At 41.5% G+C, this 205,611-nt stretch overlaps 5 protein-coding genes and 1 long non-coding RNA gene across 10 annotated transcripts; 4 read left to right on the top strand and 2 right to left on the bottom strand.

Annotated features, from left to right (window-relative positions):
* Nucleotides 1–2,006: 2,006 nt before the first annotated feature.
* INTS6 (integrator complex subunit 6) lies at nt 2,007–44,160 on the top strand. 2 transcript variants are annotated; one of them, XM_048941323.1, is made up of 18 exons: nt 2,007–2,437; nt 2,627–2,704; nt 3,291–3,440; nt 21,273–21,362; nt 27,656–27,839; nt 28,766–28,891; nt 29,440–29,594; nt 32,291–32,443; nt 32,595–32,727; nt 33,213–33,307; nt 33,717–33,827; nt 35,399–35,614; nt 35,723–35,849; nt 37,050–37,192; nt 37,594–37,828; nt 38,586–38,954; nt 39,397–39,490; nt 43,590–44,160. In XM_048941323.1, exons 1-18 carry the CDS (start codon nt 2,327–2,329, stop codon nt 43,681–43,683), a joined length of 2,664 nt encoding a protein of 887 aa, XP_048797280.1. In that variant the 5' UTR covers nt 2,007–2,326; the 3' UTR covers nt 43,684–44,160. The 2 variants fall into 2 exon arrangements, with proteins under 2 accessions (XP_048797280.1, XP_048797289.1); XM_048941332.1 differs by lacking the exon at nt 35,399–35,614.
* Nucleotides 44,161–45,034: 874 nt separating this feature from the next.
* On the bottom strand, nt 45,035–119,106 carry SERPINE3 (serpin family E member 3). 4 transcript variants are annotated; one of them, XM_048930374.1, is made up of 9 exons: nt 79,403–79,966; nt 63,738–64,032; nt 58,885–59,118; nt 56,919–57,116; nt 51,449–51,647; nt 50,820–50,920; nt 49,284–49,370; nt 46,871–46,954; nt 45,035–45,142 (listed from the first exon to the last, which is right to left on the bottom strand). In XM_048930374.1, the coding sequence occupies exons 2-9, from the start codon at nt 63,991–63,993 to the stop codon at nt 45,102–45,104; spliced, it is 1,200 nt and encodes a 399-aa protein (XP_048786331.1). In that variant the 5' UTR covers nt 63,994–64,032; nt 79,403–79,966; the 3' UTR covers nt 45,035–45,101. The 4 variants fall into 4 exon arrangements, with proteins under 4 accessions (XP_048786331.1, XP_048786315.1, XP_048786305.1 ...); XM_048930358.1 differs by lacking the exon at nt 79,403–79,966 and adding an exon at nt 119,071–119,106 and having other exon boundaries at nt 45,041–46,954; XM_048930348.1 differs by having other exon boundaries at nt 45,041–46,954.
* On the bottom strand, nt 87,829–130,010 carry FAM124A (family with sequence similarity 124 member A). The gene is made up of 4 exons (XM_048930341.1): nt 129,905–130,010; nt 119,071–119,102; nt 97,335–98,074; nt 87,829–89,989 (listed from the first exon to the last, which is right to left on the bottom strand). Exons 1-4 carry the CDS (start codon nt 129,967–129,969, stop codon nt 89,186–89,188), a joined length of 1,641 nt encoding a protein of 546 aa, XP_048786298.1. The 5' UTR covers nt 129,970–130,010; the 3' UTR covers nt 87,829–89,185.
* LOC125686415 (uncharacterized) lies at nt 104,431–106,709 on the top strand. The gene is made up of 2 exons (XM_048930380.1): nt 104,431–105,580; nt 105,662–106,709. Exons 1-2 carry the CDS (start codon nt 104,989–104,991, stop codon nt 105,799–105,801), a joined length of 732 nt encoding a protein of 243 aa, XP_048786337.1. The 5' UTR covers nt 104,431–104,988; the 3' UTR covers nt 105,802–106,709.
* A 28,830-nt stretch (nt 130,011–158,840) lies between the features above and the next one.
* Nucleotides 158,841–165,309, top strand: C1H13orf42 (chromosome 1 C13orf42 homolog). Its single transcript, XM_048960252.1, is given in 4 exon segments — nt 158,841–159,715; nt 162,988–163,138; nt 165,069–165,104; nt 165,107–165,309. Coding segments are annotated over 4 exon segments (804 nt in total). The 5' UTR covers nt 158,841–159,301.
* A 16,377-nt stretch (nt 165,310–181,686) lies between these two features.
* On the top strand, nt 181,687–185,300 carry LOC125690455 (uncharacterized). The gene is made up of 3 exons (XR_007375684.1): nt 181,687–181,803; nt 183,427–183,537; nt 184,819–185,300. It is a non-coding gene; the product is annotated as an uncharacterized LOC125690455 (long non-coding RNA).
* The last annotated feature ends 20,311 nt before the right edge of the window (nt 185,301–205,611 follow it).

Here is a 205,611-nt window from a genome sequence, read left to right as displayed (position 1 = left end):
GCAGCATCTTCTGGTTTACTTCCCCTAAAAGCAGAGGTTTGGGTTTATCAGTAGAACCCAGACCAGAACAGCCTTGCAGTTGGTCAGAAGACGCAGGACTGCTACTGGAGCTTTGAAAATGAATGGCTGGAAAGAAACAAGCAGCTCGGGAATCAGCGAGTACAGACAAGCTTGGCCATTCTTACTAGGCTGAAAAATATTCATGACACAGGCTGTTACCATAGAAGAAACATAGTTGCCAAACTTCATTAGCCCTCCACTCTAAACATGAGAGTTCCTTTACGGATCTTATAGGCTGGAGATTCCTTAATGGCTCCTAGCAGCGACCAGGATAAAAGACAATATCCCTGACGCTGCCCCAGTGCCTTGGGATGGATGGCACAGGTCACAGGTGCCAGTAGGAAAGCCAAAATATGTATTCACAGCAATAAGGACGTATATAAACCTGTAATGGAAATGTGATTTCTCCTCTGTCTTTCCAGCCTTCCTAGAAACTAAATGCTAATATTTCATTAGTCTTTAAAAAAAAAAAAAAAAAAAAAAGCCAAAAACAGCTCTTGCCTAACAAGACAGAAATGTTGCCTGGAAGAATGAAATGATTCAAACCAGGACACTGCCAATTTTATCTTGAGAGAAGGAGTACAGTGGCTTCGTACCTTCTAGAGCAGTGGCTGTGGGAGCACATCAGCTGGATCGGGGGAAAACATCAGCCAGAGAGGAAGCAGAGCAATCTCCTGAACAGATTATGTTCAGAAATGGCTCTGGAGTCAGCTCTCCGAGGCTGGGAGAGCAGGAAAGGCGCAGGCACAATTGTGGGGAAAAACAAACAGAAACCTCCAAAGGACGGAGAGCTCAATCTTAGGCATTAATTGGCTGGAAACACTCCACAGTGATGCGATTTATAGGAAGTAAATTCGGAGTGCCCGAGCACGGATCAAAGGGACACCGGTGTTAAACTCTGCCTGCGCGTAGGGAAAAGGTCACAGCTAAGGGCAGCCAATTTTTTTTTCATCATTTTTTTTTTCTTTATTTTTCCACCAAGTGAAAGACCAGAGCGGGTCTCTGGGAATTCACCACACGACGAGCCCGGCGCTGAGCTCCGCGGGTCCGTGCCCGGGCTCCCGGCGTCCCCTCACAGCCCGCAGGGCGGTCCGGGGCTCTGAGCGCTGTGCAGGACCCCGCCAACCCCCTCGAAAATAAAACGGAGAGCACCGCCCTTCACGCCTCGGAGGGCGACGAGCGCAAGCAACAGCCGAACGACGGCCTGGAGGGGCTGGGCTGGAATGGGATCAACGCGCCGACCCTCAGCCCCCACCCCGGGGCAGGCGGGGACTCCGCTCCGCGCGGGGACGTTCCCGCAGCCTCGAGGAGAGCGGCGGCGGCAACGCCCGCCCCTTCTCCCCCCTCACCGTGACTCACCCGCGGGGACAAACCGCCGCCGTCCCTCCCCGCTGGGCTGCGGTCCCCCGGGCCAACCCCGCCACCCTGGCGACCGCCGTCCCCCGCCCTGGCCCCAGCCGGGCTCCCGCCCACGGCCGCAGCCCCTGGACGGGGCGCTGTCCGCCCGGGGCCCGGCAGAGGGGCGCCCCCTCCCGCCATTTTCGGAGGAGCGGCGCCCCCCGATCGCTGACTCTGTCACCCCCCCTCACCCCACAGCCACTGCGCATGCGCGGCAGCTGCGCTCGGACGCGCGCTCCCCCACCGCCCTCTCTCACAGCGGCTCCAGCCAACCCCCCCCCCCCCCGCTCTGCCCCGCCCTCCCCTGGCGATTTGAATATGCTAATAGAGCGGCCGCCAGAAGCCCTATGGCGGGGCCGGGAGGCGGTCACGTGGGGCGGGGACGTGTCCTTCGGGGGCGGGCCCCGACCTGCCCAGGCGCCCTTAAAAGCGGGCGGCGAGCGAGGAAGCGCCTCAGTCAGAGAGAGAAAGTGCCGGGGCGGTCGGGCTGCGGCTGGTCCGCCCGAAACTTCTGAGTAACATCAACAGGGGGAGGGGAGGGCGGGCGGCGGTGGAGGAGGACGGTGGTGGCGGGGGGGAAGATTAGCAGCAGCGCAGCCCTCCCCGCCGCTCCCGCAGCACCCGGCCCGTGCCGGGCTGGGCAGGCCCCTCACACAAAGGAGGGCAGGGCAGGCAGCGCTGCCCCCTTCCCCCGCCTCGGCAGAGGGGCAGCGGGAGGCCCTTCCCGTGCACAGCACTCACAGCCACTCGCTCCTCTCCCGACCCCGGCTGCCTCTCTTCCTCCTCTTCCCCTCGCTCTCCCCTCTGCCTCCCCTCTCCCTCCCGCCCGCTGTCCATGTAGCCGCCCGGCCGCCGGCCCCTCCGCACTATGCCCATCTTACTCTTCCTGATAGACACGTCCGCCTCCATGAACCAGCGCACCCATCTGGGCACCACCTATCTGGACATAGCCAAAGGCGCTGTAGAGACTTTCATGAAGGTACCGGCGCTGCCTGGCGAGAGGAGGCGAGAGCGAGCGAGAGGGGAGGGGGCGGCGGGGGGCTGCGGGCCGGGGGCGCGGGGGGCTGCGGGTGAGACGGGGGGGGGGACGGGGGGGTGGGCAGCGCCGCGCCGGGGGGGTTCCGGCACCTCCTCTCGCCTCACCCTCCGCTTTGTCCCCGCGCCGCAGCTCCGAGCCCGGGACCCGGCCAGCAGGGGAGACAGGTACATGCTGGTCACTTTCGAGGAGCCTCCGTACGCCATCAAGGTAACCCCACTCCCCCCTCCCTCCCCGCCGCCCCCCGGCCCTCCTTCCTGCCCCGCCGCGCCGCCCCCTCGGTCGGGCCGGGCCGCGCGGCGCCGCGCACGCACGGGTTCGGGCAGCGGCGGCGGCGGCGCTGACATCAACATGGCCGACATTTTTTTTTTTTTTTATATCCCCCGTGTGGTGTGTGTGAGCGGCACTGAACTGTGGGGGAGGTGTGCTTAAGTTGGGAGAAGTGACAGCAAGTCCGAGGAGAGTTCGGCGGGGAAGGGGCGGGAGAGGAGAACCCTCCGTGGGCGGGGGTTGGGGGACGCGGGGGCTGAAGCCGCTGGGCATCGCCTTGCGGGGGTCGCGAGCACCTTCGTGTCTGTGTGTGTGGCTTCGCAGAAACCCGTCCCTTCTAACAAATACTCGATGAGCGCGGAGTGTTAAGTCCGTCTTTTCTCATAATACTGAATATTGGTAACTTCTGAGGTGTTCTCTTAGCGTTAAAGGGAGATGCTCTAGCCAACAGAAAAGCTCGATCCCGTAGGAGGCTCCTGTCCCGAGCTCGTCCCACCAATAAGCCTTCTCGCGTTTCTCTTTTCAGGCTGGCTGGAAGGAAAACCATGCGACGTTCATGAATGAACTGAAAAACCTTCAGGCTGAAGGACTTACAACTCTTGGCCAGTCCCTAAGAACAGCTTTTGATTTATTAAACTTAAATAGATTAGTAACTGGCATAGACAACTATGGGCAGGTAGGTTGACTGGTAATAGGTGGAAAAATCATAAGACACAAGCTTCCCACAGGCACCAATTAACCTGTTGCCCAAAGTAGTGTCTTCGTGAAGTATTAAATACAGGGGCTTCATCAAAAGCAAACAGAGCTCAGACAGTCTGAAGAAGTTTAGGTACTGACTACAGTTCTGTGCCCAATTGTTATTTCCTATTTTACTCACTACTCTTTTTTTAAAACTACAGAGTAAGCTCCAAGTTGACCTTCTCAGTTAAACTGTAATTTTTTTTTTTGTAACAAATTCCAGAACCTTAACTGATGAGCCTGGTTAGGTCTTCAAAACTTCGATTTCTGTATACAGTGCTGTATGATCAGTTAAGTACAATCTGGGCGATGAGCTTTTTTTCTGACAGTGCTAAAACACCTGAAGTACTAAGCTGAGCACATCTTTCTCAATCCTTTATTTTCCAGTGAGTTTACTTCAACATTTCTCTGAATGCCCTCATTTTCATATTCCTTTTTGTTTATATGAGAACCTTCAAAAGCTCTGCTTTTCAAATGCTTGTATTACAGCCATCCCTTTAAAGCAGGACTACTTCTGGGAAGGGCCACTGTTCCCTTGCTTGGTAGTATGACTTGCTGCAAGCCAGTAACTCTAGGTTAAATATGCACTTTAAGAAGCATACCCAGTTCTTTCTGGCACTGGATCAAACCCTGGATTTGTTTTGCGTAGAAGATGTTGCCAGTACTGGGCAAGGTATATCCCGTATTTTTCACGTGGGATGTACTAAAGTGAATCTCCCCTTTTCGTTTGTTGCTCTCATGTAACGCTTCATCTGCTCTCTGGGGATTAGTTACTGCTCTTGGTATTTAACATGGGAGTGTGGCTGTGGAAATAAGTCCCCATTTTTTCCCTCCCTTTTCCAGTCTGAGTGCAGTTTCTGATAACACTCCATGTTTGTTTGGGAAGGAGATCTCTCTCATGTTGCACTGTATGGCTTTGCCACTAGGTGACTAAGTGAGTCTAAGCATTTGTAAAATGCCAGTTTGGTAATGAAACTTCAAAAAAAAAAAAAAAAGTGCTAGTTCCACACATAGCTTTTTTTTTTGTCTATTACCATCTGCTGTCCTCTTTTGTGTGCTAATCTTTCCCATTTTCTGCCATTTTTCTTAGTTACATTAGCAATGTGAAGCTTTTTGGAACATTTACCATAGTAGACACATACATGAAATACGTGCTCTTTACCATTGCTACTGATAATGAAAAAATATATGAAATCCATGTCATATAATTTGCACTGAGTGAACCAGCTAGGCTCGAGTACTTAGTCAAGTGGGTAACTGAGTGGTCGTGACTATTTTGGCCAGTTAGTAGTTTTCATTATTGCAAGTTGATGCTCTTTTGTCTGTGAAACAGTGGCTTTGTCTAGTTTTTGGTTGGGGGTCTTTCTCTGTGCTTGAACCTGCTGTGGTTAGGCATGCTATTTGCTCTGTTCCATGCATGGAGCAGACTGCTGAAGAGGTGTCCAAATGCACAGTCAAGTGACTGAGTAGAACTTTGACGACTTTAAGCATCTGCAAAAATAGTGCCAGATCATCTGCTGCTGAAGTGTCTGGTTCCCATTCTGGCTCTACTAATCAAAGTAGCAGGTTTTCATAAATCTAATTAAATTCTGTAGCTCTTTGCTGGTCTGTCGGCACTCACAGGATGAGATGCAGGCCAGTTCACTTGCCTCAAGTTCACATTGGCCTTTGAGTAATAGCTCATGTTATCCATTAGACTTCTTATTGTTGAAGTCTACTACCTGAATGTCTTAAGAGAAATCTGTATCTAAACGTATGTGCTAAGAGAGGCATATGAAGTCAGGATAATAAAAATCACCAGAATTCTCAGTGACATTCAAAATATATTTTTTAAAACTCAGATTCACTTATTTCTTTGTCAATTAAAAATACTAAGATAATAGAATATTTGAGTATTTTACTTAAATGTAGTGAAATGGAGGGTGATTATCTTAGAGTGGAGGAGCAGATAATTTTAGAGAAACGCAACATTTAGATTATTTTAGGTGTGTTGCTGTGTGAAGTAATAAGCCCAAAGATTCGTTGAGCTTTTATCTGGAAAAAAATCTCAACATCTTTTCACTAACGTGCTTGGTTTTTGGTTGTGTGGACAATCTTCCATTTGTTTCACATGTATGAGTTGTAAAACAAATACTTATACATAAAAATGACAAGACACGTTATGAACACAATGGGGTTGTTTGCTGAAGTCATCCAGCAGCATGATGTCTTGTCTCCCCACTAACTTTGTACTGTTTGTTTAAATGGCAGTGTGACTCACTATGCTTGATTTCTTTCTAAGTAGACCAGAGTTCTCCATCAGCTGACTTCCTGAACAAGAGTGATGACTGGTCATTCTGAAATTGAGAAAAATCTCTTTCATGTTTTCTTGGAAAATTAATGTTTATAGTTTAATGAGTATTTACCATTATTACTTTTTCAGTAAATAAGTACTCAGTTGCTCATGATGATTGAGCATACAGCTATATTAGCTGATAATAGTATCTCATGTTCAGATCTTAAAGAGACACAGTCAGCGTCATTAGATTATCAAGAATCTGGAAGATATCTTTAAAAGCTGTTTCTGATATTAATGCTATAGTATGTCTTTATAAGCCCTTTGTCTTACCTGGGGTTTTTTTACATCAGATTTTGAAGGCTTCTGTCAACAGCACACACACACACACACACACACACACACACACAAGGAGGCAGTAAAGCAAACAAAAGGAAAATAGTTTTATATTCTTAACAGTCAGCTTATTAGGGATTTTGGAAGTAAATATTTTCAGGTGAGTATTCCTTTAATTTTTACAGCACTTGCAGACTGATGAACTGTTTTATATTTCTTGAGTCCAGTAATAGTTTCTTGCACATACTATGTTTTGTCCTGATAATAGCAAAAGAATGAACATTCAAACAAGGTGTCAGCTTTTTGCTGAAAATAACGATCCTCTTCACCTCCTGCATTATTATAGAAAAGGAAAAGTTTGGTAAAATTCACAAGATTTTGATATATTTAGGAAGAAACCAATTTAAACATGCTCAGTTCAGTAGGCTCACTGTCATATCACACAGAGCATAGTACTTCGTTAGCCCGATTTTAGCTAATTGACTTCCCTTTGCCATCTTTTCCCCAGTTCAGTTTCCCCATTGTTTTGGGTAGACAAAAACTGAATCTATTTCTAGCAGATTTTCCATCCTTTTGGAATATACTCCTTACTGCTATGACTTGTTGGGAGGTATGAGTTACAAGTTCAGCAATGTAGTTACAATTTAACTGAATATTTTTGAGTGTTACAAACAAATGCAGCTTGTTAGAGATAATGGAAGGGTAAACACTAGTGACGTGTTTCTGGAGTTATTCTTTCTGTGAAAACAGAAAACACAAATGTATCTATTATATAACACAGCAAAATATAAACAAGTGGCTGAATTGAACCAGCTATTTACTTCAGTTTGCAGTTTCTAGTCAAGTATCTAAGAATGAGCAATAAAGCTAAGGTAGGTGAAATGCATCACTGGTATTTTGGAACTTGCATGCAAAGGACCAACACAGCACTACTGAAAATGAATCTGACAGATGTTTGAAATTGCTGAAGCTCTGATTATCTGAAACCCCGTGTTTCACTTTCTCTATTATTTGCTTAATGGAGGTCTCTTAGTATTTTTTTCAGTATTATATCAAATGAGGCTTGAGAGGATGAAATGCATTTAAGGATTTTCGAAGTCATTGTGTTGGTATTTTTTTTTTTCTTATTTTTCCTTTTTTGGGATGAAATTCCATTTCAATATTGCTAGTGGAAAACTTTTCAATAGCAGATAATGAGCTTTTTATCTCATTAATTCAAATTGCACGTTTCTTCAGCAGCATAATTATTGATATGGACAAACTGGCTTAGGGATGAATTTCACATGTTAAACACGGTGGTACAAAAGCACATGCTAACATAGTTGTTTTGAGACAACAAGGCCAACAATAATACTTCCAAGTGGATGTGAGAGATGTAATTTTAATTCCCACTGATGAGAAAGGTGCACTCCCTATTTAAAAAAAATGCATTACATTTTTGGTGTCTTAAACTGTTTGTGCCCAGTTTTAGTGAGAACTTTTTTTTCTACATCGTATTTCACCTGGAAAAGTGTATTAAGACATTTTGAAACTAACATAAATCCAAGTGGAAGTGAATTGTTTATGGGTATTTTGGAAAGGGTTAGAAACACCCATTTCTGATTTAGAAGTTGAAAGGTGCCCTGCATTCGATGGCTTTAATTAATTAATCTTTTTCTTTTTTTTTTTTCCCCAGAGGTTTTATTCATACAATGCATGAACATCAAACAATCTAAGCATAGGTTAGTTGCTGCTCTGCATTTCTCTGAACACAAGGTTAGGCCCATTTGCAGTTACGGTAGCGCTAGTGCTGATTTGTTCACACAGTGAAGCTTAGAGTTGGTTTTTAGAGACCAGTTTGGCCATAATAGCTTAAATATGATTATGTTCCAAGTACAGGTAGATAGTGTGCCTAGGAGATCAATTGTAATTGTGCTTGTAGGTGCACTTCAATTTTTAAGTCACACACTGTAGGCTGTTGTCTCCTTTGTTGCACATCTGTGCCCTAAAACATGCTGAGCTTAAAAAGAGCATGAAACACTCATATGAAATCTTGTCCCTGGTATTTACATATGTTATGCTTTTGCAGTGACATGTTCTATTGAATAGTTTTATTTTCTGATTATTTTTTGAGGATTGTTACTGGAATTCTTTGCTTCCAAAAGTCAAAATCCATCAAGCGTGCCTTTTGTCTTGGCGTTTTGGGGTCACAAACACTGCACTGGAGTGGCTTGTGTTAATGTGCATCCAAATTTGGAACCAAAGTTTAGATAAGCATTTCCTGCTTTGTCATGCTTGCATGGTTACACAGCGCTTTGCTTTTCGTGTTGGTAGAAGCAGATCTTTACACTCCTGGTGGAGATCTCCCATTCTCTTTCACCTTTCCCAATAAACATAAAGGGGAGAATTTCAGGCAACAGAAATAAAACATAGAAAACTGAAGTATAATGTCAGAAATACTTAAAGAAAATACAGGACTCTGAATTATCCTATAAAGTAAAAATGGCCTTAGCATAGATTTTAATGCCTATTATGTCGAAGACTTATTTGAAGTGCTGGTGAAAATCTATCTTTTTCACCTCCTATGTGATGAAGTTAAGCACAGTTTCCTAATTTATAGTTTTTAGTCTGTAATTTACGAGTCTGTTATCTAGCCCATACTTAAAATGATTCTAATTTGTAGGTAGTTTTGTTTTATCATATCTTTTAGTGAGCACTATGACATCTTTTTCCACTTGCCAGGGGGGCTGCATTCTTTTTAGCCTTCCCAGACTCACAAAGTTCACTGAGTCTCAGGAGTAATAATCACATCAGACTTAGGTGTTGTTAAAATCACTCATCTACTTTAAATCCAGTACATTTTTAAGGAAGAATCAAAAGTTAAAGCAAGCTTACACTGAATGCTGTGCTTTTCCTGGTTAAAATGATCTCATCCATCTCTTTCATTAGCAGGAAGAATTGAGATACTTCCTCATGTTCTGAATATCAAATATGCTTTAGCTGCTTTGATTCTTTAAGTGCTTGATATTTCAATAAATTGGATTTGGAAGGGTCAGTGCCGTAATATGTCAGCAGTGACTTTGATTTTTAGGGATCAGGTGGGGGCAGGCTGCCAGCACTTCAGCAGCTGCTGTAGGTGTCTGTGTCAGGCTGCTCCTTGGCCTCTCTGGCAAGTCAGAAGAGGACAGTCTGGAGTTTCAATATTGTATCTCTTGCCTTTTTATCTTGAACCTCATATCTGCTGCAGTATGAACTCCCTGGATATACTCTCCTTCTTATTTAGGTGCTTAAAGGTATGTGTCCTCTCTAGGTGAAGTATTCCTTATGTTTGTGCTTCATCGGAGCCAACTGCTAGGGACGTTCAAAGGCAGAGGTTGGTCATTTTATAAAACACAAAGTATTTTTTTCCCCAGTGTTTATCACTGCATTCTCTTTTATTTTTTTTTACTGAGTAGTTGGACAGCCCGTGCCTCTGAAGTCTGAAGGGAAGTGCTGTTGTTTGTTATGTGTCTGACTTTATTTGACTGAGGTTCATTTGGAACTAATTGTGTTGCTTAGGAGCCCTGCTTGCTTTTTTTTTTTCTTTTTTTCTTTTTGTAGTGTATTTGTGCCTGTAACGGCACAGTGTGTCTTTTGGTTCATGGAATATTTCCATATCTGCATCTACCAGTTGGAGAACATATTAATGTTTGCACTCCATGTTGCGATTTTTAGCATCATACTGTGTGGCCCTTTAATCAAGTTGTTTTCAGCTGTTGTTTGTGCAACAGATTGGAATTTCATAAAATTTGTGAGCATTAGCATCTGGCTAATACAGAACTCCACCAAGTATGCAGTTTGCATTATGTGATTATGTACTATTACGTGCTAATTTTCGTTGTCCTAAGCATAGCCCAGTCTCGTTTCAAGAAAAGCTACAACATCAGATAGGAAGTGGTTTGTGTGTATTTATGAAGTATTTTCTATGTATCAATGTGTTGATACTAGCCTAATGCCAAATATTGAAAGCAAATAGGATTTCAGGTGCTTATTATTGCTTGTATGCTTTACCTTAAAAATTAAGAAGGGCTGCCTGTAATCCCAGTACTGTAAAGCTGACCCCTAATGGACTAGATTTTTCAAAAACATATAGCAATTTTTATCTTAAAATAATGAGAACTCAAGAATGTTATCTAAGCACCTGTTGTTTTTATTCTAGAGGTAGTGCCTCTGCCTCAGTTAATTGATTTGCCCTGGCTCACATAAATCTGCAGTCTGCTGTAGATTTAAGCCTACATTTTTTCAGTAGGGAAATTGGGTTTGTGCCTACAGCTGAATTAAAATAGGTAATATTTAAATTATAGTATATATATATATATATATATATATATATATATATATATATATATATATATACACACACATAAAAAATAGAAATTATTTAATTTTAAGATGGCAACTTAACTTTAGTATGGAAATATGAATGAGTATGACTAAGAAACTGAATCGATAAGGCTTCTATTTGAATGAGAGGATGAGAGGTTTTGTCAAAAGCCAATCCTACTCAAAAATGTGGGCCTGGCAGCATTGATGACTAGATAACTAGAATAGCAGATAAGTATTGCTTATGTCTGGTGGTGTTCTATGGCTTTAAGCTTGGGGATGTTATACAAAACTGATCTAACAGGAGCAGAGTAGTTCTCTAGTATGCAGTTCTGACAGTTATTCAAAGACATAAATATTGAAAATCATGCTTAGTGTTCAGTTGTTGACTCATCCAGTAAACCTTTGCCTGAATAGTCATATTTGGTATCTGTCCAGTGTCCGTTCCCTTTAATTCATGGATTTTTTCAGTCTGCATGTAACTGTGCCTGCTTGTGGAGAGCAGGGTGCTAACCTGATTTCATTCAGTAACAGTGCTTGAGGATAAATGATCTGAATATATTGTGCATTTTTGCCAATGTCTCCTTGAGACAAAAGGCTGCATTGGACAAATCCAGAATATTTGTCACTGGAATCAATTTAAGGTGTTGACATTGTTGCTTTAGTTGAAGATAGCCATTTCTCATATTCTGAGTTCATCTTTCCTTCACCAAATACTCCACCCATGGACTTTAAATCCCAGAGCACTCACTTCACTTTGTGCATTGTTGTAGGACTGCTGAAGTGACACCCATCCTAGCTGTGTGCTCTGCTCCACTCCTGAACTTCTGGACTCATAGTTATGCCAAACTAGGAGCAAATTGTGACTGTGACTTCATGAAGTAAATTAAACTAAACTAGTGATTGATTCAGATACGTTAATAAGCTGAACTATGAACTTAAGTGGTTCAGAATCAATTTTTTAACAGCCAGGTTGTTCCTGCTGTAGTGGTGATAAACTTCAAGAGGGAATCACTGGGAAGTGTTGGGGCAGCAATCATTTATCCTATATTCATGAGTCAATACTCTACCTTCAGTCAGATTGTCTTTAACCTGAGTTGATAACCTACAAAAAGGTAGGGTGATTTTGTATGCATCTCTTTGGCTTTTCCACTTTGGTTATTTGATTTTTCCCTGCTCAGCAGGCTGGTACTTGTGAAATTTGCTACTCCAGTACATGGAGGACAGAGGTCTGTCCTAGCTCTGTGAATTCCACTGACTGAACCAGGCCTAGCTGTGTGAAGTCATTGCTGTGAAGCAGAAAGGCTGCAGTAATTAGGGACTTGATCCAAAGCCTGACAAGGTCAATTATTTTTAGAATAAAAGGTTCAGAAATATTTTTAGAAAATATGAGCAAAATGATCTTCAAACCCAGTTTTTTGGGGGTTGGCTTTAAAGATCAAGTCATGTTTGGCATGGACAGTTATATCAGCTGTTTTTAAAAAGCGTATGAAAGGCTCAAATATAAGCTGTTTCTTTAGCAGCTTGTATTTACTGTATTTAGCCAAACAACTTTGGAAGCCACCAGGATTTGTTGGCTGATTTATCCAACTTCAGTGTGATTCCAGTAGCAATTCATTTACAAATCTATAACTAATAAGGTGCATCTTTATTCTTAAGTAATGATTTCCATTACCTTAAAAATAAGGTGCAAGATGTGCTCACAGTTGTTTTCCTCCTTGTATATTTCAATTTCATGCAGAATTAGTTCTTCCATTTGGGGGATTTTCCTGAATCGGTTAGTTTGGCGCTAACGTGTTTAAAATATTAGTAGCTTTTCTTCTTGTTGTTCTCAGTTTTGTTGCTGTTGCTCACTATTACTTTCTGGAGTTGACTGTATATGAAGAACATCATGTAGTTCTTGTTGTTTTGAGAATATCATGTTAAATTACCTGTCATAATTTGTGAAAGATTCAAGGACTTAATAGTTTTTGAAACTTATCAAGGACCTAACCTAAATTGGAGCACTTACAAGTTAATCAAGAAGTTATAACTTACATAACGTGTTATTTAGAACTCAATTAAATTTACTCTTAGATAAAAGAAACAGGACAAACTTTTATAACAAAGTGGTGTTTTTGAGGCTGATTTACAAATATTTGGAATTATGTGATTTATGAACTTAGAATATCTGTGAATCTTGGGATTCATGGTCTGCTGTCCTAGTTAATCCTACTGTGTGTTCATTATTTTTGTATTATTCAGTACCAAGTCTATAAAAATGCTTCCTTGACAAATCTCCCTTCTGTTTTCATATGTACACTACTCACTGTGGAGGCTTTATATTCCAGAATAATCTTTTGCATTGAATCTCCTTCTTAGGCTGTTTTCAGTTGCTTTTTGGTGTTTTCTGCTGTTAATCTTGGTTTTCTTCATAGGACTAACTTTTGAGTAGAGTTCCAAGATGACTGAGTGTGCATAATTAGGTAGTATTGTATGCATTAGTCTTCACTAGATTCTGTGCTAGACTTGGGAACCCGGAATTTGCAAAGTTATGAGCATTGTAAAAATGATACTAGAATTGCAGAATAACTTCATTGCACGTTTCAGGACAGGTATACAATGCAGTTATTGCTTATAGGACTCAGACTTGCAAGGGCAGGCAAAACAAGCAGAGCGCTTGTACTTTTATGTATATATCATATATTAAAAATCTGTGATTTTTTTTTTTTTAAACAGAGAGTTTGGTATCTCATTTCTTATGTAATTCAGTAGTTTTGTCCCTGTAGTATGTAAGTAGTATCTTATTGGATCACTGAAGTTTGCTGTGGGGCTTCCAAGCTGGACAGAAAAGATGTAAGAATATATTTGCAGCTTCAATATTATTTTAAGATATATTCAAGAATTACTCTGGTGCAAATTACCTTTTCTTCCTATGTATATTTTACTAAATACCTTAAATCACAGAATCACAGAATTGTAGGGGTTGGAAGGGACCTCCAGAGATCATTGAGTCCAACCCCCCTGCCAAAGCAGGTTCCCAGGTCGCACAGGTAGGCATCCAGGCAGGTCTTGAACATCTCCTTTTCTTAAGTGGAACTGCAAAACCTGTTTAAGAATGCCCCCTTCATTCCTATATTTTGCAACTGCTGTGCTAATAAGTGTAATTTCTGGCATGGCTTAGGAGGAAGTTACACTTGTGTTCTCCTTTGCTAATTGTTTTGTTTAACCTGCAATTCCTTTTTTTTTCCCAGTCACCTGAAATACAGAAAACTTCAGTTGTACCGTAGAATCAATATCCTGCATGTGTGAAGATCATTCAGTTTACTGCTAATCTATAGTGCCAGTAAGAGATGAAGGAAAAGCTGTTCAACTACCTCGTAATCCTTTGCAAGCATTCCAGATAAGAAACTGTTTATTGTATGCCTTGGACATGGGAAGAGTAACTCTTAGCTATTTGTAACATAGTTAGCTAAAGAAGAGTTCTCTAGGAAATGAAAAATCATTTTGCCTGTAATATCTTCCCTGTAGCTTATAGAGAAGGATAGCTGTATGTTGCTGAATTCAGGTTTTGAAATCACATCACAAAGGAAAGCTCTTCTGTGGTATCCATTCTTACTGCAAAATCATAGCCATCAATATACTGACTTCCAGAGAGTGAATGAGTGCAGGAGAAAACGTGACTGCTTGAACATTATTTTCCTGATGAGTTGGTGGAAGCGTGAGTTCAAATCTTGATAAGTTCTAGTAAACTGTTTCTTAAAGTTGCTCTTAAGGTTTTGTCTGAAAGATAAAATAGTTCTTCCTATCTTCAGAATAAAAGTGTGTGGGGTGAATATTATTGAATGCTGCGAGTGAAGCTTCCAATGAATGGGCAGTAGAATAAGAGCAATAGACAGCAATAAAAAGCAAATCAACAAAAAAAACAAAACAAACAAACAAGAAGAACAGAATTGGTTTTATGGTCTGTACTGTCTTTGGTGTTAGAAACCATGAGCTAACAGATTAAGATAGTTTGATTAAGAGGCTAGGATCCAGTAAGCAGCTGCTGCTTATCTCTGCTTATACAATTGTTCAGCCTTTTCTTAGGTATATGCAATCACAGAGGAGAAGGGTGTTTAGTTGTTGCTATGTATTTTGAGATATGTTCTGTATGAATGCTGTCTCTCTTTTATCTCCTTGTTCCTCGATCACCTCTTCTGAGGAGAGGTTTTAGTAACTTGTGCCCCCTCTGCTGTCTGGCTTTCTAATTGCAGAGTAAAAATACTAGATAACATAGCCTATTAGAGAGTAAGTATCTCACTTATTTTGGCCAAGCATCGACTTATAGATACTTCACTGTATGGGAGTGGAAGTACAGTAAAAACCAATCTAGTCCTAACATGTGGGAATCGGGAGAGGTGTTGGAAGTTGGTGTTTTCTTCTTAGCGTGCGTTTGTCATGAGGTCAATCAAAACTCCTTTGGCAAACCTCTTTCTTTCCCACATCCCTCTGTCAGACACACTGGTGTTTTTAGTTACTGCATGTCTGCTACTATTATGTTTCTGATTCACTTTTATTTCAGGATGTGGAACTCTTCTTTTTTGGGGGGGGAGGGGAAAGGTGTGGTGGTGGTGGTATTAAAGAGTCTCTCAAATGACCTTCAACGATTATTTTACCTTGTTCTTCCTGAAACCTGTACCTAAGGGTGTGAAGTAGTATTCTCAGCTGCCTAGCTTCAGAGGAGGTAGAACATAAATCCTCACATCTTGGATACTTTAGGGATGAGAAAGATTTTGATGTTTTAATAGAAAATGTATGTCCATACTGCAGATGCTTACATAGACTATAGAATGAGAATTAATGGTAAGAATTCATCCTCTTCTTTGTGTTTCTTTCGGAAGAATACTGGGCACTTCTTTTTTTGGTGGTAGTGGAATTCCTGGATTTCCTAATTTCATAAGATTCCACTATGTTATTGATTGTCTCTCTTTGCCATTAATTGGATATCAGCAGAGACTTCATAAGTCTTCAACCACTTATGTCCTATTTACAATTTGAAATGATTAATTTAGCTTTCATGAAACTTTGTAGGCTTCTGAAAGTGATCTTGAAATTCATGTGTGGTACAGATATGCTATTCTAGTAGTAACAAAATTGGTCCTATTGCACTGTCTTCTCAGCGATCACTAGGGTCAAGACTATATTAGAATCTTACAGGTAGCAAAACAGATGACTTAGCAACTCTTTTTGCATGAAATCTGGCTTGTCAGAGATCTTAATGCTGTGTGTAATACCAGAAAAAGCTTCAGTTTAAAGCAGTGTTGCTTTTTATCAAGTAGTAGGAAAATTTACTATAGTGTGTATGTTTATATGTGTAGTTGTAGTGTGACTACATTCATTTGTAAATGAATGTAAGGCAAAGTAGTTTCAGTGAACAGTTCTATTGCCAATTTTGAATTCATTTAAACTTTAGTATGATGCCAGAGTGTTCAACTGTGTTTGGGACTTGAGAAACAATTGTGTAATGTATAAAATAGAATTGAATTTATAGTCCTGCATGACTATACTAACTGGTTCTGCAGAGATAATAGAAGATAATGAATGCTGATAAAAGTTGAATAAGATGCTGCTGTTCTTGTGTAGATATTGGTGCAGAGCAGCTGTTAAATACCTGTCTGTTTCTCTAATGATCTTCTGCATTGAGCAATGAAAAGTCTCCAGTAAAGGCAGTGTTCATGTTCTAAACACTTTATAGTTACGCTAGAGCATAATTGATATTGTGAAGATATAAAAGAGAGGGGAAGAAAACATGATAGATAGGATCATTTATTTTGCTGAAATCCAAGTTCAGCATTTTGGTATTGAAGTCTTTACCAGTGTAGGAGGTGCAGGTCTTCCAGTGTAATTGCTAATAATTCTACCATAATTCTGTCTTTTTTAGATCTCATTTGAAACAACTGTTTTTGCACCACGATTGTTCACAGATGCTCATTGTCATTTATGAGAATTTTGACCTTTTAAGATCTGGAAGGAAGAAAAAAAAGAGGATTGAGCTGAAAAGTGCACACTTGTATTTCCTGAACAGATGACTGAGATCTCTTTACTGACAGCCAGGGCTGTTATTTTTGAAAATAAAAATAAAAAGGATTTACTGCAAAAATGTGTAATGGACAAGCAATAGAACTTTCATTCTCCTGTTAAACTTTTGGAATCACTGAAGTGAATGCATATTTGCATTCAGGAACTTGATAATGATCTGAAAATTAGCATGAGGAGAATTTTCCATGAGAACTCCCTTTCTGATGTCTACTAACACGTTCTTTTAAAATTAGTCTCTTCAGTTTGCATGTTTTTCAGTTTCTAGCCTCTGGAATTTACATGAGTCTTTCTAAGTCACTAATCTGGAATTTTTAGTAGTCATTACTGGTTGGTATGCCATTTTTAGTCTCTGACTTGGTATTTTTTGTCATGTCTCTAGTTCAGCTATTTCTTTCATTTTTTCAACACTTATGACATTGAAATTAATATTTAAATGTATGCGTGATGGTAGTCTTAAGTAAATATTCTCTTGCTGCAAGCACAATAGTGTAAAATACTGTACATTTGTTCAACTGCAGGTCATGGTTGTTCTAGAATTGATTTAGCTGTACAACTTGGAGAAGAAAAAAATCCATCTGCATATTAATCATTCTGAAAGTGGTTACTAAACTTGTCTATGAAATTGAATCTTTGGTCCTGGCCGTCTTAACCAGACAATTGGGCTTGATAATTTCATCCATTTCTGGCTCAGCGTAAGGCTCCTTTTAAAAATGACACACAAGACAGGGAGAACTAGCCATGTCTCTTGCTGTGACTTATGAGAACTGAGAGGTGAGAAGCTTTGTGGTGTTCACAGCTCTTTCTTTGTTTTGCATTATTTGAGCACAGAAGTACTTTGTTTGGAGAAATAGCATCTGATGTAACTGGAGTTGCTTTGTGGTTTGGAACAAGCAGTCTTCAAGTGATCAGCTGTTGAGAAGTATGCATATTGCATAACAGAAGTTTGGTTTTTTTCGGGCTTTGGATTTCTTGCTTATCCAATTTTAGCCTAGCAAACCTCCAGAATTGCCCTAATATTTATACTCATTCTTAAGTTTTCTTCTAAAACTGTGTTTTTTGGTCTCATCAATGTCTATCTCTTGAAAATGCAGGGCACGTCTCTTGTAGTACTTCACAGTACTTGGTGGTTAAATAGGTCAGCTGCTAAAACCTCAGGTGCTGGTTCTTCAGTATGCTTTTCCACCACTGGAAATATACAATACAGCCTTCATAAGGAAGGCTGTATTCAGAGAAGTTTGCAGTTGGGTAACAGAGCTAATTGAATTACAAAGGGGTACTGCATGAGCAAATTAGTATGTATCAAATATGATACAACTAGCTGGAGACCTTATGGGAGCTAGTTGCTGAAGAATTTTCAGCTAGAAAAATATTTAGTTTTTCCAAGATACTTATCTATAAATAAACCCGCTTTTTTAATCTTACTAAAATAGGAGTTTAAAACACTTATTTAATGTAACCTGAACAAATTGAGACTCAAATTACCACAGTATAAATGTAACAATAGAGTTTATAGACTCTGAAATGTTTATATCCTGTCAATGGTTGTAATTTATCCGAAAGCAGAACAGAACACAGGAACAGAAATATCTTTGCTTCTACTTTGTTGGAATAGGCCTATATAATGCTAGCTTAAGTAGTGAGCAAGGCTCTTGTTTTCAAAGTTTGCTTATACTGAAGCAAAGTTGTCTTTATATTATTTAAGAAATGGGAAACCCTGAATTCTTGTTTTGGAGTTTCTGCTATAGGAATGCTAGGTATTTTCAAGAGTGTGGTATTTCTAAGGTGTGGAAAGTCAGTGTTTTGTTGTAATAGCATATTTCAAATCGAAAGGCAATCAAAAATTATGTTTGAGATGAAGTTCTAAAATGTTAATGAACAAACTGTACAGTTCTCTTTAAAAAAAAAAAAAGTTGTAAATGTCTTCAGGAATTTCATTTTGCCAAACTGAATGAGTTTTGAAAGCTTATTTATAAGAGATTGTTCTTAAGAATACCTGATAATACTGGCTTTGTATGCCTTTGTGTGGCTAAGTGAGGAGTATGGCTGGAGGGGTCTTAAAGAATTAAGGACATTGACTTTTTTGGTCAAAAACAGTGGGCATGTTATTGATATATTTCTTTTTCCCCTTGGTATATTCTAATTAATTTTTCATTCCTCTAGATGGAATGTAGATCTTCATGTTTCTAAATTATATGGGGCTGTGAATTTAAGTGCAGCTAGGCAAACTCATGTCTTTAATTCACTGGTGAACCATGTAGTTTGGCTTCATTTCATAAATCCTTTCTCATAAGGATAATATGTAGCTCTTTTGATGAACTCGAGGTTATATGGGTAATTTCACATGTGAAGAGATTTCAAGGGAAAGCTTTCCCTTAGTACTTACATAGATATGAAGTATTCTGCCAGAGTGAATTGCTACTGTTTCCACATCTAGCCCTGGTGTGAAAAGAGTTACTTAGTCTTTGAAATTCTCAAATCAGTTGTTACTCTGGCTATAAATGTGTATTGCTCTTTTTTGGTTTAAAAAAAAAAAAAAAAGCTTTTGTAAATAAGTTGCTATGTTTGAATTCTAGACAGTATCTTGATCGTTATCATGTGAAATTATGAGAGATTAAGGCTGAAGTCACTAAGCCTATAATCTTCAGACTTTTTCTAGAGGAGGTGCATTTTTTGTTCCTTCTTTAGAATTTCATCATTCTAAGATCCTAAAGTTAAGGCTTAAATTTTGGATGGCTAAGATTAGGAGATTATAATTGGGCTACAGAGAAGCACTTAAGATAATAAGGAACTGTAGTTAATGATGTCAGAGACTAAATTTTCCATAATTATATTTAGAATTTGTTGTGGTTTTATGATTTTTGTCACTGGTATTCCACGTCATAACGTCATGTAGTTGTGCCAGAACACCAGAATATTGACCTAGAAGAGTATAACCCATAATGTTCTAAGTCTAAAATCTTGTGTTTTTATTCACTTTTTATAATCTGTTGTTGAGCTAGGATGAAAGTATTTTTTTAGAAGTCTATGTTCATGAGAAATATTATTTTCCTTGAGTTAGAAACCCTTTTTCAAATACTATTCCAGTTTCAAAATAATTAGCTTCCTGCTGCTATTTTGTAGTTGTGGTGAAGTTCTAGGAGGAAGTTTTTCACTCAGAGGGTGGTGATGCACTGGAACAGGTTGCCCAAGGAGGCTGTGGATGCCCCATCCCTGGAGGCATTCAAGGCCAGGCTGGATGTGGCTCTGGGCAGCCTGGTCTGCTGGTTGGTGACCCTGCACATAGCAGGGGGTTGAAACGAGATGAGTATTGTGGTCCTTTTCAACCCAGGCCTCTAGATTCTATGATTCTATGATTCTAGTTGGCAAAGTAACGTAAGTGTTCTTCATAGTTAAATGAGACTAAAAATTCCTCAATTGCTTTCAATTAAAATTACTTGTATTGTAGGAATCCTTAAGTTCATGTAGCTATTTAAATTAGATTATGAACTAGCTTGCCTATCATAGAAGGAATTGATCTTCACTGTTTAATTTCTGGTTTTGCTTAGGTTTTTTATGTAGTGCTATTCTAAAAGAAAATCTTATAATCTTCACTAAGCTTCAGAAAACAGCAAATAGCTTTTTCATTTTTCTGTTGGCCTAAAGTAAATTGTCCGTGGTAAAGGTGTTGCTGCTTAAAAATGAATGGCCTTTACCAAATGGATTTCAAATTCAGTGAAGTGATATTTCTGATCTAAACAATCAGTACTTAAAACCATTATAGATATATATAAGTGATAATTCAAATGATCTTTTTACTGAAAGCTCTTAATTATGTCCACTGTTTCAGAATTAATTATAATCCTTCATGAGAGGGTTTGTTTATAAATGGTACTAGGCTGTGGGTCTGGCATTATCTTTGCTGTTTTCTGAAGAAAAAATGAGATGTTAAACTTGGACATACAGAATAGGACCCAATAAACAAAAGGTTGTGCTGACCCTTAGGCCATTCTGTCTGTAACCCTGGCTAGGATATAATGTACTAACTTTTCTAGGAGTGGACACATCTGTGGATTAATTTAGGATCCTCTTTCTTATTCAGAAGGGCCTGAAGACTCCTAGCATACTGGCAATAGATAAAAAGGAAGCACCAATAGCAAACCAAACTTATTTTTGTTATAAATCAGTTGAATGACTCGGTTGGAACACAGAATGCCTTAGATTGTATGTTTGAATCTTAAATAATTCACTATAGAAGGTTTATTTTTTTTTCAAGAACTTTCTTGTGAAGTTTTCTTGCATGCATGATTGAACTCCTAGAGTGGAAAAAAAGTAGTAGCTACTACTGTTCATTTAAAAGTTTTTCCTTAATATATAGAACACTTGTCAACACTAGAATCACTATCACAAGGTGCTATGAAAATGCTTTAGTTGGTCACGCAGTAATTAAATCAAGTGTAAGATCAACTGCAACAGGTAGAATAGGGCATATCTGATTTGGAGAGTAAGTTGCTCCTCTGAATAGCTGCAAGGCTATCTGAATACTGCTGTACGTGTTATTCTTCCAGTCCCCTGTTAATCATTTTTTGCCATATTTTGTTTGAATTATCTGAGTAGAGATGTGTTGTCTACCTTTCTATGGCCAAACTGTAAAAAGTCTGAGAAACCCATGGAACCATACATGAGAATAACACTTGCTGTTTTGTCAATGACTGCTTAATGAACCCAAACTTATGAATTTGTTGCATCATTTTAAATGAAGTTACTTTTTTCTTTTCTTAGGGAAGAAACCCATTTTTTCTGGAGCCAGCAATAATTATAACAGTTACTGATGGGAGTAAATTAACTACAACAAGTGGAATACAGGAAGAGGTAAGATCTGATCTCTGTTTGCAGTGTACTAAACACAGTTGAATACTGCTTTGAGGAGAAACTTATGATCCTACTGTAAGGTGCATTCATTAATAGCTTAAACTTGCATGTTTTTTCCTTTATCTCGAAGTAATTTTATACAGTAGTACTGTCAGAATCTAAATTGCTCTTTTTTCTTATCGCGTGACAGAAGCATGTAGTGCAGCTTTGGTCTGTATAGTAGACTCAGTTCACTATTTCTTTCAAGTGAGTTCATTTAAAATATGTTAGTGGAAGAAACTGATTTATTCGAAACATCTAAATGTTTAACTGATCTAAATGTAAGTACATATAGATCCAACTTAATGTAGTCATTTCCCAAAGAAAATTGTTGCTGGGCAGTATATGAAATACATTGTTCACACAAGGCTCTTAAAGTGATTACAATCTGATCAGTAATATCCTTATAATCAAAAGTAACAGTGGAAGAAGTGTATTTCAAGTTAAATCTGTAGTATAGTTTTAAAAGCACTAAACAGCCTTAATATATTGGATTATCTGCTTGAATATCTAGCCAACTCAGAATCAGTTAATGCTGAGACACCAGACTGTTTTAGCTTAATGACTGCACTGAATTATTTCCTTAAAAAGATGTTAAAAAAAAAATAATCAGGAAGGATGGCTTTGTGTGACTGTCTTAGTATCTATTTCATGCAGTAGAAAAACAAAACTCTAAACTAATTTCCCTTTCAAGGACAAGGCTAATTTTCAAATGCCTGTCTTGAAACTTAAGAGGAGTATTCAGACTTTTTATGTGGTACACCACATTTGAGTATACAGAGTAATTTATCAGACATCATTGTTCATCAGTTTCTTGAACTTCTACTCTGTTAATACTCTATTATATTGCATTCTGATAACACTTACAGAAGTTGCTTGTGTGGAAAGTGATATTTGAGCATTTTTGTAACGTGTTTGACGTAGAAGGAAGACACTTGAATGACTTGATAATTCTATATGGACTACTAACAAATAGACATAGCCAGTAACTGAAAAGGCATGCCTGGATCCAAGACATCAAGTAGGTTATCTTTATAAAACTTCTACTGTGTTTTTTAACCTTCTAAGTTATGAAGTAGAATAGCAACTTCGTGTTAACTGTAATTTGGTGAGCAAGTGTAAACTAAAGAGAAGACAAGCTTTCTACAGTATGTAGCAGCACTCTTAACAGCAGAATACTGTGTTTTATTTTTGAAAGATAAAACTGGTCAAATAGTCATGTAAATCCTTCCTTGAGGATGAGCAACTTCAATATTGAATGACAAAGCTGTAAAATCTGGTACTGACATTGTGGAGTGAGGGTACATAAAGGTGATCAGTGGGTACTCAGCACTGGTGAGGCTACATCTCGAGTACTGTGTTCAGTTTTGGGCCCCTCACTACAAGAAAGACATTGAGGCCCTGGAACGTGTCCAGAGAAGGGCAACGAAACTGGTGAGGGGTCTGGAGCACAAGTCTTATGAGGAGTAGCTGAGGGAGCTGGGATTGTTCAGTCTGGAGAAGAGGAGGCTCAGGGGAGGCATCACTGCACTCTACAGCTGCCTGAAGGAGGGTTGTAATGAGGAGGGACTTGGCCTCTTCTCCTGGGCAACAAACAAGACCTGAGGAAATGGCCACAGGAGGTTTAGGTTAAACATAAGAAAGAACTTTTTCTCTCAGAGTGGTCAGGCACTGCAATGGCTGCCCAGGGAGGTGGTGGAGTCGCCGTCCCTGGCAGTGTTCAAGAGGCATCTGGATGAGGAGCTGTGAGATTTGGTTTGGTGCTTGTGGTAGCAGTGGTGATGGGAGGGTGGTTGGACTGGATGATCTTGTAGGTCCTTTCCAACCTTGTTATTCTATGATTCTAAAGCAAATGCGCTCGAGGTTGAAAATTGCACGTGTTCAGCCTTTACAAGAGAAGCCTAAGTGCGGGGGACTGTCTTACTACTGCCTGTGTGAAGCCAGTAGGAAAGATGAAGGTAACTTTTTCTTTCAGGTGGACATTTGCGTTCTTACCAATGAAATTGGCTTTATTACTGTTGTAACATTGTCATTTGCCCTACTATAAGCTGTCAAACTCTATTTCAGAGCCTGAATTCTTGGCTAAATTCTTCAGTTGTCCTTTCCCTCTGGAATTTAACACTTTGTCTCAGACTAAAGACAAATGGTGCAGTCTATGCAACTCTCATCAGTACCAACACCAATTGAAAGGACTTAAGAATCTCAGTCCTTCAAACACTGACTTCTAATGAACCAGTGCTGAGGTACTGAAAAGTGCCTGCATCATTTCTACGTTCAGTGAGGCATGTTGAGCAGATTCTTCCTTTGATTCACTTTTATTCAGTTATAACTTAAGGAACTGAGGGACTCATACTGTTTGAATACCATCATTAATTATAAATCTGATGCTATAAAATCTTGGAAGTGGCATTCACTTCTGTCATGGTCCCTCAGATTTGGTCTTTGCCTTTTCCTGATATTTCCCTTAGAAGATGTTCAATTGCTTGAAAGGATTTCTTATTCCTCTTTACATTACAAAATGTTATAATTTAATGGCTAGTCAATCCGATATCATACTTCTCAAGTTTTGCAGCTTCTAGGATATCTCTCTGCATCTTCCTTCTACATGTACTTCATTTTAGTATGAAGCATTGAACTCCCATTTGCAAGCATGAAACTGGCTTATTGACCCACTGATGTACTGATGCATGATTATGCAAACAGACAGCATCAGTCGTGTTATTTGTCCTCTATATATTGCCATTCTTATGATTTCTTCCTGCTACAGGAGACTCTTATGGGAGGAATTGGTAATTTGGGACTCTTCATCCCAAAGCCATTGGCATTGCTACATCAAGCCCTTCCAGGATTTGATTTAAATCCTGGCTGTAATAACTGTGACGAGTGGCAAGATCCTCCTTACTTTCAGCAGTAATCAAGAACTGTAAATACTCAACAGTATTTTTAAAAGTAGCTTTTCCAACTCAAATCTGGGTTTCTAATCAAATTGTGCAACAAGTAGGTGATGTATCCCTTTCTCTGTGTGTTCCCATGCTTTCTCATCCAAGTTATTTCTCTTAGCAGTTGGTGGGTTTTCAGTATTTGGTGCCAAGGCCCAGAACACATGAGATGAGAATACTGTGCAACTATTAGCTGGGTGTGCACTTCCTTGTAGTTAACATAGTTAGCATTAGAACAGCAAAATCAGTCATGTCATTGAGATGGTGTCTCTGTGATCTGAAATTATGTCCTATAGAAGTGGTTTTCTGTTTTAACTGCAAATGATAATACAGAAAATAATAGGAAACCGATGCTGGCATTTCCTAAGGATCTGAAGTAGATATTCTGAAGGACTCTTATCAGCTGGGCTTGAATCTTGGCTGTTCATCCTACTGTCCTCTAGTGGTGGAATACTGAGTATGCTTGGAATGTTGTAGATCTACTTGTCATGGGTACGACAAAAACCTTCAGGAAAAAGAGTTTGTGTATACTCTTACAAGTAAGTCTTGAGATAAAAGCAGATGTTTCCCATTACTAAGTTACAAGGTTATGAGGGCACTTGTGTGTTATTCAACACAGACAACCTTGAAGACCATTGTTGGTAAATAACTTATTTTTCACTTGTTCGTTCTATCTTTCTCTCAACAACCGAAATGAAAGATAAAGTAGGAAAAGATGTGAAATGTGCAGGGAAAGAAAATGCAAGCTGCAGGTTTCCAGCCCACTTTATTTTCTGTTAGGTATGCAGTTGTTGTGGTGCTACGGTAAATACTTGTTAGTTTTGAAGGATTTTGTTTGTTTGTTTCAAAACAACAGCAACAAAACCTATGAACAGTGCTGAGTGTGAAAAGACAGAGCTTAACATTTGTGGAGTATGAAGCCTGGTTTGAATCTACAACTTCTCCAATAACATGGATGTTAAATTTAACAAAATTAGACTGTAGGGAAGAGAGTGAGGACATATGATGTAATACTGCTGGCTTTGCATGTGGTCTTAGATTTTAAAAACATTTCTGGTAGTAATTTGTGCATGTTGCAGTGGTCTGCTGCTGTGACCTGCTTTGTTTTTTTGGGTTTGCTCACTTATAACCAGCTGAGCTGAAAGAAGGTTTTGTAGTCTGAGATGCACTGAACTCAGAATAGCATTGGGGCAGGGTCAGACAGGAACCTTGTAATGTGTGCTGCCTGGAGAGATATAGTGCTGTTATGAAGGTATGTTTTGCCAAGGAAATGTGCTCTCCAGAACCACTAAATCTTACTCATCTGTTGGCTGAGATCTGTGTTGGAAAGTTTATTGACTCCTAAATAATAGTCCCAATAGATGACTTTGTAGTGCTTACAATTGAATATTACAGTTGGGATTGGAGGCTATTTATGAAGAACTTGGCTATTCTTTTAGCTGTAAGTTTCCTTTCTTGAGCAGGTTTTGGGTTCTGTTTGCATAAAAAGGGGGAAGGCATGTATGAATCAGTAATAAGCCACATACATAGCTGAGTACCCCTTGAGCAGCTTCCCATCAGACATTTGGGGAAAATGGTGCTCTTCAACATGCTGTCTGCTTGTAACAGCAAAAACAGATTCAGGAGGAATTATGAGGTGCTCTGAGAAGGCAATATTCTGATTCCTGCTGACATGTTGAATGGCTTTATCTCATTTCTACCTGGCTTTGAGGTTGCATAAAGTAATTATTCTTCGAAGATGGAGGCATGTATTTTTCCTAATATGACATGCTTGCAAATAAATAAGCAGAAATAGTTTGTTTCTGATTTGGTAATTAAGATCTGTGCTTTCAGTTTAAACTTTAAAACAACAAACAAAAAACCGAAACATTTTCCAACAACCTTTTGCAAACTCCTTAACCAGTCACTGTGAACTAAAATGTATCTTTGGTGGACTTGCATCAAACTTTGAAACTTGATGCTGAAGTAGAGATAAGATGCAGGTTTGGAATTTTTTGAATGCTGTGTTAGAAGGAAAACATTTGAGTTTTATCCTAGCAGCTGTTCTTGGGTTTCTGCTTTTGGGTTTAACCCTTTCACATGGTGAGGTAATGGAACTGTTAGTACTACTTGGCCATTGTTCTGGCGATTTTTTTCCTACCCTTGTGGCTACATTGCTTTAATAAAACAAAGATTTTGCTTGTACTGATGGTGGCAACATCTGCCGGGGGTTTGTCTCATTTTTCTGAAAGCTGTAATTACTTGTTATAAGCCTAGTTTATCTGTACAGGTTTTCTAGAGTTGATTATTTTTTAAAACTTTAAAATGTTTTGCTCCACTAATTTGTGCATAAGGTAACTGTATGCAAAAAGTGATGTCTTCTGAATGCCTTTTAAAGCATGGGTTTGTTTTATTGTTTCAGTTAACTCTAGTTATAATTGTACAGGAATTTGAGATGTTCTGATGATCTTTGCTTGTTAATTAATATTTTTGCTGTATTATTAGTGAACTGTGTTTAAAGTTGGAAACTCTTGAGTTGCTACTATTTCTATTGGTACCTAAAGCAAAATGAATGATCCCCATCTATTCTGTGTCCCTGGGTGGTATCTTTTAATATTAGTAACTAAAAATAATTTAGTTCTTTCCAGATAGAGGCAATACAATGGCACAGCAGACAGTTCTTCCTTGTGTAGATAGCTGTAGCTATTGTTATTGATTATGTATAAGTAAGAACACTTCAGATTTCGGTATGGGTTTCAACCTGTTGTTTACTTAGAGCACTGAGAAAGTAAGAGTATGACTGAGGGATGTGCCCAACTTAGCTAAAGTCACTCCTTTCTGATGCTATAACATAACCACCACATTGATTTGCTTGAAGTTATTTGGATCAGATTGTCATGGTAGCTGGATTGTTTTCGGCAGCTATACCCAAGTTATGCTTCTTCTCTAGTAGGCTTAAGTTAAAAATACCTTTTCACTTGGCTGTGCCTTTTAACTTGAAGAATCCACCAGAAGATAGCTGACAGTAGGCTTATTCTGCAGAGAATTAGTTCTTACAGATAAAATTCCAAAGAAGATATTCTGTTGATTCTTAAGCTTATATTCAGAAGGTGGTGGTTCCCACTCAGTTTGTGGTTCTCAATTTTTTGCCTCATCTTGTCCTTAAATGTCTTTGAAGTGCTGATTACATTAAGTTTTGCTTGTACAGTAGCAAAAGAGAATCATAAATAGCTGTGGAAAGGTTATAGCTGTGTTTATAAGTGGTTATAGATTTGCTATCACTATGTAACTTGATTTATTTTTGAAGTAGCTACTCAGATTTAAATTCCTTTTCAGCTCCACTTACCTCTCAATTCCCCTCTGCCTGGGAGCGAGTTGACTAAGGAACCCTTTCGATGGGATCAGAGGTTGTTTGCTTTAGTACTTCGTTTGCCTGGTGTTTCATCACCAGAATCAGAGCAGATGGCAGGGGTACCAGTGGATGACTCTGCAATCACACCGATGTGTGAAGTCACAGGAGGTAGGTGCCCTGGCTTCCTTTGACAAGTCCGTGACTTAGAAAATGAATTGAACGTGGCTTTGTTAATCAGGTATGTGGGGTGAACTCTTACTTGCTGAAAACTCAGGGCTTGATTACAATAAATCTAATGACCCTGATTTAATGCTTCAGATGTAACTTGTCTTGGAAGAATTTGAATCTAATTCCTTTAGCATTTTATTGGAAAAACTTTTTAAAAATTCTCTTCAGTATCATAATTAGAAATTATAGCAGTTGAGTCTGTAGTATATTCTGTCATACTTTAATCAAAGCAAGCCAAAAGTATGGGGAATGTTTAAGATATATTTTTTAAGAGAACGCACAATGCAATGCAGGATTTCTACAGTGTAAAATGTAGAGGAATTCTGCAAAATTGTTGCTTTTCTTGCCTTTATAACTCTTACCTGTTAGAAATTATATTCAAATTTGGGCATTAGCTTTTTAATTCCTATGTAAAATGCTTTGATTGCATGCTGAAATGTGGTGATACTTATGATCCATTGCAGAAGATTTGGTAGAAAGCAAGCAGAAGGATTTTAAACACTCCAAAAGAATCTGATTCAATTACTTCCTGGCTAACGTAGGCTTGTGCTAAGTAGTGCTTTGACTGAAATGTTTCAACAGTTATGTTGATGTCTGTCACAAGGGGGAGCCCATTTTCCATGGATTCAACCAGGAATTTGAGTTAATGTCATTAAGGAGCTAGAACCCAATCATTTCAGAGAAGATGCAGGTAGCACTATTACTGCTTTACTAGGCTGCCTTGGTCCTTAGAGTGTTTGGCATATACTTTAAATCAGTAATCTATACCTATTTTGTTAAGTATAACAAAACAGTGGCTTTGAACAATGTAAGTTAAAGTAAGAGCAGAACACTGAGCAACTTCAACATTGGCTATTCTGTTCCAGGTCGATCATACTGTGTATGCTCTCCAAGAATGCTGAATCAGTGTCTTGAATCACTGGTGCAAAAAGTGCAAAGTGGAGTGGTAATAAATTTTGAAAAAGCTGGACCAGACCCCTCGCCGATTGATGGTACTTGATGTCTTTTACACTTTGATATCAGATGACAGTGATGATGTCAGTATAGTTTAGTGAAGTTAATATAAGAATTGCAAAACCAAAGGAAAATTTGAAATTTAGAATAGCAGGTATAACTCTGCTGTCCTTAAATTCTCATTCTAAATGTAGCCTAAGTCCATTTTGGGATGTTCCTGGGAGGCTTTTGTGGGATTTTCTAATCTTCCTTTGCTGCATTACATTAGCCCAATAGTCTTAACTGTGTGTATCAAGTACTGTCTTTAAGCATGGAGATATGAAGGTTAACTGGGAATAATAATAGGATGAGAAAGGCAATCTAATGGTTATAAAGAGCTCCAGATAATTCAACTGTGGTTCTGTAAATATCCAATGCTCACTTGTTTTTTCATCATTACTACTTTTTTGCACGTGTTTTTTGAAAATAATATTAACTGAAGGAGTATCATCCCTGGGAACGTAGTTCTTGAACTCTTCACAGAAGCTGATAAATGCTCTTTGAGTTTTAATATTATTTTGATTTATAAAGCATTTTTCCTTTGTAGATGGACAGGTGGATATAACTAGGCCCTTTGGACCCCAGCCTTGGCACAGCTGTCATAAACTCATTTATGTTAGACCAAACCCTAAAACTGGGGTTCCTATAGGTCACTGGCCTGTTCCTGAATCTTTTTGGCCAGATCAGAATTCACCAACGCTGGTAAGTACTGAAGTTAGATAAAATAGAAGGAGGAGTACTCCTGAATTTCCTATCTAATTATTTTTAAGTCTTGAGAAATGTGCTTTATTGGAGCCATTGTAAAAGCTCTATGAACTAAGGAATGTCACATGAAAATCCATATTGCTGTTATGTTAGATAATTTGCTCATGAACAAGTAACATGGTATTCACTTTGAAGCATTAAGAAAGTGACTGTAGCAGATAGGTCAACCTAGTAAGTCAACCTAGTCTATGCACACTGTTTGTCAAAACTCTTAAAGTACCAAGCCAGAAATCAGATGGCACTTGGTCTGATAATGGACTACTAAATTTTATTACCTAACATGATGTTAATAGAAAGAAGGTTGTGTGATCTTACCAGTTTTGCATCCTTGAGATAGTTCTGTTTGCACTGTAGCTGATGGATGCAATTTCATCTACTGTTTGCTGTAACTATATTTTTAGCTTATCCCAAGTAGAGAAACTTGCCTTTTTTTAAAGTGCTATCTACAGAATTAGTTTTCCTTGTTCTTGTTTCCATAAATAATATATGCCAGTGCCTTTTGTATGGTATGAAGACTAATCTTTAGTATAAAATATTTATTTCTACTTATCTTTGAAAATCATTAAAGTGGAACTTGTGTGGAATTGTATAATTCTTCCCTGTCTTTCATGATGATTTTTGTTGATTTTTGATCCAAAAGTAGTTTGATTAGCTCACTGAGCTGCTCATGAAAATTATATTATGTTTGCAAAATTTACTGTGAAATACAGGTTGTTGTAGAATGATGCAAGTATGAAATTCTAGTCAAGTTTGTAGATGTGGTGTTGCTGGGATCTGTCCCCATTCCATGAACAAAAAAGCAAACCAATATCATAAATCTTGTAGTTGTTTAAAAAGCAAAAAGCCACTGCATTGGATATTGAAAAAACTGCTGTCAGAAAAAACTGCTCTGCCCTGTGTACTTCTTGTAATCACTATCAATAATGATATATCTGCTTCCTTTCACTGTGAAAAATTTCTATGATTTGTCTGCTACTGTGGATCTTGATTGACATTGCTAAAATAGATCTTGCCAAGTGAAGAACTGTCATTCCAAATCACTGAAAACTTGAAGCTAAATTGCAAGAAGATGTGAAAAAATACTTTGCTCTCGTAGTGTGTGTACCTCTCTCATAACTGCACAAAACATTGGATTACTGCACATGCAGCTAAATTCCTGTAGACATCAATTGAAATTCCCAACTGAACCTTCCCTATGCAATGTGAGGGAGCTACATTTGCTTATAGTGTTTCAAGACTTGTATTTCCTGACTTTTATGACTATATAGTGCTAGAACTTAACATCCTGTTTACTTAAGAATTTGTAGTCACATTTTTCTTTGCCCCCTGATACACTGTGGAGTTATCTGAAATAGGCTACCTCAACACTGTTTCATATAATGTAGATGGTACAATCAAGGCATTCTTAAATGTATGCGAAAGTCTGCTAATGATTCTGTTGGTACATCAACATGTAAATGGCTGCTCTCACTGCTTTGAGGTAAAAAATAGTTTTGCTGTCCAGTCAAAACTTCTGGGACTACTCAAGTCTTAGCATTCAACTTCTTTTGCAGCCTTTTTATTCTTAGTATAACTGCTTCATGGCTTGGTCAGAAACTCCGCCACAACTATTTATTGGAGGCATCTTCTTTCAAGAGAATTGCAGTTCCTTCAATTGAGTGGGCCTCCTGTTTTGTGTGCACTTGGACAGTACAGCCTCCTCAGAGTGGAGATACTCAAGGCAAGACCAGCTCTGTGGACAGATAACATTTGGCTGGCTCATCCTAAAAGGAAGAGACTAAAGTTTATAAACTTGTAGGAAAAATTACTTTCAAGGTGAGGTGTTAGGAAGGTCCAAGAAACTCTGTATTTCCGTAGCTCATCTTACGTATTTATTAGTTGACTTCTTGTAAAGGGACTAAATGGAAGGAGGCTTCCCAGGTGAGATCTTCCTCAGATTCTAGTTGCCTTGGAGGAGGTTAAGGGTAAGTATAAAAGCTTTAGCTCCCCTCCTGAAAGTCCTTCAAAGTAAGGCATGTGGTTCCAAATTTCATGACATAAAAATTTGCTGCCTCTGTTCAGCAAAAGAAACTACAAGTGTTAGCAACTTATATCTGAAACTTGAGATTGAAAGGCTTTTTCCCTGTAATTAATAAAAAGATTACAATTAAATTGCCTCAATTCCAGTTAAAATGTGAGTTGCTGTAAACTCTTCTCATATGAATCACTGTAATTCAGTTTGAAATTGTTAAATATAAAATTTGCCCAAAAGGAGACGTGCTGTTAAACAGAGAAAATCAACAAATATGAAAGTACAAAGCTTAGTTCTGCAGGGTCAAAGTAGGCATGCCCCAAAGTAGTGTTGAAGCCCATACAGGGATTTACTTCCATTTGTACAGTTTCTGTGTATATGTATGAAATTTTACTGTTGTAAACTTAGTAGGTAAAATGATTAATATTTAGAAAATTAATTTCCAAGATGTTTCACGACAGTGCCAATGTCAAATGATGTGCTTAGGACTTATAAGTATGAATCCTGTATTCAGTAGGCTCCTTAAATGTTTGTTTTTAAATAATCTGTTTTGGCTGTCACAGTACAAAGAAGCTTTAGTCATTGTATGCAGACTCATTAACAGTGGAATGCTTATGTTTAGCCACCTCGCACTTCTCATCCTGTGGTGAAATTCTCCTGCACTGACTGTGAACCGATGGTCATTGACAAACTGCCTTTTGACAAATATGAGTTAGAGCCTTCACCACTGACCCAGTTTATCCTGGAAAGAAAATCCCCTCAGACCTGCTGGCAGGCAAGTAGAATACACACTTAAATGAAGTCTCTATAAAGCTATTTGTCATGTAATTTACTCTGGAATCAAATTAGGATGTAATTAGGATGTAAAACTTTAAATTTACAAAATACATCAAAATGTGCTTAACTTGTAATGTGTTTTATTGCAGGTGTATGTGAGCAATAGTGCAAAATACAGTGAACTCGGTCATCCTTTTGGTTACTTGAAAGCTAGTACAGCCCTGAATTGTGTGAATTTATTTGTGATGCCTTATAATTATCCAGTTCTTCTTCCACTGCTAGGTAAGTACCAGACTATAAAATCTTCAGTAGTAAGCAACTGAAAAATTGATCTGATCTAAAGAGTTTTATCCAGCTGCTGACAGTATTAGTCATACCTACAGAAAGCTAGAATGCTAAGCAATTTCATCCATGATAATATTTATTTCACTTGTAAACAATTGTTGTGATGTCCCTGACTTGTGCCGAAAGTGCAAGAATAATTTATGTAATCATTCTTTTGGAAATGTAGTCTCACTTCTTTTATATCGGTAGCTATTATTCTCAATCTATCATCTCATTTATTAAATTGATCAGGTTCCATCTTTTGGCTGCAACTTTAATCTTTTATGTATTGATCTTTTGTGCATATTTGGTTTAGTTGTATATATGTTAAAATAATATAGTTAAGCATTAAGGAATTAGTATTTTCTTAGCATTTCTCCTACTAGGGAAAAAAAACCAAAACAGACGTCTTTCATTGTGTCTCTGTTTTTCATAACCATCAGATGACTTGTTTAAAGTACACAAGGCAAAGCCAACATTAAAATGGCTGCAGTCATTTGAAAGCTATTTGAAGACAATGCCTCCTTATTATCTTGGGGTAAGATGACTTGGTTTTCAAGTTTCTATTTTATTAAACAGCTATAGTTACCTTTCCAGTATGGGTGCTTTTTTTTTTTTTTTAACCTATTTCAAGTAGAATATATATTTTTAAGAGAATAACTGGACTTCTATGTACAGTGATACCCTTTTCACTGTAGTCCTGTGAGAAGACTTGAAATTTGAGTATAGCAATAAAATTCAACAACTGTAACTAATAAATGATTTCTGTTCATGACTGATTCAGCGTGAATGGAATGATACTTATAAAGAACAACAAAAAAAACCTGCCCTGAAAAATCTGTCTTTTGTCTTTAAGGACTTCATGTCCTATCTGGGGCAGTTACTTAAAGTATGTATATAACACTTGTAAAGTTAAACATGACTTTGCAATATATTCCATGTTTCAGCCTTTGAAGAAAGCTGTGAGAATGATGGGAGCACCAAACCTTATAGCTGACAATGTGGAATATGGACTTAGTTACAGTGTCATTTCATATCTCAAAAAGTTGAGTCAGCAGGTAATGTTGAAGCACAAGAGCAGTAAAAACTTGTAATATCAGGATAATATCTTAAAATACTCAAGTTCAAGAGTTTTCAAGGAAAAAGAGCAGGAAGATCAAGTTAATGCCTTCCCATAAGCAATTAATAAAGAAGTATTTTGGTTCTGTGATTTGAAAGAAAACATTTAAGATAAATTTAGAGTGGGCTGTATAGATAGATATGGAGGTACATGTTAAGATCTCCTGTATTTAAGGAACATTTTTATGTGTACAGTCAGTAGCATATTTTTGTCCAAAAGAAAACATGTTATCTTACTCCAGCATCTTTTCAGAAAATAGGGATTTGTACTTAGATGCATCTGAATCAGAATGTGGCTTTTGAAATGGAAAGAGTTCAGTAAATGAAAACTGAACTGACATAATCTCAAATAAGTATACATACAAAAGTTGCAAGTGACCTTTTGTAAAATTATGAAGTTGTTGATGCTATTCAGAATAGTGCATGTATCTCTGCCTAGTCCCCTGCCCCAGCTAAGGCATTTCTGCCCTGCTACCTTTGCTTTTTTGTTGAGCTGTGCATGTTAAGCTTTCTTGTTCAACATAATGGAAGAATGCAAAAGGCTTGAAACTTTAATAGTAGCACAAGTACTTCTCACATAGCTAACAAGTTCTTACAGATCAGCTTTTATTAAAACGAAAAAAAAGTGGATATAAGCTATTATTTGACAGGGGAGCAAACTTGAATTCTAGAGCATCTTCTAGCAAATCATGGTCACATTGCTCAGTGTTCTACTAAATGAACTAATCTCTCAATCTAGCCTTTGTGGACTCTTAAGATGCTATGACATACGCTGCAAATTGTACACAAAGCTTTTCTCACTTCTGAAAGATTCTATCAGTACAGGCACAGTATTCTTAAGTACAAATTCAGATTTTGAGTAGTCTGCAAATTTATATAAAGCTGCAAAACAAACACTGGCAAATTGTCTTGGCAAATTCTAGCTCTTTGTTCAACTGTATTCTGCCCCAAAGTTGGCATTTATGAACATGTTTAATTTTGGTACAAATCTAACAATGCTGGGGGTGAGGTCTGTCTGGTCAAATAGGATTGGGTATTTTCATGTATTTCCTATTTTTTTGTTTAATGTTATGACTGTATTGAGCTTTTAGAAAGCTGATACCATTGTATGGCTGATCACAACTATAGTTGTGAGAGAATCAGTCTTGAAAGCTAGCATTTAGCTCTTGCAGCAGAAAACAGTTTGAGTACAGATAGACTTGCAGAGAATTGCCAGTCAAATTATGACTTATGAAAATAAAAGCATTGCATGCATATTGGTGCTTAGTAATGGGCAGCAGAGGGAGAAATATGCAGAAAACCTAGGCACAAACTGTTCACTATATTTGAAATTGTAGTAAACATTAAGTGGTTTTGTACTAAGCACTCCTTAAGCACTCATCCTGGTTATGGTCGTCATAGTGTGTTAGCACATTGTTGAATCTTCTAGGTAGGAATTTAAAATGAATAAGTGACTAATTCTTTTGAGAGCATATTGTCAATTTTATTTATTTATTTATTTTAAATTAAGGCCAAAATAGAGTCCGATAGAGTCATTGGCTCTGTAGGCAAAAAGGTAGCGCAAGAGACTGGAATTAAGGTCAGAAGCAGATCACACAACCTGTCTATGGCACATAGGAACGATTTTCAACATCTGCTACAGGGGATTACTGGGGAAATTCCTCATAGACCTCTAGACTTCAATATGAAGGAGTATGCTGGGTTCCAAATAGCTTTGCTGAATAAGGTAAGCACCACTGTGTGTAATGTTGTTATTTTCAATATACTACCATTGAAATGCTAGATATTGTTCCATACATTGTGTTAATTGAAACTTTAATTGCTGAAACCGTAGGATTTGAAACCTCAAACTTTTAGAAATGCTTATGATATACCTAGAAGAAATCTTTTGGATCAATTAACACGAATGAGATCTAACTTACTGAAGAGTACTCGGAAGTTCCTCAAAGGACAAGATGAAGGTTAGTTGTGTTTGCTTTTTTTTTTTGCCTTTGTGATATTGCTTTTATTAAATTTTGAAAACTCAACAAATATTTATTCATAAAAGCTTAGCAGCCATTTGCCATTAAACTTGACTTTTTTCCTTAGCTAATTGGAAGAAAAACAGCTGGGGACAGAAGATGCAGATTCACTGCTCTGTCCTTTAGTCTTAGGAGACTTGGCCTTTTACTTATGGATTCTTTGTTCACTTATTTTTTTTTCACCAAGTTTTATGATGTATGTAAGAAAACTTGAGAGGATTTTTGAACATTAAGATCTTTTTCTATGTAGGAAGTATTTTGTGAACAGTGGAAAGATGAGCTTACTCACTAGGTGCTGTCAGTGTGATTCTTTCACCCTTTAGGTCAACAGGAGTTGTATAATTGTTTCATTTTCCCTTTCATTTATGTCTTCTGGCACTATGTTAGAGCATCTAACGAATAGAGGATGATTAAAAAAAAGTGGAGAAAATGGGTAATGCAAGTGAAAGCTGCATTATCACCGTTGTTCATCTGACTTAAGTAGTGAGAGAACATCATTTGAAATCAAGTTGCTCTTTGGTGAAGGGATTCAAACACATCGAAACTTTACAGTTATTTTCTCTGCTGTTTTTGGTGGCTTGTGTTCTGCTTGATGAAAGGCTTAGAAACTTCAAATTTGTAAGTTTTCAGGTCCTGTAGATTTCGAGACTTTGATTCCAGTGGCAAAAAAAATCACTGTTGCTTCAAGAACGTGCCAGTCTCAACAATTACATGTGATGTACCCAAAATTGGATAGATGTCTATCAAAGCTATGTGCAGCATGGCATTACTACTTTGCAGTACTGTAGGTTTTGTTTGTAGTAATGTTTTAGATAAAATTTATTGCAAGTCTTGTTTTTTTTTCCACCCATCTACCTGTTGAAAAGCTATGGGACACTCTGGAAAACTAAAATCCATGCATGACAGCTATTGCTTTTTCCATGTCATGATGGAATACACGACAGATTCATTTAAGCAAGCTTTCTGCACTCAAAGCATGATGTTGTAAATACCAATTAGGTGAGAATAATGGTGAGTTTTGCATATCTACTCTGTTAATGCATTTGATAAAAGACTGAAAATGTGAGATGTTAATGTGGATATAGGCTGAATTCCCACGACACTAGTATAATATATTAATAAATCATCCTTTTACAACAGATCAAGTTCACAGTGTACCTATAGCACAAATGGGAAACTACCAGGAATATCTAAAACAAATCCCTTCTCCACTCCGAGAGCTTGATCCTGATCAACCCCGAAGGCTCCATACATTTGGCAATCCATTCAAATTGGACAAAAAGGTGACTTTTCCATACAGCTTTTTTAAAAACTTACTGTTGTGTCTGCTGCTGGTTAGACTATTCAAAGGGTAAAGTATAGGAGAAGTATTTCCAAGTATTTCCCAATTTGGGAAGGCATCTTGTACAAGGATGTTCCTCAGGTGTTTTTCATCAGTGTTATCATATGAAGAGCAGTCTTTATTAGAAACCAGTGTTATGCCTTCAAAGTGCTGTATAAATGAAATATTTGTCACTGTAGTATAGATAATACCTAATCATGTTTCGTTTGCCATTTGAGAAGCTGATAAGTAGTGGCATATTGTTCATTATTGCCTGATAAGTATCACCGCATCAGTATTCACAACGTTTTATATTATGTATTTCTGGATTGAAGTTCTAAGCATTCTACCCATTAAATACAGGGAATGATGATAGATGAAGCAGATGAGTTTGTATCAGGACCTCAAAATAAGCATAAAAGACCTGGAGAACCAAGTATGCAAGGGATTCCAAAAAGGCGTCGGTGTATGTCTCCCCTGCTCAGAGGTCGACCACAAACTCCTCCAGTTGTGAATAACCACATTGGAGGAAAAGGACCACCATCACCAATCACACAAGCACAGCTTGACCTTGTTAAACCTATTCCTGTTCAGAAAAGTAAGTGAATTTTTGTATGTAGAGAGTTTGGTTTTTATTTAATTTTATGTAAGAAGCTTGTTTATATAGAAAACTCCTTGGCTGATTTCCCAAATAGGGCCAATTTTGGAAATGAAGTATTGAAGTGTGCAGTGGGGGCTTATCACATAGCCCTTCAGACTGAAGTCTCTCTTATGTGAACTTTCCAATATAAACAATGTATTTCCTGTATTAAATAAGGAGACAATGTAAACAAAAGGGTGTTCTTTTTCCTGCAGGTTTACAAGCTGCAGAAGTTATCACGACGTGAGGTTATTTTGAATTTCACTGTGGTACAGTGAATTTATTTTTCTTAGCATTGAGCTGAGGTACTCTGTAAAAGTCTTGCTCTCACTGTTCAGTGAGCAACAGTTGTTCAATAAGTTTGTCAGTTCACTTTAAGGGAAGAGAAGTATGTAGTGAAAGTACATTTTACAGGTTCATTCTTTGCTTTGTTGATAATACATTTATCAATTTTCCCTTTCATGTGAAGAATACAGCTGTGATTTTATTAAGCCATTAATTGACAGGAAATAAACTAATGTGCTCATTATTACAACCCTGAAAGAACAACCAACAAATGTTTTCTTGTGCCTGGCAAGTATAATAGATAAGCAGAAGCATAGTTTTAGAGGTATTGATGTTTGTTATAGTTTCAGTGACCTCTATCAGATCATAAAGAAGGTAGAATTTGTAAATGTAATCTGGTTTTTATTGTATTTTTTTCACTTGTTTTTAGCATCAGAAGCTAATAATGAGATTGCAATGGATGATGTGGTAGAGAATCATGTTACAGACTCACTTTCATCAGATGATTTCCCAGATGCTGTGGATTCTGAATTTTCAATGTCTTCTCCATTCAATTCATTGGATCGATCAGCAGCTCATATAGAGGGTGCAGACCATGAGCATATAGGGAATAACTTGAATGTTGATGGATTTTTGGAGAATCATGATGAATCCAGTAGTAAAGAGCAAAATACTGAAGATAGTTTGCCACTATCTTCAACCAGCAAAGGGAAAAAAACAGTGCCCTGCAGAAGTTCCAGAGAGATTAATATGGAGCTGAGAGCACAAATTATGAAAGAGATCCGAAAGCCAGGAAGAAGTAAGTATTCCACATTCCTTCATTAAATGACTGGCATGAGAGCTAGGCAAAGAACTAACATTGTTTTACCTTTTCAGAAAAATGTTAAACTGTGAGAGTGAAACAAAATTGAAAGCTAGGCAGATTTGTTTTAAAGCATCTTATGAAAACTTGCTGGATGAATGATTAAAATATCACTGAATCTGTCAGTATTCATGAAAGTAATGATCTTCATCATTGATGCTAGAATTATAGGTAATACCTTAAACACCACCGTCTTATTATGGTTTTTAAAGTTAATGTTGATAAAACTGTGTGTTTTATGTGTTGTTATGAGCCTGGTTTTTAGATGATCTAACTTAAAATCTCGCAGAAGCTGAATTAATTCTCTTGCCCTTGTTCACATGAAGCAAAATGTTATAACAGACATCTGTTTAACTGTTTTTGCTCTTATTTCTTTAAGAATATGAAAGAATCTTCCTTTTACTGAAGCATGTACAGGGAAGCTTACAAACCAGACTGATATTTTTGCAAAATGTTATTAAAGAAGCTTCGAGGTAGGTCACTGAATTGTATTAATCTTATAAAACTGCACCATGTACTGCTACTCGTAACAGCTTGACATCCACGCAGTCCTTTGTCTTAAACTTCCCACACAATGCTTTGTACTGGGGGTAAATAATTTCATAGAAAAAAAAACACTGGAAGTACATAAGCTTCTTGATGTTTTTTGCTTCATACAGAGTCTTAATATTAGTAGCTGTAACTGCTAAATCATCACAAGATTAAGTGAACAGTGGTGTAGGAAGAAGAGGTACTTAGAAAATCATTTAACTTCTGGGGTTCAAATGAGAGCGTATTGCTAATTTGAAAACTTGAAGACACTGTGCTTTACTATGAATAAAACTTTCATAAACGGTTCAAATTCATTATTCTGCATTGACTCAAAATCTTGTCCGGTTCTGAGATCCAGATGTGCTCTATGAAGATGTGTCTGCTCTTCAGATTTTCTTTAGAAATAGAGTAGTTCTATTTCTACAACCTCAGGTGGTAATTTGTCATAGGGAAAGAGTTTGGAGTTTTAAAACGCATGTTGTTAAACCAGATAGACAGTTGTCCTTAAGGTGTCCTTAGACTGTGCTTGCCTACCCTATATGACCATTCAGAGAAAGGAAAAACAGGAAATTATGATTGGAATCAAGAGTGTTGGATTTAAAAGGAATTAATGATTTAATCATTATATAGGCTGTGTAACTTTGAGGATTGCTTGAGTGAATAGTTTTTCATCCTCCTGTGTTTTCATAGAATTCTTTTTTTTTTTTTTCCTGTGGTATTACTGCTCACATCTTGATTAAATAAAAATCAGTGATAGTTGTGTAAAACTGTGCTTGGGAGTTCAATGTACACTGAATATTGGACATTTATAGAGCTTCTCTAGCCTTCTACTGCCAGCACAGTGGGTCATATTGATTTAGATAATGTTTTTCCTTTAGCAGTAATTCTTTATCATGCTTTTGCTTGATCTCTCTCATGTTTTATCACCTGTCGAAGCTGTTCCATAGTCTGTAGATTACACATGCTTCCTCACTGTCACCAATACAATACTGTTTCTCCTGTAGTCTTTGGCAGCCCTTAGTGAGGTTGGAATATTTGTGCCTCTGAAATTTGACTCTTTGGAGCCACTGTAATTCTTGTTTCTGTTGCACAGCTTGTCTATCCCAGTATCTCACGTTGACTCTTTGCCTACAAACTTGGGAGCAGTTGTCGTGCTGTCAGATGCACCAGATCTAAATCCTGTCTGTCACCATAGCCAACAGTTTTTTTCTATCTACTGGTAGAAAAACTTGCCAATTTGATTTCTCTTGGACTGTTGTAAATATTATTAGTTTGTAAGAGCAGCTTAATCCTTCCCTCCTTTTTTTTTTTCCTCCTAGGTTAGGTGATTATAATACAGTCATGTTATCCACCTGGATAACACTACCTACAGTCTCTGTGCAGTTCTGTCTCTGGGTGCTTCTGGGTGCTTCTGCCCTTATCCAGGCAAGCTATCACTCTTCACCAAAGTTCCCTGCTCCCTGTAGGAAACATGTCCAAGTTCTTTGCAGTTAAGATGGTTAAGTTTTGCTAACTGATGGCCGATTCCTGTGATGACACAGAATGCAGTTCAAGTTTGGAGTGCTTGGTCTCTTTCCCTGCTCCAAGGAGCTCTGTTAACAGAGACTTAGGAAAGTTCTTGAGCAGTGCAGCAAGAAAGCCTGTGTTTAAAAACAGTTCCCATTCAGTTCTGGAACTTAATCCAAAAGAATGTTATGAGAGGAGATGTCTAAAATAATCTAGGGTTTTCTTCTTCCTTTGGGAATGGTTTGCCATGTAGTTCTTTTACTACTTAGTGAAAGTCAGGGATGCATCTTGCAAAAGATGCTGCCGAAATTGGGAACAAATAAAGCTATCATTCTTAAAAGGCAAAAACCAAGGTGAGGGACATAATAGATTTTATTTTTTCCCAGTTGACTGTGAAATGTTGAGGAGATTCCACATCTCAATGTCAAATTTCGATTCTGATAATGACTCTTTTATAGCTGGTGGTAAACTTCTGGTTCAGCCTGGGGTGGGTATGAGTAGCAATTGTAAGGAGTCCTTGTTGAACACAAGGAATCAAATTCCTAATAGATGGCTTTAGAACCTAGCACAGAAAAAGTGATATAGCGAAGGAATAGGAGGAATTAGGGAAAGTGAGAGGTCCTCAATATTTTCTGGAGCTGGCATAACAATCTATTTATGGCCTCAGCACTAAATACTCTCTGCTAAATAGAACTGTGGAAACATATAATAGCCTAAGTTGGAAGTGACTTTGAAAGGTTCCCAGACTTTGTGGGAAAAGAGAATCTAGATGAGATTATCCAGCACCCTTTAGTCTAGAGCAAAAACTGACAAAATGTGGATAAAAATTATCCAAATTGACAACTTCTAAGTATTCTTTTGTTTTCTAAACAGAGAATATTAAGCTATTAAATACATAACAAAATCTAATGTGTCTACCTAAAGAAAATGCCAAACAATATCCATTTGTAGTATAAGTGCTGAAAAGAATTAATACAACCTCAAAATAATAATGAACGTTAATGCTCAGTAGCTGCAGTTAGCTGAGAAGTTTTTACCTAGAAAAATCAGGAAGCTCTGCGTTTTTTGGCAGAGTTGACAGGTAAGTTAGGAAGAGTTGATGCTTAATTATGTTAATTACAGTATCAGTTGCTAGGGTGAAATATTTCTGTTGTCCTGAGAAAACTGCATGCTATAGTGTTTAACATTTGGAAGAAGGGCCTGGGACGTGTATTGTAGGGCTGGCCGCAGTGTGCTGCTCTGTTGGCGCAAGGATTCACATTGATGTGGTAAATTAGTAGTCTGTATTTCCCACCTTTCACCAGGCTTAATTTCTAGGAAGTATCTCCTGTTAGCTTGTACAGCTGCTGCAAATGGACTTCAACATTGTTACTTCTCAGAGTACTGACACTGAATATAAACATGCTGAATTTTTATTAGGATATGCTATATAACAAAGTACTTTGCTATTAGCTTAAATTATTTGGCTTTTATTTGGGCAAATGAGGAGTTAGTTCCATGTTTCCCAGGTTGATACTTTGCAACAAATAAGAATCAGGGAAGCAATGATGAATGGAAGTGAAGCAGTACTCAGAGGGTGGGTCTGTTATGAGTTACTGGGAACCATGATGAAAAGGATGGGAAAATACCTATAGCATGGATGTTCCAAGAGATAGTGATTGGGAATGGGAGTTCTGTTTCCCCATAGCCCAACTAGGATTGTGGGGAAGTCTGCACTTTGGGAATTAGGGCAGATGCACGTTTGTGAGGAACAGGCATGGATTGGGAGGCCTGCTTGGGAACCACATTCTTTTGCCAGAATTCAATAGGGTCATAGTACTGAACTCAGAGTACAGTTCAGAATGGTGCTGAGTTGAGAAAGTGTGTGATCCTTTCATTGCTGCTTTGAACTGCCAAAGCATTGGTCAGAAGTTGCTTCTTGAATGCAGAAATGTCACAAGGGTAGGGTTAGCTGGAAGCAACAAGGAACAGCATGCTGCAAGACAGCGGTTTGAGCAAATGTTCTCATGCTCAAATTTCTGTACTCTGTAGGGAATGAAAGTACAGAGACTCCCAAGTATGGTTTACATCTATATTTTCTTCAGTTTCTCTCAAACTTTTTATTTGTATTTTCTCATCATCTTGAAACATGCTCTGTGCTGTGTGATGGCTATTTTGCCATCAGAACCAAAGTCTCCTCTGTGATTGTGCCATGAAGGCATGCACATAATCCCTAAAAGCTGCTGCTACCTTTAGGATTGTAGTTCTTTCATATGTTTTCTTTACCTTAGAACTTCTGGAAATAGAAAACAATATTTTTCTGGTGTTATGAAGGCTGAGTGATGTTTAACCACACAATAGGACAGATCTGTAGTAACCCTGGTTTGTGTTCTCTCACAAAATGGAGAAGCAAGTTAGTAGTTTCCTGAAGTTCTGGTAAGCAGCAGTACATGCAATGCCATCATGCAGTGTACCTAAAAGGATAGTTCAGTAAAAGCTCTGCTAATGATACTTGATGTATTATGTGCATTCATTAATGCCTTGTTCCAAATACAGGTTTAAAAAACGAATGCTGATAGAACAGCTGGAGAGTTTTCTGGAAGAAATCCATCGCAGATCCAATCAGGTCAACCATATCAACAGCAGCTAAGGAACTGCACACCAGAACCACAGCAGGGCACTGCTGTTCTTACTTGCATTCATTTTTGACATGCACTCTTATCTGTATATGAAAGAATGAGAAGCTGCTCTGTAAGAAGATGAGAAAAGCATCCATCATCATTTTTTTCTTCTTTTCTGTTATTTTTGTAATGTGAAAAATATCACTAAAACATTTTTATTTAACTAAATGGAGAACTCCTTGTCTGTCCATGGACTCAAGTGTCACTTTCCCTCAGGTTCTATTTTCTTATTCTAACCTTCAAAACTATCACCTCTTAAGGTTGAACTTTGCCAAAAAGTTGATTTGTAATTTTCAGAAAAAAAAAAGCACATACATAAAACAAGGTAATGTTTTGTATATACAGTTATTTTGGATATATTATTGTAAGTTGTATAAATGTATTTTGAAAAATATTTAAGAAAAGCACTTTTGTTATTCCATCAATAAAAGCTCTATTTTAATGTTTGTGTGGGATTCAGTTCAGTTTATACTGGAATGGTTCATTTTGCCTTGCTTTTAGGGAATTTCCATTTTTCAGTGTTAGCCTGATACTGAATGCTGAGCAGGTTTGTGTCACTGAATATTCTGTTCTTCATTAAAAGCTACTGAGGTGAAAGCAGGATTGTGACTATGGTAGGATGAACAGTCCAGCCATCCTGGGCATGCAGCATCACTTTATTGGCCCTATCTTTCATCTTTGCTAAGCACTCCTAACTTCTTTCTTGTGGAACATTCCCGTTTAGATCCCTTGCATTCTGAATGGGTCTGGCTGATTAGCCCAGCATCTGCCAACAAGACGACGTCAAGCAGAAGCTGTGGCCCAGGTTCTTAAGTAGTTCAGTGGTGAAATCTGTTTTTCCTCTAAGATGTATGTGTAGTCTTTGCTGTAGTTGTGGTGCTAGTTTTTTCTAGACAGATCTAAGTTCCTTTGCAGTACTTGAAGGGAGTGTATTAAGCAGGAGGGGGAATGACTGTTTACATGGGTTGATAGTCACTGGACAAAGGGGGAATGGTTTCAAACTAAAGGAAGGTTCAGGTTAGATATTAAGAAGTTTTTCACCCAGAGGGTGGTGACGCACTGGAACAGGTTGCCCAAGGAGGCTGTGGATGCCCCATCCCTGGAGGCATTCAAGGCCAGGCTGGATGTGGCTCTGGGCAGCCTGGTCTGCTGGTTGGTGACCCTGCACATAGCAGGGGGTTGAAACTGGATGAGCATTGTGGTCCTTTTCAACCCAGGCCTTTCCATGATTACTACAGTATGTATAAAGTAATAATGTAGCAGAGGACTTAACATTTTTGCAAGAAGCAAGAACATTTTAATAAATACATATATAATGTAGCCTTTAATTTCATCCGAGAGAAGTTCATCATAGGAAGAACAGAAGATGGTATTTGACTAGAATTTATTATGAAGGATTTGTAACTCTTCCTATAAAGAGTACTGAGCCTGTAAAAGAAAAGAGTGTTAAAATTGGGACCAAGTTTTCAAAGCACAGAAGTAGCAGAACTGAAATTCTTCATTATATGGAAAAATTGATTTAGCAATGACATGCTTTCCTTAGAATAATTTGACCATTACTGTACTGAAAACAGAACAGTGTTTCCAAATAGTAACCTGACCAGGTTGATCCTCAGGACGCATCCTAAAGAATCCCTTCTGAACAGAGTAATACAACTCTGCTATTTTCCCAGTGGAAAAACTTCATTTACTGTGCCTGAACAAATACAATGACAATGTTTTTGGGTTTCCTTTTTTTTTTTCCATTGGAAATATTAAACTAAGTGTACTTCTGAGTTTTGAGTTGCAGCACAATAATACATACACTTCAATCACGTAAGGATCCTATTGTACAATTGCATTTCCTTTTCATGTGATTTATCATATACTGTAAAGAGAGCAAATTTATTCCCTGAAATTACTGTTTGGTCTTAATCCTGAGGAGTCCTTAATTGTAGGCCGGATTTACTTCAGTGCATTTTTTCCTAATTTTTTGCCTTTGCTTAATACACATGCTTTGATTTATCAGAATCTGTGAAGCTGAGTATTAATTATGTGGGCATTTACAGGCAGTGAACATAATTATCTGCTGTAAGCAATTAAGGAAAATAACTTCCTCGCATCTTTTTAGGCAGGCCCCAAACAGTGTTTTACTGAATCCTGAAAATGATTGCCAAAGTGAATGCACAAGTTGTAGGCTTTCTGCAGAGCTATGGTCTCAGTCTGTTAGTGACATCCAGTGTGCTTCCATGGCATTTGAGAACCTGGATGTTTCAGGAGAACGTGAAGCAGGGAAGAGTCTCCTCGAAGATGTTGGTATTCGACACAAGAGGAGAGAAACTTATGTATATTTGGAACTGTAGCTGGGTGGAAGGCTTTAGTTTGCTGAACTGCTGAGCTATGCCCCTTCATACTGTTGAGGTAGTGCTAAAGCAGGGAATTTCAGGCTGTGGAGTCCTGCTGCTTGTGCTCAGAAGTCAATTTGCTGCGTGCCACCTGTGCAGGCATGAATAAGTTCCTTTTGTAGAGGAAAAAATCGTATGTTAACTACAGCTACCTCTGCTGCCCATTTGGGATTTTGATTGCCCTGCGGAGTTCTGTTTCCCGTGCTGGGGCATTTAAGGTCTTTATGTACTTCTGGTGCTTACCATAGTAGAAATTATAGAATCATAGAACTGTAGAGTAGCTTGGGTTGGAAGGGACCTCAAGGATCATCAAGCTCCAACCCTCCTGCCACATGCAGGATTGCCAGCTGCCAGATCAGTACTAGATCAGGCTGCCCAGGGCCCCATCCAACCTGGCCTTGAACACCTCTGGGGACAGAGCATCCACAGCCTCTCTGGGCAGCCTGTTCCAGTGCCTCACCACTCTCTCAGTAAAGAACTTCCTCCTGACTTCTAAATCTCCCTTCCTTTAGTTTAAAACCACCCCCCTTGTCCTATCACTAATCTACATACAAAGATAGAAGTTAATTTGCCTTTCCTGACTTGACTCTCCTTTTTTTTATTATATATTTTAAAGGAAATTAAACTATTCCTTATGTGTGCTTTAAAATCTAAACTCACTATTCCTGGCTGTTGAAATGTCCTGGACTGAAGATGCACGACAAGCTTCTTACCAATTTTGGTGCTGCTTGTGAACGATTCTGCTGCTGAATCAGAAAGCATGTGTACATACCTGTGTTGGCTTGTCTCAGGAAAAAAGTGAAAGGTCTGTCTGCTTTGAAAATAGGTGTTCGAGATCTTTTTAGTAGTAGCATTGCTGTAATGCAATTAAGAAGATATTAGTAAAACGCATCAATTTTCATTCCATCTTCTGTGCTGTGTCCTCAAAACTCACAGTACCAAACCCCAGAGCCTGAGCTGCTACTCTAAGAGTAAACCCGTGATTTTGTCCTGTAGAGAAATCAGTGGGGATGAATGAACAAGTTGTGTGATTGTGAGCAGATGGGACACGTGCTTATTGCTGAGGTGAGTCAGCCTGGTTTGGATTGCAAAGGTAACAATTGTTGTTGCCACAGTTGTAGCTCTGCCCAAGTCATGCTGTGCTGTTACCCTTAAGCCAAACCCTACCCCTGCTGTTCCAGTCAAAAGATGAGCAAGGCACAAATGTAATCCCCTCTTCTAAATGTAAACAGCAAATAAATACATATATGTTCCTGAAATTAGCCAGAGCTCACAGCAAAGACTGAGTATCTTCAAAGCGCTGTATGGGAGTGCTTAAATGGTCTCTAAAATTATGATGGCTTAGAAGCAATTATAAGCCTTGTTCAAATCAACTCTGCCTTGCAGCTATGTAGTATTGACTATATTGACAAAACTGAAAACTTGGATAATTGTAATGAGCATTTAAAGCAACAGAATTCAATTGAAAATTTGAGTAAGGCTCAATAACGTGAATTTGAGTGGCACTATTTCAGTGCTCCTAAAACAAAAAGCAACTTCAACTTCAAAGCCACTGTGTGTCTGGATGCTGTGTTTTTAATATCTAGCAATGAGCATAGTCAGACTTTTTGTAAACCAGCTTCTTTGCTTGGTCTGATGGGAATTCATGGACGTTCTAGCATTGATTTCAGTGGAATAAAGGTGTAATGCTGTCTGACTGCTATTAACCTTAGATCCACAGAATGGCTTGGGTTAGAAGGGATCTCGAAGATCATCCAGTTCCAACCCCTGCCATGGGCAGGGCTGCCACCCACTAGCTCCGGCACTAGGTCAGGTTGCCCTTACTCCTTGGTGTATAATGGCAGCCTAGAAGTTAGGAATTTCCTGGAAAAAAAATGATGTCTAAGTCCAGAGGGACCAAGACAGGCTGGAGAAGTGGGCCATTGAACATCTAATGAGGTTAAACAAGACCAAGTGCAGGATGCTGCACTTGGGTCAGGGCAATCCCAGGTGTTTATACAAACTGGGTGAAGATAAACAGGAGGGGAATGGCTGTTTATGAGGGTGGACAGTGATAGGACAAGGGGAATGGTTTTGAACTGAGACAGGGGAGATTTAGTTAGATATTAAGAAGAAGTTTTTCACACAGAGGGTGATGAAGCACTGGAACAGGTTGCCCAAGGAGGCTGTGGATGCCCCATCCCTGGAGGCATTCAAGGCCAGGCTGGATGTGGCTCTGGGCAGCCTGGTCTGCTGGTTGGTGACCCTGCACATAGCAAGGGGTTGAAACTGGATGAGCATTGTGGTCCCAGGCCATTCTACAATTCTATGATTCTATGAAAACATTAACACTGAAAACACTGAAGTCCTTACAAAGATGAAGATTAAAGGGACTTCAATATAGCTCGTGACTTTTTAATGTTGTTTTTCTTTAAAGGAAATGGGGATTGCACAGCTCAGTTTCCCTGTTGTACGTTTATGTTGTGATGGAGGATTTCTAAGGAAATGTCATTTAGCTCACAGAGGTGAGTTATTAACTCTGTAGTCCAGAGCTGAGATTTTACTTGGAATGTCCATGCTGAACTGGCCCTGACTGCTCACATGTAAAGTGTCTGGGAATCAAATGTCTGTGCACAAACATCACTGATGTTAGAAAAAAGCCTAGAGTACATCGAAGACAACAAAACTTTCACTTCATGAACTTTCAAGGTACCAATGGGACTGTCTTCAGAAACAAACCCTGTCACAGTTTAGGAGCTATAGATGAACACATAATAACCTCTTAAATGCTTTGATTTTTGAGATCTGAACAAAGCGATTGGTTTGGGTGGTGGTGTGTGGAGCCAGGAGTTGGACTCAGTGAACCTTGTGTGTCCTATACAGCTCAGGATTTTCTATGATTCTGTTTAACCAACAGAAAAAATGCTTTATTTTGTTAAACTGGATTTTTCCTGGGCTGGTAAAGTTGGATTTCACCTGAGCATTTGCATGTTAGTCTAACATCAAAGATGGAATGGGAAGAGGTTTAAGAGTTCCTATGTGCAATTATAAAGGTGAAATAGAAATGTTAAATACAAATGTTTGCATTTGGAGTGGATGTGCTCCTAAATGCTGACATACTTTTGTGAAGCAGTTTTGTGATGAGCAGTTGTTGCTGTAGTGACAAGCTGCAGGGGTGAAAAGTAACACTTATATGTATGATTTACCTGTAGCTCCTGATGCCTTTGTGCCATCCTCTGTTACTTCAATCTTTGCATGGTGAATAGCTTCCGAAATATGAAGGCCAGCTTGCTCTACAGAACAAACCAACCCAACAGGTGAATATTAATAATGATCTCATGCATTTTATTGTGAACACCATTTTTATTTTATTCATTTATAATGCTTTTACCTTTTTTAGTTTTTGTTATTTTTTCCTGCAGAATCTAGGGGTCTTAGCCTGAATCTAAACTGTGCTAAAGGTGAGCTGGGTCAGAGGATTTTTCATGCATGTGTCTGGCAGGGATAAATACAGAGAGCCCAAACATCTGAGCCAGGTCTATGTCAAGGATTTCTTTGCTCAGTCCACAGCTGTAATAATAGAGCTGTGGGGTTTTTGGATCAGCATTCTCCAAGCGCAGGTAAATAGGAGAGTAAATCAAAACCCTTGTGTTTGTCTTTTGTCTTTCTGCCTGGAATTGTCCTCTGTTACATGTTCAGGCTGCAGAAGAACATCACTTGACACAATATAGAAACATCTCTAGAGTGAGACAATGCATGAGGAAGGCAACATCAAGTTACTTTACTCTAGTGAAGACAGCAAATCTCTATTGCTGATGGAGAGAGATGAGGACTTCCAGACCATAAGTAGGAACACACAGATTTGTGTGCCTCTTTGATTAGGGAGACTTTCAGGAAGCTTAAAGTCACTTTTGTGAATACTCTTCTCTCTCATTTTTACCTTCATCAGTCTGTTCTTTAGTCTACACAGATATTTTCCCACCATTTGAACAATGGTGTATTGAATGCATGTGCCTTAATATCTCTTCCAGGAGAATCTACTCCATGATCTTCCCAAGCATAGAGATGAGCCTCAATGGCCTCTATTTCCCTGGGTCCTTCTTCCTTCCTTTCTTAAAAATGGGAGCGATGTTTCCCTTTTTCCAGACATTGCCTGACAGCCAGGACTTTTCAAACATGATGGAGAGCATCTTGACAACCACGTCAGTCAGCTCCCTTAGGACCCTGGGTTGCATGTCATCCAGCCCCATGGGCTTGTACACAAATCAGCATCATGAGGCAGACTCAGTCTTGCTCTGCTCTTACAATGGGAGGGATTTTGCCTCCCACCCTGCCCCTCCACACACACATACATGTAGAAGTTCAGGTGTGAGAAGCCTGACTGGCCATGAGGCAGATAATTCCTTGAGTACCTCAGCCTCTTCTACCCAATGTATCTAAAGAATCCCTTGCGTTTTTGCAGGCCCCTCCAGACGTTCAGTACCATCTGTGCCTCAGCTTTCCTAGTCCTATCCCTCCCTGCACATCTGGATGGTGCCCCTATATTCTTCCCAGGCCATCCATGCCAATAGCAATTATCAATAATAAAGTAGATCGATTGAATGGGAATTTTGTTTTGGAGTTCACAGAAAAAGAAGTACAATCAATAAAGGACACCTGAATCTGCCGAATCTCTTCAATATTATCTCAGAGTCTATATGTGTTGGGTCAATTATCACTTTGTATTCATTCAAGCCTCTTACCTGAAATGCCTTTAAAATTAGCAGTGGTGGGATCAAATGCATCTCTAATTCCCAAGGCAGAAAAAACTGTCTTTAGATCAAAAAGGCTTTGAATACTAAACCTGAAATTAAGATGAAAAATGTAATTTAAATGCAGGATTCATAGTTTCATAAAGCTAAAAGGTGGAACATGCAATTTATTTCAAGCCTTTGCACTTCATCTCTTTCAGCGTGAGCCCAATGCTTTCTTCTTGATTAAGCACACCTTCCAGAGAAGCAACTGCTCTTCACTTGAAGATGTTAACAGCAAGAATCCCTCACCTCTCTCTATTGCAATCATACTGCCTCTCAATGTTCTTGACATGTGAACTTCACGTATTCCTGAATGCACTCTCTTTAACATTCTATTTGGCTGTAGCAAAAGGGCTCTTTGAATTGTTTCTGAAAATTATCTTGGAGGAGATGAGCATTAATGTACAAATTGTTTTTCACGTGGAGAATGTATTATGAGAGATGCTTTCACATAGAGAGTATTGTGAACCAAAGCATCTAATTTGGTTCCGTCCTGCAGGTTGTGCGTGTCATTGTTATCACACGTAATTCTGGCAACAGGAGTAGTGAAGTCATCTCAGAGGAACAGAATTGCTTACCTAGGTAGAAAAATATCCATCTTTGTCCTCTTTAAGCTGCTGGACCAGAGTGCTATGGTTTTGGCAGAAAGATGAGTCTCAATCTGGGACAAAGGTGTTCGTTTGTGGCTTGGAAGCACTATGAACATGCTGAGTTTCTCCCCTAGGTAGGGTAACTCAACGACACTGAAAGCATCCTGAGTCGTTGTCTGGAACTGACCTGTATTTATGTGAATATAGATCTTATGTCATCATTAAAATAAAGAAAACAACAGTCACACCTCAAAAAAACAAGCGTGGGGAAGCCAATGGTTCAGAACACCAGTGGACTGCAAGGAGTGATGCATGGGCTCAGCTCAGGTCACCTACAGCTCACTACACCAGCTCATGTGAGCAGAGCTGATTGGCTGAAAAATAGTGATTTGTAGCTGAGAATCGCAATCAGAATCACAGAATCACAGAATTGTAGGGGTTGGAAGGGACCTCCAGAGACCATCGAGTCCAACCCCCCTGCCAAAGCAGGTTCCCTACAGCAGGTCGCACAGGTTGGCATCCAGGCAGGTCTTGAACATCTCCAGAGAAGGAGACTCCACCACCTCCCTGGGCAGCCTGTTCCAGTGCTCCGTCACCTCACTGTAAAGAAGTTCTTGTGCACATTTGTGCAGAACTTCCTATGCTGCAGTTTCTGGCCGTTTCCCCTTGTCCTGTCTCCACTCACCACTGAAAAGAGTCCGGCCTCGCCATTCTGCCCCCCACACCTTAGATATTTATAGACCTGGATCAGGTCCCCTCTCAGTCTTCTTTTCTCAAGGCTGAACAGACCCAGTTCACTCAGCCTTTCCTCATAGGAGAGATGCTCCAGGCCCTTCACCATCTTTGTGGCCCTCCGCTGGACTCTTTCCAAGAGATCCCTGTCTGTTTTGTACTGGGGAGCCCAGAACTGGACGCAGTACTCCAGATGAGGCCTCACCAGGGCAGAGTAGAGGGGGAGGATCACCTCCCTCGACCTGCTGGCCACGCTCTTTTTAATGCACCCCAGGATGCCATTGGCCCTCTTGGCCACAAGGGCACACTGCTGGCTCATGGCCAACCTGTCGTCCACCAGGACACCAGATCCCTCTCTGCAGAGCTCCTCTCCAGCAGCTCATCCCCCACCCTGTACCGCTGCATGCAATTATGGATTCAAGACTCTACACTTGCTTTTGTTAAACCTCATCTGGTTTATCAAAATCTGCTCTATCAAATAGTGTTACGGTGCTATTTTTTACCTGTTGTAGTTTCCATGGAAATAATTAGGAGGCATTACTTTTGGACTATCCTATGTTTATTAGCAAGGTTATGACAATAACTGAATGGTGACAGTTCCTGCAGTGCCTGTTCTTTGAATAAGCTTTCTTTATTCCTCATGGTTTCCCTCTAGTATTTTTCACTAAAAATTAATTGCTGAAAGAAACAATTAAAAAAAATGTATATATACTATTTAATTAACTGAAACCTTCTTTTCCTTGTATTTCCTTCTTTACTAACATTGAGTTTTAATCTTATTTCAGTCCAACAGCTATATTAAATGGTAAAGCATTTGGGCATATACTTATAAAGGCACCCAGTGTATTCATTTTGAAAACTGAAAAACCTATCAAAATCAGATGAAGGTTTTAAAAACCATTCTCAAAGGTAAAAGCTGTTTGGCTTCCAACCCTGTAATTATTTAGATGTGTTGTAACAACGACTTTAATTCCATATTTCAATGAACAGATAATCGAAGCATTCCTAATGGACCGTTACACAGTAGAATAGATCCAATTATCACTGTTTTCCTTTCTTATTTTATCACCTGTAAATCCAATGGATAGCATTTCAGGAAAACACAGAATCAGTTGTCAGAGAAAGAGTTAAATACAGGTTACAAGCAAATGAATTATTATTACCATTGCTGCAGACCATTCAAAATAATCTACTCCCTTCCAGCTCAACTGTAGTAGCTGTGTCTTGTGAGGGTAGATGCTCATGCTTTTTGAGTCAGTTTTATAAATAGTGGAATATACTTAGTTATTGTTCATCATACCTAAATATCTGCTCATAAACACAGAGATATAGAATGTCTTAAATATTTCATGTAAAATGTTTGCTAGTTTTGCAAATCTGGGTTAGATAGCATTCAGTGCATGCTGGTAGTCCTGCTAGAACCTAGAAATGTTATATTCTTAGATCAGCCGTCCCACCATGCAGTGCTGAGAGGGAACTGCTCTGGTAAAACCATCTCCCAGCACATGGGTTGTTTTGGTGGAAACAAACTCTCTTCTGGTTTGCAGAGAGGATTTATGTTCTGCACGGGATGGGAGTGATTTAATTCATGGTTATGATGATATTTTGAAGTCTGTTATGTCTACAGAGATTATACAGACCTTATTTGTTAATTAAAAAGAAAACTAAAGACTTGGTATGATTGAGTTGGGATGTTTTGCCTTCCTTGCTTGAACTGATTTTTAGCATCCCATAAGAACGGTACACAGCTAAATTAGTATTCAAATATAGTTAACAAATTGCTTGAAAAAAAGAACATGTAATATAGCTGCAGTACCTAACAGGCTTGCACAAATAGTAATCTTGATACTTTCTTAGCATCACTGATAGCTCCCAGGCTGATTTGTTCTGCATGGCCACATTAAAAGGATAAAAAATGTTGTAAATGATCAACATCGTCCACAGTTAAACTTTCTTGATCTTTGTTTTCGATCCTGGTGGTGGACATCTGCAATGATTTGATAATGAAGGAAAGTTATTTCAGATCTCTGTTTTGTTGTAGTAGTCCCTGGCCAGGCCCTGAAGCATGACCAGGGAAGGACAACAAAGCTGTGAAGGGTCTGGAACACAGGTCTTATGGGGAGCAGCTGAGGGAACTGGGATTGTTCAGTGTGGAGAAAAGGAGGCTCAGGGGAGTCCTTATCACTATAACTGCTTGAAAGGATGTTGTGGTGAGGTGGGGGCACCAGGAGAAATTTAGCTTGGATATCAGGAGAAATTTATTCTCAGAAAGAGTGGTGAAGTATTGGAAGTGGTGGAGTCACTGTCCCTGGAGGTGTTCAAGAAAAGAGTGGATATAGCACTGATGGACGTGGTCAGCAGGCATGGTGGGGATGGGTTGGTGCTTGGATGAAATGGCTCTATGAATTTATGACTTTTAAACAAGTTAGTTGGAAATATCTGTAGCATTTCTTATGACAAAGAATTTGGCTCAGACATTTTAGACTTCTCATTTATGTCTCACCCCGCTAAAAGTTCAGAGAAAAGGCTTGCTCCTGAGCTGATAGGTATGTGTTAGTCCCAAGAAACTGATTTTGTCTAACTGGATAGCTAACAAAGGTGCAAAGAGTGATGTAGTTTTGGACTACATGAGCAGCCAGGTACCCTGCAGTTAGCTGGGGATACAGCATCACCCAGGGCTGACTGATGTAGTAGTTTACACTGCTCAGTGATGAGGATGAGGAGGCACTGGGTTTTGCAAAAGGAAATTCTGCATTCAAAATTGAAGTTAATTCCCTTCTAAAAGAGTTGAATGCACCAGAGGAATAGGAACACTCCAAGCCAGAAGTGTGAGTGTGTTCAGGAACGGGTGATCCTCAGGAGACGGGAGAAAGAAGTGTGTTGGACACACCACGGGTTTTCTTGAAGAGGAAATACCACAGACAAAGCCACAGCAATACAAGCAAGCTTGCAAAGTGGAAAAGAATGATTCCTCAGACAGGTGGGTTCCAAGATAAAGAGCTGTAGAAATAATGAATGGCCAACTGCCTGCTTGATGTGACCAGAAAAGGAAACTGCTTTAGCTGTGGAAACAAGAGAAAAAAGAAGAAAGAATGGTGCTGCTGAACACTGAATTCTTTTTTTTTTTTTTTTTTTGTCTTTTTTAATTTATCTCCAATTATTTGCTGGAAATTATGGAAAAGGATTAGCTTGATGATAAATTATTGAATAACAGTGAGCAGTGAAGTACCTAATGGGAATGAGGAAAGAACAAGAGGACTTGCAATGCCAGGGGTGCAAATGAAATTTGACCTACTTCAGAGAGACAAATCTGGGTCTTGGGTAGTTACCACTTTAGAATTCAAAGAGAATGAATGTGAAAATGGAAAGTGTGTTAGCAAAGATTTTCCAGAAACCTGCAGAGTCAGTCTGCATCTCTAGATGAGAGTCTAGAAAGCAGAAGTGTATTTATAAAGAAAAATAGAGTAGTCTGGGAAATTTTAGGTCTTCATGTGAAAAAGTTTAGAATATACTGGAGAAACAAATGGACAAGTCAAAGGGGGATACAGAAAGTGAGATAAACTGCAACATCAGGCAGGTCCTAGTATCTTTCTGGTTGGGTAATTGATTTGGTAAAAAGGCACAGATCCAGCCATCTGATTTTAAGGAAGAACATTAGACACAGATTCACTATGGCACTACTAACAGGTAGAAGTGATGGTAGCTAGAACCAATGAAATGAAATGAAATGAAATTGAAGATAGAATGCACCTGCTTGAAGAGGAGATTAAGATTAGTTAAGATGAAAGTGGGGTTCCCATGCTGAAAAGAGTTCAAAGCATTGCCAATACTGAAGACTTTCATCAAAAATGGACATTGAGGTTACCTTGATGACTGGGATGGTGGAAATCCCATAGTGTCCAAGAAGCCAACACAAAAAGGCATGCATTTATTAAGATTTCCTTGCCCTTAATTTACCTGTGACTCATCAGCTGAAAGAAAAAATGGAATGTTGGGAGAACAGAACAGGTAGGGTGCAGCCTGAGTAACCACTCAATGCGCTAAACAGTGCATTTTAGCAAAGAATCATAGAATCATAGAATCACCAAGGTTGGAAAAGACCTAAAAGATCATCCAGTCCAACCGTTCACCTATTCCCAGTAGCTCCCACTAAACCATGCCCCTCAACACAACATCCAGCCTTTCCTTGAACACCCCCAGGCTCGGTGACTCCACCACCTCCCTGGGCAGTCCATTCCAGTGCCTAGACAGAGCAAAATACTGAGTGTGCATATGACCCATTACAATTATGATATAAATTTCTTATCCCTTACTTTCAGGGAAGATTAACGTGAATTGGAAAAGTACATAAAAAGACTCCTAGAGAACTGGAGTATCTATTTAATGAAAAGACTAGATGAGCCTGGCATCTTCATTTTAGCCAATTTCATTATTTATTTATAAATATGTTTAGGAGTAAATATCAAAGCTGAAATAAACTATTTAAGTTGGAAGACATGTCTTGGTCTTGAAGAAATTTAGACTTGGAATTAGAAAGCTTTTTATCCAAGCAAAGCTCACAAATTTATGGCAGAAGGGAAAGGAGCTTTTTATATTAAAAAGGGTTGTAAATTTCCTCATGGCTGAAAATTAAGCCTGCCGCACAAGTTGTTGTGTCACAGCCCATATACTTCAAACCTTTGAAAGGAGAATACTATCTCTGTGAATCTGGAACGAGAGCAGTTACCGTAGTTAACTTCAGCTGTGTGATGCATTGTGGGTACTTTCAGGGTTGAGCTCTCTGCCGTGGTAAAAGGCAAGATCTGGGTATCCATAAAGGAAAACTTCTTCAGCCACGTGCTCTTGAAATGCATGGTGCCCACCACAGCCACCCGGCTGAGCGGTGACACAGCTTCCTCAGAAGGCACACTGTGCACGTCCTTGTCTGCAAAGGAGAGAGATGGAGATGATTTTCTCACATAAACATGCCAGTGCATATTTTGCTGTCTTTCATCTTTAGATCCAGAAATTCCTAATGTAATCAACCCATGACTACAGATCCCTTGATGAAGTAACTAAGTCATCTGCATCTCATGTCCTAATTCTGCCCCTCTCTAATTTAATTAGTAGTTCACCTCAATCTGCTTTGGGCATCTCAGAGTCCTGAAGTGTGATTCACTTTTAATTTATTATATACAACTCTCTGAAAGGTGGTTGTGCAAGGTGAGGGTCAGCCTCCTCTCCCACGTAATAATGATAGGACAAGGGAGAATGGCCTGAAGTTGCACCATGGGAGGTTCAGATTAATATTATGAAAAATTTCTCCTCAGAAAGAGTGGTGAGGCAGTGGCAAGGCTGCCCAGGGAGGTGGGGGACTCACCATCTCTGCAGGTGTTCAAGGAAAGAGTGAATATGGCAGTGAGGGACATGGTTAGCAGGCATGATGAGGAAGGGACGGTGGTTGGACAAGATGATTTTTGTGTTTTTATCCAACTTTAATAGTTCTATGATTCTATGACACTCTTGTGAGTACCACAACACGGACTCCCATTTTAGTGTCTACTTCTAGAGGAAGTTTCTTATTGTAAAGTTGGATCAATTATTACAGCTCATTTAAGAAGGATAGAATTTTTTTGGACTAGCAGCTTTAATGTATATTTTCAACATCACATTATGTATTAGTGCCCAAATTAACACTCAAGTAATTTAAGTTGATGGGGCAAATCAGGGATTTATTTTGTTTACTGCTTCTAAGGACTTGCTTTTTTAATTAATTTTTTTTTTTTTTCATTTACACACATTTAATTTCACTACCTTTGTTGCTTGTGTGGAGCTCTTTTCATTTCCTATTTTGACTTTTTAACTTCAGAGTCTGGCTTACAGCCCTCCATGCTCCCCACCACAGCATGAAAGCGCTCTGTGCAGCAAGCTTGGCCACAGGGGAGTTTGGCTGCTCCTCGTTAAAACTGAGAGCACCGAAAAGGATTCCCATTTTAAAAATTAGAGGAATAAGGCCAAGAACTTTATGGCTTGATATTGCAAAATTACAGTCAGAGATTCAGACTTATTCCAGCTCCTTTCTCCTTCCTCCCATTAGAAATGAGCACAAGAGTGAGATTTCCTGGCTATTAGTCTTAGAATCACAGAATCACAGAATCACAGAATCACAGAATCATAGAATCATAGAATTATAGAATCATAGAATTATAGAATCATAGAATCATGGAATGGCCTGGGTTGAAAGGACCACAATGCTCATCCAGTTTCAACCCCCTGCTATGTGCAGGGTCGCCAACCAGCAGACCAGGCTGCCCAGAGCCACATCCAGCCTGGCCTTGAATGCCTCCAGGGATGGGGCATCCACAGCCTCCTTGGGCAACCTGTTCCAGTGCACCACCACCCTCTGTGTGAAAAACTTCCTCCTCATATCTAATCTAAATCTCCCCTGTCTCAGTTTAAGACCATTCCCCCTTGTCCTATCACTGCCCACCCTCGTAAACAGCCATTCCCCCTCCCATTTATACGCTCCCTTCAAGTACTGGGAGGCCACAATGAGGTCTCTCTGGAGCCTTCTCTTCTCTAAGCTAAGAGTCTTGGTTTGAGCAAGGTGGAGTGTGGAAAAAACCTTTATTCTTTGTTAAATACATGTTCTCTCGTTATTCTTATTTTACATTTTATTCATGTGCAATCATTCTCATGGGTTGCAATACTACCTGCAATGTTACCGATGATCCACCCCTGTATCTGGGCTGCAGTTTGGTTGGGGTTGGTGAAGTCAGCTTGCTGAAGGCTGCTGTTGGCCCAGTGCGTGACATGTGCAGCAAAGTGGGGTGAGAGCTGCACACCAGTGTGCGTGAAGAGGGAGCATGCCAGCTGCACCACAGCACCCTGGCCAGAGTCAGCTGCTCCTTCATACACCTTGAGTAACATGTCCTGCACGCTTTGATCTGCCAATGGAGAGAGAAGGAATAACTGCAATTATTGTGTTGAAGCATCAGATCTCAGGGGCTCTGACCTCTATTGGTGGCACCACTGTCCTCTGAAAGTTAAAGCACTTTCACAGCTGAAGTAGCCTTGACATGATAGGGTATTCCTGTAGAGCACAATGACACAATGGGCATAGAAAATTCTTCTTTGTGCTGCTGTAGAAGTCACTCTAGTGCAGATATATCAAATGGCTGATGCAATGTCATGATCACACTGTTATGCATATGAATATAGCTCTTGTGGTTCATAAGTAATTTTATTCATTTGGGGCATTCTCTGAGTTCTCATCTGTGAGACTGAGATCCTCCAGTAGTGACTGTCTGTGCTGCTGTTGGTACAATACTGACATACATCTCTTCCTCATGTTATCAGTGGTGCCACCCATCCCAGGAATCACAGAATCATAGAATCGCTCAGGTTGGAAAAGACCTTAAAGATCATCAAGTCCAACCACAACCTGACCATACTACCCTAACAACCCTCTGCTAAATCATGTCCCTGAGCACCACATCCAAACAGTTTTTGAACACATCCAGGGCATGGAGACTCAAACACCCCCCTGGGCAGCCTATTCCAGTGCTTAACAACCCTTTCCGTAAATGAGTGTTTCCTAATATCCAGCCTAACAATAGGAATATCCAACCTAGGAATAGTATCTCCCTGACTGCTCCAGCTCTGTCTGTTACTCTTAACCCTTCAGTTTTGAAGGACACTGTCCCGAACTGATCCTATATTGTATATAAGGCCTGACAATGCTAAATAGAGTTGACACTTCTTGATGTCTGCCACAAGTGACTCTTATACAAATGACAATAATTTCTGTTCTTTCTGAATTACAAATACATTTTTCATGCAATGTTTTTCTTTAAATTTTAATTTTTATGAGCCATTCCAATCCTTTTATAAAAAACTGCTCATTAACTCATAGTTTCTTTACCTGAACTGATGATTGCTCCTCCTAAATGCAGAATTTTGAATTATGCTTACTGAATTATGTCCTATTCATTTCACACATTTCTCTGATTTGCTAAGATCCTTTTAAATTTTAATCAGGCCTTCAAAAATGCTTGTAGAAACGACGAATATTCAAAGATTCAATAATGTATTCCCTAGTGGATTGATCAAAATACTAATGAAAACAGCAGAACAGTGCCCCAGTCTCCAGTTACTGGGCAACTCACAATGGGCCAATGGTGGGGGTTGCTGTGATGGATACAAGGATATGTTGTAGGCCAGCAAGGATGCGGGTCTTCCAAACTTAGGAGGACCGTGTGTTTCTAAAATCACAAAGTTTCTAACAGGTTTCCCCAAGGAGTGATTTAACAATTCTTTTTCTTGTCATTAATTTGCTCACTCTAATAGTTTGTGATGAGACAATTCATGCTGAAGTGGCTGCCTGAGGCTCAGCACTTGCACCTAGTCTGAGCAATGTTGATGTTTTCCACGTCACCTCAGACTTCCCAAGTGTGTGGGTGAGCCCCTTTCCTGTAGCCCTTGGAGAAGACTTATCTACATCCACCCAATGATATCTTTTAGACTTTTTCACTTCCCTGTAGGAAGCTTCCTCCAGGTTGTTCTTCCTATAAATAAGCCTGCCTCGTGGAGCAGAGCACTGCTGTTCTTCAGCAAGACACCACTGCCCGTTGGGTCTGTGGGATCAACAAGGTCTTTCTGGTTTCCCTAGGTGGATAGTCATTGTATGTCTTCACTGTTACGTACAAATTAATGGCCACCATCTTCAGGGAGATAAGTACTGTGCTCCATGCTTCTGCAGAGTGTTGCAATCAGCTCCGGTGCTCCTCTGCCTTGGCCAAATGCCTGGGGAACTCTGGGCACAGTGGGGCTCACTGTTATGGTCCTGGTTAGAAACATTCTTTTTGTTATTTTTGACCCCAGGAAGACTGTTGAAGGAAGTCCTCAGTTTCCCAGAGGCAGCGCTGAGGGTAGGCAGATTTGGACGTGAGTGATTTGGGGCAGGTAATCCAGCGAGAATTTTGGTGGGCTGGATCTATCCTGCTTTTACTGACCTGCCCCATGCTGAGCATCGAGCCAAAGGTAATGTCACTGTGACACTCCAGCTCCCAGCCAGGTCCCTCACCTCATCAGAAGACTTCTACTGCATCAGTACAGATTTGTGCTGAGCTAAAGGGAAAGTTTAATGTCTTCATGTCTTCCTATTTCTACCACCCAAGAATCCAGTGTGTGGGTTTTCTAGTCTAGCAGTGCTCCTCTAATAACCTGCAGGGAGACCGATCACCTCTATGAAGACTGGTATTAAAGCTTAGATCTATTACTCTTGAAGGGATAAAATATTGAACTCCTTGAACAGATGTCAAGAAAACTCACACAGTTTGAGGTGTAAAGCGCTTTTCTTATGTGTTTTGCATTAGTGTGGGAGAATTTGGCAAGCTCTCTGGAGGACGAAAGAAATCAAAGATGGTAAATTGGAAGCAGATGTTAATGTGAGGTGTGGTATCCTGAGCTTGGAATTTCAGTCATATCAAAGCACTTAGCTAACCAAAGTCCTGAATTCTTACTCAGAAAGCAGTTCAAAATTACTTTAAAATAACTCTACTATGGATCACATAAAACAGCAAGGAGAAAACATTTTTAAGTGTGTTATTTTGTCTACATTTTTTTCAAGACATCCCTTTAAACACCGCTTTTCTTATATTAGAAAATAAATTAAATTAGAAATAATAAAGGTGAATCAATCTTCCAAGTGATAAAAGATTACGGGTGCACGTAAGAGCCGATTCTCTGTGAATGGTGCATGAACCATCAATGCTTTCACTGTTTTTTGACTGCCAAGATTTTAACCACATCCTTCATTATCGTGAAAGAAGGACCAACTAAAATATGAATGCAAATATCTAGTGGAAAAATGGAATATCATAGAATCATAGAATCACAGAATGGCCTGGGTTGAAAAGGACCACAATGCTCATCCAGTTTCAACCCCCCGCTATGTGCAGGGTTGCCAACCAGCAGACCAGGCTGCCCAGAGCCACATCCAGCCTGGCCTTGAATGCCTCCAGGGATGGGGCATCCACAACTTCCTTGGTCCACCCTTCCAGTGCATCACCACCCTCTGTACGTATATATATATATATATGAGCAGTTTGCTTTTACTCATATGAAATCTGGGCTAAGTACTTATTTATTAGATGTAAACCATTGGAGGACTCGATTTCTCTCTCCCCCACTGTAAATGTGTTATCATGAATAATAACAATGGATCCAATTCTACTTTTTTCTCACATTCATATATTAATATTGCTAAAAGCCTTAATGCGCATGGCTAATGCCATAAACTAGAGAGAAATTAAAGTAGAGATAGAATGTCTGGTTGATATTCCGCGACAAACAAAAAGGAAGACAGTGCAAAAGAGCCACCAGGTCATTAATAATATCTATACTTCTCATAGTTATATCTTGTGTGGAGATTTGTGCTTGAATTTCAATGTGCAATATTCCATCTAACCTAATATTCTCTCCTCAATAATTGAATCTTTATGCAGCAAAAAGCATGGCAATTGCTGAGGTAAAATCCCTGTCTGAGCTAATGCTGTTCAAAATCACCCTACCGAATTTACAGAAAGTGTATCAGCCAGAATTAGCTTGTACTGCTATATTGGTTTTGAATAGCAATGATATGGAGAATGGCATTGATGACTAAGGTAGGTTACAGCACAGGACAGTGAAATTACTGTAGGTCTTATCTTTAGTTTTCATATAGCGAAAGTAAATTTTATGCTGAGAAATAATAGTGTTATCTCGTTACATAAGTCTTGTATATAAGCTACAAATTTTGAAGATGAGACAGCCATCTACTTATAAACATTGTGCCCATCATGTCAAACAGTTTTGGACATGTGATGTGAGAGGGTAGCATAATTCACAATTAAAAGGAAGACAACATCCTTAAATTCAGCTGATTCATGCCGGCTTGTAAGATATCTGCCTTTTCCATATCTCTTCCCAGAGAGCCTTTTATTTTAGCCTGCTTTCATGGGAAGATGTAATCATGCCATCCACCTGTCCATACAACTCATTTCCTGCCAGTCACCTTCTGCTAAATTTTCTTCTAATTTTTTTTGCTAGAAGATGAAAATTTTCATTTTTTCAGCCAGCTATAATAACACTAGGATAAAGGCATAAATCCTAAAGATAATTCAGTTTCTCAATTTGAGATTAGGGTAGGAGACAAAATGACTGTTGTCTCCTTGACATCTCCGTGCAGAGGACACAGTGGAGGCCAGCTCACAGCAGGCACCATGAAGCCCTGGGGAACCAAGATCAGTTTTGCTTTCACAGAATAATCTTCTTTAGGAGCAGTTGTACTCCACTGAAAGAGTAAGCAGTACTTGAAAAGAAGGAATAATAATGCGTGTCTACTGAGTGTCCTTTGTCTATGCTGACATCTGCCTGTCAAATCCAGAGAAAACACTTCCAAATTACATTTTTGCAGTGAGGTAGAAAAAAAATAACTCATTAGACACATACAAGTGTCATCTCCTTAGTAAGGCTTTCCTGCAAAACATAGGGAAATCAGTATTATTTTAATGTGGTACATTACCATGAACGTTGTATCCTAGAGCATTCTGCAGCTCCATGAAGGTATTTCCTTGAGCTCCAAACTGCAGCAGCTCCAAAGAAATGGCCACGCTTGCTGGGGAAATGACCAAGTTGGTTCTGTTGTCTGCTTCAGAGGCACGGCGGTAGAGATTGATTGCAAATTCAATCTTCATGTCCTTCAGCTCATCATAGGAGACGCAGTTGCCTTTGTTTAAGCACCAAGTAAGGATGAATGCAAAGAAAACGATGGGCAACATGAAGGTGAGCTGAGAATGCACTCCACCAGATAGTCATACCTGCAATTAATAACAGAGGTACTTAGACAATTAATGATAAATGGTAAAGCACCTGCCCATATCTAGTCAGTAGCGGTTGCCATTAAAAGATAAGGTGTAGGGACACACTGACTACTCTTGGGTAACAAGAATCAAGCTTTTCTAGTGTGCTGTACCCATACAGGATGGTTGGTCAGTGCAGCACATGGAGACACAGTGCTCCTCAATTAATAAAACAGTGACCTGCAGTGTGAAGAGACCCCTTGGTGAAAGCTCTGTGCTCTCCACACTGCCCAGCACCCCCAGCTCCTTTCCATCCCCAGAGAAAGAGTCACTTCCAGCACTCCCCAAAGGAAGCCCACCCCTCAACAGATGCAGGTGTTCAGCTGCAGGCTCCAGCCTGGAGGTTCCATCCATGTTTGCAAAAGGCTGCCTTCAAATTTCCCACCCAGATATTCCTCCTGTGCAGTTCATACTAAGGAATAAAAAGTTGCATTTGCAAAAGGCTTTGGTGCCCGCAGCACAAAATCACTGCTTTGGAATTTTATGGGAAATCAAGAATTTGTTCACATTATATTAAGAGACACTTAGATTTGTATTGAAGGGAAAAAATGGTAAAACAACAAAATAGCTTCTTTCTTTTTGCAGAATTTCACCTTTTGAACAACGTATGCGAACACATTTAAGGAAACACTGCACCTTCTTTCACTTGAGGATTTCCTACAAATCTTTCTCCATGCCCTTTGCTCTAGAGATCACCTCTAATTCTTTGCGTTTACTCACAGTTAGCTCTGTTAAATTGTCTTGCCTTTCTGAGTCCTTCTGGATGTCTGAATTGAAGCTGTCTATGTACGCCTTGTCTCCTTCTTTAATAGGTAGTGGAGTAAAGACTAAGTCATGAGACTGCATTTAAAGGGATAGTCAGTGATCAGAGTCTCTGTCGGCGATGTCTGTACCACTCTGTCCAAATTCCTGTAGGCTACAAGCTCTATAGAGAGCCAGGCAAAGCAGCATGCCACTGACCAGCAAATCCAAGGCAAGGAACAAAAAGTTACACATGGAGATAGAGCCAGCAACTGCCTTCCAAGCACTGCCCCAGCCTCATGAGGCTTGTGACCTGCTGGTACCGAGCAAGGCATCTCCTATCTCTCTTCCCACCCCCTCCTGCTTTTATATGAATTCCATTGATTCCTCTGCCACAAAGGGGAAGAGAAAGGGCTCACTGTGTACCAGGCACGTAGCTACTTTTTCCCCCTATTTTGAAATCTTATGCAGAAAAAATCCCATGCAATTAAAATGTCTTTATTTGCCTTTTTTTTTTTCTTTTTTTTTTTTTAATGCCATCCCAAATACGAAAATTTTCATTCACTCTTTAGTTTCCAGGGGGAAAGAAACAACAAACTGGTGCCTTAAAGGGGAGGAAATAAGGATGGGGTTGCTTTGAAATGAACCTGGAGCAGAACAGCTGTGATGGATACCACTCCAAAGATCACTTTAAAGGGAGTTTCAGTGGTTCATGGCATTCTTCACATGACAGAATCAAACCCTGCTCATCATTCACAGGTTCAGCCTCACAGCCTCCTCACAGCCACACAAGGTTGTGGTCTAGAAGTGTTCGTAAAGCTGCAGCTCGAAGAACTTCATGGTGTTTGACATTACACAGGTACCTGGTTATCTTAAACTGTACAGCTCTGTTGCATCTGGGAAAGAAATCACAAGGTCACTACAACCAAAAAATAGCTTTTAAGCCCTGCTGTTCCACCTTTGGCAGCGGAGGAGCAGTGACTCAATTGAATTAGGGCCCAAATGAGAACAACAAAAATGATCCTCCTTTTCTGCTGCTTTTAGAAAGTGACAGAATAGGTCCTGGTACAGAGAGCTGCCTCAATATCCAGGGGTTTGCACCATATTCCTGTTAGGACTGGTAGAGAGCTTGAGTTTGGCAAGTCCCAAGTTAGGACCACAGGCATAGTTGTAGGTTCTGCTATCAAAATCAATGGCAGTATTCTCATACTGAAAAGTGCACTTGGACATAAGAGTTCTGCTTAAGGAGGATCACCATCATTTTTTAATGTGTTTCAGGTCATGGATGAGGACTGGTTGAATTGGACCCTGGGCAGCCTGGTGCCAGGTTGGTGACCCTGCACGCAATAGCAGGGTTGGAGCATGATGACCCTTGAGGTCCCTTCCAACCCAAGCTGTTCTGTGAATCTAAGATTCTATGACTGTACAGCTGGCTTGGTGTGGTGTTCCCAGAAGCACCAGAACATGAGGCATTTCCTCTGTGCCCTTCCTGATATTCTCTTGTAGAATAATTAAGATTTGGAAAAAGGATAATGAGTCCCTGATGGCTTTAGACATTGCTATCAAAAATTAATATTAAATTTTCACCTGGCAAAAATTAAGCCAATGTTGCTATTCAGATTTGGGGTAAGTGTTCATGGGACATAAAACTGAAAGTTGGGCCCAGCATAAATATGGCAGAACACAGCATCGTTTCTGTGGAAATCAGAGCAAAATACATTCTGGTTTACCACAGAAGGTCTCAGAAATTGGAGTGTGTGTGTTTCAAACTTTTCCTCCCTCCATCTAATTTAGGAAAGGAAATCAAATGGAGGAACCTGGTCAGGAAAAGTAATGTTTATTAACAAGGACTTAAGAAAACTAAAAATAAATCAACGTTGATTTAGAAAGAAAGTGTGGGGAATAACAAATGTTCTTTAACTATAATTAATGAAAGTGAGGGGATGATATGAACATTTATCGTGATCGAGGATAGAACCAAAGATCTTACACCCATTCAATTTAGCAGCCTAAGATTTGAGTTTCTCCTTCCCAAACAGGGACCAAAATCCTGGAACTGGCTGTCCAAGGAGAAAACGGAGCCCCATGGGGTTGATCAGAAAACTGTGCTTGTAAATCTGGAAGCCAGGCCCTGAGCTGCTAATGTGAGGGTGGTTAAGGGGACACAACTCAGGGGCTGCAAACCAACCAGGCCAATTACAGAAATTTCATGCCAAAAAGTAAGGTGTCCTGGATCTGCAGAGGTGGTAGGGTTGGGCCATTGTGGAGAAAGGGTTTCTGGTTGGTTATTTTTAACAACTTTTTAGGGAATTTTGACTTACTTGCATCCTAGCCTGGGCATAATATCCTTCTCTGAGTCTTCATCTGGATAAGAATCACAAGGTCCTGAGGAAACTATTGATAAATTTTGTCTTTGAAAAAAATGGAAAAGCTTATTTTTAAGAATGTAACTGATTTGTCCCCACTCCTCAGGGACAGAAAGAGAAAAAAAAAGCTGTTTTTTGAGGGCTGCTTCTTGACATTGAGATGACTTAGTCTGCCTCTGAGGGCAGTGAGGAAAGGCACAGACTGGAGTTGTTTGGAGAAGACAAGGCACAGTGGTGCTCAGATGGCAATCTGGAACACGTATACTGTGGGTGAGGGAGATGCCTTTGGACTCTTTTTCCCCAGTTGTCTCTCCTACAAAACTGGAGTTTTCTTTGGTGTGATATTTGTGGCTCTAGCAAAACTGATTCTAGCTGTTGCTGTTGCTAGACTACTTAGAAGAGAGGGGCAGCAGTTCTGCTTTTAGGCTCCAGTCAACTTGGGCTCCTGCTAAACTGTCTTTACATAGCAATTCAGGGCAGAATATAGCCCACAGACAGGCTGCATGAAGCAGATGTTCTTCTTCAGAACCCCCTCACTTGCTTTCTTGCATCAAAGGAGTCTCCAGCAATCTTCCTTTCACTCCAGCACAACCCTGGTATCAGCAGAATTATTGTACTTCACCCCCTTTGTAAATGAGAATAAGATTTAGCCTTTAATCAGTGCCATTTTTTTGTGCTTACACTCTTTAAAATATATAACCCTTGGGAAATTAAACTGAATCCAAACCAGCTTGCCTCCTGCTTACATCTCTGATGCACTAGAGAGCTCTCACTGCAAAATACACACACATTTGCTCAATTAGGAAGGAGATTGTGCTGAATTTCAGGATAAGAATAATTTGCATCATCTTTTCAGAATACAGAGATTATTCTGTGGGGAGGTGGTTAGCTGCAGAGCCTCAAAACACCTAGCTGAGCAAGTTCAGGTGAATTTGTTTACTGCTATCCACATGCCACATAAAAACAGCTAATGCCTCTGCCTCCTGCACTGCTCCCCTGTTGGGGCTTGAAGACAAAACCTGGCTTTTCAAAGGATGACTACTGCAGAGGTTCTCTTTCAGAGAAGCTCAGCAGAACAAAGTGTGTTTTCATTCTTCTGTATCACTACTGCTGTGAGTAGAGCAGTAGAGCAGTGATTTTATAGCACAGTGTTGAGGTTTGGAGCTTTCTTCCCTGTGAGAAACTGAAGAGCTCATGGGTGCCCTGTGAGGTGTGAGGGCTGATGGGCTAGCATTGGAAAATTGGTGCTAGAAGCTCTGTTTGGGAAAATAAATGCATGAGCTTCAAAGAGATGATCTCAGCAGTTCAGCATCCTGCTTTATATACATTTTCTGCATGAAGATCTTAGCAGTAGAGCCTGTTCCATGTAGACTCTAAATACAGTACAATCAAAGAATAACTTGAGTTGGAAGATTCGAGACCATCCAGTTCCAACCCCCTGCCCTGGGCAGTGCCATCCAGCTGCTCAGGCTGCCCAGGGCCCCATCCTACCTGACCTAGAGTGTCTCCAGGGATGGAGCACTCACAGCTTCCCTAGGCGGCTGTGCCAGGGCCTAACCACTCCCTGAGTAAAGAATTTCCTCTTAACGTCTAACCTGTATCTCTCCTGTTTTAGTCTAAAAGAATTCACCCTTGTCCTGTCACTACCTATCCATGTAAAAATCCTTTTTCTCTCCTGTTCATAAGCTTCTTTTTAAGTATTGGAAGGTCACAATGAGATCTCTCCAGTCTTCATTTCTCTAGGCTGACAAGCCCAACTTCCTCAGCCTTTCTCCAAAGAGGTGCTCCAGCCCTCTGATCTGGTGGCCCTCCTCTCGACCTGATCTAACATCTTTTTCTTGCACTGGGGCCCCAAGACTGGTTGCACTACTCCAGGTGGGGCCTCAAGAGAGCAGAGCAGATGGGGACAATCCCCCCCTTCTCCCTGCTGCCACCTCTCTTCTGATGCAGCCCGGGATACTGTTGGCCTTTCAGGCTGCAAGTGGACACTGGTGGCCTATGTCCAGTTTTTCATCCACTAGGACCTACAAGTGCTTTTCAGCAGGGCTACTCTCAGTGAGTTCATCTCACAGCCCATACATGTATCTGGGATTGCCCTGACTCGAGTGCAACACCTTGCACTTGGCCTTGCTGAATCTCATTATGTTAATGTGCACCCACTTTCTGAGGGTGTCCAGATCCCTTTGGATGGCATCCCTTCTTTCTACTGTGTCAACTGCACCTCTCAGCTTGACGTCATCCACAAACTTGCTGAGGGTATGCTTGATCCCACTGTCTATGACATTGATAAAGACACTGAAGAAAACCAGTCCCAAGATGGACCCCTGGAGGACATCACTCATGACTGGTGTCCTACCTAGACAGAGAGACATCATCCACAACCCTCTGGCTGTGATAAGAGTCTTATGACCCTTTCTCTGTGGCTAGCTGACCCGTGATGGTTGTGGTCAGAGATCAATCCCTTTGCTGTCTGCAGGAGCTCAGAGGTGCTGCATCAGCATGTACAGTTTACTTGCCACTCTGTGAAATGTCACCTCTGCCCTGAACTGTTGCCCTTTTGGTATCTGTATACTTAGACTGTATGTGGGAGGGAGTAGTCCCAGCACCAGGAGCTGGTAGAAATTCACACTCAGATAAGACAAGCCAGTGAACCATAAGCAGAGCTGGGGAGCAACATGGTGGCACATTTTTCTTCCAGCTGGCTATCTGAGTTGACAACTTAAATATATTTGCTGTTGACAAGGAATAGAAAGTGTGGTAAAAGCTGATTTGAATTCAGATACCTCCCCCACTCCCCCCCCAAATGCTTATCTAACTGACTATTACAGTCTCCTACAATTCCAAATAAATGATGCCAAGGAAATGACACTGGAAGTGGTCTTCATGTGAGCATGTTGCCAATGCAGTTTCTGCTACTGATCTTGCTGGGATTATAGTGAACAAAACAGAAGATGATAGCACAAAGATGTTTATCCAATTGCAGAGCTGACTTCTTATAAGAAGCCCAGAAAGAGGGATTTGACTGAGTGGGCAAGAGACAGATGATATCAAATGGAAATCTCCACAGTGGAAAAATACTATTTTCAGGGTATTTCTGCACCAACCAGTTCATCACCAGTGGTTTTGCTTCTCATGTGGCCTGAACCATCCAGGTGTATCCAGGCTGAATGATGCTTTGCCAAACCCAGTCAGAGCAGACATACCCTGCTCCTAGTGTTCAGTGTTTCTTCACCCACGCTTCTGATCCAGTTCACAGATGATGACCTTGTACAACCAGTATTTCTCCAGACCTTCTTGGTCCCCTCTCTTTCCTAAGTAGACATCTGTATTCCTGCCATTCTGATGTGGCCACTGCAGCACTGAAGAGCAGCAGTGTGGGTGCATGCCCCAAACATCAAGGGCCCAATGCAGCCCTGCTCCACTGGCAGAACCTCACTGGGTTTTTGTGGCAGCAGCAAAGGATCCTTTCAATACCAGCCAGCTCCATCTAGGAAAACTGTGATGGTCCTGCTCAGCCATGACAGGTGGAGGAGGAAGGGTGGGCAGTGGGTGCTTCCCTTTTGCAGGGCAAAACAAAACTTTTATTCTTTGGGAGCTGATCTGCTCTTGCAGTTTACACCTGACCTTACACCATAATCCCTTTTGGTGACATCATAGACATTGCCCCAGTGGCCAAGCTGATATCATGAGAGAAGTTTATGACTGTAAATGGGGAATAAGTCACAAGAACAGATGACCTCAAAAGGAGTTAATGACCTGTTATTACATAAATGCCCCTTACATAAATGTATTAATGGCAAAAAAAAAAAAAAAAAAAAAAAAAAAAAAGGCAAGAAGTGGCCAAAAATCTATCAGTGTATATGGAGAAAGAAATAAATTTGCCATTTTCTCGTAGGCCTGTAGATCCTTCACTAGCATGTCCTATTTCTAAAAACCATTCTACTACTATTTGCATTCAAGTAGCTGTCCAATTCTCTGCTCTAAGATCCTTTCTCAGTTAAAGTATCTGCTACATTAAAAAAGAAGAAATCACAAAGGATCTCCATGTTTTGATATGCCATTAAAAAATTACATGCTTAGAAATAGTTAAGCACTGAAACAAATTGGAATCTATATTTTGTTGCCAGGAATCTATTAAATAATTTTATATTAGCAAGAAAATGTGTCTGTTCTGTAAAGCGAGGCTCCATGGGAGTATCATAGACTGTGTGTAAATGCAAAGCTATCTAATTCTTAGCTGTTGTATTTTTATGATAAACAGGAACAGATGAAATGGAAAACAGGGTACAGTTGTATCCCAGAAAAGTCTTATTGCAGTTACACAACTTATACTTCATAAGCTGAAGATGAAAGGAATGTTCAGAGTCTTTAAGGCTTTTTTTTTTTCTGTAGATGCCTCCTTTGTGTTCCTGGGTGGTTATTCTGTGACCAAACATCTGCTACATTTCCTCTGAGAAATTTTCAACTGGATTTTCTATCTTTGATAGAATGCATGTTTAAATGCTTCTTGGGGTAAATAATTTTGCATCAACACTTCCGAGCTCAAAGTCTGGATCTTCACTTGGTTTTCACATTATGCAAGTAGACATTTAAGGCACTTAATACTTTCTAACCTCTAGTGCCCTTTTTGCACAGGAACAGGCAGTCAGCAGGGATTAACCTGATCCTAATTAACCACTAACTCTTCTGATATTTGGTCGCTGCACAGTAGCATTCTGCCAGGTACGCAGAGGTAAATTGATCTGGATTATCTGCTGGTGCATGTGCTTCTCAGAGGGAGGTCTAGCACCGGCCCTGGGAGTGAGTTACAGGCAGATACGGCTTTAAGCACAGAGCCTAGAGGCTGCTGCGTGGAGCTGGAGGGGCAGCGAGAGGGGAAAGCATGAACTGGAGGGTCTTTTCAGAATGGCTTTCTAACTAGGTTTCTATTTTATACCTAGCCCTTGTCATTCTGGCATTGCTACAAGGCAGAACCCAAAAAGCATAGAAATCCAAAAAGAAGAATAGTTTCTTCCTTTTCATCAGTAAAGGAACGTGATTATGGATTTAAGATGTCTCCCTTTTTCTTTCCCATGTGCAAGCACCATTTCTGATGGAGGCCAGGGATGGCAGGAGCTAGGATGTCTGTCATTACATGCTGTCTACTGTGACTTCAGTATTTCCTTGCAGTCCCTGGAGTGAGCAGCTGAATGCCACTTTCCACATGGAGAGCACAGCACAGCGCTGATGGCCTTCCCCAGGCAGCCCCACGGCAGCCTGTAAAGCAAAAGGAGCACACTGCACGGGGAGCAAGGTGGGCAAGGGAAGACACTTCCACTGGCATCTGCAAAATCCTTGAGTCACTGTAGCAAGAGTGCCCTGAGGAGGATGAGGAAGTTTCTGCTCAAGGTGTGTGAGGAGATGCAAAAGAACATTCTGAGAAGCACCAGGACAAGAGCAAAACACTCTGGCTGATACTTCCCTGGTGTCCTGGTGCAATCTGAAAGCCTGTGACAGCCTCCCTGGTGCCAGATCCTGCTCTCCCCTTGGGATCAGCCCAAAGTGTCCTGCAGCACTATGAGCTGATGGCAGGCAAAGCCTCTGGCTTGCTGCCCCTATAGACTTGCAGTATTCAGCTTTCTGAGACTGTCCTTGGGACAGCTGAACAGCTGAAGGGACAGCCCTGAACAGGGATGAGCAGTCATGCTGCAGAAGAAGCAAGGTCAGCTTAGAGAATAAGGATGAGGGTAAAGCAGGAGAGCCAGAAGTGGATCAGTAAGTACACTCACGATGGCACTGGCATCCTCCTTCAAATGAAAATACCTCTTTGTTAACTGAGGACAATAAAAGTCAGTGCAAAAAAGGGCAATGAAGCATTGATTTACAGCAATGTGGGTGGGTTGCTCTTCCTCTTGGTATCCAATTTAATGCAGTGTGGCTGATTTGGCTGAGAAATGGACCATTGCCTTCTGCAAGAGCAAATTCTCCCTGGTTATACAACATTGTTTCCCTGCTGACAGTTTTCTATAAAGAATGTATGCATTTATAGCATGCATTTTTATACATATTTTTTTTTCCAGCAAGGAAACTGCCCTAGCACATATCCTTCATAGGCCTGAGCAGGTTTGTACCAACAGAAACCTGGGCCTGGCATGCAGTTCCTTAACAAGTCAGTACAGCTGTTGAGACCACTTTGTCCTTTCTTTCCCAATGGAGCATCTGAAGGTACCATTTGCCTCTTGGAAGGACAGCTCCCATACCCCTCAGCTGCGTTTGGGAGAGAGTTAGCTGTTAAGAATAAGCCCTGGGTTTTTCTCACTAGTAGGCACAGCGAATTTCTTTAGTCCTCAGGAAAAAGCTGAAGAAATTATCGACCTGAGTCTGCTGCCAGAGGCTGGCCCTATGCCATCAGTTTCTCCCCCCTGCCTTTCTGCGATGACCCAACCTTGCTGGGAGTTGTCCGGCCTTCTCCCCTCCTAACCTATCACAGGCTGAGGCTTTGGGCAGTATTTGATCTCTGGCACCAGGATCTTAACCATAGGAGAAATATTTCTCACCGAAGAGTTAGGGCTGAAGATGTTACATGGATCTCAGTCCCATGGGAATAAGCATTGATTTGCACAGCATCATCCTACCCACCAGCACTGGAAAGCAATGCTGCAATCTCTGCCAAGGTTTGCCCACTATCTGCTGAGACAACAGAGAAAGCTGAGCAAACAAGCAGCAGAAAAAGCTTGTTACAGAGCCAAGATATGCCTTGCACGATTTTAATGATGAATGTTAATGCTTGCAAGAGGCAAAGCAGCTTGTCTCCAGGCTATTCACAAACTCTCAGTCCCCCTGGACTGTTGCCTCTGTAATAGCGCCTCATTTGTGATGGGACTTCTGGGTCACACCGAGGCAGGATGATAGGATCACCTCTGGGCGCTGGGAAATGACTTTGAAACTGAATTGTTTTCTGTATTGCTGCAGATGTTCCTGCAGAAGGAAAAAGGGAAGAGACAGCAGAGTAAAAGCCAGGGAGAAAAACCTCCCAGTAAAGGGATCTTGAAAGGAACTTTGCTGATCCTGAAGCAACTAACAATTAAGCAAACTCACCAAAGAGCTTGGTGGGCTTTCTTTGGTAGTGACTGTGGTGCCTCCGATTCACTGCCTGTGGTTCATCTTTGTACAGATGGCTCCAAATAGGAGATCTGGAAACCAGATCAAGCTGGAGAAGTAGGTGAGCATGTACCCATATGAACAAGTGCTAGGTTCCAGCATGAAGTTTCTTGTCTTCTTTTCTTTCTTTTTTAGATATTAGCCCTGAAGCATTCTTCCCTGAGCCATAGCAGATCTTGGAGGTCAGGAGACTCAAAATAATACCAAGTTTGGCAATAATTTTGGAAAGCTGCCCTCTCCTGTGTCAAGGTGCAGCCTGTTTCTTATCCAGCCATGGGCTCACTGTGATGTAACTGGAGAGTAGTAGAGATGTACTTGCAGAGTAGAGAGCTGGCTGCAAGCTGAGATGCCAAGGCTCTGTAATGCAGGCCTATTCCTTAGAGAAAAATACGTATCTTCTCCTCCTTTAAATCAAAGTCTGATGGGGTTTGCACCCACAAAGACACTATTGTTTTGTTTAGGTTTCTCTGTTGTATGCAGCTTGACATTTTGCCTAGGCTCAGTGTTGTTGCTCCTGGTTTTTCTCTGGGGTAGAAAGACCTGTGTGAAGCCATGCAAATGGTATGTGCTATTAACTACAGAATGTCTGCTGGTGTTACAGGTTAATCCCCACATCTGGAGTTGTTCTCTATGCACTTTTGTCCTGAGATGCCTTCCACAATAGGACCCTTAGCACTGTTATATTCCCAGCCCCTGCCAGACGTTTGTTCTGGAAGAAGATGACATTCAACCACTAAACTATCTTGCTTCACCAGAAACTTCATCAGTAAAAGAAAAGGAAAAGTGCTAGAAAGCTAATTGCTCTTTTGAAGGTCACTTCTTCAAGGATACAATGATGTGCTGATTTTGCTTGAGATGTGGCATAGCACATATGCTCACCGCACGACTGTTGTAATTAAATATCAAACATTTATTTCTCAATGGATTTTTTTCTTCTTGCTTAATTTGTATCTCTTGCTGCTTTTCCTGTTAACAACTCTATTAATTAAGGGAAGGTGTCAAAGGACCAGCTGATGAATGAATCATGAAATTAAGAAATGGCTGTTTTTCAGTGTTTTTTTTTCTTCTTTTAGAGATACAACAGCTACATCTGTCTGGAAGAGCACTTGTCAAATACAGGGACATTTAAAATTGCAGTTCCTTGTAAAATAAGATTCTTCTTTACTTTGGTGCTTCAAGAAGGGGAAAAAAAATCCAAATATAGGGGAAAAACAGAGCAAGCAGTTGTCACAGTGTCAAAATTAATTATTTTGGATTGATCCATTTACCTTGATCTTTATGACCCTCAAGAATTCTAAATACCTATCAGTCAATCATTTGAATTCCTCAGCTAAACCCCATTCCTCATTAAATAAAGAAATAAGGAAGGTATTGATATGCTTTTCTTTGAGCCTGTCACTCCACAGTCTGAAAATACAGATTATGGCATTTAAAACTGTTCTCAAGAGTTTCCTTTTTAAATAGCAAAGGAGCCTTTTGTCCCCCTAAGAATTCCATCACAATCCCATTGGTGTCAGTTTCATAGAATCATAAAATTATAGAATGACCTGGGTTGAAAATAGCCTGGGTTTCTTGCTGATCCCTCCTGGGACTAACTTCAAATTCCACCTTCAACATCAGGGATGGAAGGAGACTGGTGCAGTGTGGCCACTGCACCCCACTTATTGTGGGCCACAATTAAACAAGCTAAGAGGATGAAACCTCTGTGGGAGGAAGGGCGATGGCAAAAGTACAAATATGGGGAGGCATGGCAGGTTGATTATATCACCTTGCCACGATCTCGCAATGGTAAGCATTATGTGCTCACCATGGTGGAGGCAACAACCGGGTGGCTTGAAACATATGCAGTACCCCATGCTACTGCCCGAAACACCATATTAGGTCTGGAGAGGCAAATCCTGTGGCGACATGGCACCCCAGAAAGGATTGAGTCAGATAATGGGACTCATTTTAAAAATTCACTTGTGGATACTTGGGCCAGAGAACATGGCATCGAGTGGATTTATCATATCCCCTATCATGCACCAGCCTCTGGTAAGATCGAACGCTACAACGGGTTGTTAAAAACGATGTTGAAAGCAATGGGTGGCGGAACATTTAAACACTGGGAGAAGCATTTGGCAGAAGCCACCTGGCTGGTTAACACCAGAGGATCAATCAGTCGAGATGGTCCTACCCAATCCAGCTCCCTACATATTGTAGAGGGAGATAAGGTCCCTGTAGTACATGTAAAGAACATGTTAGGAAAAGCAGTTTGGGTTTTTCCTGCTTCTGGGAAGGGCAAACCTATTCGCGGAACTGTCTTTGCCCAGGGACCTGGGTCCACCTGGTGGGTGATGCAGAAAAACGGGGATGTTCAGTGTGTACCACAAGGGAATTTGATGTTGGGGGAGTGCAGTCTGTAATCCCATGTGTTAAGCATGATGTAGTGATGTAGAATAAGGGGTGGAATGTCATGGTTTTATGATTTTTGGTCATCAGTATTCCACACCATAACATCATGTAATGCACTGGGGGTGGGGTTTGATATCTGCCGAATGTTCGTCCGTCGGAGAAGAACTACTTTTCCCCAGGAGACTTTGCGGTCAGCAAGGGGATATAACTCCAAGCAAGGTCACCTGATCCTTCTTCTTCGCCTGCTCTTCGCTGTCTGCGCTTCGCTATCTGCGCTTCGCCGCCTGCGCTTCGCCGCCTGCGCTTCGCCGTCTGTACTTCAGTCACTCAACTGGACTGCACTTCTCACCCCAGCATTGTGGTGAGGTCTATACAATTCAAACAGACTCTCTCTCTCTCTCTCTCTCATTGTATTTTACTAATACTATATTTAGTAAAATCATCTGTTCCACCTCAGATCAGTGCTGTTGTTTTCAAGTATTTTGGGGTCCCCTGCTTCCCCTTTCCCAGAGGCGCGGATCCGCAGATCCCTCCGCCCTGCTGGTCACGGAACTGGGCCGGACCAGCCCATAAACCGTTGACAGAGATTATATTCACTGGTGACTGTGCTGATGCCAACGAGCAACAAAAGACTGCTGGGTGTTGCAATGGTGTAATGGAAGGGAAGTTTGGACCAGGCTCTCAGCAATGTGATCTAGCTGTAGGTGTCCTGTAGGAGCTCCTGTTTCCCTCCCTTGTGTCCTCCCTTGAGCTGCTCAAGGGAGTCCTCCTGCTGAAACGTTCCACTTTGTGGAAGACCCATAAAGCCTGTAGGGAGGCAGGATATCCACCAATGATTGGAGCTGAGAGGAGCTGCTGGGTGCACAAGCCCTTTCCACACTGCTCTGGCTGTAGTACTGAACCAACCACTTCAGAAATTTGTTAGGTTAGGCAGCTGGATCTGGAAGCTCCTCACATGAGTGCCTGCCTATGCACCATGTTGCAGATGGATCATTAGCTTTCTCTGCAGCTCAAGGAATGTCTGTTACTGGCAGAGGTAGGAACAGCTACTTCAGCCTGGTGCTCCCTTCCCAGAAGGATGCCAACAAGAAGGGGCTGCAGTAGCAGCATTTCCATTCAATTACAAAGCCATTGACAGTTTGATTGCAGAAGATCATTACTAACTCCCACACACCTTTGCTGAACTAAACAAAAACACGTTACGGGTTTTCAAAGCACCACAAATACTCTCTCAAGAGAGAAGCTAGGATCTTTTAATTCATTCTGGAATCTCCTGCACTGATCATCTTTGCATTTCTTTGGACCTAGCCCACTGCGTTTCAGTGAGCCGCAGTCATACGCATTCTAGGATAGGAGAAAAAGCATCATCTTTCTCTTCCCAAACCATGCTGTCCTCACAGCCAAAGTTCTGCTGATGTGTCAGAATCAATATTCAAACAATGCCAGTAGATTCATTTCACATACGTCATACATTTCATTTCATCATATATTTCTACTGATGCATGAACACCTTTTATTTGCTCTGATCTGTTTTCTTATGATAGACCATTTCTTCCCTGAGCATTCAGCTTCTTTAGGATGGCACAGTCAGTTTGTTCTCTACTTTCAGCTTTTCACTTCTCTTTCTCTCTGCTGTATTTGGGCCTGGACAGCTGCCAAATGAGAAGCTGAAATCAAAGACAAATCAGAGCCATTTATAAATCAAACTGGAACAGATTTTGCTGTAATTTATTTTTTGTCCTTCAGTATTGTGTGCTGTGATAACTTGAAGGGGAAAGGCATCAGACTTTCAGGGTGCTAGCATTTAAGCTTAGACCCTGAGACAGAACCCAGCCTCCTCAAGTTTCTCTTTCCCTAGCAGGTAAGACCTCACGCAGTGTGGTGGCTCTGGTCTGGATGTGATGAGATGCCCCTGCAAATAGCTCTTCAACACTCATCACCCCTCCTCTTCGTCGTTCTGCTTTCCTTCTCCCCTCCTAACCAGACTCAGGTGCATGACACTCAAAGCTCAGTGTAGATATTGGGGCACATCAGCACCCTTTGCTTGGCTTCTCTCTAGCGCCCATGGGCACTCGATTTTTGGACTTCTGATATACCTTATGAGTCAGGAAGCTCCTGTGGCTGGATTTGGCACGCAGGTGACTTTGTATCATGCACCTTCAGCTGTCAGGCCCTGTGTCACGGAGATGTCCCTGCTACATACACACACAGAGTGTATGGAGATGCACTACACCAAAGTCACAACACGTGCACTTCGGTTTTCTTGTCATCCTTGCCTCTCAGGGGCAATGCCAGCACCTCCAAAGCTCTGGGATAGGCAGTATCCCCTTAGTGAACACTGGGGGCCAAACCTGTCACTGCCATATGAGGTACTAAACTCAGTGGAAATAGTGTGACTCCCTTCAGCTGGGAGTCTCTCTCTTCTACTTGTGTGTTTGCCCTGCATGAAATTCAGATTGCATGTGGCATCTTCACTGGAGCCTTTGAGGAAAATGATGGCTGTCTCATGGAAAAGCTGGTGCTCAATCCCTGAGACTGCAATTCCCTGAAGAGTTCTGGAAACCAGAAATAAGAAGCAGGGCTGACTGTTATTCCTATCACTTTTGGAGAATTCTTTTATGTGACAACTTCTAATATACTTTGCTTTACATGCTGATTTTTCTAAAGCATTCTTTTCAGAATCTTACCCAGAATCTTAGCTCCTATATTGCAGATTCCAGTCCTCTGTCTGTACTTTCCATCCATGCATGTCTCAAGTCTTCTTTTTATTCATTCAAGTCTTTACATCATCGCATATCATTTTCAGAAGATTTCACACTTTTGAAAGTCCATATGGTTGTCAGATTCTTTTCTGATGCCACTTGTTTATGGCTTCAAAATAATCAACATGAATTCACACATCTCTTCTTTTTTTTTTCTTCTTTTTTTTTCCCCGGTCTTTTTTGTACACAACTCCAATAAGATTCTGCCACTTCTCCAAACTATGCTGCCAAACTTAACACATCAGCAGAGGAAGCCTGGGGCAAAAAATCTGTTCAATCTTGCTATTCATTCATGTCAGGCTGCAAGCTAGCTGTCACTTCTGAGTGTAGACAGGTTTTCTTTGGACCATCCATCAGCATCCAGATAAGATGTGTCTATGGCCACTGTGTCTATCAGGCAACAAGCAACCATGTGCACAGAAGTGGGACTTGCTCCTCATGAGTGTTGCACCACAGGTTCAGCCCCAAATTGGGTTCTGTCTGAATGGATGAGAGCAACTGCTGCTGGAAGGAAGCAGCCCAGTGCCTGGGAGAGATGCAGAGGGCAGAGGCAGCTTTGCTGTGGATTTACGTGGCACAGCGAGGCAACACTGGCAACCAGTCAAAATCCAGAAGCAGAGTAATAAATTAAAGCTTTGCTTTCTCATAGCCAAAATAACAACAGACTGGGGGGGGGGGAATAAATAGCTCTGTGATGGGAAACCATTAAAAAAATCATTATTACAATTCAGTTCAAAAAATATCTATGCAATAGCACATATGAGCTACAAAAGCACAGCTGTTAATTCACCAAAGTAGGAGGAATTATGGAACTGGTGCTATGCATTGCATTCTTAACGCACACGGGTTCCTGGAGGCCCTGTCACGGAGCCAGCCGGCGCTGGTGGCACTGCTGGGTGCTGGGCCTGACAGGCAGTATTGTATTGGCAGGACTCAGGTCATACTTAGCAGATTATCCCCGTACCAGGAGGGTTGAAATTTCCATCCAAGTAATAGAGGAATTTGTGACAGGCAGCCGGCTTACTGCCCTGCACTCTAGGGCTGGCTCACAGCGGATGCTCGGCTTGGTCCCAGCACAGCTCCAACCCCAGAAAAGCCAAAGGCCGTGGCAGAGCCATTCAGGTCACCAAGCAACGTGGTGACGAGGCTCACCAGTTCTGGGAGTGAAGGGAGGGCAATGAAGCAAGTTGATTGTGCAGGAGCCTAGCACAAAACCAAAATGCATTGCAGAGTTGGGTAGCGGTTGGCTGGAGCAAGGCTTGAGGTCTACTGCCCTCTGAAACAAGTGTCACCACTCACACAATGTGCTCCTCAGGGACTTTCGGTTCAAAGCACCCAATGCTTTTCGTGGGAGCAGACATGGCATTGCTGCTTTCTGCTGGGGGCACCATGCTGGGTCACCCTGATGCGGGCCTTGGGGTTACCACCTGCTGGGGACGGCAGCTCCCTGCTCCATCACTTGTGCTCAAGGACCACGAGATGGCACTAGTAACTCTTGCAGGCTGGTGGCTTAAAAAAAAAAAAAAAAAGTTAAAAAAAAGGTTAGAAAATAGCATGCTGCATTGCTGTGATCCCCTTAGAAAATGTACAGGCAATCCATAGTCACCTCTCCTCAGTCTTAAAACTGGTTAGGTATTTTTCTCACTAACCGGTCAGATTTGGCTAAAACCATCTCAGTCACCATTTTACTGTGTACTGATGGTCAGCAGTTATTACTTATGCTGAGAAAGTTAAATTAACAGCCTCCATCTACCAAGCTTGTTTGCATTTTTTGTCTCATATATTCAGGAGGAAAGTAATTAAAAAGGACAAGTGATTCCAAAGTGAGCCATGTTTAATTCAAAAGGCTGAGTCAAAGCAGAGGCTGAGTGCATATGCTCAGTTATTCATCTCTCTCTAAGACTTCATTCAGATGCTCTTTCTGTGGCTGGAAACAACACATTCTATCTGCGTGTTAATGGGCTGAATATTGACATCCAGCTCCAAGGCCAGCCCAGCATTGCTGTGACCCACTGGTCACATACTAGCCAGCACCTGGTCTGGGTTCCCTCCTGGGCAAGATATTTACGGCTTTAGGACACCATTATTCCGTTTAGCAGGAGAGGCTGCTGTCTGTGATGGTGCAAGAAGCATTTTTACAGCGTGATCCTGATGTTCTGTGTTTCATGCCCCATGGGATGCCCAAGAGCAAGTGGGAAGACAGGAGGGTGCAAAGTCTGATCACAGAATTGCAGAATGGTCCAAGCAGAAAGGGACGTTTGCTCCAACTCCTGCTCCAGCAGGGACAAACATAGAGCAGGGTATCCAGGATCGTGTCCAGGCAGGTTTTGAAGATCTCCAAGAAGGAGACCCTGCAGCCTTTTTTGGTGGCCTGTGCTGGTACTCTATCACCCACTGATGGGACAATGCTGGAAACAGAGGCGTGCAGCCTTGATGTAGCCTCTGAGTGGGAACAATCCATGGTAAGAAAGGCATCAGGTAATATCTTAGGGAAAGATACTCGAGGAGGCTCAAAAGAGAGCCAAAAATCAAGAAGTGATAATGAATCCAGTGTCTGAACTTTCGCCCACTTCCATTTACCATTGCAGACATTTCCCACCATGAGATTTACACCTTGACAAGAGCATTCCACACCTGGATGTCTTCCTCATGTACATGCACAGGTGTCTCCTTCCAGTCATCTGAGCAACCTGATTGAGCTGTGCATGTCCCTGTTCATTGCAGGGAAGTTGGACCAGACAACCTTTAAAGGTCCCTTCCAACTCTAAGGATTCTATGATTCTATGATCTCTCATCCTGTTCATTCCTGGACTCAAGGCGGCAAGATCCTTCGAAGCTATTGAAATAACATTACCCAACATTGCACTGAGCTCACCTGGCACAGGAAGCATTCAGTAAATGACTTCAGTGAAAGCTGCAAATAAACATGAACATCTTTTCAGTAGTATACAAATGCAGCGCTGTTTGTTGCCATAAGGTGCTGTGGAAATCGGAGGAATGACGAGAGATTCAGTAGGGAATTTGACAAATTCATGGAGGATAAATCCATTGGTAGCGCAATAGAACAGTTGGTCACACAGTGATCTGAACATAGGATTGGCTCAGAAAGTATATAGGTCCTGTGTAAACTCTCCAGCTCACACTGTGCTGAGTCCTGGAAGCTGGAAAGGGATGCTCTATGCTCAAAGAACACAGACTCTGTTGAGAAAATTCCTTATCAGAACAGAAACCATGTTGAGTCAGTCTGGGGAAGAGTCAACATGGTTTTATATGGGGAAATCAAGCCTCATAAATCTATTAGATACTTCAGAAGGCATCAGCAACGATGCGTACAGCTCAGAGCAGCTTTCCAATGCCTTTTCTTATAATCTCTTGAAGAAACCATGCTGCGATAGTTTAAGAGGTAAGGTTATGTGAATAAATAACTGATTAGAAACAGAAAACAGAAAGCAGAAATAAATAGTTCTGACACTGGAACGGGGTGGGCAGTAGAGTCACACAGGGAGAGCTGGTACTGTTTTGCATGACTTAAAGCTGGAAAAAGAGTGGGTTCATGAAAAAGAAGTGTCTTGAGGATATTAAGTATTCAAGATAGTAAGGATGATGGACAACTGGGGAAGCTGCACAGGAGCCTTACAGTACACAGCAACTGGGCAATAAAATGGCAGATGAAATTGTAAATGAAAGTCTAGCCAATTCTCAAGTAAATTGTGTTGAAAAATAACTCTCTTTTTACATACACGATACCTGGCTCTGAACTGACTTTTACTACTTGGAAATGGACCTTGGGACTACATAAAGTTTTATGAAAAGTAGCTCAGTGCTCAGCTGCTGTCAATGAAACAAATCACATTTTACAAATTACTGGGAAAGTAATGGAAAACAAAATGGAAAACAACTTCAAACCCTTCTGTAAATTGACATGGACAGATCTTCACATCTATGTGAATAGACCTAGAAGCACACAGCAGAATAGAAAAAAATACAGAGGGGTAAGAAGAATAAACAAAGCACGGAATGGTTTCCCAGGAGGACAATATTATAGAAACCTATAAAAACATGAGTATTCTGGAAATGGTGAACAAGAGAAGGTTATTGAGTATCTCTCCCTGCAGCAAATCTTGGATTTATCAAGGGGTGTTAAGAGCGGGCAGGCTTAGGAGATGATCCTTTCTGTAAACATGTAGTTAGGCAGTAGAACTTCCTTTCACAGGATGCTGCCAATAATAAATTAGAAAGCAACTGAACGCAAAGGAGGAAAAACATTTACAGAAGTGCCATCGATGTCACCACAGGGTTTCCTGAGACAGACATAAGGAATCAGAGTCACATAACATAGAACTGTCTGGGGTGCAAGGGACCTTGAAGACTATCCAGTTCCAATCCCCATGCTTTGGGCAGGGGCACCTTCCTCTAGAAGCACAAAGCCCCATCCAACCTGGCCTCCAACACCTCCAGGGATGAGGTATCTCTGGAGTTTCTCTTGGCAACCTGTTGCAGAATGTAACCACCCTAATTACTTTTGGTAGCCTTTGGTATGCTCTTATGAAGGTAGCTCAGGTGTACAGGCTTGCCCACTGCAGTACTTACAACCTAGGCATGAAGCTGCGCACCTTAAAAAGCTTCTGAAAAGAATCACAAGATCTTATCTCCTTGCTGATACCAATGTGGTGTTTTCAGTATTCTGATCTCTTTTTCCATTGTTTAGACATCCACAATTTTTCTCTGCCTCCCAAACTCTTTGGTGAGACAGGATTAGACCAGCAGATACAGACAAAGAGCAGGATAGCTCCATGCTGCTGGGCAGATGGGATGGCCAGTATCAAATCCTCAGGCTGGTGAACCTGGAAAAAACTTCTAAAAAAAATCTCAGCACTTTCAGAAGTAAAAACATGATTAGATACGTGATGGGACAGTTGCACAACTGGAGCTGCCTTGGCTGGATACAAGTTCTTTAGGAAAAACTGGCAGATAGTGATGGAGTCTGTGCTATAGGCAGCTGAGCAACACAAATGTATGCATATTTGCCAGGGAACAGAGGACAAGACAGCTGAGAGCTCATAAGCCAGGAGAAGCTAACAAGAGATATTGTTGTGGGCACGTCCTACAACTCACTCAACCAAGAAGAAAAGATGGACAAAGCCTTTGAACAAGTGGAAACTAGCTCACAATGGACTAGAGCAGTTACAGTTTTCTGTAAATGAAAAGAAAGCTGTCAACTGGATAATGCTCAGTCCTCACACACAAGCTCTTCAGTCACAAGATCTGCTGTCAGGTCTTCCAGGCACCTGTGGCTAGTAGCAAAGCTTGAAGGAGAAAGGTACTACTCACATTAGGGAATGACTGCATCACATATTCAATGATCTGGCCATTTACAAGCCCTTAAGGCTGGATGGGCTACTTCTGATAGTGCTGAAGGATCATTGTGACACCACTCTTTTTTGACAGTTTGGAAGACTAGTGATTGGTGAAGTCTCAGAGGCTAGAAGAAAGGAAACGTCCTAACTTTTAAGAAGGGCAACGAGAATTTGAGGAACTACAGGCTGATCAATCTAACATCAATCTCTTGGAAGATAATAATGAAATCTTCCTCAGAGTTCATTTCCAGGCACAAGATGAACAAGAAAGTGATTGACAACAGCTACAGAGAGCATGGGATATTCTGAGTGCGGATTAGGAAATCATTCTTCACAACGAGCGTGATTAAACACTGGCACAGGTTGCCTAGAGATGCTGCAAAATTGCCATCTTTGGAGGTTTTCAAACATGACTGGATGAGGTTCTGACCAACCTGATCTGACTTGGAACCTAAAGGTTTGAGCCTTCTTCCAACTCAGTATATTCTATGACTCTATGACGACAGCTTTGAGAAGATGCTTTGGATTAGACAAGGCCCAGTGGCCCCTGCCCACTCCTGATGTTTCTGTGGCTCTGTAACTGTCATATATGTTAGGCTGATACCACAGGGTCAAACCAGAAAGCCAGGAAAACTAAACAAAGCCAAACCTACATAGCTTTGCTTGTACAATGTAACGTTGGCATGCAGACAAATCTCACAAGAGGAATAAAAGAATATATACCGGATATCACCACATAGATGGAAATAAAAAGGAAACACTTATGAAGATCAACGTAGAAATAAACCAAGATGGGGTTTAAGCACACAAGATAGCAATGTTTGTCACAGTTCCCATTTCACCTTTCATCCTTACTGGAGCAAATGATTTATAATAATACAACGAGAAACAAAAGATCCGGTCTGCAGTGGCAAAGATAAGCCTAATATAAAAATATTTTTGCTATGCTTTTGTTGCAATTATCCCACTGACAGGCACTGGGGAGCCTGTGTCACTGCGCTCATGTTGAAGCCTAGTTAATACAGTCAGCGAGTCTGCAATACTTCATAAATGAGCATACAGAAGGATAAGCACAGATGACTTTTTGTCTCTATTTTATTTAACAGAAACAACACATTTTAAGGTGAGAAGGAGAGAAAGTCCAGGCAAAACCTGCAGTTATCAATGACATTATTCATAATTTAACTTAAACAAAATGATACATAGGTAAATACCATAAAACCTGTGCATATTTAGTTTTCTGATGAGATCAGTGCCTTCTTAAATAATGGAAAGAGAATGAATATTAGCTTCAGTGAAACACTCTTCAACTTCAGGCTCTCTCCATTACAAACAAAATGTTTTATGTACATCATCTTTGCTGCTTTTTTCCTGACAGTAAAACACTCAGTTATTTCAAGCACCATGAATGTAAACAATGAAAGCTTTCATCTCTAGTTAAGTATCAGTAAACAGAACAGAAATACTTGGAGACAGAATCAGTGGAGATACCATAAATTCAGTCTGTGGAAGTTCATTTGGCTTTCTTCCTGTTAAGATTAATGGGATAAAATCTGAAGGTCGGATGATTGAGGAGCTCCAGGTTAATAGCACACATAAGCATCACAGCTGTCATTTGAGCTCTCCTACTCCTGCTTGTAGACTTCCAGCACCAGTGTTTCCTGTGGTGTCAGGAGATGACCCCAGATACACTGAACATCTTCCTGCAAAGCTGAAAGACATTTCAAAGCCCACTCTTCATTAGGTAACCCCAATCAGCTTTTCTCAAGAGCTTGGATGTTGGTCTGATTCCAGGATCTAATAAACACATCAGCTGAAATCAATTCTCCGAATACTTTGATTTCATGTCCAGATCAAATGCTATTTGTGTTATTAAAATATTTTGAAATTATCTTTTCCTTTTCCCCCCCTTCCAAATAAGAAATACCAAGATTTTAACAGATTCGAACCATTTTTATGCCTTATCTAGAAGTGGCCAGTGTTCATAAAGTGTCAGTCCAACAAATATAGATCTCTAGTCCATCATTTTTCTTTGTACTATCACTGATATGACAGAAAATCATAATTTCAAATCTATGGAGCCTGTCTGTCCTGGGCATTGCTGCTTGCAGAGTGATTTCCAAGCTACTGGAAAACCTCATAGTGTTTAACACATATTCTGTCTGCAGAGCAGGGAAACACATGTATATCATGACAAATCCTTCATTGGTGCTACTTCTGGTCCCAGACCTTCCTTAAGAGAATGGTGTACCAAAAATTGCAGCGAACCTAAACAGCTGTGAGGACAGGAGAAGGCTGATAACCTCCTATGCTCTTACAGCCTCAACAGAATTTCCTCTTTATACATCATATTTAGCACAGAAGAGCAGCTTACCTCTGGTACACACCACGACTGCATCTCACAAAGAGGAGAATTGCACTTAAGCCTGATGCCTTTCTCTATGTGGAGAAAGTAACAGCAAAAAGAAAAAGTCTTAAGGAGTGATATCCAGGCCTCATCTGGATTTGAGGTACAAGTTTAATGGAATTCCCCTCCTTCCACTATAAACATGTATTCTGTTTCCCTCAGACCTTCTTCCAGAACTGTTTGCACAAACTGCATTTACTGAAATAATTACAATGCGCCAGGAGATCTGTTCCAAATTTCACAACTATTATTTAGATTATGTACATGATAATTTATATTTGTTTGTTTGTTTCTTCAAAGCAGCAATTCTTCACAGTGAGACTCCCTAGCAATATTAACATTTTCCTTCACAAATGCATTTTTATTCAGTGCCATCAAGGTAAGCCTTCATATAACTTCATCTAACCTGTGTATAGATCTCATGCAGCATCTAACATCCACCTTTTAACACAGCCATTTTCTTACTGGCTGGACTAAAGCTGCAGTCAGTGTCACTTCTCTCTGGCACAAAATTAAGTTTTCAGAATCTGCATGATCCAATCTATAAATCCGACTTAGAATGAATCACAGAATGAATCACAGAATGGCTTTGGTTGGAAGGGACCCTAAGGATCAACAAGTTCCAACCCCCCTGCCACATGCAGGGCCTCCAACCTCCCCATTTAATACCAGACCAGGCTGCCCAGGGCCCCATCCAACCTGGCCTTGAACACCTCCAGGGACGGGGCATCCACAACCTCTCTGAGCAGCCTGTGCCAGCACCTCACCACTCTCTCTGTAAAAGACTTCCCCCTGATACCCAATCTAAACCTTCCCTCCTTGAGCTTAAAGTTGCACTTAGCTGCCATATTAATGGCTTTTTACTTACAATTTATTCTTTTTTGAATATCAATTTAATTGTAGCAAAACGGGTTATCAAGAATATGTATTTTAAAAACACAATTTAAAAGCCAGTAAATTTTGACTTGTTTTCCCTTTGGACAGACTTGTATGAGAAGAACAAATACGCTTGCTCTGGAAATATGAAGAATACATCTTTGCATCAATTATTTTTACAGAAAAATAACAACCCTTAAAAAAATGAAGTTGTTATATATTTTGGGTTGGTGGTGCAAGGTATAAAAATGCTGGGTTATTTTTCTTGCTTTGTATTCCAAAAAGGTAAACTCTGAATTGTCTGAGTTAGAGGTAGTAAATATTGTTTACTTGAATTACCACTGGCTTATATAAAGCAGTTCAGACTACAGTCCCAGCTGGAAAGAACAGGTTGCATGTGCAGATGAGTAGAAAAAGTTACATCAAATTTCCAGTTTGGCACTCTCTGTACAGTCAAAGCAAAGATATCCAGTGGAGCTTCCTCTTCCCTGTGGAAGGAATGGAGTTTCTTTCTTCCCAGCAGTGTAAACTCTCAGATATTAGACAGAATGATGGGCAACCTCACAGGCTTCTCTGAGCCTATTGGAGACACACTACTGGGAACTGCATCCTTATAGCTACCTTTGGAACTTGCAAGCAGAAAAGATCTCTTTGTACTCCCATCTTTCTGAGTTAAGGGAATTTCTCTGAAAATTTAAAGCAGTTTGGTGTCACAAATTACTCTTCAGTTTGTATCAAGGAGAATTGGATTATTACGCGTCTTTTCTGGAATTTTATTCACCAAGAGTCTAAGGGTCAGTCATAGGAACCCTCTGCCCTGCACTGGCACGGAAAAGCCTTTGTGCAGATCATCTCCCCCCATGCAGAGGTACTGGGCATCAGCTCAGACTGCTTTACGGTACATTCTTTGGGAACATTCATCTCTTGAGGGATCCAGGAGCTTTCTTCAAACATCTAGCATACTTCTCTGCATCACCTTCTCTTCCATGAGAAAAATCCTGTAAGCTCAAGTAGGGCCCAGTCATCACAAAAAGAAATTTGTCCCAGAAGGTGTGAGACAGAGAAACCTCAGATGTAAAATTCTTCGTCATTAGTTGGTGAAACTGGGAAAATGCTACCACAATCATCAAGGGAACAAGGGGCTGTTCTTGAAGACTGTTTGGGCTGCTTAGAGAGAGACGTTGCCATGAATGAGCTGGATGGCCACTCAGAGAGAGATGGCAGCGAACCATCCATGGGATCAAAGGTACTGCACACGGAGGATACAGGCCTTCCGCTGGTAGAAGCCTTTGCACTCGTTCTGCAGGCTTGCTTCCCTGGCGGAAGAGAGGCTTCCAAGTCATTGCAAAATCTGTTAAGGGCAGAGTATGCAGAGACCACAGACAGATCTGAGAAGGACAGCTTCCTCCCTGTGTCCACATCAGTCTCCTGTGCATCCTCCAAGTCATCAATGTTAAGCCTAGGGCTGCATCTCCATGTTTTTAACCTGGTTGCAGGTGACTCAGTATTTAAAAACTGAAACGCTTCTCTGAAATGAGCATTCTCTGAGGCTGAGGAGGAACTCGCTGTAGGCAAGCAGAACAGAGACTTGCTTCGTTGAAATGACCACAAAATGCTGGAGGCACTGCTGGATCTGCGTGTGAAGTCTTCTTGATCACTGTGTCTGAGGTCCTGCTGGGAGAAACCAAGATAATGGCCAAGGCCATTTGCATGATGCACCTTGTTCTGACTCATTTCTTTTGGCGGTTCAGGGACAGATTGGTGGCTCTGAGGATGAAAGCCTGGCAAAGTGGTGAAGTGGGAATCTGTTGACACAGATGGATATGGATGCTTGTTCTGCTTTGCAGACTTCCTACACCAACTGCGTGCTTGCTGCAGCAGGAGAAGGAGAAAAGAAGATCATATTAATACAGAATTGGCAGTCTTACAACTGTAAGTCTCCGATGTTGAGTTGTTACTGCAAATAATTACGAAGCACACTTCATTCAGTATGCTCACAGCAAATGTTTCACTTCAATAACAAAGAGAAATCACCCTGCCAAAATCCCAAATATTTACATAAGGAGCCTTCAAGGAAACAAGAATAAATGGAAGAGGATCCCTGCCTTGCAGGCTGAATTACACTAGCTTGAAATCCTCAGATAATATTGACTCGTTCAGATTCATTCATATTCTGCTTTCCAACATTAATACCCTAGTGACAGCTAAAGAACAAAAATAAAGAAATGGGAGACGTATGGTACTACCATTATTCCTCATTTCTTTATTACTGTGGTGCAAATGTTTTTATTTTTCCTCTGAGACATCAAAAAGCCTTTAGCAAGTAACTTAATTCTCTGTCATCTCAATGGGAATATACCACTTCTTTCAACAGGGACATTATCTCTTTCATCCAGTTCGCTGAGCGGAATACTCCAGAATTCACTTGCTCAGTAAGATAGCTCCTAAGGATTTTAAGGACAGCTTTAGACATCTAACTTGCTTGTAGACACCTACGACAAAGAGAGCTGATGGTTACGATCTGAATCTGGTTCCAAATCTCATCCCTCCAGAGGAATTCAGTTGCCTACCTGCTGGATTCTTGAACAGTTGTTACATGTGGAGAGCCAATGTCCTCAAGGAGTAGCTGGAGGCCAGGTGACTCTCATACGGGATTAGACACTGATAAGTAAACTAAGCCCCTAGTGTCTCAGCAATTATAAACTCTTGTCATCATCCCACTCATCTCAGCAAGGCTTTTAGAAGTTTGCATTTTAAAAAGTTCAGTTGAGATTCTTTTTATTGGAATTTTTCATGTAATACAAAATGCTTGATTTCAGTCCCAAAAGAGAGAGGAATTAATGGGACGAACTGCAAAAACCCTTTAAATAAACATTGTCTCAGTTGTGGGACTTGTCAGTCAGAAATAACAGAGGAGGAGGAATTAGAGATCTTGGTCACTATGCACTATCAAAGTGACAAGGCTGTGAGAAACATCACTCTGAGCAGTTTCAAGTTAGGTAAAGAAGAATTAATGCAGTGCATACAACACTAGTAAGGCCTCATCCAGAATGCTGCACGTGTCTTAAATCACCCCTATATGAGTAAGAATAAATTCAAAATGAAAAAGATGCAGGCAAAAAGAAAAAAGAAAGATAAGATGAATTATCCATTAAGAAACATATATGACAAACTACTAAAGGGTTTCTAATCGCATCAGAAGAGTCTTCTGGGGCAAGTAATGGTAAAGATGGAGCTTGATCATTTTACAAAAGAGATTATATGGCATGACAGAAATGGATGAGGCCCGGCAGCCACGGAGGTCACTTTGTTATCCCCTTTCTCTAAAAGAACTCCATACACTGCTGCTTCAAACATCTTGCTAGTGCACATCATATTATCTTAGTGACCTAGATCTGTCACAACAATCTTCTCTTTCTCATTGCAGTGATTTTACAGGAGGAAAATACAAGATGAAAAGAATTTTCATGTCTATAAATTTTTTTTGCTTGTTTCTGATTGCCTATCTGGAGGTGATTTACAGGACAGCCAATCCTTAGGAATTCAATTAGGCATTGTTGATGAATGTAAATATATATTCCAGTATATCTGTAATGAAGTGTGTTAATCCATAACCTATTTCTGTTTAACAAAACAAGATGTTTGCTTTAACGCCATAAAGAATTAAACATATTCATGAGTAAACTAACCACAGTTTCATAAACTGATAGGGATTCATGGGTGCAAAAGAATCAAATAAAATGAGTTAAACTGTCAACAAGATATGACTGGAAGTCACTTTAGATGTCTTCATGCAACGTCAGTTTATTTACACAGTTGATGAGTTAATTTGCTTAAGAAATTTCTCAACAAGATAAAAGACTCGTGTCCATGAAGAAAGTACCAGCAGTTTCTTAATTGAAGACACTTCTGGGTAACCCAGAAATGATCATATGGCACTCTGAAGGTATAAAGCAGATCACCCCATTCTTTTGATGGGCTTGTACAAGATAGCACTCTTTATTATATTGCTGGTTGCACTAATCAAGGATACTCCTTTTTTCTATGCAGTAACTCTGATATCAGATATGCCACATGGAATCAGTTACAACTCGTGATGAATCAGCAGGAGTTCATGCTTCTCCTACGTTGCAGAGAGAAGACTGGATTGTCTGACACAGCTTGCTCCCATGCAATGTCTTCGTGTTTCAGCAGACCAGTTGGTAACAGGGAAGACTAGGCATCTAAAGAAACCAGGGATGCAAGCAAATGCAGTCTTCTTGTTTGTGAAAGGATAAACAATGGCAACACTCGGACAAAACTGACGTGGAAACACAAGGCTTTTGGAGACAGATCTGACACTTTCACAGGGACAAATTCTGTGTGGGCACTATGGAAGTCTTCCCTTTAATAGATGATTCTATGGGAAAGAAGGGGTCAGGCTCTTAAGCAGGTCTGATGTGACAGAACAAGGGGAAACGCTTTTAAGCTTAAAGATGGTTGATCTAGGCTAGATATAGGGAAAAAGTCTTTTACAGTGGGAGTGGTGAGGCACTGGAACAGGTTTCCCAGAGTTGTGGATGGTGCCCCATCCCAGGAGACTTTCAAGTGAGGCTAGATCAAGCCATGGGCAACCCAATTCTAGCTTTGCAAGTCCCTGCTCATCACGGAGGAGTGGGACTAGATGGCCTTTAAAGGAACCTTCCTAAGTCTAAGAATTCTATGATTTTGTGATCTTTAAGATCCTTTTCAACCCCAGCCATTCTATGACTCTACGTCATGCACATTCAGCTGCTCTTTAGCTTCCTCTCTGCTTCTCAGCTCTTCTCTCGACCTTTTAGTTCCATGGGCTGAATTTCTTTCTGAATTATTTCCTTTATTTAATTACCTATCTTCAGCCTTCTCACCGCTTGATTTCTTCATTGCTTGCTGTCTTGCCACAGCCTGACCAAACTGCTGGCATCAGGAGCAAGCTTGGTGGAGATGCTGGCAAGAAGGATCAGCCTCTTAAGACAACAAAACCTGATCTAAACAGCTGTGCACAGCTTCCACCACACCAAGAAAGTAGGTTTTGATAGGAACTCCAAATTCAGGGAGAGAGATGTGCCAGACCCTGTCAAAAACACACACATCAAAACTGGCTATAGATTGAATTGATCAGCTCTCTGACAGAATAGGCTTTCTCATCTAATGCTAATCTGCTACTCATTCATAATCTCTGCGCAAATCTTTGTGAAGCAGGGAGGGATTTAGAGTCTTTATGCATTACAATAGGTTGTAGAAGAATTTCATGAAACATAATCCAGGAATGCAACAAACTTGGGGTGAACCTCACAGAGAAATACTTTCAGCTTAACATGGGCTGCCCATACTGGACAAGCATTCCACAAGTGCTCCTGTAGCCTACTTTAAGTTACCTGCTTATAAAGAAAAAAGATCAGAACCAGTCAAATGGGCTGTACTGCAATTATGTCACTATTGCAAACACAGGTTTTCCCAGCATTACTCAATAGGAGCATGATGGTGTTTGTTTAATCAGTGAATTTAAACCAGTGGGATTGATTCAGAAATAAAATATATTTTAAAAAAATCAGCTTGAGAAAAAATAGCAAAGGTTAGTCTTTATCATCACCATAATAAGTTTTACTTGTGAGGTAAAATGTATTCAGAAGGACAGAATATAAAAAGACAAAATCCACAAATGCAATTTAAATCTGAATTGATCATATTTGAAAAGTAGTATGCTGTATGTTTACAAAACTAGAATAAGTGTCTTGTAACACTAGATAGATACCTTATCAAGAGATTTTGCTGGATGTAAAGAGTTATCAGAGATCTTACTATGACATGAAATATATCTGCATCAATGAAGAAGACAGAGATAAAAAAAAACCTGAGAAATCACCTCCCATCCAAGTTACAGACTGACTCAGCTACGTCCCCACCAAAACTAATCATTAGTACTAAGAACTCTACTGCCATAGTGAGATAGGCTTCTATCCTATTCTATTCGTAGTGAGACTGGGCTTCTTTATTTTTCTACCTTATCTAAAGACATTCTCCTAATTTGAAGAGTCTATCACCTGTGCACTTTCTGCTCACTAGCCTTAGCTTGCCAGCCACACATGACTAAGCCAGCACATCACTTATTAACCTCTCCTGCTTCCCACACTGCGTTGTCAGGCATGCACATTCATCAGCTCTTCAGATGCCCTTGTGAGGGTTAAGCCCAGAGGCAGCCAGGAATCTGGATAAGATCTATGAAACTAGCAGTATATTCTGTGTACCAGTAACTGGTATAATCTTAGCCACAATATTTACATATTTTTCCCACAGCTCCTGCTTCTGGGCTTCGCAGTGGTGAAGCAGAGTGGGTGTCTTCCTACCCATAAGTGCTGCTCTTAGTTCTTGCTTATCCCTTAGCATTGGCTGGTACACAGGTACACCACTGGAGCTAACTTGCCAACATGCAAAAGTTACTGTGACAAAACAATTTTAATTGGCTTCCAAGCAAATGAAGGAACAAAGTCCATGATATTAAACAGACTTATCCTGCTCGTAAATAACCTTATTTTCTCCTGCACTGACTCTATTTAAGCCCTTTGATAATTCCATTTGCAAAATGCAGTTTTGAAGAATATGAATTATTTTGGCTGGCAAGTATCTGAGTACCTGTGAGTGCACAAAGAAAAACAAGATTAACAAGATTAACATCTTGTTAATCTAATTATGGAATCATGCTCCAATTTCAAACATTAATCACTGCCTGTTATTGACAGAGTCATATATCTACAATTCTAAGTATAACAGTTATTGTAATCTGTAGGAAAGTACAAATACCAATAGCTAGTAAATAAAAACATTCCATTAATCACTAAACACCAACTTATGTCCAGGCTGAAAAATGTGGTGCAGTCATTCTTTGGACTTGCAGAATTATGAAGAGGTGAAAGTTATTACTAATGGTGTGGTATTGATAGTACTGTTAATAACACCACTCTGCAAGAAGTTGAAAGGTAGTCCTATATCTCACTTTAAAAGGTAGACTATAATTTGCTTTTAAGTTAGAAAGAATTCAAAGAGTATAAAGAAGTCCACAGACCTCCAAATCAAATGCCTCCTATAACCCATGCCTCATCATATAATTCCTTTTCCTTAAATGACCACCCTGCCTTGAATTAAGATGTTAACCTGTTTGCACTTGCTGGGTGGCTGTTATGAAGGTGGCCATCAATACAGTGGCTGACTTAAATCTGCTTTTTGACAGGTTTTTGCTCCTGTGCCAGAAGAGTAATTTAGGTGAAACCACCTTTTCCCATTCCTGCTGTTCACCTTCTGACGTATTTTCAGAGCACAGTCCCAACAGATTGACCTTGGCTTGACTCCCATGACCTTACTCCAGCAGTTTCTATTTCTTAGCATTTCTCCTCTGCACACACTGGGAGCTGTTCCCTGCATGTGCACCTCTTTGAAGTTGCCTTTCTGGAGGCCAAGCACATGTGAGACCTGCAGCACCTTGTGCAGGAGCTGTGCAGGCACAAGCACTGTCCATGCGCCTTAAGGGATGCAAACTCTGTGCCTACTGGAGACTACATTCCCCTTTCCATGGGGAGGCTGCAAGATGTCTGAGTACAAACAGGACATTTTCCTGATTTCTCTCCTGATAGTATGAAATTGTTAAACCTGTATAACGGAACCTTTACTACAGGACTTTTCAGCCTCTGCTCTCCCCCTGTTTTGCTCATATTGAACTTCTTTTGCTTCATTCCACTCCCAGAAAGCCTTTTCCAGCCCAGATGATTCTACGGTTCTATGTGATGATTTCCATTTCTTTAACTGAATTCCCACTTGCAGTTCAGCTTCACATTATCACCCTCACTGAAAACAGAAATGAAAATCTTGCACTGGGAGGCTTTCATTCTTCTCTTTTGATACCTATAATTAAAATCTTGTTTTAATTTTTTTGTAAGGCTTATCTTAGCCTGCAGTTTGGTAAGTCTCACTTTGCCTCCACATTGTGTGGTGCCTATTAGTTCTGAAAATTTACTGTTTTGAAATTAAAAGCCTTATTTACAAGGCCTGTAGTGTGTTTTCCATTTTTTTGCTGTTTATTTATTTGCCTTCTGCTGAATTTACTTGAAATCAGTGCAAGATCCCATAAACCAGTTATATCACTTAGAAAACACTTGGCAAAAAAAAAAAAAAAAAAAAAAAGGAAAAGGAGTGAAAGTGGCTGCTGTCTAAAGGTATAGTGGTGGTGGCTCAGGTTAACAGGCTATCTCAACCAAACACAGATATGCCTACAGAGTGATGAGTAACCTTCTTTATTTTGGCAGAAGGGTGAGGAAGCTGAGTTCACAAATGAAATGCACTCCAAAACAAACACTCTTCCTCAGAAACTGAACAACTGTCTTCCCAAGGTCTATACTCCTTCTTTCATACGCTAAGCAGCAACAAATGCCTTCATCTCTACAGACAAGGAGTGCAGGTGAACCTCACTCAGGATTGCCACACAAACCCTTTGTGGAGCAGGTGGCTATTTAAAACTTCCTTCCTGTTTTCTTGCTTAACTCCCTCAGATGTGATGCATGCTGATACGCTGCCCAGAAATCATGGCTACAGATGTCTTAACAAACAAATCATCTTCTAGGACTTGATTATGAGCACCTGAGATTACTCTGAAAGGAGAATCTGTGTGAATCTGTATCCCAGGCTGCTTTCCAGGTTGCATTTCTTTTCCTTTACCTCCTTTCTCCCCATCCTGATAATCACTGGGCAAAATACAGGTGCTGTCACCTTGTTTTTTTTCAAATTGATGCTAGAAAATAATTTAAAACATCAGGAATTCTTGTCTCTCACAAAAATCTCACAGCTGAGAGCTATTTTATAGAACTATCAGTTCTGTGTGTATACTTTTTATAAAACTTTACCCATCAGCCATCATTTCTCTACTTGGACTCATAATTCCCTCTCTCCTCATTCTTTAAAACGGCTACCTCATCTCACATCATTCTTTGCATAAACTGAGGTTGACTGATATCTGGATAGTATCAACAACTGCCTTCCTGAGTATTTATACACACAGCAAGGGCTTTTGAGCTCTTTAGCAGTAATGCCCTGGCTCTTTCATTTAGCACAGAGCAGTAGGAGAGCCTCCACTTCTTGTTGCTGAAGTAGGCTAAGGTTTTCTGCACAAAGTCAATCACTGTGCTTCTGTTTCACTCTGTACTGGGCTCACCTGCAAAAGGATCCTATTTCCATCATGATCTTCAGTCTGCCACCTGCCTTCACTGATTGGGCTGCAAGGGTTGGGCAGGAGAGGAACAAGCTGTCCAACATCTTTCACTCTGAACTCCAACACCGCTGACTCAGTTGGCATTGGCGTGTGGCCCTTTGGAAGTTTTTTTAAAGAAAACTGGATGTCTATTTCCATGTTAGAATAGACAGGAAAAACACAGAAGTCCGCTTTTTTCTGACATACTGGTCTTTTCAGTATTAACTCATAAAACTTCAAAATATCAACAAAGTTTTCATTTCTGCAGTATATTGTGAAGCGGATAATTTCTTTTCCATAATGCACTGGACGAATAGCCCACAGAGGAGTCTCTGGAGCCAAAGTGTAAAAGTCCTGGCTGCATGGCATGTAAGGGAGGAACTTCCCATGCACTCGCTCTGTGTGGTGGTAATGCCATGGAGGTCGCTGAAAGGTTTCGTGGAGTTGCAAAATGGGTTCTTCTCCATATTCCTCTTGCAGAAACAGAATGACGGCGAGGGCTGGCTGGGAAACACCAGCTTTATCTGGCTTCCTTTGCTTCTTGGACACACGTCTTTCTGAGACTCGAAACAGCTGGAGTTCTGGATGGATCCAGGCCAGAAGCTTATCGATCGCTTGCTGAAGAGTCTTGGATTCACCGGGGTCTGTGATAATATGTACACTGACAAGGAATGGGTCCTGTATGTCTTCCACAGAAAGTTCACCTGTGAGTATAAAAAGAAAAAAGAGCCCTTGAAGGTGTCAAATGTACTAATTTCCTTGATTGTTGTCAATACTGAGCTGATCCTTCACAGAGAAGCAGTCTACTCAGTCCCACTGGGCTTTTTTCTCACCTCCCTCAAGCTCACTTACTAATGTGCAGATATGTATCAGTTGAGAAAATAACCAGGAGACAGAGAAGTTTCATTAAGCATACCATAGCAGTTGCTCTTTCTACTGAGGAAGCATACAGAACACATTATCCAAAGTGCATTTCAGTGTTAGAAAAGAGCTGCCTCTTATAGCTAAGATGTAGGAAAGACAAAATATTGATGTAGCACGGGGATGAAAGGACCCCTAACGATGTGCAGAACAACTGGGGTGGATAGTGTTCACCCCAACTTGTTCTAATTTGTACCACTTGGCTTGGGACATGGAAATTACATTGCTGAACTTCACTCTATCACCTTGACACTGGAGTTTTCCACCAACTTAAAAGTGTTCTGTGTCCTGAAGGCAATGGTTTTAATAAGTAAGGCAAAATTCGTAGGCAGAAGCAATATATTTTATTAGACCAACTGATACATTTGGGAAAAAAAAACCAAAACAGACAAGCCTTCAGGCACACAAGCCCTTCTTCAGGAAAAGATATTACTCCTTCCTATAAATCCTGCACCGTTTAGATCTTTAGACCATCATAACTACAATACTACTGCTTCGAGGTTTTTATAAGATTAGGGAAGAGTGGTAAAAGCAGGAAGCACAAAAAGTTACCCTTACTCAAGAGAAAAAAGAAATCCCTACTTAGCAGTGAGAGTGCTCAAAGGGGCTGCATGTGCTGCTGTCCCCAAGACCTCTCTGACAGTTCAGCAGCATTGGCTGGATGGAGGGCAGGGGTGGAATTACCACTTCTGTTCTGCTGGAGTCGCATGCCAAGAGAGACGCATGCAAACAAAGATCCAAGACAGTTCAATAAATCATCCAGGTAATCTGGATAAATTTGCTGAAACGGTTCCCTCTCTGTGGTATTCAGAAACTACCTACATGTCTGAGACCTCAAGCCTGGGCACAAAGCCTAAGTGCGTGAGGGCTTAGAAAGGCTTCCCAAGCTTTTCATTGTGCAGACCACGTTTAATGGAGGGATTGTCTCACAGGCTGCCTCCTCTCCTATTGGCAATTCTACTAAGCTCTCCCTCCTCCCCCCTGGCATCAGAACAACATTCCTGTGATACTTTGGCAACTGGTTTAATGGAAAACCTGCACTACATAAGTAGCATATTTTAGTTGTCTTTTAAAACACAGAGAAAGCTTTCCAGAAATGACCAGTAAATATAGCATCAATCTAGAAGATGCAGAAATACACAGCATGCAGAGCAAACAACAAGCTTCGCCCTGTTTGCCCAGGGCGAACAGAGAAAACCCAAGGGAATGATCAAAAATACAATTACAGCAGAATTCTTGTATCTCTGCATTAAACGGTGATGCAGAGTGAATTTGTCAGATGGTTAATGTAAGAATGAGGCAAAATAAATCTGTGTCAGTACATGGCAAGAGGCTCTGCTGTGACAATTGTTACCGGTAGGTATTGTGAAAGATATCCCATGTCTGTGTGGGAGAAAGACAAAGGGGAAGGAGGGGGAGGTCCTCTTGTGGTCCTTTACGTGGGACAGCAGGACAGGAAGGAAAACAAATTGTGGAGGACACTGACCTAATAAAACCAGAAAGAAAATAATCACCATAACTATGCAGCCATTCATTTCCTAGGACTGGAATAGAAGATGTTCAGCTCTTTTCTCTCTTCATTTCCTTTGTCACACAAATGCTATGAAAGCATGCAACAAACGACAGGCTTGATATTTATGCATATAAATGACTGCAGCTTCAAAAGGAGCCTGGGCACAGCAATGCCAAACAAAGAGCCATCGCTGTTGCAGTCTTCTTGCTCTGAATTGGAAAAAAAAAATCCCTGAGCATGGCATCTCTGCCATCCTGTTGCTTAGCATGGTGTAAGGATGCTGAATAGTCTAAAGCATTTTTCAGCAGAGGAGCCATTGGAGGAGCCAGCAGCAGCGTTAGTATTCTGCAGCGACTGCTGCCTGTGTCCATCAGCACCAGATGCTCAGTGGCAGCCTCAGAAGGACACAAAAGCACTGCTCAAAACCATCATTAGAAGTTAGGTTTACATACATAGCACAGAAAGCTGTATTTTTATTTATTTATTTTCTTTTAAGCTAGAAGCAGCTAATGCTGAAGGGAAAAAAATGTAGCAAATCAGCAGAGAGGCTCTTCAGTGTCTATTTTGTGTCAGCAAAGATGCTTTGACTGCAGTACAGGTGCCACTTTCACACCTTTCATTATGTAGCTTCTCTCCTTATAAAACAGCAAGCCACCCTTTCTGATTTGGTAAAAGAAACAGAAATTTAAGGAAAGTAGAAATGAGAAGCAAGGAGCTAAGAAAAACTACCCAGAGCTGATGATAAGCTGCAAAGTGTTTCTATGTTACTAACAAAGCTTTTTGCTTAACCTCACAGGGAAGGAGGGGAAATGGCACCATTCCCCACGACAAAGTTCAGTGTGCCCCCTGGCAAATTGTCACAGAAGCAAATGAAAGCTCTGCATATGCATTAGCCTTTCTGCATTGCTGGTTAATCCCACAGAAAATATCAAAACGCTGAGGCATCTATTTGGAAATAAGCTCCGTGGTTCTCACAGCCATGACATTTTTTCCCCCATGACAGAAGGGGATTAGTTCTTTTTGACTTAGCAAAGCAGCAACACTGCTTAGAGGTAATCACTACCGAAAAACAAAAGCACATTTCACAATTCCAGACTTTTTGCTTCTCTGCCAGGTAGCACTGTCAGCCTGGAGAGGTGACAGTTAAGGTTTAGGGGACAGGCGCTGCCCCTGTGAGATGCCAGGCATTCAGAGCCTGGTATCCTGGTAACTCAGCTCTTGCTGAGGCTGGCCAGGAATGCAGGGCACACCATGCCACAGCTGCCTGAGTACCTTTCAGTCTGTGACTCCAGTAGTCTGGCCCAGCTGGGAATACACACAATTGGAGCTGCAGCTCCTCCCCCATGGAACATGCCTGCATTTCACATTAAAACACATGAGATACATCACATCACTGGAAGCTGTAAGAGGAGGTTCCCTTCATGACAGCTGAATAACCCTAGGTTAGAGAAGCTTCCCTCTTGTTTTCGCTTTTTGGCCCCAGGACTTTTGCACACTCAGCTCTAGCAGAATGGTCCCTCATTATCAAGCCACAGCCTGGCAGCTGGTCCCTCTTTTTTTCACTGAAGCTGTTCTGCATGCAGGTCTCTTCGTTTTCAGGGAAGGGCTCCAAACACTTCTTTATTTCATAAGTCACCATCAACAGCCTAGGCTGACACCTGGTTTTCCTGGCTTCTCCAGTGGACTTGTCTGGAATTGCTAAATTCAGCTTATAGCTGATCTTAGGAAGGAGATAAGCACCTGCCTTCCTGAAACGCAAAATCGTAGAATCAAAGAACCCAATGTCTTGGGTTGCAAAGACCTCAAAGATCATCTTGTCCCATTGCTGCATGCAGAGTTGTCATCCGCTATAGCAGGCATTAGATCAGGGCCACATCCAGCCTGGTCTTGAACACCTCCAGGAATAGGGCATCTGCAACTTCTCTGGGCAGCCTGTGCCAGTCTGTTCCATCTCTTCTAAGCCTGAGTTGGTGAATGAAGATAGGGACCTTCAGGCTCCTGAGACTCATCAGGTGATACTTCATGAAGATTTACCTACAGGATTGGGCAAACTTGGTAATATGAGAAGTAGGATGGAGTCTAGAACAAAGGGAGACTTTAAACAGACTGGATTCCCAACCCCGATTTCTTCATGGGAAAGTACATTTACAGAGGCAGATATTTTCAATCTTCTGTGTCTACATTTTCATTTTATATCAAAGAAATTGAGAGGAAGTACTCAAATCATAAATATTTGACATAATGTTCTGAGTTGAGCAGCAACTTTGCATTTTGAATCTCAGCACTGCATCATGGCCTTTCATTTCCCTGCTGTAGCATACTGCTTCATGGGAACAAAGTCTGAGCCTTTTATACCTTACAGAGTAGACTCCTTTAACACTACATCAGACAGTAAGATTTCAGATTGAATTCTGACCAAACTGCCTGATGTGCTACAGGAGACGTAAATCAGGCATCGAGAGAGGATCAGAATGAATATGCCAAGCTCCACAACTGCAGCTCCCATCAAGCAGTACTTCATTATCAAGAAATAATTGCTAGAGGGAAGATAATGAAATAATTTAGTACTGAACATCAGCAAATTTTCTTAATTGACAATAAATCAAAATATTTCAACTGTGGGAATGTAAAAGAAAAAAAGAATAAAAGAAAACAATGAAGTCCATTATATAAATAACATTAGTAAAAAAAAATGAAAACCTAATATTGCCTAATAGAGACCTCCTGAGATTTTTGCTGCACAGATCATTTCAATTTTTCCCTAATTCATTTCTGTTCCAAAACGCAATGGTGAAATGGCAACATTTCTCACTGAACAGGACTTGAGCATTTCATTTGACTCGAACGCAAGACTGAGCCTTTTAGGAGTGTTAATTGAAAGGCTCTAGGGCAAACACAAAGGCAGAGGCTGTTTTCAGAAACAAGGACCATCATTCTCTGGGCAGCTGCAACAGAGGCGGTTAGTGGCCAACTCTAGCAGCAGAATCCACTCCTAGGTCATGGTTTGATGAATTATACAGCATTAATAACAAGAAGGATTTGACAGATTCACCAGCTCCTCCATTGTCTTTCCCCACTGTTTAATAGCATCTGACAAATGCAGGACTGCAGGATAATGTGTTTCTCAGCACGCTCTGCTTAGCACACAACCTCAAGCTCAGGAAGGATGCTCAGAACCTATAAGAAGGGGGATGATCTCCATGCCACAGTAACAAGAAGAGAAATATCTTTTATACTACTGTCAGAGCAGTATTTTCCTGTGGAGCTGCAGCTGAATGGAGGCAATGGTGCCAGGATGCTCACTCCTCCATCCTTGCTGAAGTAGTTTAGAAAATGCATCACAGGTAGAACAGCACGCTGATGAGCATGGCAAAACTGTCAATCTGTTCCTTCAGATGGGCACACAATATTAGGCTCTTTGTGCTGCTATCTAGTTGCTCCAGGGCCCAGAAAAGTTATTGAGTAAAACCACAGCTGGAAAATTAAAATCATTATGTGCCTGATGAAGATAAAAAGCTTTCTGATACATTAATATGATCGGTCTTCTGAGGAGATGTCACTGCTCTCAGTGTTCAGCAAGAAGCCAATCTTGCAGGAATGAATCTTATCAAAAAGTGATACTTAATGCCCACAGAGGCACTGTGTGATCAAACAAAGGCAATGGCAGGTCTCTCCATACCGTACCATTGCTGTTAGATGGTGAAGAAATTGCTGAAACTCCCCGCTATGCTACAGACCCAGTGAACTCACATCCCTCCCCACCAGCTCCACTTCCCTGATCTCCCTCGGGCAATGTTTCATGATAAGCTCAAGCTGCTGTTGAAAAGGGCCATCTCACTCCATTCATCTTTCCATGCACTCTTGCACACTCTGTTTTGCTGGCCTGGTAACTTAAGGGCCTAAACATCTTAAGCTAAGCACTAAGACTTGCTCTCCTGTCTGCAGTTGTTGAGTCCATGGGACCATGACTGTCATCTCAGCTGGTCTTCAGAACCACACAACTCCCTTCTTCACCCCTTCTTGTTTGGATCACAGCCACTGCAGACCACTGTCATTCTGTGGAAGGTTAGGTGCCTAACAGATGTCCCTCCAGAAGAAGTGGGTTATCCCAGTTCCTTTTGTAGTCAAAGCTGAGACACAGAATCAAACCTGAGATGACACTCCCCAAACTCCACTGTCTACAGCTGTGGTGGGAGATGAGTAACTGCACTTCCATCTTAACCCCTCAGCTACGTAACTCAATTCAGAGGAAAAGTCTGTGAGCCTATATCCTTGACCTTGAAGATCATTGCTCTAGTAGTCTTTCTTTGTCAACCACTGTCAATAAATGAGATGTGATAGTCATTACGGGATGAATACTCTTGAATTATGTGTTTACATTCTATGAAATCAACTACTCAGATTCTTTTAGTCAAACTGCTGACGACCACAGAATCACAGAATCACAGAATCACAGAATTGTAGGGGTTGGAAGGGACCTCCAGAGATCATCGAGTCCAACCCCCCTGCCAAAGCAGGTTCCCTACAGCAGGTCGCACAGGTAGGCATCCAGGCAGGTCTGGAACATCTCCAGAGAAGGAGACTCCACCACCTCCCTGGGCAGCCTGTCCCAGTGCTCCGTCACCTCACTGTAAAGAAGTTCTTGCGCATGTTTGTGCGGAACTTCCTATGCTCCAGTTTCTGGCCGTTTCCCCTTGTCCTGTCTCCACTCACCACTGAAAAGAGTCCGGCCTCGCCATTCTGCCCCCCACACCTTAGATATTTATAGACCTGGATCAGGTCCCCTCTCAGTCTCCTTTTCTCAAGGCTGAACAGACCCAGTTCACTCAGCCTTTCCTCATAGGGGAGATGCTCCAGGCCCTTCACCATCTTCGTGGCCCTCCGCTGGACTCTCTCCAAGAGATCCCTGTCTTTTTTGTACTGGGGAGCCCAGAACTGGACGCAGTACTCCAGATGAGGTCTTACCAGGGCAGAGTAGAGGGGGAGGATCACCTCCTTTGACCTGCTGGACACGCTCTTTTTACTGCACCCCAGTAAGCCATTGGCCTTTTTGGCCACAAGGGCACACTGCTGGCTCATGGCCAACCTGTCGTCCACCAGGACACCCAGGTCCCTTTCCGCAGAGCTCCCCTCCAGCAGGTCATCCCCCAACCTGTACTGGTGCATGGAATTATTCCTCCCCAGATGCAAGACTCTACACTTGCTTTTGTTAAACCTCATCCGGTTTTTTTCTGCCCAGCTCTCCAGCCTATCCAGGTCTTGCTGAATGGCAACACAGCCTTCAGGCGTGTCAGCCAATCCTCCCAACTTCGTATCATCGGCAAACTTGCTGAGGGTGGCCATTATCCCCTCATCAAGGTCATTGATGAAGATGTTGAACAAGACCGGACCCAGCACAGACCCCTGAGGAACACCGCTAGTTACAGGCCTCCAACCGGACTCTGCACCACCAACAACGACCCTCTGTGCTCTGCCAGTCAGCCAGTTCTCAACCCACCTCATTGTCCACTCATCTATCCCACACTTCCTCAGCTTTGTTATAAGGACGTCATGGGGGACAGTATCAAATGCCTTGCTGAAATCAAGGTAGACTACATCCACTGCTCTCCCCCTATCCACCCAGCCAGAGACAACATCATAGAAGGCTACCAGGTTGGTCAAGCACGACCTCCCCCTGGTGAACCCGTGCTGACTACTCCTGATAACCTCCTCTTCTTCCAGTTGTCTGGAGATGACATCCAGTACAAGCTGTTCCATCACCTTTCCAGGGACAGAGGTGAGGCTGACTGGCCTATAATTGCCTGGGTCTTCCTTCTTGCCTTTTTTGAAGACCGGGGTGACGTTGGCTATCTTCCAGTCTTCAGGCACCTTCCCCGTCTTCCAAGACTTCTCAAAGATGACCGAAAGCGGTTCAGCAATCACCTCTGCCAGCTCCCTCAGCACCCGTGGATGAATCCCATCGGGTCCCATGGATTTCTGAACATTGATGTTGCCTAGGCGCTCCCGGACCACCTCTTCCCTGACAGAAGGGGGGTCTTCCATTCCCCAGATCCTCTCACTAATCTCCAGGGTCTCAGATTCCCGAGGGGGAGCTTTTTCACTGAAGACAGAAGCAAAGAAGGCATTCAGTATCTCTGCCTTCTCAGCATCCCCCGTTACCAGAACACCCCCGTCACTTAGCAGGGGAGCCACATTCTCCCTAGTCTTCCTTTTACTGTTAATGTACTTGAAAAAAACCTTTTTTATTATCCTTTATCCCCTTTGCCAGATTTAATTCCAGGCGGGCTTTAGCCTTCCTTGTCGCATCCCTGCAGACCCTGACAACATTCCTGTATTCTTCCCAAGTAGTCAGACCCTTTTTCCACATTTCATGGGCCTTCTTCTTTCCTTTGAGTTTGTGCACGAGCTCCTTGCTCATCCACACAGGTCTCCTGCCACCCTTTCCCGATTTCTTCCTTACAGGGACACACCGATCCTGAGCTTGGAAGAAGAGCTGCTTAAATGCCGACCAGCTCTCACAGGCCCCCTTGCCTTCCAACACCCTAGCCCATGAGACAGCTCCAAGTAGGCCCCGAAAGAGATCGAAGTTGGCTCTCCTAAAGTCCAGGATAGCAATCCTACTTTTTGCTTTACTTCTTCCACTCAGGATCTTGAACTCCACCATCTCATGGTCACTACAACCCAAGCTGCCCCCGACCTTTACTTCCCTGACAAGCCCTTCTCTATTAGTGAGAATAAGGTCCAGCAGTACCCCTCTCCTCGTCGATTCCTCAACCACCTGCATCAGGAAGTTGTCTTCAACACATTGCAGGAGCCGTCTGGACCACACAAGCCTGGCCACATTGCTTTTCCAGCAAGTATCTGGATGATTGAAGTCCCCCATAAGCACCAGCGCCTGGGATCGTGACGCTGCTGCCAACTGTTTGTGGAAGGCCTCATCAACCTCCTCCTCCTGATGAGGGGGCCTGTAGCACACACCCACAACGGTGTCAGCCATACCAGCCCGCCCCTTGATTCTTACCCACAAGCTCTCCACTGCTACACCACTCTCCCCCAGGTGGAGTTCAATACATTCAAGCTGCTCTCTTACATAAAGCGCAACTCCACCACCCCGCCTTGCCGGCCGATCTTTCCTAAAAAGCACATAGCCCTCCATGACAACATTCCAGTCATGCGAGCTGTCCCACCACGTCTCTGTGATCGCAATGAGATCATAGCCATGTGACCGCACGCAGATCTCTAACTCTTCCTGTTTATTTCCCATACTGCGCGCATTGGTGTATAGACACTTCAGGGAGGCAGCATTCCCCTGCCACACTCCATCCCTTCGAACTCCACCCTCGTCACCCATCAAATTCACTTTTGAGCCTTGAACTACCTGAACTTCAGCAGTGCTCATTTTGTCCCCTTCCCCCTTCTTACCTAGTTTAAAGATCTTTCAATGAGGCCTGCCAGCTCCTGGGCTAGGATCCTTTTACCCCTTGTAGACAGTTGAGCTCCATCTGCAGCCGTCATGCCAGGAGCCGAGTAAATTGCCCCATGATCAAAAAAACCAAAGTTCTTCTGCCTGCACCATCCTCTAAGCCATTTATTGATGAGGAGGGCCTTTTTCATCCTTTCAGAGTCCTTCCCCGCCACTGAAGGGATAGAAGAGAAGATCACTTGCATTCCCGCACCATCCAGTACCCTCCCCAGACCCTTGAAGTCATTTTTGATCGCCCTTAGGCTTCTCTTGGCAGTATCATCACTGCCAACCTGAACTACCAATAAGGGGTAGTAGTCAGACGGGCGAATAAGCCCAGGCAGCTTTCTAGAGATGTCCCTGACCCGTGCCCCAGGAAGGCAGCACACTTCCCTCCGGGTGGGGTCAGGACGACATATCGGGCCCTCAGTTCCTTTTAGAAGGGAGTCTCCTACAACTATCACCCTCCTTTCTTTACCAGAAGAGGCGGTCTTCAAGCGTGGAGCCGACCGCCTCTCCTTAGCAAAGCTCAGAGGCTGTTCCACCACCTTGTTCTCAGCCTCCTCACCCTCCAGTTCCAGGGTTTCAAACCAATTACTTAGGGGCATCTGAGGAACCGAGGTAGGTTGGGGAGGGCGCCGCCTGCACACCAAGGTGAACACTCAAAGGCTCTTTAGTTGATGGATTTCCCTATTTCCTTCAACTCCTTATGCACCGTGTTTCAGCTTTCTCACCCATGCCCTAACAATCTGGCAGACAAGAAACAGCTCACACTTGGTATAAAGATATACCTGTGTTGACTGTGGGCTGACTCTCCGATTGGAGGTTAAGAATACATACACCTTGAACTCAAACTGCAGCCTTTTTAATCCCTGGAGGCCAAAGTTTGTACCTCTGCCATTCATGCTGTTCTGAGGAAACCTGTGGAATGTTAACATAATCTTTATTTCTCCACTGAAATTCCCTGAACATGGGTAAGGGGCTAAAAAATGATTCTGTGAAGAGAATTGGCACAATTGTATCACATTTATTTTCAAAACAGGCTAAAAAGGAAAGGTCTGGAATGCCACACTGTTCTTCTAGCTGTGTAATCTGGAGTCCAGAACTCTACTGCCAAACAGTAGGACCCATGGTAGGTGCTTTCAGACAGAGGTTATAATCAAAAGTGCTTGGCCATTTCTCACAAATATCCCCCAAATACAGATTTTCCCACCAGTGCTGTGGTCTGCTTCATCAGCTCCTTACTCTTCATACTGCTTGTCATCCTTGCAATCCGTTCTCCTCCCCTAAAACATGCTGTTGACACCATACTTCACATTGGTAACTGCTGCACTAGAGATAGTGTTTCAATGTAAAAAAAGTAAAAATCCTTTTCATCTACTTACTCCCTGGAGAGAACTGCAGTCTCACTTCAGTGCTCACCTCAACCACAGATTTAGCTACAAACTTGCCAAAAAGCAAGAATGCCAAAATGCTGATGTACTCACACATTTCTGAGGCAGGCACTAATAAAGCAAGGCTAGCAGTAAAAGGGCAGAAATTGGCAACACTGTTAAGCCAGCCCAGCTTGGTTACACTTGCATCTATTATGATGGTGCCAGGATCTCCTTAACAATTTTTCTAAGTGTACTTCTTGTCAGCTCAACTCATGGTCCTCAACCCATACTTACCTACTGCTGATACTTGAAGCAAAACAGCTTTTTTGTACTTTTGGATATGTTCATGAGCACTCTGTGGTGAACCCAAACCTAGCACAAAACCCTCATTCTGGTCAGAGATGCCAGCTTCTCATTCTCAATGGCATCAAATCTATGCTCACCCCACACTCACTATGCTCCTCAGCACGTCTCACATCCTCACCTTGCTATGTGTAATCAGAATGAATAAAAATCATTTTAGAGTTTGCAGACAAGACCCACTGCTTGAGGAAAAATCACCCTGAAGAGAGATGTTTGAGGTGCTGAGTTTCTGCAGTTGTTATCTGTAGTTCATTGCATGCAAAGCACACAAAGCAGTCTACAGGAACTGCTCACTGAACATCTACATAAGCCAGGATGGGAAGATTAGCACAAAGTATTATTATAGGAATTCAGGGTATTCTCCTGGAAGCCAATTATTTTTATTCCCCTCTTCCCTCCCACACTGTTCACCACAATTCAAAAGCTATCTTGAGAGTCTCAGCCCAGTTTGCACTGCATGTGTGTTCAAACCACAAAACAGATTCTCGTGATTTGGCATCTTCATTACCTGTCTTCACTCAGTAGCCACAATCTCCCTCCATTTCTCCATCTAGGGGCTCAAACAGCTCCACTTCATAGAGATTGTTACATGAGACCTGACACCCATAGAAGAAATGTTCAGTAAATTCTTTTTTGAATACTGACAGAATATTACCGATCTGTGGAAAACAGCTGGCAATTGTCATCCTGCATCTCTCAGAAACAACAATCAGAAAAGCCTCTGCGGGGAACTCAATCGTAGCAGTGAGCTGCTGCTCACAAGATTTGCCGAAGTGAGCTTGTGATGCTGCTGGCACGAGCCTGCATTATTAGGATAAAGCATGGAGCTTTACGTAGCAGCCTGTATTACATTCACTCCAGTGGAGAAATAGAGGAAAAGTGCATTAACTATTAATGTTCAACCATTACATGAATTTGTTTTATCATTATTTTACACCACATATAGAACTGAAAAAGAGTTCCCCCTCTTTCTAAAGGGGCCAGAAGAGGGAAGAGGGTCTGAAACTGAAATGGAGATTGAGCGTAATATTCCAGATGACTCCAGATTTCCAGCTTAGACCGTTCAAGCTTTACAAAGATATAAGTCCTTTCTGATGATAAAATTTTCCTAAATAAAGATATGGATTATTGCACTGGGCAAGAACCCAGATGCTGATCTTTGGTGTTCATTTCAGACCTCTGGACAGAGTTGTAAGCTGCTGTAATTCAGTAGAAGTTTCATCAGCAATCACTACTGTGTATGTTGACATTCAAATTGCATCCAGCAACAACACAGAGTTCAAAGTCCTACGACTGCAAGCACTGTATTTTCTTAAAATCCAACTCCTATATAAAGCTGGGATTCTCAAAAATACATTTTTTATAAAAGCACAGAAAGAACACAGTGTTTGAAAAACAAGAAATTCTGTACACTTGAGCAGCTGTCAAATTTGGTCCAACAGTGAGCTCCATACCTCACACAATGTACTCTAGTTAACTGAGAGTGTGATTTTATGATTGGCTTAAGACAATTTAAGACTTCACAGCTGGCACTCTTCCCCCTGCTATTCCCAGCTAAGTGTTTCCACTGCTTCCCATGTGTCAGATCTAGATGCAAGTAGAAACAGCTTGCTGTACAGATTGGAAAGAAAAACTCAGACAAGAATAATCGGGACGCTGTCTTCTAGTGGCAGTCAGAGAACTGATCTGGCTAGCAATGTTAATTTTCAGGAAGACTTCTTTTAATCAGCTTGTTATTGCAAGGAGGTAGCAGGGAAACCTGCCTAGGAGCCATGACAAAGCACCTACAATTGAGATGCATCTCATAAAAACATGGGATCAAGCTCTGAGGCATGGTCAATCATTTGCCATATCTGTGCCTCTCTAGACAATCATCTTCACAGCAAAAGGACATTTAGACTCTCCAATTCAAAAACATTTTGTCAGGATCCTTTCAGCTGACAGGAGGGTGTCATTCAATTGCCAGCTGATGGGAAAAGTAGGGAATCAGTAATAGATAGCATGTCTTGTGGTCACTATTTCATTTTGATCCCATACAGTGACAGCCAGAAGTAACATGGCAAAAATTCTGGACATTTAAGAAATTATGGACAGAAGTACATTTGCTTTTTTCTAAAGACACCAACAAAAATAAAGCAGGCATTTGATATCTACTGCTCTGGAATGTGTACCACACCAATTAGCAAATGCCCTAGATCCCCACTGAACCAGCAAAATAATTCTATTTATTTATTTGAAAGAGTTCAAGTAAAAGAAAATGAGGCAACAATACAATGAGAAAATTAATTGCTGGCATTGTCAACATGGTGTTCTTGCAGTAGAAATTGCTTCCTTCATCCTTCATGTGTGTTTTGTCATTTGACTCAATGAATCAGATAGCTTTTCCCTTTCTATCTCCTAGTGCCTTTGAGTGAGAACTTTTCTTCCCAAGTTATTATGGGAAAGATTTACTTCTTTATCTTCTCTCTTTGGGCTTTAACACCTCAGGTAGATATCTCGACAATTTTCAGGTCATTTTCATCACTGTACAAGCTGAACTTGGAGCAAGAAAATCTTTCCTGCAACCCATTGCTCTGAATGAAAGACCTACTAAACAGCTGCCGAGCTCCTTGTGGCCTTCTGGGACAGCAAATAATAACACTTCCACACAGAGAAATACAATCCACAACACCTAATAATCAAACTCAACTTTCTCTGAAATTTTTCCTGTAATTTTTTTACTAGAACTGTGCAGTACTTGACAACTCAGTATTCATCAAAGCTTTCCTGTGCTTTTGAATCGCATCTGGAAAAGAGAAAGAGGAAAGATTTGATTATGTGGTTTTGGCTATGGCTATGTGTGCCTAAAACAGGAACTAGAAAAAAAGTCAGGTTGTCATTCATAACCCATTTTTTTCTTTATAATTTTTCCAGTTTTATTCTGCCATATCTATATGACAGGAAAAAGAACTGACTGGATGTGGTAAGAAAATAATACACAATGGTGATATGAGCATCAACAGAAGTAGAGTTCTGATAACTCTGGTCCAGTAATTGTGTAGGGTATGCTTACACTTTTTCAATACTGAAACTCTAGCTAGCACTAAGCCAGTAGTCAGTAATTTAACCATGGAACACACGTTTGGGTGTGTGCTAAATGATACTAAAGAGTGAAACTCTGATCTTAACCCAGAACATGAGTTTTTCCAACATTTAAAGAGGAACTTCAGCCTTTACATGTGGCTTGTGGTTAACACCACATACCTCACAGGCAAAAATCAAATCTGATTTGATTTCAAGCACAGTTCTACAAATGTGTGTGTGCCCTTACACAACTGTGTCTCAGTTCTTTTAATTGTACCTTTACAGGCATATGTTTCCCCCTTAATTCTTATGTTTCTAAATGACCACATGCAGTAAGACCATCCTCAATACATAGAACATTTAAACTACAAAAGCAGCACTCTAACCTCAGCTTCTATAAAGGTGAACATCTCTATTGTGGTTCCAGGTAATGGTACAGCAGCAGTGATGACCCCATGCAGAAACTAATACAGGCCAGGCTCCAATGGCACCTCCTCTAGGACAGAAATGGATGTTTGTGGATGAAGCTGTGATGTTGGTGGGTCTTGGAGTGCGTGCCGTTAAGTTGATTAAGCATTATGCAGTGGAGATGGCAAACTAGGTATTGAAGATGTTGCTGGCCTGCTAATATTGCTGTGGGTAGATGATTCAAAATGAAATACAGGAAATTCTGCTTTAACATAACAAAAAACATTTTCTTTTTTTCTTTTATACTGCGAGGGTGGTCTTTCAATGGAAGAGGTTGCCCAGAGAGGCTGTGGGGATATTCTGAATCTAAGCAACATGCTCTAACTGGCCCTGCTCTCAGCAACAGGCTTGGACCAGATCATCTCCAATGACATTTTCTGACCTCAGCTTTCTGTGATTCTGTGCCACATTTTTTAGCTCGTATTCAAGCTCTTGCTCCTTCACTGCAGGATGACGAGCAGTAGCACCAGCATGTTTCACACAGCTGACTACTGCCATGTGGCATGTAGTAGTAATGACACTGGCTGCCACACAGCAGGCAGCAACATGATACAGGCCAGGCAACACACACAGAAGCTACTCCCTGTATTTCTCCATGGAGCTGCCACTTTAGATTTCACCACTATAAAAAACAGCTGAATTTGCAACATTGGCATATGCTACAGGCTAAGAGCTCGACACAGTTTGGGCCCAATTTCCAGTTTAATTTTACCCTACACTTTGATTTGCACTCTTTTTATGACACCTTCTGGAAATGATGCTGGAAAGCCCACCATAAACTGGTCTTAATATTTAATAGAGCCTGTTGCCAGCCACTGTAAAATCATCTCAGTTCTCTATGGAAATAATACTGTGGTATATCTTCATATTGCTGTAAAATAATTCAGTTATGTCTTTACACATATTACATGACACTGGTTGGAGAAGTATACTGGCAATACATTCAGTCCAGCAGTGTCTGGGACAGAACTGGTTTCAAGTAATTGAACTTAAAGCACACAACTTCAGTGCTACTTTTTATCTTTCTGACAGCTTTTTAGAAGTCCAAATGTAGCTCATCCCCTTCCTGCCCCTGGCTAGTTTTCACTAGCTTTAACAGTTAAGTGAAGGCAAGCAGATACTGAAATGAGACATGAGTAGCAAGAAGCCATTTCTTCATATGCTATTGCTAGAAGATACCTACAAATCTGCACAATGCTATAGGTCATCACACTCCAGTAGCTCTCGTTATCTTTGCAACCAGGACGGCTACTGTCTTCAGACAAAGCTCCACTAAGTGCTATTTTGAATGATACGATCCCTCAGTCCATAGAGTGTTTGGTAATAAAAACTTTTAAGAATTAGAAATGAAAGAATTTCTGATGACACTGACATTTCTCTCCTGTATAAAGGACCTTGTCCTTTGGCTGGATACTACACTTTTTTTTCTTTTCTATTTAGGGGTACTTTTCCTCCTTACATTTCCTTCTGACAATGGTTAAAGTCTAAGAACACAAACAAAGATGGAAGAGTCAGATTATTCAGTGGTGACATCAAGATACAGAAGACATGGGGGGCAAAAAAAAAGAGAGAAAAAAGGAAGGAGCAAAGAAGAGAGGTAGCATATTGTTATAAGCATATGGGATGAAAATGGTATAAAAACTGTGCCTCGGGAAGTTCTGGGCATGGAGAGGACAGGTGGCCTCATACTGTCTTCCTACGCTCTGATAAATGACATCTGTACTCAAGAAGCTCTTGCCAGGTCCTTAGGATGTAAGCACATGCAACAACTAAATTTCCACTGCTGATGTTAATCCTGGGTGCAGCCGCCTCACTGCAGGGTTCAAGACAGAGCTGCTCAGAATGAAAGCAGCCTGGTAGAGCTTTGAATCAATGAGGTAATGTGGGGAAAAACCGTAACAGCTTACCTCAAATTCAGAACAGCACTACTTTTTGGGCAATCCTTTTTTTTTCCTGTTTGGAAATTGTGACTTGACTGCATGCCATTAACTTACCCTGTCGTTTGTGAGAGTTGTTAGGTGTCTGGGAATAAGTCTGAAGGAAAAAGCACTGATTTGAATATGATGTCTTGGATGAATGAATGGCACATGCACCAACATGAGGTTTCAAGGCTTTTTTCATAAACAGCTTTTTCTGTAATGCTGGAGATCACTTGTTCCCTATAACCAGATCCAATGCAATGATTGAGAGGTGAAAAAAAGCAAAAGGAGTAACAAAAGGAGAATGTTACCCACTCTGTTATGGCCCTGTAATATTGTAAACCAGTAATGGGAAAGCAGGACAGGAGAAGGATGAAGTATTGGGACTGGCAAATATTCTCAGGCAATTGTCATTTAGGGATTAAAATCTGCTGTCCAAGTAGGGCAGCCTACTTCAATGCACTTCTTTTGCGTGGAGGTAAGATTCAGCCACCTCCTCTGCTATCAATAATAGGAGAAACATCACCACTTCTGCCTCACACAAAAGGCTGCAGTTTTGCAGATGAGCACTCTTGCTACTTATAGAGAAAATAGTGCAAACATAGCCCAGGTGAGCTGATACAGGTGGAGATTAGAAAACACTGATTCAATCCCAAAACAGATACCTGAATTTATACTGGCATAGGAATGGAATACAAACAGAAAATGTGGTAAAGGTAAATTTTACAAAAACTGCAACATGCTTGGTACCCCACATATTTGTAAATCTGCTAAAAGAAATTAACTTGTGCTTAATTATTAGAACCACAGGTTCTAATAATGCACCATGAAAAAACATAATACTAGTCCAGCCCATAGGTGGAATACAAATCATACTAAACTATATCAGAAACACTGAATTATTTCCTAGCTGCTAAGTGAAAGGAGCAGAGGAAGGTGAATTACCAGCTTTCCAACAGCAAAGCAGGCGGGTGACAAGCCTCTTTTACCTTGCATGACATGAAGCACTGTGTTGCTACATGGTTTTGTTATCTCAAACGCTTTACAATCTGCTACAAGCTTGTGTCTTTTCCCACAGGGCCAGCCTGTGCTTCATTTATGACTCAGCTGAAACAGCACAAAGTGTATCTAAGTAGTTCCCTACTGATTGCCTAGGTGAATAATATCAGTGGTGTAAGAAGTACTACTTACTTTTACTGTTATTTCTAAGACATCCTGGTTAAATTGTCCCCCACATCTCCCTAAGTGTGGAATACTTAATGTTACAAATCACAAAAATCTTTCTTCAAAATGCCTACTTCTGGTTTGAGTCTTTCTGAAGTTCTGTTACCATAAAAGTGAAGACTGCCCAGAGGAGCAGGTAAGCAGGCTCCATCAAAGCCTTCTTCCTGCTTGAAAGTCATCCCTGAAATGTACAGATGAAAGCAACTTGAAAGTAATCACAGTGTTGATGTGCAGAGACTGTTCCTCACTGTGCTGACCAACAGTAATTAACTATCTCTTTGTTATTCAACTACTTGCATCCATAAGCTGCCAATGGCCTTTATATTTCTCTATTATGCACTTTGGGTATAAGTCTATTCCGTGTTTGTAAAATGCCTAGCACAATTGCCTCTTATATAGGATTAGGGATCCCCTAACGGTAACTGAAAACTGTAATTGAAAAGGTAACTGAAAATATGAGCAAAAAAAAGCTTATTGCATTTGCTAGATTAAGGAAGAGCACACCAATGGGCAAAACATCCTATTGAGATGAAGCACACCTCCTGCTAAAGAACAAAGGAAAAAGTGGGTTATGCACATTAGAATTCTGAAAAGGAAAAGAATGTTAGAATTAATTTAGCAGTTACCTTCTATGAAATCACACTGCTGAACCTTTCAAAGCCTCATAATGCCTCACAACCTAGCATCTAGCAAGCAGGTTTTCTTGGACTATTTATTCTGCTCAATGAATAGAAAAGGGAAAAGGCCCACAGTCATTGCAGCAACAGCCGGAGTGGCATGGGCAACGAGTGGCCCATTTTCCTAGAGAAATTAACTCAGATGTGCTCTGCAAGCTTCAGCATTCTGTCCCAAAGTAACTGCTATACAAAACACCAACGATAGACAATTGAAGAGCATTCTTTGGTTACCCGAAGCCGGATCGCAATGGCAAAGAACAAAAGGACTGAGATGCTGCCTTAGACCAAAGGCTGACACAGCACACCAGAGAAGCCTTTAAACTGGTAAATGTCTCTCACAAAAACTGCCTGAGGAAAACAAAATAGAAATTAAATAATGCCTGTACAGAATGCTTCTTCCATTGCCACAAAGCAGCCCAAGATACTCACTTCTGACCTGGGAGAGCCTTCTCCCACAGCTTCAGCATTCCCACAGGCCTCGGCACTGGTTTGTTCAGCTGCTGTCCTTGCAGGGAGCAGTGAAGGCATCTATCAATTCACCTGCCAGAGCTTTCCTATCCTTTCCTTGGGCATGTCTGTGTAAAACCTTTGTACAGAGGAGCTTATCCAGAACGTCACAAGACAGAATTATTCATTTATTAAATGTTGAAATCAGATCCTTGTTGGCTCCAGAGAATAAGACCTCTGCAAAACCAAACGAACCTGTAATGCTCCCAGCTCAGATAAGCTCCACTTCATTAGAACAGGAACTTCAAATGAAGCAGCTAGATAATAGAGACTCTTCGCTTTTCAACTCTATAGCTTATTTGGTATTAACTTAGATTCTGATGGCACCATGGATTACACTGGTTCTGTATTACAAGAGGAGCCATTTTCTGAATCTGTCTTTTCCCTGCATAAATTAAAATGGTTAATCATGGTGTGGTTTTTTTTAATATCTGTTTCCCAGTAATCTTTTCTTCAAATGCATTATGCACTCTCTGTCTTCCAGCCTCCAACACAAAAGCACTTGTATTTTGCTTAGCTTCTTTTACATCAGTGTTACTGTTTCTCTCTCACTGTCTGACCAAAGTGACCACACAAACACCACAAAATGCAAAGTTAAATACTGCTACTTGTGAAGTCGTAACAGTATAATTTGCTTTGGAAGCAGAAAAGAAGAAGAAAGAGACAGCCCTGTCTCCTGAACTTTTATGTCTGTACTGGAATGATAAACATCCTTGTACTGACAAATCACCAGTGATGAAATGCAACTGTAATCCTCACATATTCATATGGACAGCCTCGGTCTGGTCAGCAAGACACTGAGGTGACAACATTCAGCATAGCAAACTGCAGCTGCCGTACAACTAAACATTACGTGTGCAAACTGCTAATTTAATTAATGTTACCTTTATTTGTAAAACGCATAGCAGCCAAACCAAAATTGTAAGGGACAAAACCTGATGGGATATAACTGACTTTCTCAAGCCTCATCTTCTGAATGTAATTGCCAAATAAACATGCTTACTAGGCAGCCCCAAATGATCAGCCAAAAGTGTGATTTGAGAGGAAGGGCACACAACTGTGCTAACCTGGCTAATTCCAATAATACAAAAAAAGTTATTTGGCTGGATTCTACCTCTCAATCATTTCACAAATTCTGTCTTCCAGTGGGAAGCCAGAAATGTATTTAAACAACAAAATTTAGGAAAAAGCTGCATTGAACTCTTCTTTCTCAGATGTATGCACACAAACAGAGCAGATGGGGAAAAGGCAGCAAGCTCCCTGCTAGTCACATCAGCTCAGGAGCCAGACATTACGAACACTGTCTGATCCAGTGCTTGCTGAAATCAATAAAAGCCCTCCATTGAAAATCATGGGAGATGGAAAACAAACCTCCCCATGCTTCAGCACAAATGTGTGAATGAAAAAAAACTGATGGCTTTCTTCTCCTCTGATTTTCATGGTGCATAAAGATCCAGATTATAAAATGCAATTTGTCATCTCTGAATTCTTCATTTGCTTACTTGGCATAAATAAAATTGTGGTCTATGTGTGTACCAGGGAGACAGGTATCGTCTTGCACTGTATGCAGGTGTGAGGTACAGTATGTCCTACAACTAAGAAAATGGTTTGAGTGGGAAGATAGAGGACTGAAAAAGTGCCACTTGATATTGCTTTTGCAACACCATTTTGCTTTGGTGAAAAAAGAAAGAAAAATAATCCAGATACTAAGATAAGATGAAATTCAATTACCCTAAACACCTAGAAAGACTGTGACACTCACTACATTATCTATTGCCTTTGCAATCAAAGAAAAGCTTCCTAGGATTTGTCCTCAAGTACTTCCTTGGCATCAGCTTGCAAAAAGCATTAAATTATTTCTACATCCCCCAGCTCTGATGCCATTCAGCAATACAGACTCATTTGGCTGCAGGACCCATTCAAATAGGCCAAACCATATTTACGGATTTTGTTCTCATTTTGCTTTCCATTCGTATCACCTCTAATACTTATGATTTTACACATGGCTTGTATTTTAGTCATGAACATCCCATTAGCTTAATTTATATGCTGCCTCTAGACATAGATCCAAGAAGAACTGGAATGGGGGCCTCACGGTGTCAATATGAACTCTCTCATAACATAAGGCTGATGTTTATAAATAGTAGCAGTTAGGAAAACAAGAAGCTGAGATTCCATTACAAAAAAAGTCTGAAAGTTGTACTCACTGCTGGTAGAGGACATGCGGCTGTACTCAGACCTGCAAGACAAATAGAAAAGATCACTCAAAATGTACCAAATTTAATTCACGTTTCATATTAAATTAGTTTTGAGACCATTTGTTTTTGGTTTTGTTTTTCACTAAGGTAATAACAACAGGAAAAAGTTTTGAACATGGCCTCAGAAAAACAAGTATTATGTATGAATTTTGAAAATATTTATTTAAAGCACTGAGTTTTTTTTTAGGAATGGAAGTGGCAAACATTCTACTGCTCTTCAGGCATAAAGATAAAGTTTAGGAGGCCCTCTGAGGAAATAAACAGGCCATTTCAGAGGCAGGTTAGGTACAAAAGTCTACCTGATTTTGACTCTATTCCTCATTTTTCTTCTCAAGCTGCTGTGATGTATTTTTTGAAGAGAATTCTATTTGCAAAGTAGAATTTTTATTGTTCTTTGGATACAACTGGCAGGGAACACCAAAAGAGAGAACTGTGAGCATTTAGATTATCATACAATCTTTTACAGCCTCCTTTTAATACTGAAAGGCCAACCAGGTCTCCCGGAGCCTTCTCTTCTCTGGCTGAACAGTCCCAGCTCTTTCAGCCTGTGTTTGCAGGAGAGGAATTCCATCTCTTGAATCATTTTGGTGGCCCTCCTCTGGATGCGCTCTGACAGCTCGATGTCTCTCCTGTACTGAGGATATTTGGATGCAATATTCCAGGTGAAGCCTCACCATCACAGAGCAGAGAGGCAGGATCACCTCTCTCACCTCACCTCTCTGGACACATAAGGCTTTTTGCTCTAGGAAACCCTTTCCCTCTTCAATACAACTCTCAGCAAAATCATTGGCTAGAGGTCGTATGTCAGTGCATATAGAATTGTTCATGAAAACATTGTAGAATCACAGATTCATAGAATGGCTTATGTTGGAAGGGTTCTTAAAGATCATCTAGTTCTAACACCCAGCTGTGGTCAGGGCTGCCACCCAGCAGCTCAGGCTGCCCAGGGCCCCATCCAACCTGGCCTTGAGTGCCTCCAGGGATGGGGCACCCACAGCTTCTCTGGGCAGCTGTGCCAGTGTCTCATCACACCCTGTCAAAAATTTATTCTGAACATCTAATCTAAATCTACCTTTTTTTATTTTAAAGACATTTCCTTCTGTCCTATCACTACCTACTTGTGTAAAAAGTTGCTCCCCTTCCTGCTTATAAGCTCCCTTAAAGTACTGGAAGGCCACAAGGTCTCTTTGGGGCCTTCTCTTCTCCAAGCTAAACAAGCTTAACTCCCTCAACCTTTCTTCACAGTAGCAGTGCACCAGTGCTCTGAGCATCTTTGTAGTCCTCCTCTGGACATGCTCCAACAGCTCCACGTCTTTCCTGTGTTTGGGGCAGCAGATGTGGCCTCATGATGGCAGAGTAGAGGGGGACAATCTCCTCCCACTCCCTGCTGGCCACCCCTCTTCCAACGTAGCCCAGGATACTGTTGGCCTTCCAGGCTGCAAGAGCACACTGCTGGCTCATGTGCCACTTCTCATACACCAGTGTCAGAGCTGTTAAGTATTTCAAGCAACGGTACAAAAAACTTTGCTTACAAAGAACACCAAACTTCTGAATGCTCTGTTCTGTGCTGCTTAAAAGTCACAAACAGGACCCATTTGTTTCCCAAAGATCCACAAATAATGAAGCAAAACAAGTATGTCAACACTGAATACACTTAAAAAAACCCAACAAACAAATAAATTCATTTCCGAGTCCCTCCAGATGACTTCTGAGTGTTTAGATTTTGGAGCTCATTCATGGATCCTCCACTCCCTTATTCTCCAAGTGCCCCAGAACAGCCCCACAGAACGCTCTGCCACTATTACCTTCTTGCATGTTTACCCTGCAGTGCCCTGCAAACTGTTTAGGGAACCAAAACACAATTCTTGAATCCAAATCTAACTGCTTGTTTTATATAAATAATTGCAATAAGTTTGCAATATTTCTTTAAATCAAAAAAGCATGTGAGCCTTGACTCCTAAGATATTTTTCTGGAAATTGATACCATCTAAGCATATTCTCAGGATACCTTCACAATCCAGGCTCTCAGGCATCCAAGGGAATATAAGCAATAAATCCCCAACAACTATAGCAGTTGATTTGGGTTCTGATACGAACTTATCTCTGCAGAGGAAACAAAGCGAAAACAGTCATCCCTCTAGTTCACAGTCCCATGTTTAGCACTCAGTAACCTGAAGGTCAGATGCTAAGTCTGCTTGTTCAGGTGAGCAGGTGCACAAGGAACTACCCCATCCTGAAGGGCTAGTAAAAAATGACTCCCTTGAATTTTTTACAATACCCATGCACCCCTCGTGCACAGCATCTCCTTCTCAAATAAATTGTACCTTTCAACCACACTTCCCCCAGACACTTGTACAGCTGGGAAAGGAGGAGGTAGAAATGGCACAGGCAGAGAGGGAGATGCTCTTTTTTCAGCTTCCAAGGGGATAAGACAATTGCAGAGGTTAGTGCTGTATGGGGCATAAAGCTGTGGGGTATTGTCAGAAGAAAATCATGTGGGTATCATTTGGCAGCGTGTATATTTGGGAAGGTGTTGAAACTGTTAATTTAACACAGCCCTCTTTCTTCACAAGCCCAGAGGCAAGCAATATCCATCCAGCTGCCTCCAAGCATCCCGAGCAAGGATTCATTTAATCTGCACTTCTGTTAGTAAACAGCCCAGGGCTGTCCCTGCATGTATCTGTGTTCAGTAGTTCACAGCTAATTCCATATGAATCTGCGTTGCTTGTATTTCATAGAGGAGCAAGACAATGCTTCGTCTTCTGCTTACTGCAAGTGGAAGCAGCTTTCTGTTACTTCACACTGTTATTTTATTATCCCAAAGTGCTGCAGGCGCATTATCGAGCATGGAGAATTAATGAGTCCCGAACCAAGGAGCTGGCATTCTGCATACAGGCAGGCCATGAAAAATGAGACAAGAGGAAAAATAAAAAGACGGGGAGTGTGAAGGGAGGAGACAACAGTGTGCTCAGAGACTAATTGCACAGATGCATTTTAATAGGCTTTAGAATTGTACTGGGGGCCTTCTGTAATTCTAATATGGTTCAAGCTAGTATTTAATTCATGTTTGTTGCATAACTGACATACATGGAATTAAAAAAATTAAAAAAGATAATTAAGCACAAAGGCTTATGTCAACCTCACATGACAAAATAAGGGCTGCACTCTCCCTTAGCTCCACCTATGGTTGATAATGAGATGTCTGAAGTGTGTCTTTCCCTTAATGTTTGTATGGAAAAGATACTGAAGGACCCGCAGCTACATGCCTAAAACCTAACGGCATGAATATGAGTCTCTCTTTGTACTCTCAAACCATACATGTTGCCTTTTGTCCTCCCTCTGACTCCATTTTTTCCCCAAATCTATTTTGTCTTGAATCTAGTCCCTGAGAGCAAAAATGACAGTGAGTAGAATTTTTAATATTTTCAGCACATTACCACAAACCACTCAGATTCATGGTGTGTAATGGTTTAGTGACTTATAAAATAGAAAATATTTTTTTCTTATAGTCATTTTTGTAGGATACTGAATTCTAAATAGACTACAGAAATAAACAACTCCTGAGTCATGTGGACTCCATGGACACAAAGCAATTTTATCCCTCCCCATCCTTTCCACCCCTGTTATAAACATCCTGAGTCTTAGCTCCTATCAATTCCCCTGGGAGAAATTCTCCCATTAGGATAACTCAAGAGTAAAGCACTCTCTGACTTTAATGGTGAAAAACTGGAGCCTTATTGCCCAGAGGTTCCCAGACAATTACATGGTCTTGCAATCAGCTATTTCCTCTGTGCTACCAATAGATATTACAGTTTAGATAAAAGGAAAGAGACATTCAGGACAGAAATCAAACAAATGGACAACTGTTACTTTTACAGGCACATAATGAGGGAAAAATGATCAAAAAGGACATTGAAACAGTAGGAGGTGCTGAAAAGGAGGGCAAAGAATCCATACCCAGCAGTCAGCCCAGCAGCAAAGAGGAGCTGTGAACCATGTCAAGAGACATTAAAGTAATAATGCAGAAGCTTGAGATAAATGCAGGACTAAGATTCCCACCAGAGCTGCTGAAGCATCAGGAGTGTGTATTATCAAGGAGTGTAAGACCATCCCAAGTATAAAAGATCCTAAGCAGGCCTTCGAGGTCAGACTGCATTATTCACTGATGATTATTAATGCAAGGCCTTAGAATACCCAGGAAGGGGAAAGAGACACTGAATATCAGTAGCTGCTAGCACAACCTGAAGTTTCTGAGTGTAATACATAAAAACACAGTAAGCCCATTTATGTGGGGAAGAAGAGCTGCTGTGTTATGTCTCTGCATCACAGAAAGACATCAGCAGGGCAACAGTGGCAAAACATCTATGCTAATAAACAGATGTGCTCAGAAGAAGTGTGCGGGACCGAGGCCAACTGCTGTGTAAGTCTGCACTTGTACCATTCAAGCCTCATGATATGCAGCCTAGTAAGCCGTCTTCTATCAATGGCCCCTGGCTCATGTTAACATGGTTAAATGTATCTAGAAATCCCACGGGAGAACAAGATGGCCTCATCTAAACTGATGCCATCTACCATCTAAAATATCCAAGAGTAAAGACAACCCTGACCCAGTGCTCAGGAACACATTCATATGTTGTATAATAGACTAGTGTAGGTAGAACTAGAGTTTTTGAGCTGAGCAACATTTCCACAAGGCAGTTTACTGTGACAGATGAACATACCACTCAAGCTATTTTAACAAATGAACACACCTCTCTAGTTATTTTAACACTATGCTTTGCCCAAGGTCTCCACTGCCAAGAGTCCTAAATCTTCAGGAAAAAAAAACACCAAAAACCACCGCCCTGTAAAGTTTAGTAGCTCCTCTGTTGTCTACATCCTTAGCTTGCCTACAACTGATGGTATGGTGCCTGCTGTAGTCACATTTTTCCCTGCCTTCCTTACCTACAGTTGTTTCAAATTTCACTGTTCCATATAAAAGCTGTATTTAACAGCTTCTTTGCCTTTCCTTCCCCAGAAATTGCTCCACGGGGCATTCAGAAGGATTTTATAGCAGTTAAAGCACAATGTGTGAGTCAGATTTAGGTTTTTAGTCTGTCTTGGGTTTCTTCTCACCAAATTCCTGTGGGTCAGATTGCAATCTGTTTCACTAATATCGATCCAACACAAACCCATTACCTTCGTTGTACTTCTACTTGTGTAATCAAGCTGGCTGCAGCGAAATAACTGGGAGCAACTCATCACAAAACACCTTGCTTTGGATTCCCAGTAGAGTGATGAAGCCAGAGGATGGACTCCCACAGCTCAGCTCATACTCAAGAGCTTATTTCCAAGAACTATGTTTAAGGCCCCATGTGAGAGATATCAGCATTGTCATCATTCTCACTGTCATCATCATCATCACTGCTGATATCAGCATATTACAGAATCATAGAACCACAGAACCATAGAATGGCTTGGATTGGGAGGGACCTCAAGGATCTTTTCAAATTCCAACCCCCTTGCCAGAGGCAGGGCTGCCAGCTCCTAGATCAAGTGCTAGATCAAATTGCCCAGGGACACATCCAATCTGGCCTGAAACACTCCAGGGTCAGGGCACCCACAGCCTCTCTGGGCAACCTCTTTTAGCATCTCATCACTCTCTCAGTAAAAAATATCAGGATGAATTATTGTGTCAAACCTTCCAAAATGCACCTGATGAGGCTTGATGTACAAAGTCATCTTCTTGGGGTTCTGTTCCTCTTAAGCCACAGTTACTTGAAAGGAATCTCATACTGCAACCTAGCCATTGTGAGTATCAGTACGACTCTCCTGGTCAGCAGAACGTGATTTACATCCATATCTGTTTCAGAATTGCTTTAAGTGCACAGCCCCAGTCAGGGGGCTATCTACCAACCATCAGGTCTATCTACCCATAACTTCAACAAAATAGTTTCACTCAACTTAAATCTGATCAGAAATGGTGTTTCAGCCTCAATTTGTGACAAAATACTCAAGTTTACATTGTTTGAATGTCAAATAAGGCAAATTCTGTAGCTTGACATATCTAGAGTGATGGATATATAGGAAGTGAAATTTTCAGGAAAAAAAGAAAGCCCCCAAGGTGAAAAAAAAACAAAAACCAAATAGGCTTTAGCAGCAGTGGTTCGTATTCTGTGAGTTTGTCACACATGGATGAAATCTGGGACAGGAAACTGACTTGTCATACTGAAGGACTCCCAGACAGATGACAAAGATGACAAAGTCTTAAGTATTGAAACCCTTTAAGTTAGAACCATCTGACACAGACATATAAACAGCAACTCCTCCTGAGCAAATAAACAGTTCATCTATTCATTTGGTAATTTAAGCAGCCCATTCTCACCAAGGACACAAATGGACTATAATATTCCTAATATTTTTTAAGTTATGAACACCCTCTTTTTCATCCTGTCCTGTCTTCCATTAACAACTGTATTTGCTGTTTTAGAGTCTCACAAAGCTGACAGAATTGCAACCAAAAAATAAATAAATAAATGAGAAAAAGATTTTTTTTTCTTAATCAGCTTAACAGATAAGGAAAAAGAGGCTCAGAGAGTTTGTGACTGATCTAGGGTCACATGGGCAAACAGGGAGAGCCACAAGGAAAAGCAATGAATGCGTATAGCACACCCAAGAAGTTAGGACAACCTCTACAGCAATTAATTTAGGGAAGATAGACAGAAGAAAATGAAAAGAATGGATCAAACCCCAAGACAATATCCTCAACTAAGTAGTAATTGATTTTGCTAAATATACATTCCAGATAGCTGCTAGATGGTACAGAGTCCAAAGCCTATGCAGTCTTTTGGTTGTTTCTCTACATATCTTTGAACTGTTCCTTGACAGTTTGCTACTACCAAAGAAACAGGACAGTTTTCCTTCTTCCTAAAATTCATCGCCTACTCAGCATTTAACTACCAGTGGATGAAGTCTGCATCATTAACAAACTCTCAATACTTAGGTTTTTAACTTACACTGAAAAAACTTCTTCCACATTTTGGTGTATTGGGAAAATGTCAGGTTTTCCCACTTCCTCTAAAAAGATGAATAAACCTTTTGAACTATAAAATGAAAGGCTCAAGTTGCAAATCCAAATCATTTAAAAGCTGTAACTTTTCAAAACTTCAAATGAATACTTAGTAAGGAAGGGAAAAAAGAAGAGTTTAGGTAAACTTGGGCACTGTTAGCAGGCTAACGATTAAAGTGTGAAACCTTTACAGCATCAACCCTTAGAGCTGTGTGAGGGAACACGTGAAGTTCTGATGGGAACTGTCACATATATTGAAATCACTCATGTCACTGATCTCACTAAAGCGTTATGCTCAATTAGGGTGTATGCACTTAATGAACAGGAGGAAGTATTCCTGTTGAAGCAATTCCTGAACACAGCTAACTGGACCTAACAAATCATACATAGAATCATAGAATCATAGAATCATAGAATCATAGAATCATAGAATCATAGAATCATAGAATCATAGAATCATAGAATCATAGAATCATAGAATCATAGAATCATAGAATGGCTTGGGTTGGAAGGGATCTCAAGAATCATGGATCTCCAACCCCCCTGCCACATGCAGGGCCACCAACCTCCCCATTTAATACCAGACCAGGCTGCCCAGGGCCCCATCCAACCTGGCCTTCAACACCTTCAGGGATGGTGCATCCACAATCTCTCTGGGCAGTCTGTTCCAGCACCTCACCACTCTCATAGTAAAGAATTTCCCCCTGACATCCAACCTAAATCTTCCCTCCTTCAACTTAAAACCATTTCCCCTTGTCCTGCCATTATCTACCCTTTCAAAGAGTTGGCTCTCCTCCTGTTTGAAAAAAAAACAACAACAACCAAACACAAAAATCTAGGGAACAAAAAATTTAAGACTCCAAAATCAAGAAGATTGAACAACGTACTTTTCTGCAACTCATTTTAAACAGCTTAGTATGAATTTTCCATCCTTTTTGCTTCTCTTTATAATTCGTAAGTTCTTTAAATATTAAGATTTCTCCTCCCTTCAAATTCTTCCAATTGTTTTCCCCCCTCTTTGCTTTCTAATCAGAACACTTTCCCTCTCAAAAGACCTTTTTCTTCTTCCTAAAATTTCAGGTCTCAAGAGTACAAAACCACTGCAAAACATTACAGCAGAAAATTCTTCATTCCCTGTACTTCTGGGCTAAAAGATTTCAGTAAATGAAGTAAATATTTTTACTAGAAAGCTCCAAAATACAGTTCCAAAAAGGTGCAGTTAGTACATAACATCTCTTAGATCAGGGATGGTCAAATACTTTCAAATCTCATTAATAAATAGCCAATATAAACTAATTGGCTTACACGTTCTCCTCACTTTATTTAGGTACTTGATAACAACAGCTCAATCCATTCTGATTGGATTCAGTCACTTAAAATACACTATTTTGTTCTGTGACCTCTTTGCCAGCCGTGTTTACTGAGGCAAATGCAGTAAGAGAGAGATATTTTCCAGCGGATTAGGAAAATGAAGATTTAAAACTGTAAGTGAGCTTTTCTGTAGCTGAAAGCCACAGCAAAACCTCAGAAGACATATGGAATACCTGATGTATGAGATTGGCCTGTTTTTATACACAGCTTCCATGGTACAGGCTCACACAACAATACATACAGTTCTGGAGATGACAGTGTCTTGCAGCACCTGGCTTCACTGCAGTCACTGCATGCTATTGTTCAGAGACAGAAAGGGAGGCTTGATGTAAACCCCTGATTGAATCACTTTGACCGCTCTCCATACTTTCATAGGACCATGGCTGAACATGAAAATAGTTAATTTTATTTTGAGCCATTGAGTAATTAGAGAAAAAGGAAAACAGCTCAATTTAGCAGTTTGGCAATATCGATGATGGGACCGAGACAAAGCACAAAGCAGATCGTCTGGTAAGTCAGGAAGGCAAGCGCTGGGAGCAGTTGGCTTGGTGAGAAAACTGAAACATAAACATTGCGAAAGAGACATACGCAAAGTGTTTATCAGACTGAAATAGATGCTAAACAGAACTAAAAATAAGAATAGAAGTGCAGGGACCTACTGCTTTTCAGAATGAACACCTTTGCAACGCACTGCAGCTATTAATTGCCATATGCTCCTGTTAAAGTTTCTCAGACACTTTTATGCTGAGCTGCACCTTCCAGTGTCAAGCCAGTGACAGGGACGCTTCACAAAATCATCAACACATCACCAGCATCAGGCATAAGCAGCTGTCATGCTGCTCAGTGCAGTTTAAAGGCTCACATCACCATCTGGGGCAAATCCTTTTGAGTGCCCCTCCTGAGGAAATGCAGATTTTCCTGTTCTGGATAAGCACAGTAAATTAAGAGTGACTTGGCCCATCAAGGATGCTTTGAGCTTTGAACCTGCCATGATTATTTTGTATTCCTTTTTACCCACGTTCCTCAAAGACGAACGGAAAACCTGTTGTCCCAAGAACTAAAAAAGTGTGGATTTTTGTCCTTAAGCTCAGGTCTCATAAAATACTTTAAAAATTTCACTGTCAGGTGTCTGCAATACGACAACTATGTAAGGTGATGGAGAAAGTCCTTCGCTTCTCTGACCACAGAAGAATTAAAACACACATATTTGAATTAATAGCTAGATAAATGAAAGAGATTGTCATATTTCATGTCTACTTTTTTAAACTGCAATGTTGCTAGTTCAGTTTGGGTGCTGAACACCTGATATCATTCTGCAAACCATTAGCTTTACAGTTTTGTTACACTCTGTCTCATGCACCACCAGCACTGTGCATCCCAGTGGAGGCTGTTACTCACCAGAATCAGTCTGAGATCAAGATACTGCCTTTCTCCCTGAATTTCAGCACGTGCTGCTACAGTAGCAATAAGGGAGAAAGTCAATAGGAATAGGAAGTCTGCCTGACCTCTGTGATCCTTGTGTGTTCCTTCCAACTTGGGATATTCTATAATTTCATGACATTACACAAAGGGGAATACCAGTGCGTATGTACACCCCATGCAACAAAGTGAAGATATCCCAGACAAGGAGCTGGGAGAATCCAGCTGGAAGGCGGGGAACAGACCTGGAAGAGAACAGCATCAAGGGATTTGTCCTTCTGAACCCAGAAAACGAGCACAGGCTCACTGCTGTTCCCAACAAGATGAGCCAGCAGTACCATGTGGGATGACTGCAGAGAGTTTCCTGCTGTCCTGCAGAAGTAGGAGCTGAACGAGTATCCCACGGGCAATGCCTGCAGCTCGAAGTCACCCAGCTCACGAGCAGAGCACACCTCTGGTTGCTGGGTCACGGATTCAGGTAAAACCGACTTACAGGACACTGAGGTTGGTTAACTACCTGCAAAGTTTACAGCACTTCATAGGTCGGTATGGTGAGCACCCACAAATCTAAGCTCCTCCGTGGCTCTGTGGTGATCCCTCCCAGGAGCTGACTGTCTGGTGTCACTGCTCCCAGCAAGGCACGCTGCCGGCCATCCTCATCTCGAGCTGTCCCGGGAAGGAGGATGGCTCTGGGAACACAGAGCTGTGGGGCTTCAACCGAAAGCTCACGGCCACAGCCTGGCACTATCCTCCTCCCCACGCGTATACTAAGGGGACTTTTTCCCCATCACCCGAAGGAGCCCTCTCCCGCTTCCCAACGCATCCTGCGGCGCGGTGGAAGAAGGCAACCCGCGTACGGCACACAAAGCCCTTTCCCCGGCCGGCCAACGAGTGCAGCCCCCGGTAGGAGAAGGCAGAGCCGCCCCGGCCCGGCCCCGCGCTCACCCGCCCGTCTCGGCTCCCGAATCCCCGCAGTCCTCCTCGCCGCCGCGGGGCTGCTGCCGCTGCATGCTGCCAGCTCCCGGCTCGCTCCATGCCCGTCGCCGCTCCGCCGCCGTCTGTGGGAGGCGGTGGCTCCCGGCACCGGCCCGCCCCGGCCGGCCCGCGCGGGGCTCGGGGCCGCTCCCTCGGCCCGGCCTCCCGCCGCCGGGCTGCCCGCTGGGTGCCGCCACGGGACTGGGGGCGGTTGCGGCCTACGTGGGGCGGGCCGCGCGGTTTCGCTGGGGCCCCTCACTGCCCTCTCCGGGCGCTCGGTGGCCGCGTTCGTGTGATCGCTTTGAAACTGCGCGTGGAGACAGACGCGCAGAGGTTGTCCGGGCGGCAGTAACGATGAGAAAGTGAGGCGGTGCAAAACCAGTACGTGGAGTGATTCCTGTGAAGAGCTAGCGGTGTAGCAAAGGCTACCAGCAGTCACATGCACTGAGGTGGGACTGCAGTGAGAAGTTCACAGATCACTGCACAGCTGAGGCTGGCAGGACCCTCTGGGTGCCTCCACTCCATCCCCTGCCCCAGCAGGGACATCCAAAGCAGGGTGCCCGGGGCCACGTCCAGGCAGCTCTGGGAGATCCCCAAGGAGGAGGCCCCACAGCCTCTGTGAGCCTGTGCCAGTGCTCCGTCACTGCACAGCACAGAAGGTGTTCAGAGGGAAATCCTGTGCTCCAGTTTGTGCCCATGGCCTCTGGTTCTGGCATTGACACAGCCTGGCTCCAGGCTCTGGCACCCTCCATCAGGTACTTACAGACATTGATGAGATCCCCGAGCCTCCTCTTCTCCAGCTGAGCAGCCGCAGCTCTCAGCCATTTCTCACAGGAGAGGAGTTCCAGGCCTTTCTTCATCTTGGTGGCTTCTTGCTGGACTCTTTCCAATATATCCAGATCTCTCTTGTACTGGGGGGCTCAGAACTGGAAACAGTACTCCAGGTGCACTGCCACCAACTCTTAAGTAGAGCGGAAGGATCACCTCTCTGCAGGCAGCTCCCATGTTCCCCATATCCAGCATATCTGGAGGGGAACACTTCCCTGTTTTTCCCTCACACTGAAGTGCAAATATTCACCCATGTAGGTATAAACTGAGATCTCGCTTGGCAAAATAATCCATCATTCTTTAATCTATGTGGTTTAAAGTAGAAAAATTGTGAAAATCTCAAAATCATAAAATACGAGACTGGACCAGAAGTTTTGTGTACCACACAAAACAAATCTTATTTTGGAGTAAGAAGTGCTAGGTTTCCATTAGTACTTTTTAAGCTATACTAGTGTATACAAGTGTACAACATTAATGTCCCTCATACATTTGTGCTTGCCAGTGATGCAAGTATACAGTCATGTATACTGCATGTAGTAGATCAAATGAAGAGTGATCAAATGAAGGGCTCATACAGGGCATAGTTCATGCAACTGTTTTCTCCAGATTTTTGTGCCCGTGGTTCTCTAAAATAATCTATACATAGGTAGGAGTTCTGTGAAATTAGAGGAAGATAGAACAGCTTGAGAATAGCTGCAAAGCTGGGTTAGCATGCTGTAGGAGCAATATACCTAGCCCAGATTGCCCACTGTGAAATCGATGGTTTCTCTACCAAATCTTGCTGCAGAGCTTGTGTGCAGTCTTGTGGCCTCTCAGCATCGCAGGTCAATCCACCACGTCTCCATGGTCTTTAGAAGAAACTTTCAATCTCTACAGTTCATCAGCAGTTAGAAAATAAAATGTTCTGTTGTATAGGAAATTTGGTATTTAAACAATTTTGAGTATCTGGTTTGATTTGCATGCATGTCATTTTGAAGGCAGTAAAAAATATTCTTTAGTTTATATGAAGGATTTCATTTAAATTTTGCAATAAATATAAGGTTTTATGTAATAGAATAAACCCCTTTGATTAGAGTATTTATTCAGTCTTTTCCCAGCCAATTGACTTGAAGTTATTTGGACAAAATCCTGTAAAAAGTACTCATACACAACTCTGCTGTCCTTCATAACACAGGGATAAAACTTCTGTCCTTCAAGACTGCCTTCCATCTAAATCAATTTACTCACATAAAATTAAATGCATCCAATTTCTTCTAGGATTGGGACCAAAATGCTGTGCTTTCAGCTTGTCGAATCATCATTTTCAGGTAAGAGGCATTGGTAAGTTTTCAGATACTGTGTGTGGCTAAATGATTCATCCAAGGAAAGAGACTGGCAGAACTGATGCAAAAATGCAGTGAATCTTGATTCCCATCTTGAGCCTCTATTTTGGGAATAGCTAAATATTTATTCTTCAATAATTGCGATAGGGATGGAGGATTCTGAGCCCCCTTAGGACGTGTTTTGGAGGCATTTATATTATTCTCTATTACCAGGGCTGAACAGACTTTGCTGTCACTTAGGCTACACACGTACATTTATTTAGTTAATGCAACGGTGTTTAAAAGCAGGTCACTTCCACTCCCTTTTAAGCATGATTTCAAAGTGAAATAAATTGACTGTGGCCACTGTTGAACTGATTTAAGATGTAACCAAACCTCCTTAAATATTTAGAAATAGGTTTAGTTAAATGGATACATTTCTGTACGTTAAATTTTAGGTGGTCAGCTAATAGATCTTTTCCATCTCTGACTTTTATTATTCTAGTTAGTAATGTTTAAGCACTGGCATATGAGAGGATCTGGAATAGATTTTATGCTGCATTTAAGATTAATTTATCCCATCTGTCCCAGAAAGGGAAAAAAGAATCATTCTAAGGAAATATATAATTAAGATAGTAAGTAAAACTACCGCAAACTCCAGGCTCTCTTATTTATACACTTCCCTCATTTAACTCTGTTTTATTCTGTCTCTAACATAACCATGGTGAAAAGGAGACTTTTCTGCATCGAATTCCAAGCATTTCAGAGATTTTAATGAATGAGGTGCTAAGTCTTAGCCTTTCGTTAGCTTTTCTGTGTTACCTATGTTTCACATTAGATCCTCTGTATGGTCTGTTGAAAAGAGAGGTTAATTTTTAATGACTTTCTTGCACTTATGTGGCTGTGATATTGGTTTAAAGATAAGGCAAATAAGATAAAGATAATAATACAAGCCGTTCATTAAAATGGTTTAGTAGCAGTGCTCACAAAATATCAGCAGAATTCTTCAAAGAAACCAAAGAAGTAAAACCCTCTCCTGTTGAAATCAAAGTGACACTGAGGATGTGCAGACCTCCTCCTCATTGCTCATGCACTGGTCTGAGCAATTAAGAGCAGGGTGCAGAATAGCGCTGGCTGCAGCCAGATAAAGGCAGAGTGGGAACCTGAAAGCTGAACCATATCAGTTCATACGCAAGCTAAAACAGAGGAAGAGGCAAAGCATCAATTTCCCTGATGGATCCACACCTGGATTCAGATTTCAATCTCTTTTCTACTCTCTGCCTGCTGGGCTATATCATCTGTCCTGCACGAGCTGGAAGGATGGAGTGCGTGCTGTAGGGTTCAAGGCTGGCTCTCAGCACAAAGAAGAGTAAGAGAAAAAGAGGTGGCTGCACTGTGTTCACATGCATATGGATTTCCTACTGATCAGGGTATCGTGTATGGGATATCTCTAGCCTCTACCTTTTATTTCGTTCTATACAGACGCAGAACTTTACTACAGGGTAGAGAGAGAGGGCAAAAATATGTCCCATCTGATTAATTTAAATTGTGATGCAGGGGCACTCTGCTGGGAAGAAGTGTCCTCAATTCTGTTCTTTTCAAGCAGCATTTTGGCTTTCTCCATTTTTCTTTTTTTTTTTTTTTTTTTTTTTTTTTTGTGATGCTCCAGAAGAAAAGGGTCAGTTGGCACTGCAGTTCCTTCTGGCATTATACCATAAATTACAGAGTCTTTATAGTTGTTGAAAGCAAGAAAAGACACCTTGCTTAGAGGATTCTGGACTGCTGATAAAGGCAAGATACTAAAGAATGGATTTTTCGTTCCTGACTAAATTTTCTCAAAATGGACTATACCCGTGCTTGCTCCATTCACTTGTCTCAGTCTGTAGGCAGAATCCTGATCTTAATACAGGAAAAAACATACTAATAATTGTGAACTCCATTCCTGACACCTTCCATCCCATTTAGGTGCTGCAGCAAGGAAATTTTTAGTCTACAGAATCTTGCCTTTGTAGATAAGGTTTCCTTCTTCAGTGGTCCCGGAAGAAATAAGCACCCTGCAGGTCAAGACTTTGTTAACGTTCAGCACTGGACTTAAGGTGCTGGCTCGTAGATTAAAAATAAAATAAAGACAATAACAATTTTGGAAGGAGGAGGGGAGTTACAACTTGGCATGTGGCTCTGTCTTCATGCTAGGTCAGCCCAAAAAGGCTGACTTTCAGACTGGTAAATGGTGCCAAAATATTTGTGGCAGTTTCTCACATAGGCTATTGGTTCTTGGGGTTTTTTAAGGGTTATGATGAGGTCAGGTTCATTTGTGGTAGGTCTCAAGACACCCAACCTCCTAAAATTCTACAGTTTCAAGGTAAAATACAACTGTGCAATAAAAAGTTGTTTCTTCAAAGCACCAGCAAGGGTTTTCAGTGCAGTTTAAGGGAATTTGGTTCCAGGTTCCACTACTTTAATTTTCATTTGAAATCCCTAGTATGCACACTCCTACCAAAGTTCACAGTAAGCACAGAAAATATGTATTTTATTAGCAAATTGTTCTTTTTTAACTTGAATTCTAGTGCATTACTTTTTTATTGAAAACTTCTAGCACTCAGTAACGACTGCTATAAGAGCTTGAGTGTTTGAAGTCCTTTTCTGTATCATCCCAAAGCCTGGGGCTCAATGAGAGTGGAATACAAGGGGAGCAGAAATGCACCCATCACTGCGTAAGCAACCAGCTGGAGTTTTGGATCAGAAGACATTCCTGTTGCTCTCGTGCTGCACATCATCTTCCCTGTGGATTAAATCATCAGTGGATTTGCCTTCCCTAGGCTCAAGGATCAGCTACCTGCTACAGCTCTGTGAAGGGATGTGGAAGTCAGGTTGTGTGCAGCTGAATTCCCCTTTTTCACCAGATCCTGCTAAGAAGCATCAAGCTCAAAAGCAGGGACAGGAGCTGTCAGAGACGCTATGTGCTACACTACACCTCTCCTTTGGTGCCCCACAAGAGAGAATGCATCAGCACAGTCCAGCAGACATCAGACCTCATGTCAGTTTTTGAGGTCAGTGAGATAGCTGTGGCTTCTAGGGAGCGTGTAGAGCTTTTCACATATATTCAGTGTCACTACCCTACTAGAAATGATCACAGTATTGACAAATGTGCTCCTATGCTGGTAACCATGGCGACTTCCATTGAACAAAGTTTTTCCTGAAATAGCATGTTTTACAAGGCAGAGGAAACATTTGCTTTGAAGTACCACTTTTGTACCTGCTGGTGTTCAAAGACCAAGGACTGAGCCCCTGTGGCAGCAGTATTAAATATTATAGCAGCTTTTATGTGTAGACACTTCTGAAGGGAAAAATGATCTTCAGGTTTTTTTTTTTCTTCTATTGCATCTGGTCCTGACAGTAAAACATTCTGGAAGGCAGTTACATTTAAAACTGTTGGATCTCCAAGGGAGATTTTATTTCTGAATTGCTTTACCACATTTTGAAAAATCCAGTTTTGATTTACCTGTGACTTAAATTTTTAATCATAAGATTAATAATCAGATGGGCTTATTTGGTTTAATGTTTTTATTAAAACTCTTCATTCAGTAGTTATGGGATTTACTAACTGGTTTATCAAGTAAACATCAGGAGTGCCTGCTTAGTGCATAATCTAAGCCATGGTAAACATCACAAAGTAGATCACAGAAATAAAATTTAAGTATTTTTTCCTAGAAGATATTTGTGTCTGTTTCTACTTCTGACATCTATAACCTAAAGTAGATTTATGGATGCAGAGGGGAACATTAATTTTTTTTTGCAGTGGCTGATGCTGCAGGAGATCCAGTGTCTGTTGGCTGTGTCTTGCTGGGTGTGCAGACTTCCTTTCCCCACCCTCATTAGACCGAGTCTATAACCATTCCCTTTACTGGTGTGGTGGGAGAAGAAATGTTAAAATATCCTTTCGCTCATGTCTGCAGTAATCTTGTATACATGAAGCCTCTACCTGTGCTAAAAGCATTAGGAGGTGATGATGTCCAGTGAAGCATTGTGAGCCAAGAACATCTTGCTTCAAAGGCATCGTCTCTACTGATCAATGTGGGGAGAGGCAGGTGGGAAAGATAAATCCTGCTTGATATGAGTGTCAGCTTCTGTTAAAAATTGGCAAGGAATGAAAGCACGGCCTTGTACAGAAACCATGAAAAGCAGTGGGACTTACAAGGAGGAGAAATACTCCCCCAAGGTATGGGCCAGATACTTATTTAACAGATACTGCAATAACAGATCTCTTGGAAAAACAGCTATTTCCACAGGCTAATAGGTAAAATATTTACAGGATGAACCTAGAAATTATTATGCAATTGAAAGCATTTACTCTGCTAAATAGGACAGGCTTTTGCAAGACAGATGGAAATGAAATGGAAAACATTATTTCTAAACTTACTCTTTTTCTCTGTTGATTGCTGGATTTTTCCCCAGAGTTGGGTCTGCACATCTCTCTAGCAAGTATATCCTTGGCCAACCTTTAGGAGGGCTGAAATGTGCAGGAAAGGGATTCTACAGCTATTCCCAAGGCACCTGACGTGTAGCAGCTAAAAGAAAGACAATAGCATGTGCAAGACTCTTAATCCAAATCCCAGTAATGGAGTTACATGATAGGCTGCAGCCTCTTGCCTCTTAATTTATGAAGGATCAAGTGGTATTAAAGGCAGTCAGCCATGCATCATAAAGTGCTTATCACAGCATGTCAGCATGTAAAAAAAAAAAAATGCCAATCCACAGAGAATGGGGAATAAAGTCATCATCATTATCTAGCTGTTCATGGGAAAGCTGGTCATCATATTCTTGTCTGTGAGGGGGGAATGTTGTTTATGCTCGAAGAAATGGTGTGTGACTTTCATGAAATGGTTTAGACGTGGATTCTGGGCAAAATAGAAATGCATGAAATCAATGAAACAGTAACCTTCATTGTCTGAAAACACACTGTTAAGATTAACCACCCTCATCCTTATTTTCTGTCTGCTCACCAAATGGGCACTAATAAGAAAAATGTTGAGTTTAATTTTGAACGCATACATCTTTTATACCCTCACATGTATGTGTGCATTTTGGCATTTCTAAGACTATTTATTGTGGCCTATTACTGCATGGTATTTTATAGATGTGCATTGTATTATTTGAATATGCACCACAGACAGTATTCTGTATTTCCAAAATCTTTTAAATACTTTCTTTCTATTTTCCATGATAATACCAATAGCTGTAAGTGATACAAAACCCCTTAAGAAATACCTGACGGTCAAAAAACTTATAAAAAATTTATTCCAAGTCTGTCAAAAGAAGCAGCAAAATAAATTACTTTAAGCACTTGCCTTTGTTCAAAGAATGGGAAAATACATTTTACAAGTTCCTTCTGCTTGTCCAGAAATTGATCCCAAAACTGCTCTCCAGAAGTTCTTTGCCTAGTGTAATGATTCAGATGCCAAGTTTATAAACATGGGATTTGTCAAATAAAATCTTATCCTGCATTTAGTCAATCACTTTCAAGCCTATCTGTTCTGTATTAGGTATGCCTCTTTAGGATCTCACATAAAACTCACAAGATTTTCAGAGCTTACCATCCATGGGCAGTGCATACTCAGCCTTCCTTAAAAATCACATTTCTTTCATTGCTCTGAATATGAGCCATTGGTTCAAATATTGGTTACAGAGGATAAGGAAGGGCTCAAGCATGTAAGACAGGATGGAGCGATTAATGAAAAAGCACAGAGGATCTTCTTGTGATCCAAGGTTATAACATCCATTTATTTTCCTCCCTTTTTCATTCATATGTTGTCATCGTTTGTCCTTCCTTTTTTTTGGTCTAATTTCCTTAAGGCAATTATTTTTCTGAAAGCACGTTTTGTTAACTGCTACAGACTAACTTTCTTTAGCTCAGGTTCTCTGTTCTTTTTCTCAAAAATCCACTTCTTTTTCATGGTGCTCACAAGAAAACATAGCAAAAATGCCTCACTTTCATACTTCCAGTATCTGCCTCACATCCTTAAGTAGTCGGACAAAGTTTAGAGACTACTCAGCACAAGTAAAAATCAGTACTGCTGTAAACATGGGCAGTGTAATCTCCTTCCAGTCTCATTCTTCAGGAGTCTGTGCTGAATGTACGAGAGAAAAAGACAGTTTTTTGCCAAGATAGTTTAATTATGTTCACTTCTATGCAGAACAAAAGGCAGATGCAGTCACCAGCTCAGAGTACAAGTACAGAATAGAGGTTTCCTCTACTTTTATCTGCATTTTGTCTTTACTTGTTGAAAAGATTAAATGGACGGATTTATCTATAAGAAAATTTTGAAAGAAGGGAAAATAAAGATTGTCTAGGCATAAAAACAGAGGGCAGTGCCTGTTGTGCAGCTTCATTTTGTAGTCCAAGGGAACAGTGATGACACCAAACAGGTATGGGGTGCATTTTGCTTAATTCTAGGCACTCTTCTGAGCACTGCTTGATGAGGAGCTTACGTGACCTAGTCAGCTGCCTTCTGTAGTCAATGGGGAAAGATAAGCACCCTCACAGTGATTCACACCACTCATGGTCTTTCTACACTGCTACAGAGGAAATCTGCACATGGGTGGTAGGGAAATTGTGCTCAGGTTTATAACATTAATCTTCTATGTAGACTAACACCTACAAATTCCTCATTCATGAAGAAACCTTGTAATACTAACTAATATACTGTAGTTAATGTAGTTGTGTTAGCTTACTATTTCTGCCAGACAAACATTTCTTGTGGGATTAGATCATTTATCTGGGGCAGAGAAGTTTCCTTTCGTAATTATTTTAGTTACTGTGGTTGCTGTATTGTGAGATCAACCACATGAAGAAAATGTTTATTGGACTGTCTGAGTGATTGCTTCCTTTCTTGCATTTTTGGCAAAGCTTTTGGCTTTTGGAAGAAGTAGATGGACCAAAAAAGTCTTATTCACCTCCCCACCCACATTGTCAGCCATAATTGTATCAGCCATGATATAATAACACGTTTAAACATTCTGTAAGTGTGGAAGAATTTCAATGGGTGATAATGGTAGAAGCTTATGGTAGAGCTTTGACCAATTTTGCAGTAACTGTGGATGGCTTAGGGAAGTGAGTGTGGATTTTGAATCATTTCACCAGCTAACAAAAGATATTAGTGGTTTACAGTCTGATAATTACACAGAGATCCATCTGCTTTAGGTTCCCCTTCTAGTGTGAGTGACAGAAGACCAAAGCCACATCTATTCATCCTGTAGGGGAGGCAAAAGAGGGGAACACAGCAGGTGTCTGGATAAAGGCAGGTTTTTCTGGGACACAGAGAAGCTATTGGGGTTTGTAGGGGTATTTTTGACTAGATTATGTTTACACAGTTTTATGATAATACAAAATGCTGGAAGAATGTTGACTATTATTTTGTGCATGTTAGTAGAACTGAAAGCAATGAATCCTGCTGGTAATCTGATTACTTTATCTGCTAAGCAAAAGCTCTACTTTCAACAGCATCCTCTGTGGCTGAGTATTTACTTACGCTGCAATGGAAATGCATTGCGATGTGCTTTTCCCAACCTTTGTACCATTCTGATTATAAGAGGAAACCTTCCCATGAAATTAATTCCATTGCTTTTTGAACTACTTTTAGGGCTGTTCCTCACTTCCAGCTTGGAATTCTTTTCTATTTCCATGCAGTAAAGAAATGCACTAGAGGTAGCCCTTACATCTCTCTAAAGCTGTTCCAGTAAGGCCCTTACCCACAGGCTGCCTGTCCACTTTCTCCATCTGTCTGCCCATGCTGCCCTGCATGCTCTGGAGATATGGTGCCATCATGGCTGTGCTCCAGGAGACCACCCTGGCCTCCCACATAACAGAGGTTTTTGGAGATTTGTTGAGAAGTGGTCTGGTTGCTGGAGTTTAGATGCCCAGGCTAGGGATCTTGTCTCTCTGGACTCCCTTCAAAGTCAACGAAGAGAAATAGGTGCTCTGAATCAGCACAAGAGGACTCTGCTCTCTTCCACCTACACTACTGAACTTTATTTTGACAGTAATTGATATCTTAAACACCTAATTTCACTGCTTTGAAATGGTGAAATCAATAGACCCTATATTGACTTGCAAGGCTGATTTCATGCCTCGGAATCTCGAAATTGTCTTTATTAAGACATGCACTATAATGACAAGATCAGCTGTTTGTTGAGATGCTGATTCGTGAATCTGTATGCAATTACTGTGTGATTTTTTATTGATCTTTACTGGTCACTGATCTATTCCAGCAGGGTGGTTGGGGCAAACAGGAAAGAGCTGCAAAGAAGGCAGGTTTTGAGTGATGAGATGCTTTTGTGTTTATCTGAATTCATTTATAAAATAATATCTTTAGAATTTATTTGTTTCAGGACTCGTGGAAACACTCAAGTTACAGCAAAAGTCTGCAGCAACTCAAAAGCTCTTTTCCACAGAAAAGAAAAGCCAGAACAATGGCTAAGGAGGATGCTATGCTGTTCATTTCAGTACTGATTTTGTACAGTTAAATTAAAAGTCAGCTTGGAAGCAAGCTGGTAGACACTAGGAACAAAAATTCCACAAAAAAGGAGGCAAGGAGCAGGACAAAACTGGGGAGAAATCTCCTACAACTAGGATGACTGTCTCAGGAGGTTTCAGATGTTAGAGACTATACTGGGAATGTGTATGTACACTGAAATGAGTTCTCACTTGCAGGGAGGCCTCATTCTGACATCTCCTTATGTTCTTCTTCTGTTCAGGTAAGGGAGAACTCGGGCCTGAGGAGCACAGCTGTTCACATCTTTCTTTAGACCAAGATTTCCCTTCCCTTCCCTTCCCTTCCCTTCCCTTCCCTTCCCTTCCCTTCCCTTCCCTTCCCTTCCCTTCCCTTCCCTTCCCTTCCCTTCCCTTCCCTTCCCTTCCCTTCCCTTCCCTTCCCTTCCCTTCCCTTCCCTTCCCTTCCCTTCCCTTCCCTTCCCTTCCCTTCCCTTCCCTTCCCTTCCCTTCCCTTCCCTTCCCTTCCCTTCCCTTCCCCCACATCCAGCAGAACCTGCTGAAATTTCTAGAAAGTGTGAGTACTTTGTAGGATAGCTGCCTATGGGCATGAGAAACTGAGGGGAGGCTGACAGTTTTTATTTCCAGAAAGATGCCTCCAGCCATTGTTGTCACTGCCCTTCTCTTCTCTTTGACAGCAAGGACAAATACGATCCTGGCTCTGGCTCCTGGGCACAGAGCAGTCTGCCTGCATCTCCACACTCCAATGGCTTCATGCCATTAACCTAATTGTATCAGACGTTGGAACCAGTGCAAGTTTCTCAGACTTTGAGTTATATTTCTGACTAGTAAAAGTATAAACTATGTAAAAATCAAGCAATCTAAAAAAGTTGTGCAACCGTTATTAGTAAACAGTTAAGGAATGGACTGGGAATATACCAAATATAATAAATATCTTTAGGCAGCAGCTGGCTCATTAGTGGAAGAAAATATATTTAACATTTTGGCCAGGAAAATGAATGTTCACATGACTGTGTTATAACTATAGTTTAGAATAAAACTCAACTTGAATAGTAATTTAAATTTCAGCCATCAAATTGCAATCCTTGCCTGTTTCCATACACCAGTCTACAATCTGTGTGTGTTAATTTTCCACTGACAAAATCACAGGAGTCTGCAAGTCACAAAAACAGAAAGTGGTTCATATTACAAAATGGTGCATAATTGCTGTTTGCAGCTTTCCATTTGATAAACACTAGCAGTACCAAAAAATAAAATGATGAAATGCTGTGACATTATCCTTTATTCCATGTGGATACCATTATCCATGAGACTTCTTCTTTTTTCCAAATCACATTAGATGGCACTTCTGAAAATACTGGCAATCTAAAATACATTTGGTTTGGGAAATAAATTCAAAATATTTTAAGCTAGTACAGTTACCAAAGATTCCTGCCAATTTGTGCTTTTATTGCCTTTTTTTTTTGATTTTGCTATAGATTCTTCATTACCATATAAAATATAAATATAAGCTGTATATTATTAGTTCAGGCTATTGTCCTTCAGTGCTGAAGTTGAGATCTTAGCCAGAACCTCCAGCTGTTGCAGGACCACATCCTAACTCATATGGTATACCCCACAAGGAATAAATAGGAACAAAATGCACAACGAAACCATGTCCAAACCCAAGATTTTCTATTCCTTTCAATTACAATAATCTCCAGTGTTACTTGTGGTAACCAAACAAGCAATTTTCCAGGAAAAGTAATTTTTTTACAGTGTCTTTTTAAAGTTCAAGCATACTGCATTTAGACATTAAGTAGTTTGTACCACTGAGAAATACATGTATACGATGCGGACTAGCTCATATAGGAGAGATTTCTCTTCTTGTAAATAATTAGTATTGCTGATAACAATGGATTGCTTCACAGTAATGGAGTATCTTCCCCTGCCTACCTCAATTCACAGAAAGGATACCCAATACAACCAAGCAGGACTGTGAAAAGTTGACTGGAATGAACAGAATGAATTAATGCCAGCTAGAATAATGGGAGCACAATCCTAAAACCAAGCAAACCTCAAGAGAAAAGAGATGTCTGTGAAGGCTGTTAGAGGATTGATTTTGCTGCTGTTATCACATACAGATCATTTGCAAATGGCAGTGTAAAGAAAATAAATCTACAGAATTTTTCTTTCCTAACCTTGTACTAGTGTTGACAAAATCCTTGATGAGAATAAAAGTGTGTATATCAATTGAATTAGCTTATCTATATCAGCTCTGAGCCTTCACTCTAAGGGCAGCGTTTGTACTGGTGAATGAAATGGGTCAATGGCACCGTGTCAGCAATTTTAGCATGTATTAACAAGAATTCCATCAAAGCGTACCCATCACAATTTGGGCAGTGACAGAGAGTAGTCTGCAGGCAATCATTCCAGTTGGCATTAAAGACATTCAGAGGGAAAAGGAGAATTTTAGGTAGATACATACATTTCTATGGGACAACTGGAGGATGTGCAGGACAACCATGAAATCAGACCCAGCCAGCATGGGTTCATTAAAGGTAGGTCCTGTTTGAACAATCTTCTATGATCGAATCATCCGCCTGGTAGATGAGGGAAAGGCTGTTGATGTATTGTTGCTGATACTTTGATACTGTCTCCCATGGTATTCTCCTAGAGAAGCTGGGGGCCCATGGCTTGTACAGGTGCAGTCTTTGCTGAGTAGAGAACTGGTTGGATGGCCTGGCCCAGAGAATGGCGGTGAATGGAGTTAAATGCACCTGGCTAGCGATCACAAGTAGTTTTCCGCAGGGATTGGTATTTGGGTCTGTCCTGTTCAATACCTTTATTGATTATCTGGATGAGGGAATTGAGTGCACCTTCAGTAAGTCTGTAGATGACACCAAGTTGGGAGGAAGTGTCAGTCTGCCTTGGGAAGGGTGGCAGGAAGGCCCTACAGAGGGATCTGGACAGTCTGGATAGCTGAGCTATGGCCAATGGGATCAAGTTCAACAAGACCAAGTGCTGAGTTCTGCACTTTGGCCATAGCAACCCCAGGCAACACTACAGGCTTGGGACAGAGTGGCTTGGACGACTGTGTAGAGGAAATGGACCTGGGGGTGTTGGTCAACACTCAGCTGAACATGAGCCAGCAATGTGCCCAGGTGCCCAAGTAGGCCAGTGGTATCTTGGCTTGTATCAATGTCCTGGTTATATCAGTATTCAATATCATGACATCATGCAACAATCTGTTTGAAGTAGAAGGACAGTGCACTGCAGTGCTGTACTTCCTGGTCTTGTGTTCCCTAGCAGTCCCATGTGAGTTTTGATTCTCCAAGAGAAAAATACACTGAAATGTACTACAATTCCCAAGGACCTCCACATGATCTACAATTCTGAGTGATGGGTGTGAAGGCATTTCTGGGTTCCAGCAGTGCAGTGAGCAACAGCATGGTCAGAGCCTTCCTCTCTCTCCCATTTGAGTTATCAGTTGTAACTTTCTTATTATTACCTAACATTCTTTTACCATTTGTAGTAAATTTATTATCTCTTAATTGGGCCTTAATTGGGTTGTCTTTCTTTCCTTCTCCTTGAAAGGGGAGAAAGGGACCCTTGCCCTGTCCTGTTTGAAACTGCAACAATCAGAAATAATGTTGTCAGCAGTAGCAAAGAAGGGTATTTCTCTCCATACTCAGCAAAGATGAGTCTGCACCTCAAGTACTGCATTCAGTTTTGGGTCCCTCACTACAAGAGAGACATTGAGGCCCTGGAACATGTGCAGAGAAGAGCAGTGAAGCTGGTGAGGGATCTGGAACACAAATCTTATGAAGAGCAGCAGAGGGAACAGGGATTATTTAGTCTGGAGAAGAGAAGGCTCGGGGAGACGTTATTGCTCTCTACAACTACCTGAAGGGAGGTTGTGGCGAGATGGGGGTCAGCCACTTCTACATAACTATCAGTAGGACTAGAGGGAATGGCTTCAGGTTGCACCTGGGGAGATTCAGGTTGGACGTTAGGAAATACTTCTCCAGAAGTGTGGTCAGGTGTTGGAATGGGCTGCCCAGGGAGGTGGTGAAGTCACTGTCCGTGGAGGTGTTCAAGAAATGTTTAGATGTTGTACTGAGGGACACGGTTGGTGGGAAATATTGTTGATAGGTGGAAGGATGGACTGGATGATCTTAGAGGTCCTTCCCAACCTTAGTGATTCTATGATTCTATGATTCATGATCATGATTCATGGTCATGCCAGTTGGCCTCAGAGCCAATGGTCAGACCTTTGACTGTCTGATATACTTGCATAGATGGAGCCTCACATGTCACTTGCTTGGCATGCACAGCTTCTAATCTAACTGTTCTACAATTTAATAGCACTACAGAAATAATAGTTGCAGCATTGTGTATGAGAAGAATCACAGGGCTAACCAAGTGGATTAGATCAGATTTTTGCACTTTTATTAAAAATAAATAAAAGCATTAACATTTTAAGAATATTTTTAAATATTAAAAAATATTTAAAATAAAATTTTAAAAAAAATCAAAGAAAAAGAAATGAGGAGTTCATCCCTTTGCACTCAGATCTTCCTATGGGCTTGTAAAATAGACCTAAATATGCATGAGCATCAGAAATTCTGGAATAGCCTTCTGATTTCCCAAGGAAATTTCTACAAATTGTGTTTCCTGTTTGCTCTGTCTGAACATTGAAATTAATTTGCTGTTTGCTAAAGCTGTAGAGTTTTTGGCATCTGCTTTGGCACTCAGAAATAAAAATATCTCCCACTGATTTCACTGATACTGACTAATGACCAACATAAGTTTTCTTCAGAAGCAAATTCTGAGTTCATACTTACGAGTATTCAGCAATTCATATCCCACTACTAGAAAGCTACTACCCAGTCAGCAGATGATCCCATGAGAGACATATATCCTACACACTTTGAATTCTGAACATAAAAATTCACACTGAATCTCTTAAAAATAACATATAAAATGTATCCTTTCACAGGAATTATTTGGTGAGCAATTTCTCATGCCAACGATTGAAAACTCACTCTTTATTCATGTGGTACTCGCAAACAGAAATGTTGTAGGAAACTCAGAGTATATAGCAACATTGATGCTCTGTATGTGTTGATGTTATCAGAAATGTTGGGGATCTGTGATGTGTTGGGATGATTGTGCTGCTCAAGGGAGTAGCCTTTACAGACATAGCAGCCCCAGCTGTATACCCCTGGTAACTGCCACCTGTGCTGAGACTGGTTGGAGGCTTCAGTTCAGGCTTCAGGCTTCAGTTCAGTTCGCTTCCCTTTGCTTACCCATGGCCAATCCCAGTATTTTTAGTAAAGATTTATGTAGTCCTATTAGTCTGTACAGTTCTATCTGAGATGCTTGGGAAACTTATGCACTATTATACCCTCCACGAAAGAATCAGTGAACTACAGCAATGCCTAAGCTCAGCCAATTATTACTTAAATATCTAAGTGGGTGTAAACAGCTTATCTGGAAACTCGGATGTACAACTAAATGGTCAGGAATCTCGCGGAGTATCTCTGGAGGTCAAGGCTTCCATCTAGTGGTAGAACTTAAAGGTGCAAAAAATGATAATGGCTGAGGTCCTTGTGAAAGCTCTATGAGCACACAGGCCAGGCAGCATACAGAAGAAGAATGCAGCAAAAGGAAAGACTATTCAAAAGGCAGCAAGGCAACTCACAACATCACTGATGTTTGGGAGGAGGAATGTAGCTCGGGCAGGAAAGGAATGTAGCTTCTGAATTTATTTAAAGACAGGGGAGGCATTCTAAAGAAGTATTGGTGATCAGGTGTAGTGGGTAAGCTGTGTGACCCATTGCCTCAGGTGTGGCAGAAAGCAGTCTCTTCTCTTGATGTTTACCTGTATTCTTGGATTTCATTTTCAGGAAAAAAAACTGAGTCTTTGAGAGTGAGGAGGAAGGTGTTTTCCAGGTTGAGGTCATCCTTTCAAAAGCTCTTGATATCTTTTTCCTCTCACATGGTTTACACTGTAATCTGGCTCAAAGTCACTTCTGCAAGGATATGCTGAAGAGATGGAACAAAGGGAGCCTTTATTGGAAAACATAATGACATTATAGGCTCTGCAACAGGCAGTGAACTCTATAAAGAAAGAGGGTTTTGTCCTTGTAGAGGTTGTCTCTGCAATATTATCCTTCCATTTCTCTCCTTATCCTCTTCCCAAGAAAACCCACATCAACCAAACAAAAAAAGCAGCCTCAGCAGACAGTTCTTGATGTTCATGGGCACAAATCCAGGCATACGCTGCAGGAATCTAAGGGCAGATTTCATCAGCATATCAATAGTCATAATGATATTCATTATGCAAAAAATGAGAAACGTTGACATTTGTGTTATAAAATATAGTGTTGTTCATACTGTTGAAGTCTATAATGTGAGTGGAAGTGAATTAAACTCAAATATCAACTCAGTTCCCGTTGCCTCATATTTTCAAACAATTGGATTTCTCTCTATACGGGAAGAATTATGGATGACTATGGATTTCCACTGTAACTCATTCCTGTGGATGTTCCATGTTGTCAGCAACTGCGAGACTGAGAGACCCCCCCACGGGATGTGACGCGATAGGCCCTCTCCCTGCTCTATGATTGATGTGTGGCACATGCCTTAGGGGCGTACACGAAGCACATAGGTTATATAAGCTAGAGTTCACGTGTAATAAACGCCATTTTGCTGTTCATCATATTGGTGTGTGCGTGCAGTCATTTGGTCCTGGCCTGGTTTTGGGTCAGTACCGCAGGAGGCAATGCAACATTGGTGCCCCGTGTGAGGAACCAGTGCGGAACCCACTTGTGAGGATCCCCCTTGCATGAGAAGCCAACTTGCGTTAAAGTCTCCTGCGTGCCTGCGGAATTTCCAATGCCGTAATGAGGTAATTACGGGTTGGCCGTGGAAGACCGTGGTGTTGCGGTATTTCGCCTAAGGGCGTGCCTGCAGCAGCTGGCTGCTGTGGAAGTTCGGGGGTGGTGATAGCCTGTGGTTGGTGGCAGGTCGCTCTCGAATTCGGGACATCAGTGCCGCGCTGGTGATGGATCAAGTTATTAAGTTGGTCCTTCAGTTCTGTAAGGACTATCACAGCAGGAATGCCCCTTCTAAGAAGGACATTTCAGTTGTACTTATTCGCCTGGAAAAGGAGTGGAATCTTCCCTCCTCTCAGGACATTTTAGATCCTGATAAATGGGATCAGTTTACATCCACGCTTGCGCAGCGTGCGATAGAGGAGCAAAAAGCAGCGGAGCTAAAAATCTGGGGGTTAATTCTTGGGGCTCTTAAAGCCGCTAGAGAAGAAGATAGAATTCCTGAGGCTGCGCGCGTTATGATAGGTTTGGAATTTACTAATGCCATGAGAAGTGGCGCGGGAAGCGTACTTTCTTGCAGGTCCCCTGAGGAAAAGAACACCGCAAATATGCCCTCAGCTATGGCGACTAACATCTCGTCCGCACCTTCAGCACCCCCCTTCGCTCCCCCCTCGGCTTCAGCTTCGCATAAACAAGTAGAAGAAGACTGCGCTAAACTGTCTGCACTTTTATCATGCAACACCGGCCAAGTGCAGGAATCCAAGGTCGTTGAAACTCCCCAGCCGTATCCAAGACAACCGCTGTATCCTTCTCTGTGTAATCTAATACCACCTGCGGGGGCAGGGAAAGAAGTGAGCTGGGATGGGACACTTGCTGTCTCCTCTCAGGAGGTGGAATGCAGTAACACCCAGGGGGGTGGGGACTGCGGGAAAGGTCTGGGTACGGATTGGTCAAAAGTTAGAGAGGCGGTAGAAGAAAAAACAGCAGAGAGAAAGGGAAGCGATGTAACTTACAGGCGTTCGGATGATAGTGTCCGGCCAGCACTGTCCACCCTGATCGCGCCTGAAGGAGTAGGTGGCGTGTGGGCAGCGCTGTCTGCTCAGGTTGCACCCGTAGGAGAAAGACAAAATGACGAGAGCCTCCGGACCCACTCCCTGCCACAGCATTCAGACCCACTGATTCGACCCACACATCCTTTCACAAGATTGAGTGCGTATGCAACCAATCAGAAGCCTCTACAACAGTCAGTGCATGATCAAAGAGAGATGGGTCTGAGGGGAGGGGTGCGGAGCCCGCAGCTTCCAGCTGTGACTGAAAAGGATAGTGAAAGGAGAGAGGTGAATTTGCATTTAGGAGTTAAGAGAGATGCACTAACAGATTGTGGAAAGTTTAGATCTAGCCTGATACAGGAAGAAAGAGTACTGGAGATCTTCCTGGTAGTAGGGAACGATAACAGAATCCCAGAAGGGGTACCCCTCGATTCGAAAGACATCACACACCTGATAGATTGTGTAGAGAAACAGGGGTTGAAATCACTCCTTGCTCTAAATGCATTAGAAGTCCTGACAGCATCAGGTCTTCTCTTTCCTCATGATGTAACGAATCTGATGTGCATGGTTTTTAAGCCAATCCAGTATACATTGTGGGCATCAGAATGGGTTCCCTTCAGGGACAGGTGGCCAGATTGAGGCCTGGAGAACAAGCAACAAGAATTTGCTTGTGAGAGCAATGCTCTCAAGGCTTGAGACATCTGCCTTGATATTGAATAGAATGTTTGTCATTTTTGAGGTACATTCCAACAGGTACCTGAGACAATGTTGGTATATATTGGGAAAGGTTATGTTTGTATAAGGATCTTTGTAATTTCATACTCATAGATAGTGCCACTAGAGCTATCAGCAATCACTCTAATCAGTAATCTCTAATCTCTCTGTCTATAACTTTACCAGTATCGTAGACTTTAATTGTTTAGCATTGATAACATCACATCAGTTATTGCAGCCCCTTGTTATTTAGGCTTGTATATGTTAGAAGATCGAGTGACAGAAGCCTTGACTGCGGCCGGTTTTGTTATCTCTGAGCAAAAAACTCAGAGAGGACCAGGAATTGAATATCTCGAGTATAAGTTTGGCCCGGAGATGGTACGACCGATCAGCCTTGATATTCGGCCCCATATTACCACCCTGTGGGATGTGCAGAAGTTAGTAGGGGCAATCCAGTGGATTCGAGGGGCTTTGGGAATCCCACCTCGGCTTATGAAACCCTTTCATGATCAGCTTAAGGGATCAAACCCGAGGGAGCCTAGGGAACTTACTCCAGAGATGACTGCCGCATGGCATGAAATCCTACAGAATTGTATGAGAGCATTCCTAACGAGATGGGACCCTGATCGGGCTCTCGAGGTAGCAGTAACGAGATGTGAGGCGGGTGCAACGGCAGTGATAGGTCATTCCCTTGATGCTAAGCCCCGACCTCTATGGTGGCTGTTTTCCGTACAGCCCACACGAGCCTATACTTCCTGGCTTGAGATTCTAGCAATGCTGCTTAAGAAATCTCGATTGCTGTCATTGCGAGCCTTTGCAAAAGAACCTGATGCAATATATCTACAGAGCTCATTTCGTGATACACAACCACTTCCAGATATCCTTCTTACAGCTTTACAGGGATATGGAGGTGCAATTGAATATACTGACTCTCTGCCTATCTTTGAGCTAGCAAAACCCCTCCATGTTTCCCTCCGATGCCGCGTTCAAACTTCCCCTCTGGAAGGGCCTACCTTGTTCACAGATGCCTCCTCATCTACTGGACAAGGAGCTGTAGTGTGGCAAAACTCAGACAATAAGTGGAGCTCAGCTATTTTTTGTGACCGGACAGTTAGCGTACAAATATTGGAAGTTATGGCTGTAACAATAGCACTTCGTCTATGGCAAGAAATTCCATGCAATGTAGTTACTGACTCTGCTTTTGCAGCTAAGCTGCTTGCACGCATGGGTCAAGAAGGACATCCGAGTACTACAGCAGCCGGATTGTTAGAAGAAGCGTTGGCCTCTCGCTCAGCTCCCGTGGCTATACTACATGTCCGCAGTCATTCAGAGGTTCCAGGGTTTTTTACAATGGGTAATGCAGTTGCTGACAAGATTGCAGGTACGTCATGCTTCACTGTCAGAACTGCGCATGATCTTCATGCATCTCTTCATATAGGTGCCAAGGCTTTGGCACGAACCTGTTCTATTCCCTTGCCAACAGCTCGTAATGTAGTTCAGGCATGTCCATATTGCAATTCTGCCCCAACTATTGGTGCAGGTGTTAACCCCCGTGGCTTAAAGCCATTGCAAATCTGGCAAACAGACTTCACATGGGAACCCCGTATGGCCCCTCGTCCATGGCTTGCCGTTACTGTAGATACAGCTTCTTCTATGATATCAGTCACTCAACATACAAGGTGCAATTCGACCACAGCACAGAGTCATTGGGCCACTGCAATAGCTGCCATGGGGTTGCCCAGCCAGATAAAAACAGATAACGGGTCTTGCTTCATCTCAAAATCGACCCAGGAATGGCTGACAGCTTGGGGGATATCTCATTCCACAGGAATCCCTGGCAACTCTCAGGGACAAGCAATTGTAGAACGTGCCAATCGCCTCCTCAAGGAAAAGTTACGCGTCCTGGGTGAGGGAGAAGGGTATCAGAGTGCAATTCCTGTTAAAAGACAAGCAGAGATTCTATCTAAAGCCATTTACTCATTGAATCACTTTGAACGTGGAGATTGCAGTAGAAGCCCTGTACAGAAACATTGGCAGCCCAAAGTTTTGAGCGAAGGGCCTCCAGTAAAAATAAAAGCAGACAGTGGAGAATGGGAGGCGGGCTGGATGATTCTGGTATGGGGAAGAGGCTATGCAGCAGTAAAACATTGTGAAACGGGAAAAATAGTATGGATACCGTCGCGAAAAATTAGGCCAGACATCAGCAAGGAACTAACTGGAACATAAGTCTTCCCTTTACAGCATTGACTCCTGGGAAGGCCCAGACAACAGACGAGATCGGCGAAAGAACAAGAGAAGGAGTTGCTCCTGAACAGCTTACCCACAAAAGAAAAGTGTTCGTGCTAACGAGGTACCAACTGCTAAAACACATCAGAGGCAGTGGACAGAAAGTCTTCATTGCTGTTCACCATGACACAAGAGAGAGAGACATCGCATCTTAGAGAGAGCAAAGAAGGACGGAGAACACCACTGATGGGAAGTGCTTCTGGGATGGTTCATCAATGCGACGGGAATGTTTAACTCTGTTTAACTCTATTCTATATTCAGTTATAGTTGCATTAGGTCTAACATTAATATGCTTAGTGCTTATAGTCATATTATACATATAGGCATATAGGTATATAAGTATATAGTCATACTAGGTATATAGGTATATTACACATATATAAGTATAGTGTATGCTGAGACAAATGACTCGTATGGCAAATGCTAAGACGAACAAATCAGCATCATCTAAGAATGCAATATATAGTCTTATGTAGAACTCACGTTTAAGATTAAATCATTAAGATTATTAAGTTAATAGGTTGTCATTAGGTTAATAGGTTATAGGGTTATTAGGGTAGGATTATTCTGCGAATCGGGATGTAACGGGGCAAGGATTAACCGAGAGGACAATGGCATGTATAGGCGCAATGCGGGGATTTCGGGGTGTACGCGGTTAGGGTCCTCTCGGGTTGTAGTAGACTTTCTTGAGCTTGGAGAGGGGGAGATGTTGTCAGCAACTGCGAGACTGAGAGACCCCCCCACGGGATGTGACGCGATAGGCCCTCTCCCTGCTCTATGATTGATGTGTGGCACATGCCTTAGGGGCGTACACGAAGCACATAGGTTATATAAGCTAGAGTTCACGTGTAATAAACGCCATTTTGCTGTTCATCATATTGGTGTGTGCGTGCAGTCATTTGGTCCTGGCCTGGTTTTGGGTCAGTACCGCAGGAGGCAATGCAACAGTTCCAGTTCTATCTACTTAGTTCTAGTAGATGTGAAAAATATCCACCACAAAGTCGTCGATAGCTGTGTTTTGACCCAGAAATACAGTGTCCTTTGCTTGCTGCCAGCTCTCACCATGATCTGATGTACTATTCTGGCCTGTGCACTTTTTGTAACTATCACAGTTTCCTGCAGGTGTTTTATTATTAATAATGTTTTTAGAAAAAAACTGTAACAGGATCAGCTTCTCATACTGAAGGGACCCTCTCTCAGCGATGCCTGGTGCCAGGGCCAGAAGTGTTGGGCACAAACAGGAGCACAGGAGGTTTTCTCTTCTTATGGTCAAAAGCACATGTTCTGCCTGATTTCAGGGTGTAAACATGTATTTCCACGTTCCTTTGAGCACAGTGTGAGTTCAATTGCAAACATTTAGAGTTACATAGGTATTTTAGATTGGGAAGCATCGTTTGGCTTTGCAGATTACAGTAAGCATCTTGCTAGGACGCAAGGTTTGAGACAGATGCCCACCAGGGCATACCCTCTTTGTGACTTTCTTACCCAGTCACCTTTCTTGAGTCTTTTCAGGTTGTGTTTGAGAACATGGGTAAATAAAAATTTAGATATTTTTGTCTTACTCTCTTTATTATTATAAATAAACCACCTCTGAGCTTTATAAAAATTCCAAATTCACTGTGAGCAACATCTCTTCCAGGAACTCATCATGCATCCACTTCTAGATATTGCCAAAGGGCTTTGTGCAAACTTTCTGAATCAAATATTCTAGCAGCACTGCTCTGTGTCCAACAGCCTGGTGGTGGGTCTCTGCAACTTCTGAGCAGCTGTTGCCTTAAAATAATATGTTTCTTCATGTTTAGATCCCACACATTATGTTTATTAGTATAGAAGATGAGGTTGATGGAAAATTTCAGGGAGAATGTAAACAAGTTCTCTTTGGCCTTGTGAACAGGCACAGCAGTAATTTGACTGTTCCCAATGAGGGGAAATTCTGCAGGTTTGGCTTGAAACCATCAGATAAGGGTTGTTAGTTGTGTTTTCCTCTTCACTCTCCTTTCATCTGTATCTACAGACTGACAGGGCTGTTTGCAAGAGTGATGGAAAGGCAGGTAAGAAGTGAGCACAGGCAGAGAAGATCAAGCTAGCCAAGGAGAAATAGTACGTTTGCCAGCAACAGTGCTTTCAGTTAAAAATGACAAATGAGCAAGAAAAAATCTTAATTCTCCTCCTTCAAGGAGCACTCAGGGAGAGGCAACAAACTTCCTACTGCTCCTGACAGTCATAGGAAGTAATCATCCTGTGCTAGGCTGCAAACAGATTTTTTCCCCTATGGAGACTGTGATCTGAGCAGAAAATATGTTCAAAAAGACCTATTTCAAAACATATTTATTCTCTTTCTATCTGGTCTCCCTAGTGTTCACATAGTATCTCTCTTGCACTAAGTCTTCCTTTCTCGTATCTCTCAGCAGATCAAGACAGATAGTTAATGTTTGAATTATATAAAAAAATTCGAAGAATGGCTGCTTATAACATTCATCCTCATTGAGCCATCCTGAAGGAATCTGTTTATTCACCACCCTCTCCTGTCAAAGACTTCATCAATGGATGATAAATGTGACAGGCAACTAGCTAGACATCACAACAATTCTTCAGCCATCTCTGCAACAAATGACTCAAGAGCAGAGAGAATAACTAATTCAACTAAGACTAGCAGTGCTTGGAAATGTCCTAACAATGTTTGTATTAAAAGGACACAGATTCTTCCAAAGAAACAAGAAAGGACGACTGGCTGTTCCTTGACCCTGTGAGACAGAAGACAAGACAAAGTTCCCTTGTAAACCTTGTCAAGCAAATGAAGTGGGGTTGTTTGAGGAAACAAAGGGAAGAGAGAGGCTAGATAAAGAAGTGGGTAAGTGTGGTAACATTTCACTCTCTTATAAAGCTGCCAGGCAACAGCTATAGAGATATAGATATAGGCAAAGGGAATTTCTCTAGAGTGAGTTTTACTGCTTTGTCGTAAGATGCATGCATACCATTTCCAAAGAGCAAAGCCAAGGTATGCTAAATTATAAAAATGAAATAAAATAATAGATCGATATCTAATTTGCACAATCACTTTCTAAGCATTTAGATGTACATAAATTATGGCATTTCTTCCATTCCTGATGGGAATGTAGTCAACTCCTTTGGTTACTTACTGTCAGTGCTTGTGCTGCAATATAACCTATTCAGTGAATGAAAATGTCACATGCAGTGAAAATTTATGGACAATATGCAGGATCTAAGTCAAATGGAAGTAACATATTCAAATCTAGATTAGCTGGGAAGATGGTGCTCCAGATTTACAAAAGTTTATTCATTCACTGACTTTTCTGACTCAGCTGGTTTTGCAGGTCAGTGTTGCTTTAGCATAACTCAGGCATATCCTTAAAAAAAGAAGATCACCATTAAATATGATGTGGGCCATACATCTGGACTTCGCTGCATTTACCTGAAAATCAACTCAAATGACAAATCCTTAGGGAACTGATTTGTCCAATTTCATGGCTCAGAGAATCAATAATAGGTTTTTTTTTCAAATGCATGGTATCAGAACTGCTCTTCACTTCCCATATTTTGGGAACTTCCTGAATGAGGAAAGGCATCGAGTATTTGCTGACAGTAGTTTTGAGGAGGCAGAATTCCAGACCATTACCCTCACAGTTTCCACAGAAATAAATAGGAGGCATTACTTTTCGTGCAACGTACTTATTTTTGTTTAGTTTTAAGTTGTGTCTCCAGAATTCCTGCTTTATTTTTAACATTTCTCTTAAATAGGAGATTCATAGGAGGCTGTGTATTTTTTTTGTGTGTGTTTTTACAGAACTTCAAGGGAACATATGACATGGCTAGCAAAGGATGGGGATTAAAGTGAAGGAACAGATATGTGTTGTGATGAAGATCTGTTCATAAATAGATTTTAATAGAGATTGACAACTTCACTTTATTTATGAGCCATCTGAAATAGCACAAGTCTCAACAAATTAACTATCCATTAGTATGTCTTATACTGATTTTTTAAATTTTGTTTGTTTAAAAGCTAGACTAATGTTTTCACTTTAAAAAAAATGTAATAAAATATACGTAGGTCACTCTAAAAATAATGCCTCTGATTTTTTTTTTCCATGGAAACTGCAACAGATATGAAGAGCACAATGACACTATTTGATAGAGCTAATTCATAGCTACAGAACTCTATTTTTCAACATTCACCACCATCAGCTATGCATTTTTGCCAGCAGTGAAAAAGACTCTGCATGTTGCGCTCATAAATAGCTGCACCAGTGGAGATGATCCACTGCTGAAACGCATCACCCACCTTCTCACTGTGCTCTTACCTATTTGGTCTCTATAAACATTCAATAAACATCAATGAATGTCAGTAGGTGCATTTTTTTTCCACGTGGAAGAATTCAATTCCACACCTTTTCTTCATATGCCCTTCCATGCCACATGCCATTCTATCAGTCTGCCTCTCTGCTTCTATCTCCTGCACAGCAACAAAATATAATGGAATATTGGTGGGAAGGTTCATCCACAGGTTGTCAAAAGTTTCCTTCTTTGGTTTCAGAGCTTTACATTTTGACAATTCAGTCTTTGCAAAAAAAAACCAAAACAAACAAACAAAAAACCCCACAAAACTTAAGGATGTGTGATTTTATAATTTAATCCACCCATTAATCATGAACTCATGTGATCAAGGTATTTTAATTGCATTTATCTACACATCTGATATTAACTGTGTATGGTTAATGTCAAAATACATATACTGTGTTTTCTAGTTGGATCTCCTTACCCTGTCACGACGGCTCAGGAATTGCTAGTATGTTGAGTGTAGATAACCAAGGCAATTTGTGTGCTAATGAGTAGTGGTCTGTGGAACTCAGAACAGCCCATTAGGTACAAAGCCAGACAGAAGTACTGAAAACAGTAGCAGGAAAAAAAAAAAAAAAAAAAGCCACTTAGAAATTATAGAGCAAGTGAAGTAAAAATCAAGTAGCCAAGTGAACAAATAAGGTATGAGTATTGTCTTGTCAAAGTTAGTAATCTTAGATGCTGTTAAATATTTAGTGTGGTCTATTTGATCTGCTTCTCACAAGCTTCTTTGGGAGGTCTTTATTTATGATTTAATAGCTGCCTGTGAATTTGGTACTTTGAATTGCGAGAGCAAATATTCTTCTTCAACCATACTATCCATCTGATAAGTGGTTTTGTTTGTTTGTTTGTTTGTTTGTTTGTTATTTCGCTTATGTATGTGTGTGTGTGTGCATAAAAAATAATTCTAGAATAAAACCATGGTTTTTAATCACCACTTGGCTTAGACGCAGTAACATATTTGGTCCCCAGCAGTAAGAAGAGAAGAGACCTGTGATCTGTGGAGGTCAAATTCTAATTGCCTTGCTGTTTAGTTAAATTGGAGCAGTTACAGATACAAGAAAACTGGAGTTTGACTTTAAATAAATAACAACTATTCAGAAAACATGTTTGAACAAAAATGCCCTATAGGAAATCACCTAGAAAAGATGTAGGTCATTCTTCTTCTTGCAAAAGACACTAGAGACATTTTTGACCTTTAAAGATATCCAGAATTTTATTCTTTAACTTTCTAATTCTGGAGAGCTATTTAAATTACAGTAGAGACACTGAAGAAAATAGATTGATATTAATTTTTACCATAGGAAAGGAAGATTGTATTCCCACTGCTCATAACCAGTACACAGAATAAAATATTAATGTCTGAAATAATCATAGACGTCCATTTATTACATCAAATGAAATTCTACTATATAACATAGCTATTAACTGACTAATGCATTTATTAGTCTTATTTTAACACCACAGTGAACAATGAGAACTACATGTAAGTTGACGGTCAGTGAATGTGAACCAACAAGCACTTTAAAAAATTGGGCATGGACACACTTAAAAGTGAGAAGCCTCTTAAAGGCATAAAAGATTTTTTGAGTTATTTTTATTTAATTATTTATTTTTATATCAGTGAGATGTCAGCATATGCTTTAAGCACTTTGTTGAAACAGGACAGGAGTATCTAAGGCCCATATGGATGATGATGATGATGATGATGATGATGATGATTATTATTATTATTATTATTATTATTTTCCCCCAGAAAGCAGCATGCATCATTGCATTTACTCTTCATGGTGTACGATGCTCCTACTTTTTTATTTTCACTAACAGAAGCCTGGTGGATTTTTTTGTTTGTTTGTTTTTTGTTTCTGTGTGCATGTCTGTGAATTTGACCTACAGCTCTTCATAAGATTGATTGAGCTTAGAGGTCAGTCTGCTATGGCAAGACAATGTCTGATCCTACAAGTAGTTGCTCTGTGGAGTTCCCTTCACTCTTACTGATTAGTGTCTTTGTCAGTAATTCCTTGAGCTCCCAATGATTTTCTTGACTCATAGACTTTTCGGGTGAAGTGACTTCGAGGTTACTTCGAGTATCTACTTCGAGTGTTTCTCTGAGGCTCACCGGTGTTGTATCTTATTTATAACCAAAGATCAGAAGACCATGTAGAAAATCAAGCTGTTATTGATGACCAGATATTTCTCTAATGGAGAAAATTTCAGAGGTAATTTTACGGAGATATTTAATCTCTTTTCATAATTCTAATGGTCCACACTAGCATAAAATCAACTTTATTACCTAGCTGTGGCAAATTCTTATTAGAATCTTTTGAGATCCTCTGACTCTTAGGTTGCATAAACCTTCATTTGACACTTCCAGTATAATTAGTGGAAGTTTGTTTAATAGAGTCTGCAGGATGATATCCATGACCTTTCAAAATTTCCTCAAATATTGAAAGCTTGAGCAGAATGAACTATGAAAATTGTTCTGAATATGTTAAGTCTGGACATTCCTGCTTTTTTCAAAGGGCTGATTGGTTTGGTGGTGTGAAGTGAGCATATTCACTCTCTACTTCTCTTTAAAACATTCATCATGCTGTTACACAATCACAAATGATACCGATGCTTGAATATGCTGATAGCAGCCAATGTTGTCTGTAGCTTCCAGTCAACAAAAACACTACGTTAGAATGCTCTTCCATTTGTCTAGGAAAAGAGCTAGTAGAAATGTATTTGTTTCTGCCTGCTTTTTAAAAACAAAACAAAACCACAAAATATTATTTTAGAAGTGTTTTATTTTACAGCATCCCTTACATAGAGCAGCTTTGTACTGAGCGTAACAGACCCTGACATCTGAATCCACTTTGTTCCCAGTAGTGCTGTGGTATCGGGTAGCTGTAGCCATCTCCTGATTACCACAGGGTGAAACTCGGAGCGATATCTAAATTCTGCCCGTTAGAAACCATCCCTCTGCACTTTGCCCCTGTAGAGGCTGATCCCGAGAAGCAATCCCGAAGAAGCCACCCGCAGAGCTCTGGGATGCTGTCAGGGCGGCAGAAGCACTTCAGCACCATGGCCAGCACCGGGCACCCGCCCGCCCGCAGAGCTCGGCGGTGAAGGAGGCGGCAGCGGCGACCCACGGGTGACCGAGAAACGTGGAGGACGGGATTTCCAGCTCGGTGATTACGTGCTTTTATGGAGACCAGTCACACGAAAGGTCAAAGCATGACCTTTGACCTCCTGCGCTGTGTTTTAATCCGAGGAAAGAACAGAGCTACTTCACTGATGCAAATGGAATAGAAAACAGGCTTCTGCTCTACGATCACGCTCTTCACAATGTGTTGGACTGCAGGCAACGGAAGCAGTAACAGATGCTTTTTGTCTTCATTATAGTAAGTGGCAAATCTCTTTGTCAGATGAGGACAAGGGTTGCAGCTACTGGCTACTAGATTTTGGGTTAAATTAAGAAGCTAAAGGAGAAAAGTGTAACAGGATCAAAGAAACACAGTATGTTTAAAAAGATCCATTCTATATTTCACCCCAACTCCCACCGAAGAAATGCAACAGATGACATTCCTTACTGGGATGGCACAGGTTCTGCTGTCAGACTGATCCGCAGCACCTCTATGTATGTCCTTGGAGATGAGCAGGAAAAAGTGAGTGAACCATTAAAAAAATGCAAAAGTACAAACAGCATTGACTCCTGCAGCCAGTCAAAAGAGGAAGACAGAGAGTGGATGTACTCTAAGACTCAGGACTGCTTGAAATACTTACAGGACTTGTTAGCCTTGAGGAAAAAATACTTTGACAACATCAATAAGTTGAAATCCATGCATATGACTGCAGATTCCCCAACATCCACAAAATCATCCAAAACTGGAAAGAAGTCATTTCTTCCACTTTCCTCCAAAGAGTTTTCTAAGGTAATTCCTAAGAACTTTTATTGTATGATTAGTCTCAATCCATGAAGCAATTATATGTATGACCTATGTTGATTTTCTGCCTTACTGGTTTCAGCTGTTTGTCTTTTTTGTTGTTGTTCTTACTTCATCTGAAATGCTACTAAATACCCTAAGATATTTCCAGATTTCTGTGAAGTCAAATATGAATGACTGGTCAAGGAAAGAATTATGTGTGTTTGTAGAAGTGTGGAGAGAAAATAAGGAAGATAAGAACTATGAGCAAATGGGAAGTACTTGAAAACTTGTTATGAAAGAGATGTTTTCTCTCAATTCTGACTGGCTACTTAAGTTCTCCACTATGGTTATTTATAGCTTTTAATGACTGAAAAGCACAGTAGTCCCTGTGTTTACTGGTATCTTTCTCACTGGCAAAACTTACTGAAAACAATTGTGTTTTCTAAGAAACAGCTGTGATTTTCTTTGACTGATCAGAGAGCTTGTCAGTGCTATGTTCATCATCTGTGCAAACTACTGATACATTGTAGGCAATGGAGAATTGGTAGGGGTTCCTTTCTCTGTTTATTAATGAACTGTCAAGTAGTTTTGAAGCAGACACTGTAGTTCTTTGTCCTTTACTACAGTGATAATGAATAATAGCACTGATTTTTTTTGTTGCTGATTGTTTCTATAAGTCCTAGAGGGAAAAACAATGCAAACCTTCTGTAAGGCTGCACCTTACAAGTTGCATGTCACTAGACTATCCAGTAGTTTGACTGTGGGATTGATTCAGTTAGGAAAAAAGAACTGATTTGCAGCAGGTGGGGTGATCTATTTAGGGAACCAGACCACAAACATGGCTTTGGCAGCAGACATGCAGGTTACCCAGTGCAGCCTTTAAACTGGATACTAATAAGAATGGTGGGAAGAAAGGATATAATGGATTACCTACTGACTAGGCCAGGTAGACTTTAACAGAAAATTATTCCACATTTATATGCTCTCTCACAGCATAATGTCAGTATGGCTGAGTTCTGCTGCATACATTGCTTAACCAAAGGACAAGATTCATATTTTTAGAGTTAGATACCACATTTTTTCATTCTACATCCTGATCTAGAACCCATTCTGTCAGTGGGAATCCCTCAGTTGATTATTTGGTCTTTATGTCATCTTTTTAATGCTTTGAGCAAGAAACAGTACTCAGTTCAGTAGGCTGGAAAAGACAGATTTTATAAAGACTTTACCATTTAGGACTAGGGAAACATGCAAAGAGAATAACTGAGTTATAGGAGAGTGGTATGGTGATGCCAAGGGCGAGATGAATCTCAGCACTACAAGATATATAACCTGTGAACCAGTTTTTCATGCACAAAGACTGGCTTCATGCAGGAGAGAGTTATAGCATGTCTGCTCCAGCAGTGATGTAATGGAGCATGAAGCATGTCTAACCACTAGGCAGAGGAGAAATATGAGTGCAGAAGAACATTTAAACCATAGACCAGGAGTCTGTGAGATAGAATGTATACAATTATGATTCATGTAGAATTCTGACTCTCTGATATTTGTCATTGAAAGTGCCACTGGAAAAAAAAATCAGCAATTTAACTTGAGTTTGGCGAACAAGTGAATCTCCCACATTCTGAGGCTATGAATGCTGTCATCTCTCTGTGGCCAGTTATCTCTTATGCATCCCTAGGCCTGATACTGGCTGACACGCTAACTCCACAACATTCCCCTTTGGAACAGCAGGAGGACATGCTGTCCAGCAAGTCATTCTTGCTGACACAAATGGTGGGGTCACAGCTGCCCAGCTCTGACTTTGCAAAAATTAGGAAGAGGCCAAGAAGACTTCTACAACATACGGTACACTCCACTTCCTAACTCCAAGTTTTATGTTCACAGACTGCAAGATTCATTTTACCAACAGGCTTGAATAGTTCTGTCCCTAACTACCTCTTTGTATTAAATATCCTGCCAATCGAATCCACCATTTTTTTTCCCCATGCCTGCTGCACAATTAATAGGAATGTGCTTTGCCCAGACAACCTTGTCTTCAGGGAAAGTTTAATTTAATTCAGATGCAAAACCCAAAGCCTGGACTACAGGCTGTCTCTTGATTCAAAATATGTCACCTGAGGCTTGTGAAAGAAAAGAATAGAGAAGTGTGTCAGATTCTGGAGCACACACTTTAAAAAAATGTCTTTTAAGTAATGAAGTCTTGGGTATAATGGCAGTGACTATTCTCAGTCAATGTGTGGTAGTAGTTATCCTTTAGCACTTCTAAAGATGTCAATCAATCAACCTATAAAGTTCAGAAGGAGAAACCAACTCATTTCTGCCTGCACCATCCCACAGAATGGGAAGCAAACTCGTTCTTCAGAGATGTGACACAGCATATATCTTTTGCTTGTACATTTGAAACCCAGGACAATAAGTTTCTGATTCAGAATTGCTCTGGCAATTGGACTGGCGGGGAAAATACACGGCCCTTCATTAGGCAGAACCTTCATGAATGGCAGAAGGGTTCACCCTGTACTGACCTACAGAATTGCTAACTGAGGCTTTATGAATGCTTCAGCATCTATAGAAAGACATTTGCTTTTTTAACAAGACAGGCTCCTAATTTTAAACCTCATGGCTTTCCTGTGGGAATTATCATAGTGTTGAATGACTCATTTTTTAGCACTCATAGTCCTTTTCCATTTAAAAAAAAAAGACTTTAGCAATTTAGATCTGGATTCATTTCATCAAACCAAGGCATTTTAATAAGATGCTTAAATTAGTAACCAAGTTGCTCCACGATCCCTCAGCAGTAAGGGACTAGAGCTGACTGAAGAGGGGAATTCAGCCTACCTAGATTCTGACTCATCTCTTGAAGGTACTTGAGCCCTGCATTAATTAAAGAAGTAACCTTGTATGACTCCATTTCTAATGTGTTCATCCCGTTAGGTGCCTAATACTAGGCAGGATGAATTTGACCACAAAGATCAGCTGTCACCTAGCCACCCAATTACGTGACTCAATAGAGGGATTCTGAGAGATTTTATAAAGACATTTTGGCAGTGCTGAAGTGGAAGATGTCTGACGTTGAGCATGCAACAGGAAGGACACTTGCACTGATGTTTTGCCTTCTTCATTGGCTGATGTGGAGTAATCTGGACTTTTGAGCCTTTCTGAAATCTTGAAATATGGAATCAAATAGAATTTTTGCAGCTTCCTTATACAGTTTTCTCATTAAGACATTTTTTTTCCAACTGCATCTAACCTCTTTTCTTTCCCTATCTTATCAACAGGCATCCATGGAGAGAAGAAAAATCCCACAGCCCAGTTCAGATGTAAGAGAAGCTATAGCGTTCTTTGACTCGGTTATTGCAGATCTGGATTCAGAGAGATGCCGGAGAGCTCCTGACATGGACCTGCCGAATGTGGATGTTGATTTTGATGGTGAAGTATAAAACAGAAAAAATATGATTACTTTTGATGTGCGATGAGTAGAGGGAAGAGTGGTCAAGTAAGACCAAATTTACTTAAATGGATAATTTTCCTCTCAGTTTTGCTTCTGAGATTTAAGAGTATTAGAATCATAGAATCATAGAATGGTTTTATTTGGAAGGGACTCTTAAGATCATCTAGTTCCAACCCCCTTACTATAGGCAGGGACATCTCCCTCTAGACCAGGTTGCTCAAAGACCTCTAAGATCATCTAGTCCAACCATCAACGCATCCCCACCACGCTCACTAACCATGTTCCTCAGTGCCACATCTCCATATTTTTTGAACACAGTGACCACCACCTCCATGAACAACCTGCTCCACTGCCTGACCATTCTTTTGGGAAAGAAGTCTTTCCCAGTATCCAACCTGAACCTCCCCTGGCACAACCTGAAAGTATTACCTTTTGTCTATTCCTGTCAACCAAGAGAAAAGGCCAATCTCTACTCCATTGGCACAAAGAACATGGCCAAAATCAAATGCATTATGAGAAACTACAGTAACACATTGCTTGTACCCTGTTGAAAGGTAGATCTTTTGTGTGTATTACATGAACAAATGTAGCATATATAGTTGAGGAGTAGTGCTTGCCTTCCACCTAGGGCTAAATTCCATCCTGCATCTCAGTTAATTATTTCTATGTCTAAATCTCATGCTTATCATTGAGAAATGGATGGATGATTAATCTCCAAACAGAAAAAAAAAAAAAAGTCCTTCAACGGTTAGTCAAAATAATAGTACCTTTCCAAAGGTTGGGATTACTTGACCAAATGAAGATGTGCCTTTCTGAACTCATCATCCATGCTGCATAATCAAGTGGAGAGAAATATTTTTCTCTTTTATGTTTTGTCTCAGGCTAAGGAACATATGTGAAACAGATCAGAACAGTTCTGTCCTCAAGTGCACATTGCAGGTCTTTGACACAAGTGTTCATTCTTCAGGCACTGAAATATTAGATAAGATGAATCATGATGAATTGGTTTGTGTTTAGAATAATGCTAACAACACACCAATGTTTTGGTTGTTGCTGAGCAATGCTTGCACAGTCACAGATGTTTCAGCTTCTCATGCTGCCCTGCCAGTGAGGGGGCTGAGGGGTAGGAGCTGGGATGGGACAGAACCAGGACAACTGTCACAGACTGGCCAAAGGGACGTTCCATTTCATGTGGTATTGTGCTGGACATTGAAACTGGGTGAGCTGGCCTGAGGCAGGGGGAACCAGTCTTTGGGACTGGCTGGATCTTGGTCAGAGGTGGTGAGAAACTATGTTGTGTGTTGCCTACTTTTTTATTTGTTTTTGTTGTGATTTTTTTCCTTTCCTCCTTTCCTCCCTCCTTTCCTCCCTCCTTTCCTTCCTCCTTTCCTCCCTCCCTCCCTCCCTCCCTCCCTCCCTCCCTCCCTCCCTCCCTCCCTCCCTCCCTCCCTCCCTCCCTCCCTCCCTCCCTTCCTTCCTCCTTCCTTCCTTCCTTCCTTCCTTCCTTCCTTCCTTCCTTCCTTCCTTCCTTCCTTCCTTCCTTCCTTCCTTCCTTCCTTCCTTCCTTCCTTCCTTCCTTCCTTCCTTCCTTCCTTCCTTTTCCTTTTCCTTTTCCTTTTCCTTTTCCTTTTCCTTTTCCTTTCCTTTTCCTATTTCCTTTTCCTTTTCTCCTTTTCCTTTTTCCTTTTCCTTTTCCTTTTCCTTTTTCCTTTTCCTTTTCCTTTTCCTTTTCCTTTTCCTTTTTCTTCTTAAGCTGTCCATATCTCAATCCATGAGTTCATTTCAGTTTTCTCCCCCATTCTACTGTAGTGGAGTGAGTGAAATGCTGTGTGGTATTTAACTTTCTTCTGGGTTAAATCAAGACAACTGACAAACTCTTTTAACTTGGGATTACCTTCTGTTTTTCAGTGGCTACCAGCACAAGTGAACACAGTTTACATTCAAACTGATCCTTCGTGCTCCTCGCAGGTACTCAGAAGATACTGCCCAAACAGCAAAGGCTGCAAACCAGTCACAAAAAAACAGCCAACAGAAGAACACTGGCTCTAGGAAGAGGTTGGAAAGACATCCTATGTACTTGCCCAAAGCTGTGGAGGGAGCATACAACACATTAAAATTTAAGCCCAAAACCACGAAAGAAGATTATTGAAAGAATATTCCATCTTCAGCTGAAGACAGAATGTTTGAAATGGAAGACTTGATGCTCTTTCTTTTTTTTTTTACCCCTAGCCCATCTTTTGCACTCTAGAAATAATATGTGCAGTCATTGAAGATTCTTCATTTTGTATACACATCAAGCCATGGCAATTCCAACACTGGACTCATGTGAGGATTTAACTCATCTAGTTTACTGTGCCTAACAATACTGCTTTGTCATTCAGCACTGGGGGGAACTCCCAACTTGACAAGCCTTCTTGTAGTGCTGTTATTGAAAGCAATGATTCAGAAATTATCTGGCGTGGTAAATTTTCCTCTGAACCCAATACAGCAAGGCGGTGCTGCTAATACGCTATGAGCTTTTGCACCAGTTTTCAAATTCAGAGCAGTGAAGCAGAGTTTCCTCTATTTTTGTATGTGAAAATTTGTATGTGCCATTGTTGACTCTGTGTTCTAAGAGCATACAGCAGCACTGAGATAAGAGAAAGCTGTGGTACAAGCAGAAGAGGCTGTAGTGAAGGAATCAGCATTAGAGGACTCGTACTGTTTTGAGGAATAGCTTCGGTGGGTTTTGGAAAAATAAAAAAGTCAAGTACTTTTCTTGCTAGTGGGAATAGTTCTGTTCTTGGATACAACAACATCAAAGGATTTGCTGCTTGCAAAAATATGTTCAGCTGTTTTCATATAGTTACACCGCCTCTTAGTTTACATTTATTTCATCATCTGGATGCTGAGTAAACTTGAACCAAATGCTAGGAATGTAGGCTTCCTACTATGCATGGAAAGAACTTAATGTCTTAGAAAAGAACACTTTGTGAACGAAGTGAAGCAAAGGTTATCCTCAAGAGCAGAGGGCAATTTGCAGGTAAATCCACTGCACCAGAATTAGATTATACATAGTATTTTGATTTCTGCCAGCCCATCATTGAATACTACACATACTAGGAAGAATGCAGTCTAGAAGTGTTCCTCTTCAGGCTTTTTCATCTTAGAGGTGATGTCTTCCACGTGATGTGTGAAATTGATATGACCCATATTCTGCATCTTTTTCTGTGTATATCACAGGCATCAGTCTGAGACACCTCTAGCTCATGCTTGGTCTTCAGAATTTGCTAAGATGTTTGGATCAAGAGTTTGTTAATCCTACTGTTTTTTCATCTGATGTTCAGTTGGTGGTTCACTGTGGCAGACGAATCACAATAACACTGATACGACCACTTCTTGTTTCTATGTTGTAGGTTTGGTGCCCACAGGCTCAGATAAACTTCATAAGGCACTGGCCATCAATATAACCTATCTGATACATCATTTACTTTACTTTCTGATACATCATATACATTTACGTTATTGAGTGCACCCTCAGCAAGTTTGCAGATGACACCAAGCTGAGCAGTGCAGTCAATACATTGGAAGGAAGGGAAGCCATCCAGAGGGACCTGGACAGGATGGAAAAGTGGACCCATGAAAACCTAGTGAGGTTAAATAAGGCCAAGTGCTGAGTGTTGCACTTGGGCTGGAGCAATCCCAAGTATATATACAAACTGGGGGAAGATCTCCTGGAGAGCAGCTCTGTGGACAAGGAACTTGGGGGTCCTGTTGGACGAGAAGCTGGACATGAGCCAGCAGTGTGCGCTTGCAGCCTGGAAGGCCAACGGTGTTCTGGGTTGATTAAAAAAGGGGTGGCCAGCAGGGACAGGGAGGTGATTGTCCCCCTCAGCTCTTGTGAGGCCCCATCTGCAGTACTGTGTCTGGGCCTGGGGGCCCCAGCCCAAGAAAGACTCAGAGCTCTTGGAGCGGGTCCAGAGGAGGGCCACTAAGATCAGAGGGCTGGAGCACCTCTCCTATGAGGAAGGGTTGAGGAAACTGGTCTTGTTTAGTTTGCAGAAGAGAAGGCTCTGGGGAGACCTCATTGCAGCCTTCCAGTACTTGAAGGGAGCATATAAACATGAGGTGGAATGGCTGTTTACTAGGGTGGATAATGATAAGACAAGGGGGAATGGTTTTAAACTGAGACAGGGGAGGTTTAGGTTAGATATTAGGAGGAAGTTTTTCACCCAGAGGGTGGTGATGCACTGGAACAGGTTGCCCAAGGAGGCTGTGGATGCCCCATCCCTGGAGGCATTCAAGGCCAGGCTGGATGTGGCTCTGGGCAGCCTGGTCTGCTGGTTGGTGACCCTGCACATAGCAGGGGGTTGAAACTGGATGATCAGTGTGGTCCTTTTCAACCCAGGCCATTCTATGATTCCATGATTCTATAACCACTATAAACATCGTACTTGCGGAATACTTGGCAGGTGGCAATTCTTAATGATTTGTGTTCCCAGTCTTTGGGACTATGTTTTTCAACCACCATTTGTGCCATGAGGAGGAGGAACCTCTCAGATCTCACTGATCTAAGACACTTTCTGTCATGAGATAGGAGAGTGCCAAAAAATTGATGTTCTTCCTTTCACAGCTGGCATCTCCTGTTTGATGAAAGCATTTTGTTTATTTTCCTAGTGGTGTTCATGAAGGAGAGGAAGGAATTAGTTCTGCAGTGCTTTGATTCTGGAGGCATTTTGCTATTTTCATTCTACCCAGTTTAGCCAGCATCACTGACACAGAATCATAGAATGGATTGGAGTGGAAGGGACCTCATAGATCATCTAGTTCCATCCCAGGATGGGCTGCTGGATCAATCACTAGATCAAGATGCTCAGGGCCCCATCCATCTTGCCCTTGAATGCCTCCAGGGATAGGATATTCCCAGCTTCTCTGTGCAGCCTGTGCCTCAGTGAAAAATTTCTACTTTACATTTTTGAGAAGAACTTAAATTAAGGTCTAAGTTTTGCTTCCTTGCTGTTTGTACTTGTCACAATTGGTCTGTTGGTGGATAGCATTGCTGCCTTTGTAATTCACCAGTCCTGTTTTACTTCCCTGAGCATAATACCTGTTTGCCTTTGATATGGTCACTCAAAGACACTCACTTGAGCACATGGGACAGCCAGAATACAGCATGCTCCAAACAGAGCCCCTTTCCTGAGTATCTTAAGGCTGCAGCTGCGTGTTTGTGTCAAAAGGGAATGGACAGTGCTCTGGCAAATCTGTGACCCTGAAATCGCTCTCCAAGCAGAATCTCACACTGAACTTACTGAGGAACAGGTTTCCTAAGTGCGTGGTTACTGTTTTGATGATGGGAAACAAAGCACAGACAGATGCTGACAGAAAGCCTCACAGTTGTTTTGAGGTACTGTGATAGAATTAGGTAAACACATAATTAAAATATTGACAAAGAGAAGAAGAAAAGTTTTCCAGTGGTGTTCAGGCCTGGACTGTAGTTCATATTCGTAGTGCCAAGGTTTTACTGATGTGAGCAGCTGATCTTTTTTGCTATTGCTTGAGGACTATTTTGCTATTGCTTGAGGACAGGGGGCTGGAGCACCTCCCCTATGAGGACAGGCTGAGGGAGTTGGGCTTGTTCAGCCTGGAGAAGAGAAGGCTGCGGGGTGACCTCATTGCAGCCTATCAATACCTGAAGGGAACCTACACCCAGGAGGGGAGTAAACTCTTCAAAAGGGCTGACAACAGCAGGACTAGGGGAAATGGATCCAAGTTGAAGGAGGGAAGATTTAGGTTGAATGTTAGGGGGAAGTTCTTTACTAGGAGAGTGGTGAGGCCCTGGAACGGGCTGCCCAGGGAGGTTGTGGATGCCCCGTCCTTGGACGTGTTTAAGGCCAGGCTGGACGGGGTCCTGGGCAACCTGATCTGAATGTGTATGTTTGGTGGCCCTGCTAGGCAGGGGGGTTGGAACTACATGATCCTTGGGGTCCCTTCCAACCTGGGTGATTCTGTGATTCTGTGTGACTACACAATGATCGTAGAATCACAGAATCATAGAATGGTTTGGGTTGGAAGGGACCTTTAAGATCATCTAGATCCATCCCCCTGCTATAGGCAGGGACACCTCCTATTAGACCAGGTAGCTCAAAGCCCCATCCAGCCTGGCCTTGAATGCTTCCAGGGAGGGGGCACCCATAACCTCTCTGGGCAACCTGTTCCAGTGTCTCACCACCCTTACAGCAAGGAATTTCTTCCTAATATCTAGTCTAAATCTACCCTCTTCGCTCTTCCACTTTAAAGACATTTACCCTCATCCTGTTGCTACCTGTCATTATAAAAAGTCCTTCCTCAGCTTTCCTGTAGGCCCCGTTCAGGTTCTGGAAAGCTGTTATACGGTCTCCCCAGAGCCTTCTTATCTGTCCTGGTAAAGCTGGTTATCTCTCCATGACAGGGAGTACGGGTGTCCTGCTGTCCAGCGCACAAACTCCAGTGTGAAACAAGAGGTTTGCTCTGGAAATAATGCCTCCTATTTCATTTCATTGGCCCACAACATCAGAGGCAGATGTTGGTGGTATGGCAGTAGAGATGGAACCTTCTCACAAGTATTTCATTACATGGCAGTAGGAGGGCAGTCTGACAAAATGGCATCTGACATGGAAATCCATATGAAGCAAGGGTGTAGAATTTAATTCCTCCATGAGGGAAAATGGTGCCCACTGATATTCATAGACATCTGCTGAACATTTATGGAGACCAGATAGTGGATGTGAGCACTGTGAAGCAATAAGGGCTGCATTTCAGCATCAGTGAATGCAACAGTGGGTCACCTCCATCAACAGTTTTTTATGAGCATGACATGCAGGCTCATTACTGAAAATGCATAGCTAATGGCTGTCACTATGTTGGAAAATAGCTTTTTGTAGCTGAGAATTTGCTCTATCAAATAGTGTTATCGTACTCTTCGTATCTTGTAATTTTCATGAAAATAAATGGAGGCATTACTTTCAGAACAACCTACATACTTGTTTTTGTGAATAAGAGTGAGGGGAAAAAAATCATCTCCCACACGGCTTTGGAGGCAGAGCTGTCTGCACCAACAGCAAAGGGTGTCCCTCTGCCTGCTGTAGGGCCTCTAAGTTACCTCACTGCAGTGTGTGGCTGTTTTCAGGCATTGGGAGGCTGAAATTAAGAACCTACTGTAAGAGTCTTGCTGATGTATATTGTACAGAAGAATTATTCATGACCAGCGGAGCTCTACATGACCTAGATCCTTTACAGAGATCAGTAGTGAGCTTTTTCAGTCTTGTTCCCAGGCTCTGATAGTGAAGGCAGTAAACTGGGAGCTCTGCCAATAAAGGCTGCAGTGTGCAAGCACCGATCTCCAAAAGCTCTTTCCCAAAAATGAGTTGGAGTAATGGACAAGATCTTTGGGAGAGTCTCTCTTATTCTGTTGCTTCAAACTCAGCTCTGTTGAAGTACTGAGGTATTTCTTGCTCCTCTAACCAGTGTAATTGGTGACCACTGCTCCTGAAGGAGCTATGGCTATGAATTTCAGTGATGCCACATCCACAGCTATCTGTGAAAAACCAAAGGCACTGCATACTTGAATCCAGTAACCGAAAATAAATGAAATCTTTTGAAGAAGTCATGTCCAGAGGGATTAAAGATCATTTTATTTAGACTGTCCTAAAATGTTGAGGAGCTTGATGCAACCATAGTGCATGCAAGTGAGATGAAACTGCAGCATCTTTGGCAGAAACAGAATATGGACAACTAATGAAAAATTGGCAGCTGGATAAGATACACAATCTGATTTGCACCTTTTAGTGCCATAAAGATACAGCTAAGGCAGAAGGTGTGAGCTCTGCTTTAAGTGATGCCAGAAGTTCTCCAGGGTAATGTGCAGCAAAGATATCTGCTGCTGAGGCTTGAATGAGATGTATGAAAAAGATTAGATTAGCACTCAGTAGTTGTGTTCAAACTGTTCAGTTGTAGAGCATAATTCTGCCTGGGCAAATTTAGGATAATTCCTCTTCTGTTTCCATGGTGAAGGAGGCCTACAAGGAGAAGAAAACAAAGTGAAGTTGGCCAGTCACAGCAGGCTATGTATTAGGAGGCTTTTGCAATCTTCTGGTCCTGTAGCTCTGAGTTATGCTGATGGTAAGGTGGAAGGAAGTTGCATCAAGTTCGTGGAGTTAGTCTTGAATTAAGATGAGTCTAGCAGCTAGAAAAGGATGTTTTTCTGACATAATTTTGAGAGTGAATCAGAACATAGGAATCCAGCTACTTCAGACCAGGTTGAGTAACAGACACTATAGTCTGTTACTTAATTAAGAGCAATTTAGTGCATGGTGAAGTTTTACCGCAGAATTTCTTGGGTTGGAAGGGGTCACCTTGTTCCAATCTTCCGTCCCAGAATGGGTAATTCAAAAGTTACCCATCTTTTTTAAAATAAGGCAAGGCATCATTACCTAAATACCCTGATCCTGATGCCTATAGAAGACGAGGTGGCATGTCAGAGAAACTATAAAAAGGATGTGTGGAATTAGAAGTGATATATACAACCCTTACTTAAAGTGAGAATGAGAAGGGAGCAAGCCCTCACCAGGAAGCCTGTGGCAGTGATAGTGAGGCACTGCCGGTGCCGCCCAACTGAAATGTGTGATGGAGCCAAAAACTTTCATCAGGAAATGCTGTAGACTGTTACTTATTTGAGAACAACAGCTCTTGAAGCAGTTTTCTAGGAATGTAGCTAAAGACATCTGTTGGCCACACGATGGCAGTTCATTCCCAGCTATTCGGAGCTCTCCTATTTATGTGATTTGCAAGAGAACTGAGCATGAAAGGGAAGCAAGTGTTCTGTCCTGCTTCACTGCCAGAAGTCAGTGCGTGTTTGTTATTCACTAGGCTCTTGCACTGACTAACATTGTTTGGCAGTTTCCAATCAGCATTATCTCTTTAAATGATTTTGTGTCTCCAGAGAGATGATTTCCTTAGGAAATACAGATAGTGACATCTTAGAAGATACCAAGACTACATACAGTAAGTCGTATCTGAGGTGCTGACCACTCACCTCTGACTGCATCTGGAAATAAATGGCAAAGTAATGAAATGGCTATAAACCATGAATTCTTAGGTGCAGAAAATGCAGAGAGGGGTTGAAAATAATAAGTAGAGGATGTGAACATTCAAAAGTTCAGTCTTGAGATAGGTCTGATCTAAAAGTTTCTGACCTGATGCTGAAGTTCCTTCCAAAGCCCAGGAGAACTAGTGTGTGAGGTTTCCAGGTCGTTAGGGCCTATAATGCTCCTATTCTGCAGTTTGCTAACCCAGGCAGCTTGATTAACATAGTTGACCCACCCCTGCAAAAGCAGCTGTTGTGGCTTCTAGGAGAATTTTTATGTTTAGTACCATCTGAACTACTGAGGATTTTGGATTTATTTTTTTTTTTAATGTCAAAACACACATTTTCAAAAAATAAAAATAAAATAAAATAAAAATTTATAAAAAGGAAGTATGTCCTTACACAACTTATAATCACACACATGCAGCAGGAGTTTTCATTCATTCAGATGGTAGTATGGTCCCAAGGTGTTCAGTTTAATGAGGTTAGTAAGGCTCATATATAACACCAGTTCTGCGACTGCTTGCATGCAGGCTCTCAGCCCAGGCTTGCTTCTTGCTTGATGTATGACACTGTGTCATTGTAACTAAAAAACACAGCATGGTTGTCTCCAGATGTTTGTATGGGGAACAGCAAAGGGAGGAGCACATTGATAAACAATCAAATACCTTATATTTGGAAGTTAGATACAAGCTTTAGAGCCACTCCACTGATTCATCACATTCCTACCTTTCAGTGGCTTCACTTTTCAGTTTCTAATATATAGAATTAATTTTTGCTCCCCTCATCACAACAGTGTAGATCTTTTGCTGTGAGCAGTTCAGCAGGAGGACTCCAATGTGTGCAGGGCTGACCTCTAATTACAGCTGAGTAAATTGAAGTGAGCGTCCTTGGCGGGATTTTCAAAAGGCACATAACCAGCACCAGCAGTGACTGACAATTGCACTGATGCCTGACTGCTTTTGGAAATGGTTTTGAGCCAAGCTTGCGCAGACACAGCTCCACTTCTAGGAATGAAATTAGACTCACAAGAAGCCCAGAATTAGCATGTCTGACTAACTTTAGGCCTGCTAACTTGAAGCTCTCAAGTGATGCAATTCTGAGAAAAGGAATGGTCCCAAACCTTCATCAGATTTCCATGTCCCTTGCCACCCTCTTTGTGCAGCACTGTTGGTTGTTACTGATGTAACTGGGGCCCTAAGGATTTGATATACTGTTCCTATAAGTGCAATTAGAAAAGAAAAAGGAAGGAAGGAAGGAAGGAAGGAAGGAAGGAAGGAAGGAAGGAAGGAAGGAAGGAAGGAAGGAAGGAAGGAAGGAAGGAAGGAAGGAAGGAAGGAAGGAAGGAAGGAAGGAAGGAAGGAAGGAAGGAAGGAAGGAAGGAAGGAAGGAAGGAAGGAAGGAAGGAAGGAAGGAAGGAAGGAAGGAAGGAAGGAAGGAAGGAAGGAAGGAAGGAAGGAAGGAAGGAAGGAAGGAAAAAAATCACAACAGGAAGGAATAGAATTTCTATGAATGCATTGTGAATATGAGAACTGCTGCTGGTCTTATACTCACACAAGTATGCCAACAGTCTTGCAAAAGTACACCTGTGCCAGCCCTGGCAAATGACATACTTTCAAATGACAACATGGCATTTTCCACAGACAACCAACCACACATACAGCTCCTCAGGGGATTTTAGACTCGTTTTACAGTGAAAATGTGAAAGATCAGAGACTGATCTCCTTTACTGTAATACATTTGGAGCTCTTCTGTCATCTTTATGTGGCTGAAAGGAAACAGAAGATAGGAAAGAGTGAATTAAGCTGGGAGAGATCCCAGGATGAAGAGATCTATTTTAAACATTGTCCTTTTCAACACTGCATGGGTCTTTTTACTTCTCATGTAGTGTGATGCCTTATGGTGACAAAGATCAGTGGGGCTTCCAGTGTATTGGTGTGCAACTTGTGGAGAGCTCCAGGTCTGCCAAGAGAATGGGCAGGCAGGGGATTTCCCTGGCTGGATGGACAAACCCTGAGACACGTACAGCTTTTGAACTGTCCTAACAGCTGCACTTTCACAAGTGAGCAGCATGATTCCACAACTCCTGGATTTCATAGCATCATAGCATTGTTGAGGTTGGAAAAACCATCAAGTTCATCCAGCTCAACCATCAACCCATGCCTGTGTCCATTCTAGACCATGTCACTCAGTGTGACTAATTTCACATCTATTCTATTAAAGATAATATTTCTGTTGCCCTCATGCCCAACATTTCCTGGGCAACTTCAGATTTTCCCCCTGAAAAGCTTATTTCAGACTCAGACCGAGAGAAATTCTTCTCATTTTGTTTTCTTCAGAGCAATATGCCCCGCTCTCCTGGGAAAGGCAATGTATTACAGAAAAAAATAAAAAGAAAGTGAAGAAGAAAACTCACAGTCTGTGTGCCAGGGCAACAGGAAGCAGGAACAGCTCGGGCCCTGCAAGGAACTGAGCACCTGCCTTGCAGAGCTGTGAGCAGACAGCCAACCCATGGTAAGCTTCCTTCAGTATCACTGTTTAAGACGAAAATATGCAGTGAGAGAACACTTAAAAAAAAATTCAATAGCAAGCATTGTAAGCCAGATTTAAATGCCAGTTGTGGTGTGGTTTTCCCAAACAAAACAGTTGTCCTTCATTCAAGTCTGATATGAGATCCATTAATTTCCCGTTCTTTTTTTTTTTCATGTCAATAGTTTTGCCGTATTTCTATAAGGGTTCAAATTACCCAAAGATGATTTTCTTGTAACTGTCTTTAATTACAGTCTGGCTTCAAAATTTACTATGTTTTCCTTATGGAAACTTGGATTACTGATGTGAAGAATTTAGGACTGGGGGTCAAAATGAGCAGAGCTATTAAAAAAACAAATGTACACAAAATGAGGGCATTGCTGTTTTCTTTAGAGAGTTGCCATTACATTTTAACTAGAATTTTGAGAGCTCTGTTTTTCCCCTTTTATTCCATGAGGTATAATATGTTAATGTTTTCCCTCCCTTTACTATGGATTTGTCAATTCCTGTCTGAAATCACTTATTATAGAGAACTTTGGTAAAGAGACCTGGGAAAAAAACTCAATTACATATTTTATCCTCCAGAAGAGAAGTACTATTCTGGATGGGGACTTCTGCAAGGGGACCAAAGGGGGTTAAAATCTAATTACATCAAGAAGAGGATTACCAAAAAAACTGGGGCCCCCACAGCTCTGCACTTCACAATTATAATTAATTCAGAGCAGCTTGTGCCAAAATTCAGTGCTGAGTCATATCCCCATAGAAGCTGGGTGGATTGTGACCAGTGTAAATCAGAAAACAACTGAGAAGAAGCAAAGACATCCCACTTCAGTGGTGACAGATTCATTTGTTTGTGAGATTGATAGTGCCATCACCTTCTGCTGGGTTCAGTGTTCCCCTCTGGGTTTTCATTCATTGCATAGATGTTGGACATACTGGAGAGAGTCCAGCATAAGGCCACCAAGATGACAAAGGGCCTGGAGCACCTCCTCTGTGAGGAAAGGCTGGCAGATCTGGGCTGCTCAGCTGAAGAAGAGGAGGCTCAGGAGGATCACATCAGCGTCCTTAAATCTCTGAAGGGAGCATGCAAGAGGCCAGAGCCAGGCTGTCAGTGGTGCCCAGTGCCAGGACCAGAGTCCATGGGCACAAACTGGAGCACAGGAGGTTCCCTCTGAACACCAGGAGCCCTTCTGTGCTGTGCAGTGACGGAGCACTGGCACAGGCTCACAGAGGCTGTGGGGTCTCCTCCTTGGGGATCTCCCAGAGCTGCCTGGACGTGGCTCTGGGCACCCTGCTCTGGGTGTCCCTGCTGGGACAGGGACTGGAGCAGAGGGACTCAGAGGGTCCTGCCAGCCTCAGCTGTGTTGTGACCTGTGTGATCATCAAATAGCTGTGTTTGTTCAGACCTGATTCTTCACATCCTGTTTTAGTCCTGAGACAGTGACCAAGACAGTGACATCTCTCTCTTGGGTGGAGAAATGTGGTAAGCCAAAGCCACACCAAATACATATAAGCATTTTGAGATGTCACCATCAACTGGAAGAGTATCCTGGACCAGCGAAGGGGCAAGGGGCCTCTGTGCAGATAACCCTGTGCTGTGCCCCTGAAGGATATCCTAAGGCTTGTGCAGCTGCTGGCAGCAGTGAGACGGTGTGCATGTGTGAGTGTATGTCTGTGCATAGACAGGGGAGTTGGATTGGCAGCCCCACACTACCCTCAGTGAAATGGTCTGGGAAAAAATCCACGAGGAGAAACTCTCCACAGCCCTGTTTCATTGACAGGAAAGATGATTTCATTAACAGACCACAGAAAATACATTTATAACTTAAAAATAATCTTACAAAGTGTGATATTAACAGAGCCCACTGCTTTTTGGATGTGCTCTTGTTCAGTAGAAACATTAAATAACAGGTCCGTGGCAATGGACATGCTAGAAGTGCCGTTACTTATGGAAAAATGAGCAGAGATCTTTCTCACTCTCTCACTTGTTTCAATTTTTGAACCAAGTTTCAGCGGCTGTGAGGTGGTTTGCACGGCACACTGCTCTGTTCCCCGAGAAAGAATTTCCATCCCAACCCTCATTGCTTGCCTTAATTATTAATATGAAGACTAAACACAGACAGATGGCAAAATAAACTCTGTTAGGTTGGTGCGAATCTGGAGTTCCTTCCACCAACCTAACTGGGAGCAGATATTGAGCCAAAACATATAGAAAGCTCTTGATGTGAGTCAGAGCTGTCACAAAAGTTTGCACAAAAAGATCCGAGAGTTGAGTTCTTGGCCTCTGAGGCCTGTATATCGAATTGGAGTGGATGGTGACACTTGTGGAGGGTTTCTGGCTCCCTTCAGCGGGCACACATATGCTTAGGTTGGGCCTCACACTCATTTTTGTCTGAATCTGGCAACTTTCATTGCTGAATTGATAGTAGTAGTTTTGTCATTTAGCTGTTTACTTGTGTTGTGCCTGTGAGCATGCCAGAATCGCTCCGACTTCTGCTTGCGCTCAGATTTTCTGCTCTCAGCCTCTCAAATGGGTTTGCACACAGTACATTTTATTTCTCCTCCTTTCCTCAGTACAGCTGTATTTCTCCAGTAGTGCCTTACTGTACCAATGCCAGGAGAACAAGAAGAGAAATACAGTCATAGATGTAGGCAAAATACAAGAGCATGGAGACAAAGAGGGTTAGGCAGTGGAAGCGTTCTCTGTTAAATGTAAAGAAATGCATACACCTAAACTCTTCTGGAACAGAATTCACATGTCCACAGTCAATGTATATAATTGGCTGACACAACTTTTTTACCATATAAAGATTTACATTTCTAGTATAAGGCATGCCTAAACTCCCTCTGCTCAACACAGGTTGACAGCCATTCATACAGGCTGCACATAGAACCACTGAGTTGTAGAACCACTGAATGGCTTGAGTTGGAAGGAGCCTTAGAGCCCATCCCATTTCAAACCCCTTCTGTGGACAGAGTTCTACCCAGAAGCTCAGGCTGCTCAGGGCCCCACACCTCCAGGGTTGGGGCACCCATAGCTTCTCTGAGCATCTGTGTCAGGACCTTACAGCACTGACAGTGAAGAATTTCTTCCTAACATCTAATGTAAATCTCCCCTCTTTTAATTTAAAGCCATTCCCCCTTGTCCTATTGCACTATCTTCTCTGTCATCTTTGCATTAGGATGAATCACCTTCTGAAAATGCCTTTCTCTCAGCCTATAAACAGTCCTTTGGCAGTTAGCTCTGATTTACATGCATGACTTCTAGCAATCCAAAGTCAAGTGGAATAAGTTGCAAATCTTTTCTTCGAAACACGTGTGCTATCTCAGAGCGATGTGCCATTCAGCCAGATGGCTGAATACCCAGAGGTGCTTGAATCCAGTGCTCTTGGTCGTAAGTAGAAAGGAGTCATGTGCTTAAGCACTCTGTGAGTAGACTGAAAACCTGTCTCACCCTCTTAGGTTTTATGCTGCTTTGATAATGTCTACATGGCCAACTGTAAAGGATTGAAGATTAAATCAACCTCAGCAGCTGCACTGGGAAGAAATTTGAGTTTATTTACTTCTGCCTGCTTTATGTCATTGATTGACGAGATCTAGAAGGCAATTATGACAGGCTCTGTCCCCATGAGGAGCATTGCTAGGTAGATAGGAGTGATATTTAATGTACAGTAGGGCACCAGGAGATGAACCCTCAATCCTGAATGGGAATTCTGTTGATCATAACACAAGGTCAAAGTTTTGGGAAACTTCCTGTGACTTTCGTTTACCAGTTTAAAACATCTGGTCATGAAGTCCTTTGAATTATTTCAAACTATGTGACCAAAACTTGCTTTTGAAGCCTCGGTGTTAACCACTCCTTTAACTCATGCCATCTTTCTTTCTTGGTATCCTTTGTATGCACCCACTGTGGCAATGGGTCGTTATCAGGGTGTATTTTTGCAGCACCTGACACACCAGGGACGGGGTATTGTCTGGGCCTTTTAGAAGTTGCTCAAGTTCAGAAAATGCAGAGGAATAGATCTCCGATGAACCACTGCTTGTGGCTTTCTGCCTTTTTTTTTCTTTAAACTATTATTATTAATTATTAATTAAATTAAATTAAATTAAATTAATAAAATTATTATTATTATTATTATTATTATTATTATTATTATTATTATTATTTTCAATTGAGAGAGTCTATGGATCTTCCTTATCAACAGGGAAGGAGTAAGTAGTTATGTGCTGAGATGAAAATGCTTAGGATAAACAAGCGCAAAGAGATAAAGCTATCTAAAGAGGTGAAGATAATATTTTCTTTTCTCACATGGCTTTTCTCCCACTTGCATTTCTGTTTGAGAAACCACCTCCGGGAAAAAGTATAGAACTCTCACCTTTCTGAAGATCCACTTTTTCCTTATTGCCAATTGGGAACTCCTTCTGTTAAATCAAGAAATTTAAAGAGTGCTGGGCCCTGCTTTCTGGTTTTCGTGTGCCCAACCCTATAACCAGAAGGATTATTTTCAGAGAAAACAAGACCAGATGATTTTCCCTCTGTGTTGCTGGCAGAGATTAGAGATTATTTTTCAGAGAGGAGAAGTACAAAAACACCTTCATGATCTGCACTGCATATGATGACCTTATGGCCCTCACTACAGGAGCAGTGAGGCAGTGGCACAGGCTGCCCAGGGAGGTGGTGGAGTCACCGTCCCTGGAGGTGCTCAAGAACCATGTAGACGTAACACTGAGGGACATGGTTAGCAGGCATGGTGGGGATGGGTTGATGGTTGGACTTAATGATTCTAGATGTCTTTTCCAGCTTAATGATTCTATGATTCTATGGTTCTATGATTCTATGACAAGTAGCACAGCTGGCAAATCTAGCCAGCATGCATGGTGGTAAGAACCTTCTTGGGCAGGCTGGAAATGAGAGTCCCTTTACCAACAAAACTGTACCTAGAGGAGGCTTCATGAACAAAGCCTAAACTATTTGTAAACCATATCAGTGTGTCTAGAAATACTGTGCACTGGAGTCAACACATGATTTGCATTATCTACACTTACAAGTGCATGAAATCTTGGTTGGGCTTTAAGATGTATCCTCTTGCAAAAAGACAGCTCTGGTTGTTCATTTGAAGATCACAGTTTATTTTCTGTACATATGTATGCATTATTGTGAGCATCACATTGTTTTGGGCAGTGGAAATCACAATATAAGTTAGTAATTGCTACTCTTAGTCCTATGGTTTAACATATGTTTTAACATATCCAAATAGCTGTGGTCATGCAGCTAGTGCCTTTATACAGTGATAGATACTCCATAAATAACATAGACTGAAAGTAACTCAGCATTTATAAGGTCAAATGAATACTTTTGGGTTTGGGTTTATAATTTCATGTTTGGAATGGGAAACAAAAATTGTCTTCCCAGCTTTTAATAATATAACTATGAAACTGCCTGATGTTTCCAAATCAAAAAGACAGCCTCTTTCTTGGCTTTTTTTTACTCTCCACCAACACATGCACAAAAAAGTGTCACAGTTTGAACCATTCTTACTCTCAATGAAATTGAGCCAGATGTTTACTTCAGTTCTTCTGGTGTAAATCTGGGATCATTATGCCTTGAGTAAAATTCGCAGAGATTTACAAACTCGTGGAAGCATAAATCACTATTAAATGTGGTATCACTATTAAATGTGTGTATTAAATTGTCTCTTGTATGGCATATTTTATACCAAATAGTGCTCCTGATTAAATAGGTAACAGTAGAAAGGCAAGTCAAGCTAGAAAGACAATAAAAGTTTCATCAATAAGTTAAAAAAAAAAAGAAGTATTTTATGTAGAATAATTTTTATGTACTTAAACAATTAGGCCATAATACAAATCTGTGATTGCTTTTAAATCAGGTAGAATATGTTGCCAGAGAATTCTTCCACACTGAAGGAACAATGGAAATTCTTGAGGAACAGAACAGGAGCGTAAAGGGAGAGAGAAGCATGCAGAATTCCTTCCGCTGCAGAAGTTCAGCAGCCCAAAGAGAAACAGAAGAATGGATACAAATTCAGAAAATGAAGCCTTTCATAAAGATAATGCGTCGCATACAAGGATCTACAGAAATGAGGGAAATTGTAAGCAATTTTCTCTGCCAGTTTGGCTTTCTTTTCATCTCTCAGAAATATTACTGCCTTGAAGTCTAAAGAGGAATAGAAATGGATGAGTTGGATTGTGCTTTATCCTGCCTTTTATATGGGGCAATTGCCTGTGAGCTAAATCAGGCCAAGTGGCTATATTTTATGCAGGTGTAAATGACTGAAGCGTACTTCCAAAGTGTGATTCGGCTGTCGTATTTTAGTTGTCTGTTTTCAGATGAGGTGAATTGTACTGCAGAAATGCCAGTTTATTCTTATTGACTATAAAGGGAGCCTTGGGTGACCAGCTCAGATAATAGGAAAACATAACCAAAAATGGGAGAGAGTATCCACAAAAGAGTGTATGAGCATGTAATAAAAGAATGCATCATCACTCTTTCGGAGACTGGAGCTAAATGAATATTGCATGCACCACTGCCATCTCATGCTTAGTAAGTACTCATCTTTAAGCCTTCCTGTTATCTTAGTGTACTGTGCTATAACAGTCTACCAAGAGAATTCACATCATGGACACGAACGCACCCACATACGTTCTTCTCTCCACTATTCCCTTGACAGCACAAGATGAAGTTTCTCAGGAGATGAAGAACTGTTCAACATTGTTATGTAATTGAGGATAGAAATCCTACTGGGATACTGTGCAAAGTGTGTGGAATTAAGGCAAGGTGAGGGAACATCCTCTTTACCTTGTCTACAAGGATCAGAAAGAGATATAGGTCTCAGCAGCACAGACACTTTCCCACGAGGAATATAGTCTGCTGAATATAAATATTGTAGGCAGTGAGTCACCAAAGATGAAGTCACTGATTTATGCAAGGACTGCAGAGTTTGGATTTGATGGGAGAGGATTTCTTGTCCAAATGCAGTCAGACTGTGATATGCAGTGAGTCTATTTTCTTCATATTCTATATTCTTCATATTGCAGTGTTTTTAAATTTTGCTTAGCTTACATTTTTATAGTTTAAATTGTTGGGTTAGCTTCTCAGGAAAAATACACATTCTGAATTTCCTTACGTATCTTTCTATCATTCTACATGCATTTTATCCTGAAAGGAAGTTCTGTAGTTATATAATTGCTGTGGTTGCTTATACAACCAGCGAAAGAGATAATATTTATTCTCAGTTAAATTTTCTAAGTGCCTGAAGCGAAGGAAATGACACCCTTGGTGGTGTCAGATGGGACACTGATATCGTGAAGGGTGAGGAGGAGGAGGAAGAAGCAGCTCTTTCTTTATAGGAATAACTTAACAGAATAACAGTTCAGATATCAGGTCTGAGCTGCTGCTGGTTGTCTGTTGCCTCCACAAATGCACCACAAGTGCACACTCTGTTTGTGTGTACACTGGAGAAAGACAAGACCTTAGTTTTGAGGATCATGGCTTCATACACAGTGTGAATTGATACATGCTCCCAGATGTGCTGCATTTCATTGCTTCTTTGTGACCACTTCTGGTTTCCTTCTGAACTCTTCCACTGTCAATTAAAGAATAATACACTCTTGGTCAGCCACAGAATTTCAGTAGGCTGAGGCAGTAAGTTACTGCCATTTCCACTGAGCCACACTACAGCTACAACTATTGCCTTCAGAGCATTTGTAATGAAGATAGTGCCATCTCAGAAATCACTCAGGTAGCTCCAGCACTATACAAGGCAGTTTTGTATAGCAATAAGAACAGTGTTTATATTAGTATGGGCAGACTTTTTTTGGCAGCTTTTTCACAAAACTTACTTTCTGAACTCATAGAATTCTCCATAAAACTATACTGTGGGCAGAAATACGGCACTGGAGAGCAGTAACAACATTGTAACTAAGGTCTTCTTCTGTTTTATTTTGGGAAATTAAGATTCATATGAACATTGCTAATTTGCACGTGACTGTACCTGGCTTCAGGCATGCAAATTTCACTCTCTCTGGCATGTTTTTATGGCTCATCCTTGGCATATCACTTGTTGCTTTTACATTGATAAGGTTGCAGCCAACAAGAAAGGGACAATGTATTTGCATGAAATCATTAGGGCTGGAAAAAAACCAAACACATTTCACCTGCTTCTTAGAAATATTTCAAAATGTTGCATTGCTGTATGATTTCTTTCTTCACCAGAATAAATTAGCTGAGCACATTTTCAGTTCATTAATTTGATGAAAAGTGTAATAAAATACACTTCTGTAGGCAAAGTGAAATGAAAGTTCATGGAAGTAGTTCAGATTTCCTTGAAAATCTGAAAACATAAATATTTTTCACTTTCTCATAAGCATCACCCCATATAAATGTTTGACGAATTTCTACATATTGGTTTTGTTAAGACACTTTTGTGGAAAAAGAAATATATTTTGATCAATTGACCAATTAGTTGGGATTTGCTATAGAGAAAGAACATTTCTGGACTTATAAAGAGCAGAAAAGCACACAACACCTTCAGCAGCACTTTTGTTTCAGCATCGCTTATGCCTTTCAAAATCTTCTCCTTGATATTAAAGTTTGTTTTATCCTGTGTTCTGTTACAGAATCTTCTACTCTATTCACAGAATCACAGAATCACAGAAATCGGAAGAGACCTCAAGAGATCCCTGAGTCCAACCCCTACTAAAGCAGGTTCCCTACAATAGGTCACACAGGTGGGCATCCAGACGGGTCTTGAATATCTCTGGAGAAATAGACTCCACAGCTTCTCTGGGCAGCCTGATCCAGTGCTCTATCACTCTTGCCATAACAAAGTTTTCCTACTTGTTAGAATGGAACTTCCTATGTTCAGGTTTTAGGTCATCATTCCTTGCCCTATCACTACGCACCACCGAGAAGAACCTGGCCTCATCCATTTGTCTCCCACCTCCCTTTATGTATTTATAAATATTAATCAGATCCCCTCTAAGTCTTCTTTTCCCCGGGCTAAACAGACCCATGTTACTCACCCTTTCCTCATATGGGAGATGTTCCAGTCTCTTTGTCATCTTTACCATTCAGAAAAGCTTAGAGCTGAAGACAGAAGATTTTGCTGTTTATTTCCATTTCATGCTGTGCTTGATGGAGCAGTAAGGCAACATTTTAGTTTGAACATGGAGACAAACCTCTGTTGCAGAGCAATACATCTATGGGCTGGCTCCCCATCTGGCACAAATAATTGCCTCACTCTATAGTGAAATCGATTAAATTGATGCAGAGAAGATCTTTTTTATTATTATTACTATTATTACTAATTTTTTAGGAACCTCTGTTATCTCATGTTGGAGCACCACGTTCTTGGCTTGATGATTGTGTTGCCTGGGAAATGAAAACCAGCTTAGTCTCAAAAAATGACATCTACTTCAGGATTGGGATGTTGAGCTTTGTGACCTTCATCATTAAGTGGTGCTATAGCATTTCCCAAATGAAGGAACTGAGATTGAAGTGGAATTCTGGCATCTGTAGAGTTACAGTTCTGTCAGAAGTTGAAGCATGGGAATCAAGAATTCGGTCAACCAAAGACCCCTCTATAGTTAGTGGCGTAAGGAAAATCTACAGAATACTCTGTTTAGAGCTTCTAAATTCAGAGCATGTATCACAGGACCTCAGCATGTATCACTGCTTTTTCCCTTTGATTACGAGGGGAAGTTAACAATGGTTATGTCCCTACATTACGTGCCTTAATCTGATGGGAACACTGCTGATATAAACATCAGCTGCCTGAGAAATTTACTCTAAACATCATGCAGAGGGTCCTTATTTTCTTTTCCTCTCTCACCATGGACTCAATCTTTCCCTGTCTCCCTCTTTTACATATCTGCAGACACACATTGTGGCATTTTATATCAGATATATGGGACTTGTTTAGATAAATATTTTGCCACTACTGATCTAACAGTTATTGTCGCCATTTTCAGTATAAGGAAACTCATCATGACTTTTTGTTCCTAAAACAGGAGAATTCATCTAAACCATGAACAAACCAATCCATAGTGTAGCTCCGGGGCATCTTTTCACTTCTCTCTTTGTGGACTGAAATTATGGAGAGGATAAAACAAAAACAAAAGCAAACAAAGACAAACAAACAAAAACAATCTGAAGAAGAGCTTTTGTAAATATATGATTTATGGAAAAAATGCATGATACAGAATGTCAGCTCTTCTGGAGATCCTTTTCCTTTTGGCACTCTGCATTCAAAGGAGCACCCAAGATTCCCAGTATAATCTGTGGTATGCATGTATGTCTATTTGCATTGTCATAGCTGCTCTCAGTGGGATTTTTAGCACTGAATGAAGTGGCAGTAAAGGTGCATTGCCAATGCCCACATTCAAACATCCTTTCATTAATGCAACCTTACAATGATTTTAGCTCTGTCCATGTTCCTAAGAATTTATTGAAAATTACACCTTGTCTATCTTTCCATGAAGATGATGGTTGATTAAATGTCTGGAAAACCTTCCAAGTGTCTCTGTTTCTGTTCCACTGAATAAGTCCTGCAACTGTTCTATTACAGGGCATGGACAGGGGAAGTAGATAGGAAGAAGTAGAAGCCTTCACAACAAGGAAGGCATCTGTGGTGTGGGTATTTCTTTGCTTCCAATCTGGAACCTACTAAATCAGCGAAGTCCCATGCAGCGCTTGCTAAAAAGTGCTGTTAGTCACTCCAGTCTGAGGTGTCTGGCACAAGTATTTTGCTGCTTTGCATTTCTTTACTTTAGAACCTTGAATTTGCAGTTATTTCTGCAAACATACACGTTTAATTTTTCACTGAAAATAGATTTCAAAACGACTCTTTGATTACAGCTGAAGTGGCAGTATAAGAGTACTCCTAAATTCCTGAGTCCTGATCTCCATCCTCACGTGCCCAGTTCTGCAGGGCACATCTCCCCTCTCTCCCCATCCCACTACAGCACACTACTTTCCATTAGCAGAAGAATCACTGAGTGGGAAAGGATTGGAGGTATCTTGTTAGCAGAAGCCTAAATTTCCGCTCCACAAAAGTGCACCTCCACAGCATGACACAGAAATATTTGCTCACAGTTCACAAATACTTGCTCTGAGCCCATCCAAGTTTGATTGATTAGTCAATGTCCATAATACTTATTATTATTATTATTATTGAACAGTGAGTTTTATTCCATTTAACAAAACAGAATGGGTGGTGATAAAACAAAATGAAATAATTGGCTGAAAATTTGGGATGATCAGAGTTCCTTCAGCCATCAGTTTTTGCAACCTGACATTCTTGCTATCTCTTCAATGTATTGAAACAAGAATTCAGAGATCATTTCCATTTCTCTTTCATTTGTCCATGCAGAAAATAACTAAAAATTTGTATCTGAGAAATCTGTGAAAAGAGAACTTTTCTAATTCAGCATTTATGTCTCTCTTTATCATTTCGATGGTTGAACACCTGTACCATCAATGGAAATGGAGTCTTTATCTGAGTCCATATCACATCTATGTGAGCCTTTCCATTGATGTCAGTGGGTCAAAGAGAACAAGTACTTCTATTTTATTTTATTTTGTTTTATTTTATTTTACTAGAACTTCTTTCCATGAAGTCGGAGAAACAGGATATAAATATTGAGTCCCCGTCCCCATTGCTAACCATGAACCAAGATTAGCCAATTGGACTTGGTGTGGGACTTACCTCCTAAGAGGTCATGATCCCCATGACCAAGAAGCCCATTCAGGTAGGGTTGAGTGAATTTTTGCTTTGAAATAGATGTTATCTATCAGTAGATACTTCAAGCAAGACCTCAAGTTCCAGAAATTCCAACACTTTCACTTCGAGGTAACATCCACATGCTCTGCTGAATTCAGAGCTTTAATTTTAGAGCAGGCAGGACTTTGCAGTCTGGAATACATTAACACAGAGGAACAATCATTTAACGTAGTAGCCAAGTAGTCAGGTCACTGACAATTTGCAGAAGTAAATACTCAGAAATAGACTCTATCTTTATTGGTGTTTATATTCAGAGATAATTAGTAACTTGTGCACAGACACAAAGTAATGGATGTAATGATTTATTTTGAACTTGTTCTTCTCTTGCAAGAGCTGCTTACATAAGGGCATGCATTAGCTGGTGTGTTGAAAATATTTAATATTGTAACTCTTCGCTGACAAAGTATAAAAACCTTGCACTAATTGTACATGCGAAGAACTGACTTCAAAATGCTGGGCAAAGAAAATCTAGTGCAGAGATGTCCGAAGCAATGCTTGCTATGATACAAGCGAGTGTACTCTTCTCTTCTGCAAATTACAGTCACCAGAGTGAGGATGATAAGATACAGGGGGTCAGAAGAGGGAAAGTAGCCATACTGCTACACACCTTCATCCTCTTCTCCTTCAAACAGTGCACTCCCTATCAGCTAAGTCCTTGTTTCTGCAAGAAAGTGCATGAGTGCCTGTGGAGAAGTAAGTCTTTATTTCGCCCCTGGAATGGGGTGTGGGGAAGAGCCCATTCAAGGTTTGGCATGGCACAGTGGCTCAGGAAGTACTGCTAATACTGCAGGTGGCAACAGTGAGAAGCTAAGTGATGCATCGCATTTTCTTTTTGATTCATGCTTATGATTCAGAGCTGGGATCCATCCTGGACTAGTGCTGGTTTGGGCTGTTGGTGAGAAAAATGCCAAAGTGCAGCTTGTTTTACAACTTACATCTATTGACACTGCCAGCAGAACTCCACTGAAGGAGAGTCACACTCCTTCCAACAGCTTTTAGGTAGGGAAAAAGAAGTATCAAATAGAACAAACCAAATTGAATGTATTCTTTCCCATAACTTCTGGCTAGAGCAGTCATTTGGCAAAGAACATATTTATATTACCTGTAAGAGGCTATTTTGAAGGTTTCACTGAGGAGTGTTCATATGACCAGTCAGTTCAACACACAAATCAATGTGTTGGTGCTCCACTGGGACAACCCAGAACATCTAACACATCAAGGGAAGTCATAATGAAGGTGCAAATGCTGCCACCCACAGACATAGGTCACATGAACAGAATTATTCTCACATTACTTAGTATTTCCATCCACCACCTAAAATTCAGATTCCCCTACCACTCAGCTTGTAAAACTCCTCACAAAAGTTCTGCTCACACAAGCGCCCATTGCTGATGAGTGGAGGTGGACCTCTCAGCAGCAGTGTGCTTCCCTGCCTGGACAGCTTTCCATGGGCTCTCCAAATAACAGGCTGTGCTGTGTGAAGTAATGACTTGGAAAGAGTGGAATAGCCACTGCCTTCTCTGTTTGGACTTCTTTGCTGGCAGACTCCCCTTCTCTTTCTGTTCATTCTTTTACCTGGAGAGTGCTGAGCTACTGAGGAGCTAGAGATTCTTTGAGCAACTTGGTCCTGTCCTCTCTGCTGCAGCTCAAGAGCAATGAGAACTTGGTTGCCATGCTAAATGTGGGACAGATAGCTGGAACCAGGCTTTTACACTCAATAGACTGGTAGAACTGACAGGAGAGGAGAGCAACACACATAGACAATGCAGACAAGTTGCTTGGGCACACAGAGGTGATTTTTCTGTGGATGCCTATAGGTTTGTGGAGTAGTTGAGGCAACCCCATTGAACACTTAGGCTTAGGATTTACGCTTGCCTGTACTTGCAGAAGAAAAAGAAACCCATTTCTTAGTAGTTCCAATTTTGGTTTCCCATTCTGTACTCAGGTTCTCCAGCAGGGAGGCATTGGCTCTGATTTATGGTTCACACATTTTTATTGTCCATGCTCTTTCAGAATAATTCACAGCTAAAGCAATTTTTGGGGCATCCAAAAGAGCAATGCTTAAAAATAAAATTTCCGTGGCCTGCAGTGATTTAATACCTGGCACAAGTCCTAATCATCCCCAAACTCAGCCATAAATAATTTGCAAGAACAGCTTTCTTACTGTGGCATTACTTCCTCCCCTAGCGAACAAATACAGACTTCTCCTTTGCATTCCATGTTCAGAAATAATTTCTGGTGGTGCTAATGGGACTTTGCCTCTGTAGTCCAATATCTGCTCAGCCGTGTAACAGTGCCACAGATGATTGAAGCTGGCCTGCTCTGCTCCCTGTGTAAAGCTGAGGTTCTCAGCAGATTCTTACAACCTCATCACTTTGGGCATCTCTTTGCAATACACGATCCAGAATAATTTTGATTTTATTGGCAGGAAAAACAATGTCCAGTTAGTGAGGTCAATATATGTATGTGTTTTTATGTAAAGAAGAAAAAAATGCTATTGTAGTGCAATTTGAGAGCTGAGCACCATAGAGTCTGTTTGATTTGCATTGTGCATTACTGACGTGTGATCCCATGAAAACAGACAGAAATACTCATTAAAGAGTCATGAAATGCCACATGCTGTGCTCCACATATAACACCTTCGTGTTTTCACACCAGTAATAAGTACTCTAATGTGCCATAACAAACAGCAAAACAAGTTTGCAAATTAAGTCTTGAAAGTCTAGTATGGATCTCTTTTTGAGAAGTCCTGTGAAGTTCTTTTCTGCTCAAAAAATTTGCTAGCAACCAATGATTTTTATGAGCACTGCAGAGCTAATGGTGCTGTAGGAGAGAACTCTGGATTCATTTCTGATTCATGCCTCGCAGCGGAATCGTTAAGTTCCAGTTGCAGGACTTTTTATTTCTGGTGATGATGCATGAGCCAGAAAAGAGCAGAGGCCGAATGGCAGTAAAGTTGGCAATCATGAAATATATTTCCTAGTAAAAGCTGAGCAAATCAGATCAGAAATCATAAACGTGAACCTTCACAATCTTATTTCAAACCACTCATTTTCCTGTTTTCTTGTTTGTCACAGTTTTGTTTTGTGCATGGAACCTGGGTATATAAATGAAATTTACCATTACGGAGGGTATCACTGAACCCTAGTCCTGCAGCCTGACATTCCTGAGTAGTGGTTCAGCTGTTATTCATGTTCTGTCCATTATGAATGGGGATTTGGGGCTTTCTATTTGAATTCATTTGAACAGCTAGATAACATCCAGAGACCTCACCTTCCATACAGCTGTGTAAGAATAGTTTCTTTTCTCAAAGCAAATGTGTTCTTGGTATCTCTTCCAGTTCAGGCAGATCCTTCCTGTACTCAGCACTGGTGAGGGTGCAACTCAAGCACTGGGTTCAGTTTTTGGGTCCCTCACTACAAGAAAGTCACTGAGGCTCTGGAGTGTGTCCGGAAAAGGGCAACAAAGCTGTAAAAGCCTGGAGCACAAGTCTTATGGGGAGAGGCTGAGGGAACTGGGATTGATCAGCTTGGAGGAGGCTCATGAGAGATCTTATCGCTCTCTATTACTCCCTGAAAGGAGGTTGTAGTGAGGTGGGGTTCAGCCTCTTCTTCCAGATCAATAGGACAAGAGGGTAATGGACCTTAAGTTGCACCAGGGAAGATTCAAGTTAGATATTAGGAAACATTCCTTTTCAGAAAGAGCAGTGAGGCAGTGGCACAGGCTGTCCAGGGAGGTGTCCAGGAGTCACCGTCCCTGGAGGTGCTCAAGAACCATGTAGACGTAACAGTGAGGAACATGGTTAGCAGGCATGGTGGAGATTGGCTGATGGTTGGACTACATGATCTTAGAAGTCTTTCTAACTTAATTATTCCATGACTCTTACCAGAAGTACAGACACAGACACAGAATCACAAGGTTGGAAACGACCTGCAAGATCATCTAGTCCAACCACCCTCCCATTCCTATTAGTACCACAAGCACTAAACCATCTCTCGTAGCTCCTCATCCAGGCGCCTCTTGAACACTGCCAGGGACGGTGACTCCACCACCTCCCTGGGCAGCCATTCCAGTGCCTGACCACCCTTTGAGAGAAAAAGTTTCTCCTAATGTCCAACCTAAACCTCCTCTGGTACAACTTCTGGCCGTTTCCTCAGGTCCTACTACTTGTCTGGGAGAAGAGGCCAGACCCTTTTGCACCACAGCCTCCCTTCAGGAAGTTGTAGAGTGAAATGAGGTCTCCCCTGAGCCTCCTCTTCTCCAGACAGAACAATCCCAGCTCCCTCAGCCGCTCCTCATAAGACTTGTGCTCCAGACCCCTCACCAGTAGTACTCCATGGTATACTGATTATGTGGAGGATGGGAGTTTACGCTGCCAGGTGTTTTTATGCAATGCTCTACAAAAGGACATAGTATGCTGAGAACATCTTATGCCCAGAACTCATTACAACACAGGCAAGAACCCTTACTGAGATTTTGCCTTGAGTATCAATGCTCTGTTCACCAAAATGGACCCAGAACTAATGGTGCTGCACAGACATTTAGGTTTTTCACTTCTTTTTGATAGTTCTTGGTCTCAGTGTTGCCTTACGGCCTCCCTGTCATAACTTCGATGTTTCCTCTTGCGTAGAGCACAGTGAAACCAAAGCCATGAAAAAAATCTAAGAAAAGAAACTGAAGAGAAAGAGAGAGGGAGAAAGACTGCATGATCTTTGAGGAAGAATCGGCATGCAGGTGAGGAAGGAGTCAAAGTGAGGGCACCGCACTGCAGCCAGTAAGCAGAACGGCAAGTGCAGGGGAGTTGCTGCTTCAGTATGTAGCAGGTAAAACAATGTTGTTCTGAATGCTATATTGAGGCAGTGAGCTCAATATATTTTTTGTGTTGAGTAATTCGTCTATACTTCATGTAAAGCCCCTTCAATATGTAAAGTCCTTCAATAAATTAAATTCATATATATTAAATTCATGCCAGCCAGAGAGATCTGGACAGGGCAGTCCCAAGCACAGATACAGGTTGGGTGGAGAATGGCTTGATAGTGGCCCTGAGAGAAGGATTTGGGGGTATCATTGATAAAAGACTCAACATGGACCAGCAACGTGCATTTGCAGCCCAGAAGGCCAAGTGTATTCTGGGTTGCATCAAGACAAGCATGACCAGCAGGTTAAGGGAGGTGATTCTGCCCCTCTACTCCGTTCTCATGAGACCCCATCTGCAGTGCTGCTCCAGTTCTGTGGCCCCCAACACAAGAAGGACATGGAGCTGTTGGAGCAGGTCCAGAGGAGGGCCACAAAGATGAATAGAGGGCTGGAGCACTTCCCCTACAAGGACAGGCTGAGAGAGCTGGGGCTTTTCAGCAGAAGGATCCAGGAGGACGTCATAGTGGCCTCCCAGAACCTGAAGGGGGGGCTGACGGAAAGCTGGGAAGGGGCATTTTAAAATGGCATGTAGCAACAGGATGAGGGGAAATGGCTTTAAAGTGGAAGAGGGTAGATTTAGACTAGATATTAGGAAGAAATTCTTTGCTGTAAGGGTGGTGAGACACTGGAACAGGTTTGCCCGTTGAGGCTGTGGATGCCCCCTCCCTGGAAGCATTCAAGGCCAGGCTGGATGGGGCTGTGAGCAACCTGGTCTAGAGGGAGGTGTCCCTGCCTATAGCAGGGGGTTGGAACTAGATGATCTTAAAGGTCCCTTCCAACCCAAACCATTCTATGATTCTATAAAATTACATTGCCCAAGGTATACCTTGGCTGTCAATGAGCACACTGAATGACATGACTGGATGTTACTGGAAAGCAGATGGAAAGTAAAATTTAAGCAGTAAACATACAATTAGATACACTCATGCTTGGGAAATCATACATGTGAAAAAGGGAAGCACTGTCTTGGCCCAGAAGAGGTATGTCTCCAGCAAAGAGCTTGAAACTGAAGGACACAACACAAAGTCTACATGAATAAGGTATCAATAGACTTAAGAGCAAAAGGTTTTTGTTTGGAAAAGACTGCATATCAAACTATGAAAACAGGAGGAGATGTATGTATTCCTCCATGATGCATGTAGCCTTTAGCCTTCAGCCTGCAGAAGCCCGGATTGCTGAGCCTGCATGTGCTGGGCATGCTGGGATCTAGGGATGGAGGAGGACGGCTAAGTTCATCTCTTACTTTTGTGTCCAAGTTACATGAGGAAATAACAATATGAAGGCAGATCAAAGGTCAATCTATCTCAGCACGTTGGTAGGGGCCAGGAGAAATTCCCTAGGGAAGATCCTTGAGAATGCGAAGCATAGCAACTGAGGCTCCACTTGGAACAGCCTGTTGGCTTCCAGCAATCAGCAACTTATAGCCTCCCTGCCGCCAGGGTTGGGTCCAGACCACCAAGCTTTACAGACATCACCTTACCTTCCCTGAATCTGTTTAATCCCCTTTTGGACCCATTACTTCACAGCTCTGTAATAGCTGCACTCACAGACACCACTTGGCAGTGATACATGTACGGGAGAAACCAAGCATGCCTAAGCTTGTTAAAGAAAATAAAAATCTAAGGAAGAGTGGACTTTCAGAGCCTTCCTTCCCTCCCAGCACTCTTTTCAGGCCTTGGTATCTCAGCTCTTCTGCCTAGCAGGGGCTGCTTTCTGCCTCCTCTAGCTTCTTAAGCAGGCAGAAGCCCAGCCAGGAGAGTGGCAGCTGGATGAAGCGTGATGATGACAACCAACTGTTCTTTGCAAGCTTTAAAGTGGCCCTGATGTTGTATTTCACACAAGGGCAGGCAGGCTGAGGATGGTCCAGATGAATCAGGTAATACATATGCTGTGAAAAGCATGCCCCAAGGGCCAGATGTGTTCCACAGCACTTATGCACTCCACTCCTGTAATTGCCCCAGGAACAAGGCAACTAGGTCCCTTTAAAATCTGCCCCTTTGGTACTGCTACTACACCACTAATGATTTACCTCTGTTTAGTGCTGGCAGAAGCAATGGCTTTGCTGACCTGGGTGTGCAGCAGGTTCCTGGGGCAAATCTCATGATTGCTGATGCCAGTGAAAAGCTATGCTTAGCCTGACGGATCCACACAGCAGCAATGAGATCTGTCAACAGAGATTGATACTAGTATTAAATCCAACTGTAGCTACAGGGCATCTCTGCTGGGTTGTGACAGTAGCAAAACCACGTTGAAAGCCAGATTTCAGCCAATGCACTATGAGGGACACTTTAAAACAAGTTAAAGGGTTTTATGACCTGATTTGGCCTTATTTGCTCTGAGCACTGCTGCCATTGAGTACAGCACTAATCTGGTTTGGTCAGAGTTCACATTTTTATGTTCTGATGACAAATTAGTATGAGGCTCATTTACTTTGCAAAGAACAAGCCATCAGCTCCCAAGCTGCTTGGGCAACCAGTCCTGCTGATGCCAAATTGCCTGCCTCTCCAAGAGCCACTTACCTGCAACAGTCTTGCTTCAAAATCACAAGTGACCTTCACTGAGTTTTTGAGAGTGTTCTTTATTCTACACTGCTGGAATCTCCAAGGGATGTCATGAAACTGCTGTTGGCTTCCTGGAGGAGTGGAAGCAGATGAGTCAATACAGATACAAAGTGGGCGAAGGAATATAAGAATGCATACACACAGTGCTTCTGTAGCACCACCTCTAGTCTGCCAAGTCACAGTCAGAACATAATTCTCAGGATTTTGCCTTCTTATTCCCTTGGTCTGATACATTTCTTCAAGCCACCTCACATGCCTGGCCATGTATTACACTATGCTCGTCTTCCTCCATTTCCCATAAGCAAATTCTAACATAGTTTCACACTGTAGCTCTAGATTTGTCATTGCTTCTTCTGCTGCGTGGTGCAGAGAACTCACAGTGTGGCAAGCAATAACAGGAATCAGAAGCAAAGCAGCAGCTCTATCAGACAGAGCTGGACTCAATGAACCAGCAGAGCCCAGAAGAACGAGGAGTCTCACAGGACAGCACAGGCATCTGAGACGGAGGCACGTTGTCTTGACCAGAGCTTTTTCCTGGGGTAGCTAATGAGAGAGGTCTGCTCACAATGAGCTCTGCTTGGAGACTTTCCTGGCAGTTTTTTTTAAGACCTCTTCTTGTTCTCACTATTATCTGTCAACAGCTGAAGCCAGTTGGCTTTATGGAGGGTGTACAAAAGGGAGCAATGAAGAGAGTGGATTTCCAGTCGCACAAGAACACAGTGCTTTAGCAATGGCAACAGATATTCTGGGCTTAATGTTTTGTCATAATACATGGAAAGTAGGAAACATTGATACTGAGCTCTTTAATGGAAAAAAAAAAAAAAGAAAAAGAAAAAGGTTTCATTCCAGAGTTTACGAATGCCAATATTATGTAATAAAAATGGTAAACAGAAGCATTCAGAGCTTTTGCTTTGAGCCCCAAAATGAAAAAAGAGGAGGTTTTATTACTTTTTTTTATTTAAATAAGTCTAGAGCCTTTCACTTTGGCTGCTAATATAAAGATGATGGGATATAACACTGTGACACAGCAGCAGCCTTTTCAATGAGGAAAGAGCCCTCAAAAGTTGGTTTGCTGGTACGATATTCACCAAGAGACTATTTAATAAATAGGAGGAGGGCAGGTATCTGCAAGCTGGATCAAGATCCATTAGCACTAATGGACTTCAAAGCTTTGATCCACCCATTTCAAGAGGGTAGATACATGCTCTGAATGTCCATGTTCCACTTCATCAAAATCACTTCAGTGTGGTCAAGAGGAAGCAAGTGTGAGAATGACTTGAGACAGGCAGTGGGTACGCATCTTCATATGCTAGACATTGAGAATGGCTAAAACACACATATGAATTGGAACAGCTTCAGCCAGAGTTCTGAGGAAAATGCCTTAACACTGGGGATATTCAGCTGGAGAGCCTCTGTTCATAACCCTGAGTCAGGGAGCAGGGGTATTTGAACTTAAGCCAAAAGTATTTTAACCTATTGCCTGTGCACTAGGGAGGTAGGGTAGGCTCCAAAACCAGTCCCTCTTAGCAAAAGAGGCCCAATTTTCCCTGGGAAACCAACCCCTCCAAATAGAAATGGTTTGCATCAGAAATGTCAGCATAGAGCACAAATAATGCTGGGGACTATCCACTGACACATTAGAGGTGTACCCAATCCCTCATCTCCATACACATCCATTTTGTCAGCATTGCCACAGGTACAAAAAGAAGGACAAGAATGTGGGAAGTTCCCAAGCCTTTGAGTACACAGTATGACGGCGCATTCATTACCTAGACTCACTGGCTGCTATCTGTGTCATTTACTTGTGTGGCTTGTTCTGCCAAGACCACATAAGGCATGAGGAGAAAAGCAAACACTTTTCCAACTTTTTATATGAATTAGAGTCACGGCACAGGCTCTCTCATGCTTCACTTCTATGGAAAATACTTTTTTTATTTCGTACCCGGGAGTTTTCCTCCTACACATCTTGCAGACAAATAAACAGCCATACAATCTAGCCAAGGAGGTTAGCAGGCCTGATACTGTGCTGAGCCAGTCTTTTACATATGTTATATATTCACCTTTTGTCTGGCATCTGCATTGCACTTGGGAAAACACTCGCACGCAAAGGGATGGGCTCTGGGGAACAGAGAAACATTATCTAGCACGGGAATACTCAATTAATTTTCAGCAAGCAGCTTTTATAATACATAACATACACTTAACATAATACACTTTGGTCTCGTGCCAGAGATTTTAAATGATTAGGCTGTATCAATTTACTCTTGAAACACTGATTAAAATCTCAAAACTTTCATAGCAAATGATGCATGAACCAGAATCTGAAATGTGATGATTGAAATATTGCAATGTCACAGATTCATCATACAGCCTTTCCAAATCTACTCTCGGTTTCAGCTGGCCCCTTAAATGTTCTGCTCACGCGTCCCAGTGATCAACTCTTTTCTCTCGCTTCATCTCCCCCTCCCCAGTCCTTCGCTTCTTGGAAAGATAATAGCCAGGCCTTAATTGAAGCAAACAGGTCATTAAAATAGTAATTTTGTAGACATTTGCACTGACAGACATTCATTCACTGCCAAAGACAAGCGAAGAATCAAGGACTGGATATTGCATGCACATTAATTCTATCATGGGCCCAATCAAAGTTAAACATCCTCCTCCCTTCTTACTGTGAGAAATTTTCACTGGGCACAGAATTAAAACAAAGAAAATGAAAAAATAACGATTCAGCTCTTGCCCTGTGAATGACGCCTTGAAGCAGGCCTTGTCAAACAACGTCACACCTTCTCCATTGAGAAAGAGGACTCCCGTCTCCCATTCCTTGGTTCACACTCACATCTATCAGCTGTTACGGATAAGACAGGTCAAGTCACTCCAATTACTTTTACGATCTCCCTGCAGGATTGCTCTCATCACAACCTCACTAAAATGCACTTTTTTTTTCTCACTGGAATCCAGGCACCCCAAGCCAAATTTCCTGCTGTGCAAAGTAGCGTCCAATGACATGGCCCAACTTAGAAACCACCACACTAGAGTTTTCTTGACATTTAGTAGTGAGCCACAGCAATAAATCTAGTACTGGGTCTCAAAAGTCTGTACAAATAAGTACACTTGGCTTTCTTTGAGTTGCTGCTTCCAGGACCCTTCCCCAGATGTCAACCTGCAGTGGCTCCAGGGAAGGTGACGTGTGACCCAGATAGGCAGTTGGTAAGGGCATCCTGACCTGCCCCAAGATGGGAGGGCATTCACTGCCCTGAAGGCAGGTAGCTGAGCTTGGGCTCATCCTGCCTGACTCCAGGTCAAGTTCAGAATCTTATTACATCTTCCCATGATCAGTGGAATGAGGCACCACCAGGGCCCTTGTCAGCACTCAAATGAAGATACACTTCTGCTGTCTACAGTGACTCTGGAGAGAACTGAGCTAGCAAGGCATTCAATTACATGTGTAAAATGAGGCAGGGTGACCAGGGCAAGGCAGCAGCTCATGTAGCTGCCTCCACACGAACTGCCTGTGTGCTCCATTGCTATGTCCATTGGCAGGTTGGGGCCGATGTGCCTGACCACAGCAGATATCCCATCTGCACCAAAGGGTATTCAAGGACAGCTGGGATGGAGCCCTGGACAGTCTGATTTAGTGCCTGATTTAGAGGCTGCCAACTCTGCTCACAGCAGGGAGTTGAAACTAAGCAATCTTTGAGGTCTCTTCCCATCCAAGCCATTCTATGGTGCTACAATTCTATGAACTAGGGCCTGGGGAGATGAACTCTGTTCCAGGTCTGTCAGGGGCTACATGAGAGAGGGAAAAGCCAAAAGAACAGCACATCACCATCTCAAGGTGATGTCCCCAAGGCTCCCTCCTATCCACCTGTGATGCAGTGCTTTCATGCTGCGCATTCTGCATTTTTGAACTGTGTCCATGAGCTCTCTGTGGTCCACAGGGTCTCACACGTCACCGCCAAGGGAGAACTTCTGTGCTCTTTTCAGAGCTTTTCTCTTCTTCAGCTCAAGCTGCATGTATGCAAAGGGAAAAAAAAAGTCCCGAATGAGATCATTTTTCTCTTCTCATCTCAGACATTCAGCCTGCTAGCCAGGGTTACTGGAATAAAGCAGAGAAGCTCTTTTTCCACAGCAAGCCATCTGGTTGACATAGACTCACATTGATGCTAATCTGTTGGTTTTTTCTTTTTTTTTCCTTTTTTTTAATTTTTTTTTTTTTTCCTGAGGAACACTTCATCTGCAGCTGTAAATTCAGACCTGCTCCCTCTGTGTGCAGAGCATTCATTCTGTGCACTTATTTATTACCGCATTATGCCCCATTCTAGGTGTCAGGAAATCACTGTTATCCTTGGTGTGTCTACGTTGTTCTAATGTCAGGGATGTACTTTCAAATGGAAATTAAGCAATTATGTTTCACATGGGGAAACCTGACAGATGCATAGATTTTTACACCACTGGCAATGTCGCTGTCACAAAAGCAGACATTGTTCTCGGCGGACTGTCAAAGAAATATAATGTATTCCAAGAGCAAAGGGGGGTGGGAAGGGGACTAGGGAGGGGGCGTGGGGTAATTAACTATGTGATTCAAGTTCATAGATCATGGGGCTGTTTAACTTCATGATGCAGTAAAGACGGGACAATGGGTCTACTTAACTCATCCTTGAAAAGGAGCCTGGCGGTAGCCTTTAAAACACAAGTACACGTTTTCAACCCTATCTTAACTTCCACCTAGGGTTAAACCAGGATGCTGCTGTATGAATCATAGAATCATTAAGGTTGGAAAAGACCACCAAGATCACCTCATCTAACGATCAGCCCATCACCACCATGCCTCACCATGTCCACTAACCATGTCCTTCAGTGCTTCATCCACACAGTTCTTGGACACCTCCAGGGACGGTGACTCCACTACCTCCCTGGGCAGCCTATTCCAATTCCTCACTGCTCTTACTGAGAAGAAATTTTTCTTAATACCGAACCTGAACCTCCCCTGGTGCAACTTGAGGCTGCTTCCTCTTGTCCTACGCTTGCTATTAGCACTGCTTGGCTAGCAGTTTTAGTGCTGTAGAGCCATTTAAGTGCTGTATGTCTGGAAGAGCCATGCCATATTCCAGTTCACCCAACATCAGCTCTGCGCTGGCCAGGCAGCATCCTCAGGGTAGGAAGCTGAGGTCCCGCACCCAGTGATGACTGAGTCCCATGGGATATGGCTTGAGTTTCTGCCCAGCCCACACTGTCGTAATGCAGCTCATGTGGCACAGCCCTCTCTCTTCCTCCTTGCCTTCCACTCGTTATTTTTGGTTTGTTACAGGCTGCATTCAGCAGCCTTCTATGTAATTATTCCCTGCCCTTGTCCATTAGCTTCATCCTGCTTCCCAGGGGCTGTTGACCAACAGCAGCCCACAGCTGGCAGGCAGTCAGCATGGACCAAGGAGCTATGCTTGTGCCAGTGGAAGTCAACATGAATCTGGGGCACAAGAAACATGTTGAAGAATAAAGTCTTTTAAAAATGCTTCAATCAAATATTCAGTAAATGCATGGCATTCATTATGGGCTGCACATAAAAAACAAAGCATCTAAATAAATCAATTTAAAGGCAATATTAAAAAAGCACTTAGCACTGCTTGGGGTTTTTTTGTTTTTGTTTAATGGATATTTTAGATGGGCAAATCAGTCCTCAGTAAGGCACAATTCCTATTGTTGAGTTTACGAGGGTCAATTGGAGATCAAGATTCCTGTAAGCCAAGGGCTGCACTGAACATAGCTAAAGAAATGGGTCTTGCCTCAAGGAGTTCACCTTAAAAATACAAGACATCACTAAACCACAGGCAGGGGAAGAATGGAGATTTCTATCTATCTTCTCTCTTCTCCATGAGGAAGTAAAGGTGTGCTTCATCTCAGACCTCCGAGGGGTTTCGGAGGAAGTCAAGAACCAAATCAAGATGATTCAGATGCCAGCTACACCTCTTCAACTCTTCCTGTTGGGAAGGTCAGGTTTACCACTGGGAGAAGGGGAAAAAAACCACAGATGTGGGTTCAGATTCAGCAGGATGGAGATGCCTGAGGCCTGAAGCTCTCAGAGGCATTTGTTGGCTCCTGGATATATCTGCTGTGTCCAGAGAGATGACCCTACTCCATCTCTGCAGCCCAAGGAACCTGGCTGGAAGATACAATCCATAGGTTTTGGGCAGGGAACCAGCACAGATGTATCTGGCTGCAGGACAAGAACCTGTCTGGCACTGCATTCTCCAACTCCCTGCTCCCTTCTCCTGCTGACCTACCTGCCCTGGCCCCAGCTTCTGTTTTAATTCTTTCCCCGTTCCCCCTCAAGAAAGTGTCCCCTGTTCATTAAGACCTTACTTACTTCATTTCCAGACCCATGACAGGAGACAAAACCTGAAAGCAGTGCTTGAGGATGTTAAAGTTTGCTGAAAGGACTAGTGCTGCTTTAACACCAGCCATGGCTTCTTCAGTCAGAAACAAGTATCACTGACCTACAGATTAGGTAGGGGCATTAGCACCAGGTGGGCTTCTGTCAAGTAAGGCTCAGCTGAGGAAGACAACCCTTTCTAGCCCTCTATAAATACATATTTTACCACAATTTGTGGTAAATTCTATGTGTAAAACACATAGAATTCTTCCTATGCATATTCATAGCTGATGCAATATCTCATTGAATGCCAAAGGAAAAAAAAGTTAGTGATATAACAGTGGGTCACAAAAAATCTATGCCCGTTGCAATGCAGGCAGCCCTGGAAGCTACGAATCTGAGAAAAATGCATGGTGTGGTCCCAGAGTACTATCAATGGACTGCCTGCACCGTGTGGTCAAAAGGCAGAATGTGACCTATATATATATAGAATTGAAGAATGCTGAGTAGCAGCCCAAGTCCTTTCTGCAAAGCTGCTCTCTGTCCAGGCAGCCCTCAATCTATATCACTGCAGGGGATTCCTCCTTTCTAGGTTCAGGTCTTGGCAGTTGTCATTGCTAAATTTCATAAGGCTCCTGTCACTCTGCTACCCCAGCTTGCCTCTCTTCCTCTGAATGACAGCCCTGAGTGAATTGACTGGTCTACCTACCTTGGTGTCATCTGCAAACCTGACGAGCGTACTCCTCCATCTCCTTCAGGTCATTAATACAGCTGTTAAACAGGACAGGTCCCAAGGCAGACCTGCAATACCCCACATCGTAGGCATCCAGGTAGGGCTTGACCAGTAGCCTTGACCTTCCAAGCCTGACCATGCAACCAGGCTTTTTATTCATCTGATTGTCCATCATCCAGACCATAATGTCACAGCCTGAGTACAAGAATACTATTGGAAACTGTGTCAGAAACGTTGCTAAAATCAGTACAAGTGATGCCACAATCCCAAACCTTTCCCCTTCACTCATGAGTACCTGGTACTGTTAGGATAACGGCTTGCTCTCTGTCAACCCATAAATGTGTTAATACTTGCTGCTTATTTAAACTCAATAGTTCCAAACTCCAGGACAGAATTTAGATATACAACTCCCATTATGTTCACTAGGATTTGTATGGTTAAATTTTGGCAGTTGAAAAATGCTTCCACGTATCCAGAGCAGAATACATGGACACAAGGATGAAGACATCTGAGAATGCCATTGCTTGTAGTTACTCTGCAAGTCCCCTGGGACAGATATTTCTCAGTGGTCTTCAAACCCAAGCAAACTTTTCATGCACTGTAAAAATAAATCTCCCTCTGTAAAGAACTGCTGAGCAGGGCCCTGGAAAACTCTGGTCCCAGCATCTCTCTGATCCTTACAAGTGCTACTGAGCCAACTCATTTCTGTAGTGGTTGTCTCTTAAAAAGGTCCAGTAACATTTTCTCTTTGAGGTTGCATGCTACCTACTGCTTTTCACATCCCATTTGTACAACTAAAGAAGAGCACTTACTGCTTAACTTCCAGACAAAAAGAGGAGATGGAAAAGTGCTGAACCCTGGTTGTTTTTGCTCTCCTGTTGTCCAAGCTCTGTCTCTCTCTCTCTGCCCTTTCTACTTCTGCCCTTGATCACATGCTCACAGACCTTGCAAAGCTGCTGAGTTTATCTGCCATCCAGCATGTTACCTTGGGAGGAATCATCCCACTACAACCCTACAAATATGTTTTTTGCTGGGCTTACAGTTCAGTACTCCAGGAAGACCAGAAGTCTCAATCTGTGCTTACTGAAGGCAAAATTGTACTAAAGCAGCACAAAAGCTCTAGGGGCTTTTGCTTATGGGAGCAATTGGCTGTACTAAATCTTCCACAAAGCTTCTATTCCTTAGGGCCCAGCCTAACAACTCTTAAGCTGGATCTAGAGGAAAACTTCCCTCTGTTGAGGTTTAGGAGCCCAGGTCAGGGCCCGGACACTCCATTGTCAGCCTCCCACAGTGTCATGAACGTCAGTATGGCAATCCCACACTGCTTTTCCTGAAATCAGAGTACATCGGTGTCTCCGTGTAGCTCCATTCTCCGAGGAGGTATTCTTCCTTGTGGTAGGTGTACGGGAATTCAGAAAGTTCAGGCTGAGTTCACAGGGTTCAATTTTAAATACAATTTTATTTAAATGTAATCCTGTGGGCTAGCAACTGTCACAAATCGCTGTGATGAGGCTGGGAGACATAATTCACAGTTTATAGATGGAAGGCTGAGGGACAGAGAACTGAAGGGTATGCTCAGATACACTCTTTCAGCTGAGCCTTAACAGCTTAAGCGGTTACGACCCCTTGGCTGCTGGTTGCTGCTTTAATTCACACTGAAAGCCTGGATGTACCTCACCAATACTTCACAGCATCGCAGCCAGAGGGGTGGGGGGCAGTTAACAGCTGAGAAACGATAACTGGAAATTAAGGGGCTAAAACTCCTTAAAATCAGTCACAAGCAAGTCTGGAAAAGGGCGCATGGATAAACTTGCCTACTTTCATTGCTTACACGCTAAGCAGACAGCTTAGTTCAGTTTCTCAGTGCTTCCTTGTGGGCTGGTGGGAACGTTTCAGGCATTGGAGAGTGAACTCCAAAATAAGCACTAGCAAATGTTGCCCTTACAATCACGGAATAGTAAATTGTGAGGCAGGGAGGAAGTAACAAACCAAGGCACCTCAGGCACTCCTCATATGTCCTCCCCTCCAGAACTCTCACCATCTCTGTAGTTCTCCTTTGGACACTCTCTAATGGCTTTATGTCCTTTTTGTACTGTGGTGCTCAAAACTGCACACAGTACTGGAGGTGAGGCTGTTCCAGCGCAGTGCAGAGTGGACAGTCCCTTCCCTCGCCCGGTTGGCAGTGCTGTGCTCAATGCCCCCCACGATACGGCTGGCCACCTGGATGCCTGGGCACAGTATTTAATGGAAAGCCAAAGAGATCTTCAGAGCCTGATCCATCTAGCCTGGAGGTTACATTCAATTCCTCAAATACACGATTGACTCCCACTCTTGAAGATACTACGGAGATGCTGAGGACAACCACCTGCAAATGTTGTGTGCAAGCACACATAGTTGTCCAGGCTCATCTTACTATACATGAGAAAGAGCCATTTTCCAGTGGATGATTCTTCCTGGAATACAGTCACCTTTTCAGGATGCTCCCTATTAATAATGGAGAAACTGTGTTGAGATTTAACTTGCAGGCGTTTAAAATGAAGTGAAATGAGTCCTTAGTGGCTTACTTCATAGAATAGAATAGAATGGTTTGGGTTGGAAGGGACATTTAAGATCATCTAGTTCCAATCCGCTGCTATAGGCAGGGATACCTCCCTCTAGATCAGGTTGCTCAAAGCTTCCAGGGAGGGAGCACGCACAGCTGCTCTGGGCAACCTGTTCCAGTGTCTCACCACCCTCAAAATAAAGAACTTCTTCCTAATATCTAGTCTATATCTACCCTCTTCCACTTTAAAAGCATTTCCCCTCATATTGTCACTACATGCCCTTCTAACAAGTCTCTCCCCAGCTTCCCTGTAGGCCTCCCTCAGCAGGCCCTTTCAAAGATCACTGCTTTATCACTAGCTACCAATCTCAGTACTTTCTGCTCAGCTTCTCTGATGTTGGATTGGCTAAGATTAGAAAGATCATCAGCTATCACGAAATCAAATGTGAGTTTATGAAGAATGCCTAGTAAGGTTAACTGCACAGGGACTTCAAAATGGAAGTGGTTGGTGGTTCCATTCACACCAGGACCAGCTCCACATTATCAGCAGGGTTGGGGAAACCTTAGATTTTGGCTGTCTTCATAAATGTAGGTGCCTGTTTTAAATCAGTTTGCTTGGCTAGCTTGAAGTTAAGGAAGGATGAGGCTGTATCAAGTTAGCATCTTTGGAAGAAGAACCAAGCCCTCAGTCAGAGTGAAAAAGCAAAGGATGAACACAGTGAATGCTCATTCAGTGAACATACACCCAAACAAGAAGCTGGATTTTAATGTATACCTTTTCAATTTTCAATTCTCTCTCCTTTTAAGAAAATTGCTGAACCTCACAGAGGCATGGCTTAGCTGGGATAACATCGCTTGCTTTGCAACCAAATTTTGAAAAGCCACATTTTGAAAAGGGAGCTTTGGAAAAAGTATGGCCATTTGTGACATGACAGACCCCAAAAGATTTGAGTTGGGCACAGAGATACTAGAGAGCTAAGCTTTGACACTTGAGCTATGACATTTTTCAGTCTTTGCATTACTTTGCAAACTGTCTGTATTAAACTTAGCAGCGTAAATGCCATTTCACATTTAGATAGAAGCTGCCTTATATGCTTTGTCCTTAGCACTGGTCATTCTGTTTCAGCAGAAGACTGCTGGCAGGTGACAGGTTTGAAACAGCATAAACCTTAAGGCTTTCCATGCTTGGTTCTCATTAATACCAATCGAGTACTGCGTCCAGTTTTGGGCCCCTCACTGCAAGAAAGATATTGAGGCCCTGGAACGTGTTCAAAGGAGGGCAACAAAGCTGGTGAGGGGTCTGGAACACAGGCCATATGAGGAGAGGCTGAAGGAGCTGGGAATGTTCAGCCTGGAGAAGAGGAGGCTCAGGGGAGACCTCATTGCTCTCTATAACTTCTTGAAGGGAGGTTGTAGTGAGCTGGGGGTCGGCCTCTTCTCTCGTGTCATTAGTGATAGGACCAGGGGGAATGGTTTCAAGCTACGGCAGGGGAGATTCAGGCTGGACATGAGGAAGTATTGCTTTTCAGAAAGGGTGGTCAGGCACTGGAATGGACTGCCCAGGGAGGTGGTGGAATCACCGAGCCTGGGGATGTTCAAGGAAAGGCTGGATGTTGCGTTGAGGGACATGGTTTAGTAGGAGCTATTGGGAATAGGTGAACGGTTGGACTGGGTGATCTTTTAGGTCTTTTCCAACCTTGGTGATTCTATGATTCTATGATTCTAATAAGCCAACCTAATTGAAAAAAAAAACAACAAAACAACCCAAAAAACCCAAACAAAAACAACAACCAAAAAAAACCCTAGCCAAACAAAGCACAAAAAAACCCCCTCTACATTTGCGTTGTCCCTTGTTCTCTGGATTTTGCAAAAGAAATGGAAGTCTAAGAGCTCTGCAGCCT

This window comes from Lagopus muta, chromosome 1 (assembly GCF_023343835.1).
Source record: "Lagopus muta isolate bLagMut1 chromosome 1, bLagMut1 primary, whole genome shotgun sequence".
In the NCBI taxonomy this organism is placed as follows: Eukaryota; Metazoa; Chordata; class Aves; order Galliformes; family Phasianidae; genus Lagopus; species Lagopus muta.
The sequence above is the reverse complement of the archived record's forward strand: the minus strand, read 5'-3'. Positions and strand labels throughout refer to the sequence as shown.

Coding starts and splice junctions, on each gene's coding strand:
- INTS6 (XM_048941323.1), top strand. CDS start 2,327: ATGCCCATCTTACTCTTCCTGATAGACACGTCCGCCTCCATGAACCAG. Junction 28,892..29,439: donor AGACCCCTCGCCGATTGATG/GTACTTGATGTC, acceptor TTTCCTTTGTAG/ATGGACAGGTGGATATAACT. Junction 35,615..35,722: donor AAATAGCTTTGCTGAATAAG/GTAAGCACCACT, acceptor CTGAAACCGTAG/GATTTGAAACCTCAAACTTT.
- SERPINE3 (XM_048930358.1), bottom strand. CDS start 63,993: ATGTTGCCCATCGTTTTCTTTGCATTCATCCTTACTTGGTGCTTAAAC. Junction 57,117..58,884: donor GATCATCGGTAACATTGCAG/GTAGTATTGCAA, acceptor TCTCCTTTGCAG/ACAAGGACGTGCACAGTGTG. Junction 46,955..49,283: donor AAAGGCATCAGGAGCTACAG/GTAAATCATACA, acceptor ATTGCATTACAG/CAATGCTACTACTAAAAAGA.
- LOC125686415 (XM_048930380.1), top strand. CDS start 104,989: ATGCAAGACTCTACACTTGCTTTTGTTAAACCTCATCCGGTTTTTTTC. Junction 105,581..105,661: donor TCACCTTTCCAGGGACAGAG/GTGAGGCTGACT, acceptor GCTATCTTCCAG/TCTTCAGGCACCTTCCCCGT.
- FAM124A (XM_048930341.1), bottom strand. CDS start 129,969: ATGCAGCGGCAGCAGCCCCGCGGCGGCGAGGAGGACTGCGGGGATTCG. Junction 98,075..119,070: donor CCGCATGTCCTCTACCAGCA/GTGAGTACAACT, acceptor TTATACTCACAG/GTGAACTTTCTGTGGAAGAC. Junction 89,990..97,334: donor GAAATAGGATCCTTTTGCAG/GTGAGCCCAGTA, acceptor CTCCTGCTGCAG/CAAGCACGCAGTTGGTGTAG.